This window comes from Salarias fasciatus, chromosome 4 (assembly GCF_902148845.1).
Source record: "Salarias fasciatus chromosome 4, fSalaFa1.1, whole genome shotgun sequence".
NCBI classification, from domain to species: Eukaryota; Metazoa; Chordata; class Actinopteri; order Blenniiformes; family Blenniidae; genus Salarias; species Salarias fasciatus.
In genome coordinates, this window is record NC_043748.1 from 23,847,485 (window position 1) to 24,127,211 (window position 279,727).

Genomic DNA, 279,727 nt, shown 5'->3' on the forward strand with positions numbered 1-279,727 from the left:
ACTATCATCCATACAAATATTTGACTTATTCAGAATTACTCATGTTTTTCCAAACATTTATGAACGTGGAGTTCATCAAATAATCATTGTCAGCTGGACGTCTTACTGAAACCAACAATGGCTGAATGTAGAGAAGATCTGATCCGCATTTATCTTTAACTAGACGTCTTCAGAAGAAATTTTAGTCACGCCAATAATAAGAGGAAGGTAAACTGACTGATTTTTAGTGTTTAACGTGAAATAAAAAAGTGTGGGTTTCCTCTGAGGATTCCGGTTTCCTCCCACAGTTACAAGTTCTTCAAATTACTTTTTTTCAAAATAAGTCTTAAAAGAGGAAGTTCAAAATTAGCAAATATGGCTGATGAACCCAAAGAGGTGCATGAAGTACAATATAGTGTTAGTAATGACAACATTAAAGTTCTGTAAGCACCACGGCTTAACAGCCACATCTCAGTGGTCTCACTGCTCACTGGTTCCATGTTACAAGAATCACTTGTCAATATGTATATCTGCTTTTAGTTTCCGTATGTTTTTACAAAAACCTGAACGTGTTGAGATTAAATAAATTAAAGAATGTAATGTCAACATGCAGTAAATGTTTTAATGTTGTGGCTTGTGTGATGTGAAAGTCCTCTGTGCCACAGTGTTTGTCTTCAAGTTAACCTTGGTAAAAGCCAGTTTCTTCTCAGTTTGCATGATTCCTGCAGCCTCTGGTCTGCAGGTGTTCTCAAATCGATGTATCCAGCTCGGGTGAGATGCAAAACATTTAAAATGTGAACAGCTTATACCATTAAAGTACTGAACAGAAAATGTGCAGAAAAGTCCAAAAACACTTAATTCTGTTAAAATCTCAAAAATATTAGTGTTCTAAATTGCAAACATCAAGGTGTAAAGCAACACAGAACACACTATAGCAGAACTCGTAACTTTATGTGCTGTATTATTGTCATTTTATTTGGTGAAAAGAGACAAAAACATGTATTTAAGATTATTCCTGCACACAAATGTCGAGACTAGAAGATTTTTATTTTGTGAAAAGAAGGAAAAATCTACCAAAATTCATTGTGTAAACTGTTTGAATTCCAAACTCTTCCTGAGATGCAATAAAATGCAGTGAAGTTGTGGTTGATTACAGAGCCTGTAATAATCTTTGTTTATTTATTTGGGAAATAGTCAGTCTGCTCAATTATTCATTTCTCTATTACTTATTTCATTTGGGGCAACACTTTCACCTTGCAGCGAGAGGGTCATGGGTTTGCGGTTTGTGCGAGTCTGTTTCCTCCAGGTCGTCCAGTTTCTTCGCATAATCCATAACATGAATGAGAGTTATGAATGTGAGTGTGTGTTTGTGATGGACTGGAGACCTGCCCAGGCATACCTTCAGTCACCTGTAGTAAACTGGGATTGACTCGATCACCTTGTGAAGCAGGAGAGAAGATGGATGGATGTAATTTACTTGAGTTTCTTCATAAAGTGCCTCCTTTCTTCTGTGTAATTACTTAGTTACTTAGTAATATTCTATTGGGCTATATTTCCTTTTTCCTGTTCTTCTGTTTTTTGTTTTTTGACTGAATACGTGTCTACACCGAGGAAGGACAAACGGTACTTGGATTCTACAGAGTGTCTTGAATGTGCAGTAAAAACTGTCATTGAAGACCACTGACACTGGCTTTGGCTTCCCTGTCAGTCCTGTGTCGTGGCGGTGCAGTTCCCCCTGCAGCCGGTGGGGGCAGTAGTGAGCAGGCACCACGTTGTGTCTGCCGCCTACAGCAGGAAGAAGAGCGCCTCTCGTCAGTTCGCACAGTGACGGACTGAAGCGGTCCACAGACTTCAGTTTATACACGTTAATGTTGAAAAAGTCATTGTGTTTAAAGACGCGGAGCCGCGGCCAGCAGGTCATGCAGCGCTCCAAAAGGTAATGAGCCGTAAAGCCCCGGGGTTTCGGCTCAGCGGCGCCCACAAACTGCGGCCACACTGGAACGACTGGCAGCCCAGGTTGGTGCTCCGCTCCGGGTTAACAACACAGCTCCGCTCCGGGGCCTGGAGCCTGCTCCGGTGCTCCGGTCCGGGGTAACAACACAGCTGCGCTCCGGGGTCTGCTCTGGCGCTCCGGTCCGGGTTATAAACACAGTACTTGTCCGGGGCCTGTCGTCCGGAGCCTGCTCCGGTTTGAAAACACGCTCATGTCCGGGGCCTGGAGCTTGCTCGGCTCGGTTCCCACGCCGGGACCGGTAGCCTGCTCGGCTCGGTCCTCCGCTCCTGAACCCGGAGCCTGTCCCGGTTCGGGTCAACAACACGGCTCCTGTCCGGACCTGGAACCTGCTCTGCTCGGTTCTGTTTCTCCCGCTCTGGGTCTAACCCTCTCCGGGCCTTGGCTCGGCTCGGCTCTGCTCGGCTCGGCTCCGGGTCCGTGTGTTGGCCTCTCCCGGGCCTGGAGCCCGCTCTGCTCGGCTCTGTTTACAGTCCTGTCCCCCTGAAACTGTTCCCGCGGGTTCCAGTGTTTTAATGGGATTCCAGGGGTTTTCTGCTGGCTGTTTCTCGCGGTTCGCCCGGATCGGCCTCTCACGAGCCCGTCTCGTGGAGCTGCCTGCCCGCGTTGCTCCGCTACCGGTCCGGGCTAACCGCTAATAGCTTCAAGACATAGAAAAGGTCCATCAGACGTAAATATTACCACCCAGACACGAGATTAGGACCCGGGTGAGGTGTGTGTGCGGACTCGTTGTGTCGGTCTGCCTCCATGAGGTGGAATCTGACGGCGCTGGTTAGCCGAAGCTAACTGCTAGCATGAGGAAGACGACACCCTAATGTCACATTCTTATCAACAAACAACTCCTTTATACAGTCTTATAAAAACAGAACCACCAGACTACAACACAAGCTCATAGAGCACAATATAATGGTTGACTAGAAAGATTCGACATCAGAATAGTCCAGCGGTTAAGAGACCTGTTTCACTCCATTTACTGTCAATATCAATGTCAGTTTTGGTCCTGAAGCTTCAGCTTAGTAACAAGTCATGTTCATGAGAATGTCAGTTTAATGAACCTGCCGCAGACTGTCACAGCCTGATCTAAACGACAGAAATCCACTGTTTCACAGCCTCTAAGATCCTTGACACATAGATGAGAACCATGTCATTTAATTTAAATCATCACAAAAATAAAAAATGTGAGAAAGTCCTCAGATTTATTAGTTCTTTCCAGTTCGTGCTGTACTGATCATACCCAGGCCTCGTGTGGAAGAACAGTCGCAGGTTCATGAATCTGATTGTCATGCACTTTGTCAAGTGAAAACGAGAAACTTTCAGTGTGTTTTTGCTGTCCGTTTACACGACAGAAGTGGCCTGAGCCACCGAACACACAAGTTTTTTCAGAATGGCTCCTGTCGTGGAACATTTTGAAGATCCTCTGTTAAAACAGGGGAACTTTGTGGAAACGCCCGGCTACTCGCCATGTGCACCATGGTCGTTGTAAATAGTTCTGCCCATGCTCAGAAGAAGGTTTTCCTTGAGAGCGTCATGTCTCTCAGTCCATATTCTCCCGGACTTGGTAGTTTTTGACTCCACAGTCACTGTAATTACAATCCAACTTGGTCGTCTATCTGTACAAATGTTTTCGTACTGTACTGGTCTCTTTGTGCATGGTTTCATTAGGCAACTGACAGCACCAACTCCTGGCCCAGCATGTTAACTACATCCTTTTTGGAATGTTACTGTGTAAAAATGACACTTTCCTGAAATGCAAAAGCAGTGCTTGCACTTGAAACATTGTCGTGTAAACAAGGCCTCAATTTAAAAAAGTCAAGGACAGACGGTTTAGGGTGGAAAATATGCAGATAACTGGTTTTACCTAAAAATTCAGCTCTCTGGTGCCATCTCACTGCTACGCACCTGTCCACAAGACGAGAACTTATTCCTCCTGGTAGATTTGAACTTTGCAGTTTGTGTCACTAAGTCAGTTTTGTTCAAATCTGTTTGAATTCAAACTGAATTGCAATTATATACAAGCCCGTAATTATCCTCTTTTGAAGTCCCACTGTGAAAGTGAATACATGGCAGTGATCTGAGCGTCCACAAGATCACCCTAAAGAAAACAAAAAAGTGAAAGTGTTCACTGTATAAAGTCTTCCATTGCATCAATCTAGTTTTATTTCCACCATAAAATGAAATATTGAAGATTAACTATGCAGTAGCATGTGTTTACTTCTGAGCTCAGGCCTGGCTGTGTTTCCCACTGTTTTTTTAAATTTTGAATATAGTGTATTTCTCATGTCTGACCTGTTTGATCTTAGATCTCAGACAAATGAATAAAACCTGTAAAGTGTTTCTTCTGCCCGAGTGTGAGCTGTTGATGATCTGTTCTCAACGCAGGAATAAACTTGGTGGCAGGACTTGCAGCAGAATATAAATACTTTAGACACGTTTAAAAGAATGAACATTTAGATGTTTGAGTGATACAAAGCATTATCTGACCATCCTGACAGTTTTAAGACCATTCTTCAGATATCACATATTTACTCAGGCAGGCTGTTTTCCATTCATGTCCTGAATGACATTTAATTTTAAACTAGCCAAACCAGATCTTGTGAGGAAAAGTGGTGATGTGTTGCATGATTTTCTTAGACCAGGTGAGATCCGAGTCTGATGCTGTTATTGAACCCTCCATACGCCACGTTACTTTTTGAATGTCATAAAATACGTGTAAAGTATTTGTATTGACTGGTGTGTCAGATATTAAAAGAGACCGTTGGACTGTTTTTAGTTTGTACTTTGACGGAATGTAAGTTTCACTTTCGTTTCCTCTTCTCTTTCTGCCTTTCAGTCGTGTCTCTTCAGGTTGATTGTATTTTTTTTTTATCTCCTTATCTCTTCTGTCCTCGGTATTTAACCTCATCACTTTTTTTTTCTTAGCATGGCACAACTTTACAATCTGTAGCTCCCAACATGAATTGGTTTTTGGTTTCCACATCACATTTGTTGTTTCTGGGCTTTGTTTACAGTCCAGGTGAGCTCAGCTTTCATCTGGACAATCAGGAAGTTCAGGCTGTCTGATCGGTGCTGATTTTAAGGCATCTGTAATCTCTGGCATGTGTTTCAGAGTGGTTTGTAGCGGTATTGTGATGTTTTGAAGCTGTTTTCATGACTGAATAATCTGACGTGAGCAGATCGAGCTGAACTGTCCTCTGTTTTTTGGTGTTCAGAGTTGACGGTGCTTCGTCCAGCCAGGACGACTTCAAGTCCCGAGAGGTTGGTTCAGGACCGTCGTTGGACGCACTGCCATCCAGCTGCCCTGAACAGCCGGCGGTGCCCAGTGATGTCTACACTGCTGCAGATGCACATCCGGAAGAGGGTGAGGCTTCTCCGCTCCACTCTCTGCATGTCAGAAGTCGTCATGTGACACATTGTTTTAATCTTTCCATGAACCGGGTTCGGATCTTCCAGATTTTGACTGACGCCGCCCTTGCTTTGTGCTCCTCAGGTGGATATGAAGCTGGTCACGGTGTCTGTGATACTACGTTTGGTTGGAAGTCGCTGGGGCAAGAGTTGAGGCCCAATGATGTGACAGCGGATTTGACACCTTTTCAGCATGGAAACCGTGCTTTAGCTTCTAAGGACATGAGGAAATCGCAGGGTGAGCCTTCAGACCTCCTTCATGGTGTAGACCCACCAGGGTCTGGAAGGGAGAAGTGTGACTCCATGTATGCAGATGATGTTGTAGTAAATTTATTGAAATTCTGCCGTCGTCACCTGAAAGTGTTGTTAAACAGCCCATTCAAACCAAACTTGGCTGCTTCAGCTGTTTACATCTGTTGTTGCTGCTGCTGCAGACAGAGGCATGGCTCACTCAGAGGAGTCTCGACTGGCCAACCTCCTGCGCCGAGTCTCCAGGGAGGACGATCGCGACCGGAGGCTGGCCACCCTCAAACAGCTGAAGGAGTTCATCAGCCACAGCGAGAGCAAAGTGGTCAGTCCGCCACGCACTGCAGACGTACCTCAGCAGACACGTCCTGTGCAGACGTGTCCTCCTCACCATGAGCCTCTTGTGTGTGCAGACCCTGGTCAAACAGCTGGACGCCATCCTGAGCACCCTGAACGACATCCTGAACGAGAGGTAAGAGCAGACAGCGACTCCAAGCTCGCTTTAAAATGACAAACATCCCAGAAAACTTTCTTTTTCCACCATATTATCTTGTTAAGATAAAGTGAGACACAATTGAGACATGATTGCAAATCGTGGGTGGCTGCCTGAAACTCTGGTCCTGAGGTGTCCCGATCCGTCCCGTCTCTGCAGCAGCAAGCTGCTGTGGGAATTGCGTCAGGACGCGGCGGCCTGCCTCGGCCTCCTGTGCACGGTGCTGAGCTACGAGGCCGAGCGCATCTTCAAGTGGCTCTTCGTCAAGTTCAACTCGAGCAGCCGCGACGAGGTGAAGCTGCTGTACCTGGTGGCGGCTCAGCGAGCTCTGGAGGCTGCAGGGGAGAGGAAGGCCTTCTCCCACATCATGCAGGTAACGGCACACACTCTGACCAAAGTCTGACACGTGCACCAGAATCACAAACTGACAGATGTGTGTGTGTGTGTGCGTGCTTCAGCTGGTGATGAGCAACCTGCAGTCCATCCTGGAGAACGTGGACACGCCGGAGCTGCTGTGTCAGAGTGTGAAGTGCATCCTCCAGGTGGCTCGCTGCTATCCTCACGTCTTCAGCACCAACTTCAGGGTGAGTCTGCAGCTTTTATCACTTCACCCTCCAAAGACGGAGCCAGCAGCACGTGCTGATAACGTCCAGGAAGAAGTGAGACTGACGAGGCAAAAGCAAAGCTCAAAGTCCCTCCAGATAGCCGGAGGGGGAAAAACACCAAAGGCCCGGTGAAAAGACGCTTTGAACTCAGCGACAAAAAAAATAAATCTGTCCAAATAAGGTCAAAGCTCTATTTCAAATGTGAAAAATGCAATTGTATATTTTAGCTGCCATCTTGTGATCTCTTTACATACTACTTTAGTCACAAGCCGTAGATTTCCCTAATTAAAGTTTACCGTTAGTTTCAAAGCAGTGTGACGTTGCAGCCTGTTGAAATGTTCCCTCTGGTCCACAGGACACCGTGGACATCTTGGTGGGCTGGCACATCGACCACACGCAGAAGCACACGCTGACTCAGCAAGTCTCAGGTCAGCTGGAGTGCTAATTACACGCTTTTTTTTTTTTTAACAATTTATTTTGTCTGGGATCAGATTATATGCGAGTGAGGTGGAGGTTTGGCTTCTGCAGAATCATTCTGACGGCTCACACTCCGGAGATCAGCGTGATTCCCAGCAGTCGGCCACGCTTCATGTTGCTCTGATCCAGTGTTGTTGTTGAAGGTTGTGATTTAAAGCCTCCGAATGGCTCTTAGCATGTTGAACACTGAACTATAATCATGTGAAATCTTTTTTCTGAGCCTGAGAACGAGTCCTAGAACAGGTTAGGATTTCTTTATATTTTGCAGTATTTTATTTTTAGTTCATTCTGCTGAGACGCAGCCTCTCGGTATGATGCTGCCACCACCGTGCTTCACAATCGGAAATCATATTTCAGTCTAATGAGCAGATAGGTCCTTTTTTTCCCCCCCTTCTCGTCAGATTCTTTCTTTTAGACCTGAAGATTCGCACTAAAGAGCTCTGAGTTGAGTCCTGTTGATGAACTGTGCTGTGTGTGTGTTCAGGTTGGCTACAGAGCCTGGAGCAGTTCTGGGTGGCAGACCTGACCTTCTCCACCACCCTGCTGGGGCAGTTCTTGGAGGATATGGAGGCGTACGCAGAGGTGACCACCGACACCTTCGTTACATGCTCAGGAAAACACATTACAAACAATATATTCACGAGTGAAGCTCCTGCCACTAGAGCGAAGGGCCCCAACTGGGCTCCCTGGGGAACACCACAGTAAGAAAGACTGTCGTGTGTTCAGGATCTGAGCCACGTGGTGTCCGGTGAGACGCTGGATGAAGACATCCCTCCTCCCTCGGTGTCGCTGCCCAAGCTGGCGGCCCTCCTGCGGGTGTTCAGCACGGTGGTGCGCAGCATCGGCGAGCGCTTCAGCCCCTTCAGGGGGCCGCCCATCACCGAGGCCTACGTCACTGATGTGAGAGCCGCGATCAGCTGTTCCGTTACAGCGTGAAATAATCTATCCCGGTCATGTCAAAGTGGCACAGGACGCAGAAAGTGACGCTGGTCCGCCTGACCCCCTCAGGTTCTGAACCGGGTCCTGGCCTGCGTGACGGCGGCGAAGCAGGTCCAGTTCTCCGAGGCCGTGCTGACGGCCGGGAACGAGTGCGTGGGCGTGCTGCTGGCCAGCGTGGAGCCGTGCGGCCAGCTGATGGAGGCCGTGCTGGCCTACGGCCTGGACCAGCTGCTCTGCTGCCAGGCCTGCGGCTCGGACTACAACCTGGCCGTGCTCAGTCTGCTCACTCTGGTACGAACGCTCTCCTCGCCTTTATCCACACCAGGCGGCGAGTTTCTGTTTTCTTGTTTTCTTTTAAAAGTGGCTAAAATTGAAATCAAAACTGCTAAAAAAAGTTAAATGTGATGGGAAAAAATGTCTTTAAATGTGATCTCGTGATAAAAATGTTGTCTTTGTGTTGAAATTTAAACATGTTTTTCATCTGTGGACTGTTATTTGGAAGATATTGGTCAGAATGTCTTTTTCTGTTGAGGATATATTTCATGGCAGTTGTCGGCAGTGTTTCGGAGGAGCGGCGCTGTGGTGAAACCTGTGGTTCTGTTCCAGATCGTGGACCAGATCAACACCAAGCTGCCGGCGTCCTTTGTGGAGAAACTGTTGGCTCCGGACTCTCACCTGCTGAGGTTACGCTTCCATCAGGACAAAGAGGTGCGTGCACGTTTTAGAAATTCAAAACACCAGTAAATGAGCACCTGAGTGGGCGGAGCCTGAGAGCCCCGCCTCCATGACCTTCTCCTGCGGCTGCAGGTGGTCTCGGCGGTCCACGGCGTGTACCAGGCCCTGCTGAGCCTGAAGAACATCCCCACGCTGGAGGCGGCCTACAAGCTGGTCCTGGGCGAGATGGCGTGCGCGCTGTCCAACCTGAGCCACAGCCTGGCGCCCGCCGGGCAGCCCCCACCCGCCGCCTGCCCCTGCCCCAACATCCAGCACCCCGCCTTCGCCTCGCTGCCCCTCCCCCTGGACCGGGCCCAGTTCACCCTCATCTTCAACCTGAGCACGCTCACCACCATCGGGAACACCAAGAACTCTCTGATCGGGGTGAGCCGCCCGCCTCTGCCGGGTGGGGGGGCCGCCGCTGCCGCTCCTCCTCCTCAACCCGCCTGCCGTGCGCCGTGTTTTCCAGATGTGGGCGCTGTCCCCCACCGTCTTCGCTCTGCTCAGCCACAACCTGATGCTGGTCCACGCCGAGCTGGCCGTCTACTACCCTGCTGTCCAGTACGCCGTGCTCTACTCGCTGTACTCCCACTGCACCAGGTGGCGCACACACACACACACACACACACACACGCACACTCACACACACACTGCGAAGTCTCACTGCGCTCACCGGCCTTCCGCTCCCTGCAGACACGACCACTTCATCTCGTCCAGCCTGTCCTCCTCGTCCCCGTCCCTGTTCGACGGCGCCGTCATCAGCACGGTTACCACGGCGACCAAGAAGCATTTCAGCACGCTGCTGAGCCTGGTGGGAGGCCTGCTGAGCAGGGAGCACCTCTACCCCGAGGCCAGGTGTGTGTGTCGTGCTGCCGTTGGCCCTTGGCGAGGCTCCAGAGGAAGCGTGTCCTGCAGCCTTTCCGTGTCGTGTGCAGGAAGCTGCTGCTGACCTGGGCGCAGGAGATCTCGCTGCTGATGAAGAAGTCGGACACCTACAGCCCCCTCTTCTCCCTGCCCTCCTTCAGCAAGTTCTGCAGAGGCCTGCTGGCCAACGGTGAGCGCGCAGCGACGCACAGCCGTCGTTTTGGTCTTTACCGCCGGAGCGAGGGCGTCTGAACGCCTGCCTTCTGTTTACTGTGCCGCAGCGCTGAATGAGGACCACAGCGTGTGTCTGCAGACGTGCCACAGCCTGCAGGTCCTGTCCCCGTCCCTGTCCACCGAGCTGCTGCAGAGGTGAGGCTCCGGCTCCTGCTCCCTGCAGAGGAACCCGGAATACGATCGTTCTTTACTGCACTGTATCAGTGACCTCTACTGACAGTTGTCCAGTAGGAGAAATTTGGACAGTATGATGGTCTGTCGTCCCACCCGTAGCCATAACGGTCTGTCTGTTTCAGGTGTGTGGACGTGTGCAGGGTCCAGCTGGTCCACTCGGCGGTGCGCGTGAGGCAAGCCTACGCCAAGCTGCTGCGGACCATCCCGCTGGACGTGGCCCTCAGGTGAGACCGCCGGCCCAGAGGTGCCTTTATTTAACCACCTGAAACTGGATAAAATCAGCTAAAAATGGCATCGATTGCTAAATCCAGGATAAGGTGCACAGTGAGACTTCCATGGTGAAACGTAAAAGTGCTGCAGGAGTGTAAATAAAGGGAAGTTGATGAAGAAATGTTGGAAGGCGTTGATGGGCGCGTCCCGTTGGCTCTCCGCAGTAACCACAGCCAGCCCGAGATGAGGCAGATCTCTCTGGCCATCCGTCACCACATGAGCCGCTCCCCCAGCAGCACCTTCCACCCCCAGGACTTCAGCGACCTGATCAGCTTCATCCTGTACGGCGTGCTGCACCGCGGAGGGTAAGTATCGGCCCGCGCTCCGAGCCGCTCGCGGTGAAAACCCCACGGTGGGTTCACGCTCCGCTCCGCTCGCTCCCCGCAGGAAGGATCCCTGGCTGGAGCGTCTGTACCACAGCTGCCAGCGGCTGGACAAGAGAGACGGCGGCTCCCGGGCGGCCGACGGCAGCGGCGCCGGCTCCCGGCCCGACCCGGTGTCCCGCGCCCTGCTGAAGACCGAGGTGGTGCTGTGGCAGTGGGCGGTGTGGGAGGCGGCGCAGTTCACCGTGCTGTCCAAGCTGCGCACGCCGCTGGGCCGGGCCCAGGACACCTTCCAGACCATCGAAGGTAAAGTCGTTGTGGCGGGACGCGTGTGCGTCTGGTTCTGTCACGTGCAAACTGACCTTTAAACCCCCCCCCCCCCCCCCCGTGCCGCAGGGATGATCCGCAGCCTGGCCGCACACAGCCTGAACCCGGAGCAGGACCTGGGGGCCTGGGCCGGCTCGGGCGGCGACGGGGACGGACACCACTCCAACCAGCTGCGCCTGGCGCTGCTGCTGCAGTACCTGGAGAACCTGGAGAAGCTCATGTACAACGCGTACGAGGGCTGCGCCAACGCCCTCACCTCCCCGCCCAAGGTGAGGCCGGCCCGGCCTGGAAAGAGCCAGAAACGAGTCGGAATGCTCCGTCATCTCAGAGCAGATCTCATGTCACTGTCGTTTTTTGTTTCAGGGAATCCGAACCTTTTTCTACACGAACCGGCAGACCTGCCAGGACTGGCTGACCCGGATCCGCCTGGCCCTGATGAGGGTGGGCCTGCTGTCCGGACAGCCGGCCGTGACCGTCCGCCACGGCTTCGACCTGCTCACCGAGATGAAGAACAGCGGCGCCCAGGTGAGGCTCCGCCGTGACGGAGCGCCGCGCGGCGAGCCGGGCGGTCGCCGTCGGTCCTGACGCCGAGCGCTGTGTCCTGTGTGCAGGGTCCGGAGCTGGAGGTCCCCCTGGCCCTGCTGGTGGAGGCCCTGTGGGAGCTGCGCTGTCCCGAGGCCATCCAGGGCCTGGCGGCCTGGAGCCTGGCCGCCTCGGGGAAGAGTCTGGGCTGGCTGTCCTCCGTGGCTCTGCAGGCTGAGGGGCGGTGAGCGCACGCTGAAAACAATGCTTCTCTGTCTCGATCTTGATTCAACTCGTCCGCCTACTCCCTTCGATTCCAGTTTGTGCTTCAGTCCTTAGTGGCTGCCTGCTGAGTTTCTGCGCCCTGTGTTGCCAGGTTTGAGAAAGCAGCGGTGGAGTACCAGGATCAGCTGTCTGCCGTCACGGGGATGGACTGCAGCATCAAATGCCCCGAGAGCTGCCTGCTCAAACTCTCCAGCAGCAGCGGCAGCCCCAAGCACACCAGCAACGGTAAGCCTGCAGCCGCCAGAGCCGCAGGGCAGCGGCGCCTCGGTCTGAGTGGTGTGTGTGTGTGTGTGTGTGTGTGTGAAGGCGACAGCAGGAAGACGGTGCTGCTCAAATCCAGCGAGTGCTCTCCTGAAGTCATCAACTTCCTGGCCAACAAGGCCTGCCAGTGCTACGTGGCGCTGTGCGACTGGGCCTCGGCCAAGGAGTGGCAGAGCACCGTCAACACGCTGAAGCAGAGCGCCGGCGGCCCGGTCAGCGTCAACCTGCGCACCGACTTCAACTACGTCCAGGCCCTGAGCCGCTTCGAGGACGGGGACCTGGCGGAGTGCGGGGCGCAGCTGGAGCTGCTGCCCGGGGAGGACTACAGCTTCCTGAGCACCTCCAAGGACAAGCTGGGTGAGTGGGCGGCACACACACACACACACACACACACACACACACACACTGTTCGGCCTCATCAAAGCGTGCTCTGTGCAGACCTGAAGAGGCTGCTGCCCTCCATGAGTCCAGATCCCACCGAGCTGCAGAGAGCCATCGAGGTGCAGCTGCTGCGCAGCGCCGTCGGCGCCATGGCCAAAGCCAATCAGCCGCAGGATCAGAAAGCCCCGCCCACCCCAGAGTGAGTGTCAGACAGAAGGCCCACGTGCCGCAGTCCGAGTGAACGCTAAAGCCAGCAGCGCTCGCCCAGACGCGGCGCTGTGCGATTCCTCCTGGTGGTTCAAACTGACGCTGATCTCTCTTCCACGGCGCCGCAGTACCTTGATTCGCTGCCTGAAGCAAACCGGCCGGATCTGCCTGGGTCCTCTTCGTCTGTCCACCCTCACCCTGTCGGACGGCCTGCCCACCCTGCCCACGCTGCAGCTGCACTGCACCGCCACGCTGGAGAACACTCTGAGCGGACAGGAGGTATGCACACAGCTCTGAGTCTTCTGCTTTAACCTTTAGCAGTGGCGTGACGAGCTCCTTTTTTTTTTAAGACGAGTCTGGTGTGCCAATGAAATCAAAGTGATTTAGCAGCTGATGAAGTGAACTTTGTGCACTGTGTTGCAGGACTGTGTGATTCCTCTGTGCAGCGACGCTCTGAGCTCCTGTAAGCAGCAGGACGTGCAGCTTTTCCTCCAGGCGCTGAGATACACCATGTTCCAGAGGGAGCTGCTGCACAAGCTCAGAGGTAAGCACAGCACACACACACACACACCGCTCACGCTGGCGGTCCAACACGGAAGCGCCATCGTTTTGTCTTTTTCACAGTGGAAACAAACATGCTTTGCCCCGCAGGCTATCCGTCCTCCGTCGACGGCCACCTGCTGGAGCTCTGCCTGACGGCCGTCAAGTTCGCCCGCAAGAAGGGGAACATCTCGCTGGCGTCGCGCCTGCTGAGCCAGTGCGGCGAGCCGGACGAGCAGCCGTCGGACGAGCTGAGCCGGGCCTTCAGGCGCCTCAGCCTGGACGGCACCCTGGGGGAGAGGTGGGGGGCCGAGGTCCAGATCGAGAAGGCCAAAGTCCTGAGGAGCGCAGGTGAGCTGACTGAGGTGTTCCTGTGGTCGTACCGGTATCTTTTGGTACGTGACGCACCGGATTGAGCTGAGTGTCTCGTGTTGTGTGTGTGTGTGTGTGTGTGTGCGTGCAGGCCAGTCCCTGACTGCCATGGAGATGCTGAGCGGAGCCGCCCTGTCTTACTGCCACGTGGGGAAGAACGAAGGCGCCGCCTGCCGCTCGCTGCTCACGCTGTGCAAGTGGCTGCTGGCCGACTGGAAGGACATGACGCCGCAGCTCAAGCAGGTTCGCCGCTTCGCTGTTCCTCCATCTGAAGCTCTTCAGCCGGAGGACGGGCCCGTTGTGAGGAGGGAATCTGAAGTGTCCCTGCCTCTGTCTCTCAGGTGGTGAAGAAGTCTGGGGTGTTGAATTCGTCGTCCGCGGCGCCGGGCATCACGTCGCCCCTGAGCAGGAATATCGCCGCCCTGCTGGAGCTCCCCCTGGAGGACCAGGGCATCCCCCACATCACTGCAGAGACCTCAGGTAACGCGCAGCACAGCCGGGGGAGACGTGGAGGCGTCCCGCCGCTCCCTCACCGGCCTGTCTCTGCTCTCCCTGCAGTGAGCGTGGGCGTCGGCGAGCCGGACTTCGTCCTGGGGCAGCTCTACCAGCTCTCCACCAGCCTGGCTCCGGAGGTGGCCAAGTCCTGGGCGGCGCTGGCCAGCTGGGCGTACCGCTGGGGCCGCAAAGTGGTGGACAACGCCAGGTCAGAGCCGGCGCAAAACGCCTTTAACTCCAACACAAACTTTTCAATTTTTTTTTTTATTTATTTATATAGCACATTTAAAAACAACTTCCGTTGACCAAAGTGCTGCACAGCAATACAGAAGTAAAAGAAAAGGATAAATAACTAAATGAAGTAACAGGCTCAGTTAAACATAATAAAAAAATAAAAAAAAACACAGATAAGACAAATAAGACACCAAGAATATACTCCGGTTTTGCTAGTGTTTAAAGGCCTTCGAGAAGAGGTGTGTTTTTAGTCTGGATTTAAACTGTCCCACAGACTCAGAGGACCTGACATCTAGGGGGAGGTTGTTCCAGAGGGTGGGCGCAGCTACAGAGAAGGCTCTGTCACCCCTGGTTTTGAGCCTGGCTTTCGGGACAACCAACCGGAGCTGGTCAGCTGACCTCAAGTCTCTGGTCGGCATGTAGGGCTGCAACATATCAGTCAGGTATGGGGGGCCCAGGGAGTGAAAACACTTAAAAGTGATTAATAAAACTTTAAATTCCACTCGGAAGCGGACAGGCAGCCAGTGTAAAGTGCACAGCACAGGGGTGATGTGCTCTCGCTTCTTTGTTTTAGTCAGGAGCCGGGCAGCAGCATTCTGTACACTTTGCAGGCGCTGCAGGGCGCCCTGGTCCAGCCCAACATACAACGCATTACAATAATCCAAACGAGAAGTTATAAAAGCATGGATCACTCTTTCAAAATCAGCCAGGGGAAGATAAGATCTGATTTTGGCCAGAGTCCTTAAATGGAAAAAGCTGGTCTTAATGACAGAACTGATGTGTTTGTCAAACTTAAACAAAGGGTCGACCATCACCCCCAAGTTTCTCACAAAAGGACGGCAGAAGGAGGACAGAGGACCAATAGCACTGTCTTGTCCTTGCAGGGGCTTATTGGGACCAAACACCAAAATCTCAGTTTTGTCCTTATTTAGGTTCAGGAAGTTAGCACTCATCCATGTCTGGACGTCACTGAGACAGTCCTGCAGTTTTTTTACTGCAGATTGACAGTTACTGGACGTAACAGGTAAATAAACCTGGATGTCGTCTGCAAAGCAATGAAAGCAGACTTTATGTTTTTTGAAGATAAAACCCAAAGGGAGCATGTATAGAGCAAACAGGACAGGTGCTAGTATTGAACCCTGGGGAACGCCATAATTCAGGGAAGACACAGAGGATGAGTATTGGCCCAGATTTACAGAGAAGCTTCGATCAGAGAGATAGGATCGAAACCAGTTTAGTGCTGTACCCTTGATGCCTACATGTGTCTTCAGGCGGGACAGGAGGATGCTGTGATCCACAGTATCAAAAGCGGCGGACAAGTCTAAAAGCAGAAGGACAGCAGATTTTCCTGCGTCAACAGTTAAAAGAAGGTCGTTAAAAACTTTTAAAAGGGCAGTTTCAGTGCTGTGTCGTAGTTTGAACCCTGATTGGAACTTTTCTCCAATTTTGTTTGAATCAAGGTAAGTCTGCAATTGGTTATAGGCTTCATCTTTTTGATGAGTGGCTGTATAACAGCATGTTTCAGTGATGACGGAAAACATCCAGACATTAAAGAGACATTCACCATTTGCAGAATACAAGGACTAATGCAATCAAACACATCCTTAAACAAGCGACTTGGGACGATGTCCAGAGGACAAGAAGAGGGTTTCAGCTGCTGAACTATTTTAGTTAGTTCAGTTAGAGACACAGGTTCAAAACTGTCAAAGCTGGAATGACAGACTGATGGAGCCAGTGGGTCCTCTACGGACAAAGAAGCTAATCTGAGAGCAGCAATTTTGTTTGTGAAAAATGACAGGAAATTTCCACAAAGGGTTTCTGAGGGCACAGGAATGATTTTATCACACGGGTTTACAACAGATTTCAGCGTGTTGAAAAGCAACTGGGGTTTGTGATAATTTGTGGACACCAGGTTTGACAGAAAAGCACTTTTTGCAGCTCTAACTGCTCTCTGATACTCCATGAGTCTGTCCTTTAGTATTTGCATGGAGACTTGAAGACGGTCCTTCTTCCATTGCCGTTCAGCGCGCCTACATGCGCGTCTGAGGTTGTGCGTCACTTCATTTAACCAGGGTTGCGCATTGGGCTTATGGCGTTTTAGCCTAAAAGGAGCTACCGCGTCTAAAACGTTCGTGCAAGTGCTATGAAAATGTAAAAGAAGTTCATCCAAAGAGAGATTTTGCACGTCAAAGCGATACAATTCACTGAAAGTGTCGGCAAACGAGGAGGCTGTCTGGGAATTAATTGTGCGCAACCGACGAGCTGGAGCGCGCGGAGCGACCACGCACTGAGACAGCGTCACCGCAAATAGTATCACAGAGTGATCCAAAATGTGCGTTTCACAAATATCAATCATGCTTACATTAAGACCATGGGACAGCACCAAGTCCAGGGTGTGCCCTTTGACGTGCGTAGAGCCCGACACCGACTGTGTCAGGTTAAAAGAATCAATCAGATTTAAAAAGTCCTTGGCCAGAGGTCTGGATTCACAGCAGACATGAATATTAAAGTCCCCAACGATTAAAAACTGATCAAAGTTCAGGGACAAACCTGATAGAAAGTCTGTAAAATCCTGAATAAAATCTTTGTTGAACTTTGGGGGGCGATACACCAATGCGCACATGACTGGAGTATCAAAGTTTATCACAAATGTCTGAAGCTCAAAGCTGGAGAATGGATCTGCCGGTACCTGCCGACAGGTGTAGCTGGATCTGTACACGGTTGCCAGTCCTCCACTTCTGCCCGTGGTCCGGGGTGAGTTGAGATAAAAGCAGTCAGGAGGTAAAAGTTCGGAGAACGGGGTCGACTCACCGACTTGCAGCCAGGTCTCCGTGAGCAACAGAAAATCCAGCTTCCGCGACGTGAAGAGATCGTTGAGAATAAATGTTTTGTTGGCTAGCGATCTAGCATTCAGCAGGCCCAGGCGCAGAGTCACATCCTCGCAGGCCCGTGGAGAGGTTCGGCTCAGCGGCCGGAGAGATCCAGAATCCACGGCGCGGTGCTTGGCGAGGCGCTTGTGCAGCGGCGCTGCTAGCGGCAGGTGCCGAACAGTCCTGACAGCCTGAGTCTGGAGAGAAGAAAACCGCTAACACCTCAAAGCCTGAAGCAAGTTCTCTCAAACTGCAGCTTCACACTGTTGAAACTGGAAATCACTGATAGTTTGTTTTCTGAATCCAGAGTCGGGTCGCGAAGGGTTAAATTATGAGCTTGAATATGAAAGGTTTATTATCCGAAGCACAGAAATTGTTCTTTAATTTTTCCATTGAAAATAAACCCAGATGACATTTTTTTGGTTGTCTTTTTTGATGAACCCTGTTGCTGCTCTCTCCAGCCAAGGCGAAGGACTGCCTCTTCTCCCCGGAGAGAAGAAGGAGATCGAGGACCTGCTGCCCGCCACCACCAGCCAAGAGGACAAGGACGCCATCTTCAGCATCCTGGGACAGGCCATGTGTCGGCCCACCGGCATCCAGGTGCGCAGCTGCTTTTCACGTGACCGGTCAGCGACGTTCCAGAGACGGCTCGCCGTGTGAGGCTGACGTGTGAACTGTACCCGGCAGGACGAGGACATGGCTCTGCAGCAGGAGGACGACGAGGACGACATGGTGGACGTGATCTGGCGCCAGCTGACCGCCTCCTGCCCCTGGCTGGGGGAGGCGGGGCAGCAGGTGACGGACGGCCTGATCCGGGTGTGGAGGCGGGTGGTGGACCGCGTCTTCGGCCTCTACCGCGTCTCCTGCCAGGCCTACTTCACCTTCCTGAAGCTCAACGCGGGACAGGTGAGGCGCCCTCTGCTGGACGGTCGCGGTGGCGGCGACAGAGCCCTAACCCCCCCGACGTGTGTGTGTGTGTGTGTGTGCGTGTGTGTTTCCAGGCCCCAGTGGACGAGAACGACCCCAAACTGCTGCTGTCCTGCCACGGCGGCAAGCAGAGCAACGACGACACCATCGTCATGGCGACGCTGCGGCTCCTCCGTCTGCTGGTGAAGCACGCCGGAGAGCTGCGGGAGGGGCTGGAGCTGGGCTTGGCCTCCACCCCCACGGCGCCGTGGAGGGGTACGCTGCCTCCTCCTCCTCCTCCTCCTCCTGCTCTGAACTCCTCATTCATGCGTGCCGTTGGCTGAAGTTCCGCTCTGCGCCTGCAGGTATCATCCCGCAGCTCTTCTCCCGGCTCAACCACCCGGAGGCCTACATCCGCCAGAGCATCTGCAGCCTGCTGTGCCGCGTGGCCCAGGACTCCCCCCACCTCATCCTGTACCCGGCCATCGTGGGCTCCATCTCCCTGGGGGGGGAGGCCCAGAACGCAGGTACGGTTCGGTTCTCCTCACAGAGGCACCGGTCTGGCGATCGCAGCTCTTCGTAACGCCGCCGTGTCCCGACAGGAGGCAAACTGCCGTCGGCCCTGCCCTCCTTCCTGGGCAGCATGCAGGGGGAGGAGCTGGGCGGGGAGGAGGAAGAGGAGGAGGAGGAGCGGCTGGAGGGCGGCGAGGAAGGCGGTCCGGACGAGCTGACCACCTGCTCCAGTCAGGACCAGGCCATGATGCAGGACTGCTACAGCAAGATCGTGGACAAGCTGTCCGGCGCCAACCCCACCATGGTGCTGCAGGTAGGAGCCGCTCGGCCCGAGTCCGTCGTCTCTCACGCTCCCGGCGGCGTTGAACCGGCGTCGTCCTGTCGTTTCGCCGCCAGGTGCAGCAGCTGGTGGGCGAGCTGCGCCGCGTGACGCTGCTGTGGGACGAGCTGTGGCTGGGCGTCCTGCAGCAGCAGCACATGCACGTCCTGCGCCGCATCCAGCAGCTGGAGGACGAGGTGAAGAGGGTGCAGAACAACAACACGCTGCGCAGGTGAGGCGTCCGCCGCGAGCCGCGACTCCCCGACGTCCCCGTCAAACCGACCGCGCTGACGAGTCCGTCTGGCGCCCGTCTGCAGGGACGAGAAGATCGCCATCATGCGTGAGAAGCACTCGGCCCTGATGCGCCCGGTGGTCTTCGCCCTGGATCACGTGTGCAGCATCACGGCGGCGGCGGCGGAGACGCCTCACGAGACGTGGTTCCAGCAGACGTACGGCGACGCCATCACGGCGGCCCTGGAGCGCCTGCGGAGCCCCAACAACCCGGCCAACCCCGCCAGCAGCTGGCTGCCCTTCAAACAGGTGCGTGTCCGTCCGTCCGTCCGTCCGTCCGTCTCCCTGTCCGTCCGTCTCCCCGTTGACCCGGCCTTGTCCCCGGCGCTCAGATCATGATGAGCCTGCAGCAGCGCGCCCAGAAGAGAGCCAGCTACCTGCTGCACCTGGACGAGATCAGCCCCCGCCTGGCCTCCATGACCACCACCGAGATGGCCCTGCCCGGCGAGGCGTCGGCCTGCGACGCCGTCACCATCCAGAGCGTGGGCAACACCATCACCATCCTGCCCACCAAGACCAAACCCAAGAAGCTCTTCTTCCTGGGCTCCGACGGACACAACTACCCCTATCTGTTCAAAGGTAGATCTCTGTTGTTGGTGAAGAAACTGTCTTCTTCAACACAGGAAGTTTCAGCTCTGTGAAAGTAGTCTGGTCAATAATTCCTTTTATTCTTTGGGTAAAAATGAGAGTCCAGAGCTCAGACTGTATTCTGAAGTCTTGGTCTCCTCTCAGGCCTGGAGGATTTACATCTGGACGAGCGCATCATGCAGTTCCTCTCCATCGTCAACACCATGTTCACCAAGGTCAACCAGCAGGAGCAGCCGCACTTCCACGCCCGCCACTACTCCGTCACGCCGCTGGGCACCCGGTCCGGGCTCATCCAGTGGGTGGACGGAGCCACGCCCCTCTTCGGCCTGTACAAGCGCTGGCAGCAGAGGGAGGCGGTGCAGCAGGCTCAGAAGGTGAGCGTCCCGGTCCGACGGCGGTCCGACCCCCACCGCCACCCCGCGACCCCCCAGCCGACGGCTCTGCTCCCTGTCCGCCCAGGCCCAGGACTCGTTCGCGCAGCAGCCCGTCCCGCCGGTGCCGCGGCCCAGCGAGCTCTACTACAGCCGCATCGGGCCGGCCCTGAAGGCCGTGGGCCTGAGTCTGGACGTGACGCGGCGCGACTGGCCGCTGAGCGTCATGAAGGAGGTGCTGAAGGAGCTGATGGAGGCCACGCCCTCCAACCTGCTGGCCAAAGAGCTGTGGTGCTCCTGCACCACGCCCAGCGAGTGGTGGAGGGTCACTCAGGTAACCAGACGCCGCATCGATTGAAAGATTCGCCGGAATCGGAGCTGAAACTGACCCGGTCTCCTCCTCAGTCGTACGCTCGCTCCACCGCCGTCATGTCCATGGTGGGCTACATCATCGGCCTGGGCGACCGCCACCTGGACAACGTGCTGATCGACATGACCACCGGCGAGGTCGTCCACATCGACTACAACGTGTGCTTCGAGAAAGGTCGCTCACTGCTCTCTCTATATGCACTTTGATCTTATATTTCAACTCTCAGAACAGATTTTTTAGAACCAGCCTCCTTCTGAATGTTGGATTTGTTTGTCCAGTTTGTTCAAAGTTAGAAGAATGATTGAATGACAGTTTCACTGACTCTCCTGTCAGTTTGAATATCCAGTCAGGCTTTAGAATTGTGTGATATTTAGTTCTTTTTTTGTGCTTCTCATGGTTTCTGTTGTCGTCTTGTTTCCTTGTTACGTTGAAACGTGTGAATGTTCGGTCTGTAGGAAAAAGCCTGCGAGTGCCAGAAAAAGTCCCGTTCAGGATGACCCACAACATCGAGACGGCCCTGGGGGTCACCGGGGTGGAGGGCATCTTCCGGCTGTCCTGTGAGCAGGTCAGACATAACATGTTTTGCGTTTGTCTGTTGGAAGCACAATCATTGAACAAGTCACTGAGGCTAAGCTGCTTGGTGTGACTGCGGACAGCCTGCTGACCTGGAATCATCAAATAAAACTGATATTAAATAAAATGGGCAGAAGTATGGCAGCAGTTCGAAATTGTAGAAAATGTGTACCACACCGAATAAGAAAGATTTTGGTTGAATCAATAGTTTTGTGTCATTTAGATTATTGTTCCGTTATTTGGTCAGCCACTACAGAAACTAATATCCATAAACTTCAAGTTGCACAAAATAAAGCAGCTCGGCTCGTCCTGAACTGTTCTTTTAGGACAAGCATTGAAGACATGCAGAACCAGCTGGCGTGGCTGCGAGTAAAAAGTAGAATAAATTATTCTCTCACAAAATTTATTAGAAATATTATAATTACAAGAACACCAGCAATACTCTATAATAAGCTGACCTTGTTCAGTGATGTGCATCAGCATTCTACCTGTCAAACAGTTGAGGGGCGTTTTCTGTTCCCTGTCTGTCGATCCAGCCACATTCAAAGATCGGTGCACTTTAGAGCGATGGTGGCCTGGAACCGTCTGCCGCAGTTTTTGATTTCACAGATGCACACAACTTATTTTTGTAAACAAATGAGCCTATTTTTATTCACTCAGGAATAACATATGGAACTGGTTATTTATGATTGTATTATGGTGAGCTATTTCGTCTGTTTTGATATTGTTTTGTTTTTGTTATTGTCGTCTTTGTTGAAAGTTGTGTTATTGTATTGTCGGTATGAATGTTGTCTGTACATCCTGTTGTTGACGTGATGCTAAGTGTTGGTGCAGAAATATTTCTGATGAAGTTTAGACCCCAGGAAGAATAGCAACTGTTTTAACAGTAGCTAATGGGGATCTCAATAAAACAAACAAACAAACATTATGACCGCCGCCGTCTGACCGACGGGCTTCAGGAGGTCAGATCTACGAAGCGATGCTCAGGTCTGCCGTGCGCCTCCAGGTGATCCAGATCATGCGTCGGGGCAGGGAGACCCTGCTGACCCTGCTGGAGGCCTTCGTCTACGACCCCCTGGTGGACTGGACCGCCGGGGGGGAGGTGGGCTTCGCCGGAGCGGTGTACGGAGGAGGGGGCCAGCAGGCGGACAGCAAGAAGAGCAAGAGGGAGATGGAGAGGGACATCACGCGCTCGCTCTTCTCCTCCAGGGTGGCGGAGATCAAGGTGACGGCAGCAGGTCCTGGTCCAGGAGGACCCCGCCCCTCGGCACGCCATGTCCTCACCGCTGCCCCGTGTCGACTTGTTCGCAGGTGAACTGGTTCAAGAACCGCGACGAGATGCTGGTGGTGCTCCCGCAGGTGGAGGAGGCGGTGGAGGAGTACCTGATGCTGCAGGAGCTGCTGTGCCAGGGGGAGAAGCTGCAGGAGAAGCTGCGCGAGGAGGCGGCCTTCCTGGAGGGGGCCGACAGCCACCCGGACCACCTGATCTTCACCCTGGAGCAGAGGTCTGCACCGGGCTGCACACACACCGGCATCTTATTTATTATTAACTCATTCAACACTGAAGAGTGAGAGTGTTTATGTGTTGGCCTTGCCCTCCTGCAGGTACTCGGAACACACCCAGCTGCAGTCCCGGCAGCGCACCGTGCAGGACGCCATCCAGAGCAAGCTGGCCGACCTGGACCAGTGGATCTCCCAGTACCAGGCGGCGTTCTCCAGCCTGGAGGCCACGCAGCTGGGCGGCCTGCTGCAGGACATCAGCAGCCCCATCGACCTGGGTCGGTGTCCTCGTCAGGTGTCACTCCAGACCAGAGACCGCCGGTCTGACCCGCCCTGTCCTTCCAGGCCCCCCCAGCTACGTGCCGGCCACCGCCTTCCTGCAGAACGCCGGCCAGGCGCACCTGATCGGGCAGTGCGAGAGCCTGGAGGCGGAGGTGAGCGCCCTGCTGCAGCAGCGGCGCGCCACGCTGCGCGGCTGCCTGGAGCAGCTGCACAGCTACGCCACGGTGGCCCTGCTGTACCCGCGCTCCACCCTGCTGCTCCACCGGGCCCACCAGTGGAAGAGCTGGCTGGAGGAGCTGCTGAGGGACATGACGGTGGAGCACTGCCAGCTCATCTACAGACAGTAAGAACCCTGCAGAACCCAGCGGTGGCACCGCCCATCTCATGACCACTTTGGGTCACAGTTCATACTTTCCTCTGAGCTCGACTCTTAATGTCGGTGTTTTGTGTGTCTTCCCAGATACGAGCTCCTCTTCGCCCCCCAGCCTCCCGCCTCCACCTGTCGCTTCCTGTCCAACGTGGAGCTGACGCTGCAGCACCAAGTGGCCGAGACCAACGAGCGGGTGCTGCACCAAGCGGAGCGTCTGAAGGCCGAGGGGACGACGGCGGCGGCCTGCGAGGAGCAGCTGCAGGAGATCGAACACTGCATCACCGGGTTCCTGAGGGAGAACGCAGACCCGGGGTCCCACAGCCTGGCCGCCGTCATCACCTCCGCCCTCTGCACACTCTGCAGGTTCCAGCTTCATTCACTCTCCAGGCTGAACGGGAAGGGGGAGGAGGGGTGAGAGAAGGGTCACAGACAGGTGTTGTTGTTCCAGGAGGAACCTGGTGATGGAGGGAGCAGCAGCCAGCGCCGGGGAGCAGCTGGTGGACCTGACGTCTCGGGATGGAGCCTGGTTCCTGGAGGAGCTGTGCAGCATGATGGGGAACGTCAGCGCCCTGACCACGCTGCTGCAGCGCTGCACGCTGCTGCCTCACGACCTGGACCTGCCCGCGCCCGCCGCCACCTCGCAGGCCGTCTACCTGGCCAACGCCGTCTACACCTGCTTACAGGTGAGGAACCGGTCTCACTGGACCGGCGTTGGGTTTGGATCTGCCGGGCTGACTCCGGGAACGTTGTCCCACCGCAGGAGCTGAACACGAACTTCCGTCAGATCATCTTCCCCGAGGCGCTGCGCTGCATGGTGAAGGGGGAGCCCACGCTGGAGTCCATGCTGGCCGAGCTGGAGCAGCTGGTGGAGCAGAGCTCGGACGGCCTGGGCCTGCAGGGTCTGGCCGACAGCCTGCAGTCCGCCACGGGCCTGGACCAGGACGGACACAGCCACTGCCTGCACATCACCAGGTGCTTCTCCTGCTCCAGATCGCAGCGATCCAACACCGGCGCCTGCAGGGTGCGCACCCTAACGCCAGTCCCTCTCCCTGCTCAGAATGCTGCGGGTCCAGTACTCAGAGCTGATCCAGCCCCGCAGCGTGGACGGGCCGGTCCAGGACACCCCCAAGATGTCGGCGGGGCAGATGCTGCTGGTGGCCTTCGACGGGATGTTCACTCAGCTGGAGACGGCCTTCGGACAGCTGACGGAGAAGGTAGCGGCCCCCCTCCACCTCCAGCAGATCGAGTCCTCCTGCTGTTGATTGACCCCCTACCCCCCCCTCTGGTGGTCTTCAGCTCAGCTCTCTGGAGGTTCCGCCGCCCTGGAGGAAGGTGGACGTGCTGCGGGAGGCTCGGGCCACGCAGCTCCACTTCTTCGACAGCCCGAGCCAGCGGCAGCTGATGGAGGAGGTGTTCTTCCTGAAGAGGCTGCAGACCATCCGGGACTTCTTCAGGCTGTGCTCGTCCTTCGCTCAGAGTCTGTCAGGTGACGTTCAGCAGGAAGTCTTCCCCCCCCCCGGCTTCATATTTCAGCACACTGACTCTAAGCTAACACCGTGGTGACTCCTCTCAGGTGCTTGTCCCGCAGCCGACGATCTGCTGCCGACCAACGGGCCGGTGGCGTTAGGAAAGCCGCTGTACCGCCGGCCCAGCGCCGCCGGCTCCGGCAGCGCCGTGGTCAGCGAGGAGCAGATGACCCGGCCCATCAAGGCCTTCACGGCCGAGTTCGTCCGGCAGATGCTGATGGGCCTGCCCAGCCAGGCCCTGGGCCTGGCCCTCTGCGGCACCCTGTCGGCCCTCGGCCTGGACATCGTGGTCCAGGTGGAGGCCAAAGACTTCGGAGCCGAGTGCAAGGTACGAACCGTGAGTGTGTGAGAGGACGGAGGAACCCCTCCGTAGAGACCGGGTTTTGAAGGCGTCTTCCTGGCTGCGCTGCAGGTCTCCCTGGACGAGCTGTGTAAGAAGGCGGTGGACCAGAGCCTGTCCTCGGGCCGGGTCTCCCAGCTGCTCCTGAACCGAGCCACGGTTCTGGCCTCGTCCTACGACACGGCCTGGAAGAAGGTGGACCTGCTGCGGCGGCTGGACGTGGGCCTGGAGGCGGCCAAGGCCAGTCTGCAGAGGAGCCAGCTGCACGTGGCCATGTTCCAGGTACCGGCGCTCTCTTCAGTCGTTCTAGCGGTTTTTAGCGGTCTTGACACAGCGGTTCACACACCATGTGTGTGTTCCAGTGGCAGCACGAGGACGTCCTGGGTCCGACCAACCAGCCCCTCAGTGTGAGCGTTCCGCCCCGCTCGGTGATCCTCAGCAACATGAAGAAGAAGCTGTACAAGCTGAGTCAGGACGAGGGCGCCATCGTGGCCGTTCAGGTGCGGGCGAGAATTGATAATGTGTGCGTGGAAACTGACGTGGTTGAGTTGGAAAAGCTTTGAACTTTGACCTCTGCCCTGCAGGAGAAGCTGGCCGCTCTGGAGAGCAGCATCGAGCAGCGTCTGAAGTGGGCGGGCGGCGCCAACCCGGCGCTGGCGCCCGTGCTGCAGGACTTCGAGATGACCATCAGGGAGAGGCGAGGCATGGTGGCGCGGGACAGCCAGCGCAGCAGCCAGGTGGCTCCGCCCTCCCCCCCTCCGCTCAGAGCATCAGGAACACAGCCAGACGCGTCGGCGCTAAACCCGTCTCCGGGTGTGTTTTGCCCCGCAGGTCTCCTTCCTGTGCTCCACCATCCTGAACTTCGAGGGTCTGCGGACCCGCTCCCCGGAGGCGCTCAGCATGGACGCGGCGCTGTTTGAGCTGCTGAAGCGCAGCCAGCAGACGTGTTCGTACGCCGCGCAGTTCAGCAGCACGGTGTCGCCGCTGGAGCTGCAGCTGCTGCAGAGGCTGGTGGGTGTCCTCTTCCCCTCCCCACCCCTGACCCCTGACCCCGGACTGGGCGTTAAATCTGTCCCCGCCGCAGGGTCCGCTGCCCGACGCGCCCATCGGCAGCCCCGACTGGCTGAGCGCCGCCCGCCGGCAGCTGGAGGACGAGCAGAGCGGCGAGCAGCGCCGGCAGGAGGAGCGGGAGCAGCAGCTGGAGGCCTGCGGCGACACGCTGCAGGTCCTGGTGGACTCCATCAAGACCATCCTGTCCAACCACAACCGACAGCTGGGGGACGTCAAGCACCTGCTGAGGGCCATGGCCAAGGTACACACACACACACACACACACACACACACACACACACACACACTGTGGTGCGGTCACGTCTCTGCGTGCTGAAGTGTCCCCGTGTATTCTGCCGTCCGCAGGACGAGGAGGCGGCGCTGGCCGATGGCGAAGAGGTGGCGTACGAGGGCAGCGTGCGGCACTTCCTGCTGGAGTACAAGGCGTGGCAGGACAACGTGCAGCTGGTGCTGTTCAGCGTGGTGCAGGCCAGCGGGCAGAGCCGGGGGCCGGAGCAGCTGGAGCTGCTGGAGGAGATCCCAGCCACCCTGAAGGAGCTGCACAGCCAGAGCCAGAGGTCTGCAGACACACACCAGCACACACACACACACACACACACACTCTGCTCACTGCCGCACTCTGTCCACAGTGTGTACAACGGGCTGGTGGGCTTCGCCTCCCCACTGGTGACGGAGCGGGACAGTGACTGCTCCAGTCCGGTGTGTGCGGCTCAGACCAGCTTCGCAGCAGGTGCGGTGTGTCAGTGTGTCTCCTCCCCCCGTGTGTGTGTGTGTGTGAGTCGTCCGGTGTGAGGATCGGTGCCATCGGTGCTCTGCTCTCCGCCTCCAGCCGTCAGGTGCAGCGGGGTGAAGACTCAGCCGGAGTCCATGTCTCAGAACGCTCGGAAGGCTCCGCCCCGCAACCTGGGGACCCCCACCGACACCCCGCCCAGCACCCTGCTGGTGAACAGCAAGGGTCTGAACCCCAGCCCCAAGAGGGCCGTACGGGACCCCAAGACCGGACGAGGTAGGTTCGCACGCCTGCACACACCCCTCGTGCACCGTCCACGCCCCTCACACACCGGTGGTGTTGCAGCGGTCCAGGAGAGGAACTCGTACGCCGTCAGCGTGTGGAAGAGAGTGAAGGCCAAGCTGGAGGGAAGAGACGTCGATCCCAACCGGAGGATGAGCGTCACGGAGCAGGTAACGGAGAGCGTCTCAGAGGGTCCCGGGGCCGTGACCCGGCAGGCGGCTGACTCGCCCCCCCGCTCGTTGTGTCTCCAGGTGGACTTCGTCATCAAGGAGGCGACAAACCTGGACAACCTGTCGCAGCTGTACGAGGGCTGGACGGCCTGGGTGTGAACGCCGTGCCGCTTCCTGTCTTTGGTCCAGCGAAGGCCTGGAGATCCACCACAGTCCAGCGGGTCTGGGGCGTCGGAACCAGCAGCGACCGGGGCCACACACCGGGGGGAGCCACTGGGAAGCCGGGGACGCTTCGTCCGCCCTCCCACGCTTCCGGTCACCCAGACCGGGGCAGCGAGCCCCTCCCCCCACAACACCCTCCGCTCAGAGGGGTCTGCAGACCCGCCCCCCTTTTCTCTGGGGCGTCGGAGCGGGAAAACAGGGGGAGGGGGGGCAGTGAGGGCCAACGCCTTCATCTTGGAAAACCCTCCCCCCCGCCCCCACCGCTCACCTGCATCGCTCACACCAGTCGTACCCATTAACATCCTGCGGTGACCTCCGACCTCCAGCAGAGGGCGGGGGAGGGCAGGAAGTGAGCCGCCTCCCCCGCTGTGGGCGGGACTTAAGCGGGGGCTCACATGGACGGTTCGCACCGCCAAGTTTTTTTTTTTTTTTTCCTCGACTTTTCTTCTCTTGGGTTGAGTTTGTTGTCGTGACGGGCCAGCAGGGGGCGCCAGGCGGGGCTGTGGGCCCGGCTCTGGAGGCAGAACCCGGGCCAGCGAGGGGGCTTCTCTTCACACTGATGGTCAGACAGATGGTTGAAGACTTTTCTCCGTGTTGTGTTTGGTAAACTGTCGTACGTACGTAGAAGACCTTTTTTCCTAGCTTTGCCTGTTTCTCGCCTCTTTGCGTGTCCGCTCCTCGACCCTGAAACGCTCGCTTTTTATCGATCTCCACCTTCTAGTTTTACCTTTTTATTGGGAGAAATTCTGTTGAGGTGACGGTGGAATCTGTTAACTCTTAAAGCTTTTATTGGATTTTGTGGGATGCCAAATAAAGATGGAGCCGAAACCTGTGCTGTGTTTGGATTTCTTTGCGTTTCTGCGTGGTTTTTCCTGTCTTTCTTGCCTCTTTTAGTTTGGAAGTGGTTTTGATTGAATCCCCTTGATGTTTCCTCAGGACAGCTTGTCTGATCAGAGTCCACAGAGGCCAGCTGCTCCGGGTCTTGTGTAAACAGGACCGATGTTTGGGGGGTTAATGATTGCAGGAGCTGTTCAGTTTTCAGGAGCCGTGCGGTTTGCAGCCTCTTCGCTCGCTGAGCCTCAGGAGGAAACATGTCTGCACAGAGGGTGAGCGTGGACGACTTCCAGGAGGAGGCCAGGAGGACGCTGCCCAAGGCCGTGTACGACTACTACTGCTCGGGAGCCGATGAGCAACGCACGCTGGCCGACAACGTGGAGGCCTTCAACAGGTACCGCGGCTCCGAAGCAGGACTGGAGTCTGCAGCTCCGGCTCGTCTCACTCTGGACTTGGACCAGTAGACAATTGGATCCAATATCTTATATCTTCTTAAGAAATAGTTGTGTATCATCTGCATAACGGAGGAAGTTAATGGAGGGTTTCCTAATAATTCTAACACAGAACCTTGTGGAACTCCATTATTAACTTTAGTCCCATCTGCCCAGTGGTAAAAACGTACTAAATGATCAGCTTTATTCTATTTAGGGGTTTGAACTGTTTTGATAAGTAGTGTGTGTGTGTGTGTGTGTGTGTGTAGATGGTACCTGATCCCCCGGGTGCTCCGGGACGTGACGGCGGTGGATCTGTCCGTCACCGTGCTGGGTCAGAGGCTCAGCATGCCCGTCTGCGTGGCGGCCACCGCCATGCAGAGGATGGCCCACGCCGACGGAGAGACGGCCACCGCTCGAGGTAGCTAGCGGCCGGGGTCGCTGCGAGCCGGGGGTCAGCCCGACGTCGGCCAAACGTATTCCAGTGAATCGAAAACAAAAAGGACTTGGAAAGAAAGTAAAAAAAGTTTCCCAATCATAATGATTCTGTTAAAAATTTCCCACCAGTTTGTTTTCTGGAGCTCCCAAACATGTTTAGCTAACAGTCTTAATATTGCACTCATGAAATGTGGAAGGTACTTTAGCTCTTTCAGTGGTTTTTCTTCTTTAAGTGCTTTGAGACATTGTCTTGTTTTAATCTTTGAGATATATATATATATATATATATATATATATATATATATATATATATATACATACGTAGTGCTAACTTCGTACTTTTTTTTTTATTTTTAGTCCCTTAACATCTTGAAAATCCTTGGTAAAGGGGCAAAACCAGGACCGATGGAGCGATACCAGAAAGAGGAATTAGCTGCTAACTACTGAGTCTCTATTAAATGTCATGAACTGAAATCGATGTGTGAAGGCTGTATGTTGCGGTGAGCGGCCGCTGCACAGCTCAGCGTCGTTTTCCAGGATTCCAGATGTTCTGTAAGCCATGTGACGTAGGAGTTCTTGTCACCTGCAAAACCCTGTTCTCCTCCCAGCATGCAAAGCGGCGGGCACGGCGATGATGCTGAGTTCCTGGGCCACCTCCACCATAGAGGAAGTGAAGTCGGCGGCGGGCGGCGAAGCCCCCCTCTGGTTGCAGCTCTACATCTACAAGGACCGGGAGCTGACGCTGTCCCTGGTGCGGCGGGCCGAGGAGGCGGGCTACAGCGCCGTCTTCGTCACCGTGGATACGCCGTACCTGGGGAAGAGGCTGGCCGACGTGCGCAACCGCTTCAAACTTCCCCCACACCTCAGGTAGGAACCTGAGGCGTCCGGATGAGCCTCGGTCGCGGTTCCTCTTTAATCCGTCTGCCTCCTCAGCATGTCCAACTTCTCCACCGACTCGCTGGCGTTCTCTGAGGGGAACTATGGGAACGACAGCGGCCTGGCCGTGTACGTGGCCAAAGCCATCGACCCCTCCATCTGCTGGGACGACATCGGCTGGCTCAGGAGGAACACCAAGCTGCCCGTCATCGTGAAGGGAGTGCTCAACGGTACGGCGGCAGGCGACCCCAACGATGATCTGAAACCGCATCGAAGCAGCTGGACGACACGATGAAAGTGATGAATGGCTGTAAAACTGCTAAAACTGCTGTAATGGATAAAACAACCAAGCAGCCCTATGGATAACAATGTAGATGACTTCAAAGAGCCAAAAATACTGACATGGCTGCACAGCTTATCAATCAAATGAATTAGAATGACTTTAAAGAGCCAAAACTACTAAAATGACTGAACAGCTACTCAATCAATAATGGCTTTAAAGAGCCAAAATAAGTAAAATGACTTAAAACTGCTAAAATAACTGAAATGGCTGAACAACAACAACAAAAAAGCTTTTAAACGAATGACCTAAAATGACTTAACCAAAATACCTAAACAAAAACAATGAATAAACTTAGTTAAAATGGCTTAGAATAACTTAAATACTTGATATGACTTAACAGCAAAAAAAAAGTATTTAAATGGCTTCAAATAGTTGCAATTACTGAAATGGCTAAACAACTTTAAAAACTGTAGCTATGTTAGTTTGGTGTCAAAATAAGTCACTAATATTAATAATCTGAAGCTGCCAGTCTGGCCCGAATGCAGCAAGGTTTAAGATCTGGAGAGCTACACAGTGTGTAAAAAAAAAATAAAAAAAGAAAAACCTCAAATCTCTGCATAAATAAGAGTATATGTATATCAAATCTTCAGTGTCACAGTGAAGTTAAAGAAGTTTTTTTTTTTTTTTTTTTTCCAGGCTGATTGTTTAATTGGTGGAAAGTTTGGAGCCAGACTGTCTCTTTATTAGCAGATTTGTTGGTTGCTGCTAAAATAAACCTCATTTACAGCCTGTAGCCACTTAGCTTCGTTAATCAGTAACGTGTGTGTGTGTGTGTGTGTGTGTGTGTGTGTGTGTGTGTTACAGGTGAGGATGCTGTGCTGGCACTGAAGCACGGCGTCAGTGGGATCCTGGTGTCAAATCACGGTGCTCGACAGCTGGACGGCGTTCCGGCGACGGTGTGTTGCCTGCTTGGGTCAGCTCCATCGTTTTACACACATTTGACAGCTGTGTGTGTGTGTGTGTGTGTGTGTGTGTGTGTGTGTGTGTGTGTGTCCCTGCAGCTGGACGTGTTGGAGGAGGTGGTCCAGGCCGTCCAGGGTCGCTGTGAGGTCTTCCTGGACGGAGGCGTCCGCAGGGGGACGGACGTGCTGAAGGCTCTGTCTCTGGGGGCGGCGGCCGTGATGGTGGGCCGCCCGGTGCTGTGGGGGCTGGCCTGTCAGGTGAGGGTCCGGCTGCTGACCGCCCGTTTCCATGGAGACCGGTCCGGGTCCATCATGTCCTCTGTGTTCAGGGTCAGGACGGGGTCACCGAGGTCCTGGAGCTGCTCAGAGAGGAGCTGCGTCTGGCCATGGCTCTGTCAGGCGAGTCCCAGCATGCACTGCACCACCTTAGCTTTAGCATTAGCATTAGTTTCAGCCTTAGCATTAGCTTGAGCTTCAGCATTAGCTTGAGATTTAGCTTTGCCATACCCTTGCTACTACAGCATGTTAGTATTTCCACATGTTGTATTTTAGCAGTTTTAACCAGTGTGTGTGTGTGTGTGTGTGTGTGTGTGTGTGTGTGTGTGTGTGTGTGTGTTTAGGTTGTCGCAGTGTGTCCGAAGTGAGCAGGTCTCTGGTCAGAAGAAAAGACTTCTCATCCAGAATGTGAGGAGAAGAAACCTTGGAGGATGTGGTCACCTTAGCTACATGGCTACAACTTCAGCTCAAGTTTTCTTTTTGTTTTTTCTTTTTCTTTTTTTTTTTTTTGTCACATTTCTTCAAGCGCAACAGAGAATCTTTTTATCACCTTCAGAGAAACGACGAGCATCACACCAAAACCATACCACCAGTTTTAATGATAAAAAACAAAAGATAATTTTATATTTTGTGGTCAGTTTTAACCTTCTGTTTTTCCGCTGCGATTCATCGTCTCTGTTGCATTGTGGGAAATGTAGAAATGTATTCTGGAAACCAGTCCCCAGCTTTATATTTAAGACGTTTGTGATATTTGTGCTTTTTGAGTATCTTCATGAAACAAATAAAACCAATGTTAACCAATAAAAAACAATACTTCACTTTTTCCTGACAGCTTCATTCTGATGCAAACAATTAAAAATGGTAAATGTATTTAAATCAGAGAGGTTTTACTGTTACATATGAAACACGATTTAGTGATGATGCTCAGCAGAGTGTGGACTATTTTTACAAAATGATAGAATTAAGAGGATTTTTAAGTCAAAAATTGTTGAATTGTTGTGTAAATGTGATCAAATGAATACATTTTCACATAATTTTGGACAGAAACTTTTAATTTCCTATAAACTCGCTCTTAAAAAAATGAATCAAATAAAATCTCAACTTTCTATGTACATTGTATTTACAATACAAATAGAATTTCTTTGGTAGAATAATTTAAGGTTAATCGCTGACATTATTTATAATATAGACAGTTATTTATATATCAATGTGAATTCTCGCAAGGCAAAAAAAAAAAAAAATTCTTGAGAAAATGTGTCCTTTTACTAATTTTAGACGTTGCTAGTGAAGTTTGTCTTTTCTGAAAATATGCATTTCAGATTTAAATGGAATTTTTTTAGAAAAAACTAGAATTTGGCACTCAGAGCGCGCAGACCTCCGCCACAGCTCCAGATCATCACCAAAATTTAATGGACTCAAAGTTAGCCCAAGGCCCACCTTTAAACAAAATTTCATTGCAATCTGTCCATAACTATTTCCGTAATGTTGCTAACAAACCAACAACCCGCAGTGAATACATAACCTCCTTGGCGGAGGTAGTGAAAATGAGGTGGCGGGAGACGTGCAGTACCTGCAGTACCCGGCGGCTGCCAGCAGGAGGCAGCTGCACACCTGCAGGCTGGCAAAACCTGGCTTTAACATTATAGACCAGGGTTCTCGAAGCTTTTTAATCCAGGAGCCTCTTACAGGGGAGAACGTTTGTCGAGGACTCCTCACGATCCTCATGTTAATTAAACACAGGCTGTCATTTGTAACCCCAAATGCCATATGAATTAAATACTTATTGAACGTTCAAATCGAAACATTTAAGATCTGTGGAGTAGAAATGAACTTAACTAAATTAATTTGGAGTAGTGTCAATACAATTTCTGTCATTTATTGGTGCTCTGCTGCCTGCATATAGATATACTCTTTATTTTGTTTTGTTTTATACTGATACAGCATGCTTATTAATTAGTTTTCAGTTTCTTTGACATTTTTTCAGGGACCCTCAGGCTCTGGCTCACTAACCACTGGGGGTAAAGGGACCCCAGTTTGAGAACTGCAGCTGTAAACGCACAGTTACTCTGCAAACCTTTAGATAGATAGAGAGAATCCTTTACTGATCTCACAATGGAGGAATTTACAGGTTCCCGAGGCTCATAGAACACACAGCAATGAAGTAAATGGGAACAAGAAATAGTGCAGCTCGTGGTAGTTAAAGACAGGAAGATCTAACTGTGTGTGTGTATGTCTTAAAAATGTAATAGGAATATATAATAAATATAGAATAAATACAATTGTAAAATATAATATAAAATAATTATAATAATAATAATAATAATAATAATAATAATAATAATAATAATAATAATCATAATAATAATGATAATATCCATCCATCCATCCATCTTCTACTGCTTATCAGGCCGGGTCGCGGGGGCAGCAGTCTCAGCAGAGATGCCCAGACTTCCTGTCCCCAGACACTTCCTCCAGCTCTTCCTGGAGGATCCCAAGGCGATCCCAGGCCAGCCGAGAGACATGATAATAATATAATAATTATTAGTTACTTGTGGTTTACTGGATCAAACCTGGCTGAAAAAAGCCTCTCCAGCTGTGTTGAGCTCAGCTCCACCGTTCTGTGTTTCTTCTCAGCTCCGTTCAGCTCAACACACAAACACTTGACACCGAGCTTTTTCTGCTAAAGGTTCAGACTTTGAGATTCCTGTCAGGAGGACAGGAGGACAGGAAGACGTGTCAAATAGGCTGCTCGCTCTTTGGCACGTCACTTCCCATCACGTGGCGTGTCTCCTGAGCAAGGTCACGGGATGTGACGAAACTAGTCGAGCCTCTATCTGTCTTTAAAAAGACCTTTTAGCTTCTAAGTGAATCGAAGACAGTATGAACCTTTACCAAAAGGTTTTTAGACATATTCGAAGACATGAAAATGTGGTTCATTCTGAAACTGCTGTTCACGCTGCTGTGGCTGACTAGAAGTTTCTGTTTGGGTGAGTTACGCTGTTTCAAAACAAATACGTGGCACGTTGCAGAAAGCTAAGCTAGCTAGCAATGACTGTTTGTCAGAAAGACGCTTCTCTTCAGTGTTTGGACCAGAAAAGCTGAAACTCCAAGTAGGTGCCTGAAAGGATCACGCAGACGTCTTGTTGTCAGTGGCTTCAATCCAACAGGGGTGTGTGTGTGTGCGTGTGTGTGTGTATGGTCACAGCAAACAGAATGCTGAACATAACGGTTTCCAGAATGAATCACAAAAATCACGAAATACACTGGTTTCAAAAAGTATTGATTTCCATGAAACTTTTCATTTTTCCACATTATAACCATAAATGTAGATGTGAGTTAACGGATCAGCTAATGCTAAAATGTTGTGTCTGAATGAAACAGACACAGAATGAATCAAATCAAATCTATCATGTGTTTATCTCTTGTATATGTGAGTCAATTTCTCTACTCACATTTCTTTCTTCCTGTGCTTCTGAGTCCACCCACGTACATCTGTTTTCTACCTCTGTACCAAAGTGTTGATTTCCATTAAACTTTTCAGCTTTTCAGTTTGCCACATTATAACCACAAATGCAAATCTAAGCTAAAGGATCACATGTGATCTGAGAAGCTAACGCTAAAATTTTGGGGTTTTTTTATTTCTTTTTTTCCAGCTTCAGTCCAGTCAAACATCACAGCTGCTGAAGGAAGCCACGCCCTTCTCCCATGTAAAGCTGACCTGAAACAAGGGGAACTCGAAGCAGTGATTTGGAGCAAATTCGACCGACCCGGTTCTGTAGTCACAATATTTGCATTCACGGACGGCCACAAGAACTCAGGTGACAGAGTGGCTCTGCAGGATGAACACATGAAGGATGGAAACTTCAATATAACCATGAAGAACGTGACCCTCAGTGACAGTGGGACGTACACGTGTGACGTCGTTCAGGTTGACATAAATGACAAAGCTACCAAGATAAAGACCTCCAGCTCCGTCTCTCTGTCTGTGGTTCCTCCAGGTGAGTCGTTGCGGTGGAGCAGCTGCTGGTTTCTTAGATCATGTTGTTGGTGAGAGTTTGTAGAGAGCAGACGGTCTGAGACAGCAGCTCTTCATCACAGTCTACCTCACACTCTTTCTGTTGGCAGGACACACCCGAGGACCTGGAGAGGACGGAGCCAAGCAGGACGGAGACAAGCAGGACGGAAAGAATAGACATTATGGTCTAATTGCAGCTGTTGTGTTTTTGTTGCTGTTGTTGCTGTTGTTGCTGTGGTGCGTCAAAGATGCAAGAAGAAGAAGACAGACCTGAACACTGAAGTCTGTTTGTTCTCCTCGATGAAGGAGGACGCAGCAGCAGATGAAACTGGAGTCTAAGAGGCTCCGATCTCCATCTCTTCCATCCTGGGTTCATCTGTTTGACCTTCTGATCGTCCCACAGAAGTAACGCAGTGGTCTGAGTCCTTTAAACATTTCTGCCAGAGTCCTACATGTTTTCCTCTTCATTCAGCCAAAGACAGAAAATCACCTGTTATGAAACGAACGTCTGGCTTTTCTTTTGCAGACAACAAGGTTTTGCCACCTCTCGTTTCTAGGAGGTGAGTGGAAACGACACATAATGAATTTAGACTAAATGGTATTAGAGGTTCAGTGAGATTCAAATTCAGAGACTGAACCCAGTTACAGAAACATCATCCAGTCATTTTATCTTCATCCACAGATCTACGTCAGCATGAGAATGAAGAGTGAAACACTGAATTACCGTATTGGCCCGAATATAAGACGACTGCGATTATAACACGACCCCTGTTTTTCAAAGAACATTTTGTTAAAAAAAAAAAAAAAAAAAAAAAATACTGAAAACAGGTCACTCAGAAAACAACTTTTTATTATACAATTACTATTAGGGGTGTTTAAAAAAATCGATTCGGTGATATATCGCGATATGACGTCACGGGATTCTCGCATCGATTCAAAATACGTCCATATCGATTTTTAATTATGTATTTACCCGCAAATATCCATTGCGGCGTCTTTTTGTGTGCTGCACTTTTACTCCTGGCCACTAGTTGGCAGCACACCACACCAGGAGCTTTGCAGAGCCTCCAGTCCGCCAGAGGAAGAACAGCATCTGGCGAGAGCTCTTCTGGTGGTTTCTTTACACTACCGTCTCACGGTAACTGGATCACACAACAGTCTCCCGCGGCGGAGGAAGTGGGAGACGCTCCGAGGAATATTTATAAAGCCGGAATCTGGACGCGCTTTGGCTTTTCCAACCAGGACGGAGGGACAGATAAGAGCCACGCCATTTGTAAAATGTGCTTTGCAAAAGTCAAATACCGCGGAAACACCACCAACCCACATGCATTTGAGCAGGATGTCCCCATGCAGGACACCCTGAGGGACCTGGACAGCGGTGTGAGGGACAGGCTGCGTCCCCCCAGGTGTGTGAAGGAGCGTTGCCTCCTCAGCAGGTCCTTCCTCCCTGCTGCTATCAGATTCTACAGCCAGCACTGCTCCAACCTGTCCAAACACACACCACACAGTTCTAAATGACACTCCTGTGTGTTTTGTCTTCTCATGTCTCTCACATTTTTCTATAATATTGTACAAAAAGCCTGTCCTATATGTATATTTAAATAATATGTAACTCATATCTGTTATTAATATTATAGTTTACATTTGTGTTCTGTCTTAAATGTATATTTAATTTATATTTGATTTATATCTGTTCGTGTATATCTGTTATTTCTTTATATCTGTATGAAACTTATATTTAAACTATATTTAAATTATGTTATTTAGTTTGTATCTTTTATTTAATTATATTTATCCTAAATTTATAGTTAATTTTTCTATGTATGGTTGGACCTTGTAAATTCTCATATTACGCATTTCTTTTCTGTTTCTATTTCTTTTCTCTGTGCTGCTTAACATTGCAATTTCCCCCTGTGAGACAAATAAAGGAATTTCAATTCAATTCAGTTCAGGGTTTTACAATGATTGCACTTTGTTTTCTCAAAACATGTTACATTATTGAAGGTTTATGTAGCCTTTATTTTTATTTACTGTTTAAATGAAAAAGTAGCCTGCAACTTGTTTGCTGTTAAATATAGTTGCTTGAGTGCTGCTGTTGCATTTGGGATAAATAAAATGTGTTTCATACAAGTTTTCTCATGAAGTACTACTAGTTTACAAATTTGTTGTTCCTAAAGTATCGCAATAATCGTCATGAACATTGGTATCGGGATATATCGGGATATATCGAATCGTGACCCATGAATCGTGATACGAATCGTATCGCCAGATACTAGGCGATACACACCACTAATTACTATAAACTCAAAACTCACAACTGAGATAACATTTCACGAGATATAAAATGAAAAAATATTACTACAGTATTGAATAAATATATTCTCTTTCTCAAAATTAGAAACAATAAGCAACAAACTGATGTAAATAGCTTCCCAGTGCCTTCAGCTGAATCAGGCTCTGGTGGTGGACATTCCGTCTTTCCGTCTTTCAGAGACGTATTCACTCTCCCTTCTATCAGTCTCTCTGAAGCGTCGCTCTCGGGACCACGGAAAGCTTTTCTCATAGCGTTAGCATCTGTAGGCGTTTTTTCTGTGCTCTCCAATAAGAACGAGGCTCTGCTCCACCAGATCTCCTGGCGGCTTGGCAGTAGTTTGATGACTCTGACAGGGCTGCCTTTACCAAAGGGCGAGCAGGGGCTGGAGCCCATGGGCCCACGACTGTCAAGGGCCTACGGCAAGTCGAAGAGAGGGCCAATCAGAATTCATATTAGTTTCATGTTTTTCTTTGACTTGTTAAAATTTCTGTCAATCATATATCAAACCAGGCCCCCACACTCAGGGGGCTACCTATTGACCAAAAGGCTAACCAATCACGCAGAGAATATCACGTGGATCTTATTCCGCCATCTGCAGTTTGTTTTTCTGTCAGTCAATCCACTGCAGCCAATCACAATCCAAGGATTTAGGCCCATGTGTTGTTCTTGGTGTATGTCTGTGCTCAGTGCCGGTGCTGAATGGCGATCTTGACACAAAAATGTCAGGAAAGAAAAAGTTCGAGAGCGGAGCACAGAAGTGAAAAGCCCAAAAGGAGAAAGAGATTCGTGACAAAGGATTATTGAGTTTTATACCAAAGCTCACGGGATTTTTTTTTTAGAAGAAAATTGACGAACAGGAAGGCGGAGGTGTGGAAAGTGAAGCCACGCAAAGCTTGGCTGACTATTTTGTTGCTCCCGTAGTCTCCGACAATGGAGATCCACGGGATGGATTTTTAATAGATGGTTTTTATTTTCGGTTCCGAACAAACTTCATAACATCTTATTAGCTTCAACTTCTCTCCGACACTCCGTGTGTAGTTCAAGGACGCTCGTTTTTCTGAGAGGCATTCAATGACATTCGGTGCTTCCAGAAACAATGAAATAAAATGAAACAAAAACACAGGATATGAACAAAACAAATATGGGGTGCCTGGGAACAGCAAAAAAACATTTACAATGGTTCACCCACTCTTAAAATGGCACAAACTGTTCATGTCTCTCACAATTTAAATATTTATAGTAAGGTAATTTAAAAGTGTGCTGTTTTGTGCCTGTTCAACATTTAAAGGTGCCTTAAGGAGTTTGTGTAGTATTATTTAAATATTTATAATATGGTAAGTCAAAAGTGTGCTGTTGTGGTACCTGTTTAAATTTGAAAGTTTTGATGTTATGTGTACTATTATTTCAGTATTCATAGTTAGTTTGAATGTGCACTATTTTTAACTGTTTTAAATTCATTATTGGTTTCATTTTTATATTTGTTTACAGATATATTTGTTTTATATTTGTTTGGTAGTTTTTGTTTATATTTTTTTTCAGTGAGGAAGCAGTTCTTACTTTAATATCTGTGAAAGTTCTTTGCAAAAATGTGACACACATTTGAACTGGGGTCTGGGATAACACTTACAAATGTTCAATAAAATCATTATCCATACTACAAAAAAGAGCAATAAGGATAATTCATAATGCCGGCTATAGAGAGCACACAAATACACTATTCTTAAAATCAAAAATATTAAAATTCACTGACCTGGTTCACTTTCTAACAGCACAAATCATGTACAAAGCAAACAATAATCTACTTCCTGAAAATATTCAAAAAATGTTTTTTAACAGAGAGGGGGGTTATAATCTGAGGGGGGAGCTGAACTTTAAATACCAGCGAGCACGTACAACATTAAAAAGTTTTTGTGTTTCAGTCAGTGGAGTGAGGTGATGGAACAGGTTGGGGGTGGAGCTCAAGCAATGTCCAAGCATGACCCAGTTTAAAAAGCGGTACAAAAACATGGTTTTCACGAGGTACAGGGAGGAAGAAGGCTTATAACAGCTGTGTGTTTTCACAAATTATTTTTGTCTGTCTTTTTTTCTTTATTTTTTTGCTTGGTTTCTTTTTTTTATTTATCTATTTTGTTCTGGGGGTTTTTGTTTTATTCACTTAATGTATTTAATCTGTGACTATGTTTATTTACCTTGTTAATTTTCTTTTAAGTTAATATTGATTATGCAAATAGACGTTCAGGACACTAATTGTTAGTGGAGAGGGGGTAGGTGTAAATAAGCTTATGCTTCTTCCTACCCCTTTTCGGACATGTCGGACTCTATTAATTTGTTGGAGTATTAATATTGTTTTTTCTCTCTCTCTCTCTCTCTCTCTCTCTTTTTTTTCTCTACTTATATCTCAGTTTATTTATTACATTATTTATGGCATGTTTGAAATAAATAAATCAAATCAAATCAAACTGTTTCAACAGTTTTACAGTATTGTAAGTTGCACCAACTTTTGAATGTTTAAATAATAATTTTCAAATGTACATGTTTTGGTATGTTTTTTTTTTTTTTTTTGATGGGCAGCGAGTGTGTGTGTGTGTGTGTGTGTGTGTGTGTGTGTGTGTGTGTGTGTGTGTGCGGGGGGGGGGGGGGGGGGGGGGGGGGGGGCTCCAAGCCTCCAAGCCTCCAAGCCTCCAAGCCTCAGTTAGTCCAGGGGCCTACACCTTGGTTAAGGCAGCCCTGTGCATTGGTGATCACCGTCAGTTTAAAGTTGGTATCATAACTTCGCCTCTGTTGTTTGCTCAGTTGTCCAGCGTTCAGCCCAATGACGTATAGAATTACTATAGTAATTCTCAGTGGCGGACCGTGCATTTCACATTAAGGCCTTCAGAACAGATCCGCCTGAACCAATCCACCTCTCAATAACTAGTTTGTCTACAAAAAAAAATCTTATGATGCAGATATGCATATAAAGAGCTGCTGCACAGCAGATGGATACTTGTGCAGCAAGAATAAATGCCTTTGCTGAAGTGCACAATTCTCCTACTACATCTGTGCACATACAATGAGCATCAACAACTTAATAAAACAGCAATATTATTTAGGAAAAGAGGAACATTTTACTCACCAAAATCCCGATTATTTGAAAACAAAATACATCCTCCTTTCCTTCCTCAAAAAGAGTTCAACTGCTCTGTCATATAGATTATCCGTGCGTTTCAGTTCCATAAAGCCAGGGCTGAAAGTCCAGCTTGCCCTGTGGTATTTCTGGAGTAAGTTTTATTTCTCTTCAGGTCTTCTTCTTCTTCTTCTTCTTTGGAATAATTGAGGTAGGCGACCAACAACTTGGGTGCATACCGCCCCCTACTGTATCTCTTGGTGAATGTAAATCAGAAGGCCTGGATCTGCTGTTGTTAGAAGCTGGAAGGCGCTGAGTCGCCAACTCGAAATCTGATTGGTTGAAGCAGCTGTCTGTTTGACGCTTCACTTTACTTCACTGCGCCATCGGGAACGGATAGCGAAGGCCTCAGGCAGATTTCTTTGACCCTAGCAACAGATGATGCCTGAAATCTGATTGGTTAAATGATTTAATATGAAAAAAACATGTATGGAAGCAGCGCAGCCACGGGAAAACTATGAAAGGAACTGGAACATACCGTTTGGAATCATTTATTAATTATTTATGGACAAAATATAATTTACATCAGTCTGTAATTCAGATAATTTTTAGGCCAGCAGAGAAGGCTTTGCAGGCCCTGACGGCCCACCTCTGGTAATTCTATACGTCATTGGTTCAGCCCAAGGGCGTCAGTTTGTTTGGAAAAGTGGGGGGGACAACTGCTGGCAAAAAGTGACTTTGGAGCTGTGTGTGTGTGCGTGTGCGCGCACGCATCTAAAAATACTGACAACATATGCTTTCACTCACCAAAGCTGAGGACTCACTTTAAAAGAAAGGCGCACCGTGGTTCTTCTTTTGGATAAACTTTTCAGTGACTTTCATTCATTTTGATTTCTGACTGCTGGCTTTAGCTTTAGCCTTAGCGGTGCTGAACTGTCACGCTCCCTGTCAGTCACTAATCAGGACCCGCCTACATCGGCGGCAGCCAATCAGATCTCAGTTTGAGTTTGGAGATGACGCTGCAGTCTGAGCCCCAGTTGTCAAAAAAATTAGGTGTGTTCACGATGGCAAAGCCAGAGGTGGGCGGAGCTTCCAATGGAACAGAGCACATTAGCGCAGCCGCACGTTGTTTTGTCGTGAACGTCTGTGTGCGTCTCTGCGATCAGCGGATGGTGCGTTCAGGAGCGTCGGAATGTTAATTACTACTGAAAATAACCGGGGTTACAAAGGCTACACATGAAGGATTTGTGTGAGTTGGAGAAAAAAATACCCCTGGAAAAAAGTGGGGGGGACACGTCCCCCCCGTCCCCCCCTAAACTGACGCCTATGGTTCAGCCCCTTTGTTCCAGATGATCCGCCATTTTTCATCAGATCATTTGATCTCATTTCATCGCTCCACTCGCTCTCTGGTCAGTGATACTTTGGCTCCATCTAGCGGCGCGGATGCTTATTGACCATCTACCGTAAGTCCGCGATTATAACACGACCCCACTTTTGAGGATACAATTTATGGAAAAAAAACATTGTCTTATATTCGGGCCAATACTGTAACATCTTTATTCCTTCAAATGTGGATCGCTCCATTAGTTTTGGATGATTTAAAATCATTTTGGGATATTGAGATGTATGGTGATGTGAAATTTACTGATAAATTACAACAAACAACTAGAAAGATACACAAAAAATATCAACGAGATTAAAATTTGAATGAATTCATTAAAAAACATGCAAAACCTGTAAATTGGAAGTAGAAACATTAGATCAGTATCATTGGAACGAGATGTGTAATCTGCACATTGATGGAATGAATCAGTTTGTCTTAAATAAAACCTAGAATTCTGAAAAAAAAAAAGGTGTTTGAAGCAGTGTTGGTAATAACGGCGTTAGATTATAACGGCGTTAGTAACGGCGTTATTTTTTTCAGTAACGAATAATCTAATTAATTACTTTTCCCATCATTGCAACGCCGTTACCGTTACTGAGAATATGAAGTGGCGCGTTACTACAATTAGATTGAATGAAGCGTGAGTGTCAGCTTTTGCCGCACACATCAGCTGCAGGAGAGAGCAGGGAGGGGTGAGGGGGGGTGATGAAGACGCAATGATTAATAATAATAATAATAATAATAATAATAATAATAATAATAATAATAATAATAATAATAATAATAGGTTTAATTTGTAACGCACTTTACATTTGAAGGCAAATCTCAAAGTGCTACAATAGGCACAAGGTTAAAACAAGCACAGGGTAAAAAACATTACAACACAGCATATTTTAAAAGCAACATTAGTGCTGGTAAGCCTTTCTGAAGAGGAAAGTCTTCAGTCCTTTTTTAAAGCGCCCACCGTCTGTGGGGCCCTAAGGTGGTCTGGGAGCGCGTTCCACAGACGGGGAGCTGCAGCTTCAAAGGCCCGGTCCCCCATGGTTTTGAGCCGAGTCCTGGGCTGAACCAGACGGGGTCCTGGTGGAGGTGTGTGGTGTGAGCAGTTCAGTGAGGGAGGTGGGGGCCGCACCGTGCAGACAGTGATGGGGGTGCAGGAGGATCTTGTTCTCTATACGGGCCTGAATGGGAAGCCAGTGGAGAGTGTAGAGGATGGGAGTGATGTGCTCATGCTTCCGCCCCTCATCAGGACTCTGGCAGCGCTGTTCTGTACATACTGGAGCTTCTGGAGGCTCCTGCCAGAGATCCCAATGAGGAGGCGTTACAGTAGTCCAGCCTGGAGGAAACAAAGGCGTGGACAAGCTTCTCTGCAGCAGGGAGGCAGAGGGAGGAACGGAGTCTGGAAATGTTACGGAGGTGGAAAAAGGAGGTTTTGCAAATGGAGGCGACGTGATTGTCAAAAGAGGAGGTGGGGGTCAAACTTGACCCCAGGGTTTGTAACAGAGGGAGAGAGGGGAATAGCGTGACCAAGGAATGAAACAGAGGTAAGAGGAGAGGAGCGGAGTTGATGAGGAGGACCGGTTTGAATGGCTTCTGTTTTTGAGGCATTAAGCTGCAGGAAGTGGCTCCTCTTTTGCAACTTGATGGCAACTCCCTTGACCAATCGCACTTGAAGCAATTGAAGCATTTACTAATGGTTTCTTTCTTATGTCTGTAGTCTTGCTTCTGTTGTACGTCGCTTTGGACAAAAGTGTATGCTAAATGAAATTGTAGAATTGTAGAAGACAGAGACACTGGCGTCAAGCTCAAGGCCAGGATGTTCAAAGGTAGCGTTCTGAAACTGAAAGTCTCACTGAAGACTTTATCCACATCTGTCTCAAGCAGCTCGGACCTCATGAAGCGCCTCACATCAACACATGCTAACATGATACCTGGTGCTGCTGCTGCTGCTGCTAACCCCATGCTAACCCCACCCCGAGCCCAAATGCAGTCAGGAGGGAGACGAGCCACTCTGTTACAACCAGCAACGCTCCAGGTGGCCACAGCTTAGCTGAACACACTGACTGCCATTTACACTGGTACACAGTGCGCCTAATGTACAGTTAGAGATTTGCACTACCTAATGACCAGAAGTTTACATTTGTGTTTTCTTAACAGGCTGCAATTTAGTTCAAATAAATACCAAATGTTCTAAAATACTGTATAAAGTGCTTTTATTCTTCAGACAGTTGATATAAACATCTTTGATGTTATAGATCCGGGTTCCTCAATTAGAGGACCGAGCGAGGTGTGCTGCGGTCCGGTCGTGGACCGCGGCACACCTCGCTGCGGACCCAGGCCAAATGTATGGGAAAAAAAAGAAAAGAAAAAAAATCTTTAAACTCTTTGTGTTCCGTGTGAGCACCGTTCTGCGCCGCGGCGCTCTGCACGTGGTGTAATCGCCGCTCTGCGGCGCGCTCCGTTGCACCGCACTGCTCGGCATTCATCGGTATCGCTTCAGTATCGCTCGCCTTTGCCCCCCCCCCCCCCCCCCCCCCCCACCCCCCCCCGCTCCCACAGGGCGCTGGAGCCCGAACCCATGCTTGTATATAAAAAACAAATGTGGACCTTCAAGATTTGTATTTGAGGACCCCTGGTATAGATGTTATAGAATGTAGTAACATATAGAGCATGAAAAATAACGTCAGTTACTTTGCTGAGTAACTAATAACTTTTTCAATGAGGTAACTGAGTTACTAACTCAGTTACTTTTTGGGAGAAGTAATTTGTAATTCTAACTAATTACTTTTTTGAAGTTGCTTGCCCAACACTGGTTTCAAAGGGCTAACATGTTCAGTTAGCCCATCAGAGGAAAATCCCTTGTTGAATCTGAAGTGCAGGTGAAGCAGCAATACTTCCTGCAGCCTGCAGGTGGAGCCATTCAGCTGATGAGAGGAGTCACAGTCAGACGTGTTTTAAACTTTATTTACAGCTAAGCTACAAACGCTTCTTCCTCTTGAACACAACTGTTTGGTAGGACTGAACTGAATGAAGGCATAGAGCAGGGGTCGGCAACCTGCGGCTCCAGAGCCGCATGCGGCTCTTTTAGCGCCCCCCAAGTTTTTTTTTTTTTTTGAAGTTTTATTCAGAACAAGAACATATATATATACACATACAAACAAGGCACATGAGTATTATCAAAATCAACAAACTACTATTATAGATTGAGCAGTCAGTGTAAATCCAAAAAAAAAGAAAAGAAATTAAATTAAATTAAAACAGTAAAAAAAAAAATAAAATTTGTGAGGGAGCTTTTAAGTTAAATCAAAATTTTCAAATAAAGAAAACAAGTGAAGGGCTTTTCTATTATTAACTAATTTTAAGGATTTACAAAAAGAGAAGAACTCATTCTTCCAGTGAGTAAAACAAGGTCTAGACTTAAAATACCTGCATTTGTGAATAAAAAATTTCCCCAAAAGCAATAAAACATTCAGTAAAAATTCTAGATTCTTGTCGTCTTTAAACACACCAAACATAACAGAATCTTTTGTCAGGGGGAAAACAGTGTTCTCGTGCCCCCCAAGTGACTCCCTAGAGCCTTTTCAAAAATGTATGAAAATGGAAAAATATTGGGAGGATATATTTTTTCTTTTAATATGGTTTCTGTAGGAGGACAAACATGACAAATATTCTTAGCGTTTTACAATGCTGTAAAGGTGTGTATAATAAATATTAAATTTCATCAATTCTGTCAACGAAGATTTGCGTCACAGCCTGCGACGGCGCTGCAGCGCGGCGCGGTGCCAGACAGGTGGCTGCTGTAAACAAACCCGCGGTCTGTCCTGGGCCATGGATCCCAAAGGTAAAAAGAGAAAGATAGCGGATGAGAACAGAGGATTCAAGGAAGAATGGACTGAATCATTTGCTTTCATTGCCAATGTGGAAGGATTGCCTGCATGTTTGCTTTGTAACGAGAAGTTATCAAATTACAAAATTAGTAATTTGTAAAGACATTTTCAGGGAAGGCATGCTGAATTTGCAGCCGACCACCCAGTTCGCAGAGAGAGAAAAAGTGCTTCTGAAGAAATTAGAGGAGCGCAAAGATCGATTTAAACCAACACTAAGGAACTTTTCAACCTTAATAAAACATTTTAATATCTTTTGTGATGATACATCGACTTACAACTAGTTGAATGACCCTCTGTCACGGCCTGGGGGCGTCAGTGTTGCTTTCACTTAGACTAAGCAGCAGTGAGGAGGGTGGTAGGAACCCTGCACACTAAAAAAACTCCACATGCGTGGACTGCTTTACAGCATGCGTCACATCCAGTGGTGGTCCGCTAGTCAGCTAACCGCTAATTAGCTAAGCTAACATTTTCATTAGCGGATTAGCTGTTCAGCTAACTTTGAAAAACATTAGCGGACTAATTAGCTTCCGCTAAATTTACACATTAGCGAATCTGGTTTCCAAGGGTACTTGAACGCCTCTTGTACGAGCTTCAATTTCTGTGCAAAGTAATGAAAAGTCTCTTCTCTGCAGTTAAAAAACCGGCGAAAATTGTTTCGAAAAAACATGGATTTTGTAATGCATATAACTCCTGATCCGTTTGTCCGATTGAAATGATTCAAAAACTGTTAGAAAGCCCCGGAACTCAAGATTCTGGGGGTATTTGAATGACTCGTGTACATGCTTGCGTCATGGCGCGACGTCAACAAATATTCCCCCTATGTACTCTCGGCGCTCGCAGTGTTGCCAACTTAGCGACTTTGTCACTATATTTAGCGAGTTTTCAGACCCCTCTAGCGACTTTTTTTTAAAAAAGCGACTAGCGACAAACTTAGCCATTTTTTCTGGTGCTCTGGAGACGTGACAGGACGTCTCCACTGTCCTCAATGAGCAGCGGGTGCTGCGTGAGCCCCTCCCCCGTCCCAAAGCACTCACAAGCGGTCAGTCTCACCAGCGCTCCCCGCTGCAGTCAGAGCAGAGAGGAGACCCACACCACTCCCTCCACACGTCAAATGAATCGCGTGTGCGCAAATCCGCCACTGCTCCCGTCTTGGGTCAAGGCCTCAGTATGCTCCCCCGTTGCCGCCACGGCGTCCCTACGACGTCTACGTCGTAACCCTACGAAGGGCTACGCCGGGGCTTGACATGCGCCTCCCGAAAATTGTGAGTTTGCGTTGAGGCAACGCGTGGTGACGTGAACGTAGAGGGCTGTGATTGGTCCGCTTTCGCGTTATTTATAGAATAAAGTAGAACTCACCTGGAATGCTTTTCTGATCCGAACAGTGCTTCGGGAGAAATTTAGATCCAAAATTGAGCGGCACACATCCCTATACTGTTAGCAGTGTTAGCACTGTTAGTAGACGGGGCTATGTGTATAGGCGCTCCTAAAACGGCTCTAATCGTCCAAAAGCTCCTTAGTTTCACCAATTTTTCATCATGGTCCGCTCACACCACTCCTCCACGACAGCCCGGTGTCGCCAGATATGTATATGCAAATTAGGTGATGACGTCATCTAGCGACTTCTCGCGACTTTTAGGACAGCCTATAGCGACTTTTCTTACTGGGGAGTTGGCAAAACTGGGCACTCGGGGCTCGCGGAGAAAACAGAAAGGAGCAGAGCGGGCGCGCTGCCGAGCACGAGCTGCTCCCCGCGCCTATGAACCGTCAGATAGGTTAACAGGGGCGCCGATCCGAAACTTGGTGCGCGGCGCTGCCGCTTCCACGCGCGGCGCGTCCTGTGTGAACCAGGCGTTAGCGGTTAGCGGTTATTGTTAGCTTCAGCTAAATCTTTTAGCAGTTTATCGGTTTAGCGTTATCGAAGCTAACTTTTCAGTTAGCGGAAGAACGGTTATCGAAGCTAACTTTTTGGTTAGCTGTGCTCACCACTGGTCACATCATGATATAACATTGTTTAGCCGCCATTAGATTCATTACCTCGTCTCTATCCATCCTTCACACAGCCACTGGAAACAAATGAAGGCGAGTTCAGTCAGACAGCATGCCACAGGGAGCAGCATTTTACGACGTCACGTGCTAGTCCTCATGGGAACTGTAGTATTCCTTCAGGCAAAATACTACCGCTTTTGTCCACTGGCGCCACCAAAATCAACGAAAACTGAAAGTTCCTTAGTGTTTCTTTAAAGGCGCTGTAGGCAGGATTCCGCATCTCCGCCATCTTGCTTAGAGTTACCTAAGCAAGATGGCAATTTGACCCATCTAAGATGGCGATTTGAAACCCAGCACAGCCAATCCTGTCCTGTTTTCTCTGACATCACGCCCTTACGAAAGCTAAGCCCCTCCCACAAGAATGTGCGACGAACGCCCCTCGACCAATCACGGTTAGAGCCTCATGGGCCCTTTTGATTGGTCAAAGATACCTGGAGCTTTTGAGATTCCTTTTCAGCTCAGAACAGAGACAGATGGAAACGCTGCGCCCTCGCGGTACTGCAATTATGCTACACTCCTAAAGGATTATCAATGGATACTCTAACATTTAATCCAAAGAAAATACAGAAAAATTAGCATTGTCTAGCAAAATCCTGTCTACAGCAGCTTTGGGGCGATAGTAGCTCAGTTGGTAGAGCAGGTCGTCTTATAACCGGAAGGTTGGCGGTTCGCTCCCCAAGTGTAAAATTGTCGTTGTGTCACTGGGCAAGACACTTCACCCACCTTGCCTAGTGTGAGAGTGAATGGTTGGTGGTGGTCTGAGGGGCCGATGGTGCAGATTGGCAGCCTCGCTTCTGTCAGTCTGCCCCAGAGCAGCTGTGGCTACAACAGTAGCTTACCACCACCCAGTATGGAGAGAATGAATAATGCAATGTAAACGTCTTTGAGTGTCCTGGAAATGGTAAAATGGTAAATGGTCTACACTTATATAGCGCTTTTACACTGCATTGACAGAGCCCAAAGCGCTTTACACTGCATTAACACATTCACCCATTCACACTCACATTCACACACCAGTGGAGGCGGTGGAAGTGCACACCAGTGGAAAGTGCTGTATAATAATGCCAAGGCATTATTATTAAGAAGTGGATTGCATCTCCAAACTCCACTACTGCTACAAGTTTTGTTGCAACCCGAGAGAGACAATCATCCCGCAGGGGCCTGTTTGCCTGCAGTACCGGCGGCCGCCTGCAGGAGGCAGCAGCTGCCCGCAGGCCGCTCACAGCGCGCCGCCGGCCCGCTGCAGAAGAAGACTTTCCAGCCTGTCATGGCGGAGCGCAGCCAGTTTGTGAGGTGAGTTAAATCTGAGTTAAAATGAGTTAGAAACTGCTTTGAGGGAATTATTAAACGCCACAGACTGAGCGAGGGTGAGTTAATCTTCATCACTTTGTCATGTCTCTCCACTCAGCTTCGAATAATGAGTTATTGAGCTCCACCGAGCAGCTCCTTATAAGGAGACATCCTGAAATAAATCAACTTTAGCCTGCTGACATAATGCAAAGTCAACCTGATAACTAATAACACATGGGTAACTATTATTCATATTATTATCTTTGTAAAAAAAAAAAAAACTCTTAGTCTTATTGTCGTGTGATTGTGAATTTGATATTTTTCGTTGTTCTCTTTCTAAATAATGAAGACGTCCTCGTTAAGTCTGAGATTTAAAGCTAATATTCAGTCTGAAGGAGTCTATTTATTACCATGGAGACGAGTCCAGCTCCGCTGATTGGTCTGTTCATTATAGCTGAATTTTAGATTCCAGGCTCGATTAATATAAACCATAGACATAATTTTTGGTAGATGATAGAATTAAGAAGTAGGCTGATAACGTAAAGTAAATAAAGACATAAACAATCTGAGCATAATGTGTACAATATTGATATAAATGTAGACAAAGTTATATTATGAATAGATAATAGTCATAGAGCTGTTGAAATAATGGTAGCTGACATGATTTTTATCCTGTTCTCATCCCGTTGGTTTGTCGTGGTTCTGATCCAGGACTCTGTTTGTGTGTAGGTACCAGGAAGTGTCTGTCCCTCATGTCAGGACCCCCCTCCCCCTCCTCCCTGTAGACCTGTAGAGGATCATCATGGACCAGATGACCTTCCACTACGACACGGTTCTGTCGGACGTGCACATGCACCGGCCCAGCTCCCGTCACCTCATGACCCGCCTGAACCACATGGGCCAGCCCGGTACGCGGTCCAGTCCAGTCCAGCATGAGGACCGACCTGGGGGGTCAAAACCCTTGTGGCTTTACCTGTTTTGTGTTTCGATATGTTTGCCATTTTTCGTGATTGTTTCCGTCTTCATCCATTTTCCAGAATTTAACTGTTTCTTATTAGAAATACACTCTGAAAATGCAGATCAAGATTATAAGACTGACCGAAGAGCTGCTTCAGTTCGCTTTGGGTATTTCAACAATTAATCTGGTTCTCTGTGTTTCTCTCTGCAGTGTTTGTGTCCAGATTCAGGATCCTGACAGGAAGAGCTGCTGAGCACAAAGCAGGAAGTGGATCAGATGGAGAGGAGGAAGAGGAGGAAGAGGAGCAGGACGGGACGGTGCAGCTGGACGAGGACGGAGACTTTGAAGTGACGCATCGGTACCGAGAAACCTGAAAATCCCTGCACGGGCCGCAATATTAAGATATAAATTGGTGGGCAATTTAATGATAGCAATAAAATATACAGTATATACACACAACACTCAATTAATAACAGCAGAGATAAATTTAAAAAGACTACGAGGGAAAAACACAAATTAAATCAGTCAAAATGTTAATTAAACCTTCTGTAATCAAAGGAATAAGTTTATTTTCCAGACTATGTGTCACTTTTTTAAAATTATAAATCAACAAATGAGTCATTGTTTAAAATATAAAGTAAATACCATCTTCTGCCACGAGATGTCACTGCATGACCACAGAAAGCTGCTTCAGTACCACAGATTTAACTGACAGAGCAAGAAAAGTCTAGAGAATGTAAAGCAAAAGTGATAAAAAGGACCAAGATGATCAGCAGTTCCATCTGACAAGGACAGATCAGTGGGTTTGATTCCTGTTTTACTCTCTGGGAGTCCAGAGGATCCAGTCTGTCGAACAGAAAACTGCTGCATCAGCATTTAAAACAGTCTGAGAGGGTTCGTTCTCCTGGTTCCTCAGACCTCGGAGGACATCAGTGGCTGGAGAAGATCGAGAGCTGGTCTGTCCCGTCATCCTCAAACAGTCCGACCCAGAACCTGAACCAGAACCAGAACCGGAACCAGACCAGGAGGAGAAGGAGAAGGAGGATGAAGAGGAGGAGGAGAAGGAGGAGAAGGAGGAGGAGGCTCGCTGCTCCAGAGACGTCATCACAATCGGTAAACTCTGAGAGTCTCTCCATCATCATCACACACAGCAAAGTGGGCGGAGCCAGTGCTGCTGGGCCTCCTCTGATTGGACGAACATGTTGACACACCTCTTGATATCAAGATGATGTTTTGAACAGACGTAATCTGATACCAGAGTAATCCTTGGATGTGTTTCCAGAGCACACGATGGCCACCCCGCTGGAGGACGTGGGCAAACAGGTGATGGACGTCTTCAGACACAGAGAGAGACAGACAGATACAGAGAGACATAAACATAAACACAGACAGACAGAGACAGCTCACCTGATCCTCGCCGCTCAGGAAAGCAGCAGTCATTCACATTTCATTTTAGGGAAACTGAAACTTGTCTGGTACTGTGGAATCAGACTGCAGAGAGGAGTCATGTTCAACACTGACCTATTGACCTCTTGACCTGCTGACCTGTTGACCCATGACCCTGCTCATGGGCTGAGGGCAGCGTGTTTCTCCCTCCACCAGGTCTGGCGGGGGGCGTTCCTCCTCGCGGACTTCATCCTGTCCGAGCCGCAGTCGTTCAGAGGGGCCACGGTCCTGGAGCTGGGAGGGGGGACGGGCTTCACCAGCGTCGTCATGGCAACCGTCGCCAAAACCGTGTACTGCACAGGTAGAGACGGGACGGCAGTTGGGGGGGGATTCGCCGTCTGCGTTCACACACGAGACACCGTCTGGGATGTCTTCCAGACGTTGGAGACGACCTGCTCAGCATGTGTGAGAGGAACGTGGCGTTGAACCGACACCTGCTGGAGCCCAAAGGTGAGAACGGGAGGATGGAGGGAGGAGGGTGGAGGGAGGAGGGAGGAGGGTGGAGCGATGCTGCGATGGGACGAGGATGTGACGTCTTCTGCTCTGTGGTCCAGGAGGGGAGGTGAGAGTGAGACGGCTGGACTGGCTGCAGCATCACCTCTGTACAGGTGACTCACCTCCACCTCTCCACAGCACGCCCACACACACACACCCGACCCACATCCGCCTTTTACTGAAGGGGGGGAGTGTGTGTTTCCTCACAGACGCCGACACAGAGTTTAGTTGGAGCGAGGAGGAAGTTTCTGACCTGCACGACAACACGACGTTCATCATCGCTGCTGACGGTAGGCCCCACCCTCCGTCCTCCACCCTCCACCCTCCATCCTGCATCCTCCATGTTTTCCTTTTAATTTGTCCAAATATGAACATAATAATATTAATATAACAATAAAATAAACCATCAACGCCGTCCACCAGTGGTCCAGCTTGAGACGTACGTCATTCTCGGTGATCCTGTCGTTTCCATGGAAACGGACATGGTTTTCATCAGGTTAAAACTCAGATGTGCACAGTCACCCTCTCTTCTCTGAGGCGCCTGCTCCACTTCCTGTTTCCAGTTTGCTACGACGACGATCTGACCGACGCCTTCTTCCGGACGCTCTACAAACTGTGCAGCAACTTCTCCCGCCCGTGCGCCGTCCTCATCTCCATCGAGAAGAGGTGAGAGACGGGTTCGCTCCGTCCGTCCGTCCGTCCCCTCAGGACGGAGACCGACTCAACCCGTTCCGCGTCCCGCAGGATGAACTTCACCCTGCGGCACCTGGACGTGACGTGCGAGGCCTACAGCCACTTCAGAGCCTGCCTGGAGCAGCTGCAGGCGCTGCAGGACGGCCGCTGCAGCTTCAGGGTGGAGCCGCTCACCTCCAACTTCCCGCAGTTCCTGCTGTACGAACGCATCGAGCACCTGGTGAGGGGCTGAGCGGAAACGCCACACTCCTGTTAGACCGTCTTCACACAGTGGCCGAGAGCTAAAACAACTTTTAATCCCAATCCGGACTCGTCTGCGCTCGACTTTCACTGCTGGGTCGTGTGTGTGTGAGAGCTGTGATTTTCCTCCTGTGATCAAAAACAACTGAAATAGCTTAAAACAATAAAAAGAGAACTTTTAGGGACAAAACTAAAAGGATCAAATCATTTGAAAATGAGTTTAAACGGTAGAAAGGCATTTAAAACGTGTTAAAATGATCCTAATCTGACTGCAGCAGCTTCTCAAAGTGAAATCTGTTCAGGATTTTGTGCAGATGGAAGGAAAACATCTGCACCATCATTACACTCCACAGTAACACACAGTAACACACACTACACACCCTAAACACTGGCCTCCGCTGCTGTTTCCATCTGGCTCTCACATTCCTGGGCTGCGAGCAGAGACGTCTCCTGGAAGCAACAGCAAGTCTTCTGTCTCCACATCGTCTCCTCGCATCTCTTCGTCCTGCTCTCAGTTTTAATCTCACTGTTTCTGGGAAACAGTAACAGAATCTCAAACACATGACGGAACGTTCATGAAGCTGCAGAGCTGCTGTCTCTCTGCTCATTAACTTCAACTTACGTCCAGATTATAGAGCATCTTCCTCCTCTAACAGACACAGAAACAGTTAATAAGTTCCAGAACTGAATTTCCTTCTCTACAGTTGTTGGAAACAGTTGGCACAAATACTAAAATCAAAAAGTATAAAAGCAAAGAGGAAACAATTAAACACCGACGATTCCTAGAGCCACGTCTAAACCAGCTGCAGTTATCTCATCTGCGTGTGTGTGTGTGTGTGTGTGTGTGTTCGTGCAGGAGCTGTGGAAGGTGACGTCCACTCCGCTTCCTGCTGGACTTCAGGAGGATTCTGGGAGCTGAAGACTAAAGACGAGAGTTTTGATCTCCTCTTTGTGTGTGTGTTTGAGAAGAAGTCTTTGAAGCATGAAACCAGCTTGAAAGTATTTTTTACAGTATTTTTTTTTTGTAGTGAAATCTGCTGTTTGTAAATTCTATCTAATTTATTAAAAGGGATCTTTGTACCTGTGTGTGTCTCCGTCCTTCACATTTGCTCCTCCAGCGATTCAGCTTCTCTTTTTGAACCAGCTGCCGTCTGCCACATGAACTGTGGAAGTCATGGTGACTCTGACTAATTCAGTGCATCTCAGGCCGTCCATTCGGGAGTTCCACACTCCTCCAAACCTCCAGTTAACACTCGGAGCGCCGCGGATCGTCAGGATGTCTGGACGGCTCCCCACTCCGTCACAGGACAAACAACCACACACTCACATTCACAGCGAGGGGACTTTTAAGGTCACCGCTTAACCTCACAGGCATATTTATGGAGTGTGGGAGGAAACCAGAGTACTGCAGCACACACACACACACACACACACACACACACACACACACACACACACACACACACACACACACAGAAAGGCCCGTTTGAACCAGACTCCGAGTGCTGCACCTCCGCTGCACTTCCATGCAGTTCTGCCAAAGACCATAAAACTGAAAAACAACAACAAACAACATTTGTTTACATGTTTATTTGTTGTGTGTGGAGAGACTTCAGCAGGACTGACCACAGATAACGTTTAAAGGCAAAAACTGTTTGTGAACAGTAAGACCAGAAAATGGTTAAAACAACTAAAATGGATAGAAACTACTAAACAGCCTTGAAACAACAACAATAACCTGGAACTGAAAAAAAAAAGAAAGAAAAGAAAGCTTTAGTTTTTCCGGTGTTTCACAATAACAAGGCTTAAAATTCCCGAAGGGCTTTAAAAAAAAAGGGGGCGTAGTGATTTTCGTCTGTTTGTGCTGATTTTTGCCTTTTGGCTCCCGTGTGTTTGGGTGAGAAGCTGGGTTGCCAGGTCCGTTTTCATAGAGGTACTTTCTGCTCGTCGCGAGAAAACACCGGTAGTTTATCGTCTTTTAGTCTTTTTTCCTGTTTTATTCATCATTGTTGTTCGCATCCTCATTATTGATCAAAGAAAAATATGATGTATTAGTGATTCTCTTCCGTTTCCTTCTCCTCGCCCTGATGCACACAGGGAAAGAGGCGGGGTTAAATCATCCTGCCTGCCTCTGATTGGCTATAATGTTGATGAACGTCGGAATCAACCAATCAGTGTCCGAGAAATCTGTATTCATTTTTCTCATTGAGAATGATGAACACAGTTTGTCACTTTTCACCAAACATGAATGACCAACAATTTTCATATAATTTCCCCTCATTACTATGATGGCGATGTTGTAGGGTTTACTTTTATTGCTGAATATTATCTTTGTACTTATTTTTTTATTAACAAATTTCAGTGCTTTTTAACACGTCTGCTTTGCCAAGCTCAAAACACTCCATGCTGGGTTTTTTTTAGCAAAAAGGAAACGTGGAGCGAAACAAAAGCGTTTTAAAAAGTAATAGGTAGTTTTAATAACTTCAAGACTCTATATATCCTTTTCTTGAATCCTGTGTGAGTCTAACACTTGTCAAATGTTTCATAATATTTCCAGGATTCTATTTAATTTTTTTCTTTATTTCCTCATTCCTTTCTTATTTCTATATGCCTTCGTTTAATTTCAAGACATTTTTGTTTTGGCTGCTTGCTTGCTTCTCTCGCGAGATCTGGCAACCCCGCTCTGGAGCCTGTGAGTCAGAACTGGCAACCCGCGGCTGGCAGACACACACCGACCATCGTGCGTGAAGCTGCGGGGACCGGAGCTCCTCTTCCCGGCTGCTGTTCCACGATCTCCCCGTAAGTGTTCCGAACGCACCTGCGCCCAGCTGTGCGTGCGTGCGTGCGTCTGTCTCTGTGTGTCCGTGCCTGTGTGTGTGCGTGCGTGCGTGCGTGTGTGTGTGTGTGTGTGTTGGATGCAGCAGCAGCAGCATCTGCATCAGGTTTGGTTGCTCCAAACATCCACCGGTCGGATCCAGTCGCATCCTGCCCGGAAACGCTCCGCATCGTGAAGCAAAGCGCGATAAGTGGCGGCGGCACTTTGTTCTGCAGGAGGCGCGAGCACGTGATCCACCTCACTTTGTGTACATGCACGCAAACAGGGAGCAGAGAGCGCTCTGAAAGCTCACACAGAGAAAGCTGCACCGCGGGGGGGCAGGTTCTGACCGCGTCCAGCATCCGGGCCAGCAGGACCTTCTGATGGGAGGAACTCTGCAGATCTGCTGCGAAACCCGTCTGGAGAACAGACTGTCATTAGGCTTCACTGTGTTCACCGTGATATTAACCCTCTTCTTCAACATGAAGCCCAAATTCACAAAAACTGTGCAATAAATATAATATTATGACAAATCGATGTATTACATGTAATAACTTAGAACAAAAATCCTTGTATTCTGTGTGTCTGATTTCTTTACAAGCCGAATTATCATGTTTTATGTGTCACATATTACTATGATTTTGTGATGCTCAGTATTAAAAGAGAGCGCTGATGATTTGTCTGGATGTTGCAGGAGCCGAGCCGTTCTCTTCTTCTCTGGAGGAACCGACTCTCGCCCGGCCGCTTCGACCATCAAGTAAGAACCGAGTCCTTTCTGACGGGTTCGAGCCGACGTTCCAGCTTCCTCTCGTTTAGACTCAATGCATGGAAGGAGGTTTAAGCATGAATCGTGTTAAAGACACTGTGTTGACATCTGATTGATCCAAAACACTTGACTTTAATAAAGCTGGAGGAGGCATCATCATGCTGTGAGGCTGCGTGCTGGAAATGAACCGTTCTGACTGAAACGGTGAGATCTCCTCCCGACGAGCCACAAACGACAGTTTATTCAATGGAAACTGTTAATTTCTGAGTTATTACACTTGAGGTGACCCAGTGAGCTGGAACGGCCCACTTTGGCCCACGGGCCGTATGTTTGAAAACCCTGTTCCTTCAGGTTTTGGAGGCTGTCGATCCCTAAAACAGATAAAGATCCATAAAACAAGTTCAAATAACTATTTAACTGAAATAGTTAAAAGGGATAAAAACGTGTGTGACGACTCTGCAGCTCCCTCTAGAGGCCATCGGCGGTGTGACGGTTTATCAACACCTGGTACCGAACAGAACGGTGTCGACGGTAAATCCTCTTCAGTGACAGAAAACTGGACCCGGCCTCACAGCTGGCCTGGAAGAGCGGCGGCTGGCAGATTAGCAGCGGATTGACTGATGGACGAACAGATGATCCGTCTGGTGGACGGCTCCGTCCCCTCTGGACTCACTGAGACGCTCTGTTTGCTGCTGGAGTCTCCTCAGCAGTGAGATTCGCCGTCCGCCGTCTCCACTTCAGGTACGAGCGCCTCGCTGTCGGATCTCGTCCCTCCTAATGTCCGGATTATAGTCCCGTCTAATTTGAAGTTGATGACTTCTCAGTGTTCTAATCCGTCCCTAAAAACCCAACCTCTTGCTGGTAATCCCTGCGAGCCGGCAGATCGGCTTGCCTCGGTGAGAACGGCAGCTGCCGGGGAAACACCTGAGAGGAATCGGTCTGCCTCAGAGGACAGAGCAGCGGGACCGTGTGAGAGACTGGAACCTGGTTCTGGTCCACATCACATCTGGTCCACAAACCCGGGCTCTGAGGACTGCCAGTGCTGCAGTTTGCGAGTGACTTTAAAGCGATACTTCAACATTTTGGCAAATTGGCCCATTTAGCGCAATTCCTTAGTCATTTCAAACAGCATACTTACTTTTTCTGTGAGGGCGAGCTGTTGTTTATTCAGAGGCGAGTCGGGGAAGGTTTTCGGGACGGACACAATGGAAGTGGATGGTATTTTTGTTCCCCCTCGTCAAACTCATCAAATACACAATCCAACGCTGTGAAATATGAATGCAAAATTACCAGATTGAGTTGTTTATGCGAAGATTGCTAAGACGGAACTACTTACTAAACATGGCGTCTGGGCGTAGTGATTTGAATAGAAAAAGTAGTTCCCAGTATTTGCTACAATATTATTTGTTGGTGTTCCACAGCGTAGTGAATGTGCTGATTATAATGTGTCCACCAAAGTGTTTTGGGGTTGTTGGATTGTGTATTTGATGAGTGTGACGAGGGGGAACAAAAATACCGTTCACCTCCATTGTGTCCGTCCTGAAAACCTTCCCCGACTCACCTCTGGATAAACAACAGCTCGCCCTCACAGAAAAAGTAAGTATACTGTTCGAAATGACTAAGGAATTGCACTAAATGGGCCAATTTGCCAAAATGTTGAAGTATCCCTTTAAGCCACAATTGTATTTGTGGCTACCAAGCCGTGCCGGATTCGTACCGACGCCCCTGGCTGAGTGCTGTAAGAGACACCTGAAACCGGAGCCAGAGGTCTTCCCGGGACCTGTTAGAGGGTGCTCGGTGCTCAGATTCCCCTGCAGGGACCACGGGAGGTTTTCCTGCTCCTCACGATGCCGACACAGAACTCCCAGCAGAAGCAGCGGAGCGGATCTTCTTCCCCGCAGCCGTGGAGGGTCAGGAGATCCCTCGTGACCTCTGACCCCAGCCAGGCTGGAGGGGAGCGGCGGAGTGTTTGGCCCTACATTAGACTCCTGTTTATCGTCCGTCTCGTGAGCGAAGCTGCTCCATCAGCCCTTCGGTCTGCACTGCTTCTCCTGACGAGTCTGGCTGGATTTTAATTAAAGCTCGCCGCCGTTCTGGGTCAAGTGTGGAAAATGTCTCCGGGGCCCGGGCTTCATCCTCGCCACGCTGCCAGAACAGAAGGGCCGAACGCCGTGCTTCCTCAGCCGCTCCGCTCTGGGGCGGCTGCAGGTTTGTGGGTGAATCCCAGGTAAATCCGGGCAGCGGAGCGCGGATTTCACCGAGACCGGATTCCCTCTTCCTGTGGCAGCGTCCCACCCGGACCCATCGCCTCGCTGCTGATTTATGGTTTCCACGAAAAACACACGCTCTCTCTCTCTGTGGAGCAGAACATGGAGGCCGTACAGCAGATCAGTGGAGTCTTGTGTAACCTTGTTTTTCTAGGACTTTTATGTCTTTATGGGGGAAATGCAGTGACTTATCTTTGAACAGTCGTATCTTTTCAGACGATTGGACCTGCGGGTCGTTTCCGGTGCGTTCAGACGGTCACGTTTCTGTCTGTCTGATTGAATTCTTTCCAATTCCAGGATCAGATCGTGCTGTTCACATGGACGTTACACACTTTTTTATCCCTCGTAACCACAGCTACCGGCGCGTCGGATTGAAATGACTCGTGAGTGATTGTGCGAGCGATCAGCGCTCCGGTCGGGACGGAAACGAGTCCTGAAGCTCAGTCAGAAGGACTTGAATCTGATCTGCGGCGACGTCTGGGTCGGGCCGAGCGCTCCACCAGCAGATCGGATCACGTTGCTCCGGGGGTCAGGAGCGCTCGGCGTTCCACACACTCCCGACTCCCGACGTGTAGTTTTCATCTCGTTTCCCTGCGACTCGGCGCGTCGAGTGCAGGGCAACGATTTCAGCTTGTGTCGGTCGCCCGCCGACGCTCCTCTCTCCCGATCCATCCCTTCACAAACGCTGCCGTTTGATCGAGCGCCCGCGGGGCCGGCGGCCCGGCTGTGGAGTCTAGCGGCCGCGGCGTTCGATACCGCCGCGCTGCGGCTGCCGTTACGCAACAGGCCGGCTGGTTTCACCTCCCCGCGCCTTCGGGCCAGAGCCGCTGTCTGTTACACCGCTTCTGCATCAAAGGTCAACTGGACAAGTTAAGATTTTGGCGTTTTTTTCAAACCCGGAGCTGCTCTCGGTGTAAACATGTTGGAACGCCGACTGGAGGAGTCTGAATTGGCGTCTAGAAGTAGGTCACGCTGGAGCGCCAGGCAGCGGTTGGTTTCATAACCAATTATAAAATCCAGGACGTTGGTAATGCTAATTAGCACAAATGGCGGTATCTACATTTTAATACCGTGAAACCTTCTCATCATCGTTAAAATCAGATGGAGTCGCCGCTCATCCACAAACACAGAAGTTAACCGAGATGACTGAAAAAATAACATGTAGGTCGTGAAAAAGTTTTATAAACAGATAAAAAGTTCCAAAACACTCATCAGTACAGATGAATGAAATTACTTTCAGACCTCTTTAAGGTGTTTTCTGGAACGTCTTCATGTAAATCTCCGTCTCAGCCGCGTCGACCGTCGCTGCCGGAGCTGAATTCTCACTGAAGACTGAACCATCACAGCAGCCCCGCAGGCCTGAAGCGCCGCAGATTGTTTTTTAAATGACTCCATGAAACTGATGAAGTTGCTATATTTAGACACTCTCAATAACGGTGTTCCTGACAACCAATTTCTGTCCATTAAAAATTCAATTAAGATGATTGTGGGTATAAAAATGACCAGTAAATGGTGACACAGTTCATATATTGATCAGGACTCTCAAACAGAGACTTGATCAGAGATGAGGCCATCTTTCTGGTTCCTCCGGTGGAATCCATCATGTTTCCTCCAGAAGAACTGAGGGACTGATTGATTTCCTCTCTCTGGGTGGAACCTGAGCCGGGGTGTGAGAGGTGAAGGTCGGCGTGGCCTAGTCTCCGAGCGAAGGGTCTGAGGAGCGACTCGCTGTTCGCTACGTCAGCGGGAACCTCGCTGCTCGGTGGAGGGACACGACTGGGAATCAATAGTTCCGCTCACACACACACACACACACACACACACACACACACAAGCCGTGGTCTCTTTCTTCCCTCTCGGCGCCTGCACCGTTGTCATGGCGACCGGCGGTGTCGGCTGCATTTTAACGTGGTTCCAGAGACGGGAGGCTGGCGGAGGGAGCGGCATACGGCCGCGTTACCGAACGTCGGCGATAAACGGAAATAAGACACGTGAAGCGGTCGCCGTAGCAACCAGGAGTCGTTTGAAATCGACGGCGATGGCTGCCGTGGTGTTGAGGACGGTTTGGAGGAAGAGGGAAAGTGAAGAGTCTGTGGGACGGGCTGTCCCGCAGCCCGGTGCAGACGCCGTCGGCTCCTGAGTTCTCATAACCCCAGCGTTTATGGCAGGTTTTGGACTTTGTCTCTGCGGCGTCTTGATGCAGCTGCTGCTGTTTGGTACACCGAGTACCGAGGGCTGGCAGATAATCACAGTACAGGACATCACGGTATCTCTCAGCCAAGAGTCCCTCCGATACGCAGCTTGGGCCCGAAAAACAAAACCAGAAAGCCCCTCCCCCTCCCACAGGGGGGTCCAGGCGGCAGGAGGTAAACCTGACTCCGGCCTTGTTTCCTGTTGTCAGACACGGTCAGTTTTGGTGAATTCTAGCTTCGTTTACATGTAAACAAAAGGTCCAAACACATTGAAACACCACCGTTCTGATGAGTTTCCATCGTGATGTAAACTCGGCGTTGCTGTTCTGGCTGCGCTGCCGGTGATGATCCAACATTCAGGGATTAAATATTTGCCTCAGGACCAGATCAGTCATTGATTATCAGTTATGTTTGACGTCGTGTGTTCAGCTGAAGCGGCTCTGAGCCTCCACCGCCCCTCTGCCGGGGGTTTAGCATCTTTAGCTTCGCCTCCAGCCACCCGATAATCAATACTCAGTTTTTCTGGTATTACCATCAGATCTGTAACAGCCAAACACACACACACACACACACATTATGATATAATGTATAGGAGTCCATGGGGAAGAAAATCCATGTGTGAGAGTTGAATGTTGCTGGATGTGCGTGCTGAAGTGTGTGTGAAAAGACAAAGTGACGTTTGGAGACGGCGAAGCGGCGCTGCGCTCTGAGACGGATACGTTTGACCCTCTGGCCGCCTTCACAGTGTTTGGTGAAATAATTAGAAATGACAAGATGAGACACCAAAAGTAAATGTGGGCTGTCTGTGAGTCTGGTTTCGCGCCTTCTGAGACTTTGTGTTTGTACTGTAGTCTAAATGAGGACAGAAGAGTCAGAGTGTTTTCCTTCGTGCTGTAAACAGGCAGGCAGCAGGAGCTTTAGTACGTTTGTGACAATCTGCATCAGGATGAAACTAAATAAGATTTAATTTTTGCATTTCTACTGTCAGAATTTGGATTTTTTTCACTAACGATAAGCAGAACGGCCAACCTTGACACAAATCTTTGAATTCCCCTTGTGTCATGTGAATCTTACTTTATCTGCTGCTCCGCGAACAAAAAACAAAACAAAACAAAACAAAAAAGCCAAAATTAATGAGATAAATGATGAAAAACACTGCAGTTAATGTGGCTGCTGTCTTTAATCACCAACTTCTTACACAAACCGTCTTAAAGACACCAATGTTTGAATTTCAGAGAGTAAATTATGATAAAATTCTCTCAAATTGATATTACCCCTTTCCATACTGCTGACAGTTTTGTTTCATTTCAGTTTGGTGAATCACTGCTGCTCAGTGTTGCAATATTCAAGCTTCAGTATTCCGTCTCAGTTCCCTCAGTCGTCATGTGACTTGTTGATATCACCGTGGCGACGAATATGAGCGCCCGCCGCGGAAACCCTCGCTCGGCAGCGTGTGGCGTAATCCTGGTCAGTCTGTGGCAACTTTCAGGCAGAGTTTTGGTTCGTGGCCGTGTTGTGTCTCGTGGTGAGGGGGTGGGGTGGGGGTCAGGGTGGGGGTGGAGGTGTGTGTGTGTGTGTGTGTGTGTGTGGGGGGGGGGTTCTTGGTATGCCGTGACCCCCTGACCCCTCAAGCAGCAGCAGCAGCCTGCGCTCCAGCGATCCGTGGGGCGACTCCCTTTGTGTTCAGACTGCGGCTCCGATCACTTGACGACAACACTCCAACCTTACATAAGCCTGCCCCCCCTCCCCCCTCCCCTCCGCCCCCCCCTTCCCCCCTTCCCCCCTTCCCCTTCCCCCCCTTCCCCCCCCCCCTCCTCCCCGACATACGAAGATGCAGTCTTGTGTAACTCTCGCTATCAAAACCAGTTCCATCCAGTCCGCTGAGGTGTTGCCAAGGAACTCTGTCTCTGTGTGCGCGCATGTGCGTGTGTGTGAGTGAGAGTGTGTGTGAGTGTGTGTGTGTGTGTGTGTGTGTGAGTGAGAGTGTGTGTGTGGCCATGCTTTTTTTTTTTTTGTTCTGTGTGAAGGCATCAAACTGGATTTTTCCTGTTCGCGCTGCCAGTTCTTACATAAGCGTGAACGGGACGAGGAGAAAGAGCCGGTCCGTTATTCTCCTGATGAGGACCTAATGGCTTTAAGCGCCGGCAGCCGTGTGAAGACCAACTGCACCGGCTGCCGCCCCCTGAGAAAAAGTGGATTTCATGTGAATCTGGTCCAGTCCAAACATCATCTTTACAATATTTAGTTTTTTTGTTGTTGTTGTTTTTTTTTTTATTATTATTATTTTTTTTTTTTTTACATGTGCTCTTTGTTTACTTCTCGAAGCCTTGGAAAACTGGGACGTCTGAATTAATGTGGAACTACAAAGAGGGGGAGCAACATTTCTTTTTTCTAAATAAAACTCTGATAAGAACAACATGCTGTAATGAAACCTGTAAACTGACTTACACTGAAAGATGATTCAACACAGAATGAAACGCTCAGAAAACATCAAATATCTCAAACATTGAGTTTGAAGTTTGAGTTCTGAGCCTTTAAAGTTTTCAACAAAGCATTTAGTTTGCCGCGGTACTCTGCCGGTTAGCATTTAGCATTTAGCGCTATCTCAGTAGTGTGTATTCAGGCTCTTCCAGAAACTTCTTGAAGCCTTTAAAGCTTCAGTAAGTGAGGTGAAGCAGATCTCTGAGCTGTTCTTTCTTCTCAAATCATCAATATGTCAAGATAGCTTTAGCAAGGCTAGCCACTGACGCTTTGGCTACTGACACAGCAAGCTAGCTACTGACATGAATGTCCACGTCTCTCTATTTTAAAAGTGTTGTTGACTCCATCAGTCTGGTGTCTCTGTAGCTCCGACTAGTGGAGGGAGGGTGCGTGACCGTTAGCTGTCGCTGTCACTACTGCTTGACAAACAGACGTTTTGCTATGCTGAGAATGGTTTTTATTTTCTTCCCTCTTTGGAGCAGACTTTAGAGCCGGATGGCCGTCGTTCTGGAACCAGCTTGACTCTGATAGATTCCGCAGTCCGGCGGCTGGCTGTTTGTTACCTCCAGGACATCTGTGTGACTTTGCCGTATCAAAGGTCTCCGGTCTGGTCAATCATCTATAGGCGATCCTGTCTGGGTCGGGTGGGACGGCGGAGCGTGCGGCGGGGGCGTCAGTAACCTCCTCGCTCCTCTGTTTGGCAGGAGGCTCGGTGAGGTTCAGCCCGAGGGCAGCTTCCGCCCGTCTCCCTCCGTCTCTCGCCGCTCCTCGTCCGTCTCTCGTCATGGCGACGTCTCTGATCGGCCGCCAGCTGGCCCTCCACCTGCAGAAGAACCTGTGGCTGGGCGCTCCAGGTAAACACTCACCTGCTCATTAACGGTCATTTGTTCAAATACGCATTAATTAATGTGCACAGATTCCTAAAACCTGAAATTCCTGAAGTTTACCCAGAATCCCTTTGGTGTGTCCTTCAGGCTGCAGGTATGTCAGTAAGGCTGCAGCCAAGGCCGAGGTGGAGTTCGACTATGATGGTCCGTCCATGAAGACCACCGTGCCGGGACCGCGCTCACAAGTAACACACACACACACACACACACACACACACACACACTCACAGTCATCACCGCCGCATGTTTACGAGCTTTATAAAATGTGTTTCCAACCTGCAGGCGCTGACCAAGCAGCTGGGAGACATCCAGGTGAGATCCAGTCTGTGTGTGTGTGTGTGTGTGTGTGTGTGTGTGTGTGTGTGTGTGTGTGTGTGTGTGTGTGTGTTCTTGTATTTCTATCCTTGTTGGGGCCAAATGTCCCCACAAGGATAGCAAAACGTGGAACGACGTGCCTTGTGGGGACCTTTTTCCGGTCCTAAGTAGGAGAAACAGTGTTTTCTTGACCATGTTGTTGTTACTGAAAAAAGTAAAAGTGCAAAAACATTTCTTTAGGGTTAGGCTTTGTTGTGGTGTGGGTTAGGGTTAGGGTAAGGGTCAGGGTTGGGGGCTAGACATGAATGGGAGTCAATGGACGGTCCCCACAAGGATAGAAATACAAGACTGAGCGTGTGTGTGTGTGTGTCTGTTTAACCCTGAACACACACACACACACACAAAATCATGGTGCGTGCATGTTTAAGCCTGAGTACACAAGTAAATGCGCCTCTGTGTGTGTGTGTGTGTGTGTGTGTGTGTGTGTGTGTGTGTGTGTGTGTGTGTGTGCGCGCGCGCGTGCGTGCGCATGTTAACCAAGTGAGCTGGTTAGATAAAAACCCTGCAGCTGTTCCACGTATAGTGGCACTGTGCACGCTTCTATAGAAATACACAGCCATCACAAAAGAAGTGTGTGTGTATGTGTGTGTGTGTGTGTGTGTGTGTGTGTGTGTGTAAAAAGCAACATTTTTTTTCTGCGCAACAAACATTCATCAAAGTGTCTTTTGCAATATCGCTGCTGAAACTGGAACTGGATTGTGTTCTGCCTGCGTAGCAGTCAGAAAGAATGTCAGACTTGCTGAAACTGGTTGAAACAGTTAAAACCTTTAATCATCCTGAAGAGATAAACAGCTGAAACTGATAAAAGGAACAATGAGGTCAAATAAGACAAACAAACAGCTAGAGGCGTTTAAAAAGACTAGAACAGGTCAATGACCCCACAACTCTTTAAGCAGCTGAAACACTGAAACGGCTTAAATTGCATAAATGGATTTTATAAAAAAAAAAATAAATTAAAAGGTAGAATGACAAAAAAGTGGTAAAAATGGCTCATTTTGGAGAATAAAAAAAAATACTAAACACGGTAACGCAACAAAAATGTTTGACATTGACTAAACTACAACAATATAAAAACTGCCTAGCAGTAGATGAAACCATGTAGATACCATAAATGAATAAGTGGCTGAAAGGATAAGACAGAAAAAATGCCAAGCAGCTAGAAATGCCTTAAAATGGCTAACTGAGGTAAAACAGCCAAAAATTTTTACTGGTAAAACTGGTAAAAAATCTAAAACATCTCACTGTCTTAAACATTCAAAAACGACAGAGAGGCAAAATCATTTGCTTGAAAATCGTTAAAACAGTTCACTGGGTGAAACTGTTAAAAATGGCTAAATGAGGTAACATATCTCTAATATATTAAACCATTCCTCTGTTGAAACTGCTCAAAATGTGTGAACGTTGCCCTGGATCAACAGAGGAGCTTTTCGTTCTGCTCTTGAACTTCGTGTTTTCCCAGAACGTGGGAGCGGTGAACTTCTTCTGTAACTACGAGGAGAGCCGAGGGAACTACCTGGTGGACGTGGACGGAAACCGCATGCTGGACGTCTACACTCAGATCTCCTCCATCCCCATCGGTGAGTTTCAAATGGTGACCGTGTTGGTCTCCAGCAGGGGGCGCTGCGCCAAACCAACAAGCTGGACAACAACAAGGTCAACAAACCAAGAGCAAGAGCTTCTGAGAGCAGTTTTAAAGAGAGAACGAAGGCAGGAAGTGGCTCTGATGGTTCTCGCGAGAAAGAGTTTCACCTCAACACATCTGTTAATCACTGCCCCTTGTGGTTCGAGGGGGTACTGCAGCGGCTGCTTTATATTTAAAAATGGACGCTTTTTGAGGAGAATCAGTTCTTCTTTAGCAAATCTCCTTAAATAGTCTCTTCAGTGAGTCAGTAAAGAAGAACAAAAACGATGGTAGTTTTCTGTTTTGGGAAAACGATAAGATGCAAACCATGTGTGACTAAAGTCTTAAGATATGTGTAACACATGTACGTGAAGCGACACAGCAGAGCCAGAAAACATACTACTGCAGAAGGCATCATGTAACTGAGCCTTGAAAAAACCCTGAAGAGCACTGAGCAGCCCTAAGCTAGAACCCTGAAGAACCCAAAGCTACCCCAACCAAGGGTCGAACAGTTCGCACCTTACTGCTGGCAAAGACTCATGCTGAAGGCTACAAACGGCATGTGAAGGACATTTCAGTGTATTTTCCACGGTCTCCATTTTTACTCTGTAAATTAACCATGTAGAATATCCCAATACATAGCGATATCACGATATATCGTGATATTATCACATCGTGACCCCGTGCTCCAGATCACATCGGACTGACCGCCAGTGGCCCCTGAACTAAAGCTTTTCAGACCGCCAGCGTCGGGGGGAAGGGGTCACAGATGTGTTGTATGGGCAGTGAGCAGGAAAGATTCCATCTGTGCCAGCCTGGTATTTTACCTTCTCCAAATGAACAGGAAGTCGGTGTGGCTTCGCTCGTATCCACATCTCACTCTGTGGCTGCCCTGAACCAATGGGGTTTGTTGAAGTGCCCTCCCAAGAGGCCGAGGGGCCTCTGAGGGTGAATTCAGCCTTTGAAAAGGTCCGGGTGAACTCAGACTGGTGTAGTTTCTGCTTCAGGTTCCTAACAAAAGAACTGTTGGAGAAACGAGTCCTTTCTAATTGAAATGGGGACGCCGATGAAGAATGTATGCGGAGTTGGCCGTGTGTGCATGTTTGAACGTCCCAGAGGATCCAGGGCCTCGGACTCATTTGCCCTGCGGTATTCAAATGACTTGCATGGAAAGCAGAGCCGGCGGAGTCCTCATTTCCTGCTCTCGCTCTCCTTCTGTCGGAGCAGCTTCAGATAGATAATCAGACAGAGTTTAATCAAGCTTCCCTCTAAACGTGCTCAGAATGCACCAACATGGAGGGAAATTCATTTTATTCAGGAAACAATTCAGGTTGTTTGCTTTATATGATTCATCCAAACATTTTTCAGCTTGGGGCTGATACACATGTTGACCATAAAACCTGTAAATACGGTTCAGCGTCGGTGGACGCTGCACATATGTGAGAGTAAATCATGCATGTGCACTAACGTGCCCTGATATGGGAGCAGATGCTGGATGTGATGGTCCTCCTCCTGGACGGCGAAGCTGTTATTATTTTCATCAGTGGTTGTGTGAGAACGTTGGTTTGGTCACCTGAAGGCTTCCTCCACCCTGTCGTCCTCAGGCTACAACCACCCCGCCCTGCTCAAGCTGATGACCAACCCCAACAACCTGGTAGGTGCTGCTCCCTCCAGATCCGTCCGTTCCGCAGAGCTGAAATGTTTAATTTGTGTCTTGTGTTTCTCTCGGTCAGAGCACTTTTGTGAACAGACCCGCCCTGGGCATCCTGCCGCCGGAGAACTTTCCAGACAAGCTGACCGAAAGTCTTCTGTCGGTGAGCGACACGCACAAAACGCCGTTCTCCGTCGCGCTCCGGTAGCGCCGCGGTGTGAAACGAGGGTTCTGTCTTCCCCGCTGGTCAGATCGCCCCCAGCGGGATGTCTCGGGTTCAGACCATGGCCTGCGGCTCCTGCTCCAATGAGAACGCCTACAAAGCCATGTTCATCTGGTACAGGGTGAGTCGGCGCCCGGCCCCCGCCCGCCACCCTCCCAGAGCGCCCTGGGTTCTCACGGATGTTTCCGTCTTGCTCTAGAACAAGGAGCGAGGCCAGAGCGGACCGTCGGCTGAAGACATTAGCAGCTGCATGGTCAACCAGGTCTGTCCTCTGATCAGAGTCCTGATCGCCCGCCGCCGCTGCCGTTCTCACTGTGTCCTCCGCCGCTCTGCTCCAGGGTCCAGGATGTCCAGACCTCAGCATCCTGTCCTTCACCGGAGCTTTCCACGGCAGAACGTTAGGTATGTCCGCCCGTCCGTCCCTGCTGAAGTAGCGAGGAGTCGTCTCGAAGATCGTCTCCTCCTCACGCCGTGACGCCTCCGCCCTCTCCAGGCTGCTTGGCGACGACGCACTCCAAGGTGATCCACAAGCTGGACGTGCCGTCGTTCGACTGGCCCATCGCCCCGTTCCCCAGGCTGCAGTACCCGCTGGAGGAGTTCAGCCGGGAGAACGCCCAGGAGGAGGCCCGCTGCCTGGAGGAGGTGAGCCGGCTCTCATCCTTTATTCATGCGATGCATATTTCCCTCTGGAAGACGGACCGCTCCTTCATGACACCTGGAGCTGCAGGCTCGGCGGGGATTTAATATTTAATACGACCTCAGGAAGAGGTAATCTTCTCGTGCTTTCCCGCCGTGCCGCTCCCTCCAGGTGGAGGATCTGATCGTGAAGTGGCGGCAGAAGGGCAAACCGGTGGCGGGCATCGTCATCGAGCCCATCCAGGCGGAAGGCGGCGACAACCACGCCTCGGCAGACTTCTTCATCAGGCTCCGGCGCATCGCCGCCAAGGTATCTGATCGAGACAGCGAGGCGGCAGAGCGGGGATCCGATCGCATTGTTCCTCACAACAAAGGAACGTGGAGAGCGGCGGAGGGTTGAGGGGAATCTTCAGAGAAATCTTTGGTTTCATGATGAAGCGTCTCGACTCTCGGATGTCTCACTCGCTCTCTCTCGTCCCCGTCTTCGTCCTCACTGCAGCACGGTTGTGCTTTCCACGTGGACGAAGTCCAGACCGGAGGCGGGTGCACGGGAAAGTTCTGGGCCCATGAGCACTGGGGCTCCGACGACCCGGCCGACATCGTGTCCTTCAGCAAGAAGCTGCTGACGGGAGGTTACTACCACAAGGAGGCGCTGCAGGCCGACAAGGTTCGTCCGTCTGCTGACTTTCTGCTCATCCAGTCTTTTTTCAACAAGAGTCAAGAGCCTCAAAACACAAACTCTAAAAATATCTGAATTATAGCGGCACAATCTAAATTTAGAACTCAAAAAGCAAAGTATCAACACAAGAACTCGTTAAAAAAAATACCTGGATCAATGTTTCCTGTCATTGAGCTGCTACAGCAGAGTTATGTTGAAGTTTTAACAACACAGACTGTGATTTGGATCCAGAGTCAGTGTTCTAAACGTGGCTCAATAGCTCCTCCCTGTGGCCGGGCTGCTGAACTGCTACACTTATTGTTTCGCTCTCGTTCAGTCTCTATCAGTGTTTGTTCCAGAGCTTTTAATTAAATCCAGCCGCAGTGTTTTCAGTTGTGTCTACACAGTCAGTTTGTCTAATGACCCTGAACCAACATTAAGCCACAAAGCTCGTTATTTTACAGCATCAGTCTCTTTAATCTCAGGCTCTGTAAAGAAGCTGAAGCCATAAAGGAGTTCAGAGTCGCCACGGCTCTTCTACTCCTTTAATTAAAATGTTATGATCGTTTTTTTTGTTGTGGTCACTGCAAAAACTGAGAGGATCTCAGGAAAATAAAGATTTCTTGATTAAATATAAATAAACAAATCTTTACTATTGTCTTTCTGTTTCACAGTTTTTCTTTCTGATATGAACGTCTTTCTTTTCACCGCCTCAGTCAGTCAGATCCAGCAGAATTCTTTTTCTGTTGTCAGTCAGTGACCTCTAGTGGTGGCAGATGGTACTCCCTGTTATATTTCAGTGCATGCATCATAAAGCCTGACTCGTCGTCCAGACGGTGTGGTTCACTGTGTTGTGTGTTGTGACCTCCTTCCAGCCGTACCGTATCTTCAACACGTGGATGGGCGACCCGTCCAAGAACCTGTTCCTGTGTGAGGTTCTCAACGTGATCCGCAGGGAGAACCTTCTGGAGGAGGTGGCCCGCTCGGGGAAGGCCTTGATCAACGGCCTTTATGAGCTGCAGGTACCGTCTTCATGCTTCAAGCAGTTTTACAAGCATCACACTTTGAACACTTTGACTCTTTTTGGAATTTTGAAGCTGAATTTAGATTCAGGGGTCCAGAATGTGGATCAGTTGTTCCTGTGGGTCAGGGTTCAGGTATAGACCTCCAGACCACTATTTAAACAAAACAATCTTTACTGCATTGGAAAGAAAAACAGAGTCTCTAAATAATTTCCAGAAGTTAGAGTGTCGGGAACCGGAGCGGTTCCAGGACAGTGACAGCAGGTACAAACTCTCTCAGGACCGATTACACAACAGGAGGCAAACAGAAGGACACGGTCCGATATCGACAAGAGGGCAACAGGAGGGGGGGGGGGTCGAGGTTATCGGTCAGGTGAGAGGCGTGGAGGGCGGGGCTATACGAGGACAGGGGGAGGGGTTCAAACAGGGAGACTCACCAGAGCAACACGATACAGGAACTGCCCCAGAGGGGCGGGTCAGGCAGGCGCTGACAGAACCAGAACCTGCTGAGTTTTTACACACCGTGATGATGGACGATGTTTAGCAGTGTTTTCCTTTTGAGTCAGTGCAAAGAAAACGTTTAAATCCCTTTACACGTCCTGAAGATGTTTCAATTCACAACGAAGAAAAGTCAAGCCAGACTTTACCGAACCTGACTTTACTGATCCTGAATTTACCAAACCAGACTTTACCAAACCTCACTTTACCAAACCCGACTTTACCAAACCAGTCTTTACCAAACCAGGCTTTACCAAACCAGTCTTTACCAAACCAGTCTTTACCAAACCAGGCTTTACCAAACCAGTCTTAACCAAACTAGACTTTACCAAACCAGGCTTTAAGAAACCTCACTTAACCAAACTAGACTTTACCAAACCAGACTTTATCAAACCAGACTCAACCAAACTAGACTTTATCAAACCAGACTTTATAAAACCGGACTTTAATAAACCCGATTTTACCAAACCAGACTTTATCAACGGACTCAACCAAACCAGCCTTTATGAAACCCAACTTTACCACACCAGACTGTACTAAACCAGACTTTATCAAACAGACTCAACCAAACTAGACTTTATCAAACCTGACTTTACTAAACCGGACCCAGAACCATGAGAGCACAGTGCAGGTCGTCTTTCTTCTTCTTCTGTAACGTTTGGAGTCCCGTCCTCAGAGTCTCTGTCTGGTCCTCAGGCTCAGTACCCCGGCCTGCTGAGCCGAGCTCGGGGCCAGGGGACGTTCTGCGCCATCGACGTCCGTGACGACGCCACGCGCGACAAGATCCTGGTCAAGACGAGAGACAAAGGTAAGAGAAGGCCTCTCTGCGCCGTCCTCCTCGGCCCGGAGTCACATCCGGCGCTGAATGTGGGTGTTTCTCCCCGGACAGGCGTCATCCTGGGAGGCTGCGGCGACCGGTCCATCCGCTTCCGTCCCGCTCTGGTTTTCAAGGAGTACCACGTCCACCTGTTCCTCAACATCTTCAACGACGTCCTGACTCAGTTCAAATAGAGCCAGTGAGGAGATCCCCGTCGAAATCCAGCAGATCCGGCCAGCATCTTTAGTAAAACAGGCTGCTTTTCCCCCCCGAGAAGGCGAGACGCGTCGTCGAAACGCACGGCGAGACGTCCCGGGCGTCTCGCCGTGCGTTTCGACGAGGCGTCTCGCCCCCGATTCCCCCCCGACATGTAGCAGTCACCACCTCTAGCTCAGCGTCGGGGTACCTTCGCGGGGATTTCGGCGCCTTTTAACGGTAGCAGACGCTCGAAGTTTGTTCTCGTCCAGTGAAGGAACGTTTCCGTCCAGCTCTCGTGAGTTTCTCTGAAAATCTGAACCGTAGTGTGGGTGGGGGGAGGGCTGCCTTTTCCCAGCATGATTTTTTTTTTTCCTTTCAGCTTTTTGGAGACGAAAATGAGAAGCGTAGGGTTAAAAAAAAAAAAAAAAACTCTTATTTTATTAAAGCACACATTTTTACAACAGAATTTATGGTGATTGTAATAAAGAGGAATTATTAAAGCAGATCTAGCGCTAAACTGTACGACTGTCGATAGCTGTGTGAAAAAGACTTACCCAGAGGAGAGTTTAGCTTTGTATTAATGCCCACGCCATGTGGAATAACGCTAGCTGTCAGCGCGCACACGTGTCTGAGATCGACGGTTTTGGGGGGGGGGGAATAAAGCGGGTGTGTAAATACTCCGGCGGCGGCGGTGTTGGCGGTCCTGACGCTCGCGCCCCACCTCCTCAGCTTGCATGTGCTTTACTGCTGTCCATGTTGATGCTAATGACTGTTGTGTTTCTCTCTTCATGCCTGGAAAGAAAAAAGAAAAAAAAAAAGCCGTAGCCCAGAGCAATGTGAACTCTAAAATGGACCATGACAATGTTAGAGATGATTAGTGCCTGCATGTTAAATGTGCTAATGCTCCTTGTTCTTGGCTGGAAAACAGCGGCGGCGCCCATCTGTGACCACGAACTCCAAAAAGGTTTCAATACGAGCTCTCCACTCTCCGTCTGAACTCCTCAGAAACAGCGCAGCGCTCATTCTCATCCGTCAGTCCTCATTTATTCCTGCATCCTCATTCAAATCCGCCTCATCACAACATTCCGCTCTGCACATTAGAACGCAATAAACTTTTGTTCCAGATTTAACACGTGATAATGCAATGACGTTGCATCGCACTGTAAATGTCCTGTAACATTGTGAGATGAGACTATAAATAAAGTTTTATGCTGTTTTAGGAAAGCTGTATCGCGCCATAACGTAATAAAGTTTTGTTATAATGCAAGAAAACTTCAAGCGTCAAGTAGAGTTTTCCGTTGTCAAGAGAATCTCTGATGTTTATGAGATGTTTTGGAATGTAGCACATTAGCATTAGCATTAGCACATTTTATTCCAAGATAGTCAGACTTTCTGATAAAACAAGATAACTTAGCATGAATTGTTGCGTGAAGTTTCACAATCTTGTTCATTAAGTTAGCGTCAAATGATATAAAGGTTTTAAAAGATAACATGATCATCCACCACATTATGATGCCACAGTATTTTACATGTGACAATATGAAACTCTGCACGCTCAAACATGTTAGCATGGCGTTTAATGCTAACATGATACTTCTGTGGTTTCATATTTCAACATTAAAATATATTTCATGTTACAGAATGACAACATGTTACAGTATAACAGTTGCTTTGCATCACCACATGACCATCACATGATACTGGTAAAACGTAAATGTTTTACGTCACAATAACCGAGCTAATTATCATCTAAGATGGTATCTGGTTACAGATAATATAAATATAACGTTTTTACTTGATGGCATGGTAACATTTAAAATGTGATGATAAGCACTACCTTCACAGGTTTGACTTTTGTGTAATTTCACAAAACATGTTTGATGAGGTAACATTTCTTTCATGTAACCTGAAAATTCAGTGTTTTCACGTCGGCCCATGAAACTTTTCTCAGTTGTATTTTATATTTTACATTAACATCATACCAGCTTTGACCATATAGCATGAAATGTTACCTGCTTTACGGTTAACATGAGTTAAAGTACCAACATTTTATTTTGAAAAGCATCACGCTGTTTAATATGTGTCGTTCAATCATGACTCTGCGCTGTGCGTTCTCTCTGCCATGGCAGCAATAATCCACAACAATCTCACACAGTCACACAAATCAGGATTTACAATCCACAGAAGAGCTTTATTTTGGAAAAGCCAGTGGACCTGATGTCCTTATATGGTCATCTGTCCCAAGCCATGGCAGCAGCCAGCAGGACTGTGAGGCAGGTGTCAAATTACACACAATGGAATTGGAAAAGGACCAGGAGGAAATATCTGAGCCCTGAGCCTCAACGTCCACTTCAAGCACAGACCTAGAGGTGGCATGGCGTCATGAACAGACTCTTCGGACTCTTCGGTCGTTTCCGTGAATGTTTCCATGGGAATGTCAGCAAACGATCGCGTTCATGTCTTTCATATTACTCATTTTAATACATTCACGTATATATATATAAATATATAAACACATATGAGTATACTGACATGTTTTTACATTGGATGTAAACGTGGATGGCGGCGTCACGTTGTCTCGGTGGGGCGTCGGTGGCGAAGAAGACAACAGTCTGGTCCTCATGTTGTCGGTCAGTATTACGTACAGTATCTGTAATGACTTCAAAAAAAGAAAACTCGAGTGGTGATCTGCGATAGCTGAATATTGATGTCATTATTTTAGATGGATTTAACGGTCGTCGTACTGTGATCAATAAATGAAGTTTGGAGAAACCGAGTACAGTTTTTATTTCTCCTTCCAGTTGGGATTCCCCTTCCTCTGAAGTGGGAATTCCCAAGTAGCTTCAGGTTTTAGTTGCTTTGTTGTGTTCAAACCTCAAACGTCCATGAAAACTGGAGATTCCCTCTAATTTTGAGATTTAAGGAACAAAAGTTGATTTTTTTGTTTTGTTTTGTTTTTTTTTTTTGGTATTTTACAATAGAATATGGCTCTATAAGGTGTGGAGCTGTGATTATTTTAACAGCAGACTCTAAAAACACCTGAACCTGTTAAAACAGACAGTTAAGCCAGAGATGAGCCTTCAAAGAAATTATTTTGAAAAAAGAAAACTGCTTTACTGATGGATTATAGGTGAGTTAGAGGCTGTGTGGCTCGATTGGACCTGTTTTGATCACATTTTGATGCACATGTAACATGTCAAGTCCTCAGCACACCATTAGGCACTTTTAAAAAAATCTTCTACAATATAAAAAAAAAATTTTAAAAAGTAATAGAATTGTTGTCACAACACAGACGTTTTAAAAGGAGAAAATCTGCTCCACTGTCAATTTTTCAAGCTTTATTAAAGAAAAATCTTGAATACTGTACAGTGTATATTGATGGAGTCACCGTATATTGAATTAAACCGAACTGAAAAAGAAAACAAGCAAATGATCACATTGCAGAAAAAAGAAGAAAACATACAAAAAAAAAAACATTTTCGTAAATAAAATTAGAGGATTGGGATTACATTTTACTGTGGTACTGACTGATTTGTGTGTGTGTGTGTGTGTGTGTGTGTGTGTGTGTGTGTGTGTGTGTGTGTGTGTGTATTTCACAGATTCAATAATCTTGTATAGATAAGTGGTTAAAGAAAACGATGGTGAGTTTGAAATATTTTTTTTAATTCGGACATTTTTTTAGTTTCTTTATCTTTTTTTTTGTAGTTGTGGAACTGTGGGCTTTGATCAGTGTGATCGTTTTTTGTTTGTTTTTTTCAATGTGGATCTTTTTGTGCTGGAAACTGTCAGTAAAGTCTGGCAACCCCATAAAGGCGATCTAACTTCGGCTCAATGGCCGAAGTGAGCCGAAGGCCAAGCAGAGACAGCTTCTCTTCACTCACCGAAAAGAGCCGAAGTTAACCGAAGTCCAAACGGAGACTTCAGCTCTTCGTTGCACTGGCCGATGTGAGACGGAATTAACCGAAGTCTAAAGGGACACTTCGGCTCTTCGCCTCACCGGCCGAAGTGAAACGGAATTAGCCGAAGCCCAAACGGAGTTCTCTTAGTTTACATGACAACGTGGCGGTTACCAACCAATCACAGCTCACCTCGGATTCATCGATAACCCAGCGGCCCTTCTCATTGGTTAGAATGCAGCCACACTGTGCTGCGATTGGTCGGCTTGTGGGAGGAGTTCCGCCCTTCTGTCATCGTTATTTAAAGCTGTGAAGTGCCAACGCGGACGCAGCGAGCAGCGGATCTCACGCACGTAGCGGAATCACGCACGGAGGATCAACCCAAGTCACGCACAAGTTGTAAGTATAATTTAATTAGTATTTTTCTTATATTATTTTGACTAAAGTGAGCAAGTGAGTGCAGAGTGCAGCAGTTTCCTTCCTGGCCTGCAATCAGAGCCTCAGTGAGGATGGAGATCAAATCAATCACAGCTTTTCACTCACAAACACCTAAACTTTACTTTTAACCAGCTTCCTCTCTGAGTTTGTGCTTGCAACATTGTTCAGGTTCCAGTTTTTATTCATTGAACATTTGATTTTCTTTTCTTCTGTTATTTTTGATGGAAACATCCAAAGTTCTACTGTATTAATTTAACAATAAAAGAAAGTCCTATCATTCACATTTGTGATTAGAGTCATTATTGTGAGGAGTATTCATTCATTCATTCTAACCATTTGCTTGTCTCTAACCCTTCATATGACCTTCTTTATGCGCTTTTTTTTTGGTCACAAAACTTTTGCAATCTTGAAAGAGCAGGAAATAATTTGAAATCATACTTTGGCTCTTCATCCTGACTTCTGTGACTTTTTTTGGGGGAAAAAAAGCCAAATTTAAAAGCTTTAATGAAGTTAGCAGTATAAATATAAATATAAATATAATATGTGTTATAAAATAAAGGATAGCCTTTGTTGAGAACGTCCTGACTCATTACACCTCCTAGTGGCAGAGAGTTTTATTACAGGCCATCCAAGCCTTCAGCTTTAACAGGATTGTAACCTTTAGTAAAATGTCGTTGTGTAGAGTCTCAGGACATCAGAGTCTCCCGTCACGATGCGGCTGCACTCGCTAGCATCCGTCTGCGTCCTCCTGGCCGCCGCCGCCTTCGCCGTCCCTCCTCAGGAGAAGCGCGTCCATCACGCCGCTGACCTGAGCGACCACGCCCACGACGACGCCCACGGCTTCCAGTACGACCACGAGGCCTTCCTGGGCAAAGAGGAGGCCAAGACCTTCGACCAGCTGACCCCCGAGGAGAGCAAGGCCAGATTAGCGTAGGTTTTTTTTCTTCTCTTTTTCACGATGTCAGGCTGTACGACATGTAGTCATGCATGCAGAGGGACGCCTGATTCTAATAAGAGGACATGTGGCGGTGAACCTGAGCCCTTCTCGCCCTGCAGGAAGATCGTGGACCTCATCGACACCAACAAGGACGGCTTCATCACCCACGAGGAGCTGCTCTACTGGATCAAACACCGGCAGAGGAGGTACATCGAGGAGAACGTCAACAAGCACTGGAAGGACTACGACAAGAACGGAGACAACAAGATCGCCTGGGAGGAGTACAAGAACACCACCTACGGATACTACCTGGGTAAGCCTCAGAGCTCTGATGACTTGTTACTGTCAAGAACAGTCGAGCAGGTTCATCTGGTAACTGTTTAAACCAACTGGAGATTCATTAAAGACCTGAAAGTGAGGAGTTTTTGCTAAAACCGATGAAACCCATTTAATTGTATATGATGTGAGTAATATGAGTCCATCTGCTGGATTGTTGGCACCGTGGAGATGTTCGAAGAGACTTTCTGTTTTTTCCAGGCGAGGAGTTTGAGGACGTGGACGAGAAGGCCACGTACAAGACCATGCTCGCCCGCGACCAGCGGCGCTTCAAGTCGGCCGACCGGGATGGAGATGGGATCGCCACGCACGAGGAGTTCAAGGCCTTCCTCCACCCGGAGGAGTTCGACTACATGAGAGACGTGGTCATCCAGGTACTCGCCGTCTCAGGGGAGACATGTTCTGCATTTTCCTTTGAGTTTTGAAAGAAAAATTCTGATAAAAAGGAAATAACTGACCCACGTCGTCTGTCTAGGAAACGATGGAGGACATCGATAAGGACGGAGACGGGAAGGTCAACCTGGTGGAGTACATCGGTAACACCCCCAGCTCTCCTCTCCCTGTCGTTTCCACTCAGCCGGAGTGATTGTGAACCTCCTGAATGTGTTGGCGTCGCTGCTCCCCAGGTGACATGTACTCTCCGGAGCCCGAGGAGGACGAGCCCGAGTGGGTCCAGACCGAGAGGAAGCATTTCTCCGAAGTCAGGGACACCAACAAGGTACGGCGTGACTCCAGAACCGCGGCCTGGAGGGAACCGGACTCTGCGCTGACCGTGCTGCCTGGCTGTTCTCCCGCAGGACGGATACCTGGATGCAAGTGAGGTGGCTGACTGGGTTCTCCCGGGAGAGGTCGACCACGCCGACAACGAAGCCAAACACCTGATTCACGAAACAGACACGAACAAGGTAGAGCTGGAGCCGACGCCACAAAACCACACACTCTTTAAATACCTGTCAGTACCGGCGCATCCAGGCCTCAGGTCTGAACTGGAACATTTAGTCCGTCACACGCCTCTACGCTGACGACACTATTCTGTACAGTCATGAGTAACGGTGTTACCATGGAAACGGTTGGGTTAATTGTGGGTTAATCAGCTTCTCTCTGTCCCCTCCTCCCTCCTCCCTCCTCCCTCCTCCCTCTCTTCTCCTGTCAATCAAAACTCTGCCGATCAAACCTCAGGACGGGAAAATCACCAAGAAGGAGATTCTGGGCAACTGGAACATGTTTGTGGGCAGTCAGGCCACCAATTACGGCGAAGACTTAACGAGGAGACACGACGAGCTCTGACGAGCCCTGGGTTCCGTTTCGCTCCGTGGAGGATCTGGTTACAGTGGGGGGAGGGGTTACAGGAAGGGTTTGGTTTTGGGGGTTTAGTTGGGATCACATGCACATGCACACAGCTACACACACCTCACAATGCAGCCACATACCGTGTATGTGCGTCCATGTGACAGCGGTGAGCGTTCACGTCCTCTCCAGTCTGAAGAGCCTGAAGCGATCATGTCCAACATGCACTGACACCCAGTTGGAACATTGATGTTTTCTGACACACACTCATCCTCATGTAATGAAACCTTGTCTGCTTGTCTGAAGGTGTTTGAAATGAACAAGAGGAGTTTTGTTACTGACTTTTTGGGATTTCACAATAAAAGAAAAAAATCTTTTTTTCTACCGATGTAGTTCTTATTTGAGTCCTGCAGCAGTGGAACAGATTTGTTGAGGACGATTCGATCATTCAAGGTGTGAGACGGTGATACATCCTGGACAATCGGCACGAAGGACAACACTCGACAAGCGATTCAGAGTCACTGCATGTCTTAAAACGCTGAGACGCCTCCAAACCAACACACACAGTACAGGCTTCACAGAGCGGGACCCCAAGTCAGGACTCAAACCTGGGCTTTCAGTCTACGCCCGCTTCACCTGAGCAGGGTTCGCATGGGTTTCAGTCTCCCAGCGGTCACAGGAGTTCACACAGATCCAGCTAACTCCTGTCAAATTAAGTTTCCGGTCAGATCGGACATGATGGAGGCATAAGAAGCTTCTCTTCAGGTCCCGAGATCCTCTGTACAGCAGGTCAATAGGTCACATATAGAGCACAGTGGCTCCTCCACGCTGGAACTTCATACAGAAACGATGAACTGTCTCAGTAAAGACATAATCTGGGGATCAATCAGGGTTTGTTCACTTCAGCAGACGATCTTCATCACTACAGCTCACTGGTGAGTCAAGGATTCCTCTCAAGTTTAATCATTAAGTGAAGCAACACTTTGAAACAAATCAGTGAATTTAGTCGTTTGGTCTTTGAAACAATCAGACGGGACGCCTGTTCTCAGGATCTACGTTCAGTTGTGAATCACTGTGACCTCTGTGACCTCTGATGAACCGTCTGACGGCGCTCCTCTCCGACCCTCAGGATGGACGCCTCACGCTCTCCGAGGTCCTGGACCAGGCGGAGCAGTTCAAAGTCAGCACCATCACCGACTACGGAGGCATGAGGGCGGACGAGCACGACGAGCTGTGACGCCCGTGTCTCGTCTTTATTCTCATTCTGACGGCGTGAACGGTGGAATGCTCACCTCACTGCGAGGGCTGGAGGTTCACCAGGAAGGAAGTGGAGGGTTGTTCCAGGAAGAACATTTTTTTTTATTGATTACCAGATGAGTTAACCGAGTTACTGAGACTTTAGAGAGTAAAACTCATTTTATGTTCTAGTTTTTTCCTGCAGGAACTCAGCTGGATTAAACATCCCAGACGAAACGATTCTCTGTTCCCGGTTAAAATTCTTTTATTCAGCATGAATGGACTAGATGGTTCAAATTCAACATCTCAACAATGAAATCTGACAAAATACATTTTATAACTGAATAGAAGAGCTTTGAATAATACCACAGGTAGTACAGAAATACATGAAAATGAGGAGAGAGGGATGCTGTGGATCAGTGGACTGTCCTGCAGGACCATTGGGAAACTGGATCGTTCCCAAACTTCACCACTTGATTGGGTCAAAAGTGATGAAAACTCTTTTCTCTGGACAGTTTGAATCTTTGATGGATGTTTTCCAAAACTGAAAATAAAATTACTTTTTACCAGAAAATGATTAGGAGTTTTTGTACATCTCAGTCTTGAGCATTTTTTTTTAAATTTGCACCTCAGACCAGCTAAAAATCAGTAAGAAAGTTATTTGAAAAACTTTATTTGAATGATTTAGACTCAACAAAGCAGAGAAAGCAGAGATGTGGAGGTGGTGGTGGTTTGGGAGAGTCGGGGCGTCTTCGGTCTTCAGGCCTGCATCACTGGACGAGCTTCCTTCGCTCGGAGGTCGACTCCGGAGCCGGAGAAGCCGGTTCCACCCTGCGGACACACAGCACGGCTTCTAAACACTCCAATATTCTCTCCACACACACTCCTGACAACGCGGCCCGTCCTCCACCCCTACCCTCTGCAGCGGGACGATGTCTCTGTCGGACAGCTTGTCTCCGCTCACCGGGTCCACCATGTCCTTCCTGATCAGCTTCTCAACACACTCCTGGGTCACCACGGACCCCCTGAGGACGGGACGGGACGGGATGGGGGGTCAGGCTCCCTCCGAGCCACAGAACACACATGTGAATGGAGTGAAAACTTACGAGGGCCGCAGGACGGCGCAGGGGACGCTGTTCCCCAGAGCGTCTCTGGTGACTGCACACACATACCTGTCCTGAGGACAGGAGACACACCAGTTCACACCCCAACACACCCTCCACCGGCAGCAGGCACGGCGGCGGCATCATCATGCGAGCCCGGCTGCGTCTGGGCTCGGGCGCTCCGGGCGAACTGACCTGGCGGTTCAGCAGCGCCACTCGGTCCAGGCTGGGGTCCAGCGGCGTGAAGCGCACCGTGATCAGCTCGTTCATCTTGATGGGCCGGCCGGACATGGGACACAACACCGTCTTACTCTGACAGGGGGACAGCGTCACGTTAGCATCACGGCCAGCAGCTGGAACAGCCGCAGGTTAGCAACGGAGTCAACATGAGGACCAAACACTGAGCAAACAGTCAGAGTGACATGGCATCAAACACCACTGCTACAAGGTCACACACACACACACACACACACACACACACACACACACACACACACACAAACACACACTTTGATCAAAGGTAAAATTCAACCTCTCAGTAAATATTCCAGTATTTCCACATTTAAAATCACCTTGAACAATAAAGCCCAGACATTTATCAAACCACATCACAGAGCCTAAATATCCAAGAAATGGAGCCTCATTATTTCTTTGTTCAGGTTAAAACGGACAAATGAACTTTCAAATGTTTGTTTTTAACATGGATCCTCTGACTGCACATTTAGGGCAAACAAACAAAAAAGGACTTATCTCGAAAATGTTGTAATTATTCAGCTTTAAAGAGTTAAATTGATTCATTTTTTAAAACTAAAAGCCCAAATCTTTCATTTCTCTAAATTTTGCAGCTTTTTATGGAGACAAAACTCAGCGGGGACGCTTGACGCTGTTAGAAACACTGTTAAAATTATCTTACAGAATATAAGTCACTTTTATTTACAGTTGTTTCTCTGGTCACATGAAGATACACCAACACATACAGAACAGACCATGTTGACCACTAGGTGTCTCTGCAGGACAATAGAAGACAATAGAAGTTTGTATAACTGATTTTTGATGGTACATGTTTCCATCCATTCATTCTTTTTTCCTGGTGTTTGTTATAAAGGTAAATAACTTTAATCTCTTCTCCAAACGTGAGGGGACACTCACTGGCTTCTTGAGCAGGGTGGGCTTGGCTTCGGGTGTGAGAGAGGGGATCCAGAAGCTGGGGAGGCTCTGTGAGGAGGAGGGGGCGGAGGAAGAGGAGGAGGAGGAGGAGGAGGAGGCGGTGGAGGATGAAGAGGCGGAGGCTGAGGACTCTCCGGAGGAGCTGCTGCTGCTGCTTGCATCTTTACCCTGACCTGAGAGAGAGAGAGAGAGAGAGAGAGGGAGAGAGGGAGAGAGAGAGTGAGTGAGTGAGTGGAGAGCTGAAGGGTGAGCAGACATGTACTGTGGCTCGGACTCACACACCGACCTGACGTGAAGGGGTTGATGGGTTTGGACACAATGCTGTTCTCGCGGCTCTTGAAGCGCTCCACCTTCTCCCTCTCCTCAGACTTGGACTCCAGCTGACTGGAGCTCTTCTGCGCCTGCTTCTGCTTCTCATACGCCTGCCGGGTTCCAAACGCATCGTCACAGGCGGACAGAGGACAAAAAGCTGCAACAGAATATAAGAAACCTGCAAACGTTTCAGCCTCACTTTCATCTTTCTGGCGATCTCCGTCTTCTGGTGAAGAATGTATTCCAGAATGGCTTGTTTCTCATACAGGAATCCATCTGGACTGAGAACACAGATGCAGCTTGAGAAGATCTGTGTGTGTGTGTGTGTGTGTGTGTGTGTGTGTGTGTGTGTTGTCGTACGTCACCACAGGGTCCTTGCAGGGCTGCAGAGACAGGCAGCAGCAGTCGAAGTCTTTGATGGCGTCTTTTCCCAGCCGGATGCTCTGAGTGCCATAACCAGAGGCCGCTGAGGGGGCAAATCCACAGCAGACGGGGGCAATTAATCCATACAACCCTCCCAAAGCAGGGAAATTATATCCCTACAACCTTAACCATAGACGACCAAACTCCAAAAACCCTTTTTCTCTTGAAACTGAGCTGTGATGCACCAGCTGATAAACCTACAGCTCTGCTATGTGTCGCCACAAACATCTGATCCAGAAGAGGAGAATGAAATAATGACTATTAGCGCATTGTTACTACAGCAGGATATTGAATGTTTCTGAAAGTTTAATTTAATCGACGACATTTCTACAGCTTTCCACAGCAGAAATCCTGTCTGTATGACATACATTAAAGATAACTGATGCTCCCACTTGTGCAAACCCTAACCATTATTGTGTTCTCAGTGAACTCCAGTTCAGTTCCTGGATCATCTAGTCCCACCTGTGTCCTTCTTCTTCTCGTGGTAGGTGTAAACGGCCCCGGCCGTGCAGTTCTTCCCGTGGCGAGTCATTAGAGCTTCTGTTGTTCTGAGAGTTCGAAGAGAAACAAAGAGAAGAGGAGAAAAAAGTGTGATTGTTGTTGTTGTGAGAGCTAGCATCAGGGGGCTAACGCTACATGCTAACAGCTAACCAGCAGACGCACGCAGAGCGGAGAGGTAAAAACACACCGACCTTCTGTAGCGGATCGGGTCACCTCAGAAACCGAAGTAAAAGCTGTCAAGTTTGCGATCCAAACACACAGTGGACGAAAACTAGAACTTTAATTTGAGAGTCTTCCTCGAATTCTTCTTCGTGTCCTTTTGCTGCTGCTGCTTCTTCTTCTCTTCTTCATATGAATGACAGCCGTGAGCCGTTTCCGGCTGAACTCTGCCGCCATCTGGCGGCGCAACGGGAGAACTGCCAAACATGACTATCAGTCCAGTTTTGATTTATAGTGCAACACTAAATTATATTTGCGTAATTTTGAAAAGTAGTGCATATATTACTTACTTTTTATTCTTTATTTTTTTCGTTTATGCATTTATTGGTTCGTTTATTTCTTAATTCATTTATAACGTGCTGTGAATATTTTTTGGATACCTTTGTAGCCTTCATTCTTTTTCGAAAATGTTTTGATCTATAACTTTGAACAAACTGAAATAGATCTAATAGCAAATGTATTTTTAATTCAATAAATCCTTTACTTTACACTTTGTGCGTCTTTAAAAATGTAGTTCCTTGTCAAATCTCAGAATTCTTCATGTTGTATCTTGGGCTGTCACACAGAAACCATTCATTTGCTGTTTAATTACTTTCACTGTTGGTGGAAAAATTGTGTGCAGCTTCTTTGAATCACAGCACACAGACTGTTTATCTTTTAAATTAAATTCATTCTGGGTTTTCACTGTAACAAAGAAAAAAATGGAGTGGTTTTATAATTACTTTTAAGATCGAATAAAGCACTCAAAGATGTCCATGTGTGAAGTTTTCTGCACACTGGACAAGAAGCTGATGGAGTGAACGTGATTTAACTGAGAACAACAGGAACCAGAAGTGAGAAAACCAACAGTAACGTTAGCAAGGCCTTATATGTCTTGTTTATTTCTTGCGTCTCAGCGGCTGTGTTTCCTGCCTCGCTCACTGTGGATTTCCTGTGAAGAGATTCCTGCACCCAGAGCAGAATAAGCAGCGGCGAACAGATGAAGCTGACAATGAACCAATAAATCACAATAAATGGTTCTTTTCTCTATAAAACTGGGAGAAACTAAACTGGGAGAACTGTTGCTCTGACAGTGGCCTGAAAGTCTGGTAATAATTCAAAAAAATCTGTAAATCCTGTCAGGAGTAAATGTGTATAATCGACAAAATAAACAGGAATTAACATAATATGGATAGTTCAGGTCACCAATGCTGATGAGAATCGCAGGACGTCCACGGCAACATGCGGTTCAGAGAGGGACACGCGGTGGAGCTGAAGCCCAAACTGAGCATCAGGATCAGGACCGAAGGAGAATTCAGACGTTTAAAGCAGAGAAGACCATTTTCAGACTAAACCGTCTGAGGAGCTGCAGAGAATCACCAAAGAATCGTCAAAGAATCGTCAAAGAATCACCGCTTAGAGCTGCAAGTCGTCTGAACACACGACAGGGTCAAGGTCCAAGCTGATCCAGACCACATCAAGTGTTCCTGCTGGACACCGAGGCTCCACCTCACACAGGACCGCCAGGAGGTCTGAGGAGTCTGAACCAGAACCAGAGGAGCTCTGAGGAGTCTGAACCAGAACCAGAGGAGGTCTGAGGAGTCTGAACCAGAACCAGAGGAGGTCTGAGGAGTCTGAACCAGAACCAGAGGAGGTCTGAGGGGTCTGAACCAGAACCAGAGGAGGTCTGAGGAGTCTGAACCAGAACCAGAGGAGGTCTGAGGGGTCTGAACCAGAACCAGAGGAGGTCTGAGGAGTCTGAACCAGAACCAGAGGAGGTCTGAGGGGTCTGAACCAGAACCAGAGGAGGTCTGAGGAGTCTGAACCAGAACCAGGAGTCAAACACTGAACATCATCCTTCAGTTTTCTGTTCTGACCGTCTCTGTCCAGCCATCTGTTGGTGCAGTTTAATTAAAAATGTGACTTTTCTCCATGTCGTCACCTCCCATAAGGTAATTATTGTCTTTCATATGTTTCACGAATCCTTTCAGATTCAGTGTCCACCTTCATCTGTCTATCACAGTCAGCTATCAAAGAAATGATTCCATGGAGTAAATACTGGGACTTCTACGAACTCGACTTCCTCAATGAACAAACAAAAATTAAACCTGATAAGCCCAATCAGACAACAGTCCCATCAACCCCCCCGGGTTTTTACCGGCAAGTCCACATCAGACCATATAAGGCCAGGAAAAGCCGGAGCGGGGAGTTAATGATGTGGTGAGAGAGGCGCAAAGGATGCTGGAGAAGATAATAGCCGGGCCCGAGCCTCATTCATAAACAACTATCCCCCAAAGACCCTCCGCCCAGCAGTTATCCAGACCACTTCTCTTTATCTGCAGCCTTTGAACGCGGTTCTCTATCTTCCCATCAGCCCCGGCCCTCCACCCACCCCACCACCTCGCCGCTCTCTGTGGGTCTGACAGGAGGCCGGACCGAACCGTCCACCTGGACCCGGCACGGAGCGTCTCCCCAGACATCAGACTCCATCAGGCCTTTCAGCAGGAGCAGCCAGCAAAACCATGAAAACAGCAGAGAGGTTCAGAAGGTGGAGGAGGATCCAAACCCCGAGACGCACTGAGACAGTCCTCCACGGGATCAACGCAGCGAAAAGGAAGAACGTGGCCAAAGAATCCCACAACTCAGTTTAAGTCAAAAACTCAAAAAGTTCCTGTTTCTGTGGTAAATGCAGTAAATAATTAGAGTTCCAACGTTCTGTAGCGATCTGTACTGCTTCACTAACAGCTTTTAAAGACAAAGGGAAACATAAGTACAGTTTTTTGTTTTTTACATGCATTTGGAAGAACAATGACAGCACAGAATCGCAAAAGGAATTTTAACAGTTCATGGTTACACATTACTGTTGCATCGGATTGCCTTAAAATATGAACGTTTTCCTCTTTAAATGTTAAATGAAAATCCTCAAGATTTAAAAAGTGTCTCCTCGACTCCTTTTATCGCTTTTGCAGCCTCCGCAGAAGGAGCAATTCGTTTGTCCCTTCAGATGCATCCCAGTCAGCACGGCGGTGGCAGCATCACACACCTGCTGCACGGCGGTGGCAGCATCACACGCCTGCTGCACGGCGGTGGCAGCATCACACACCTGCTGCACGGCGGTGGCAGCATCACACACCTGCTGCACGGCGGTGGCAGCATCACGCGCCAGCTGCACGGCGGTGGCAGCATCACGCGCCTGCTGCACGGCGGTGGCAGCATCACGCGCCAGCTGCACGGCGGTGGCAGCATGACACGCCTGCTGCACGGCGGTGGCAGCATCACGCGCCTGCTGCACGGCGGTGGCAGCATCACGCGCCTGCTGCACGGCGGTGGCAGCATCACACGCCAGCTGCACGGCGGTGGCAGCATCACGCGCCAGCTGCACGGCGGTGGCAGCATCACGCGCCTGCTGCACGGCGGTGGCAGCATCACGCGCCAGCTGCACGGCGGTGGCAGCATCACGCGCCTGCTGCACGGCGGTGGCAGCATCACACGCCAGCTGCACGGCGGTGGCAGCATCACACGCCAGCTGCACGGCGGTGGCAGCATGACACGCCAGCTGCACGGCGGTGGCAGCATCACACGCTCAGGGGAGTCTGTGTGAGGAACCTGGAGAAAACCCACAGGGACAACATGCAAACTCCACACGATCAGCTGAAAAGGGCTGACCTGAAAAGGTTGAATTTCCTGATAAAAACTAATTTTCTTTAAAACGGCCCCTAGGATCAGCATTCAGTGAAATGCTGGTGTTTCTGTGAAAGCCTTCAGAGCCCAGAGCGCTCTGTGAGGCTTCGTGGCGGCTCTGGTGGGTGAAGAGTGGAGCTCCTGACGGTTCGTGAAGCTGTGATTCCTGCAGAGTGAAGCCTCGGTTCTGACCTCTCCCTGACCCGAGGGCCTGGACCTGGAGCCATCAGGCGTTGGCATCTGTTTATCTGTGCTTGGAGCTACCCCCCCCCCCCCCCCCCCCCCCCCCCCCCCCGCCCTGTGCTTGCGGTCTCGGGGTGTTTGTTGTTAGTTTCCTGTCACAGAGGAAGTGCCTCACCCAGCCTCCCCGGCTCCCCATTGGCCGCCGGGCCGGGCTGCACGGGCCGGCGGGAGGCGGGGAGGGTAGATAGATAGAGGGGGCCGGGTGGGAGTCGGGGTCGGGAGTCGGGGCAAGGCGGCGGGACGGGGAGGAAACGCCGTGCGCCGCTCTGAGGACCTCCAGGAAGCCTGCGGCGGCGGTCTGGGACCGGGCTCCGTCCGCCTCGGTCTGGTCACTCCCAATCCTTGTACCAGTGTCTTGAAAGCGCCGGCGCTGGACAGGTTTGGGGGGGGCTTCGCCGAGGACCCGGCTCCGGAGACTTCCTGCTCAATCTGCAGCTGTGGCTCTCCAACTCTCAACTCTTCACACCTGAGGAAACCTCCAACCCTCCAACCCTCCGAACCTCCAACCCTCCGAACCTCCAACCCTCCCAGCTGAACGTAAGACGCCGAGGCCTCGGACTTATTGCTATCAAAATTAATCTCATATTGAAATGTTCTCATTCTGTGATTTTTACCATTTTTTATCATTCTATGTATTTTAAAACAGATTTTATCAAAATAAAATATATTTTTGAGCTGCTTCACGCACCACTAGGGGGAGCTGGTGTTCTCCACTGTAATTTGGCACAATTCAGCTTGTTTCTTCACTGAAACCCAAACCTGCACTGGTCTCAACAGAGTTTCTGTACTTTACAGCCTAAAGAGAAAAAATCTACAGACATCCTGGTTAAAATTTATTTTTCCCTTCTTGAATTTCAGTGCGAAGAACAGCACTGAGGGGGAAATCTTTTCCATCCTCGAATTTCACTTCTGTGAAGGAATCCTGATTAAAAATTAATAATTGAAGGATAAAAGTACACTGTAAACTCGAACAGCCCATTTCAGAAAAGAAAGAAGTTCGTGTTGAAATATAATTGTGTTTGAGAACTCAACTGAACTGAGTACATTTAAAATCTTTTAAGTTTCATTCGCTCATTTACTTTAACTTGACTCTCCTCTGGAGTTACAATACAAATTAAAAACATGATTTTATTTTTAATTAAATTTAAATGAAACATTACTAAAACATTTATTAGTTCTTAAAGATCTTGAAAATTCCAAAATTGAAACAAACATTTTTTTTACTGAAGACTGAATAATAAAAACTCAAATTAAATCATATAGACACAATACTTTAAAATGTTTGCTAAAGAATAAAAATAATGTTTTTTACTTCTATTTATCTCAACAGCAGTGGTGTGAAACATAGGATCCGTGGGCCAAAACTGCCCTGTAAGAGGCTGCAATCTGGCCCAGCAAACCACCAAGAAAATAGTTAAAAATTCAAAGAAAACACGGACTTTTTAACCATTTCAGCTCTGAGTGCTGCGCTGGGATACCGGTGCCACCATGACGGCTGCTCCTGCTGTCAGGAGGAGTCTGGAAGAACATGCAGCGTTCACTGCAGTTTGCACCAGACGGGTTGATTAAAGCTGGATTTATGTTGAGATCAGGTTCACCTCAAACTTCAGTTTTTACTCCAGCAGGAGCAGATTTCCCTCAAAGCTCTTCAAAACCCAGAGTGGAACATGATGCCAGCGTTTTTCTGCTTCTTCTGGTCACCAGGCGTCCTCTGGAAGGGCCCGGGACTCGTGTTGACAACCACAGATGCCCCGATGCCTCTTTCCCAGAGGGACAATTATAAGGACGAGTCCTTAGCTTTAGCTGCTTGCCAATACAGAGTGCCAGTATTTATTAAACGGTGTGTTGATGTGTGTTTGTCTCCAGACCTCTGCAGAACATGTGAATGAAGTGACTCCAATGTAGAAGATGTTTTGCTACCTTTAATCTACTGAGATGTCTCTTTTCTTTCACTCTGATTTATTCTAATTTCTCTGTAAATTGCACTTTTTGTAAAAACAAAACTTCATGATGGTTGAAAAAAACATATGTTGCTCATTGTGTTTTTCTACCTATTAAAACATTGAAGTCTCCAACTGTTTTCCTGAATTTCATCTTCACTCTCAGACTTCCACAGTATTCGAATGGACGAGAATCAAGGTTGGAAATCATTAGTCGGGTACCGCCAGTCGTCAACTTTAAAACTTAAACTTAAAACGTTTTCCATGCAGCAAAAGCATGTTTACCTGCTTCATATGGAAACTAGAAGAGTGGAAATATCTTCCAAACCACCAGCAGCTCTCCAAAGCCTTCACTGTGTGTGTGTGTGTGTGTGTGTGTGTGTGTGTGTGTGTGTGTGTGTGTGTGTGTGTGTGTGTGTGTGTGTGTGTGTGTGTGTGTGTCCCACATAAGACTGTCATTGGTCCCACAGCGCCCCCCCTGTGAACTGTGTAACCCGGTACTGCAGGTTGGGGGCGTGGCTTCGACGCACTAACTGAATATGCAAATGAGCTCTCCGTTCACCGTGACTGAAGGGGCGGAGCGACATGTAATCACGTGATCAGTGGCTTCACAGACTGACAGAGGAAGGACAGTGGGTAAACAACAACAACAACAACAACAACAACAAAAACCAACTAAACAAATAAGAGGAGGAGAAGTGAAGCAGAGCAGAGTCAGTGTCAGAAACTCTGCTGTGGGGTTTAATGTAAGGTTTGATGACAAATATCCCCAGGGCCAAATATATTAGCAATAAGATAGTGCGTGTTATATCAATTAAGGACTTTTTCCTGGAAGATATTTGTTTTATGTGGTTAACTACTAAACAGTTTTCTTAAACACTAATAGTTGGTTGTGGACTTGATGTGGGTCCACTCTGCAGCTCCCAAACACCGGCCTGTGTCTGGCTCAGTCACGAGAAAAAAGTGTTTCCATTACACTTTGGTGATATACTTCTTTATGGACACACCTGAAAAACCACCTCATGAGAATATAAAAACTTTTTTGCAATATTTGAGTTTTTTTTTTTTTTTTTTTTTTTTTGAGAAATGTAGTTGTTTCCATTACCAGCTTCTTATTGTGATATTTAGGTTTTGTGCAATTCGAGGGTTAATGGAAGCAGGCCCCGCTGGAAACACCACTCAGTGATCAGCTTTGGGACTTTTTACCTTTATTTAGCTGAAATTTAAAGTAGCCATCTGGGAATGTGCTCAAGTTAAAGTGAAAAAGTAGTTTATGAAGATGAAAATGTACTTTGAGTAAAAGCTGCAGCTTGATGGAGGCCACTCCTCCTGGTGTGAAGAAGCATCAAGACTCATCAGGAGGAAGAATCATTTATACCTAAAAGACCAAATAAACAGTTTTTCCATCCTCTATACCTTCATTCTGTTCAGTCCTACCGCACAATGTTGTGTTCAAGAGGAAGAAGCATTTGTACCTCAGACAGTAAATAAAGTTTAAAACATATCTGACTGTGCCCCATCCCCCCCATCAGCTGAATGGCTCCACCTGCAGGCCGCAGGAAGTGTTGCTGCTTTACCTGCACTTCAACAAGGGATGTTCTTCTGATGGGCTGACTGAACATGTTACATGTGTAAAAAACAAACAAACAAATAAACAAAAGGCTAGATTTGTAAAGATATGACCAAAACACTTTTTTTTTAATTCTAGGTTTTATTTAAGACAAACTGATTCATTCCATCGTTGTGCAGATGACACATCTCGTTCCACTGATACTGATCTCAGAATGTTTCTACTTCCAATTTACAGGTTTTGCATGTTTTTAATGAAACTTTACTCATTTTAATTTAATCTAGTTGATATTCTTTGTGTATCTTTCTAATTGTTTGTTGTAATTTATCAGTAAATTTCACATCACCGTACATCTCAATATCCCAAAATGATTTTAAATCATCCAAAACTGAAGGAGCGATCCACATTTGAAGGAGTAAAGATGTTAATTCAGTGTTTCACTCTTCATTCTCATGCTGAAGTCGATCTGTGGATGAAGATAAAATGACTGGATGATGTTTCTGTAACTGGGTTCAGTCTCTGAATCTGAATCTCACTGAACCTCTAATATCATTTAATCTAAATTCATTGTGTGTCGTTTCCACTCACCTCCTAGAAACGAGAGGTGGCAAAACCTTGTTGTCTGCAAAAGAAAAGCCAGACGTTCGTTTCATAACAGGTGATATTCTGTCTTTGGCTGAATGAAGAGGAAAACATGTAGGACTCTGGCAGAAATGTTTAAAGGACTCAGACCACTGCGTTACTTCTGTGGGACCTTGTGGTGCAGTGGCAGCTCGTCTGACTCCGGATCAGAAGGCTGTGTGTTCCAGTCAAACATTTGCTGCCCTTCATCACACTGATGACTGAACTCAGAGCTGCTGGGTTTGGGGTTCATGGAGTTCAGTGATGGGGGAGCTGGAGACACACAGCTTGTAGAGACGTGGATTTGACTTGATCCTGGTGTTCTGGAGCTTCCAGACTTTGACGGTCGTCTATCTCTGATCTTGATCCAAGGTGGCGGCACTATGGCCGCTGACGTTTAACATTACATTTAAGGAAGACTGCCAGTCGGAAATGGTCTCCGGGGAAGTCAGCCGGTCGGAAATGGCTGTCCTCCTCTCCAGGTGGTTGTCTCCACATGGTTCTCTCTACGGTTCCATCAAAGCAGGAACTACAGACCCAAGAAAGCAACCTTAACTTCCTCATCACTCTCAACCCGCTCTCCGCTGAGCAGGGTGCCACATTCACCGAGTCTGCTCCAACTGAGACGTGTGTGTGCATTTTAACCTTTAACCTTAAATCATATTTCATAATGTCTGTCACTGTTAAATACGCTGTGAATCAGAAGCTAACTCCTGCCTCATCTTTGACTCAATAGCTTCACATCTGTTTGTGGCAGATATGATTATAAGTCAGTGTGTATGTGCAGTAATGTGAGATGTGAGGTGTGGAATAAAACACATGAAGATAATCCCAACACAGTTTACCCAGCATGTTGAGCACACTGGCTGAAATACTTGAAAGTAAAATCGTTGCTGTCGATCAGAGCTGAGCACGCTTTCCTGAGCTCAGAGTCATTAAACATCTGTGTCTTTACATGTTCTTGATCCGTCCAGAAACTCACCTGCAGTCATGTCTGGAGAAACTCTTTGTTCCGTCTTCTGTTCGTAAGTTTCCCTGTGGTTAGCAGCAGCTAGCAGCTAACAGGCTAACCTGCCACAGCACGCCGTCAGTCAGGAATTAAACCAGCACAGGTCAAAAAGCCACGTTTAGCAAACTGGAACTCCAATGTGTCTCTTTCTATTTTAACGCTGACAAAAAGTGAAGAAATGTTTGAAAGAGAAATTCACACGTCCATTCTGGAGGACTGGCATCCCGGATTTTTACTTCCTTGCAACCATGATGGAGGGTCAAATACAGCACGGACGCCATTTACTTACCTCCTTTGTATTTCTGCAGCGTAAACTTGCCCAAATACTGTCGTACCGTCAGTTGCACCAGAGTGGAAAGAGGAGTGAGCTCCGGTTTCACCTGAGACTCAGCGAAGCAACTGAGCAGAAAGCTGGAGAAGTGGCTCCAGGCCACTGGACGGTTCTGCTCAGGCTCCACTAAACTATGGCGGCCTTCATCGTAAACATTGTTTTTTGATTGAAGACCGAAATCCTACCTCACAAAACACGTTAAATATGAAGAAAACATTCAAACTGGAACTAAATATTGGAATTCAAGATGATGAATGGGAAGAAATATGTGTAAACATCCACAAAGCCGCAGCCACATCTCTTATTGTCTGTGACTGTCCAGTAATTCAAGTGTCCAGTAGAAATGGAGAATATTGTGAAATGGGCTGATATAAAAGAGAGGAACATCTTTTCAAATAACTGAAATGTCTGTATTTCTGTTTAGTTAACATTTTGAGTTTTGTAAACAGCATCAAAGAGTCCAGCAAAAGTCAAGACACCTTCATTGAAAAGTGAAACACATCCTTCACAGCCAGTGGGGTCAATCTGAGGTTCATTATTTTCTTCATGGAAACTGAACCTGAAACTCTGAAGACCTGCTCCCCCACTGATTCAAGCTTTTTCCTCTTCAACACGTCTCTCCTTCAGAGGAGACTCAACACCAGCAAAGACCAGCTGATGCTCTGAACACTGGTGCATCATGGTAGATGATTCAGCAGCTGCATGAAGGTCCAGAGGAACTGAGCCCCAAGATAGAATAGAATAGAATAGAACAAAATGGCCTTAAATTTTCCTTGCACAGGGGGGTACAATGAAAGTTTCGTAGGTGCTCGTGTAAAGCTACAATACACCTCAGTAAAAAGGTCAGAGACAACACAAGAGACAAAACAGAACGAGCGCAAGGCGTTTAGTGGGTAACATGCAATGCAAAAGTCATATATAATTTACACTGCAGATACATGAGAATAATAATGCATGAATAATACAAACAAAACAGTTTAAATATTCAGTGTCAATTTGAGCACTCAGCTGGTGATTCCTGAAGCCACAGGCTGGGGTGATGATGGGAGACTGTACATGAGGGAGTGTCTGTCTGTGTATCCATAAGTGTTTGCAGTGTGTATTGTACAGGGGAAGAGGCTGTTTGTCAGTCTGCTTGTGTGTGACTTTATTGACCTGTAGCGTCTCCCAGAGGGCAGAAGGTCAAACAGATGAACCCAGGATGGAAGAGACGGAGGCCGGAGCCTCCTGGAGTCCAGTTTCATCTGCTGCTGCGTCCTCCTTCATCGAGGAGAACGAATCGACTTCAGTGTTCAGGTCTGACTTCTTCTTGCATCTTTGACGTACCACAGCAACAACAGCAACAACAGCAGCAAAAACAACAGCAGCTGCAATTAGACCATAATGTCTATTCTTTCCGTCCTGCTTGTCTCCGTCCTGCTTGTCTCTGTCCTGCTTGTCTCTGTCCTGCTTGGCTCCGTCCTCTCCAGGTCCTCGGGTGTGTCCTGCCAACAGAAAGAGTGTGAGGTAGACTGTGATGAAGAGCTGCTGTCTCAGACCTTCTGCTCTCTACAAACTCTCACCAACAACATGATCTAAGAAACCAGCAGCTGCTCCACCGCAACGACTCACCTGGAGGAACCACAGACAGAGAGACGGAGCTGGAGGTCTTTATCTTGGTAGCGTTGTCTTTTATGTCAACCTGAATGACGTCACACGTGTACGTCCCACTGTCACTGAGGGCCACGTTCTTCATGGTTATATTGAAGTTTCCATCCTTCATGTGTTCATCCTGCAGAGCCACTCTGTCACCTGAGTTCTTGTGGCCGTCCGTGAATGAAAATATTGTGACTGCAGAACCGGGTCGGTCGAATTTGCTCCAAATCACTGCTTCGAGTTCCCCTTTGTTCAGGTCAACTTCACATGGGAGAATGGCGAGGTCTCCTTCAGCAGCTGTGACGTTTGACTGGACTGAAGCTGGAAAAAAACAGGAAGCAACATTTTAGCGTTAGCTTCTCATATCACATGTGATCTTTTAACTTACACTTATGGTTATAATGAGGCAAAATGAAAAGTTGAAAAGTTTGATGGAAATCAATACTTTTTGAAACCAGTGTGTTTCATGGACACTATACCATTTCTGTCAGGTTTGTTCCTCCTAACAAGAATCTCAAAGTCTGGACTTTTAGCAGAAAAAGCTCGGTGTCGAGTGTTTGTGTGTTGAGCTGAACGGGGCTGAGAAGAAACACAGAACGGGGGAGCTGAGCTCAACACGGAGCTGCCCCACAGCTGGAGAGGCTTTTTTCAGCCGGTGATCAACATCTCTCCACTCAGTCAGCATATAACAAACACGATGGGTCTTCTTCTATGTCGTCGCGAGCAAATTATTCCTTACTTTTTACCTTTTTTTCTTTTTGATACGGTAAAACTACAAATAAAGCTTTGCAGAGTAACAGTGTGTTTACAGCTGCACTTGTCAAACTGGGTTGACTTTACCCCCAGTAGTTAGTGAGCCAGGGCTTGGGGGTCCGTACGAACACATACCTGCCTCTCAGATATGGACAAGAAGCCTTTAAAGGCCTGGTGTACTGCTCACAGCTCCAGCACACAAATGTGATCTTCAGAACTGCCCTGTGCCATCAGACGGCACCTCATCCCGAGAGACTGGCATCCATGGTGACCGTCTCTTGGCGGTCCAGGGCCACACCCAATAGGATGCCCTCCACAGAAGTTCTGTCCTTCCACGAGAGAGGGCCAGGAGGTGCTGCTGTGGCATCCGAGCTTCTGGGGACGGTGCTACTTGGCATCCCAGCAGAATCCATTCCACCACCTCCTTCAGGAGAGCAATAACGGCAGGCCCAGGGACGTCAGTCTCTCCCCCTCCAGCCCCCAGGGGCCCCAGAGGGGCGCTGACAGGACCCACAGCTCAGGGCAGCTCCCTCTTCCTCCTGCCATCTCGCTAGAGACGCCACGCCTGTAGCTTTTATCTATTTTAACCCTTTTAGATACTTGCCTGGAAAAACAAAATCTAGATTTAAAAATATTATTTCAAGATGTCTCATCAAGTAAAATGTACTTGCTGCATGGACAGAATAGTTCACTTATTTTAAGTACTCTTCCTCAGAACTTTAGTGTTTATATGTTGTATTTGGACTAGCCTTTTTGCAGTGCTGTCTGCCTGTGGTTGAACTGGCAGCAGACTGAGGACAGACTGGACAAAACTGGACTCTGAACCTCAAACCAGCACAGAAACATCCAGGATGTTATGATGGAGGCGCGAGGCGTTCACTGACCTTGTGGAGATGGTAGAGTGGTAGAGATGAGTGTGACGGTCAGACCTGCAGAGAGAGGAGTTAGTTTGAGTCTCTCTGGTCGAGGCGAAGGAAGAACCTGCAGAAAACAGTTCTTACAGAGCAGCTGCTGCACACGTCTTCCCTCCATCACCGAGTCAGCCCGGGAGCTCCTGCTGCGCCTCCACCTCTCTGGATGTCAGAGATCCTTCTTCTGGTCTTTCTGGAGGATCTGGAGGAGAATCAGCTGCTTCTCTCTGGTTAGGTTTGGCGGAAGTGTGCTGGAGGCTTTGGTATCTGTGTGTTTTTTGTTTCACTACTGAGATGTGTGAAACCACACACACACACACCTACCTTATTCAACAAAAAAAAAAAAAAAAACAGCTTAGCAGGTGTAAGAAGGGCACACACACAATTAAGGTTCCTGATTAACACCTTTATTTTAATAATAGTTTACTTGATTGATTGATTGATTTTTCTATGAACATATTTCTGCTCTGCAGTGAAGCACTGTGAATTGTTGCTGAGTAAATGAAAAACTTTTATGAGGCAAAACTTCAGAAATGCTTTGAAACATCTGAACGGAGGCAGAAACAGGAATAGGTGGACTCAGAACACCTGACAGAAGGAAACCATACAAGAGCTGTCTTCATTATCGAGCAGAGGACAGTGGCAGTGGACAGTGGTGGAGTTCGCTGTAGGTAAGAGATGGCGGAGGCTGTGTTGGAGAATATATAGGTAGGACTCATGGAGGCTGGAGTTAGAATCTAACTCAAAGACGAGACAGGACCACAGTCGGACTGAATACGGGGTGGAAACGTGGAACTACAAACAGATTACTGAGACAACTGGCACGAAGAGCACAGGTGAACAGAAACCCAGTCTCTACCGCCATCTCCTGGTCAAGACAATCACACAGTCGTCACGAGGAGGGGAATCCAGCAGCCTGAGGAACTGTTTACACCATGCTCCAATTGAAAATACAGTTCATGCATTTTTGTTTCATTTAAATTTAAACCCATTTTACACCAGATGAATCATGTCTGAATTGCCACTCCATCGCATCACGCAGCAGTAGCTGCAAGGAAGAGCGCCCATTGTTATCAACAGCTGTATTTCCACCAGATGCAGTTAACTTGTGTCTGCCAACACACAGACTACAGTCTAAAGTCTTTACTTCTTCTGAATTTAACAGTGATGCAGACTCAGGTCACAGCTAAACCATTCATTAATTCATGCACCAAAACCACAGAGAGCAGTGGCATCCTGAAGCCTATTTCAGGGGGCTGAAGCCCCCCTAAAACATTCCTTAATAATTTGGTGATATTTTTGCAATTTTCTACATAAAGCAGTTGGAATTTTATTTTTAATGAATAATCATGTAACTGTTCATTATTTCTTTAATTATGATCAATAATGTGTCAGCTTCCCCTCACTTCATAGACTCGCATAGTCAGCCACAGAGGGCACTTCAACAGCCAGCAGAACCTTTGAAGAACACAGAGCCCAGGATGAGGGCAGGATGAGGACGCAAATAGCGTCTACACTGCCAGAAATCTCACAGAAGAAGTAGAAGAACAGGATGAGGAGGAGAACGAGGATGGATCAGGCCCCAACCTCCGCTCATAAATCATGAAGATAATGCGGAAGTGCAAAAAAGCTGTAATTCCAGAGAAATTCCAGCAGGGGGCGATGATGCTGGTTTCAAAAAGAGCCCCGGTCTCATCGGAACCCATTCAAAAATGCCGATTTTCAGAGTGCAAATAAACGTATAAAGCGCCCGGTTTCAGAACATGTTTTGGTCTCTATCACTAGTTTCTATAACCTGCTGCTTCACCAGACTCTGAGTTTCACATAAATCATCTGTTGATTTTATATTACAAGTTAAAGTTTTGCATAAATCGCCCTATCACAGCGCCTCCTCTGTCCCCGTGATGCCGTCACGTGACGGACTGGACCAATCACATTTACATCCGGTTTCAAATATTCAATGTGGAGACGTCCTGCTGGACTCGCTGAAGTCTTCAGAACGGCGGTTGAGAACTATATGGGTGACGTCACGAAAGGTCTGTCCATTTATTTACTGTCTATGGGATGGATAGAAGAAAGATGTAAATAAGAAAGATTTTCAGTAAAGTAAGTATTGATCACTGCTGGTAGTAACAGCTAGTTAGCTCCAGCTAACAGCAGAAAGTCTCATGGAATTCAACCAAACGCTGCGTGTTTGACAAATAAAAACCTGGCTTTAACATTATAGACCGGGGCTCTCAAAGCTTTTTAATCCAGGAACCTCTTACAAGGGAGAACTTTTGTCCAGGACTCCTCACGATCCTCATGTTAATTAAACACAGGCTGTCATTTTTAAATGTCATATGAATGAAATACTTATTGAACGTTCAAATCGAAACATTTAAGATCAGTGGAGTCGAAATGAACTTAACTAAATTAAACTGGAGTAATTTCAATACAATTTCTATCATTTATTTTTGCATTGCTGCCTGCATGTAGATATACTCTTTTTTTTCTATTATTGATACAGCATGCTTATTAATTATTTTTAAGTTTATTTGACATTTTTTTCACAGACCCTCAGGCTCTGGCTCACTGACCACTGGGGGTAAAGGGACCCCAGTTTGAGAACTGCAGCTCTAAACACACAGTAACTCTGCAAACCTTTACTTGTAGTTTTACTGGATCAAAAAGCAAAATAAACTGATACGTAATGAATAATTTCTCAGTCCTTGCTCGCTGTTTATGGAGTTTTGCGCTCGTGCGCTACGTTCGCTCACATCTGTAATGTTCATGCCTCTCACTTACTGGAGCAATGACCAGATATGTTTACTTTGAACACACAGCTTTATTTCCAGCGACATCACTCGGCAGCGCATATCGTCAAACAGCGACTCATGAACCACTCGCTTCCTGCTTGTGCCATTGGCCTTCAAAATAAAATACCTGTTTACAGGAACATCACATTTGCCTCTTTTTTTTTTTTTTTTTTTTTTTTTAACAATGTTCAACACGAAATCAATATTCCAAAATCTGAGATGAGCAATTAAAGGTGCTGTAGGCAGGATTTTGCTAGTAAATGCTAATTTTTCTGTGTTTTCTTCCACTGCCACTGTCCTCTGCTCGATAATGAGGACAGCTCTTGTCTGGTTTCCTTCTGTCAGCTGTTCTGAGTCCACCTATTCTTGTTTCTGCCTCCATTCAGATGTTTCAAAACATTTCTGAATTTTTGCCTCATAAAAGTTTTTCATTTACTCAGCAACAATTCCCAGTGCTTCACTGCAGAGCAGAAATATGTTCATAGAAAAATATATCAATCAAGTAAACTATTATTAAAATAAAGGTGTTAATCAGGAACCTTAATTGTGTGTGTGCCCTTCTTACACCTGCTAAGCTGTTTTTTTTTTTTTGTTTTTTTTTTATTTAAGCGTGTGTGTGGTTTCACACATTTCAGCAGTGAAACAAAAACACAGACACCAAAACCCCCAGCTCACTTCCTCCAAACCTAACCAGAGAGAAGCAGCTGATTCTCCTCCAGGTCCTCCAGAAAGACCAGAAGAAGGATCTCTGACATCCAGAGAGGTGGAGGAGCAGCAGGAGCTCCCGGGCTGACTCGGTGATGGAGGGAAGACGTGTGCAGCAGCTGCTCTGTAAGAACTGTTTTCTGCAGGTTCTTCCTTCGCCTCGACCAGAGAGACTCAAACTAACTCCTCTCTCTGCAGGTCTGACCGTCACACTCATCTCTACCACTCTACCATCTCCACAAGGTCAGTGAACGCCTCGCGCCTCCATCATAAGATCCTGGATGTTTCTGTGCTGGTTTGAGGTTCAGAGTCCAGTTTTGTCCAGTCTGTCCTCAGTCTGCTGCCAGTTCAACCACAGGCAGACTGCGCTGCAAAAAAGGCTAGCCCAAATACAACATGTAGACACTAAAGTTCTGAAGAAAAGTACTTCAAATAAGTGAACTATTCTGTCCATGCAGCAAGTACATTTTACTTGATGAGACATCTTGAAATAATATTTTAAAATCTAGTTTTTTTTTTCCAGGCAAGTATCTAAAAGGGTTTAATTAAGTTAAATAAAATGCTGATTTTTAGCTAAAAATACTTACAATCAGACTGTATACTGCCCAATGAGTGAGAAATGCTAAATATCAGCAAGTAGTTTTTTGAAGAAAAATATTTCTTTGTTTCTAGCAAATCAAAGTTTAAAAACAAGAAATACATTTGTAATTGAAGTGACTCAGTGAAGTTTGTTCATATACATACTCAGCCATCAAAATGTCTCAAGACCTCTTCAGATGTCTTAATAACCGAAATCAAGACGTCTCAAGACATTTTGGACATCAAGAAGTCTTAAAGCAACACTAAGGAACTTTCAGTTTTCGTTGATTTTGGCGGCGCCAGTGGACAAAAGCGGTAGTGTTTTGCCTGAAAGAATACTACAGTTCCCATGAGGACTAGCGCGAGGCGTCGTAAAATGCTGCTCCCAGTAGCATGCTGTCGGACTGAACTCGCCTACATTTGTTTCCAGTGGCTGTGTGAAGGACGGATAGCAACGAGATAATGAATCTAATGGTGGCTAAACAATGTTATATCATGATGTGACGCATGCAGTAAAGCAGTCCTCACATTTGGAGTTTTTTAGTGTGCAGGGTTCCTACCACCCTCCTCACAGCTGCTTAGTCCAAGTGAAAGCAATACTGACGCCCTCAGCCCGTGACAGAGGGGTCATTCAACTAGTTGTAAGTCGATGTATCATCACAAAAGATATTAAACTGTTTTATTAAGGCTGAAAAGTTCCTTAGTGTCGCTTTAAGACATCTTAAGACAAAAATCTGAAGATGTCTTAAGACATGCCAAAGCAGAATATGAGATGCACCCAGACAGATTTTTGTGTCTTGAAGACACTGAGTGTCTTGAGACATCTTAAGACATATTTCCTTTGTCTTAAGACATTCATATCTTAAAGCTAGTGTCCGGAGTTTCTGTTCGTTTCCAACGTAGGCTATGCATCATTTTTCAACAGAGCTAAATGTGTTAGTCTGGTTCGATACTACAATATAATATTAGCATAAAGCAATATAAAAATGTATTTATGAGCCCCGCCTTTGTCTCATAGACCCCCATGTTATCCCAAAAAGCGCTGGTCAGCGTCAGCCAATAGATTTCGAGCTTCCGCATTCTCGTGTTGTCAATCAAAGTGTGCACCCAGAAAGCATGGCCGCTCGCCCAGGCAGAGGTGAGTTAGCTATACAGCAGCCGCCCCGCTTACCTCGGATATATCCACTGTCTGCTGAACATCCACCGTAAACAGCTCAACATGGAGGATGCTGTAGGACTCGGAGGCTCTCATTTTCACCTGACGGATAATAGCGTGCACAATTAAAGAGGCGTGGCTTAGTCGTTCATGAAAGCAGAGGGAGGGTGGAATCTCGAGACATTGGATTAAAAAAAAAAACTCTGAGCTTTCAGATGACTTCAGACATGGTATGTGTGTCTCAAAGACATGGTCAAGCTGTCTCATTTCAACTGGAGTATTATGATGATACTATTATGATAATGGTCTATTTATATTTTACTGTAAAATCTTATATAACATGGTTGGAGTGTTAAATGATAATTACTTATTTTTCAATATATATTTTGAATTATTTTTAATTTCCCAGAGAGCTCTGCGTAATGGGATCGATAAGGCAAAAACAAATAATAACTTAAGTTAAAATTGTAAAACATTGCTTCAGATGATTTTTCGTGATTTTTTATGTAACAAATATTTGAAACACGTTTTCAACAGAAGATGAACATAAACAGGAGGTGGGCGGGCTTTTGTGCTTGCCAACTCAGCTCGCGCTCAACAGTGGTTGGAGAAGACGGCGCGTGCCAACTCGGTACGCGTCAGTGAAGCGCACATCAAGCCCAACTGTTTAACAGTGTAGCAGCAGCCTGATGTTATCGTGTGTACTTCGTCCTATAAATGTTGCGAATTCACTCCAACAACGTCAACCCTCATCCCATGAGAGTCAGGGAAGATGCAGAAGGTAAGTTGTATCTATCTGTCTATTTATCTAACTATTACCCCTTTCACACTGCAACTAGCGGGTCGACCCGTGTTCTCGACCCGCTAATAATCGCCTTTTGAGTCCTTTCACACTGCCTGCAGACCCGCCTGCTGGCGAGCCGAGTCGCTGCGTTTTCCTGCGCCGATAGTGTCCCGCGTTGATGACATCATCAGCGCGACGGAGCAAAGCGAAAGTAAACAACGGACTACAGCTCAGTCCCCATTACCTGTAGACAAATCTCTTCCCCACGGATGCAGAGGAGCTCTCTGGTCTCGCTATCATGCCAATACTGGGTCATCTTGATGAAGGAAACCTCACGCTGTGTCCAGAAACGACAACTAGCGCGCTAACGTAGCCACGCTGCGTCGACGTCATCACGTAAGTTACCACGTCGACTCGTGTCTGCCTTTCACACTCCCTTTCGCCTGTCCCACTAAAAAGCCGATAGCAGCAACCCGCTAAAAACCCGGGTCGATTGTAGGGTTGAAAAACCCGGGTCAAAAGCCGAGTGAACCCTTACACACTGCCATGAGGACCTGGTTAATTAGCGGGTTTAAACGGGTTTTTTGGCCAGTGTGAAAGGGGCATAACTTATTTAGTTATGAGGCAAGGGGATTCTAAGAAATATTAGGATGTCTTCGGATGTCTTAAGACAAGTAAGCGTTAGCATCTTGCCTTAAGGCTGGTCCATGCTTCACATGTACGCGTTTCCGCGTCCGCTTTGGAAGGTCCGCGCACCACCGATGCGGACGCGCTTTCTCCCATGCTACATTTTGAGCTCAGCTGTGCGCGTCTCATGCAGGCGCGGTGATCCACGCAGCCTCGAGAAGCTTTTCCGGCTCTGCAGACTGTTTATCTGCTCCTTTATTATGGATTATTTAGAGAAAATTAAGCACATACATTGTCAGTACATTATCTTTAAGTATTAAAGTTTATTTAGCCTTTTTTTTCTGTTTCTGAATCGCGGGGCGGCGCCGGAGCGATTAGTTACTTTTTCACTTCTGTCTGCAGACCTTCTCCTCCCTCCAGACAGTCTCTCTCTCTTTCCACGAGTTTTTCACTCTTTCGGTGTCTTTAAGTGGAGCCATCAGGCTGGAGCTCCGTCTACTTTCACTTTTACCGTCATGTTTTGTTTGCTATGGCGCTCTGGCGCAGGCGCACACTTCCGCGACCTGCGCGCAATGCGCAACGCGGTCTCAAATTCTGGCTGCTGCGCGGACGTCCGCGGATCGGTCCGCGCGGACCCTAGCGGACAGGAATTCATGACGATTTTTACGTCACGCGGACCAACGCGCAACGCGCACCCACGCGGACATGTGAAGCATGGACGGACCTTCAGAACAAGTAGTGTGTTGGACTGGCGAAGCCCACACACGCGCCGTCACATCATTTGATATTTGATGAGATGAAGCTCCTCTTTACCGTTGCGGAAGGGCGGGTTTGCAGAATGTGTGGCAGGTCACCTGTGACGTTAGCCACCAGCTGTCGGATCACAGAAATCCGCTATTTGTCCTTTTACACTTTATTTCCTCATTTTTGATTTTGCATGACTTTTTCTTTACAAATGCAACATTGTGAAAAGACCATATAATATGTAACATAAGTTTCCCAAAGGCACAGTAAGTCAAATCTTTTTTACGGTCAGCCAGTCATACATTTTGCAGTGTTTTGCGCAGGAGCACACCAAGAGGTTGTTTTTCTGTAATCTAATGTATTAGAAATTAAGATAAATAAACAAAACAATAAGTCAAGAGGATCAGCAAACTTTTTAATGCCTCATGTCTGCTTTATTAATGCCTCAAATCAGGTTTTAAAATTTAACTTTTTACAGTACGCATTTGCGCATCGTCACCTCTCACTCACACTCTGCACTCGTTTCCCTGATAAACACGCGCACACACACACACACACACACACACACACACACACACACACACACACACACACACACAAAATAGTTGTGTTATTAACCGTCAATAATAATCAAGAACATATTAAAAGTAGTAAAATAAGTCTCCCCGGCTGGACAGGACGGACACCTTCCCACACGGTCCCATCCTCACCCTGCTCATTTGATTCTGGGACTGCAGGCTCCACAGGACAAAGGTATTTATTCAGAAAATATGTTTGTTCTAAAATTAATTTTTGGAAACGAGAAATACATGGTTTGCTGTACTTTGATGGAGGATATAATATTTTACCTGAATCTGTAATTGGCACCTCTGGAGACGCTGCAGTGCTCCTGCTGTTAACTACCGTGTTCGCTGTTGTGTTGAGATTTATTACATTAGTTTATTTATTTTTTTATACCATTTTATGTTCATTATTATTTAGTTGTAAACTGACAGTAGCCTACAGTAATTCTCTATACCTGGAGGTGACGCGTACGTGAGCGCTTCCTTGCGCCACTGCAGGTTCTGCGCTGGACTGTGCAGCAGCTGGAGTTCGGTCGGGCATTTTTGGGGCAGCAGAATTACATTTCTTTTCGCTGTTTGGCCCGCGGCTGTTCTGACTGTGATTCAGAACTTTCCTCCTCTTCACTCCAGTCAAGATCGCTGATGTCCGACACGTATCCACCATCCAATTCCCCCTCACTGACCTCCTGTATCATTGCTATGTTTCTATGCCTGTTTCTATTGTCTTTCTTTTGTGATTTGGTTGATATTTTTGGCCGTCTGTCTGATTGTCTGCTGTCAGAGCTAGCTCCCTGTTCAGATTTGTGCATATGAACCAAAACAAATCAATCACAGAAAAAAAGCCCTGCGAAGTGCGTCTTTTTTTTTATCGAGGTATAAATGCTTTGTAGTATTATGTGTGTCATTGTTGGGACCTTATTTGCTTCAGAAAAATATACAAGACACATATTTAGGAAAAGTCAAAGAATTAAGAGGACAGGGGAGTTATTTTTTAACAGATTTATTTTAATTATAAAAACCCAAATGGTCTGTCAGACTTATTTCTTTACAGAGTTACAGCTTGGAAACCAAATGCCAGAGCTATGCCATCTGAAAGTGGCAAAAATGATGCGGCAGCCGGACCTCATGGAGAGGATGGAGGATAGAGTCCTGGCAGGGGAACAGATCTTCCTTGGACCCAAGGTATGATTCCTGTAGTTGATCATTCTCAGTCCAGTACAGAAAATGCATATTAATAAATCAGTACAATCTTTTTGTATGGAAGCATTTTTTGCATCATATGCTGTTATTTCCTAGGTTTGGATACGGGGGAAGCCTCTCATCACCATCATTGACAACCCTCTTTCTGGGCAACCAGAGAGATGCACGAAACACCAGAGTGCTACTCTGTCCCCACAAGAATACAAGTGTGTTATCAATGTGTTTAATAGCGGAAGCAATGTATTTAATTGAGAAACCTGTATTGAGTGCATTATAGCACTGCATTTGTACCAACAACACAATAGGATTGCAGAGCATTTCCCAGATGCTGTGCATCCTAGATTAGGCCCTTAGATATTTATCTAAAGAGATGGAATACCCCTTTTATAATTAATCTTTTTAGCAAACCAAAGTGTGTTTAACATGTATTGTTTCATTTGCAGATTTGATATAAAGACTATAAAAGTTGGCTCATTTGTGGAGACAGCCCCCCTCAACCAAACCCTTGTGAGTGACAGGCAACCAGTGAAAATCACTGCCATATGGGCGACCATATCAGGTAAAGTAGTTAAAAGATCTTGAATAAAATAAGTAAGGAAGATTACAGAGGAACCAGGCTGTATGAACTTATAACATAATGCTTAACACTATCGAGTTAGGTTAAATATTTTAGTTAAAGATATTGATGTAACCCATAGCTAAATGCATGATGTTTTTTTCCCCAGATAATCCACTGGTCCTGTTTGAGGGCACCATCTTCCTGCCTCAACACAGAGAAGATCCCCTGACAGGCTGCAAAGAATACCAAGAAGGAGGAAAACTACTCTTCCCAACGGCAGTCATCACTGACACCCTCATGTTCCTCCACCACAAATGCTTCTGGGAACCAAATCGACAGCTAGGAATCGGAACAAAGTCCACTGCCACCAATGAACAGTACTGTCAAATAGTTGACAAAAAAAATCATCCACAATTCCAGGAACAAATAATACCTGATGAACACATTCCTCCACTCTCATATAGAGTAAACACTCAATCAGTTCTTTGTGCTGCTAAAGCCTTGGACTGGTACCAGTCCAAAATACAGATGTTGTTGTTGTGTCTGAATGAAGCAGTCTTTAATGTGTACAATGTGATTTTGAGATGTATGCCTTATATGATAGGGCCTGGAAAGATAGGGGGTGGAAGGGTACCAATATAAATATAATCAGTTTGTAAACAATCATTCTGTAAATACTATGTTTTACTATTAAATGCTGAGTATGTCATACAATTTTTCATTTTTTTTGACATTAGTATTGAAAGTTTAACTGAAAAAAAGATAAAATGTTAAAGTCAACTGATGGAAAAGGAATAGTGAAAAGGGATACCTTAAAGGGATAGTTTTTTGAAGTGGGGTTGTATGAGCTCCATATGGCCACAAAATACATCAGATGCAGTAGAAAGTTTAGTTTTTTTCCTCTGCATCTAATGGACTTAGTGGCTGTATGGAGCTCATACAGCCGTACCTCAAAAAACTGAACTATCCCAATGGACTCTATGCACAACTCAACCACTTCCTGAACTTCAGGAGGCTCCTTGTTTCCTGTCTTTCATGATAGGACGATCTGATTAATGCAGGTGTGTCTGACCCCTGTAACAACTTCAGACATGCCTGCATTAATCAGCTCGTCCTATCATGAAAGACAGGAAACAAGGAGCCTCCTGAAGTTCAGGAAGTGGTTGAGTTGTGCATAGAGCCTACAAGACATCTTGAGACAGTAACATTTGTAAGACATCTCAAGACATCTTAAGACATCTTAAGACCCATGTCTATAGACACGACTTACCAAGACATCTCAAGACATCTCAACAAATGCGTCTTAAGACACGTCTTAAGACATCTTGAGACCCTTTGATGGCTCGGTATGTAGTGCTTAGATAAAATCAAAAAAGTGCTGTACAGAACAAAGTTTAATTTTTTTTTTTTATATATCATAAAATTCTTTGGTGAGATATTCAGCTGAAAGCTGCACAGGGCAGTTCAGAAGATCACATTTGTGCGCTGCAGCTGTGAGCAGTACACCTGACCTTTAAACACTTCTCGTCCATATCTGAGAGGAAGGTACGGACTCGAGGGAAGTTGCCGTCCATCTACCCTGAGGGTGTATGTGGCTGAATATCAGCCGGCTTGATGGAGTTGTGAGGGCTCAGTTGGAAGCCATGACCTGACGTCAACTTTCTCGAGGGGCTCCGAGGCTTCACCCCCCTAGAGCCCCACGGGCCCCAGCATGGACCTGCACTTAGTGCTGGAGGGCCTGTGTCAGCCTCCCTTTGAGCTGTTGGCTGCAGTGGAGCTACAGTGGTGCCATGCAAGACTACATTCTTGGTGGAAATTACCTTGGCAAAATGCGTGGGTGAAGTACACGTTTTGTCCATCAGCCCATCATGCCTGAAGTGGCACCCGGATGTTAGGGGTGCCACTCTTAAACCAAACATTGTCCTTTCCCACAGGTGTTGTCGGGTCTACAGTCTACTCAGCCTATGAGGCTCTCCATCGAGTGTCTCTCGAGACACAGTGGAACTCTTGTGCCCAGTAAGAGCCCTGGGATACGGTATTGACTCGACAACAGGTTTGGGCTGTTATGGAGGCCCTGACAGAGGCTCTGCTCTCTCCAAGCAGCACTTATCCCACTGGAACGTGGAAACCTTTCACTATTGTTATCAGTATTGTCATCTACCATCGGGCGTGTGCTGCCACTCCACCACAGCAGTGTCCACACCTTGGTCTGCCCTGAGTGGAGTAACCCTGGATAACATAAGTGCTGCTGCCTCCTGGGCAACGCCAGCACCTTTATCTTGGTTGTACGGCGTGAACGCCACCACTCCCCTTCCACTGGGTGTGGCCCCAGGCTCTGCAGAGGCTCCTCAGTGAGGTTGGTCTCTGGGATTCCTCATGACTACGCTGGTATGAGTCATTCAGTGCTTTCAGCACTGTCTTCTGGCGGCCAGAAGGGATGAAATAGAACGAAAATTCCGAATATAACTACGGTTCCATGAGGTTTCATAGAACCATAGTTACATTCGTAACTTTCATTTTAAACCATGTCTTTGGGACCTTCAGAAGTTTTTGGCCTGACGACCGAATGATTCACGGTGAGGAGTAGGGGAACAATAAGTCTGTATGTACTGCCTCACCATGCAACACTTGGAAAGTGAGAACTAAAATTTTAAAATCTATCCGAAATTTAACAGGAAGCCGGTGCCGGCTGGACAGAATGGGGGTAGTGTGGGATATTCAGGGCATGTCTGAAAAAACCCCCACAGAAGAATATCTCTATTTTTCTTTTTCTTAAAGATTTAGAGCAAATGTTTATGTTTCAACACAAGACAAAATGCATGTTTGAGCAAAGATCTGCCTCTTTTTTTCTTTTTACTGAAGCATGTTGTGAGGTTTTATTGTGAGGTATTATTTATGTTTAGAAAATCACAGAAAATTTTCACTTCAAACAGAAAGAAAGATCTTAAAGGAATACTCTGATGATTTTGGACCCACACCCTTTCCCTATCATTGACAAAGTGAGACAAGCTCAAACATACCTTTTTTGTGTCTGAGGCAGCCACTGGACGCAGAGACACAAAAAAGGTATTTTGGAGCTTGTTTTACTTTTACCCCTTTCCCACTGGCCAAAAAACCCGTTTAAACCCGCTAAGTCGTGGCAGTGGGAAAAGGTTTGACCCGGGATTTCGACCCGGGTCGTTCACCCTGCAATCGACCCGGTAAATTCCCGGGTCAGCTTTCTACCGGCTTTTAGTGGGAGGAACTTACATGATGACGTCGACGCAGCGCGGCTAAGTTAGCGCGCTAGTTGTTGTTTCTGGACACAGCGTGAGATTTCCTTCGTCCAGACGACCCAGAAATGGCAAGATAGCGAGACCAGAGAGCTTCCCCCTGATCCGTGGGGAAGAGAAGATTCGTCTACAGGTAACAGGGACTGTTTTTTGCTGCATTGTTTACTTTCGTTTTGCTCCGTCGCGCTGATGATGTCATCAACGTGGGACACCATCAGTGCGGGAAAACGCAGCGATGCGGCTCGCCAGCAGGAGGTGAGACGCGGGTCTGCAGGCGGTGGGAAAGGCGTCTAAAAAGGCGATAGCAGGTCGCAGACACGGGTCGACCCGCTAGTTGCAGTGGGAAAGGGGTAATAGTCAATGATAGGGAAAGGGCGTGGGTCCAAAATCATCAGAGTATTCCTTTAAATAAATGTTTGGTTCATAAAGCTATTGTTTTCTTTGAGCAGTTTGGATATTTTTCAGGATCTCCAGGTAGAGTGTCTGACAGATTGCTTCACTGATTTTTGCTGACAGTCCCTGTACTGGTCCTGGATCCTGCTGCTCCTCACAGTTTATAGTTTCAGCTGTTTGTCTTCACTGTCGGTTCCTCTTGTTCCCAGCAGGACTGAAAGTGACTCCCAGCAGATCTCAGTTCCTTAAAGAAGACTCTGTGTCTCTGAGCTGTGAGGAGGATGGATGGACAGTGTGGAGGAACACCAGCAGAAAGAAGAGGCGCTCATGTGGAGACGGGTGGGGAAAAAGAGACGGATCTTCATGTTCCATCAGCTACATGATCGATTGGGACATTGGAGTTTACTGGTGTGAGTCCAGAGAGGGAGCAGCTGGAAGAAGCATCAACATCACTGTAGCTGGTAAGAGGTGTGTTTGTGTGTGTGTGTGTGTGTGTGTGTGTGTGTGTGTGTGTGTGTGTGTGTGTGTGTGTGTGTGTGTGTGTGTGTGTGCCAGATGTTGGACTCTGCTCTCTGTGTTCAGATACAGTGATCCTGGAGAGTCCAGTCCACCCTGTGATGGAGGGACAGGACGTCACTCTGGGTTGTAAAACGAGCCTTCAACCCTTCAACCTCTCAGCTGATTTCTTTAAAGACGGAATCTTCATCGGGACCGAGCCCACAGGTCACATGACCCTCCACCATGTTTCCCGCTCTGCTGAAGGCCTCTACAAGTGTAACATCAAAGGAAGTGGGGAGTCTCCTCTCAGCTGGATCTCTGTCACAGGTGAGGAGCTGCTCTCTGGTTCCTCCTCTTATTTCAGCCTCATGTTCACCAACTCGGACTCCCTCTGTAGGAAGAGCTCCACCCACAAGTGGATCTCCGCCTGTCAACATGGCCTCTCTCGAGTCTGCCTTCAGAGTTTTCTGTCACCTGGTGGTTTTCTGTCTGTACTTCATCTCCACTCTGCTCATGGTGTCTATATATCGACAGAGAGCCACAGGTAACCGAATGACCAATCAACCAACTCATCAGTCAGATGACCGACTGAACAACCGTCCTGCCGACTGACCAGCTGACCACTGCGTTCACACTTCGTGAGTGGGGGTCCTACCGGGGGTTGTTATGTCTCCCGGGGGTCTCTCCTGGACCTCTTGCTCTCTGTGCTTGGGCTCACGCCTTGTTGGGGGACAGTTGCCGCGTCCCACCCTCCGGTGGTCCTGGTCAGGCGGGCTGGACCCGCACAGGCCTCACCTCATACATCACTGGATGGGACTCCGGGGGGCGGGGGATCTCTGGTGGCCCTTTGCTTCAGGTTGGGCTGGGGTGTTGGGGTCGGCCCGCTGGCCCCGGGCACCCCCCACCTGCCATGTGGGGGGTGCTTGTCTGGGGTGGGACTGGGGGGGGCTGGGTGTCCTGGCGGCGGGCCTGCTGTGTCTTCTGGGCCCCCGCCGTGTGTGGGGTGCACCCTCTTCTTTTTTTTTTTTTTTTTTTTTGGGGGGGGGGGGCGATTTTATCTGAGCGTGTCCCTGGTCTCCAGCGCTGAAAAGACTCTGACTGGGTCCTGGTGGCATTGCCTCCTGGCCCTCTTGGGGGCGCTGGGCCCCAGAGACATGACCAGCATTGGGGGGGGTTCCTCCCGGGCTGGTGTCGCTGCTGCTCATTGGGTGTCGCCTGTGCCCCCGGCTGCCCCCGTGGGTCCTGGTTGGCCTCTGGCGCCCCGGGGGCGGGACGGGTGGGTGATGGTGGGGGTTGGGGGTGGCTGGGGCGTGGGGGGGTGCTCGGCGGGCTCGCCTTGTTTCCTTGCCTCCCTCAGAGGGGGGGCCCTGGGGGGTTGGGGGCGGGTGCCCGCTTGCCTCCGGGTCTCCGGGGTGGCGGCCTTTTTCGGTTTCCCCCCTGGGTCGCGGGGCGTGGCATTACGGGGGCTCCTGTGGCGTGGATTGGTGTCGGCTGGTGCCACCCCGCTGTGCCTGGTGCAGGACTCCGGACTGTTTGGGTCACATCACATGCACGTCGAAATGATCCCTCCAGCCTCTGCTCAGACTCACTGTGCAGTGTAGAACTTACCAGAACACGCTGGTCGTTCCCCTTCAGCGCCCAGACACTGGTTGGTGTCCTCTATCATCGGTACCTTCAGCTCTATCATCTCCATCTAGTCAGTCCCCCCTCACCCTACTCCCCCACCCTCACAACTTTTCACCACCCCCACGTGGTGTTACACTGCCCTCTATCATAGGTATGAGGTACTAGACCTTTCACCTCTGTAAGGGCTGGTGATGGTCACTAAATTAAAAAAAGAAAAAAAGAAAAGAAAAAAAAGGAAGGTCGGGAAAGAAAAGTTGTTGGATCGAGCAGCTGGACGCCGCCAACTTGTATCATGCACCATACGTGAGTGGTGCGTTCAGGGTCGCATGGGAGCAGAGCCTCGCTTCCTCGCTGTCTGTGTCTGTGTTCTCTCTACATTTTAAACGCCTCCTCCATCAGACTGCAGTGTGACTGTGATACGACCAGAAAGTGAACGGCACACCCAGCAGTGCAGCAGATCAGTGAAACTATCGTTCAGAATGTGATACAAGCACCAAACTTGGCACAAATACTCCTTAGGGACTACTTTTTAAAAAAATAAAAAAATACACTGGCCACCTGAAATTCAACATGGCTGCCATTTTTTTTTCAAGATGGCCGTCGTAATCAATAACTGAGTATTACTTTTTACAATAAAGATGCACAAACTTGACCAATATGGATGATTGTGTCACCAAATTATACATTTTACACCTCCGTCAAACATGCTGGGCAGGGATTGGAGGATAGAGTGTTGATGTCATGATCAGTATAACCAGTGAGAATCCGCTCTGAGGATGCTGAGCTGTTGCTGTTGTTGTGCAGAATGAATAAAACTTTAAGATTTTCAGCAAACTGGAAAGATTTGGTGTTTGTGATCACTTCTGGTTTCAAGAGAAACAGTCAGACTTCCAGTTCCTCTGTGGCCCTCAGTGTGGTCAAACTGCAGGATGGTTCAGTCCTGCCAGGTTAGAGTGGAGAGCGTCACTTTATCAACGCCAAACTGGGAAATTCTGGAAGGTTCCTCTGTCACTGTGACAGAAATAACATTCAAAGTGACTAACTCAGTTTCTGATGGTGAGGAAGAGTAACTAATACTATCCTACACCAAGTTTCAGTAACTAACCTTAATGAGCTGCATGTTACAGTAACATGATCTAACAGTGTCTTTCAGTAATATTAACGCGCAGTAGCGAGCAGTAACCAGTCGTATCTTACAGTACCTAATGTATCATAAGGTACCTGTCTTAAAGTCATGAGCAGTTTCTTGAGGTAAGTAGAACTAATAGCAGTTAGAATATGGTATCTTAAAGTAACTAGCAGTATCGTGCAGTAACTAGCAGTATTGTACAATCACCAGCACTTCCATGCAGTGTTGTTGTTTCCACACTTGGTTCTGCTGTTAGAACATGGTTCATCTGAACACTTTAGCACACTGAAGGAAAGCCTACTTTAAAACCACATCTGTCATTTTAAACAATATAGATGTTTCCAGAATGCTTCAACCACTTTCAAAACCACCTTTTCAAAGTGTTGCTGCACAACCCACGCCTTGGGTGGCTCGTAGCAGGTGTGATTTCCTGTTTTACACAGGAAAAGCAGAGACATGAGTTGGTAGTTGTTCATGTTCAGCGGGCTGTTCTCTGTCTTTACCGAACAGTCTCTTAATCACTTGTTTTCTCATTTCAATAAACTCTTATCAAATATATCATTTAAAAACCCTTGTCGTTCAGTTCAGATCATTTCACAAAAATCACCAAGTCAGAATTTACACAACCACACAGGTCAACTGCTGGAACAACCATCACTTATTATGACATTAACAGTATGCTTTTATACAGAAAACTCCTTTAGTTACCGATTCCGGTGGTAAAATCTCAATGTGGACTTTTATCCACTCAATTACTGCTGCTTGCAGCTGAAAGATGCATTTAACACTTTTAACACTTGAATTGGCCTACTGCAGAATTTACTTCTCAAGGACACACAGATGAGGAACAATAAAAACAGGTTTAACTAAACAAATTTACAAAGTAGAAAAGAGTTCAACAACTTTAACCCATTGAGTTCACTCAAATTTTATGAACATGTGTGGAATTCTATCTATCTATCCATCTATCCATCTATCCATGTATCTGTCTGTCTACAGGGACGGGTGGTATAAATGGGCTAACAGGGCTAAGCCCTCCTAGCACAAAAAGACAGCTAATACAAAAAAGAATAAAGAAGAATAAAATAAAATAAAAAAATAAATAAATAAAACAGCCCCAGCGGATACATTCTGCTTTCATACATTTTGTTCTTGTAAGTGATAGACAGGTGTCATGCCCCCCCCCCCCCCCCCCCCCCCCGCCCCCCCCCGGGGCTAACTTCAGTTCGCCCACACTGCCGGCTGGGTCTGTTACTGCTGCAGTGGTCATCGGCTTCCTCTCCTCCCTGTTCGCGCCTGCTGGGGTGTCCCTGACGCCATCACCACGGATGATGGGCCCCAGTTCATCTCGACTGACTTTGCAGCTTTCATGGAGGGGAGAGGGATTAAACACATCAGGACCGCCCTGTACCACCCGCAGGACAATGGCGGCGTGGAGAGGTTGAATCAGACCTGAAAGAACAGGCTCAGGGCGCACATGGCAGACGGCCTCTCGTTTTCAGACTCTCTGCAGAGCACATTAATGCACTACAGAGCAACACCACACTCCACGACTGGCAGCTCTCCGGCCCTCCTGATGCTGTCTGGACTATCATTTGGGATGTAATACTGTCCTTTCTGGATGTCTGATATTTCCATCAGCTGAAGAATCTCACATTGCTCTAAATCTTTCTTCACTGCTTAATAACTGCAGTGTCGGCTCTACTTTCCTGTCCCTGAATGTCTCACCTGTCCCTAGCTGTACATCAGCTACTTGTCAACAGGATTTACAGCTCAGGGACAGCACAGAAACAAACCACTTAACTCTATTAATCACAAATAGGAATAAGGTCAAAGCTTTTCCAGAATAAAAGAACAAACCTCGGGAGGACAGTTGGAGTTACATTAGAACACAGGCTGTTACCAGAACATTATATCTGTGACTGGACCAATCTTGGCTTCAAGCCTAACTATCCCATTTCCACTCAAATCGAACATTTTACACAAAGCAACTCCAGGAGTAAATGCAAAAATTACAAAAACACAGTCAGGCAGCCCACAACAGAAACACCAATGATCAGTCTGTCTGACTCTTTCTCAACTTTGTCACAAAAACCTGGTGAATCAGCAGAGGAAGAACAACATGAAGCCTTATTGTCTGACCTTTGTTGCTGGGAGGCTTGAAAAATTTATTATCATCTTTATTATTATTATTAGCTTTAATTATTGGAGCAAAACTCTGCCATGAGTGGATATTCCAGGTTATGGTATGACCTCTTCCTCTCCTGTTCTCTGGTGTTTCATGGAAGTTTTAATTCTGCTGTGCTGTTTACTGCCTCCTGTACAACCTGCGTACGGCCAGTCATTCTGTTTCCTTCTTTCATTTATAAAATCTGAGGAAAGACCTAATCACAAATCAACATTTCAACATGTCAAAAAGAAAAGCAACCGATATCAGAGGAGGCAGTCTGTTAATCCAAAGAATCACCATCAGACGTCCTCAGATAGCTTTAGACTGATCAAGCTAATGAACCAGATCTACACATACTGACATGTCTCTGCCCTGGTAAAGATGCTCTGACACCATTAAAGAAATATATCAAAATACTAACTGCACCATCGACACAAGAACAAACATTACTGAACATCCAAGGTGTGTCAGACACAGAGAACCATCAGTCTCAGGAGTGTTTTCTATTATTTTATTTGTCCAGGAGCAGAGTTCAACAGAAATGAACAAAGCTGACAGAGCTGGTGACTGAAGAGGTGACATCTGCACAAAGAAAGAAAGAAAGAAACAATAAAATAATAGTCCGGTTATCTCCCAGGTTACAGATTACTAGTTACAATGGAAGTGCAAAGTGTACTTATTTGATCAGGAGTGTCCAAGCTGTCCATGTGGACTTCAACCAAAGAGGTAAAGTTGTTTTTAATCTCCAGAAACTGTCAGTGTTCAGTATTGTTTTGTCTGCATGATTGTTGAACAGTTGACATTATAAATAATATCCTGTTTCATTAAGTCTGTTTCAGGCTGCTAAAATTGACAAAGCAAGCTCTGTAACTTAGCAAGCTTGAACTCAGTTAGCTAACATTAGCAATCTGGTGTTGTTTCTGACCTTTGTAAGGTGTATGTTTGTAAGGTATGTTTCTTTCCCTCCCTCCACTAGTCTGTTTCACATTTTTATATTTTACCACTGACGTTGTGTTGCTAAATTTTTGTTTGTCTGTTTTACAGGCACTAGTCATCAGTGATGGAGGAGACCAGTCAAATGCTGCAGTCAAGTACTCCCACTGTTCACTCGGTTTTTCTCCTTCTCTTCTCTTTCTCCACTTTCATTGTTATTGTCCACATCCACATGTACAAAAGACTTGTTCACAAGCTACACTGTTCTTTCTCACTGCTCTTGATGCTATTTTAAATCAGTGTTACACTGTTCTTGGTGCTACTTTACTCATGAGTAAAGCCTGTCATTGAAGATTTTATTATGTACAGTTTCTTCCAAATAGATAATGGAATGCCTTTTAATTTTGTAATACAAATGTTCTAAATGTTATTAGTATTACAAAGTCTGTGGAGGGCTTGTAGTAAAGTAATGTAACGTTATGGAATTTAGATTCTCCTGTGTTTTATACCTGGGGTTCTTAAACATGGTACTTATAGGTCTGATCTGATTTTTGTTCCAGTTCAGAGTTCAGGAATGATTGTCAATACCATATATTCAACATTAAATCAGTTCACTTTTGATTATTCTGGGAAACAGCGTTAGTGTGAGCGCTCTGTACTGTCAGTTCTTCATTCTTGAAAACAGCATCAGAGTGAGTGGTCGTTGCATTGTTCGCTCTCTCTTCCGTCTCCTCAGCTAGCTTAACCTGCTACTTTTCTTCAGTTGGTTGGATGCGTTTGTGATCGGCTGGTAGAAGCACAAGCGCAAGAAGGTACACAATTTAAGTAAAACAAAAGAAAAGTCATGTCTTCTGTGTTAATATTCGGACTTGTGGAAGTTACCTGCTGTCGTTATAAACTTGAGGTACGACGCTGAAGTTAGCTTCCGATTCGGCACTTTAGGGAAAAGTTGAGGGGAAATGAAATGAACGGCAGTTTATCCACTGATTATCTGTTTTTTTCTACACTTCTTGATGTGTCAACATTTTAGACATTTGGGTAAGACATTAACTATGCCTGACAAGAGCATTTGTGAAATTTGTATTTTATTTGTGAAAACGTTTAAGGGGATATTTCACCGTTTTTTCTTTATAATCAGTCCTTATTACACCAGATCCAGATTGAAAACCACTGTACCTAGACTCCTTAAATCTGTACTCGACTATTCTACAGAGCCTGTAGATTCATAAAAATATAGTCTCTGATTTTTGAAACCTTTATTCTATTTGTGAAAATGCAATAAAGGTTTTTCTAGGTTGAGAACCACTACACTTAGGCCCAATCCCATTTCTCTTTCTAGCCCTCCCCCTTAGCCCCACCCCTATGAAACGGAGCGCTCAGGGGTAGGGCAGAAAGTAAACCCCTCCGAATCGGGACACCCCTCCGACAATCGCGTACGTCATCAGTAGTCGCCGCTGCCGATGACGTAGGCAGATGCGACAATTGTTTGCCGAAGAAGAATAATGTTTTTCTTACATTTTAAAACTTGATTAATTCACAAAATACTGACATTTATGAACTTCTTTCGTTGCGGACGTCGCCATCTTGCTGATCTTGGAAGGCTTTCTGAGAAATCTGTCATCCAGTGGCGGCCGGTGACGAGGGGTGCTTGTTTTGTTCACCTGGCCCGTGACTGGCGGGCGGGGTTAGTTCACTTCCGCATTGGCGGGGGCGCTCGTTTCCCACCCGCGCATTCCAGGCAGGCGGTGTTGAAGAAACCAGTTTATTGAAAATAATCGTCTGTTGTGTTTGGAATGCGCCTTTTTTTAACCTCACTGTAGTGACGGAGAATGGAGGAGTGAAGAATATTACACCCCTGATTGTTCCGGGTAAGTACGACAGAGCGAGACGTGAATCTGCTCCGTCACACTGTTCAGAGAGACTGAGCTTCAGTTTCTGATGGTGTGAGATTTTCAGGCTCTTACAAGCCCAGGACGGCCAGACGTCCCAGAATGAGGAAAAATGAACAGCCCAAAGTCTCCAGAGCTCCTCCGTTGACCCACAGCAGCAGGACACAGTGGCAGCATCTCCCCTCCACAGACAGCAGGCTGCACCAGCAGGGCTGCCCTCATCCCTTAAATAGCCAGGACCAAACCACCATGTGAAATGCAGAGGGTTGTGCTCAGTTACATTGTCAGTTATCTAATTACTGCTCTTTAAGATTAAGATACTCTATTTACACCATTTACACCCATTCTATGTACAAAAACAATCGCTTCTCCCTTATCCATCTGAAATGAACCCTTAAGTTTCCTTTAACCCACACATTGCAAATCCCCCAGGGAAACCTCCCCTCCCTTGGGTTCCACTTGGGCCGGTCCAATAAGGATGATGAGGTGCAGCTGGCCTGCTCTCCCCTCCATGCCAGTGTTCCAGCCAATCAGCTCAAAGAAAAAGAACTGATGAGAAGTTAAAACAAACAAATGGGTGTGAAAACTAACTGAATAAGGATCCACTCTTCAGCTGTTCACACAAAACCATCTGTAAAAGAAATGCAATGTATGGATTCAAATGGAAACCTAAATCGATATGTGAAAGACAGAAACTAAATCAGAATGCACAAAATAGAATGTGGTGGCAGAATACACCCGATCAGTGAGGACTGGCTTCCAGCTTCCTCACAGAAATTATGAAGTTTTGTTTTCATTTTTCAGGTTTCCAAACCTGGGCAGACCTGCTACCTGACCTCCAGCCTGCAGGGCCTCCTGACTCTGCAGGGCTTCGGTAACAGCGGCGCCAGGATGAAGCCTGTCTGGACTCTGGACCCCGATGCTGAGCTGCTCAGGTTCAGTCAGAGAGAGGACGACACAACATGTCTGAGAAGGACTTGGAAACTCTAAACTCTGAGATTCGCTCCAGTCTCAAGTGAGCAGAGTTAGATAAAGAGAAATCAGGAAATGAAGACTTTTCTCTCTTTAGGAAGGACACTGAGCAGCAGATTCAGCAGCTGATGAATCATTTCTCTTGTTTCTCCGCAGCTGGATGAGATGAAGGACCGTCGGACCTCAATGAGCCCAAAGGACAAGGCCGACCTGCTGAGCTCCTTCAAGCAGGAGGTCTGCGTTCAGGCTCCGGGGTTCAGGGGCAACGGGCAGAACGTGGGTCAGCTGCTTCCTGACCTGCTTTGACCTCCTGCTGGTGTTTGGTGCAGTGTGTCTGAACTCTGTCTTTCCAGGACCTCACAGTTCCTGAACTCCGTCCTCCAGCAGGAGCGAGGTCTGACCCTCAGCTGCAGCAGACGGCGGCTCTGGTGGGCGAGAACGACACCTGCCCTGTGGAGGAGCACCTGAAACTCCACATGGAAACCACCAGGACCTGCACCAGGTGAGTCCTCAACAGTCCAGACCCTCTGGGACTCCCGCTGTGGATGTGTGACCTCTGTGACCTCTGGAGCTGGAATGTGGCGTGTATCTGTCTCATGTGCAGCTGTGGCCACGCCTCCACCAGACGAGAAGGTTTTTCCGTCGGTGGATCTGGATGCAGGAGGTCGACGTGGAGTTCAGGTGCCACTGTGGAGGCAACAGGTCCACACAGAAAACCAGATTTGAAAACTCTTCCAAAGTCAGTAACTTGACACGTTTCAGGTTCCCAAGCTGTGGTTCACTGAACCCGAGGAGTCCTTGAGACTAATGTTGATGAAGAGTTTCCCGTCTGTTTTCCCCTGGATTCATCTGCGTCTCTTTTGACTGTCTCTCCTCCAGAGTCCTGCTGGTCCACCTGAAAAGGTTCGCCGACTCTCCGTCCAGGACGCTGACCAAACTGCACGACGACATCAGGCTGCAGAAGCGCATCAAGCTGTCCTCCAAGCAGGTAAAGAAATGCAGATGAGCTGCCAACGTCTATTAGTGAAGCTGACGCTCATTTCCTGTTTTCTCCTCAGGATGCTGCCTGTGTCCTGTGTCCTGTTGGGACACTGCGTCTCAGAGGGGGTTCACCCCGGAGACACGCCGAATGGCCGCTGGCTCTCCTGCAGCGACTCCAAGACCACCTGGACAACTGGCTCGCATGTTCGGCACACACGGCAGGACTCAGCGTGTCTCAGGCGTCAAACTAACAGCGAGGGTGAACCCGAACGCAGACTCTTCAGAAAGAAGGCGGACTTGATCAGAGCGTCCAGGACAGAGGAGTCCACAAGGCTCAAAGCACCAGCAGAGCCAGAGCCAACACAGAGTCCAGAACCAGAACTGCAAGTTTACTCAAGAGATGCTGGCATCTCTTTTCCTGAGCCCAGCAGCAAAGATAAAAATGTGAATAAAACCTTTAAAACATTCAACATGGCCATAGTGGGTTTTTTTTTTTTTTTTTTTTTTGTAGACACGTTTACATGGATCAAACAATACAAGCCTTAAAATCGGATTGTCAGGTGAAGCGGATTATAAATATGCACAATGTGTACGGATCCACTCCGCTTCACTCAAATGAGCTGCTGGCATCTCCAGAGAGATGCAGTGGAGCTTTAAAGGGCAACTCCGAGTGTCTCTCTGCTGGGGAGAGGAGCTCCAACGTTCCCATCCAAGCTAATTGTGGCTGAGTTGGCGAAAACTGTCAGCTTGTAACAATTCACCTATTATTTCCAAGGCGATCTTGCCACTACGCATTAAGAGGTCACGGGCGGAAAACACCAATCAGCAGGGGTGATTAATAGACAGAAGACAAACTTAGGATTGGTAACAAAAACCCACATTTATTCTGGAAAACCCCTCCCAACAGAAATCAAGCAACTCGTCGCTTGAGCGCTCCTCCTAATAAACAGAAAACACCGCACAGCGCAGGAAGTCCAAAACAAACTCAGAGGCTCACAAAGTCCCCACACCCCAAAGTTCCCCCCAAAGTCCGGGTCGCACGTCCTTTCGTGGGGACCGACTGAGTGGCCCGCGGCTGTTAATTACTCACGCCCCGGCAAGACCTCAGTCCGCTGGTCTCCACAGCTCCTCTTCTCCAGTCCGGTAGCTCCGTGGAAAAGATGACGGTTTAATCCAGTAGATCCCAAAAGCACCAAGTTATATTCCACACTGGTGCAGATCCAACCTGGCAAACGCTCCACGGCCTCGCTCCTCCGGCAGGTGAGTTCCTCAGGACGGCGTGTGACGTCACTCCCCTCTCAAGCAGGTGCGCTGCTTCACCTTGAATAGTCTCCCCGCCCCGGTACCAATGTCCTGATAATTACGTCCTTGTCACGGTTTCCAAACACAAAACCGTGCCCCAGATTAAATAGCCACAGTGACCCAAGTTTTACATATTAGAATGACAGCACAGGAACACGCTTTATCACCCCTGCTTGGTGAAACATGTAGGGACCTCCGTGGTCGTTACAAGCTGACCCACCTGAAGACAGTAGACGAGCTGACTTTATGATAACACTGGCGATGGATGAAGAAATATAGCCGAAATGAGCGATTTTGCAGAGATTATGTCCCGCGCTGAAGCTCCCTTGCCGTGGCCCCCGCTAAATCGGTTGGATCTAAATAACTTTTGGAGGTCTCCGAGCTGCACGATGTTTGTCTGAGTGAGTATATGAGCATGACTCACCTATAAATGAGGTCCAGGTGTCAAAAAAACGGAGTTGCCCTTTAAAACACACCACACACTGCAGCACTGCAGGACATGGACAGATCTAGTGAAAGGCCTTAAAAACTCAGAGGTGTTACCAGTGAAATGTTCACAGTGTCTCCAGAACAGCCACGATAAAGGCACAGTGGGATTCATACAGAAAAAAGTAGTTTATTCAACAATCCTCTGTGGATGTGATTATTGATGTGAAGCCCTGAAGCATGTCGGCTTTTGAAGGTCATCTAACAGAAGCAAATTTCACAGTTTTGACATCCACTGATTATAATGACTGCAAAATATAGATGGTTTATTTATAAAAATCCGACTCATCGTCAGTCTCCAGAGGAAGTCCAAGCTTTTTCATTCCTGTGTCGTGTCGAGAATTTGTGACACAGAGAGACGGTAATGTGACGGAAGAAGAGGAAAAAAAAAGGGGTTCTTTTTCATGTTGGCTGTGAACGGCGAGGAGGCATCGGAATTTGTGGAGAACTTTTAAGTTATATGGAAGGTCGACGACCCGTTGATCCGGAATATGACTGTGTTGGTAAGGTGCTGGTAATAAGGTTACAAGGTAACAGATATGTGTTTCTGTGCTATAACTTATGGTTACAGTGTCAAAGGAAACACGTGTCTTGTGATACAAAGCGGCTAGCTGTTAGCTTTAGCATACGACTGAGCATCAGTATGCTCAGATTAAGCATTGTATGTGCGCATACTTGTGATAAGTGTGAGCTGCTCTAAATGAAAATATCCTTCAAGGAGACGTGGACTGAGAGAGAGCCGGTTGGAGCGTCGACCAGAGGCCCGGCTGAGTTTCTACTGTTTTCTTCAGTGATTTCTTTGGCTTCGTTTCTTCATTTCTTGGAGGGTTTTTTTTTCACATCTCATCATCATCATCCTCACAAGAGAACATCTACTCCGCTGAGCCATTCTGACTTCTAAAACCAGTTTTCCACACTCATCCTACTAACCTCTTGGATCCGTGAGTCCTCACCAGGATAAATAAAGTGCACATTTTATTTTCTGTTGCTCAATTTTGAGTGAAACAGCTACACAATTTTTGGCCTCACTACTCCCAAACTTCAAACCAGGCCTGCAACATAGTTATTTTACCAGTGTGTGTGTGTGTGTGTGTGTGTGTGTGTGTGTGTGTGTGTGTGTGTGTGTGTGTGTGTGTGTGTGTGTGTGAGCGTGTGTGCGTTCTTGTATTTCTATCCTTGTCGGGGCCAAATGTCCCCACAAGGATAGCAAAACGTGGAACGACGTGCCTTGTGGGGACCTTTTTCCGGTCCTAAGTAGGAGAAACAGTGTTTTCTTGACCATGTTGTTGTTGCTGAAAAAAGTAAAAGTGCAAAAACATTTCTTTAGAGTTAGGCTTTGTTGTGGTGTGGGTTAGGGTTAGGGTAAGGGTCAGGGTTAGGGGCTAGACATGAATGGGAGTCAATGGACGGTCCCCACAAGGATAGAAATACAAGACTGAGCGAGTGTGTGTGTGTGTGTGTGTGTGTGTGTGTGTGTGTGTGTGTGTGTGTGGGCCCACAAATCAGATTTATGTGGGTTTTGCTGTTGTGTTATGTATTTGGGATTGTTGTTAAATTATTTGAAAAGGTACTAGAAGATGTTTCTATGCAACGGGGGTATTTGATAAGGAGAAAAAGGCTTTGAAAGATAATTAAGGAAAAGGACTGATAATTAATATTTTGTCTTTGTGTATAGTTTATACTTTATTAAAATGAATTTTCAATTAGCTTTTTATTATTTTATTTCATTTGTTCAAAATAAACCCTTTCCAGAGGATTATTGTCTTTAAAGTTCTGTTGTCGTGTCCCTGAGTCACTCCGCTCTGTGGTGGCTGAGGGGTTCCGAAGGCCTTATTATGGCTGACCTTACCCGTTGCGGCGAGTGAAGGTGCCATGTTTTTTTCCCGAAGTTGCTCCCCTCTGAGACATTTTAAAGGGCTTGAAGCGGGGTGCCTTGACACACTGTGATGGCTGAGGGTTTCCGAAGGCCTTGAAGCCCTGAGTCATGCTGCTCTGTGATGGCTGAGGGATTCCGAAGGCCTGGAAGCCCTGTGCCATGCTTCTCTGTGGGGCCTGAGGGGTTCTGAAGGCCTGGAAGCCCTGTGCCATGCTTCTCTGTGGTGAGGCCTGGAAGCCCTGAGTCACGCCGCTCTGTGGTGACTGAGGGGGTCTCAAGGCCTGGAAGCCCTGAGTCACGCTGCTCTGTGGTGGCTGAGGGGTTCTGAAGGCCTGGATGCCCTGAGTCACGCCGCTCTGTGGTGACTGAGGGGGTCTGAAGGCCTTGAAGCCCTGAGTCACGCCGCTCTGTGGTGGCTGAGGGGTTCCGAAGGCCTGGAATCCCTGAGTCACGCCGCTCTGTGGTGGCTGAGGGGTTCCGAAGGCCTGGAATCCCTGAGTCACGCTGTTCTGTGGTGGCTGAGGGGCTCTCAAGGCCTTTTTATGGCTGACCTTACCCGTTGCGGCGAGTGAAGGTGCCATGTTTTTTTCCTGAAGGTGCTCCCCTCTGAGACCTTCTGAAAGCCTTGAAGCGGGGTGCCTTGCCACACTGTGGTGGCTGAGGGGTTCCGAAGGCCTGGAAACCCTGAGTCACGCCGCTCTGCGGTGGCTGAGGGGTTCCGAAGGCCTGGAAGCCCTGAGTCACGCCGCTCTGTAGTGGCTGAGGGGTTCCGAAGGCCTTGAAGCCCTGAGTCACGCCGCTCTGTGGTGGCTGAGGGATTCCGAAGGCCTGGAAGCCCTGTGCCATGCTTCTCTGTGGTGGGGCCTGGAAGCCCTGAGTCACGCCGCTCTGTGGTGGCTGATGGGTTCTGAAGGCCTGGAACCCCTCAGTCACGCCGCTCTGTGGTGGCTGAGGGGTTCTGAAGGCCTGGAAGCCCTGAGTCACGTCGCTCTGCGGTGGCTGAGGGGTTCTGAAGGCCTGGAACCCCTGAGTCACGCCGCTCTGCGGTGGCTGAGGGATTCCGAAGGCCTGGAAGCCCTGAGTCACGCCGCTCTGCTGTGGCTGAGGGGTTCCGAAGGCCTGGAAACCCTGAGTCACGCCACTCTGCGGTGGCTGAGGGGTTCCGAAGGCCTGGAAGCCCTGAGTCACGCCGCTCTGTAGTGGCTGAGGGGTTCCGAAGGCCTTGAAGCCCTGAGTCACGCTGCTCTGTGGTGGCTGATGGGTTCTGAAGGCCTGGAACCCCTCAGTCACGCCGCTCTGTGGTGGCTGAGGGGTTCTGAAGGCCTGGAAGCCCTGAGTCACGTCGCTCTGCGGTGGCTGAGGGGTTCTGAAGGCCTGGAACCCCTGAGTCACGCCGTTCTGTGGTGGCTGAGGGGTTCTGAAGGCCTGGAAGCCCTGAGTCACGCCGCTGTACGGTGGCTGCGGGGTTCCGAAGGCCTGGAAGCCCTGAGTCACGCCGCTCTGCGGTGGCTGAGGGGTTCCGAAGGCCTGGAAGCCCTGAGTCACGCCGCTCTGCGGTGGCTGAGGGATTCCGAAGGCCTGGAAGCCCTGAGTCACGCCGCTCTGCGGTGGCTGAGGGGTTCCGAAGGCCTGGAAGCCCTGTGCCATGCTTCTCTGTGGTGGGGCCTGGAAGCCCTGAGTCACGCCGCTCTGTGGTGGCTGAGGGATTCCGAAGGCCTGGAAGCCCTGTGCCATGCTTCTCTGTGGTGGGGCCTGGAAGCCCTGAGTCACGCTGCTCTGTGGTGGCTGAGGGGTTCCGAAGGCCTGGAAGCCCTGAGTCACGCTGCTCTGTGGTGGCTGAGGGGTTCTCAAGGCCTGGAAACCCTGAGTCACGTCGCTCTGTGGTGGCTGAGGGGTTCTGAAGGCCTGGAACCCCTGAGTCACGCCGCTCTGTGGTGGCTGAGGGGTTCGGAAGGCCTGGAAGCCCTGAGTCACGTCGCTCTGTGGTGGCTGAGGGGTTCTGAAGGCCTGGAACCCCTGAGTCACGCCGCTCTGTGGTGGCTGAGGGGTTCGGAAGGCCTGGAAGCCCTGAGTCACGTCGCTCTGCGGTGGCTGAGGGGTTCCGAAGGCCTGGAAGCCCTGAGTCACGCCGCTCTGCGGTGGCTGAGGGGTTCCGAAGGCCTGGAAGCCCTGAGTCACGCCGCTCTGCGGTGGCTCAGGGGTTCCGAAGGTCTGGAAGCCCTGAGTCACGCCGCTCTGCGGTGGCTGAGGGGTTCCGAAGGCCTGGAAGCCCTGAGTCACGCCGCTCTGCGGTGGCTGAGGGGTTCCGAAGGCCTGGAAGCCCTGAGTCACGTCGCTCTGTGGTGGCTGAGGGGTTCCGAAGGCCTGGAAGCCCTGAGTCACGCCGCTCTGTGGTGGCTGAGGGGTTCCGAAGGCCTGGAAGCCCTCAGTCACGCCGCTCTGCGGTTGCTGAGGGGTTCTGAAGTCCTGGAAACCCTGAGTCATGCCGCTCTGTGGTAGCTGAGGGGTTCCGAAGGCCTGGAAGCCCTGAGTCACGCCGGTCTGTGGTGGCTGAGGGGCTCTCAAGGCCTTATTATGGCTGACCTTACCCGTTGCGACTAAAGGTGCCATGGTTTTTTCCTGAAGGTGCTCCCCTCTGAGACCTTCTGAAAGGCTTGAAGCGGGGTGCCTTGCCACACTGTGATGGCTGAGGGGTTCCGAAGGCCTGGAAGCCCTGAGGCACGCCGCTCTGTGGTGGCAGAGGGGTTCCGAAGGCCTGGAAGCCCTGAGTCACGCCGCTCTGTGGTGGCAGAGGGGGTCTCAAGGCCTGGAAGCCCTGGGTCACGCCGCTCTGTGGTGGCTGAGGGGTTCCGAAGGCCTGGAAGCCCTGAGTCACACCACTCTGTGGTGGCTGAGGGGGTCTCAAGGCCTGGAAGCCCTGAGTCGCGCCGCTCTGTGGTGGCTGAGGGGGTCTCAAGGCCTGGAAGCCCTGAGTCACACCACTCTGTGGTGGCTGAGGGGGTCTCAAGGCCTGGAAGCCCTGGGTCACGCCGCTCTGTGGTGGCTGAGGGGTTCCGAAGGCCTGGAAGCCCTGAGTCACACCACTCTGTGGTGGCTGAGGGGGTCTCAAGGCCTGGAAGCCCTGAGTCACGCCGCTCTGTGGTGGCTGAGGGGTTCTCAAGGCCTGGAAGCCCTGAGTCACGCCGCTCTGTGGTGGCTGAGGGGTTCTCAAGGCCTGGAAGCCCTGAGTCACGCCGCTCTGTGGTGGCTGAGGGGTTCCGAAGGCCTGGAAGCCCTGAGTCGCGCCGCTCTGTGGTGGCTGAGGGGGTCTCAAGGCCTGGAAGCCCTGAGTCACACCACTCTGTGGTGGCTGAGGGGGTCTCAAGGCCTGGAAGCCCTGGGTCACGCCGCTCTGTGGTGGCTGAGGGGTTCCGAAGGCCTGGAAGCCCTGAGTCACACCACTCTGTGGTGGCTGAGGGGGTCTCAAGGCCTGGAAGCCCTGGGTCACGCCGCTCTGTGGTGGCTGAGGGGTTCCGAAGGCCTGGAAGCCCTGAGTCACGCCGCTCTGTGGTGGCTGAGGGGTTCTCAAGGCCTGGAAGCCCTGAGTCACGCCGCTCTGTGGTGGCTGAGGGGTTCTCAAGGCCTGGAAGCCCTGAGTCACGCCGCTCTGTGTTGGCTGAGGGGTTTTGAAGGCATGCAAGCCCTGTGCCATGCCACGCCATGGTAGTTGCCAATGGATTCTGGTTGTCTGGTTCTGCACGGGTTCCACCTCCATAGGCTGCTCCCATCCAGCCCTGTCCAAGTATTCCTGTGGATATGGCTCCCATTCCATGTCCTGAAACTCGTCACTAACACCGTAATACTTTCTGAGAAACTGCATGATCTGCTGTTGCTGCTGCATTGTGTCCTCTCTCTGGTTGTTGCTGTCGCCTGCTCGCTGGTCTATTGACAAATGACAGTCTGGTGCAGAGTTCAGAGGCCGTGTTCTGAAGCCTTTGTGACATCATCATGTGCCTTTGATGTCATCATCACCATGGAAACCGGCGGCCATGTTACAATGGGTTTTGAAACACAGGCATAATGTCGTTCCTTTATTATAGTGAATTATGAAGTAAAACATCTAATGAACATTTAGCATTTTGTTTTTGTTAATAGACTAATCTTGATTAAGATAAATAAATAAATGAAGAAATCTCCCTCATGCAGTTGTCTGAGAACAGTTTTTGTTCATTGAGCTGAACCTGAAAACAGGTTTAGGTCTCCACTCATGATCTCCAGTGTATTTATGGCTCAAGATGGTGCAGCATTTAATTAAAAAAAGAAAATAAATGAATAGATACATGAATTTGATGAGTTTTCTATGATGTACTGCTAAAATAGCAGTGAATTAAATCTGCAAGTCTGTAAAATGGTGAGAATCCCCTCCTATTTCTCATGTTTTATGTTTTTAGGAACGTAATTATTGACGCGTTCTCTCAGGCAGTCTTTCTTTTTAATCTATCACATTGTAACACAACAACTGCAAGATCCTCCAGCTTTGAAAAAAATGTATTTAGAAACCACTTATTAAAGTTTTAATGCATTCAGTCACCTGGTGCCTGATTTTATCATCTTAACCACAGAAAAATACTGTAATCTGTTAAATGAATCATCTTCAGACAAGTTAAACCGCGGGCTGCCATCTTGGAATACTGTGATATGACTGGTGGGCATGCACAGAAGGACCGGACATGAAGTCTTGCCTAATTATCATATAATTTGGATCCCAAATGAGAATTAAATGGCCGGTTTAATGGGAACTAAACTCGATTTCAAATAAAGACTTCAGGTGTTTATGTGGTCATTTTAAAGTGGAATTGACTTTTATTTGGATTTAAAGAGGAATGAAAAGCCCCAAGTCAATGCATTCACGTGGCACGGAGGGGTTCTTCTCCTTCGGCAGCGGAATTATATGGAAATTTTATTTTCTTTTTTGAAAGAATTTAATTCAAACCAAACGCACATTCTCGTAGAGGTGTATACTGTAGTATCAAAGTTAATCCAGAAAGAAAGAAGAGAAAAATCACCAGCACCAAGCTTTATTTACTTCCGGTAGACGTAACCACGTGACTTCCCCCCCTGTCCAATCAGAACGCTCCGCAGCCCTCAGGTAAGAGAAATGTAAACTCAAAGCTCATAAATGTAATGAAAATGTAATGAACTGTAACAGCTGGCCTTCTTTGATAACTTTCCACAAAGCTTTGAGGTCCTGATCAGCTCTCTTGAATGTTTTTGGATTGTCTGAGTAGATTATCTTGCATAATCCTCTTCTGGAGATAAATGTTTTCAACGCTAACAGGAAGGACCCTGTTGACTGATCTGAGACCCGTTCCAGGTGTACTGCTCTGGTCACAGCACAAGTGAACAGCGATATAGGACTTCTTCACAGAATCGTCAGCCTTCACGTAAAGTGGCCCAGCGAGATCAGCACCTGTGACTCCAAACGGTGGGGATTCAGTTATTCTGTCTTTGGGTAAGGGCGCAGTGATTTGCTGTCCGGCTTTTTCCTTGAATCTTTTGCAGACAGCAGTCAGCCACTGTGTGCTTGACTTGCTGCCTTGCACGAACAATCCAATATCTCTCTCTCACTTGCACGAGTGTCGTGCACTCCTGAGTGCATCACCTTTTCATGACAGCTCTTGATCAGCAGTTCTGGGTATCTGTGTTTGTTGGGCATGATCCATGGATGCTGCTCCCTCAGCGTGAAGTGGGACTGCTGCAGCCTTCCTCCCACACTGAGCAGCTCGTGCTCATCCAAGTCTGAGTTCTTTGAGCTTGCAGTCATTGTTTAGGCTCTTTCCTGCCTTCAGTTGTTTTATTTCTTGGCTGAATCTCTGGGTTTGTGTTGTCCTGATCCACTATCAATGGCCAGGTCGATGTAGTTCTCCCTGCAGTACGTCTGAGTGTCAGACCAGGGCTTTGCAGCTGGAACAATTACGTAGGTGTGAAAGGAAGAAGTAGTCAGGAAACACTGAATGAAATAGAACACACACACAAAAAAAACAATAAAGTCAAGTCAGTGTGGTTCATACTCTGCCCTAACATGTTCTACTCATTTCGAAAACCCACCTTCCTCCTTAGGAGGGGCTTTAACACGTGTGTGATAACTTTAGTAGAGCAATGCTGTCAAAAAACTGGACAAAAAAAAATGTGTGAGCTTACAGTTGATATGAGGGCTTTAATATTGACTGTCTCAAGTCGTTTTTTACATTATAATGAAGGGAAAAACACATTTCATTTCACTACATGAAGGAAAAGAATCAGATCCAGAGTCTTTATGCATATGCTAAAATTAAAAGTGCCTCAGAAAATAAAACTTTGTCCGGTGGTTATATTAAATATCAAGCTGCTATCAGCAGCTTTACTGCTGGCTTTCTGAGTGTGATTACATGACTTTGAGGACAATGACTGTAAACTCCTGAGAGTCTGAACACATTCTTACACAAACTGTCAATCCAGATAAAACATTTTTTCTGCCTTATAACAAACTCTGATCACCAGAAACTCACCATCATCCTCCATCAGCGACTCCAGCAGCGCCGTGGCAGAGTCGTGGTCACGTCCCGGTGTTTACAAGTCGGTGGCCGTAGATTGTCCATCTGTTGGAACCATCCCCAGGTCTTTCCAGCCCCGCTCTTTGAGTTCTGGTCCTTGTTTCAGTTTTTCTTGGCACTGGGTTGCGGTTCGGTGGGCTCCGTGGTCCGCCACCAACTCCAGGTGGTCTTGAAAAAACGTCGGGCGGCACCAAGCTCCCGCTGGATCTTTTCATCCCCCCCCTGAACAAATGAGCATCTGAATCCTCCCAACAGGCCATGGAGTTACTGTCCGCTGCGCTGAAATTGTTTTAATTACTGTTATTTTGTTCATTTACCGTTTATTGCTCTTCTCTTTCTCCTCCGCATCAAAGCAAAGCAACATGGCGGAGTTTAGGTTTCTTTTCAGCCACAGCTGGTCGCTGATTGGTCAGTGATTGACCAATTAGCGACCAGTATGTGTTGACGTCATATTTCCAGCCCGACTCAGCCCGAGTCAGCAGGGTCGAAAACCTACCCGGGTTGCGTGAAAGCGGGCTGATGGAAACGCCCGCAAGCTGGGTAGAGCCGAGTCGAGCCGAGTAGAGTAGGGGAGGTGGAAACGCACCAACAGAGTATTTCCAGCTGACGTCACACACCTGGCCTTGCAATGCATGCTGGGATGTTGCCGCCATGTTGGAAGGAAAACAAACCCGGAGTGCCACAGTGTTTCTGGTGTGTTCGGCAGAGAAGTCTGCATCAAAGTAGCGAAAAAATGGTTCTTAGCCGTGTAGCAGCTGGTGTAGCGACTACAGAGGGAAAAAGGCAGGATCGCCATTTCACAGGTTTCTGGCTGATGTAGAACGGAGAGAAAAGTGGATCGCTGCACTTCAGCGTGCTGGTGAGGAACACACAACGAAGCAGTGGCGACCAGCAAGAGCCAGCGGAACGTTTCGTTAGAGGTGTGTGTGCTTTTATATATTTGCCCTCTTCCTCTGTTAAACCGATGATTGATACGATCAGGCGTCTCTTCCTCTAGTGCTGTTCTGTAAACCTCGCACAGACGGCAGAACCAGCCACGGCCGCACTCTGAGACCAAAAATAGATCCGCAAACAATATGCAGGCTTGAAAACTACTTTGTCTCTTCAAAAAATATGTTTAACGCATCCCGATTCGTCCGTCCTGTGTTAGTCCATGTTGATCGGAGCCTCAACCTGTCATTTTCCTCTCTTCATCGAGGCTCTTGCTCGCTTCTCTCCCCCTCCCCTCGGGTCTCCTCTGCACCCAGTAAATGTGTTCCGCACGTTTAATGTCCTCATGTTAGTTGCAAAGCTGCAAGCCGCTCCGCTTTTACTTGATCCAAATTAATTAATATGGATCACAAACCAATCGTGATCCATATTAATTAATTTAGTAATCTGGACTCGGTACATCAGCCTTAGCAGTGATCATAACGTTATCTGAGTGGCATATGCAGTTTAATGTTGATTTTCTTTTTTCCCCGTTTCTAAATTATTTCAGGACCTGTCAGCAGCGATCCTGTCTCCTGCATACACACCATCGATCTTCCAACACCTGCCATCCCCCAAAAAACGACGAAGACAGCGAGCTCTTCACAGCTACATGCACAGAGAGGATGCAAAAAAAAAAGAAGGGCAATTCAAAGACACACTGAAGCTGCCAGAGTGTTGTTAACCCTGCATGAAGCTTTTCAGGACGTCCCCAGCCAGAAGACACAGCAGCAGAGACAGTGGTGGACCCGGAAATGGAAGCTGATAGGAAAAACTGTGCTTTTCTAGTCACTGTTTATATGGCTAAATGCTTACTGGTGGAATCCAGACATGAGGAACATTTTTTTTAGAACAGGTGAGAAATGATGGGGAGACTTGGAAGTACAGATGGATTTTATAGTTTGACATTTAACCCTAAAGAATGTAAAGAATGACAAACACTGCAATAAATGTTAATAATGTTAATAAGCCACACCAGATCTGTCTTTCTCTCTCGTCACATGCTTCTTTTAGTTCTAAACAATACGGAACATTTATTAATCTGCTTATGAAAGACATGGAGACTTGAGAATATCGTTTGTCAGCAGAATGGCCTCTCAGTTGCAAATTGTTAAATTCTGTCATCTTCTCTGCAGTAGGGACACTTGATTCTAGGGATCAATGTCCTCAACAAAGACATTTTATCATGACGTCTGGAGAGGCCCCTCAGTGTGGATGTTCTGGCAGGAGGTGCAGGCCGGTATCTTCAACCACTGCAGCGTCAGCTTCCTGGTGGATCTGCTGCACAGCATTCTGGGACTGTGACAGGCTGTGTTTTCATGGTCTCACCCCCACCTGAAAGTTTAAAACAATGAAACCTTGATAAACACATTAAAGATATCACTGGAAAGGACAAACAAGCTCCAGTATATTATGCTCCCATGTAAGTTCCCCCACATATGTTATTATTACGATAATAGAGGAAAAGTGAAATATTTAATAATAAAAGAACAATAGAAAAACAGATGAAGCTCTTGCTGTCAAATCTGCACCTCTCTCATCTGTTTACCATCGAGCAACCTGCCTTGCTTCCAGCCATAAAAAAAATAAACTTTTACAGCTTTTGAAGAACAAAAATGAGCTTATTTCTATTTATTTTAAGCACAGACAAGAGATTAATTGATCACCAATACCTGAATGAGGACGGGTGAAGTTGCGAATTGAACCAGGAGACTGGACTCCACTGTTCTTCGTCTGCTAATCAAATGTAAGCTTCAATAATAAATCCTTCATCAGTTCTTCCACAAAAACGCCACTGTCACACCTTCGGTGATGTAGCTGGAGAATGCGAGCCTGCAGCGAGGGGGCGTGGCCTCGGAGTATGAAACGTCAGCTGGCAGGAGAACTCTGGCTGCTGTTGACACGCAGGTGCAGGACTTCACAGTTCCACTTTATAATCTCGACATTATATTTCAACTTTATTCTCGACATTTCGACTTTTTTCTCGAAGTTCATGATGGCATTTTTTTTTTTTTACCCCTTCTAATTTTTTTCTCTCGCGGGTGGCCCTAATGCTCTTCCGTACTGATGTGATGTGACAGTGTTCATACCTGTTTGCCTCAGAACTGAATTTGTGCGATTCTGGGAAGGAGATTCTCTTCAGTAAAGGTGAGGAGGGATTCTGGGAGGTCCTGCTGCTGTCACTCTGCGGCTGTGGTCAGACCAGAGTGTGTGTTGCTCTGTTCTTCACTCAGCTTCACTCTGCAGAGTTAAAAAAAAAAAAAAAAGAGAAGCAATCAGCTGAATTAATAAATGCTGAATGAATAAAATACCGGGAGTTGCTGCGGCTGCTGTCTTCAGTCACCAGTTTGTTAAATAAACTGTCTTTTAAATCAAATCAAATCAAATCAAATCAGATTTTATTTATATAGCACTTTTCATATTAATAAAAACAACGCAAAGTGCTGAACATTAAAAACAGTCATAAAAACAAAAAGAATAAAAACCGCGCCATCAAACAGTATGCACCACACACACACTCACCCTCACACTCACCCTCACACTCACACTCACACTCACACTCTACCATTAATTCGCACAGAACAGAGGAGACATGGCATGGCACTGAACATCTTAGGAAAAACGCCACCAGTGGGGCCCCCCACACCAAGGGAAGTCGAGGGTCAATTAAAAGACAACAATGTGTGAAATGTGGGAAGTGCATTATAAAAAACAACTACAGTTCTGTATTGCCAACAACTTAGGACCATTTCAGTGTTGTTGATGATCGCTTTTCCTTAGAAGCGAACATATTAAAAGCTCGTGTCCGGAGTTTCCGTTCGTTTCCAGTGTATGTATCATTTTTCGACAGAGCTTAAATGTGTCAGTCTGGTTCGATACTACAATATAATATTAGCATAAAGCAATATAAAAATTTATTTATGAGCCCCGTCTTCGTCTCATAGACCCCCATGTTATCCGAAAAAGCGCCGGTCAGCGTCAGCCAATAGATTTCGAGCTTCCGCCTTGTCGTGCTGTCAGTCAAAGTGTGGAGCAGCCAGAGAGCACGGCCACTCGCCCAGCAGAGGAGAGTTCGCTCTGCAGCAGCCGCCGCGCTCACCTCGGATATATCCACTGTCTGCTGAACATCCACCGTAAACAGCTAAACATGGAGGATGCTGTAGGACTCGGAGGCTCTCATTTTCACGACAGATAATAGCGTGCACAATTAAAGGGGCGTGGCTTGGTCGCTCATGAAAGCGGAGGGAGGGCGGAGCCTCCAGACGTAGGATTAAAAAAAACCCTCTCTCTTTCAAAACTGCGGACACGAGCTTTAAGCGCCGACTGTGAGTCTTTACACGATGAACGAGTCCATTTTGGCCTGGAGTTTAACGCTGACATGTAAGTTAGTAGATACGTACCTTAGACTTTACAGGAACATTGTCCGTGTTGCCCATTCGATACTGTCCCGGCGCTCCCACAAAGCCAGAAAAAAAATACTTGTAGGAATCCAGGCTGTTGTACGCAGAAGAACTGTCAATTAGAAAACAGTAAATATCCGCGTCCTGCAGACGGGGAGTTCTGGAGTCTCCGCCCTGCATACGGGTCCTGCTGCAGCCTGAAATCCGTAGTTTCTCCCGGTACCGGTCTTTGGTGTGTTACGTCAAGATTGTCCACTTGGTCTTACAACACAACAATATACCGACACTCCTTATCAGTCGACATTTTCAACATTAAAGAACACCGACCGTGCACTACTCTCTATGGATGACAGCGTGTATCACTGTTTGTTTTCCTTCCAACATGGCGACGGTCCTCCGGTTGCCAACTTCCGGGTCACTCTACAGTCCTGTGAGAGAGCGAGAGAGAGAGGGAGAGAGAGAGAGAAAGAGACTTTTTGACTTTTACCACAGCATTCATTAAAGTCTATTTAAACATGTTCAGCAATAAAAAACGATCACAAGTCACAGCGCCTAAAAACCCTAAAAAACACACAAATAGGTGACTAAAGGTTCGTGTTAAAGCGTCCGTCCTTCCTCCATCACACCCAAGACCCCTTTCACAGTCCACACCTTCTCAAAGTCCTCCAGCGCCCCCACCAGAGAACTATGGGCATACTCCACTTGGAGCCGAGCTCCCAGCAGCCTTTTCAGGAGGAGTTCTGAGTCTGTGCATCCTGTCTCACGAATCTGGTTCCGCCTCGATAGCCAGATGCTCAGTTTAGTTTGGCCTAGAAGAAAGTTTTTTAGGGCTGCTTTATGTTTTCGGGCAGCAGTAGACTTTGGGCTGAAAACGAACAGCTCTCTGTTGAGAACCAGGCCCAAACCTCCGACCCAGCGTCCCAGCAGTCTGGACAGGGGGACGAGACGATGTAGAGGGCTTTTTAAGAGACAGTGTTGAACTCTGGCAGGACAGGTGTAGAAAGTGACAGGAGTCCACCAGCTGCCTCCCCATCACCACCAGCGGGCCGGATGTTCAGCGAGGGAAAGCCACGAGGAGCCGGTCCAGCAGAGCCTGGACCCAGCAGCTCTCTGAACCTCGATGGGACCCTCGCTTCACTTCCTCCAGACGTCTCTCCAAAACCCGCTGTGATCTGATGCCAGTCTCTTGGCTGAGCTGCTCCACGCTCTTCCACCATCTGCCAGACCTCAGATCAACCAGTTTGGTCAATTTTGATTCCAAGAAAGTCCAACTCACAGCTGCAGAGTCCAACAAGCTGCTCCTGACCAGTGGGTTGTGAAACAGTGGCTCCTCCATGCCCCGTCCATATGGCTGGTCTCTGGACACAGTCAGGACTGACCTCCACGCCCACGAGAGAGAGAGAGAGAGATTAACTCTAACATGATTTGAGTTGGGTTGAGTAGAACAAGTGAGGCCATTGGAGTTTGTCTGAATTCTTCAGCTGAACACTGTCCACTGGATGAATCTCTTCCTTGAAGCCTGACATTGAGACATTGAGATTGTTGGTTAAGAAGTCAGAATCTTTTTCTAAATCTGTGCTGAGGTTCTAGATTTTGGTTCTTTAAATATAAATCTCATTCTGTGCACCAAGCTGAAGATGTAAATGTAACGGCGACGCGGAGAACAGAGGACACAGTCCACACAAGCAGCTGCCAGAGGCTTGAGCGTAGCCCGATCTGTCTGCATCACCTCGGCTGACTCACACAGACATTTGAATTCCAGATAAGCGGTACTGCGAAGCAGGTGGCGAACTCAGTCATTCAACTCAAGCTTTTCCAGTGGTGATGAGTGAGCGCTCACATGAAAGGGGCGGAGTTTGCAGCATCTGACCAGCAAACCCTGCTGAGCTGCTTATTTCACTGTGAAGGAGCCGACAGTTATTCAATAATAATATGAGGCATTCAGACACATCATCCAGGGCTGAAGCAACACTGTCGCTGGCAGTAAAGGTCAGAAAGGAATGCTGGCAGAAAATTCAGAAAATTCTCAACCCTGTTTATGAACTTTGAGATTATTTCAATTTCAGTTCACCAGACAATGTAAATGGGCAGCAAGAGATGTGAGGATCTGAAGATTTCATATCACTGTTATCATTATTGTGGTCTGTATTCCACACTGAAATCTTCTAACCAAGTTATTACAGGTGCATTCTGACATGTCTACAGGAGTCAAACATCGTAAACTGCTTCCAGCATCACTGTGAGAGATTTAAAATGCAGTAATCAAACATGTAAAAGTTAAAAGTCAATAGTAACCAGTCAGTAACTTTACAGCAGTTTGTGGTTATCCCAGTGACTGTTACGTCCCCGCACCCTGAAGCCGTGTTCAGCTCTCTGAGAAGTATCATTATGAGCCGATTCAATAAGGCACGAGGCTGCTTAAATTTACCATAACCTCTCAAATTGTGAGCATTTACTCTTTGAATAAACAACTTTTGTAAGTTAGATGGCAACGATTTGTTCAATGCTTCATAGAGAACTATGACGGTACTATATTTAACTACATCAGTAAATTTAAGCAACCTCGAGTTGATAAACAGGTAATGAGTGTGTTCCCGAAATCGAACCTTCTGCATGATCTGCACAGCTCGACAGCTCAACACAATACATGAAGTCTGGGAGTACCATCGTGTTGCACAAAGAGCGGAGAGCATTCTCATCAAGGTAAAACTTCACTTTATTTATAATTGAAATACTTTTAGAAATCTTTGTTTTAGTAAAACAGACGTAGTGGAAGCCACAGTCGTCACACATGTCCTCAGATCTGTTTTGCTGTTATTCCTTTATTATCTCGAGAATGCTCATAGAGTCTGTTTCTGACAGTTCTTCTGCAGCACAGCCAGGATCGGGTGTTTTATGTTCATTCAGGTCTCATGAGTCCCTCTTTTCAGAGCATTTCTTTACAGCACAAGATTCAGGTTTAATAGATTCAGATTTAATATAATGGTGTTTCCACCACAAAGCCACAGCTTTCCCCTCTTCCGACCAATTAAAAACCTCAGACTGACATTTTGTGATCAAAGTCTAAAGATGTTGTTGATTAATAGATTTTTAATCTTTTTCATTACTCCTGTTCGGTTAAATCTGAGTTGACAAAATATGTCTTCTCAGTAATTATTCACGTGTAACTGGAAAGTATTTTATTTGCCTCATATTTATGAGGACGAAGCCTCAAGACATATTTCTCATTTGGTGGAAAAACACTGTTAAAGTTCAACCCTGAACACATTTATTCAAAACATGTTTTTTTAGATCCTCAGGAAGGATCTCTGCGACTTCCCCCTTCAGTGACTGAGATCCTCATCAGACTTCACTGCCTCCAGTGTTGAAGTCTGTTTCACATTGAAGCAAACTGCAGCTTAAAGTTAGAGGGAGACACGTCCTTCAACGGGAAGCCAACTTCAACACCAACCTGCTGAATGTCAGTCAGATTAATGAACAACTGTAAAACTTCATGACAGAAGTTGGAATTGACCCTCACCTGCAATACTGCTGAGGACCACTAGGGGGCCGCGACCCGCACTTTGGGAATACAATAACTGATTCCTCCACCAGATGGCAGCAAACCGCCAGCAGTTCAAGTCTCCTGACACTTTGCCCCCTGGTGGGCCAGTTTTAGGGACGTGAGACCTCCTGACCGTCTCCAGACACCCCGTCTTGAAGCTGAAGCCTGAAGTTGTCCTTCACTGCGTCCTCTGCTCGCTGTCTCAATGCCTACATCTGCCTCAGTTCAGCCAGAAAAACCACTGCAAGTTACTGAGATGGTTCTGACTAATGTGGGACTGGTTCCAGTGGCCCCTGCGCAGGATAAAGTGGTATAGAGAATTTATTGATTTCTGTCCAGAAACTATAATTTCAGTATAAACACAAAGTCTCAAAGTTTTCCTTCATCCTGCCTCTTTTGACACATGTTGAACTGGAGACGCATGTGTTATCTGTGTATAAAACTATGCATGTCTAGACAGGTGTGTGTACATTGGATGTTGAGGTGTTTATTGTGTGTGTATGTATATCATAAAATATGTAAAAATGAATAAATAAATAAATAAATAAATAAAAAGACTGTGTAAATAAGTGTGCATTTTCACTCACCTTTTAATCAAAATATGACTCCTCGGAGATTCCAAACTTCCTCACAAAATGTGAATTTTATTAAAATTTACGTCTGTGGGCCCACATTTATTCCCCTGCAGCCCGACAAGAGGTCCTTTCGGGAACTACTGCAGAGTCGGGGTTTCTGTACGGACGGATTAAAGAGTGGGACCGTGGTTGCTAGGCCCGCCCAGTGGCGTCCCGCCCTCCGGATCAGGTCCGTCCAGAAGGGTTCCGTTTTCGCCGCGATTCTCACTTTAAAACTTTATTCCTCGACAACACTCAAAGAAAGCGCGTTTAAAGCGGAGCCATGGCGGCTGGAGGAAACGGTACGTCAGGTAGGATCTCAGACCCGACGTCCAGCTCCGTGTTCACACTCTGGGAGATGTTTTAAAGCTAATACTTGATGTGTTCTTCGTCCTCAGATGAACGGATTGGAGAAGCTCTCATTAAAGAGTGAGTTCAAAAAGTTTTCCTCTAAAAACATAAAAATCTGTTATTTACACCGAGATATCCTCAGTATTGACAAGTTTTCTGCTGAAAACATAAAACGTTAACATATAACACGTAGGAAATCCGCATTGAATAGTGACTTTTTACACTAAAGACATCATAATCTGTGATATGAAATCAAGAAATACTCATTAAAAAGTGAGTTTAACATTTATTAATACTAAAAATATCAAAATTTGTGATATAAAAAGAAAGAAGTCCCCATTAAAGAGTGAATTCATTGTTTATTTTACTTAAACTATCAAAACCTGTTGTATAAGACTAAAAAAATGATCATTATGGACAAGTTTTCTACTAAAGACATCAATATATGTGACATAAAATCTTAGAAATCCCCATTAAAGAGTTCAAAACTTTTTATGCTACAAACTTCATAATCAGTTATATTAAACCCAAGTAAGTTTTCTGTTCATTTTATAGCCTGCAGCTTCAGTTCTGTTCGTCCGTCTAGAAAAGAATGTACAGAAAGTGTAAATGTTCATACTTTTCTAATTTTAAGCTTTTCAATTTGCTGTAATACACACAGTGATCATCTTTTGTGTTTTCTAAATGTCTTTAGTTTTCAGTTCCATCGACGCGACGAACGCCTCGTCAGCAGCTTTCGGTTTCGTTAGATCATAAAAATCTGCACTTACCGTAAATCGTGAACTGCACCCTGCATGAGCGTGACTCATTTTGACACTAAGTTCTCACGTAAGTGGTTTCTCTTTCTGATGTAGAAATGTTCAAGAGAGGCCAAAGTGCAGCACACACAATTAAAACGACTTGTTTTGCACACAGTGTGGTGCAGCTCAGACTCCCGCCACACTTTACTTTAAATCCAGTTTTATTTGGAGGAGAAACATCAGTCGGCTGCGCTGATACTTTAACAGTGAAACAGAGGCGGTCTCTGCTATTCTCTGACTTCACTGATAAAGGTTAACACGTCCAATTCTCTGCTGAATTTATCTAGTTTCAGTTCAGTTTAGTTTATTTGGACAAAGAAAACAATTAAAAAATAAAAATAAAACGAGAAAAAACAGTCAATTTAAGGGTACATAATACCACAATTGTTCATAAGTACTAAATAAATGAATCATTTGATATGTCCAAAAAGGAGTAGGAAGAAGCAAAAGCTTTTCATGTCCTACCCCCACTTACTCTCCCTGTATATTAACAAAACTTTTTTCAGTACCCCAAACCCCCCTCCCGCACCCCCTCACTCATCCACCCATCCAATCATTCATACAGTTATGGAGTATATGCTGACTGGTTATTCGAGGTTCCACTTCCAAAACAAATCGCATTCATATGGACCTATTCACATATTGCCTGCATTCACATATTATACCCACATACATATACACACACATACAAGATAGAAATAAACAAACTTGCCTGCATTATGCATGCTTTGACAGTCATGACAAGAACAGGCTGTATCTAATCGAATAATTGATAGCCTCTAAAACTTACTTGACTCTGTTTCCATAATTCTATTAACAGCTTTTTTTTATAATTTTTTTTAAGTTGATGGACATTTTTACTCAATTTTGTTTGTTCATCCAGACCATTCCACAATTTCACCCCACAAACAGAAATGTACATACTTTTTAGGGTAGTACGGACAATCGGTTGCTTAAAATTGTACACCACCCCCCAATTCATACCCTCCCTCCCTTTCCATGAACCATTTATTTAAGTTACCAGGTAGTAAGTTATGTTTAGCTATATTTCAAGTTTTATTTGGAGATTCCACGGTCAGGTGAAGAAATCCAGGGGTTTAATTTTCTCCACTGCGTTCAATATTTGCTAAAAGTTGCTCAACGGGTGAATTTTGGATCGACATCTTGATGGTGACACAGTTGAAGTTCATATGGGCCAATTTAATTCCTCCAGCCTTCACATTGAAGGATTCCACTGTAATTTACCGTGTTTCTGCGGTGTCTATAGAAACCGGTATCCTTCAAGCAGAAATGGGTTTTTTCACTGGAAGTGTTGCCGCGGAAACGCACTGAACAGACTGTGTGCCGTACGTCCTCTTCCAGGGTCATCGAGGAGGAGCTGCAGGACCTGCCCTCGGAGGACGTCCCCCCCCTGACGCCCCAGGTGGACCTGGTGCAGACCGAGCAGGAGCAGAAGATGGTGAGCCAGCTGGCCAAGATGATCCGCATCATCGGAGACCAAGCGAAGGACGACAAGGAGTTCCAGGAGTGAGTGCGCGAGCGGCCGAACCCGGCTCGGGGTGCGAGGCGCTGCTCCTCAACCCGCTCTGCTCTGGCGTTGCAGTGCGGTCGACGGGATGGCCAGGGGCTCCGGGTCCAAGTGGGACCGGTTCAAGGAGGTGGCGGCCAAAGTGTTCGAGCACGGCATCACCTGGGAGAGGATCGCCGTGCTCTTCTACGTGGCCGGGAAGATCGCCGTGAGGGTGGGTCCCTTCAGCTTCAGCCTCGGCTTCAGGATGCTGCACTCAAAACTGACTGGCTCCGTGTGTGTGTGTGTGTGTGTGTGTGTGTGTCAGATGGTGGAGGCTCATCTCCCCCAGTCGGTGAGGGACGTCCTGAGGTGGACGGTGGATTTCTTTAAGAGGAACCTCCTGGGCTGGATCCGGGAGCACGGAGGATGGGTGGGTTTGATTGATCACACGCTGCACTTCAGGCCCACACTTTAATCCTGAGATCAGTTTATCTTTTACTTGGAAAAAAAACAAGAAACTCTGCGTCCTGACGGTGTCTTTGGAGGCTTTGGAGCTGTAGCGGGGAACATGTGACCTGCAGCTCCTGGTTTACTCCGCTGCCTCCAGAGCTGCAGGATCGAGCATGTGACTGATCCAGAGACATGTTGATACGACGCTGCCTCCCTCCTCCCGTCTGCTGCAGGGTTTATTGATTTATCTACATGTGGTTACACGTATTTTATCAAGTGATGTGATTGTCATGATTCCACTCGCCGACTACATAAGAAACATTGTGTGTGTGTGTGTGTGTGTGTGTGTGTGTGTATGGGTGTGTGTGTGTGTTTACGGCGTCTCTCTCCACAGATCAACAGCTTCTCTGATCTGGCCGTGGCCTCCGTGCAGAGGGTTTCCTCTCTGAGCTCCCACAGCGTGGGTCTCATCGTCATCTTCATCGCCGGCATGGCTTTAGGGAGTGTGATCACCTGGAGGCTGGCCACACGGCCGTGACACACACACGCACACACGCACACACACAGGCACAGATATCCAGTCTTGACACCTCAATCTTGAATATTTATATTTTGAATAGTGTTCCAGATAATTTCTTCTTTTCTACTTTTCTACAGTGTTTCTATGCAAATATAAGACATAAATCTATTTATACACATTTGTTGCAGGATTATGAGAACAAACACCAGCTCTGTCATCAGTGTACAGTATCACAGTGTGTGTGTACACACACATCACACACCAGAGGTGGGAGATTGGAGCCTGATCAAGTCATCTCCATGCCATGTACCACACCAGGTGAATCTAATCAGCCCTGCTCCTCAGCTTGTCTGTGGTACATGGTGAGGGCAAAAGCATGGCATGGAGATGGTTTGATCAGGCTCCAATCTCCCACCTCTGTCGCACACTCGCTCTCTTCTCGTCTTTAAGATGAAATTTGACCTCGTGCGTTCGTTGTTTGTTTTGAATCGGCATCATGTGTTTTGCGGCAGTACTGAATCTTCCCTCGGCAAAACGCACATCTATTCACGGTTTCACTCTGAAACTTCAGCAGAAGTAGACATAATGCGAAGAGTTCCCTCGGTTCAGGGATGACTAAATCTGTATGAGAGGCGTTCAGGGACACTGCACAGCGTGGGACGTTCATGTTCTACACATTTCTGTGGTTTTACATGGGAAATAATTAAAAAAACTCTACATGTAGCAGGGTTTAGTTTGATCTAAAACAAGATGCCATTCTCATTTTTTAATTGTATGAGTTCCAATGGGCTGCTGTGCATTGTTTGCATTTTTTAAATAAACGATGCAAAAAGACTCGACTGTGTTGCGCCGGTGAGCAGAACGTGAAACAGGTGGGATGAAGTGACTGAGGTGGTTTTCCCAGGTCTCTGCGTTCAGACCGGAGCAGTTCCCGCAGACGGCGGGTCCAGCTTCCTGCTGGGATCCCGCCGGTGTCGTCGTCCCCTCCATTATTCATCCCTCAGCAGGGCGTCTTCCTGCTGCCCTCATTTATTATGGCTGCGCTCGGAGAACCTGCACAAACCAGCTGAGGCAGAACTTCACGTCTCCGACATGCTGAGTGGACGATGAGCTGGGAACAGCTCTGAGGCCTGCCGGTCCCTGGTCCCTGGTCCAGGAAGACCACGAGGCCCACTGGTCCCTGGTCCAGGAAGACCGTGAGGCCGGTGCCTGCTGGTGTGTTCAGGGACCCTGCAGGTGGTCCAGCTCTCAGACCAGGCTGATGGAAACAGGTTCTGATGGTCTGACAGGACCCTTGCAGCCTCTGGACTCTTGGTCTGAGGACTTCCTGTCTGAAGCTTCAGTGTGGTCGTCCTGCTGATCAGCCTCTCATCCATCCAGTCACGATTCAAACAGCTGCTGTGAGATATGTTAAGTTAGAGAGCCGGAAGTTGTTCAAAAAGTCCCGAAACATTGAACAGCTGGACATTCAAACCTTCAGTGAAGGTCATCTGAAAAGGTCATGTTGGGTTCATTCTCTAATTCCACCCTAAACCCCGATACCCCCTCCTGTGAGTGAGGCATGTCTGATATTCTATTATTCATGTCTGTGATATTTTGCTTTGTGTTTTGTGGAGAGATTTCACTTGAAAAAGAGCAACAACACAAGTGAAAAGACAAATATAACAGGAAACAAAAAAAACAGCAGTGTTTGAAAGTGAACACTGTCCAGGCAAACATGTGGAAATCTCAAAGCAGGTGTAATTATTAGAAAATTATTACATTTTTCTTTTACTTCTGTTCATTTCCAGTTTTATATTTCAGTGTATTTTACAACTTCTGCATCATCTTTATCACATTTTTATCATCATAGCTCCCTTGAAACGGTCGGTGTGTTTTATTACTGACAATTCATTCTCTTCTTGCTGAAAACACAACACTTCCAGCCAACCTGCAGTGAGGTGTGCCTCAGGGCTCAGTTCTGGGACCCCTCCTGTTCTTACTGTATGTGCTTCCTCCGGGTCAGATAATCCAGCAGTTCAGTGACGTCTCCTGCTGACGACCTGCAAAAAACAAATAAAAACATTTCTGTTTACGAAGGCATTCTAGACCCTCTGAGCGGCACTGTTTTGTCAGTAACTTATACTGTTTTTATGATTTCTTATCGCTTTTGTTGTTTTTGATTTTATCTGTGAAGAACTTTGTGACGATTGTGCTGGGAAAAGTGCTATATAAATAAATTTTACTTATTTACTTCATGGTGACAAACATTTTTTTGGTATACATTAACTTTTTTTTTTTTTTTTTTTTAACATTTCGTTCCGTTTATTTGGGCATATCACATAACATAAACATGTCAACAAAATATACAAAACCATTCAATGAAAAAGGAGTAGGCTGAAGCAGAAGCTTACCAGTGCCTACCCCTTCCCATATCTCATAATTATATCACTGAGGGTCACATGGCAATGTTGTTGTATTTATACATCATTTTATCATCCATACCCAGGCCATTACACAGTAGCATGTGCATGTGCCTGCCTATGAATGTGTGTGTGTTATGTGGTACAAGATTCATGTCCTGGCATGCCACACAGTGTGTGTGCATGCCTGGACATGAGCTGCATCATTTACCAATCAGTCGTTATTCGTCGTTATTCGAACCAAGCACACAATATTTCATATTATTACAGTATACTCATAATCATACTATGTCCGACAGTATTATTATATTTTGTGTGTTAATTTTCCATACCCAGGCCCATGCACCCTAACCCGTGCATGTGCCTGTTTATGAGCGTGTGTTATGTCGTACAGTATTCACTTCCAGTGTTATGTTTGTCTGGCATAGTTATCAAAAATACGGCGCATATACAGTTTTTTGAATTGATGTATAGTTATGGCACTTTTTAGGTTCCCATCTAAGCTGTTCCATAGATTTACGCCTCTCCGGGTAATACATTGGCTTTTGAGGGTCGTACGAACACGTTGAACTTTTAAATGAAGCATTTGCCTGGAAGAATAATTGCCCTCTCTATTAGCAAACAGACGATTTATGTTACCGGGAAGTAAATTGTTTCTTGCCTTGTAGAGTATTGACAGAGATTTCAAATGTATTAAGTCCTCAAGCTTTAGAAGGCTGGATCTTAGGAACAATGAGTTTGTATGGTCCTTGAACCCCACGTTGTGTATGATCCTGATAGATTTTTTTTGAAGTCTGAACAAAATCTCCAAGTGGCTTCTGTAGGTATTTCCCCAAACCTACATTAACATGTAACTGTGAATAAAATGACCTGTTAAATCCTCAAAAGTAACTTTTTACTTCAGAACTTTCTTCTGCATGGATGCAGTTGATATAAATCATCACTTTTTGTCTTTACTGTATTTCCACTGAAGTACAGATTGAGTACTTTAGTATTAAAATGTATTTTTCACTTTGCCCCGTTTATCTCCTGAGTCGACAGAAGTGTACAGCAGAATATCTCAAATGTGTTTTACAGCTCATGTCACTAAAATAAAAAGAGAAAAGTGATTCTTCTGGGTGGAGCACTGAGAAGTCAGGTCAGACGATCGGACGATCGATCAGCTGATCAGTGGTGGAGTCGCTCGTTTCAATCTCTCTGCATCCACAGACTTTCTCTCTCTTGAATCAACGGGAGCTTTTTAGATGTTGGGACAACCAATCAACATGCTCTATAATGCCAAAAGTATTTGCTCAGCTGTCCAAATCATAGAATTCAGGAGTTCCAGGCCCTTCCACGGCCACAGGTGTGTAAAACAGATCAGTAGTTCACTGAAGGAGGTTGTAAACCTGAGGAGTCCTCCAGCCTCTCGCCTCCTGGAGGAACCTTGATCAGGTCAGCTGATGGAAACCGTCGCTCCTCTGAAGGTCGAGACATCCTGTCCATCATCAGCGTGGGCACGGCGCCTCCGGTTCACAGCCGTATTCTCTGCCTCAGACACCAGGTGTGGACTCAGTACTGACCCGGGCGGACTCTTCCTGTGGCCCTGGGCTCCGGGCGACCTTCACCTGGCTGGAGGGATAAAGCTGGATCTTCTTCTGAGCGTTTGGTGCATGAAGCCTCAGTCCAGAACGACCTCCGTCTGCAGACTGAGCTGTGGATACGGTGAATACCTGCCGTAACGAAAACCAAACTCAGTGTTTGAATGTGTTTTGAAAGTCTTTTTGAATTATCATTTTAATTTTGCCTCCTGCCTGTAAATGCTGTTTTACTGGGAGACAATGAATTGCAAGGCGCCTCTCTCTCCGTCCTCGTATGAATAAAAGAGAGAGCAGATCCTAAACAGGCATCTTTTAATGCAGTTTTAGAGGGGAAGGGGGGGGAGGGAGGAGGGTGCAAGGAAAGGAGGAGGTCAGCGGGGGCATTTGGACAGCTAAAGGCAGAGAGAGGAGAGGAGGGGAGGCTGGGAGGAGGGAGGGGAGACTGCAGTGTTTTGCTTCCCTGTAATTCCCCGGTTTGGCCCTTAGATGTCCCCGTGCACCACACTGCAGTGGAGCGGCGTGCACGCTCAGATGCAGAAACTGCACTGCACAGAGGAAGAGAGAGGGCAAAAGAGACATTCAGGTACAGACTCAGTCCTGCTGTTGCACCAATGCAGATCCTCCCTCGGTCCGGGTGTTCTCCGATTCTTGTCGATGGAAAAGTGTTTCAGCGTTTTGAGAAGACGCAAACTGAGCGCGACGCGACGACGTCCGCCTCGTGTTTGTGAGTTTTGTGCTGCGGTTGAGAAGACTGCAACACGGTTGAAGTGCACCAATAACCATGAGGCGGTCGTCAGCCGCCGGGACCGATTCGGGCTCCGGGTCTTTCTCCAATGCATCTCGGAGCATGAAAGCTGTGATCAAACGCCTGACGCACAAATAATGAAAGATCAAGACGCTCCACCGTGGAAGCCATCGTTACCACGGGGCAGATCGCAGATCTCTGCTCTAAACTGTTAACAGAGGGAACTGCTGGCTCCTCTACTTCCTCATTCATTAACTAACTGTGTATCAGAACCTTTCTCCACATTTAAAACCAACTACATCAAAGAAACATGGACGACAATGTGCGGACGTGAACAGTTATTAGAATCTCTGCTTCGTCTTTGAACAGGACTGAACCTGAGTTCTGAGCCTTTAGGAATTCATCCTTCAGCCTCTCTCACTGAGCTCTGCAGAAGCCTGGTGACCAGTCTTCTGTCTTACCGAGAGTCTCCATTCCATTCCTGGTCAGGTCCGTTCTGTGTGCTGCTCAGTGCCTTGCTCAAGGACACGTCCTCATTTGGACAGTGGTGCTCGGAGCCGCTGAGGACACCAGAACCCCCTTTTCAGGGATTTCTCTAGATCTGCACATGTTGAAGACAAGAAGTCCCGAGCAGGGATTTCAGAAGTGTTTCAACAAGGGACGCATATCTGAAACCTGGAATCTGAAGGGAACAGCTCAACGCTTCCAGCATGTCAGTGAGAGGAAGTGTGTCGCCTCCTGTTTGTCTTTCAGTGAATCAGGAGTCAGAAAGGAGGCTCACCGCTTTTACTGGAGGCAGTCTGGAGGGCTAAAGTAGAAGGAAGTACCTCATGAAAACACTCCGACCGTTGCCTGGCTCCAAGCTTAACGACTCTGAAACCCCAGAAACAAGCGTTCGGCCCTGGACACCCAGACCCCGAAGCTCCTGAACAGCAGTTTTTATGCTGATGTCGATGCTGGTAAAGGTCTGGAAGACTCCGGTCACTGAGTCAAGGCTTCGGCTGCTTTTACGCACGATGCAACTCAGCACTTAGCTGGAACACTTTACCTGGATGTGGGCAGCAGCTGGGCGGGTCGCCTCGTCTTCCAGCTGGAGAACGTTTCACCAGATCACAGTTTCATCACCTTTTAGTCATGAGGAATTCTTTGTCCAACACCTCATATGCTCTTCAAACACTTCCAAACGCAACACTGCCCCCACAAGGTGACTGGTGGTACTGCTGCATTAAGTGATTCGTAACACAGAATGAAATGATCGTCCTGAGAGACTTTGAGTTGAACCTTTATGCGTCTCCAACGGAGAGCATGACTGAGTCTTTCTCCTCTTGATGGAAGTGCCGGCCTTCCTCTGCTGAAACTGCTTTAGCCTGACTGCTCTCTCTGTAATTAGACCCCCCCCCCCCTCCACCCTCCACCCTCCTCAGTGCTGGATCAACACTGAGTTTTAGCTTGCTGCTCTGTTCCTCTCTCTCTCACACACACAAACACTTCCATAAATTACATTAAAAACTTGGTCATTTTGACTTCACCGTGACCTTTGACCCCCCTTGAACATTAAACTGCATTGATACATGTTGGACTTACTGTCATTCATCCTCATAAAGGACAGTAAAATGCTCTTTATGGGACTTTGTAAAGCGATTCTGGTCTCTTTAAGAAGACTAACTTCTGGAACACACTCTCTCTCTCTCTCTCTCTCTCTCTCTCCCTCTCTCTCTCTCCCCCTCTCTCTCTCTCTCTCTCTCTCTCTCTCTCTCTGTCTCTCTCTCTTTAGGGTTTTTTTTTATTTCCCTTAGCCAGCAGTCCAACCAATGTATCACTGTCTGTTCCTTTCCTCTATCTCTGCCCCCAGCTCTCTCTCACTTCTTCTCTTTCATATTCAAATACAGTTTGCAGTTTCATAGTTTCATTTGTACAGCATTTTACACACACACACACACACACACACACACACACACACACACCTACACACCTACACACACACACACACACACACACACACATTCACTTTCTCACACACACACACACGCACACACGCAAAACAATTAAAGCAATATCAGCCGTGTTCATGTCTTCATCTGAAATGTTTGAGCTCTCTCGGAGAGGATGTTGCTGTTTGACCCTCTCTGAATGTTCAGGCGTGCTCTGTCACAGACTTTACCTGAGCTTTCTCTGGAAAATGGAATAAATAAACAAAAAATCATGGCTGAATTAGAGTTCAGTCACGCAACTTGAGAAAAACCCTCTGGTGCAGAGATGAGGAGCTGAAAAGACGCCATAACAACAGCAACTTGTGGATGTGGGTCTCATCTCGGCCGTTTGTGTTGATGCGGAGAGTTTCTGGGGTTCAGTGAAGTTCGACATGTTTCCTCAGCTGAAGCTGCTTCTGACGGCTGAAATCAGAGGAAAGTTAGTGCAAATAAAAAGGAGAGAAAACCTGATTTTCTGTATTGTATGTACATGATTTTTGAATTTCCTTTGTGCCTCTTATCTGTTCCAGCTTTTACTGGTAGACTTTATAACGGAACATTTTCTGTGTAGTTTTGGGTTTTAGAATCTTTTCTTCAGCCCTGTTTAGATATTTACATATTTTCAAGTGAAAACACAAAAACTTTCAGCATCTTGGGTGTCTGTTCACACGACGACAAAAATGTTGTGGAAATGGTTCCCAAAATGGAACTTTTCTGTAACGTTGTCGTGTGAACAGGTCAAAACGCAACTTTTCTGAAGCTCTCAGGGCCCGACTCAGTGTTGACGGCAAAAACACTGCTACTGGTCATTCAGTCCGTGTTCCTGGTCCTGGTCCTGGTCCTGGTCCTGGTCCTGGTCCACATCCTCCTGGTCCTGGTAGTTTTAGAGTTGACAGTCACTGTAACAATAATCGAACTCCATGTTCTGTCCATATGAATGTCTGTGTGTGTGTGTGTGTGTGTGTGTGTGTGTGTGTGTGTGTGTGTGTGTGTGTGTGTGTGTGTGTGTGTGTGTGTGTGTGTGTGTGTAGTTCCATGACAGAAACAAAAACAGCACCAACTAGTTGCCCAACATGAAAACTGTCTCATTTTTAAAAAGTAAACACAACACTCTTCTGAAACAAAAAGAACGTGTTCTCACTTGTTTCTTGACCACTCTGCTGTTTTTCCTTTGCTATAACTTGTTAGTTTCCTCAAGCAGGAAGCTCTTTCAGTAATTCAGTGTTCCTGGAGGATCCATCAATCCCTGCGCAGTAAAGTGAGCAGAGCTGGAGATGAGATGGTTTCCAGCAGCTCCTTTAAGCAGAGTCTGATCCATGGAAACCTTCTGCTGTCCAGAGGATCCAGGAACTCTGAAGGAGTTCAGCATGAAACCCACACCAGATACCATCTCCGTCAGGTCAAAGGTCAAAGCCTCGGGTTGGGGTTGATGAAGTCGTCTTTTTACAGGTCTTAGCATTAGCATTAGAGTTCGCGTTGGTGGAAGCTGTTGTCACTTCATTCATTCATCATCAAATTAATGAATGTTTATTAATACAACTGAAAAACAGAAATGTTATCCACTTCATCTGTAATCCACAAACTAGTTCTCAATCCTCCAAGCTTTCTGATTTTAAGAAATTTTGATTCATTCAAACAGACTAAGATCACGTTTGGTTTTCTAAAATCTTCCGCTGAACTTAAAGACTTTCAGAAACAATCTGGAGCAAACAGGAAGCAGAGCAGCAGAGTTCATGAGACACCTTTCATTATACTTCAGTAACTTTACTGTGAAAAAACAACATGCTGAATTTTACATTGATTTACACACACACACACACACACACACACACACACACACACACACACACACACACACACACACACACACACACACACACACACACACACACACACACACACAGAGCACTGGTGCAATGTCAAAGTGAAGGCAGATGTCTCCAGTCAGGTTGTCTTCATGTCTCCATGTCACACCGTCACCCTGTGTGTGTGTGTGTGTGTGTGTGTGTGTGTGTGTGTGTGTGTGCGGTTTTTGTGCGTCCGCCTCTCATCCTGCAAAGAGCTGCAGCTCCTTAGTCAGCATGTTAACTTAATTAACTGAGAGTGTGTGTGTGTTTACATGGACTAATGGATTGTCCATCGCTGTGAGGATTTGTGTGTGTGTGTGTGTGTGTGTGTGTGTGTGTGTGTGTTTCACGACGGATTGCGTGTGTGTTCATGTATGAGAACCAGCGACTGCTTATGAGAACAAACAGCCACCAGCGGCCCGTCAGTCAATCCAGTCCAGGCAGAGGAGGGACGGGTGGACGGAGAGGACAGAACGTTGGGGGGTCAACAGTAGACCTGCTCAAAACACACACACACACACACACACACACACACACACACACACACACACACACACACACACACACACACACACACACACACTGCTAAAAGCTGAACTTTACCACAGTGTCTTGAATATTGTGACGTTAATGAACAACTACACTGATAAAATGAGACAATGTTTTACTAAATTTATTGATATTGATCAAATAAGATTGTTCTTGGTTTCAACTACTTTTTTTTCTTTATTTCATGTGAAATAATGACAGCATTTTGTATTTGGAACAAATCTTTTTGACTTAAGTATACTCGATGTACTTGAGTAAAGATACTAACTTCAGCTTTTATTGATTTCATATTATCAGTGAAGTTAAATTTACATCTCTTTTTCCGGTGCATATATACAGAAATATCTGAAAAAATAATATTTTTTCCACTTGAAGTCAACATAAAGGAGAGTGGTTTCTGTGATACTCTGCTGAACAGCTTAAAGTTGAGAAATGCACTTCTCTACTCATTTTAACTCTATATGAGCTCAGTTCTACAATATATATAAGTATATATACATATACATATACACATATATATGTGTGTATATATATATATATATATATATATATATATATATATATATATATATATATATATATATATGCATATGTGTGTGTATATACAGGACTGTCTCAGAAAATTAGAATATTGTGATAAAGTTCTTTATTTTCTGAAATGCAATTAAAAAAACAAAAATGTCATACATTCTGGATTCATTACAAATCAACTGAAATATTTCAAGCCTTTTATTATTTTAATATTGCTGATTATGGCTTACAGCTTAAGAAAACTCAAAAATCCTATCTCAAAATATTAGAATATCATGAAAAAGTATACCAGTAGGCTATTTAACTAATCACTTGAATCGTCTAAACAACTCGAAACACCTGCAAGTGTTTCCTGAGCCTTGAAAAACACTCAGCTTGGTTCAGTAAACTAAATCACAAGTATGGGGAAGACTGCTGCTCTGACTGCTGTCCAGAGGACCATCATGACACCCTCCATCAGGAGGGGAAGACACAAAAAGACATTTCTCAAAGAGCAGGCTGTTCACAGTGCGCAGGTTCAAAGCACATTCACAAAAAGTCTGTTGGAAGGGAGAAATGTGGCAGGAAACACTGCACAACCAAGAGAGATGACCGCAGGCTGAACAGCATTGTGAAGAAGAGCCGCTTCCAGAATTTGGGGGAGCTTCAAAGACAGTGGACTGAAGCTGGAGTCCAGGTATCAAAAGCCACTGTTCACAGACGTGTCGGGAAATGGGCTACAATAGCCGTATTCCCATGGTCAAGCCACTTCTGAACTCAAGACAACGGAAAAAGCGTCTGACCTGGGCTGTGGAAAAGAAGCACTGGACAGTTGAAGAGTGGTCCAAAGTCCTCTTTTCAGACGAAAGCAAGTTTTGTATTTCATTTGGAAGTCAAGGCGCCAGAGTCTGGAGAAAGGCTGGAGAGGAGCAAAATCCACGTTGCTTGAAATCCAGTGTGAAGTTCCCACAGTCAGCGATGGTTTGGAGCCATGTCAGCTGCTGGTGTTGGTCCACTGTGTCTCATCAAGTCCAGAGTAAATGCAGCTGTGGACCAAGAGATTTTAGAGCACTACATGCTTCCTTCTGCTGAAAAGCTCTATGGAGATGATGATTTCATTTTCCAGCATGATCTGGCACCTGCCCACAGTGCCAGAACCAGCAGTAACTGGTGTACTGACCATGGCATTACTGTCCTCCATTGGCCTGCCAAGTCCCCTGACCTGAACCCCGTTGAGAATTTGTGGGGTTTTGTCAAGAAGAAGCTGAAAGACACCAGACCCAACAATGCAAATGAGCTAAAGGCCGCTATTGAAGCATCCATAACACCTCAGCAATGCCACAGGCTGACTGCCTCCATGCCACGCCGCATTGATGCAGTAATTCGTGCAAAAGGATTCCCAACCAAGTACTGAGTGCATTAATGGACATTTTCAAATGTTTGATTTTGTTTTGCTGTTATAATTTTGTTTTTTTACTTGGTCTGATGAAATATTCTAATATTTTGAGAAAGGATTTTTGAGTTTTCTTAAGCTGTAAGCCATAATCAGCAATATTAAAATAATAAAAGGCTTGAAATATCTCAGTTGATTTGTAATGAATCCAGAATGTATGACATTTTTGTTTTTTTAATTGCATTTCAGAAAATAAAGAACTTTATCACAATATTCTAATTTTCTGAGATCTGTAGAGATCATTTCCTGGTGCTTACCTCCAAAAGCTGTTTGCCAGCAGTAAACAGGACCTTTCTTCATTTGACATAACTTCATCGACATGGAGCAGAATGAGGAGCAGAGAGCAGCAGCTGTCGTGTCTCGGAGTCTCACGCATGTTCAGTCAACATTTCCATCGTACGATTCATCTCACACAGTCCACACCAGCAAAATAATCTCTTTCACAGACTGTGGGAGTGTTTTCTCATTTTTTTTTGTGGTTGCCAGTTTTATTACTTGCAGGTGGTGCAGGTGGGAGGAGGAGGAGGAGGAGGAGGAGGAGGAGGAAGCTTCTCCTCCAGAATCACCCCCAAAAATCCTTCTCTGGATATTAACTGTGCACTTCAGTCACCAGCCTTTATTATTCATTTACTGAATGGACCAGATGTGGGTTGTTTCCCTCTGTAGGGGTTTTAGAGCTGCACTCGACGGGAAGTCAGACTGATTCAGGATGAGTGACGCTATGAACACTCGAATTCTGCAAAGCATATTTATATATCTCTGTTTTTTAATAGGAGTCACATGAGAAAAAAATTAAAAAATTGTTTATATTTACTATAATTCTGGGAAACACGGTCAATGAGCCACATCATGACAATAATCCTCATTAGCCTGTCTTAGCACAAACATGTAAAACTGAATATTTGACAGACAGAAATGTGTGCTCCTCCTGTAAAGACGTTTTCACACCATCAAATGTGTTTAATGTTCCATATATCTGCCCGACACTTCCGGTTCGAGCTCTCGGTGGGATTTTTCCATTTAGCATTGTCTGATTCTGTAAACTACAGAGACTTCCTGGCACTCTGCTGTTGGGTCCATTGTCACCTCAGGTCTGATTTACTGCGGTGGAACACCAAGAGCACTTTCAGTTTCCACATGTCGTGGTGATTTATTGAGGAAAGAACAAGCTGAGCAGCATCACCTGCAAACACGAGCGCTCAGATTAAGGATTTGCATGAATTTACATGGAAACGGCGTGGTGTCAGTCTTCGGCAGCTCGCCGTCACCGTGGAGTGATGGAAAGAGGCTTGACGAACATGTTGGTGGAATACGAGACGAAGAAAAGCCAACTGATAGCCTGAAATGATCGTCTGCTTGGCTGTTCTTCATCATAGGACGAAAACCCAAAAACCCAGTTCTCATTAGAACAAGTCACAAACCCAAGCTGAAGAAGGAGTCCTACCGAGTCTTGTTGGCTCGTGGGACTCCAGAAGCAGCTGACGGGTACCGGCAGGCCAAGCGAACTGCAGCCCGAGTGGTTGTGGAGGCAAAAACTCGGGTCTGGGAGGAGTTCAGGAGGCCATGGAGGAGGACTATCGGTCAGCCTCGAAGAAATTCTGGCAAACCGTCCGACGCCTCAGGAGGGGAAAGCAGGACTCCGCCAACACTGTTTACAGTGGAGGAGGAGCTGCTGACCTCCACTGGGGATATTATCAGACGGTAGAAGGAATACTTCGAGGACCTCCTCAATCCCGTCGGCACGTCTTCCGGACGAAGCAAAGATTCGACCGATAGTCGAACCTCAAATCCAGGAGGAACAATGCAGTTTTTTATCCTGGTCGCGGAACAGTGGACCAGCTCTACACCCTCCATAGGGTGCTTGGGTGCTTGAGGGTTTGTGGGAATTCATCCAACCAGTCCACATGTGTTTTGTGGACTTGGAGAAGGCGTTCGACCATGTCCCTCGTGGTGTCTTGTGGGGGGGGGGCTTCGGGGAAACGGAGTCCGGGGCCCCTTGTTAAGGGCCGTCCAGTCTCTGTATGACCGGAGTAGGAGTCTGGTCCGCATTGCCGGCAGTAAGTCGGACCTGTTCCCGGTGCATGTTGGACTCCGGCAGAGCTGCCCTTTGTCACTGGTTCTGTTCATAATTTTTATGGACAGAATTTTATGGACAGGGACCACAGGATTTCATCTCTGCTTTTTGCAGATGATGTTGTCCTGTTGGCTCCATCAAACCTGGACCATCATGCACTGGGGCGGTTCGCAGCCGAGTGTGAAGCGACAGGGATGAGGATCAGCACCTCCAAATCCTGTTAGCTGTTAGCTTGTTTGCTAAAGGTAGCAACCTCTGGTTTTTAGTGGTGTTTGTAGATCAGAACCTGCACCTGTGGTCCAAAGGGAGCTCTCAGCTGTTGATATAGTGGAAACAGTCCAACGAATTCAAAGAGCTTAATCCCAGCTGTCGTCTTTACCGGGTGAGCCTGGCGTCTCTGGAACAATGGCAGCAGGTTGTGTTTCATCTCAAACGATTCCAGGACCACTGAGAGAGGGGAACGTTAACAGTGGATTAGAGGGATTCATTTGGAAAAGGTGTCATTAGGAATTAAGAATTATGAGAAACCCCATTCTCTGAGCTTATTTTAGCAGATTGCCCGGGTCCCAGAACCCTCTGGATGCACTTTGATCGTCTCCTTGGACGTTAGAGATGATGGTGAAATGATGGCTGGGGGATCATTACTCAGCCTGAGCCGCTCTGCTGCAGATGGTGCAAGCGTTGCACTTTTATTACCTCATATTTTTCTACAGTCTGTCCTCCTGGGCTGTGGAGCGGGGACGTGGACCGGTCCACGGGGGTCTCGGTTCGGGGGTTTTCCTGCTGACGGCCGTGGATGCTGGACCAGTGACGTCAGCCCTGACTCCAGCCTCAACGGGCCGACAGCACACCGGCTCTGTGGCGGAGGGAGGGATGGAGGCAGCGGTGGACACCAGCAGGAGAGGTGGATGCAACAACCAGGAGGAAACTCAGTGTGTGTGAGAGAGCGAGAGAGCGAGAGAGAGAGAGGGAGGGAAAAATAGAGAGCATTAATGATGTGATGGTCTGCAGTCTTTTTCTCCGCTTTTTGTGGAGCTCAGCAAATCCCCATTCTGCTCCTGGCCTCTCTCTCTCTCTCTCTCTCTCTCTCTCTCTCTCTCTCTCTCTCTCTCTCTCTCTCTCTCTCTCTCTCTCTCTCTCTCTCTCTCTCTCTCTCTCTCTCTCCAGTGGAGGGACTGAAAGACGGAGAGAATGGTCGGTGGGCGTGAAACACTCTATCACATCCCTTCCGCTCTGCTCTAATTGAGCCAAGTGTTTAAGTAGATTGAAAGACTGTGTGGAGGAAAGCCGTGATGCAGCAGACAGAGAGCAGAAGACCAGAGAAACCCGGCTCTGAACAGAACCCCGACTCTGACCAGAACCCTCACTCTGACCAGAACCCCGACTCTGACCAGAACCCCGACTCTGACCAGAACCCCAGCTCTGACCAGAACCCCGACTCCGACCAGAACCCCGACTCTGACCAGAACCCCGACTCTGACCAGAACCCCGACTCCGACCAGAACCCCGACTCTGACCAGAACCCCGACTCCGACCAGAACCCCGACTCTGACCAGAACCCTCACTCTGACCAGAAGCCCGACTCTGACTGCAAATTGTCAGTCTCTCTCTGACCAGGGTTTCTTCATTCTCTGTCCTCCCCCTTGCCTCTTGCCTGCTGCATATTATTCCTTCTCGCAGGTTACTGGACTGGCAGTGCCTCCCAGACTAACTTAAGATTCAGAAACGTTTTTTGTGTTTGTGTGTGTTTGTGTGAAGGTCTGTCCTGAACAGGCATCGGCTGTGTGGAGGAAGCTAAAGAAGCAGCTTCTTTCCACAGCTATTAAGACAAAAGTCAAAGTGAGCATTTCTGCTGAATTTCTGCTGAAAACAGTGGCGTTGATTTTTTTTTTCCTGTAAAATTGAATAAAAATGAGAAAAAGGAGAATGTGGAACATGTATTACACGTTCACGACGCTCCATAACACCAGGAACTGTTTAGACTTGGGGGTAAGGTGGAGGAAGCATCATTACTGAGGGGAGCAGACTGCTGCTCCGGTTGGAGTGGAGGAGGAGAGTATCTGGACCTATGAAATGAGTTTTTGCGTCTTGCTGCAGACGGCGGGTCGGGCAGATTCTGAATCCAGGATTTTGCTGCTTGTACCTGTGAGTCTTTAACTCCTGAGCTGAAGTGAGACATGTTTGTGCAGGTGACCTCTGGAGGGGTTCAGCTGTGCCCCTTCACCTGGAGGTCACTCCACAGGGACCAGACTCACCATCAGCGGAGTGCTGCTACTGCTTGGGTCAGGCAGATTCTGCTGCTGTCTGCCCCCCCTCCACCCCCTCCACCCCCCACTGCACCCACCATTCCTCCCTGCAATGACTTTGCACAGCGCACAACACCCCCTGCTCTTATTCACAATCTGGCCCCGTGCTCACACACTTCTCTCTGTCCTTCACGTTGAATGAAAAATTCATTTCAGTTTTACCGCAATGATCCCCCCTCACCCCCCCCCCCCCCCCCAGCTCCACCTCCACCTCCACCCCCCTCCTGACGCTTCTCCGCAGCTCAATACGAATTAAAGGGGAGAAAAGAAAAACTGGGGCTGATCACACGTGTAATTAAGAATGTACTGAAGCTCTCCAGTGGGCACTGCTATTGATTCATAAAATCCGCATTCTGCACCTTCTCTCTCTCTCTCTCTCTCTCTCTCTCTCTCTCTCTCTCTCTCTCTCTCTCTCTCTCTCTCTCTCTCTCTCTCTCTCTCCCTCTCTCTCTTACTCTCATGCAGACTCCTCCTTCCTCTCTCCTGCTCAGTTCTGCCGGTGCGGACTTGCCGGGACGGAGTGACGGTGGGCTGCAGACCAGGGGGGACCGGCGGTGGACGGGGACAGCCCGCAGCCTCCGCAGCATCAGCACCAGCCGCAGCATCAGCAGCAGGAGTCGGGCGCGCCGACCGCAGCATGCTCCAGCGCAGCCATGACTTGCTCGGCGTCAGATAGCGAGAAGATCGTGATCAACTGCGGCGGGATCCGACACGAGACCTACCGGAGCACCCTGAAGACGCTGCCGGGCACGCGCCTGTCCTGGCTGACCGAGCCCGACGCCTACAGCAACTTCGACTACGACCCCAAGTCCGACGAGTTCTTCTTCGACCGCCACCCGGCCACCTTCGCCTTCATCCTCAACTACTACCGCACCGGCAAGCTGCACTGTCCCAACGATGTGTGCGGGCCGCTCTTCGAGGACGAACTCGCCTTCTGGGGCATCGACGAGACGGACGTGGAGGCGTGCTGCTGGATGAACTACCGCCAGCACCGCGACGCCGAGGAGGCGCTGGACAGCTTCGAGACCCCCGAGCCGGACGCGCCCGAGGACGACCCGGCGCTGACCGGCGGCGCGGACGGAGACCTGAAGCGGCTGTGCATGCAGGAGGACGGCCGCAGGCCCACCTGGTGGGCCGTGTGGCAGCCCAAAATGTGGGCGCTGTTCGAGGACCCCTACTCGTCCAAGTACGCCCGGGTGAGTGGCCGCCGGAGGAGGCACGCGCCGCTGCGGCGCGCGCGCGTTTGGCACAGCGGCGGCCGGTGCGCATCGCTGCGTAAAGTTGCTCCTTCAAAGGGGGGGTGGGTGGGGGGGCGGGAGGGGGGGGTGCAACAGTCACTGCGGGGGGCTTCTGCAAAAGTGAATGCACTGATAGAAAGACGGGCTGGAGTGATCGATGATGTGGGTTTGATTTTCAGAAAAGACAAACCACAGATTCCCGCCCGGAGATGAGTGAGGACAGAAATGATAATGTAGGAAGAATAAACAAGAGCATTATTTTTTCTCTTATTGTGCCTCGAAATCTGTTCACATAGAAGTCAGTGTTGGCAGTGATCTGAGTCCCTCTGAACCTCTGCTCCACCTAAAGGCAAATTCAATAGATGAAAAGAACAGAAACTTCACATCAGTGTTTGGACAGAGGGAAAAAAGGTGTGTGTGGAGGGTGGGGGTGGGGTGGGGAGCTGTGTGCAGCATCTATACAGCAGGAGTGTTAAGACCTCATGCTCCGTAGTCTCCTCATGTTAATACATCATTCTAAAGCGTCCTTTCCTGAGGCGTTCTCCTGGTTCTCTGCGAGGCTTCGCTCTCTTCACTCGTCTGTCCATCCTCCTCCTGCTCTGTCCGCCGTCTCTCCCTGCCTCTCCAGCGTCTTCTCCATGTGTGCACCGCTTCGTTCCTCCTGCAGAGTCTCTTGAAACAGTTTGAACGTGCGCTAATTAGGTCTCACCCTAATTTGGGTTCGGCTCTCTTTCCACTGTCGGCTGGCGGTTTGTGGTTCAGCGGCCGTCCCTGATGACGGAGTCTGTTCGCCCTCGTCAGTCTCCCCTCTCTTCAGATCCACTGCTGATTTGATCTGACCGTGCCAGGCCTGCACGCTGTGTGCGAGTTCTCTGTGAAGAAGCTGATGGCCAAACGGAGTTGGGGAGGAAGAGTTTCCCTGAGGCGGTTTGGGCTGGAGGTCGATGGAGCTGATCGAGTCGGTTGAGTTGCCTCGAAGTGTTGCAGTTTTAGAACGAGTGACACAACTCATCCGGGCCCCGACGAGTCCCCGTCTCCTCATTGGCCTGCAGCGAAACACAGAATCCTGTTGTCTCCAGGTTCGATGTGTCTGATGCTGAAACCCTGAGGCGCGCAGCAGCTGATTGGTTAATATGCTGCATTAACTGCAGCTCTGTCAGGTTTTTTTTTTTAACGGTACATAATGTGAACGCTGACATCTCCATGACCACAGTGCACCACGCAGCCCCATCATTCACTGCAGCTGAATCTATCTGCAACAGCAGAATAAAGCCGAAACTCCTCAGTTCAAATCATTTTCCAGTCATTCTCGTCCTCTCTAAAGCGACGGCTCGCCGGTTCCGTCAGCTGAGTTCAGTCGGTGAAACACCTTATTTTTAACTTTTCGTGCCTGCATTCTGTTTAATGATGAACATGTGATTAACTCTGTTTGACTGTTAGACAGCAACCAACAGACGAAACTACAGAATCCCTCACACAGGGTCAAGGGTCAAACTGTGGCTCTCAAACAGCTGACGGGAAAAAAGTACCCAGAATTGCTAAAAACAGATAAAACTACTTAAAAAGTGTACGTAAACACCCCCCGCCAAAAAAAGGTTAAAATTGCTAAAATAGCTCAAATCCTTTGGAAACACAAAAACGTTAACAAAATAGGTAAAACATGCTTAAAAATACTTGAATGATTAAAATTGGAAAAATTGATGAAAATAGAAGAAAAAGTGCTAAAATTCACAATAAAAGCAAACAAAAAACCAAAATCTATCTAATTTGTAGAAAAACAACAAAGCATGAAGGCAAAGTCAGTTATCAGTATGGAAAGAATGTTTTATGTTTTCCTCATTTCAGATCATCAGCGTGCTTTGTGGCTCCAGATGAACTTCACTTGTTCGTAAAAGTTGCAGAAATCTTGCTGTAACTGGAGAAAGAGAAATGCAAGAAACAATTAGCATTAAAAAGATTATTTTTTCACAATAATAATTTATACAAAGCTGAATAAAACTCCACCCAGTGACAAACAACACGAACCGTCCCTGTGGGGAAGGTGGGTGTTTGAACTGCCTCCTGGGGTATTTGGGGTATTAATGCATTGATCGGCATCACATCATGAAACAGGAAACCTTCAGTCAGACGTTCCAGGGCTGCCAGATATGATCAACTCCTCCCTGCTGCGCTGGTGGAGGAGCTTCTGCACGACTGAGTGGAGCGCTAATACACTCATATCTCCACATTACTTCTCCTCAGTTACTTCTAATTAATCCTCAGTCACGCCGAGAGCCCTGTCCTGAGACAGAAGTGGTATCGACGGAGCTGGATGGCACAATCTGAGCCAGAGGAGATCAGGAGGAGGCGCGTTCGGCTGGAATCCCGGTGGGGGTGGGGAGGGGGGAGTTAAACCAAACCCAGGCTGCCTTTACTGCTAACTCCACCACTTCCTGAGCCTCGGGCTTAGAGATACGGACCGTAAGATGAATTAATGCAAATGTGAGTCACGGCATTAGAAGACGGTTCCTTTCTGCGTCCGGACCTCCGCATGACGTCAGGAGCGTCCGTTATGTTCGCTTCCACAGAGGAATGGTGCTTTGAAAGTCTGGCAGCTTCACCTTCTCTCTCTCTCTCGCTGTTATTGTGGTCCGCAGGTGAAGTTGTTTCTTCAGTTATCAATAAATCAATCAGTCGTGCCTTTTTTTTTGTGAAAAGGAGAACTGACTGAGCCGATGAGCAGCAGTGTCTTTTCCTGACCGCCGTTCAGGTCCTGCAGCCTTTCCGAGCTCCGTGCGCACGGCGTTTGGAGACGTCTGTCCCTCTTTGTTTTCCACTCATGACCATCTCCTTGCTACCCCGTAACGACCCCCCCCGGTGGTGTCTGCGGTAATTCATGGGAGCAGCCGCGCCGCTTCGCTCCTCTTCTGTGGATGAGACGGCTCATCGACTCGCTCCGTCTCGCAGTGGACATACAGTCAAGTATCGCTGCTCGGACCCCCGGGAAGCATGAATACACACAGCCAGCAAACACACTCTGAAAGCTGGAGTAACGCGGAGATTCACACACACACACACACACACACACACACACACACACACACCCAGAATGAAGCTGCATCAAGACCCCGTTAAACCATGGTGAGAAGACTGAAGGACCGCCGCTTCTGTCCGGACAGTGACTTCAGTCATTAAACGGCTCCAAGAGACAGAAGACGATGACCTGGCTTGTTCCTGTTAAGCCATGATCACTTCAACCCTTAATATCTGTCATCCACTATAAAGTGGACATATCTAGGTTTTCTGGTCGTTTGTGATTTTTCTAACTGAAACAGGAGACGAGTTGTTGTCATGTGAAGTGTAGTAAGCCACATGGCTCCAGAATCAGCAGGATGTGGTTGAACTCTGCTATATTTGCAGGCTCCGGCAGTGTTTCTGCAAGAACGACACTGACAAAGCTGCACTTTATCGATTCTTCAGAGAGACTCGGCAGGAGGAGACAGAAGAACAACAGGAGAGAATGAAAATGTGTCAGGAGTTATGAGAGCTAAGACATGAAAAACGACTGCGCCTCAAATAAAGTCTACAGATAAAAGTGCTGGTGGGCCAGCTGAGGAGACGCCTCGCTCCACGGAAACAGCAGCGATCTGCTGAAGGCCGCGGCGATTTGAACAGACGTCACGCTAACATCCTCAGACCTGAGTAACTCTGTGACTACACACTCCTCCCAGGAGGTAGACACCCCCGGCGTCCCATTGCTACCAGATCGAGACGTTTTGTTGTTGTTCGTGTCTGTCCTGATTCATTGGTGCTTCTCATGAGTAGATGAACTCCCCTGTGTGTGTGTGTGTGTGTGTATTATTTAGTGTCATAGTCAGATAATAAGCACTCTCCCTTGCAGTTTGAATCAGCTTTCCATTGATTATTTGTGTAAAACTGGTAAAATCACATTGAGCACATTTCAGCCAAACAAGTGAGTTTTACAGGTAAACTCCACAAGATTTTAAAATGCTGCTTGGACACAAATTGTCATCTTCCACCTGGAGCGCCATCATCCAGCCTGTCAGCTGATCGGTGGATACACCACTGAGCTGACCCAGTGGAGAGTGGCTAAGAACGTCAGGAGTTCAGCGTTCCTCTGGCTTAAAGGCTCGCGTCCAGGTCCAGGCTCGGTCCTGGAAGATGAGAGTTAAAAAAAAAACAAAAAAGCAGGAAGTGATGAAGAAGTGAAGGCTGGGCTGTTGAGGTGGAGCGAAGCGCCGCTGTGACAGCTGAGGTGACTTTCAAAGTGTTGCAGTCAATAGTTTTGGTGCCAAGTCTGTGGCATGAAGACACGGGGGAGGGGGAGGGGGGGTTGCCGGGATTGCTGGAGGTCAACTGGGTGCATGAAGGGGGGTGGGGTGGGGGTGGGGTGGGGTGGGGGGGGTGGGGGGTGGGGGTCAGTTTTAGCTGATTGCCGCCGAGAGCGGGTACCGGCAGGGGGATGGACGGGCGCTGCGGACCACGGGGGTTTCGGTGCGCATGGCGTCCTCGCAGAGGGAGCAGGGTTTTCCATTTATTCCCCCCCCGCCCCCCCCCCCCCGCCCCCCCCGCCCCTCTGCCCCCCCCGCTCCCCCGTCCTCCCTGACAGCTCGCGGTGCTTTATTACCACGATTCCAGAGCTGAGTGCTGGATTGCTTATTATTGCTATTCAGCTAACTCCCCCCTCCATGCTCTCTCTCTCCCTCTCTCTCTCTCTCTCTCTCTCTCTCTCTCGCTCTCTCCCTCCCTCCTCCCCCATCCCTCGCTCACCCCCCCTCCACTTGTGCTATAGCGTAACACTGCAGTCCCCCGTAGTAGCTGACTGCGCTCTAGTCTGCTGCAGAGAAGGAGGGAGGGAGGGAGGAGTGACAGGAAAGGAGCTGCTTTTTTTCTGGGGGGGGGGGGGGGGTCAGGATGATGGATTCAGAGTGAAAAGCGGTAGAAGAAGAGGCAAGGTGGAGGAGAGGATGGGGTCAGTTTCTCCCCCCCCCCCCCCCCCCCCGTTCCGTCCCTGCCGCCCTGCTGGAGCGTTCCGTCCTTCCTGCCGGTTCCTGCTGAGCTGGGCGGCTGGACGCTCGTATCCCAGCATCGATCCGCTCGTACATCTCCGCTCGCCTCATTCAGGCAAACGTCTCAGCTGAATGGTGCTCCTTTGTAAGCAAAACCTTCACACACACACACACACACACACACACACACACACACACACACACAGACACACACTCACACACTCCTCGTTGGCTCCTTCCTTTCCCTTTTTACTCAGCAGGTTGGAATGGAAATGCCCAGTCCTTCAGAGGGAAAACTAATACCAATCAACACACACACACACACACACACACACACACACACACACACACACACACACACACACACACACGGGCTGCAAAATATGTCAAAAAAATGTTCTTTTATCACCACGTCAACAAGCTCTGACCAAACTGCAGGACGCTTCCACTCTGCATTCATGCTCTGCAAACACAAAACTCTGCATGTGATTAAAAGACAATAATAATAAAAGTGGCAGCACTAGCGCTCATACCTGTTGGCTACAGGCGGCACACAGGTGAAGCAGACACACACACACACGATGGAAACAAAAGAAAAGGTCCAGGAAACTGGAGGGAAGTGAAAGACCACGGTTATTTAAAACAACGGATCTTAAAGCACAGAATGCTGACCGTATCATATTCCAGAGCTTCCCACGCGTGTTCAGAGTGTCGCGTTGTGTCATTTTGACCTGATTATGGTGACGTGCTCACACAGATGCTCCGATAGAGCTCAGTCAGTGTAACTTAGATCTTGTTTGAGGTTCTGAGAAATGGTCGGATCTGAGAAGAATAGTTCTGAACATCCTCATGTGACTCAACCTCGACCTCCGAGGGGCGTCAGGACACTTAGCGCCAGTCTGTTTTGAGGGAACACTGCTTGGCCATCCGCTGCATCCTTCCTGTTTCTACCTCATGAGACAGAAAACACAGTGATGTATGATGTGCAGATGCGTCAATCACTTGAATGGAGCAGCTGTCTTGTTTGGAATCCATCCATCTTTTATACCCATTTAACCCCTGTTTGCTCCATGGAGGCTGCAGATGGTCCAATATGATCAGGAACGAATGATGGAGTCCATCACTGGACCAACACAGAAAGACACACACTCACTTCTATGACCAAGAGTCACCGTTCAGTGGAAGAAGCATGTTTCTGAATAGTGGCTTGACGTATTTTTAGAAACCTCAAACAGACACAAAGCGTACTTGCAAACCGCAGACAGAAGGTTCTCTGTCAGAGGTGAACGTTGACCTCCACAGCTCTGTACCGCCGCTTCACATCCGCTCAAGTCAATGGACAAAAGATTTCCTCCCGCTGGCAGCAAGCAAAGTTCATGAACATGTTGTGGAGTAGAAGGATCGGAAAGTCCAGATGTATTCAAGCCTTTGTGTGTCTGCATTGATTCATCCTGATTCCAGTTCATCAAAACAAGAATTAACAATACTAAGGACAATGTGTATTCTAACAATTGAAGACCATTTAAACTTTCAGTTCTAAAGAAAATCTTTCAGTTCAGGAGACACTCTTTCAGACCTCTAAAAAGTCTCTCTTTGATCTTCTGCTCTGAAAACACTGAACTGTTGTCTAAAGTCACCCTTTCCTTCATCAACACCTCAGCTGTAGCTTCACGGTTCAGGCCAGAGTCCACTGACTTTACATCTCCTCTTGTTGGACTGCTGTGGACAAGCAGCACCGCTTTATGAGGCCTTTGCTGAAAATGTGTGTGAGGCTGTTGATGTTACTCATCTGTGATGCCACCGGTGGAAACCTGCTGTTAACCTTTCCCCATGGCTGCGGTTCATTTGTTGGGTCACAAGTGTTTCAGAAAACACAGTTCTTCTCCAGCAGCAAGAACATTCTTTTTAAGTGAGAATTTGTAGTTTCATGCGACTCATATCACTGACCGATGACTGTCTGAGCTCCTTTGTCCAACTTGTCCAACCTCTGCCCAACAACTGTCTCTCTGGAGTTTTTGAAGGGTCTCTATGGGGTCTTACTAGTGTCTCACTGGGGTCTCTCTGGGGTGTTACTGGTGTCTGTATGGGGTCTCTATGGTGTCTCCTTGGTGCCAGTCTGGGGTCTGTTCAGAGTGGCGCCGTTGTGTCATTTTGGCCTGATTATGGTGACGTGCTCACACAGATGCTCCGATAGAGCTCAGTCAGTGTAACTTTGATCTTGTTTGAGGTTCTGAGAAATGGTCAGATCTGAGAAGAATAGTTCTTAACATCCTCATGTGACTCAACCTCGACCTCCGAGGGGCGTCAGGACACTTAGCGCCAGTCTGTTTCGAGGGAACACTGCTTGGCCATCCGCTGCATCCTTCCTGTTTCTACCTCATGAGACAGAAAACACAGTGATGTATGATGTGCAGATGCGTCAATCACTTGAATGGAGCAGCTGTCTTGTTTGGAATCCATCCATTCTTTATATCCATTTAGTCCCTGTTTGCTCCATGGAGGCTGCAGATGGTCCGATATGACCAGGAACGAATGATGGAGTCCATCACTGGACCAACACAGAAAGGCATACATTCTCACAACTTCAATTGAAGAAGCATGTTTTTGAACAGTGGCTTGACGTATTTTTAGAAACCCCAGACACAAAGCGTACTTGCAAACCGCAGACAGAAGGTTCTCTGTCAGAGGTGAACGTTAACCTCCACAGCTCTCTACAGCGCTTGACATCCGCTCAAGTCAATGGACAAAAGATTTCCTGCTGAGAAAAATGAAGATAGGCAGTTCGAGTCTCTATGCGATCAATACATGATCCTAAAACAAAGTCTTCTTTGTGATGGATTCATGTTTCCATGACCATAAGGGTGAAGGAGGAATTTACTTGTCGACTGTTCGACCGGCAGCAAAGTTCATGAACTTCATGTTGTGGAGTTGGACAGTCCAGATGTATTCAAGACTTTGTGTGTCTGCATTGATTCTGCCTGATTACAATTCATCAAAACAAGGATCAACAATATGAAGGACAATGTGTATTTCAACAGCTGAAGACCATTTAAACTTTCAGTTCTAGAGAAATACGGTATTTTTCATTCATTTTCTTGAGCTGCTGATTCTTTCTCAGGGTTATACGGTACTGGAGCCAATCTCAGCTGCTCTGGGCGAAGGGCCGGTCCACCCTGGACAGTTCTCCAGTCTGTCGCAGGGCCGACGCCAAGACGACCACCATGCACTGTCACGTTCAGACCGAGGTGCAGTTTAGAGTCACCAATTAACCTGACATACATGTTTTTGGACATAAATGTGTTTTTGGGAGCAAACCGGAGTACCAGGAGGGAAACCACGCCCTCATGGGGAGAAGAACTCCACAGAGAAAGGCCCCAGGTCCTGGCCGGGATTTGAACCCGACTGGGGCCTAATTGCTGTGAGGCAAGAGCGCTGATCACTGTGCTGCCATGCAGCCTCAGAAGTGAAGACGTTTCTCTGTGGTTCTCTCTGGGGCTTCTCTGGGGCCTCTGTAGGGTTTCCCTGGCATCTCTCAGGGGTCACTCTCAGGTCTCTCTGGGGTCTTTATGAGCTCCATATATGATGGTAAAACAAAACAATCTTTGTGTTGGATTTATGTGAAAAATTAATTTCCTCAGGGACCTTCCAACCAAGTACGTCAGTGCAGCAGAGACTGTTAAAGCATTTTTGTTTGCGTAGCTTCAGCAAGATTCCAATCCATTGGAACAAAACAGAAGTAAATAAATCCTCCCATGTTAGCATGTAGTAAGTTTCAATAAGACTTCTAGCAAATAGAAACTCCCTGAGTTCTGACAGGAAAATACGAAGTAAGTGAAACAGCTGAATTGCTTGAGGTATTTCACAAGCTTTGGTGTTAGCTGTTAGCTGAGTTAGCTCCATGGACGCTAAAGAGAAAGCTTAAAGCATCACTGGAAAGGCTGAAATGATAACAAGTGGTTAAATATGGAAACAGTCAAACAGGCAAATTAGGTTTTTTTTGTTTGTTTGTTTGTTTTTTGGGGGGGTTCCGATAGTTGTGATTTCACAGCAGTGTCAGGGGAAATCAGCCCATTTGGAGCACGATGGGCGACACCGGGCCCGGGAAGCACCGCAGCGAGCCTGGGGCTTTTACCCCGCTGCTGCTGTCGGAGTGGAGGTGAGACAGGTGGTCAGTGGGTGGAAACTGGCCCCGTTCGTGGACCGATGCCACCGAGCCGCTTTTATTTACGGAGCGCCAGCACGGCTTCCAAGAGGCAACGTCTGCGAGGCGTCAGCAGCTCTGCAGAGGCACATGACGGCATCCCACCATGTCATCTCTCTCTCTGGCTTTCCTCGCAGTTTTTAATACCTCCACCCCTCATCTCTCCCCCCCCCCCCCCCCCCACCCCCACCCCCCACCTCCACCACCAGCTCTTCCTCTCCTCTGCTGGCTTCATGGCGCTTTAGGTAATACGTCCACCAGGGTACCCCTTCCCCCTCCGAGCTTTTCAAGATAATGCTGCGACAGAGCTTTCCTTTCTCTGTGTGTCACCCATCGCAGAAGAGAGAGAGAGAGAGGGAGAGAGAGAGAGAGAGAGAGAGGGAGAGAAAGCAATGGAGGGACAGAAAGAAAGGGAAAGGGGGGGCAATAGAGCGAGAGGCAGAAAGAGGAGGGTGACTGTAAGAGGAGAGGAGGAGGGACGCCACGCTGTATTTGATGACATGTCAAGAAATAAAGCGTTTAACCTCTGAGTGATCTCCACTGTCCTCTCGCCTCGCAGGGAGTCAGTAACATAGTCAATACACTCACACACACACACACACACACACACACACACACACACACACACACACACACACACACAATCTGCTAAATGCAGAAAGACATCCACTAACAAACCCACCACTTGAGCATTAAAAACAGCCTGTGCAGTGAGCCGCCAGCCTCAGTACAGTACTCTCACACATGCAGCGGATTACTGCAGAATGATCTGCTGTGATGTGCAGTGTGTGTGTGTGTGTGTGTGTGTGTGTGCGTGTGCGCGCGCGCGAAGCGGAGGGAGGTGAGAAATGCAGCAGATTCTTTTTTCCAGCATACCGGCTGCAGCTCGGCACCTTTGCCTCTGCGCTGGAGAAATTCCCGTGTTTACACTTTAAAAACCAGACACGTCTTGAAGAGAACGGCGAGGAGGTGGTCAGATTGCAGCAAAAAAGCAAAGGGAGAAAAGCTCTCTGAAGCCATTTCACTGGAATAAACCCGCTGGTCTGGACAGATTCAGGTCCCCTCAGATGGAGCTGAGCTCTCCGTCTGTTAGGTCTGCAGCCGATCTGCGGTTCTTCATCGAAGCTCTGATGTGTGTGATGTTTGTTATCGTGTGTGTGTGTGTGTGTTGTGACATGAAACCTCAAAAAGTTTGTTTTGAACTCATCCAATGTGATGAACCAGTCTGGCTTCATTCATTTTGTATTCGAGCTTCCTGGAGTCACTTCCTGACAGCAGCTGATCTGAGAATCACAATACTGGTGTGAATCTGAACCTTCCTCTTCCAGGTAACAGTGCTCTTTCTCTTGGCCCTCGTTTTCGCCAGCTCTGACGCAGTTTTTTCCCCTCCTGTCCGTCTGCAGCTTCTGATTCTTGTTCAGTTAACTTTGTCCTGTTTCCTTCTAAATCCTCACCGTTAAGGCTGTTGATCGATTAGATTGAATTAATTGAGGCTGATTGTTCTTTCACTCTAGATTCGTCTCATGCATGGTTCTGGACGCGTCCCTTCTGCCCGTGACTTTTTGCTGTGACCGTTACAGCTGTTAACTGCGCCAAACTGCTTTAGTGAACTGGAGACGAAGCACACGTGTCGGTTGATTTTGAAGTGAAAGAATCTACTGTAACTTCAGGTGAGAGTTGGCAGCTTGGCTTTGAGGGTTTCCAGGTGAAGTGGCTCTGCAGAGGTTGAGAAGAGGGCTTGCAATCAGGAGTTCTCAGGGTTGAATCCCACAGCTGACAGGTCACCACTTGACCTCCATCACCTCCCCCGATTGCTGCAATGTGGCCACCCCTACATATTCTAGAAATTGGAAAACCCATATTCCCAAGGCGATCAATAAAACAGGATGAGTTCAGTTTAAACGCTGTGAGGTGGAGCTGCCTGTCAGCCCCGAACGGAAGAAGAACCCAGCTGAAGTAGAGCTGCATCAATGTCCTGCAGTGCCGTGACTGTCCACCAGGAGGCAGTAACTCAGGGCAGATTCAATACACTGAAAAGTGTGTGTCAGGATTACAATCCCTGGCTTGTAGTTTAAACGAGCCTTTGAGACGCCTCTTGACTTTGCAGATCTTTGAGTGCAGGTTCAGGTTTTTCCCTCTCACTCCTCGTGAAGCCAGCGAGCTCCCGGCTCAGCAGCTGTCACGCCATCTCAACCTGCAGCCTCACAATTTATCTCGGCTAATACACCAGATGCTCCAGCTCCAAATAACATCTCGCAGCACCACAAGACACACACACACACACACACACACACACACACACACACACACACACACACACACACACACACTGGCATGGCTGAGCAGGTGTCTAATGCACCGACCGGCCTTCAGGGGGAGCCGCAGAGCTCTGCTGCTCGCCCGGAGCTCGTGGCTGATGATGGCCGGTCCGCTGTGTTTACACGGTTCTTCTAGAGCAGAAGCAGAGAAAGCTGCCAGTTTACTGAATTCCGGGTTTCCTGATGATCGTCAGCGGCTGCTGGGATCCACTGCAGTGGCATCATGGAGACGTTCCCATCAGGTGGAGGTTTCCCCTCTGGGACCTTCAGCTGGTTTACATGTCATGAAGTCACGACATCTCATATTAGCTGAACTTTAATGAACCCGGGAGCCACACGTTGATCACCAGCTGTGGTCAGTCAGTGGTTAAGGACTTTGTGTTGCCTCTGGATTTGAACCAGCACCTCATTGCCTCTCGGTGAGACGCCCCTGGGCGCACAGATGGGCCCCAGCTGCTCGCCGTTTGGACGGCGTAGGCGCCGGACGGGAAAATGACGACTGCGTCCATCTGAAACGTGACATCTCTGCCTCACTTCGGCCACTTCACACCGAGTGTACGAGCGCGGCAGGAGTGTGAAACAGAACTCACACATACACCCTTAACGAGAGGCTAATATCCCGGCCGATGCTGAGGACCTCTGCAGGCGAACGCAAACAAAAGACAGACTCCAGCGGACGCATCTCCTCCAGCAGCAGCTGTAAAGTCATGCTGATGGTTCAGGAAGGCTCGCATCGGAGCGTCCGAACCGGTCCCGGGTCCAAACCCCCGGTCCAGGGTCCAGGGTTGGACTGGCTGCACAGTGAGAAGTGACGGTTGGAGCTCAGAAATGAGGACGGTTGTGTAACAAACCGTTTCTGCGTAACACTGTCCTCCGTCGCCGTCGTGTCCTCATGAGCGGGTCAGGTTACCCGAGCCATCGCTCTCATAAGTGGCAGAGATGGAAAGCAAGTTTGCAGCGAGAAGGTTGCCGGTTTGAATCCCACTGTGGGGCTCACTGAGCAAGACCCTCATAGAAGAAGTGGTCTGTATCTCTGTGGAACCGAGTAACACATTTGGTCCCAAGGAGGAGCCACTGAGCAACCTGTAGGATTGAACAGAGCTGTTTTCAGGCTCAGTGGCTTCAGGCAGGACAGGGGTGTGCTGCCTTAGCAGAATAAACGGAAGGAGAACATGACGTTACCGCCGGCTGGTGGGACTGAAGTTCTGTTCCTTGGAGAACCTGATGCCCAAACCACCTCTTTAAAATGACAAGAAACTACAATTATGACCTAAAACTACTTGATTATTGGTCAGTAGCACGAGCATATTTCCAATTTGACTGCAAGACCACTTTATCTGTTCTCTGCTCTGTGGCACTGCTCAAACCTCCGGACAGTGGAGGCTCCTGGGGCAGCGATGGCGACCTGCTGCAAGGAGACTGGTCAAACTGAAGAAACAGGAAACCTTTGGCTGAACCTTCACGGTGACTCCTGCAGCCACAGCCTCCACAGACGACTCGCTGAAGCTTTGTTAACATCAGATGTTGTTCCATGGTGAGAGCAGCAGGGTGCCGCAGATCAGATCTCCTCAGTGTGCGCCATGAAAGCTGTGTAAGCTTAATTTAATGGGTGTAATCTTCGGATTTCCCAACAATAAACAATCCCTCCTGTGGGGGATTGAGGGAGACAGTGGAGCTTCGGCCCGAGAGAAGACGTGAAATCCTCCGGAAACATGAAGATCCAGAGGATCCTTCCTGCTTTACTCCATCCCCCCCTCTCCTCGGCTCAGTGGCTCCAGCACATACACCTCATCCCGTGGTGCTGCAGTCTCTCTCTCTCACACACACACACACACACACACACACACACACACACACACATACATACACACGCAGTCTGCAGCAGTGTTCATGGCGGCGCTCTGCAGGGGGTGCTGTAGCAAACACCACACAGACACAAACTGGCAGAGCCCCAGGGCTTCCACACACACACACACACACACACACACACACACACACACACACACACACACACACACACTTCAAAGGAAAACTTTACGGCTTTTTAGGGAGCGCACGTGATGAATCCGTTCCAAGACCAGATAGTCATCGCTCTGAAAGCTCCGAGCTGCAAACTGCACATCTGCATGCCGAAGACTCTTTCCCCAACGCTGCATGCTGACCTGAAAACGTGTGTGTGTGTGTGTGTGTGTGTCTGTGTGTGTGTGTGTGTGTGTGTGTGTGTGTGTGTGTGTGTGTGTGCTAGCAGTCGATACCAGTCATCAGTCAAGCTTTATGACGTACTGATGGGATGAAGCTCCCTCTGGCTCCGTTTACGATCCGATCAGGCCTGAACGACTGATCACACATTTATTCTTATTGCGATATCAAGACGCTCAAAATTCATACCGCAACTTTACCAAAGCGTTTGCATTTATCACAAGTCACACCATCGTACCCTGAACACTGGTAGGTGTATAAATGTGCACCCAACAAGTAATCACATTACCTGATTCTAGATGTTTCATGTCTCTCTTGTTGTAAAGTTCTGTAAGCTCCTCAGTCCCATAAAGCTTGTTTGTTTCTCACAATACATATCTCCGCATCCCTGATACAAACATTCTGAACCAAATTAAGTCGAACTGAAACGAGCTCACTGGTGTCATAAAATCACCCAGAAAACGTTTATCATCCGGAATGATTTATGATCGAATGCTTCAAACAACTTAGACGAGCTTACAGGCATTGAAGCCTGGAATCATCTTTAGCAAACTCAGTGCAGTATTATGGAAGTTAGCATTTAGCATTTAGCATTATCCCTGTAGTGTCTATTGAAACTCAACAGCTGATAACTCTAATGTATATGTATTAGAAACTCCAACAGAAAAGGTTTTTTTATTTTTCTGTTCCTGAGGTTAGTGATGGTGGGAAAAAGAAATGGAGTCTGAATTCTTAGAAAAAGACAGGAGCGTCATTTTGTATTTATCACTTATTGTTACACGAAACTCCAAAACGCTGAATTATCACATGTTTATTTGATCCCGCGCAGCTCGAATTCAAATGATTTATGATCCTTTGATCGTTAAATTGCTTTTTCACAACACGACAGGGTGAAGGAGGAAAAAGGGCTGTTTACCTTTTTTTTTTAAATTACTGCCGAGTCTGCTGTTTTTTTTTTTTTTTTTTTTTTTTTTTTTCCTGGCTGTTTGTTCCTACATGCCCCCATTTACAGTCCTGTCATGAACCACGCTCTGCATGCACAATGCCATGATTTCCATAAAGCAGCCCTCCTCCTCCTCCTCCTCCTCCTCCTCCTCCGGTACTCGTTCTGTTTAACACCCCCCAACACACACACACACACACACACACACATACACACACACACACATGATTGGTGTTTTGCTGGAGCATACTGTATCCGCATACTGCGAAGCAGATGTGAGAGGAAGACGAGGAGAATCTGAGAGTGGCAACAGCGTGGCGGTGCTGCAGCAGAGGAGGGGAAGGTGGAGGACGAGGACATAAATATATGAAGAGGGAGATGGGGGATGGGGGTGGGGTGGTGGTGGGGGGGTGTCGAGGGGGAAAAGAGAAGCTCCAGCTGGATGTGTTTTTTTTTTTTCTTACATTGCATTGAGTCTCTTCTTTCTATTCCTCCCCGAACGAACTTCTCCCACCTCTCCTTCACTGGCAGTTCTTTCTCTGTGCAGCCATCTGTTCCACTCTTCACACTCTGAGTGTGTGTGAGGATCCTCTGCAGGTGTGTTCACGTGTCGCGTCCAGCGGCGGACGTTCGGGAGGCTGCTGAGCATCTTCACTGTCACAAATATAGAGAATTAGAACAAAGAGTTGTGCTGTAATGAAAATATACTGCATTCCTGGCGAGATTAGTGCCAATTTGCTAAATATTGCTGCTCTTTTATGTTTTTTTTGCAAAGTGATGGAATGATTGATGTTAGAGATCAGTGAAGCTGTTAGCGCTCATGGTTAGCTCTCCACTATTAGCATCTTCACCTTGACTCAGCTGCTAATGCGCAGGAAAGACGGTTGATGTCACTAAGCTAACCTATCATACTTTAGCACAGACATGCTAATAAAGTCATGTTTCTCACCACCGTAAGCTTTTTCTTGGAGTGTGTAAGAGTGAGAGCATTAATGAGGCGGCGATGTGCTGATATCCACTCTGCCTTCCCACTGTCAGCAAAACGAGAGCCACATCGATACAGCTCCAGGGAAATTGTGCGAAATTTGGACTGAATTGTGAATTTTCCTCTTTCTGAGCCACAATCAGAACCTTCACGGACGGAGGGATGTCCTGCGTGGTTTGCTCACGGAGAGCCGTGAAACCCTGAAGCTGCCTCAGTGTTAGTGCCGGACCAGGTTCATGACTCTGCAGAGCGTCGGCTGATTTCACACGCCGTGCACACCAGCGCACGTAACCGAATTAGCATGGCTGGGTTGCTGTGTTTCCCAAACAGTTAAGCTCTGCTGTAATACGGCTTCCAGCTGAGGGTGGAATACCTGAATAAATGAGCTTTATGGAGGCTCGCTACGTGGCTACGCGAGCTGCCAGATGTGCTCCACATGTGGAGACGAGACTGAATCGATTGCTCTGATTCACTCGTCGAATTCATGAGACCATGAACACTAAAGGTCCTATTAGCTTCTAAAATAAGGATTAATGAACTTTTTTTCACCCCAAAAGTGTTTCTACAGCTTGACCGAACTGAAAGTTAACAGCAGCATTAGCTGCACATTTAGCACCTGTGAGACGTTCAGGGAGAGTTGGAAACATCTGAATTTTTAATAAATTTCTGCCTGACACTGTGATTTGCAAGTACATTTAAATAATGTTGCTTTACATTTGGTTCTTCATTATATTTAGAATTCAGTATTTGTTGTTATTCTCAACAGAAACATGAAGAATTCATACAAAGTGCTAAAAATCATTTTACTACATCGGCTCATCTAAAATACCTTGAAAAGGCAAATAAAAAGTTTCATTTCTTAATTTTCAACCAAAACAGCAACATGCAGTTTGTGTAAGAAAGGACGAAATAAAATATCATCATGCCACCCGCCTGAATCTCTCATTCATAAATAGTTATAATATGGATTCATAACTGTTGCAAGATATGAAAACTTACAGCCGAAATGGAAACGAGAGCAAAAACACTCGGAGACATAGCGTGATTCTGCACCTCCACCGTCCACCAAGCGAACAAAGGAAACAGCAGGAGGCAGAGAGGAAAGAAAAGAAGAGCAAAATGAGCAAAAAGGAAATGGATGAATAAAAAGCTGGAAAGGAAAGAAAGGCGAAACGAGGGAGCTGGGAAAGCAAAAGTCAAAAACAGGAAGCAGAGCTGAATAATGCGCCTCCAGGCTGTTCTTTACATGGTGCTCAGGCTGCAGGTTCTTCAATGCATTTCTCTGCCTCTCCTCTACGATTGAGTATCAGCGGTATCCTCAAGATACCTGCAGCACTTTGCTTTCTGACGCTACTCAACAACCGGCGGTCTGCATTTAGAGAGCCTCTCCTGACCCGGGGGTGGGGGGGGGGGGGACTGAACCACTACACTGCCCTGCCTCATGCACTTCCTCCATTTCTGCCTCACGCCATTCTACATCTGGGTGTTTTTCCCAAAAAAAAAAAAAAAAAAATTTTTTCAGCATCGTATCTCCCACTTACCTCAGGAAAATGAGTTTGTACTTGGATCAGCCGGCGGCCCTGCTCAGGACGAAGCGGTGCAGAAGATGGATGAATCGTCACCGAAGAACTGAAATCCTGTGACTGTCCTCATCACCAGTCTGAGAGTTTGGACTCAGTCACGGGTCGAGATCGAAACAAACAACTAAACAGCACATGGCAGCAGAGCTGAGCTCCGTCTTTCACGTTGTCTTATCCGTCAAACACTGGATTATGAATTTGCTGATGTTGTGTGTTTGTGATCAGTAGAAGAACCGTAGTTAAATCAGCTGTTTTATTAGCATCAAAAATGAACCACCGTTATGACCTGAGTGTCTGGAAGCTAATAGACGTGTTAGAACAGGAACGGATAACCTGATTCTGAGTAAACCTTTCAGCTACATTCTCTCACACCTGTGGCGATGAAGACCAAAAAACTTTAACTGATCAGTTTTAGTCCCTTTAACTCGGCGTTTTCAAGTGAAAACGCATCTCGTTTAAGTTTTCATCAAAGACAAGTTTAGTTGTAGTTTCATGTTGAGCCACCAGTGGGTGCTGCTTGTTGTGTTTTCACCTGTACACGTGATGACGGAGTCGGGAAATCTTCCAAAAGTTCCAGCTTCAGAGCTGTTTTCAAAAAGTTGTGTTATCAGTGACTCCAGGTGCCGTCGTCATAAACACTCCCAAAGCTCCCAAAACGCGACAGAAGATATTTTCTCTGTTGTACCTCAGAATCTGAATATTTGACCGATCATCTCCTACATTCCAGTTTTTCTTTCATTTGTAACAAATTGACATTTATGTGCAGCGACGCTCCGATACGTTTCATCACTCGCTCCGTCGATATGTTTCCTTCAGATATGTTTCCGACAGAGAGACACCAGACTTCAGTCTGCTTCTCTGTCCAGTTCCTGGTTATTAACATCATCTGAGGCCGGTAGGACCAACACGGCGAGCAGGCCCGTCCCCTGGGAACAGTCAGCACTCCGATCAGTTTACACTCTGATCAATTCATAGCAATGCCGGGACGACTCCGTCTGGATTCGCTGACGCCTCCTTTGACGTTTCGTAAACTTTGAAAACCACATTCAGGACAAATTGCTGTCATAGAAGCAAGATGGACGGAGGCGGAGATGAATCCAGAGTCAGACACTGAGCGTTTTCCTCCGTCGCAATATTAAAGAGTGGAACTGCATTGTGCAGTGAATAGAAGACGCACTGCTGCATGGCTGCCTTGGGGCCGACAGTCCTCCAGTGACAGCAATGAGCAGAGCGATGAGTCCAAACAAAATGGTTTCCACCAGAGAAAATCCAGCTGTTGGAATTCCCACTGGGAGTCCAGACCTGGACCCAACACGGTGCTCATTGAGACTCCACAGCAAGCGTACTGAGAACGTGGCTGGGCTGAAGCTGTTCTGGCTGGACAGACGCTCAAAATATCCTCCTGAATATAGAATTGATCCTGAACTGATCAGCGGCTACTGGGAACACTTGATTCAGACCAAATGAGGCTCATTAAATCCAGCGTTCGGCCTCTTTTTCCAGCAACACTGTGAAGGTTTGGTAGTTTTTGTTAAAGAACTGCAGACCGAACGCAGGGAAAAATGTAGAAATTTGATGTGATGTTCAAGATATTGTGTCACAGAAGCCTGGCGGTGAACCTACAGTGAAGAAACCTGCTTGATTCAAGCTTGATTCTACATCTACGGTTTTACAAAGTTATATAGAATTTAATAAAACCAATAAAATCAATCAAAAGATACTCAGATGTGCTTTATTGATTTGCACATCTGATCATAATTTCAATCAGATGTTGCAGGTATAACCAGATCAGATCAGTCAGATTACTTCCGGTCCGTGGGACTGCAGCAACAGATGGACGAATCAATCAGCAGACAGATCCTGAACGTCCAGCTCTCTGCAGGAGAACCACTCAGGAAGATGCAGTGTTGACATGCGGGTGTCTGGGGGGGTGTAAGCTTACAGCAGAGTCCCTGAGAAAGAGGTCCAGGCTGAGCTCCGAGCTCTCACTGCCTTCGAAGGATTGTCCGCTGCTCCCTCCAGGAATCAGGGAGCTGAAGGCATCAAGACCCCGTCCCTGCTTCTGCCGCCTGTATTCATCCCAATAGTCAGTATCAAGCAGCCTATTCATGAGAAACCAGCTTCTCTCTTCCGTTACTTTCTGTGGCCTCATGAAAGCACAGCGGCAGTACCGTACCTGCCGGAGCTTGGTTTTACGACTCCAGCACCCATGGGTGCTCAAATGGGAACAAGGACATTTCCTATTTAAGGAACGGCATGGGTTGCTGGGCAATCAGCAAGGCACCGAGAGTCATTCTAGTCTCGGTTCTCTGTGCTGCTCTCGCGATGGTTCCTCCTGTCGGTCGTATTGATGATCTGCAGGGACATTCGTCTTGTCGCTGCCCATCAGTTATACAGCGTCCTCTGATTCACGCCCCCACATCAACACACACACGGAATAATCAAGAATCAGCTGAGCCGAGCGCTTCGTCCGGTGAGGAGCTCATCTGAAGCAGCCGGGCGGAGCGTCGGTATGTGGCGTGCGGGCCGAGGCCGGCTGAGGAAGTCGTCAAGGCTTTGTTCTGGTTGCCACTGTTGTTTTCCTCAGAGGTTGATTTTAAATCAGTTATTAATGTCATGACACCAAAGCCATCAAAGCTTATTAAAGGAAAAACAGTGGCTGGCTATTTAAGAAAAAAAAAAAACATCTCTGCAAATTTGACTAGGATTTGTGAAATGTGGTGAGAAAACTGTTGCTACGCTAAATCTCACCCACAATCGCACAGCTCACCCCTGACCTGACCCCTGACCTGACCCCTGACCTCACCCCTGACCTCACCCCTGACCTCACCCCAGGCTCCCATGGCCTGTCTTCTCTCTGTTTCCTCTGCTGTCTGCTCCAGGCTATCACCTCATGAGCCCCTAGAGGACTGACTCGGGTACTGCTTCTGTAGCTCCACCTTCTCAAGCCTGCTCGGCACCACAGCATGATGCTGCCACCGCCGTGCTTTGAGTGTGTTGATTCTGGACACACTGCCACACATTGGGTTTAAACATTTCATATGGCACTTACTGAACCGCTTTACATTGTCAATCATATTCAAGCGGGGAATTGAACCTGCAACCTTGAAAAGCTTGGAAGCTGTGGCTGTAGTGATGCATGTGAACGAGCTTTGGGAGTGAATTTACACAGCAGCGTTGCTCAAAGACACTGAAAACATGGCCACTCAGGCCAACAAGCCGTGGCCAGACATGCTAACTACATCGTTTCCATTGTTTCCGTGGAAACGGGCTTCATTTTCGGAACGTTGATACATAAAATGGTACGTTTTCATGTAAAAGGGGGCAAGGCATCAGAAATCCCTCCCCAAACTGCTCAGCATTGTTAGACCCGTACTGTGGTGCAGTGGTTAGCGCTCCGACCTCACAGTGAGAAGGTCCACGTTCAGATAGCGGCCGGAGGTTGCATGTTCTCACTGTGCGTGTGCCCTTGAGCCCCGCAGTAAAACATTTCCTATTCCAGTGTTGAGACTGGGGATTGAACCTGCAAACAGGCTGTTTTTGTTGAAGATGGTGCTTGTGTGACGGCGGTGGGTTGCTATCGATGCCGTCGGCGTGGAGGATGTGGATTCCCTCTCTGCTCGCTCACTCAGTGGCTCAGCGCTCCGGCGGCCCGGGGCTCCGGGTTGGCAGCGCTCTGTCCTTCCTACTTAGCGTATTGAGGAACCTCTGCACTGAGCGAAGCACTGCAGCAGTCTGCGCCTTTCAGCAGCGAGCCAGGGCGAGGGAGGGGAGGCGGCGGGAAGCCGAACATTCCACTTTCTGATGAGTCCGTCTCTACGTTCTGCTCGGGGTTTCCTGCTTTCTTTTCGCTCTGTTTTTTTTTTTTTTCAGAGTTCAGTGTTTTTGCTGCAGTCAGAGTGCAGATAGAATCCGCCACATCCCCGCATGATCGCGCTCTCCTTCCACTGCCACTGCCTGCCCGTCTCGCTGTTTTACCAGGGGTATTCATCGGATACACTGCATCGGCGTGTAACTCGTCTTTACTCTCTCTTTTCAAGCATGAAGACGCTCGCTCAGCAGATCAAATTAGCCAGAAAAAAGTGTCTTTTCCCTCTTCGAAGGGCTCAGATGCTCGTCAGTCTTCCTCCCAGACTGCAGCAGAAGCAGCATCCAAACCCGAGCCGGCTGGCTGCATTGTGACCTACAGCGATTCAATTTAATTGATGTGGTTCAACCTATCGATTCATTTTCAAAAACCACCACTCAGGAGTGTTTTGTTATACTCCAGAAGCGTCCCATCAATCCTCCGCCCTGCTGCTCCATGCTGATTCAGTGCGGTTAAACTTTGCTTACGCAGACGTCTCGTTGAGGCCGGACAGCAGCCACGTCCCACAATGCTTTGGGAGGTTGATTCAAAGCTGAGTTGGTTGGCTGCGGTCATCTGCTCAGTCTGTCGGTGAATCCCTGAGTGTGTGTTAATCGAGACTCCGACTACATGCGGGAGGCTTCTAAATCATTCCAGCTTTGTCAGGAGTGTGTGGCTGTTTGTGTTGGAGCTGATCTTTGACACCTCCTCCATGTGGCCATTTGTCGACAGCAGCAGAGAGCGAGCCGAACCAGCCAGCAAAGCGGCTGGACGGCGGCGAAAACGCAGAAATTACGAGGCGAAGAAGAGCGAGAGACCGATGAGAGTGAGCGAGGAAGTGACCTGGAGGGGGATAGATTCTGCAGGGCTTCAGAGAAGAAGACCACCTGCAGCGGGACTGTTCATCCACACACACACACACACACACGCACACACACACTCTCTCCATGGGGACTAGAACCAGCTTCGGGTCAGAGAAGCGTCGGCTCAGACCAGAAAACTGTGTTTGGCGTGAGCAGGAAGTAGGTCCTGTTGACATGACGGCAGGTTTTCAAGTCTAAACATTTCAGAAAATTTTCACGGCAGAAACACTGAATACAATGTAGTTAGCATGTCGGACCACTAGTGGGCGCCGTTGGTCGTCTTCATAGAAGTGTATTTTTTCTATGTTTGATGTTCAGGACGAGTCCGTGGTTTGAGAAAGTACCCAGAACAGCGTGACCTGTTGACCTCTCTGACCAGAACACCGAATATGTTTTGGTGATTTAGGAATAACGGTGTAGGAAAAGAGCAAAGTACACTATTCTAAACACATTTTAAAGTTCTCAACTATTGCTGGAGCTGTGTAAAAATAAACCGAGCGTTTCCAGACTGTCATGTTCGCCCATCGACGTGAGAGCTCTGCTTTCTGAGATCCCTGGAGGTTGAGTTGAAGTACTGATGGGTTTGTTAAGGATGTGGTCAGTGAATTCAATGTGTGTGTGTGAGTGTGTGTGTGAGATCACAGCCAACATGCTGCTGCTGCATCCTCCTCCTCCTCGTGGGTGGGGGTGGGGGTGGGGGGAGTCAACAGCATGCAAATCTTCCAGCGAGCTATTTGTAGTGAAGTCACCTTTAAAAGGGACACTTTGTGTCGTGTGTGTGTGTGTGTGTGTGTGTGTGTGTGTGTGTGTGTGTCTTTTCTGCAGTGTAAGCGAGGACGTCCCAATTGCTGCGTCACTGTTACAGGAGACAAAATGTTGAGTCAAGAATCCAGAATCAAATGACAGGCTGTACCGATGTTTCCACAACGCTCAACACGGTCCAGAGTGTCCCACCAGAGTCCCCGCTGTCCCACCAGAGTCCCCGCTGTCCCACCAGAGTCCCCGCTGTCCCACCAGAGTCCCCACTGTCCCACCAGAGTCCCCGCTGTCCCACCAGAGTCCCCACTGTCCCACCAGAGTCCCCGCTGTCCCACCAGAATCCCCGCTGTCCCACCAGAGTCCCCACTGTCCCACCAGAGTCCCCGCTGTCCCACCAGAGTCCCCACTGTCCCACCAGAGTCCCCGCTGTCCCACCAGAGTCCCCACTGTCCCACCAGAGTCCCCGCTGTCCCACCAGAATCCCCGCTGTCCCACCAGAGTCCCCACTGTCCCACCAGAGTCCCCGCTGTCCCACCAGAGTCCCCACTGTCCCACCAGAGTCCCCGCTGTCCCACCAGAGTCCCCACTGTCCCATCAGAGTCCAGACTGAACATTAAAGTCCAGAGTGTCCCACCAGAGTGTTCCCACACAGTCGAGTCCAGACTGTCTCATCAGAGTCCAGACTGTTCCGACACAGAGACCAGCAGGTACCATGAAGGACCTGTTATGAGGTGTGACTGTGGAATGGAAACACGCAGGAACAGGCCGAACCGGGTAGAGTGTCGGTAAACAGGGACCAGCGGAAAAGGGCCACAGATGAACCTGTTTATGTTCATACTCAGCATTAGCTTAGCTTCTCTCACTGACTGTAAATACATCAGGCAAACCTGAAGGACACCTTTGACCTCTGGGATCAAGTTCAGGGTCCAATAACTGCACTGTTAGAAAATCCAACTGCAGAGTTCTGCTGTGGAGTAAAACTGGTGGTCTGAGTTCTATCAGATAACCGTCTTTGTCTCTCTACAGATCTCTGGTCGTTCTCTCCTGCATGTTGACCATATTCCACCACGCTGTGGGTTTGCTGTCTTCATTAGCAGCACTTTTACACTCACTGATGCTTTTCTGCATCATAATTGCAGCATAATTGGATTGGGCAGTCTTGACATATTACCAATTGACATATTGCAGATTGATTTATTAATTATTTTACTGTCGTGTTATTAGGTCTGGCAGACCCACATAATGCAGGTTCTCCCTGTGGACTTTAGTTATACACAGTCTGAACACACTTTACATCGTTAGCTCACACACATGTGGAGGTGGAAGAAACTGGGGATCAAACAGTCGGCTCTGGGGTTATTCGACAAACCACCCAACTGTAAATAAACAGAAAAAAGCATGTAGTTAGCATGCCAGGCCACTGGCGGGCGCTGCTGTTTGTGTTGGTGATGAAACTCTGGATCCTATTGCAGCTACATCTGGCTCAGAATTACTTGGGGAAAACAAACAAGTTATCTCTGTACACGAGGGACATAAACCACCAGTCAGATAAAGAAAACGAGAAGAGTGAGACAGAATCCTCCTAAATCTTGTGTTACCTTTGATTGTTCGAACCACGACATGAAGAACGAGAGGATGGGAAATAAAGAGAATGTTTAATTCAAGTCATGTGAAAACAAAATCATCATGGGAGCAAGTCTGCTCCTGTCTGCCGGTGCAATTCTGACGGAAACATTTAAATAATAATAATTAAATGACAGAAGATTGAATAACAAATTGATGAAAGCATATTTACAGAAATGGGGTTTGATAGCATAAAGTCAGGTTATTTCCACACATTGTCTATATATCTACATGTTCATCATCATATGGTATGTTTTTTTTTTAATGTGCATTTTTATATTTAGATTTTTTTAATGTATTTGTGCATACATACATACATATATGGTCATGCATACATGTCACTCTTTCTCTCTCTCTTACTCTCTCACTCTGTGTGTGTGTGAGTGAGAGAGAGAGAGAGAGAGAGAGCGAGAGAGAGAGAGAGAGAGAAACGGACAGAAAGGGAGGGAGCTGTCCAGAAGGTGTGGTGCTGAAAGTTGTTGCAGACAGACAGTTGAAAGAAAGACCGCAAGACAGACTACACACACACACACACACACACACACACACACACACACACACACACACACACACAGCAGACAGTCTGTCACGCCAGGTGTGGTAAGTTTCACTTTGATTTTGTAGCTCATAGCTGTTTCATCCGGCTTGTCAGAGTAAGACATGTCTGATTGGGAATCACACAAGAAGTGGGGACAGTCTCCTTCGTGGAACACCCACCACGTGCGTTTGTTTTCACCGAGTGCATGAATCAGGTCAATGGCGCCGCCATATTGTCCAGAAACATTTTGGATGGGAGAACACAGACATTATTGTTCACCCACTGAGCGGCAGAAGGATCCATACTGCGGCCGTGGAGCACATGGCCAGCAGCAGCGTTTCAGAAAAGCTGCATTTCCCCGTTTCCACAGAGATGGCGTCGGAGCAGTTTCAAAAAGTTCCACCTTGGGATCCTTTTTCCGATAGTTGCGTTTTCCTGCACCAAAACATATCAAAGGCTTTGCTTCTTCTCTTGAAAACGCCTTCATGTAAACATGGAATCATGCAATCAGACTTCTGTTCAGGGTTACTCAAAAGGAACATGGTCCTGGACAGAACCCGGCTCTGCATGAAGCTGTGGCTCGTTTTGAGTCAGAGGCTTCACATCTGACCCTGGCCTCCATTTACTCTTTGAAATGTTTGATTTTCATTTTAAACAAGAAAAACAAGACTGTTGAAAATGTCCAGTCAGAGAAAAAAAAAACCAAAAGAATAATGTTTAAAGAAAAAAGGATTCACTACGCAAGTTCCTATGAAGAATTTTTTGATCTTTGGTTTTATGTGCGGATTGTATGAGCCTCATCACATCTGAACCAGGATGTCGATCCGCTGAAAGGTTTTAATCTGCTTCTTAAGAATAATCGGAAAAAAAAAACAAAAACATCTGCACCCTCTGTTTACAGCCTCTCTATTCATCAGCACAATTTGCATCAGAATAATGAATTCTGGGAAATAATTGCACTTCTTGTGCGACTTGAACACTGGAGTGGAAGCTGAAAATAGAAAGAAAGAAAGAAAATAGAAAGAAAGAAAGAAAAGCTTAGCAAGGAGAGCTGGAAGGACATTAAGTGATGGCTGATAAAGAAAGCTCACGGAGGAGAGAGGTATAAAAGGAAGGACTGAAATAGAGGAGAAAATAGCTGAGACAGGAGGGAGAGGAGGCAGCCAGTGATGAAGAAGATAAAGAAGGAGAGCTAAAGAAAGAGAGGAGATTGTCCAGGGAAGCGATGTAGGTCAGTCTGTGTGGCTGACAGGGGAAGAGATGTGATGGAAGCAGGAAAACAGCAGCAGCAGCAGCATTTATCTGGAATATTAACTACAGACCTGCGTGTGAATGACGGCGTCTGGATTATTTAGTAGCTCTCCTTCTAATCCCGTTTTCCCGCTGCCTCGTAGAGACGTTAGAGGTCGGCTCTTCAGGGAGACTCTGACGATAAAAAGACGATTGGTGGCTGAAAGAAAGCAGATGACATCCAGCTCGCCATGATCGGCTCCGGCTGGACAGTTACTGTTGGAATAAACTTCTGTTTGCTGAAAATTCACGTGGAATTAATCCTGAGCTAACCTGACAACAGTAAACACTGCCTGTAGCATTAGCATTAGCATTAGCATTAGCATTAGCCTGTATCCACACTGCTTATGACTAGCATTAGCATGTTTCGATAGCTTTCCTGTTTGCATATTAGTAGTTTATTTGCTTTAGAGGATCTTCCTATACTAACATCCAGATTATAGAGCATCTTCCTCCTCTAACATCTAGATCTCTTATTTGAGCATTGGGTTCAGCTCATCTGGACAATGACACATCCAGTAACTCCATTACATTTTACGACATCGCAAATCAATGAAACTTTTCTCTCAAGAACAACAGTCGTGGAAAACTGCTTTAGTAATAAAGCTAAGTAATAATAGTTAGGCTACTGGGCAGCTGAAAGTCTGCTGTTTTGAGCTGTGGGCTCCAGGGGGCTCCAGAGAGCTCCAGAGAGGACGATACTGATCAGTCGTGTTTTGGTAATTACTGCCGCGGACAGGCGGTGGCGCCAAACCGTCGGAGCAGCGGTGGCGTGTTGCTCAGGTTAGGAGAATGAATGTAAGTCAATGTGATATCGTCCTCTGAGATGCTGGAGGCACGTGTGTGTGTGTGTGTGTGTGTGTGTGTGTGTGTGTGTGTGTGTGTGTGTGTGTGTGTGTGTGTGTGTATCCAGGCCAGCTCTAGATAGCACTGTTAAATTAGACCATGATAATAAGCTGTGGGATTCTATCGGCTCCCTGGAGAAGCAGAGGAAGACTTCATCTGTCTTCATCACTGACCCGACACACACACACACACACACACACACACACACACACACACACACACACACACACACACACAGCAGGTGAACATTTGATATTTGGATATTTGCTGTATATTTTGAACCTTTGATCATACATGGTCTTTTTATAAACGATACAATTCCTTTTTTGTAAAATACTATTTTTTTCCACTTTCTCTTATTGCAGTGTGCTCGCACCGTGTCAAGTACCGGATAAGACAACCTGGTTGTTGGAGCTTGTTTAGGACTTCTTGTGACAACGACATTCTGATCAGTTTTACACTTCACTTTATATTAAAATGGATTCCTCTTCTTTCAGACTGAGTTAAAATTATAAGTGAATAAAGTGATAATTATAGAACCAAACCCAGCAGTGTGATTTCCAGTTTGGTTGTATCTTATTATCTGGACTATAAGTCACGTCATGTGACAGAAAACATGTAACAAATAGGGAAAGAGAAGATCTGCATTTCATTTTCCAGCTACCTTTCTCACTCTGTCAGTGGAATGCAGCTGTTTTTGTTCCTCAGTGGTGCTGCAGCAGCTTTCTGCTCACATACGGTCACATCAGTCTTTCAGTTGCTTTATGAAATCAGTCGCATGGCCTGCCGAAAAACAACACAACTGGGACTAACACTGAAAATATGGCAAAATTCAAAGAGCCATAATTTACCATATGTCACACATCCTGGTATCGAACTGCTCTGTTCCCATGCATCGTGCAGCCATGTCAACACGTGTCTGATCACTTCCGGCTCCGTCGTCCTGGACAAAGGACAACAAACCCAGACTGATGCGTCTATCGCAGGTTTTACTGCACGTCTCCGTCTGCAGAAGACGAACGCCGCCGTCTCATGACTGCTCCTCCACGAAGCTAATAATAACAGTATTTGTGAGGCTTGCAGACGACTGCCGCTGGACCGGGAAGCTTGAGAAGTGAAGGATCTAAAACAGTTCGCTTGTTGTTCCGTCGGTGCCTATAAAAAGTCTCCTTTTAAAGCTCTTATAAATAGAAATGTGGTCAGCAGAATTCTGATGAGACTCTGCGACAGACACACCTCAGCATAATCAGAGCGAGCCAGCGAGCCTGTTCGCTGGCGGCAGTGGTTCGCACTGTCGACTCACAGTGAGAAATTCCTGGTTCGAGTCCGATTGTTGAATCTGAACCGCCTTCTGAGAGTCCGTGTCTTTGTATTTGATGGTTTGGTGAATTTCACAACTTGTTGATGGTTGTCATGAAGTGGAGCCATTTTGAAGAAGGTTCCAGCAGCGTCATGAAAAGAGATGCCCAAAGTTCACCCAGAGAGATGGAGTCGTTTGAAAAGTGTCTCTCATTGTGTTTTTCTACTTGGCTGTTTGAAGTCAAGACAAACATTTCACTTTTCAAATTACACTATACCTGCACTACATGAAACTGATCCTTTCTGAATACCTACAAAGACTTTATAAAAGATTTTATGAAAGAAGAGAAAACTGCGTCTGTTTACACGCTGTGTAAAAGTTCACTGCAACGCATCGAGGTGTTTTCATGAGTCACACTGCAAGTTTTATCCAAGACACACCTGACGAGAAAAACTCTGAAAGAGTTTTTTTTTTCCCTCACAGAAAACAGTTGATTAATTTTTTGCAATCAAAACTAAATTTGCAGGAATTAACTTGGTGTAAGTTGTCTGAAAGATCCGTCCTGTAAACCTCACTGACTGCAGGACGTTTTTTGGGTTCATAAATCACTTTTAATATTGTTTTTCGTCACTGAAACATGCTGTCCTGCTGTAACCCCTGGCTGTCTGGACAGAAACACTGATGTGTTTCCTGACGCCAGGTTCAGTCACAGCGCCGACACACACCGTTCGTTATCAGGAACACAAGACACTGCGGGACGACGGCGCTGAATTCTTCATGAGACGTCTCAGCAGAAATGTATAGCCTCCTCCTGATGGGACACGTCCAGTTTACACTCTTCTTTTTAAGCTTTAAATCAAGAATTGTGCACCTCGAGGCTCAGGTTTACACTTTTCTGACAGATATTAGAAATTAATAAAAAATAAGTTCTTAAAAAAGGTATAGGAAGTTTTGATTTTGGGATTGGAGCTTCTTTCATGATTTATTCTGATTGAACTGGTCCAATATGGAGATTTTCATCAGTTTGATCTTCCAGTTAAACAGTGTTTGAGGGTTTGAGGTCGTGTTAAATATCTGATTGACATTTCCAGTCGTCAATCATACGGTACTTCTTTGGGTTCAGACCCATTTGAGGTGTGATGATGATATTGGTGTCTGTTTTCTACACCTGACTCCAGGACTGTGAAATCAGGGGAATTTGACTGACTGACACAATATTGATTTACTGGCTGTTAAACTGCAGGTGGAGAAAAGTAGCATCCATCCCAGAATATACTGCTGAATTCGTGAAACAGCTATGACATTTCAGTTAAAAAAGTGCCGTTACAGTTAAGATGCTGGTGTGAAATGGGACGGAGCTCCTTATATTTTTTAAATAGATACTCTTTAATCACCAGCGATCGCTGAAGTTTCTGAGGAAAAGTGTTATAACGCAGCAGCCTGCTCACAGTGCTCATACTGAAGCTCCTCCACTGGGCAGAATGGTGAGGTTGGTGCTGTAAAAAGTTTATTTTGAGACGTTAACTCCTCGAAGGTTCCCGTGAGATCAGAAAACCATCCTGTGGATGTTCTGCGTCGTTTCCCAGCAGATTCACATGTTCAGTCAGTTCACTGCAAAGAACAGAAGAGAACCGGTGGAATCCGTTCAGAACGTGGACGCGGTGAACGGCTTCAGCTTTGTGCTGCTGTCCGGTGTGCTCCTCATCCATGTGACTGCAGCAGCCCGCCGCTCGCTCCGCTCTCCTCCGTGGGTTCTTAGCACCCTCTTCCTGTCGCGCTGAAGCATGACCGCTGCTTTCTGAATGCTGCAGTGGCTCATCGCCCCCCCTCCTCCCCTTCCTCCTCCTCCCCTTCCTCCTCCTCCTCCTCCTCCAGGACCAGCCTCCTGAACACTCACATGCTTAATGACCCCACTCATCCAGAAAGACATGAATGTGGGTGTGTAAGTGTGACAAATGTGTCACACACACACACACACACACACACACACACACACACACACACACACACACACACACACACACACACACACACAAAAAACAACAACGCTCTCCGAAGCACGATTTGTGAGTTTTTCCTGTTTTTGTGTTTCTGTGTGTGCAGTACGTGGCGTTTGGCTCACTCTTCTTCATCCTGCTCTCCATCTCCACCTTCTGCATGGAGACACATGAAGTCTTCAACACCATCTACAACAAGACGGAGTTCGTCACCATCAACAACGTGACGCACGAGGAGGTAGGCCGCAGCTGGGGCCGTCAGCCGGACGGGGACTGAAGTGGTCTTTGCAGAGTACCGTCTGTGATTTCCTTCAACGAGTCGTTTTAAATAACCTGGATCTGGTTTTGTGGTTCGGGTGATCGTCTCAGTTTGGTGTGAAGAGTTCAAACAGGCCGGGCTCAAACTATTATTATTATATCTTATTGTCTCATGCTAGCTGTTGCCAAAGCTGTCCGTCCCTGGGAGAGGGATCCCTCCATACTGTGGTTCTCCCCAAGATTTCTTCTTTTCCCACTGGGTTTCTGGAGTTTTTCTTGCCGATGTGAGGGTCTAAGGCGGTGGTTGCTTCGTTTTGTCTCGTTACTGTGAATTTGACATATTACATTATGCTATTCACTGTTTTTATTTTTACCAACCAATGTAACATCTTGAAGCCTCTGAGGCAACTGTTGTTGTGATACTGGGCTATACAAAAATAATTGATTGATTGATTGAAAACTTAAACTTTCAATCTGATTTAAAGAGGTCATGGCTTCTTTAAAGGCTTTAGAAAGAGGATGGGCATTACTAAAATACTTTAAGCCTTGTTGAAGAGTTTGGGTGTTATTTGAGAAGTTGAGGCCTGGTTTAAAGAGTTTGGATCTTGTTTAAAGAATTCAGGTCTTGATTGAAGAGAATATGTTCTGTTTAAAGAGTTTGGATGTTCTTTGACAAGTTGGGCTTCTGTTTAGGAGTTTGGACCTTGTTTGAAGAGTTCAGGTTTTGTTTAAAGAGACGGAATCTGATTTAAATCTCAAGGTCTGATGGAAAAAATCCAATTCTGACTTCAGGAGTTCAGGTGCTGTTTGTTGAGTTCAGCCTGGTTTGCAAAGTTCAGGCATTGTGTGAATAAATCAGTGTTGTTTAAACAGTCAGACACTGGAATGAAAGTGTTAGTGGGAGAGCTGAGCTTGGTTCAGGGTCCCAATACGATTGAAAGAGTTTGAGTTTTGAACTAAAGGCCTTTCATCGATTTAAGGAACCAAATTTGAAGATATGGGAAAAAGGCTTTAGGTTTGTTTCAAAGAATGCGGGTCTGGTTTAATGAGTCCTGGTCTGGTTAGGATCAGGTCTGAAGTTAATTCGGTCTATAAACATTTAGGTTCTGTGACTCTTGGAACTGTTGACAGTTAAAGTCAGGATTAAGGACTGGATGGCATCTTTTTTAAGTTTTGTTTAAAAAAAAAAAACACATTTTCTCCTGGAATTCAGTAAAGCTACTGTTCAGTAGTTACTAATTATTTACTTACTGGGTACTGCAATGAAAATGATACAGATTTACCAGGAGACAACTTCAAGAAGACTGATTGGCCTTGAAATATCCTTAAATACAGCATTAATAGCATGTCATTGTTTGGGTTTATAAAGAAAGCCTTTGGACTGCGTTCACAACATAGTTGCTGTAATGGTTCAAATAACCTACAATTGACTGGAAAAATAATGTTGAGTGTAAATTGAAGGTAACTCATTCCAAAATCTTATTTAAAAAAATTAAATTCAAGAACTCTACATAATATTCTGATCTTCACAATGATGAGACGGTGGAATAACATGCAGCTTATCCTCAATGAACACATGAATGTGAAATCAAATGGTGTTTGTTCCTTCCTTGTGCAGATCGTGTACGAGGTGGTCACAGACAGCTGGCTGACGTACGTGGAGGGCGTCTGTGTCATCTGGTTCACCATTGAGGTGATGGCACGCGTCATCTTCTGCCCCAACAAGGCCGAGTTCTTCCGCAGCTCCCTCAACATCATTGACTTTGTGGCAATCGTTCCTTTTTACCTGGAGGTGGCGCTGAGCGGCCTGTCCTCCAAAACAGCCAAAGACGTGCTGAGCTTCCTGCGCGTGGTGCGGTTCGTCCGTATCCTGCGTATCTTCAAGCTGACCCGTCACTTCGTGGGTCTGCGGGTGCTGGGCCACACCCTGAGAGCCAGTACCAACGAGTTCCTGCTCCTCATCATCTTCTTGGCACTGGGGGTCCTCATCTTCGCCACCATGATCTACTACGCCGAACGCACCGTCGCCGATAAAGACGACCCGACGGCCTCGGCGCACACCGTCTTTAAGAACATCCCCATCGGGTTCTGGTGGGCCGTCGTGACCATGACCACCCTGGGATACGGGGACATGTACCCCGAAACGTGGCCGGGAATGCTGGTGGGGGCCCTGTGCGCCTTGGCGGGCGTGCTGACCATCGCCATGCCCGTGCCCGTCATCGTGAACACTTCGGCATGTACTACTCCCTGGCCATGGCCAAGCAGAAGCTCCCCAAGAAGAGGAACAAGCACATCCCCAGAGCGCCGCAGCCGGGCAGCCCCAACTACTGCAAGCCCGACGCCCTGGCCATGGCCACCGCGTCCCCGCACAGGCTGATGGGCACCGTGCTCGGCCCGGGCATGGTGGGATCCGGCAGCATGATGGGGACCGGAGACTGCCCGCTGGCTCAGGAGGAAATCATCGAGATCAACAGAGCAGGTGAGCAAGTAAAACACTGCCCGGCGGTCCAGATGAAGTTTTTCCTCTGAGAAAGGGAAGGAACTTGTGGGTATTTATGCATGGAATGGTAAATTTGATAGTACGAGTGATCCTGAAATTCTCAAAGTACCCATCAGTTTTAGAAAGCTGAGATATTGTTCCAGGTTAGAGATGTGAGGACCACGGTTTGTCTCCGATTTACTAGAGCATTAAAACAATGAGCAGATTCAGCGGTTCACCGTATCAATGCTATGTGGCACAGAGTAGAGAGACGCTCAAGTTGGCTCTATGAGCTCTGGAAAGCACCCCAGGGGGTCCCATGCTCCAGACTGGGTACCACTGGGTTAAAGGTAACTTAAATATGTTGTCAGGGTCAACCTCCTGTCTGAAGCTGTTTTCATGTTCCAATCCCCAACCGGGAACTACCTCGTCTGTCTCGTTTTCATCAGATTTATGATAAAGCATAACTGTTGGTTTGGATGTTGGTTCTGCTGTAAATGTTTTTGTTATTGTTTGGTAGTCAAAGTTGAAAAATGTGGTTGAACAATCATCAGAAAACAGCATAGAAATGGTGCATTCTCTGGCCAGTTTGGAAATTCCACATGACAGCGAGGGTTCTGGAGTCTAAAGTAGGTTCATCAACATATGGATGAAATAGTACTTCTTCACTTCTACTTCTGTGGAAATGTTGTTGCTTTTGTATTTTCCTCGAAACGTACCCGTGGTTCAGCCGATTGGTTTGCATTGTGTGCATCATTCAGAAATCCCATCTGAGCAGCAAGACGTGCAGTAGAAATGCAGCCGGAGTCAAAAGTAATTTTTCATGGGTCCAAATTTGCTTCTCAAAGCTTCCTACATTATGGATCTAATAGTCACAGACTAATATTTAACAAGGAAAATGGTAAAGTTTATATCACTTAAATTTCTGTTGTAAGGTGCAATTTCTTTGGTGTTGTCATGATATTATCTCTGACTTTTTCCAACTTAAATAAGCCTTAAAATCTGAGGTTAATCCCAAGGCTGACCTTGGAGCAAAATAACAATTCCACAAAAGTGTCCAGGTTGGCCTGCTTCTCATCCAACATGCAGGAGCGAGGGTCCGATTCAGCGTCTCCAACAGGTCCTGAAGCTGGAAAGAACTCACTGCTGTCCTCGTTCTTCCTGGAGTGAAGTGCACTAAAATAGATTTTAATTTACGATCGGATGGGAAAGCTGGGAAAAAAAAAAAAAAAAAGCTTATTACTCTCTCTTGACAAATCCATCTGGTTCCAGAGAGCGGCTGGACTACCCGGCCAGGACTGTGGAGATAATCCTGGACCCAGTCTGAAAGTCCCATTGATCCAGGACATCTCATCTCTGCTCGTTTTAATAGACATGCCCATCATCTGCAGTGTGTGTGTGTGTGTGTGTGGTGTGTGTGTGTGTGTGTGTATGCTTTCACCCTCTGCGTGCGTCTTCAGATTACAGCTTCATAATTAAGAGTTGAAGATTGGCCTGCCACCACAGTGTGTGACAGCGAGCAGACACGTAATGCGCGTGTGTAGATTACAACATTCTGTTTCTGTTCATAACACACACACACACACACACACACACACACAATCTGCCCCATGTAGAGAAAAAGCTCTTCAAGGATACAAATAAAGCATGTTCGCAAAAGAAACTGAAAGAAAAAAAAAATGCCACCAACAACTTTCATTTGAGTTTTGACTAAAAATGAGGGAAGTAGTTCAGTTGTTGAGTGGTTCCTGCACGTTAAAGTAACTAGTTACTCGATAAGAACATTTTTGTCTTCTATTCTTTGATCATGCTAATGCTAATGCTTATGCTAATGTCATTCCACAGCACAAACTGCCCCCTAATGTTTAGAAATGGAATGGAAATGTACCAGGAGGTTGTTGTTTTTTTTTTTACTGTCTTCCACCCAGAATCCCACAGCGGGGCAGTATGAAGACGTTCTTATCAAAAAGTTCACTATGTGGAATTTAAGTCTTGCTAATTTTTTACTTTGAAAATATTAGAATTGTGTTTCTTCCAACAAAATCCCACTGTGCCTTAGAAACTCTGGAAAACATCATGTGACCATGTTAATTTATTTCAGGAACAATGTTTGAACTTGTTACTGTTTTAGTCTAGTATTGTGAAGACATACAGTTCTGCTAAAAGTGGACTCAAATAAGTTCATCGCCACCGTCTCTGAAGGTTCCAGCTTACGCTGAAGCCCGGTTCTCCGCCTGAAGAACTTCACTTCCTCCATCATCATTTGAAATGAATAATGCAGAATAAAGTGACTCCAGTCACTGTTTTAAGTTCCGATCTGGCATTTGATCGAATAACAGTGATGAGGAGTGAAGCCTGAGGCTTTTTATTGATTAAATGTTGGAATTAAGAATGATGAAATGTTGTTCTTGTTTGGAAACAGTCCTGCAGGGAGGGGTCGGCTTCCTGGGTGAGTGGGTGCTGGGTCTACTGGGTCCTCTGGCTGGACCTATGTCTTTTATTTGCTCATGGGATAGGGCTAGGGTTAACCGCTCTGGCGGTTGGGGATTTGAGGGTTGTGGGTACAGGGGGGGGTTGTAAAGGGGCGTCGGCAGCTCCAGAGTCAACAGGTTTGAGTTGATTCCGTCTCGTGCCCTTCGGCCTGACGCACCGCCTCTCCTGTTCCGCCGCCGTCCCTCAGACTCCAAGCAGAACGGCGACGCGGCGGCCAACGCGGCGGCCCTGGCCACGAGGACTGTCCCACCATCGACCAGGTCCTGGGCGACGAGCGCAGCCCGGCCACCGGCGGCCTGGGCTCCACCGCCAGCCGCGAGCGCTACCCGCACGACCCGCGCCTGCTTCCTGCTGAGCGCCGGCGAGTTCCAGCGCACGACGGACGGGAACGTCCGGAAAGGTAGGCGAGCGGAGGCGGGGCGGCGCCGGACGGAGGGGGCGGGGCCGGGCGGGCCGGGAGGGGGGCCGTACTGGAGTGACAGCAGCGGGATGTCGCTCGAACGCATGGTCTTGACTGATATGTGTGTGTCGCAGTGAACACACCCCCACACACACACACACACACACACACACACACACACACACACACGTTTATGTCACATTATAATCTCTACATCACTCCGTCTAATCCCATGAAGAAGACCTTAACAAATCAACGGTTCGATAATCCGAACAGTGTGTGAGTTTCCAGCTGATTGCCCTCCGTCCTCAGTCCGGCTCCACCACCTCTCTCCTGCCACCCGGGGGGGTTTGATAACCACCCCGCCGCTGGCGGAGGCTCCCCGCTCCACCCGGCTGCCGTGGAGGCGCCAGAGGCCAGGTGCAGCTCAAAGAATGGACCCTTCACTCATCCCCCTCCTTCACTCCCTCACTCCTCCTTCACTCCCTCACTCCTCCTTCACTCCTTCTCTGTTCACCCGTCCGACCAGCCTCTCTCCTCCACAGGTGTAGCAGGTCTCCTGCTGCGTCACTTCAGTCATTTCATTTCCAAGCCTCCTCTTTCAGGGGAGATTCCTTGTTTTCTCTTAGTTCTGATGGAATTCAGAGTTTGTTGACGACTCCTGGGAAAATCTCCTCCATCAGGAATCTGAACCTCTGTGAAGCCAAAGAGTGAAACCGTGATTAATTTAATTAAAATGCCAGTTTTAATACTAACAGCAGAAGACTTATATGGAGAGGACATGTGGTGTTCAGCTTTGGATGTAACGATACAGAAAAACGACAGAAGGCTCGGTGTCGTCAGAAGTTCAGATTTTCCAGGCTCAGTGCAAAAAGAGGTTCTGGTGAAGTTTAACTTCCGTTTTAATCCATGGAGCTAAACTGAAGCAGGGTCTGTGGCGAGTCCACAGCCCGGATCCATCAGCAGTGAGAAAAAGTCACACTCACCCTAACCCGAGCTTCATCCTCCTCCTCCTCCTCCTCCTCCTCCTCCTCGCTCCACGGTTGATTAACTCTTCATCCTCTCTTCCTCTTCTTCCTCCCACCTTCCCTCCTTCGTTCCTGCTTCTCATGTCTTCTCTCCCTCCTCCTGCATCATTCTTTGACGCTGTGGCCCCTCTTCCTGTCGCCGTGGCAAAATGATCCTCCTCATGTGTAAACACACACACACACACACACACACACACACCACCACACGCAGAGGCATGCAGCTCAGACTCCGGCAGCGCTGCGTCCTCGCTGGGAGAGCCGTGGCTGAAGCTGGAGGGGCCGCTGCTCCAGGACCTCGGTGCTCACTCCGCTCACTCCGGCTCGTCCTGGATCAAAGCCTAGACTCACTCCGAGGGAACGCCGGAGGCGGAGGCGGAGGCGCGGCCTCCGCTGGACACAAGACCACATTAAAGTAGAGATACCGTCACATCAAAAGCTTCTCACGGTTCAGCAAACAGAAGATTTCATCAAATGACTGTCTGATACAGTAACAGCAAACAGAACAGAATAGAATAGATTAGAAAAAGAAAAGAGTACAGTGCCATAGTTTAAGGAACTGGAATATACTGTATAGGGTATAAGAAAGAAAACTGCACAAAGCAGAGTATAGTAGAAAAATGCATGATAGAAACTAGAGTATAATAGAATGCAGGCTAGCTGGACTGGGGAATTCAACTGAACTTTATTTATGCGGCACAGCAGCAGCCGAACCAAGTGTTGTCCATGAATGGACACGACAACATAAAAAACATAACGGGAAAACAACAAAACACAATAAACAGCAGAGCATAACATGAACTGAGGAGAAGCAAGCTCAGAGCTGAGGGGTGGAAACGTTCTGGGGTTTTAGAACAGCAGAGCGGAGACACAACACACGAATAGAATAGAATAGAATAGAATAGATAGAATAGAATATGGCTGTAGATCCGAATCAACCAAATCAGACTCAGGTACAGAAAGTAGATTAGATGTCGTGGTCACATGACATTTAATTTTTAAACAGGCACACACACACACACACACACACACACACACACACACACACACACACACACAGGTGTTCAACTGCATGCATGTAATCTGCTTGTTAATGTAGACTGAAGTGACTTCATGGTGGTGGTGGTGTGGTGGTGGTGTGTGTGTGTGTGTGTGTGTGTGTGTGTGTGTGGTGTGTGTGTGTGTGTGTGTGTTGGTGTTGTTGTGTGTGTGTGTGTGTGTGTTACTACTAAAGACTTGCACCGACTCCTGTTGATAACACCAAAAGTTAAAACAGCTGATCTGTGTCGGTTACGACTGATCTTCACTATATCAGCTGCTGCATCTGATCAAAACACACACACACCACACACACACACACACACACACACACACACACACACACACACACATACTCATCCGTCCACACAGACACTGAAGTGGCAGCTTTGTCAGCATCTCGTGTTTTTGCGAGCAGCTTAAGTTGTATTTTGGAGAGAAAGTTTCACTTTTATTCCTCAACAATACGGTTGGGGTTTATGTTTGAAGAACGACGTTTGTTTACTGTTCAATCTCAGTGAAATTGTTGCTACTTTTACCGTCACAACCTCCTTCAACTAACGTTTCTTTATATAAAAATTAAAGTGCTGCAGTTTGACTTTGGGTCTAATTAAAAAAAAGGGTTATTTTAGCAAATTTCATTCTTTTCAAGTGTCTTTTTTAAATTTTATTAGTTAGTTTTGGATATTTTAGTTTTTAGGCATTTTAGAGACTTAATAGAACATGAGCCTAATTTAGCCATGAGCATCGCCAGTCCTTTAGCAGCTTTTAGATACTTTAACAGCTGCTTTTTCTTTCCTTTTGATTCTTTCACCTGTTTTTCTAGCCTTTTTGAGAACTTTGTCCTGTTTTCCATTTCGTTCTGTTACCTTTTCGAGCCACTTCCTGACTCTGTTCTTTAGTTCTTTTGTCCGAGACTCGACTGAGGTCTCCGTCCTCCTCCTCCTCCTCCTCCTTCTTCTCCCCTCCCTCCTCCTCCTTCTCGCTTCTTTCTCTCGCTCTAAATAAAGGTGAGACCAAGGTCTCTGGACCCGATTAGCCCTGCAGCCATTTGTCAAACAGAACAATTGATCTTTCAATAACGCAGAGAAATCGCTGACTGCGTCCGCTGGATCCACGGCCGCCTAATTAATCTCCTTCTGTTCAGGAGGGTAAATGGAGAGTCTGTAAGCAAATGGACGAGCGGGACTAGCCCTGCCGATGCTGATCCAAGAAGCACAGACTCAAGTCCGCAGGTTTTTATGGATCATGTTCCGATAATGACCGAACTTAAGCTCTCGCAAAAACCCGGAGGTGTTGATCAGGACAGGAGGGATGAATCAACAGATCTGAGTGTGTGAGCGTGGCGGTGCTGGTGCGGTGTGGTGCAGTGTGCTGGCCCAGTGTGTGTGTGTGTGCGCGGGTGGGGTCAGGGGTGAGCCGGGCCTCGGCGTGTCCGATGCGTGCCGCTGCTGCTGTTTTACTCCCTGTTGTTGTGTCATGTCCTCCTTCCCCAGGTTCTGTCAGCTCATGCCTTTTGTACGTTGGCTCTTGTCGGTTGTGTACACTATCCATCTGTCTGTCTGTCTGTCTGTCTGTCTCTGTTTGTCTCTCCTGTCTGTACGTCCGTCCCTCTCTTCTGTGTGTGTGTGTGTGTGTGTGTGTGTGTGTGTGTGTGTGTGTATTCTGTGTGTAGCTGTCTTCCCCTCCTCCTGCTCCTCCTCTTCCTCCTCCTTCTCCTCCTCTCGCCCGGTCCTCTTCTCACTCTGGTACTTACAGATAGGGGGGAGGGTGCCACCATCGGCTGCTCGCGCTTCTTCCCATTTCCTAGTTTGCGTTCTGATCCAGATTATTGAGCCGGGACTCGGTTTGAGGGTCCGCGGACGGTGCCAGAGTGAGAGCGACCGCAGCGCGCCGGTCGGCTCCTTGTTGATTGGTTGTTTGGTTTCCTCTTGTCGTCTCCTCTGGAGCTGAGCTCAGGTCAGTTCTTACAGCGCGGCTCACAGAGAGAAACTCACGTTCGAACCCCCGATTGGATCGCTTTGATCAAAACGCCGCCTCGTGACGTGGCTCTCTGTCATCCTGGGCTGGAACGCTGACCGCCGTAGTGCTTCGCAGGTCTATACGTAGAGATGCACGATACCGACTCCGATTGGAAACATGTTGGTCCCAGAGGGCGAAGGCAGCCAGTCAACTCTTCTGAAGACAGGCGTTCCTGCGGAGAGCAGCTTCAAATCCAAAAATCAAAGCTTGTTCACTCAAACAGTTTACCAAACGGCAGGCAGTGGTTCCACGTATGAAAGCTAAAAAAAAAAAAAAAACATACTTTAATGCTTGAATGATCATAAATTCCTGAGTTTGGTCAAAGCTCTTTCAAGGTGCTAATTACACACACACTGAAGTGCTGTCTCCCCCTAGTGGTCACAAACACTCGTGTCAAACAGCTTGTGCACGTTTTACTTTTGGGAGATTCCACCTGTAACTTCAGGGCGGATGAAAACCTGCAGGTTCAGATTCAGCGTCACAGACGATGCAAACACACACACCAAAGAGTTTCCCTCACCGTGTCCTCGCATCAACACCAGCATCGCTGCTGGAAAACAAACTGTAAATGAAAATGTAATTTTATCGTGCATCACTATCTATAAAACCTGACCTGGTGGCTTATTCAGGAAAACTAAAGCTGGTAGTTCCTCTAGTAAAAGATGAAGCAGGGAGAGGAAACGGTCCGGCTCTGCCTGTTCAGGTAAGTATCAGGACTCCTCCGAAGGGCTGTGCTGACGGCATAGTGTCTGCTTTTTTTTAGCTTCCCTTTTAGCTTCTGCACTCTAAAAGCTTGAAATCCTCTGAAAGAAAAAATGAAAAGAAAAAAAAAAAACTCAATCAGTAGATTCCAAGAATACCAATCGAGTGTCTCAGACCTAGCTTAGAGGTACTTCATGAAACGAGTGCAAATCGAAATTCTCAAAGTGGCTCCCAGGCTTTTGCTTTTAAAGTGCCTCCATGGCTCGTCCGACCCCTCTGCCAGACGCCTCCTTCCTTCCTCCAGCCCTCCGTCCTGCTGACGGGGCTTCAGCCCGAACCCGGTGGAGGGGCGGGAGGAACGAAGGACACTTCCAGGTGTAGACTGAGAGAGCATCGTCCCGTCACAGAGCTCCTTCCTCTTTACTTCTCAGCTAGCATTCCTATAGGTTTGAACCTTAATGATCTATCTATCTATCTATCTATCCTGGTCTTATTCTCCCATTCTCACACATTTTCCACACTTTTTCTTCCGCTGTCTGTAGTTATTCTCTCACGTTCTCCTCCTCGCCCCGCTGTTGCCAGGGAAACGGTGGACAGGGGAATTGTGGGACGAGGCGCCGCGTTCAAGGCTCTCAGTAGGATTGCGTTTATTGATTCATATTGATAAGGGCACATTGGCCGGGCCTGGAGCGTGGAGCCAGGTAGAAGCAGCAGTGAGGGTAGAGACGGCTCCTGTTTGGTTAGAACCTGTGCGCTCGGAGTTAATCTCACCGGACAGGACCAGAAATCCAAACAGCAGCCTCCACAGGGCCTGCTCCTGTGTTTGATGAGACGCGTTTGAGAGAAAATGATTGGGGCTCTTCTGGGACGTTCAGCTTTAGTTTTCGTCATCACAGAAGCTTCAAAACACTCTGGAAAAGCTCTGTGCAAGATTAAGTAATCTCTTTTAATCAGAATAAAGTAGGCTGAAGAATCTGAGGTTTGAGTCTCCATCCAAACCTTCCCCGAAGCTGCAGGCTGTTGTTAAGGCCTGGACTCAGTGACGACACGGCGTTTCAGACCGGAGCTCTGGAGAGGCCTCCCACATGAAGCCATGAGCAGAAACATCCGATCGAGGCCCCGTTTACACGACGACGTTTCACCTGAAAAACACATCATTTTACCTTTCCTTTCAGGGACGTTTTTAAAATGATGTTCGTTCCACAGAAATGGTAGAAACGTTCTAAACCGCCGTTATTGTGCAAAACGGACACCCAAAACGCAATGAGAGTTTTGTGTTTCCAACTGATAACGTTGTGTAAACGGGGCTGAGGAACAAAGGCCAGTCCTTCAAACTGCAGGAGATGCTTTGCTTAGTTCTCTTTTAGCAAACCAGTCTTAAACAAATGCACTTAATCTATCATGAACTAAGCGACACCACAGACTTTATGGTTCTGCCTCCTCCTAAACGCTCCGGTGACATTTGCACGAGACAAGTCTTATAAAAGCAGGAGACCAAAGAAAAATGACACATATTTTACCATTCTGGCTTCAGAAGTGTCCAAATCGAGGAAGGTTGATGGTTCTATGCTGCTGGACGCCACTGCAACAAATAGAACAGGCTCAGAGTGTCAGTGAAGTCCGATCTGCCTTCAATGTGCAAGTAAAACTTTGAAATAAACATGACGACATGCAGAAGTTAGCAAAATGTGTTAGGTGGAGTTGCAGGACAGACAGCAGCTCTGCAGCTCTCATCAGTGTGAAAATAGTAAAGAAGGCAGCATCCTGCAGCCTCCTCAGTAGAAATGAAGAATCACAGGTTTTGTGGCTGGAGCTGCAGCTGCAGCAGAGCTGCTGTGGTGCAGTGTATCTGCTGCCCCCGGAGGCCGAGGCTGCTCACTGCAGCCTGCTCCTGCACTGCGTTATGATCCATGAGTGAGACACTGATTCCGGCTCAGAGCGGAGGAATGAAATCTGGCATTCCTCTGGACTGCTCTCCTTCCTTTCCCAGTGTTCGGGCTCCGGCGGTCTCCTCCTGATCTCCTCCTGATCTCAGCATTGATCTCTTCACTGACGGACAGTCGCTGCTGGGCCGACCGGGCTCTCCGCTCTGACTTCCAGAACTCTCCCCCTCTGGCTTCATTTCTCCCGTCCAGCCTCTGCTTCTTCCACTTCATCAGATCAGTCTCTCTCTCTATGTTCTTGTTATTTTTCTTTCTCTTTTTCTTTCCCGTAGCTGCTTATTGACGACTCTTAGAGCACTCTTCCATCTCTACTGGTGGCTGGAGTCTCCCGAGGCCCATTGATCGCGCTCAGGCTGCTTTATTTCCTCGGCCTGCTCCCCACAGCTGGTCCACAGCTGTCAGGCGGAGGCTCATGTCGGCCGAGGAAAGTGTAAACTCATTGATCCTGTATTGATTATGGTATCAAGCGGGACCTGGGGACTCTGAAACCTGCCGCCGAGACTCCACACAAGTGAAAAGGGAAATGTTGAGAAAATGCTTGGAAACGTAGAGCGCTGAAGTTAAATCTATTGTGCAGTTAGAAGGGAGGCCTTCACACAATTAATACAAGAACTCGGCGCGGTACGTCGTCAATGCTGTAAACATGAAGCCCGGTGTTCTGCAGGTTCCTCCTCTTCTGCCACAGCATCCCCGGAGTAATCAGTCCAGACCCTGCTAGTCTTTCCTTTAGGTCCGAGGCCGACTCTCCGTCTCCTCGTGCCGTATCGCCCTAATAGAAATCCATGTTGCTTTCAACATCCAGTTCTCCGATACAGAAGAGACGTTTCTGAAAAACCCTCACAGTGGATTCAGCAGACTGGAAGCAACGGAGGAAAACCACGTTTTTTAAAACTGCTTTATTTCCAGGCTAAAGAGAAAATAGTGAGTGAGTGGTAGTGGTATATCTGGACCAATGTCAGTGAAGATGATTTCATTTATTTCCCTGTGACATTTCCACTCCACTCTGATTGGTTTTTTTTTTTTACATGAAAAGTTATTTATTTATTTATTTATTTATTTTTTTTAAGGAAAGACAGATTTTATTTATAGAGCGCAATTCAGGCACAAAGTAGTCCACAGTGCTTTACAAAGACATAAAATAAATATGTGAAAACATCAGTTAATAATCTTTATCTAGTGATTAAGAGTCCGTCTTTTATAGTTTGAACAAATACTTTTTCTTCAACACCAGATGTGTTTGTGTAAAGATTCTAACTTTGATTTCACAGATTCAATAGAGTTAAATTATTTTCTCCTCAGATTTATTTTTCTCGCAAACATTCCGTCCAGCGTCTCTCTACACATCCATACAGAAATGAGACACTTGTAGAAACAGTTCAGAGGAGCCGCCCAGCTCCCCCCTCAGACACTAGGGGGCGTACTGATTGAAAAAAAGACTCCATCAGGGTGCTTCAGGTGCTGCAGCTCCATCACTCTGCTGCATTCTTCAGCTCTCAGGCGTTTCAGGTTCCACCTGTCTTGTTCTCGAACATCGTGCATGTGAGTTCTCGGAGTTTTCAGCCACTTCTGGACCGGTGTGTGTCTCCATGCGAGGTATTGTCGCAGCATCCCGCGTCTTTCTCCTCCCCTGTCCTCTGAATGTGAATCACAGCTCGGCGTGTCGGCCTGTTTCTGATGGAAATGCCATTTCCTGACGATCTCCATGTGCTTTTCAAATGTCTCTGTTTTCCTCCAAGAAGCCCCCGAGAAAAGGAGCATTTACTGAAACACATGTTGACATGCTTTTTCCAGTCTTATGTTATTGCATGCAGACTGTTGTTGTTGTGTATTTTCCCTCACCTCCAGCCTTTCCTGTTCTTCCTTTCCCCTCCTCCTCCTTCCTAAACATCTCCATCCGAACCGTCCCCTCCGCCTCAGACCACAGCTCGTCCTCACTACTGCACTTCATGCTTCACACGACCAGTAATTTATAAGCATTCAGACGGCAGCAGCTTCCCAGGCCTGCAGTCTGCAGCTCTAAAGCACATTCAACAGTGAATACAGTTTACATTCACAACCCAGATAATCTGCAACACGTAAAGAGTCCGACCCTGAGGAGGGAGTTGCAAAAGTCCAAACACAAACACAGTAGCATGGTGTCAATGTTATTTTACTCACACTCTGAGATTTTTCAGAAAAAGTAAGAAAACACTCAATTTTTGTGTTCTTTTAGCACCAGACGAAAGCTGTGTTTAAACATCAGGAAGGAGTCTGCTTTGCCTTCATGGTGAGTCAGAACAGCATTTAAAGGATAAGTTTGGTTTAAACTGTTTTCACGTTGTTTATGGAATGAAGTACAACAATATCCTCACCCAGAATGGCTTTCTGATCCTAACAGTTGCTTCAGGAGAAAGTTAGATCCAAAATGGAGCGGCGCACTCCATATACTGTTAGCCATTGGGACATGTATATAGCCGCTCCTAAAACGGCTTTAATCATCCAAAAACTCATTAGTTTCACCAATATTTCATCATGGTCCGCTCAGCCTCTCCTCCACGACAGCCCGGTGTCGCCAGATATGTCATACATGCAGATATATGTTCCATTTGAATGTACTACCTGGCGTCCACGCGTGTCTAGACACCTACATCTAGATATCTATGTCTCTATGTCTAGGCGGTGGTGTGAGGAGAGCTACGGAAGCCGCAGTGTTGTTGTGTGTGTTTTTTCGACTGCCGATGCTAAATGCTAATGCTGCTTTTGCTAAAGAGAAAATCATTCAAAGTTCTTGTCCGCAACATCTTCATCCAACAGATATTCGTCCATTTTACACTACACTGGAAAAAAAACCCACCGTGCGTAGCCTCAGGTTGCCCCGGAAACAATGAGCCGTACTGCGCATGCGCGCAGCAGACGTAAACAACACTTTCAGTTCAGAGGTCAACAAACAACCAAAACATTGAATCTCTGTAATCTGGTTGAAAGAAGTCCAGAGGCGTTTGGCAGCGTGAGGATGTTATTCCAAGAGCAGGTATCAGACACATGCGTTAGGATCGGCAGTCGAAAAAAAACACAACACACAACAACACTGCGGCTTCCGTAGCTCTCCTCACACCACCGCCTAGACATATAGACATAGATATCTAGATGTAGGTGTCTAGATACGCGTGGACGCCAGGTAGTACATTCAAATCTGACATATATCTGCATATATGACATATCTGGCGACACCAGGCTGTGGTGGAGGAGAGGCTGAGCGGACCATGATGAAATATTGGTGAAACTAACGAGCTTTTGGACGATTAAAGCCGTTTTAGGAGCGGCTATACACACGTCGCAATGGCTAACACTACATGGATGTGCACCGCTCAATTTTGGATCTAACTTTCTCCTGAAGCACTGTTGGGATCAGAAAAGCCTTCTGGGTGAGGATACTGTTCTACTTCATTGTACAAACAACGTAAAAGACTGTTTAAACTGTACTTATCCTTAAACTTCTATAACGAAGGCAGACTTTATTTAACTAACTTTGCTAAAACTAAACTAATCCCACTTCATCAGTCCCTCAGTGGTGGCCTTTCAGCTGTGGGAATCAAACCTGCAACCCTTCGGTCTGCTCTGAGCTGTAGTCCAGCTCTGCCCACAGATCTGACGGACCGTCGACGTGGAGCGGAAAGTGGCTGAAACCTCTGACCTTTCTCTGGATTCAACTCTTCTTCACGTAGAGAAAAGTTCTCAGTCAGAGATCTGCTCAACAGAAGCTTCCAGAAACACTTTGAAAAGTGAACACACACTTCATCCTCCACCCCACCACCCCCAGCACCTCTCCCTCCTCTGCCTGCCCCATCACACTCTAACGTTGGTATATCATCCATCCTCAGTCCTTCCTCCTCCTCCTCCTCCTCCTCCTCCTCCTCCTCCCCCTGCCCCCCCTTCCTCCCATCACACTCTAACATTGGTGTATCATCATCCTCAGGCTACCCTCCTCAGTCTGTCCCCCTGCGTTGTGTTACTAAGTCTGACTGATTGGAGGTAGGTACAGCCAGTCGTACCGCTGCTCGCCGCTGCGCTCGGCTTCCTGCTTCGGCTTCCGGCGCCGGGTTCACCGCTCAGGTCACCGCTCAGGTCACCTCAGGCTCTTCATCTGAAATGAGGATGTTCCATTTTGCACAGCTGACTGTAGGACAGTTAATCCAGACGGAGCTCTGGAACCTGCAGCTGTGGAGCCACATGTGGCTCTTCAGCTGCAGTGACCACGCCCCTCGATGATCTGTAGCTCCTGGTCATTGCTACGTCTGATTCAGTCCTTTCAGCGCTCTAAAGTAGACCTTCATTAAGATGACAGGTTTTAAGTTTGGATCAGCTGGTTTTTTGGTCCACCAGACCTTCTGATGAGGGTCAGCTCCAGGTGAGCCAATAAGACGAGGTCAGGTCAGTCCTCCTGGAGACCTGGACAGGTTCAGCTGGAACGAGGACCCCGAGGCTGGCTCAGAGACCCGCAGGAGACCACCAGTCCTCTAGGGTTCGGGTTCGGGTTTTCATCCAGTTGCTTCCTCACCAAGCCTCTGCTGGACCAAACTAGTAAGAAGAAGAACAGATGGACCCTCAGAGGCTTTGCTCAGTTTTCTAATGAACTTTTGTCTTCTAACAAAGAGGACACTTTCCTTCAACTGGTTTCCTCAAAGTTTAGACGACTGTGTTGATATTCTGACGTACCCACAGAGCCCTGACCTACCGGACCCTGCATATGCAAACTCCACCAAAACCCGATGGTCTTTAAGCCTGTGACAGTTGCGTATTATGGTATTTGAAGGCGTTGTCGCTCGGGAGCAGCGGCCGAAGAGCTTCTGTTAGCTCGTTTCAGGACGCCGGTGCAGCGGTGGGAAAAGTTCACCACTAAACTTAGGTCTTTTCTGTTGTGTTATATTTATCCAAACAGTTTTCTAAATATCTTTAAGCTGTTTTTAACATTTTAGCATTTTTGTTTTTTGAAGCAGCTTGAGAAACTGCTGTTTTTTTGGCAGTTCAGGCCATTTTTGCTCCTTTGACTATTGTAGCATTTTTGCCTCTTTTTTGTCATTTTAAGCATTTTAGATTTTAGACATTTCATCAGTTTCTGCTGCTTTGGGGTCATTTTAGCTGAAAGCATCACTCAGAATCCCGATCAGGGAATATAGATCACTGTGAATCCTTAACTATCTTAATTCATCTACTCTCTGTACTCTGTCGCCGAGCTGAGTGAGTGTGTGAGGTGTGTGTGTGCGTGTGTGTCTTCTAAATCAGCTAAGAGCTGCAGGGATGATTATCCCTGCAGTCACAGAGCTTGTCGTTCCAAACAGAGCCATTTGAACCCAGCGGAATGTGTCGCTGCACAGGAAACACAAACAAACAGAAAACGCAGGATGCATATATTAAGTCGTAATGTCCACAGGAACCCGTCGTACTCTGGATCCTGAAACGCAGCCTCTGTATTTCGTCAGAGTGACGCGTTTTACTGCCGTGAGAACACGGTGACCCTGATCTGTCAGCGTCCAGGACTCCGGCGCTTCCACTGCGCCTCTCCTCGGTCCGTCCGGCTTAATGTAGCGGCAGCGTGCAGGAACGTCTCGCTTCTTAGAGGGAGACTCATTTGTTCTGTTTCTGTCTCCAGAGGCTCTGTGGAAAGAAATGCTCCAGTGAAACCGTCCCCTCAGCAGGTTCTCACAGTAGAAAATCCTCTCGAAGCATTTTGATCTCGAACACGTTCTGGAAGTTCACGGGAATAAAATCCTGGAGATGCGGAGCTTCCTTTGAGTCCATTATGCTTTTGGTTGTGTTAGTATTAGTGTTTTCTCCAGTTGACCTGCCTGAGGAAATGACCTCTGGTCTTTATGAAGAAAATGTGGCAATAAAATCTGTCCTGTGTGGCCGGGAGAGAAAACCGGATTGAACCAGATTCAGTCAAACATTTCGACATGAGAGAGAGGATCATAAAGGAAATGAATCAGCTTGAGGGTTGTTTCTGAAAAAACATGGCTCCAAGCTGTTTTTCAATAAAATCAATACAATAAATCAGGATTAGAAATTTTAATCCGTTGGAATTCTTTATGGCTTTTACATCTTTCTATTGAGTTTTAAATTTAAAAATAACAACTCGGGTTACACAAATCATTTCACATATGGATAAATGTCTAGTAGACAAACCAAAGTTTTACAGATTCTGGTCGTTTCCAAGGAAACTTAATGTTAAAAAAACCATGATCCAGTTTTCAGTAGTTTGAACGGATCAGGCAGTATTTCAGTCAAACATTCGATGCCAACATAAAGCCCGTTTCAGCTTTTCTCCTCGTTCCCGACTCCCCCCGTTCGTGGGGTTTGTGGTTTGAGCTCCGGGACACGAACAAGTCCAAACTAACCTCGGTCCCGTTTCAGAGGCGGTTGGTGAAATAATTAACCGGCCTCATGTCTCACATGTTGGCGGCGATGTCGGGATCGATCGGCTTCGTGGTTGTGATGACGCTGCGAGGTGAAGGTGACATTTAATGCTTTCAAATCATTCCACAAAGTCAACCCCCCCCCCCCACCACCGCCCCCCACCCCTTTTCTTTTTCACACACGGTTATGTAACGTCTGCTCCAAAGTCACCACCGATACGACTCGCCAATGTCACTACGACAAAGGCAGCGGCGAGCGCCGCAGAGCCCGGCGGTCACCCTGACGGTGGAGGAAGCAGGAAGCCAGTCCTGTGGCGCCCAGAAGAAACTGGAGCGTTCCACTGATTCACTGTCAACATCAGAGGAGACAGATGCATGTGACAAGAGAGGAACCAAGAATAAAGAAACGCCGCTGAGGGAAGGCTTCGGAGTAAACCGGGACAGTTCAGCTAAATACGACGATACAGCCCAAAAGACTATGGATTTCCAGGAACTGTCTTTTTATGAAGCTTTCATACAGTTTTTTCTCCTCTCTCTTCAATTTGTCTCTAATATCCCAGCAAACCAAATATCTGTATTTTCAGTCGTACTACAGAATCAAACGTATTGGACATTTAGCCAACAGCCTGCGCCGCTCTGCTGCTAGCACCCCACAAGGCTGCGCTAACCGAACCACACACACACACACACACACACACACCAGCAAATAACCAGCATATGTTCACACCGAAGGTTTGAAAGACAAGAAGGAGTTAAAAAAAAAAGCTGTTCAAAGACCTTTAAAGTGAAAAAGTCCAACTCATCTGCTCTGACACTGATACCAGCATGACAGCTCAGTCAGCTAACGGCTGCATGCTAGCTTTGTTATGTCTGTTAGCATTTAGCTCAGAGTTGCGGGGATAGGAACGACAGAAAGAGGCTGCCTGACCGAGACTTCGTGCTGCTTGTCGTGCCAGCAGCGGCTCGTCGTTCCAACCAACACTCCCCGTTGTCTGAGGCCCAAAGCTCTCAGTGCAGATTGTGAGTTTTCATCTGTGCTCAGCTCCAGACGATCCACCCTCCTCACGTCGCTCTGAGTTTCCTAAAAAACGTCCGAACCACTCAGCTTTCTGAGCGCTCTCGGGAAGTTCTTTGGGAATCCCGGAGCGGGCGGTCCAGTCGGCGCCACACAAACGTCTTTTGGCGGGGGGTCAGAGGGCTTGTGGAGGACCGCTGGACCGGCGGCACCCTCCCTCCCCTACACAGGACGGCGCTGCAAAGCGCCCCGGCCAGGTGTATAAGGGATATTGTGGCAACTGATAGCCAATTCCTCGTAACCCATATTCCTGTTTTGTCCTGTCTCTGTCTGTCTGTCCATCTGTGTGTTCCCTCCGTCCATCTGTCTGTCCTGTCCCGTCTGTCTTTTTCCAACTTTCTCCTTTTGGGCTACAATATTATTTACTGGGTTTTGGGCCGGTTTTTGTTTTTTACTGTTTTTTTTTCCTTCTTCTTTCTTTTACAAATGCTTTTGACTGTAACAAATGGTTTTCTATTGCTATTATCTGATGTGCAATGCTGTCATAACATAACATAAATGAATACTATCATGACAATGTTGGATGTCATGAACATTTGCTCCTGCGATCTGACCATCCTCCATGTCGTCCATCGACCTCCCGTGAATGACCGGACCGTGCATGTCACCTCCCACGCAGCCCCGGGTTATGAGAAGTCGCGCAGGCCTCAATAACATCTCCGGGATGACGGGCGCGCCGCTGCGCCTCACCCCCATCACCAACTCCACCTTCGAGCCCTTCGAGCCGCCGGGCCTCAGGCGCTGCCACTCACCCATCCCCTCCATCTTGTAGCGCCCCACAGACAAAACACCAACAGCGGCTACCAAACTCTGAAAAATATGTTGCTTTTTTTTTTTTCTGGAAAATATGCAAAATGATTGCAGAACCCCCCCCCAAGCTACACTTTCCTTTCCTTCTTTTCCCTTCTGGCTCGCAACAAGAATAAGTGAGCGCCGGTAAGCCATTAGAGGGCTGTATTTAAAACACCACACACTAGCTAAGCCTTACCGAGTTAGCCGAGATAGACGCTTAGGCAGATATATTTTAAGAGACACACACTAACACACCTGCCTTACTAACAGGGATAGAGTCTAGGTTAGTCTGATACGATAGCTGAGTTAGTTCCGCTCCGCTTCCCCTGTGCGACTCCTTGCCTGTTCTCCGACTGCACTTGCACTTCAAGCTTCAACACTAATACTCAGCAGTAGCGGCAGACTGACGCACGCCGTCCACCCCAACACACACTCCAACACCACCGTGCTGCATGCATGTGTTTCCCCGAGTGACACTCGCCACAATGCAGCAAGCAGAAAGCCGAAGAGACAACACCAAGCCCCTTCACACACACACACTCACACACACACACTCACGCTCACACACACTCACATTCACGCTCACACAAAAGCCTCAAAGCTCGTGAAGGACTTGTGTTATAGACACTGTGAAACCCTCGAATTAGGGTCAAAGAATCCCACTAATGTGTCCTGACCTCAGAACCGGCTCAGAAATGCAGCAGTTTTGCCAACTTCCTGGAGGATGACGGGGTCAAACGGTGGTTCCCAACCTGCCGGCATTGAGAAGACGCAGTTAAATCGTGGCATCATGTTGATCGTGTGCCTCGTTTCACCTTTGGTAGTTAGAGTTAGGGTTTTTATCCATTTAAAACTTTATACTTTTACACACATTTCATCCCGAGGTTTTCCATTTTTCAGCTTCCACACAGTTTCAGTGTTGACTGCAGTTACTGACACTACAGTTGATCGATGCAGGAATACAGCAGTTTTCACCAGATCAGGGAGAATTCAATGTTTTTCCATCTCTGTGTTTCGATGCACACATAGACACCCTGAAATGAGCGTCAAGTCCGAAAAAGGTTGGGAATCACTGTGAAACAAGATTACCGCTGCAGAGCCGGCGGTCAGGAGACACATTGGTTAGACGTTTGTACATATTCATTCATTTCATTCCTCCATGGTGAGCAGCCTGAGCTACCTGCTGTCGTCACACCTGAGGCTGAGCTGCCGATCCACGAGAAAGAGACTCGTCTGCCAATATTTGACCAAACAGCGCTGCTAAAGCAGAAGAAAAGCTGAATGCTACCACCCTGTGCGTGTCTGTGTGTTGAGTATGTGAAGAGCCGTCCGGGCTCTGAGTCAAAGTTAGACCTGTGATGTAGACGTACATGTCAAACGTTACTCACCGGGGAGAAAGAACGAGATGACGGCGACATCCTGAGGACAGGAAGTCGACAAGGCCGATCGTTTGTATCCACTAGATCCGTCAGTGTCCCGCGTCCCATTCACTGTCTCTTACCCCTTTCCCACTGGCCAAAAAAAACTGTTTAAACCCGCTAACTGTCGGCTCCTCATGGCAGCGGGAAAGGGTTCACACCGGGATTTCGACCCGGGTCGTTCGACCCTGCAATCGACCCGGGAATTTACCGGGTCAGTTTGTAGCGGCTTTAGTGGGAGGGACACATCCGGAACTTACATGACGACGTCGACGCAGCGCGGCTACGTTAGCGCGCTAGTTGTTGTTTCTGGACACAGCGTGAGATTTCCTTCGTCAAGATGACCCAGCATCGGCAAGATAGCGAGACCAGAGAGACCCGGGTCTGCATGCAGTGGGAAAGGAGTCTTCAAAAAAAAAAAAAAGGCGATCGTTAGCGGTGAAGACACGGGTCGACCCGCTAGCTGCAGTGGGAAAGGGGTATATGTGAAGCGCAGCTCATCTGCATAAAGTAGACTTTTCCCAACTTTATGCAAATGAGCCACAGGGAGCTCAGATGTTTGAAGTAGGGGTAGTGAAACCAAAACCCGGAGAAACTCAGTAACCAACTGAGTTCTTGTCTCAAATGCTTTCAAAATTACTTTTCGCTGAGATGCTGAAGAGTTTGTGGCTGAGCTGCGATCTTCGTCTGGATTAAACTCCAGAGGCAGATGCATTTGTCCAATCAGGTGCAGCTACGTAAGTCTGAGACGTGCTACATGCTACATGATAAACATGATAAACATGATTAAAGTCTGACTGATACACTCAAGCTGGAGCTTGATCGACATTCCGCAGTGCTCTGAAGTTTCGGGACGGCCTGTTTTTAGCAAGACAGCGCTAGTAGCAAGACCACCAAGCGGGAAAAACACACCCTAGCGGACACACACCGTCACACTCGCTGGCTTTTTCCGGCTACAGGAGCATGTGAAGGCGAGGTCTTTCGGCCTTCAGGTCTGGAAGTCCCCAGGCTCACCTCCACCACACCCCCACCTTCCTGAAAACCATCTATGATGCTTGAATGTCACCCTGTTGGGAACGTAAACGTGTTTTCTGGGTCAGGGAGTTAGTGGCTGGCACCTCGGTGTTTGGCGTCCTCTGTACCAAAATAGAAAGCATGCTTTTGCTGGTCTGGTCTGTTTCTTGTCCAGGTGTGCCGTCTCAGCTCTTTCCACAGCCGCTCATTTAGGTCGCCGGGTTTGCTTGCACTGTTGCTCGCACAGTCAGGTGCTCGCTGTCTATTAAATCCCCGACCGGCCTCCGGACACTGCTCAGAGCCGATGAAATAGCGTTGAACGGAGGCGAGTTCGGCGTGGTTTGATTAAAAAGACGCGTTTGCTCTGATCCATACTCACACAACAGAGACATGCCGGGATTCTCAACCAGCCGAGTCTTCACCACCTTTAGTGCAGCTCAGCTCAGATCTTCACGTCCATCTCACCCCCCACCCCCACCTCCACCTCCACCAGCAGGGTAACAACTCGCACTGACTCCAGTGTGACTCCGCAGCCAGTGGCAATATTTTAGTTTCTCCCTGTTTGGCTTCTCTTCTTTCCCCGTTTTTGCCCCCCCCCTCCCCCTCCTCCCCCCCCCTCCAACCCCACGCCGCCCCACCTCCTCCTCTTCTGTCCGTCCATCTCTTCTTTGTTTTTCGGCCGCGGCCGCTCAGTGGGAGGCACCGTGAACGGCTACTGGAGCGACAGCCCCTGGTAGAGGAAGAGACCCGGACAACAGGACGGGACGAAGACTGAGAGAGAGAGAGAGAGAGAGAGAGAGAGAAAGAGAGAGAGAGAGAGAGAGAGGGCGCTCAACAAGGACGAACATAGAAATATGCAATGTAGATAAAGAAGACGGCGGCCGCTTGATCTGTGTTCACATATGTCGTATTACGTGTGTGTGTGTGTGTGTGTGTGTGTGTGTGTGTGTGTGTGTGTCCACATCAGCATCGACCTTTTTATTCAAATGCAAAAATGTCAAAGTCTTTTTTCTTTAACATTTGAAGACAAACACACACATCATGTTTGTGTTGTATTTCTTTGAATGAAGTTGCGGGTTTCTTGTGTGAGATCAGAGATGTGTGTTTGCTTTTCCGTTGGTTCTAAAACCCTGGTGTTGCTGAGCTCTCGCCTCCCGTCGCTGTCAGTCTGACGTGAGGCTGGAACCGGGAACAGTTCCCTCTGAACTGGGTAAAACTTCCTGGATAGTCTGGGAGCTAACGCACCGAAATGCAGAGTTCCAGTCATTTCTGGATCCGACGCAGGAATCTGGGATATTTATGTTGCTCTGCGTCAGGCTGGGAGTGGAAGGAGGTGACAGCACCACGTGAAATAAGTTTTAATTAATCAAATTTGTGGTGGTTTTATTCATTTTCTATTTTTATTGATTCATGTTTAGATTGTGGCTTGTTCACTTTCATGCAGAGAGTCAGATTTAAATTGTTTTTTTGGGGGGGTCTTAAGCTTTTTCTAACATTTACGTTAAATTCCAGTAGGGTGGCTTATGGAAGCCTTTCGTTGCCATGGAAACACTTTGGATCATGAACCTATGACGAGAACCCTCATCCCGTTCTGTGAAGCACTTGGCGTTATCATGACACGAGTGTGAATCGTCACATTGTGACGTGAGTGTAACGTTTGTTCATGTTCCAGTACAAAATGTGAAACGTTAGAACGGAGACGTGTGAGCGTTTCTCAATGCGAAACATGTCAGCTGACACCTGGTTGCCGTCGCTTTGTGAACATTTTATAATGTTATAGTTTCACCTGATCATGTCATATTTGTGTTTGTTTTTCTGCCGTGGCAGCGATGTGCTTCCGGATAAAATCCTGAGGTCCAAATGCAAGAAGAACATCACTGAACCCCCCCCAAGGAATTATCAGAAATTCTTATATCTTATATCTTTAAGAAAATATGATCTTCACCTTTTTCCTGCATCTATGATTCCAGTGTGATTGACTGCAAGCTCTACTGGAATGTAAAATCCAAAAAAAGGGACCAAGTTGTCACGAAAATCTCAGCAAGAAAGTGAACAGGACTTAATCATGAAGTGTGAGTTGGAGTTTTTGTTTTGTAACCCTGTGTGGTTTTGTTCGGTCCCGTACTGAGTTTGAAGGTTTTGATTGACTGAAGGTTTTGATTATGGACGTTTATGAAAGTCAGGCACACACACACACACACACGCGCGCCACACATACATGTTTCTCATCATTCCATCGTGTGTGTCCTCCTCTCCCTCCCATCTGGGCACATTAACCCCGGTGGCCACTGCTGATCGGTCTCTTCCGTCACGACGATGTATATATGTAAAGTTTGTGTATAGAAGAATCTGCATGGGTTTCCACCGTAAGCAATAAGGATCTGACTACTAATGTGGGGGTAGTTTGATAAGATTCTAGTCTCGAGCTTAATGAATGTGTATAGACCTCTTAGATCACCCTATAAGAGTGTGTATGGATGTATGTGCTAAGGAACATACATATGCACTAACAAACAGCATGCAGGACGAAAAAAAATCTTCACCTCTTTGAATGCAAGAAGAGGCTGGACGGGCTACCTTATGCATGCTGAATGCTATGATGCTATTGGTCAAAACAGACCAATTTAGGTACTGTAATGGGGCGGGCTGAGGGAGGGAAAGGTTTATTTTTGCAGGATGGGGGAGGGGTTACATTCTAGTAGGACTTGTACTGTATAGCTGCTTTCTTATCAAACTTGAGAGACTTATGATAAGAGAAACATATTAACAATCGTAGCTTATGATTTCTCCTTCTTTTTTGCCTCTCGTTTTCACAGAGAACTGTTCTGAAAGCACCCGTGCTTATCAGATATATGCAAAAAGAAGCAGTAACTGTGAAACTATTGCTAGGAAATGAAAAAAAAAAAAAAATCCAGCTTCTTCCATTATTGTCTCGACTCCTCTTCTGCAAGAGCGAGGCGAGACTCAGCTCCCATGACTCCACCTCGCCAAAGTTTCCCAATCTTTTCATTCATCTGCTTTCCTCATGAACTGTTCATAACCCGTCTGTCTGTCATGTTTTCTACACCTGTATTGACATGGAGTTCAGAGGACGGACGCCTCTGCAGTGGCCCACTCTGTCGATCTGATGCCGTCGGCCTCTTCACAGACCCTCCACCTCAACCCTGCCCTTCCACTTATTTCAGTAGCAAAATTGGCTCATATTGTCAAATCGTTCTACAACAAATTTCAAGGTAGAAATAAACAGAATTCCACCCAAAAACATCAAAGACAAACCAAAGTACAACTAAAAATCCAAACAATACCGGACTCACCTGCACAGGCAGTGGAAAGACAGGACAGGAAAAGTCACTACCTCCAGAGTCCTCCGTGGCCTCAAGCAATTCACTTCGCTCTTTGGCAGTCAGCCAGTTCTTGGCGTTTCTTCATTCCAATGTCAAATGCAGGCAAGGACGATATATGTGATTCTTGGAAGGTAGCAGGGTTCCATGGCTCTTCGTACAGGAATTAGCATCTGTGGTTCTGATATATTCAAGTTGAAACGCGCTGAACCCGCCGGTCGTCTTCTGTACCTCGTCTGGATGCGGACCAAATCAAGGTCTTCAGATGTACGAATCAATAGGCTCAAACCCGTTACAGCTCCAGCATCCTGCACACTGTTAATAAGGGCGCATTCACAGCTGTACAAACAAACCAAGGAGAGTCTGTGGGTGTTGATGAGCCACACCTCTGAGCTCCACTCATGCAGGCCAACAAGTTCTTACAACTGTAGACACAGAAAACTTACAACTGCTAGAGCCTCCAGTGAGCCTTATTTCAATACAAAAACCAGCTTTCATACAAGGTTTTCATAAAACTACCTATTACATATACAAAATAGTTCACAGCCACCCAAGAAGCATTTAGAGATAAAGGAGAGAGAGTGCTTATCCTTCAAGCTGTTCCTATCACACAGGCAGGATTGCCTCAATCGGTTTAATTTGGAGGAAGACACGTTTTTGACAGATTTGACAGGCTTGTTGCACTTTACTAGTAAAAAACTGATCAAACCTTTATGAGACAGAGGTTTGTGATGTGTTTCGTGTCATCCAGTGGAACTGAAACACTGTTATCGGGCAATGTCAGCTCCATTTTTGAAGGTGTGCGGAATAGAGTCCTGTAACGATCCAAAGCCATCAGAGAACTGGTGAACACAGCTGGAGTAGGGTTGGGGTAGAGAGCTGCTCCCAGAGGAGGCCCACGTGCTCCTAGAACCCAGATTATTAAAACAGTTGTATGAGATCCCAACAGAGAGACCACAACAGAGTCGAAGAGCAAAGGTCAGAATTTTGTAACTTTTGATCACAAATCATCACTGCTTCTGATTGAACGGTCTTTGCTTCTCCTCCTTAGTGCCCATGTTTCTCTCCTTTCCATCCATTCACGACTCAGGTATCCCTTCCTCTATCTGCCCTGACTCACCCCTGTGTTCCCCTTCACTCATGTTTTCTGTCAAAGACGCACTACATGTATGAGAAATCGCAGAAACTAGAGAAAAACCAAGTGTAGCTTTCCTCTCTTCTCTGTGCCTGTGAATGCTCATATTGATGCCCCCCCCCCCCCCCACCTTTTCCAAAATGCTGTTTTGCTGTTCCTATGTACCTGTCATTCCTGTCCTCTCCTTGATTATTTTTGTTCTACCTTTAAATGCCCTCCGACTTACCGTGTGACAACCTCCCATCTCCCCGCTCTAAAGCCTCGCAGCAAAACCAAAAAGAAAATCGAGAGAAATTGGAGCGCCTTTGCACCTGAAGAAGAATCTAAAACAAACATGGGTTTAAGAGTGAACTTCTCAAAGGAGGACTACAGGAACGGACAATGAACTAGACCGGAGAAATACGTGTAGATGGGGAGGAGGGGGAGGAAATGTGCTGTGAACTGATGTGTTCTGAGTGGATGATCAGCCGAGCAGCGTCACAGGGAGAAATGGAGGAAAAGTTTGGGCAACACAGAAAAGTGTGGTGATGATGATGATGATGATGATGAGGAGGAGGAGGAGGAGGAGGAGGGAAGATGCAGAAATCACTTCTCCATGTAAGAATGTGTACCTCACTGTTGTTCTCTGCACTGTTTGCCTCTTGTGTTGTACTTCCTCACCTTCTGTGTGTGCTTGTGACATTTTGTCTTTTGTTGTGTGTTTTATGTGTCGCAACCTTTTACTCAGCCTCTCTGTGTACCACACCTGGGTCAAACTTCCTCCACAAACACGATCAAATGCTCATTCCGTTCCAAGCGTGTGCAGGTAAATCAAACCTTTGCCAGCGCCACCTGCGCAAGAATGAGCGGAGGAATTAAGACTTGGAACGGATAGCCTTCAGTCCTGCCTCAGCAGCAAATAGTCTTGATATTTGGCCAAGGTCTGGTCTGTACACTTCCAGGACACTCCACCTGAGACGTTCCACACTAAGCTCTTGGTCTGACTTCAATCCTGGCTGCTTGCAGTCCGTTAGTTTCATGACGGCTGAAATCTTCTCAATGAGCTCTCGATCTCCACGTCTCATCAGCCCCTTAACTGCAATCCAGAAATCTGACATGTCCTCGGCCTGAGCAGCCCCCAGGAGAAGTGTACCAGTCCCATTAAAGCTGTGTGTTCTCATGGTACCTGCATGCTGGCTGGGCTAGGAGAGCTTTGGAGTGACGTCTTGGTTGTTTTTTTTGTTGTATTTTTGGTTTGAGTGGTGTGTTTGATTTGGCTCTTTTTTGGTGTACAGTATTATGTTGCTGTTTCCAATGAGACAAACTACAATTTAATACTGAGCACAACTGGAAAATACAAGTTACAGTCCAGAGTACCCAGTCTGCCATTGTAGGAGCCTTTCAGCTTTTGAATTTCCTTCCAAAGTGGGAGAATTATGCACAGTAGTGAAGAAAGAAGGTTCCTACACTGGCAAACACCCCAGTGATTCCGACTGCCTCTTTGCCAGCAGCATCTTTGGGTTTATGTGTCGATGTGACACCAAAAGATAAACCAACGACCCACATCTAGTCACATCAGGAGGCTGATAGCCAGGGCTGTGGGTTAAAGAAAAAAAAACATGAGTTTCAGCAGTATAATTAACCGGACTGGGAAGTGCATTTCATTACCTTTGAACACCTGAAAAATCTCAATATCGTGTTTTTACCAATGATCAAGTAAATGAGAGCATTTCTTTAAAGTCTATGTGAAGCAAATTCTGAAAGTGTGGTCTGAAGAAAAGCACATTAAACAGGCCTGACTGATGTACGTTAACTCTTAAATAAACAGGTTCCTCATGGAAAAATGATATTTGATCCAAATGTACTTTTGAATTGTTGATTTTGTTCTTCAATAACTTAAATAACTGCCTGCCATGTTGACTTCTGGCAGAGCAGACTGAGGATGTCAACTTCTGATATATGATTGCTCTGTACCTTTAAATATGTAATAACCGCTGCAAAGTTTGGCCCTCCTCAAACTTATGTAACCTTCCATTCAGCTGCCTGGAGATCCAGGATCGATCCGAGTCCTGTCAATGTTTTCAAAGAGTTTGTTCTGAAAGTTTCCATGAATTTGGACCCAAAAGTCTAAAAGCTGTCGTTCCCACTTCAGTTCAAACTTTGGGAATAAATAACTGCCTGTTAGCTTCACATCGAGCGCTCTGTTGTATTCCTTCCAAAAGGAAACAGAACCAAGAATTATCTGATCCAAAGGGATTCTTCAGATAAACTCTGATATTCTGGGCAGTTCTCCTCCAGACCTCTGAACGTCTGTTAGCTTTTATTAATGAAGCATCCATATGTTTCATTTACGATACAAAAACTCGACTATAACAAGTTTTATCTCAACGTATTTAACCTTGAATCACCTCTCAGTGGTCATAAAGTTGTGGCTGATAGATGATGAACTGTTGTTTCATTCACATTTGACTCGTTTGGTTTTGAGCATTTCGAAAGTGATTTGGTGTAAAAGTTCATTTCTGCTTCACACAGACTTTACGGTTGGTGCTCGGAATTTGTCTTGTTGAGGAATTAAACATTTAATTAAAGTGAATGATTAAATTAGTGACTGGAAGAGAAGAAAAGTTGGATTCCAGGAAAGTTCAAAGATCAAATGTACTTCCTTTAGAAATTAAAAATACTTGCGCTGTGAGGACAAGAAAAAGCTTTTTCTATCTCTCAGAAAAGAATTTTAATGGAACTTTTTAACCACACGTCGACCAAAAATCATTATTTACATCAATAGATTTAACTATTTAAAGTTTTAACGCAACACATGATTACAGCTCAGTTATAAGGCTGCCTTTACTCATTTTTCAAACTGAGGTAAGAATTTTATTTTACAGCTTTTTTTTCTTTTCTTAAAATATTCAGGTTTGAAAAAAGGTCCTCAAGATTTAACTGTTTCCTGTTCCTCAAATAGATTGAAATATTTTAGCCTGAATTAATGTTTGTTTTACTTCTTCTCCCACGTATCGGTTCTGAAATCAGTTCTCTGGAGACGTGTGGTTCAGAAGTCCCGACTGTGTTCCGTAAAACTTTAAAATCCTGAGAATGAAAGGCTGAAATCAGAAAGAAACCAGTCCCCCCGATCCCCCATGATCCTCCCTGATCCTCCCTGCGCTGATGCTTCTGGCAAACCGGCCGGCGTGTCGTTCAACCGTCTGTCAGCAGCAGAAACTGGAAATAGTTTGGTGTCTTGGCGGGGAAGATATTTTCACTTCTTTTCATGTTTGGCTCAAACTTTCTCATTTTCTAATTGGTGCTTTTAAAGTCTTCAGCTCCTCCACAGGTACTGAATGAACCAAAACCAATCTGATCTAAACCTCAACATGAAATACTTCCAATGTACATTACCACTCAAGCTTTTATTTTGGTGGACTGTATAGGCCTGTTATTTAAAGTTTCATCCTCTTCTAGTTTACATCTGTGAGTACATTCATGTGTTTCAGTTCTGCTGAACTGAATCTAAGTGGTACAGATTATCTAAAACAAATAATCTGTATCATTTTTGGCAAAATTCCTTACATCTTATTGACAATGGATCGAACAACTGCAAACTGTTGTTGCTAAATTCCATCCCTGTTAGCTCCTGTCTATATAGAGTCAGTAGTTTTTACAAATCAAGGGCCATTCAGGTCCTTTAATAAGAGCAAATCTATGAAAGTGAACATTAATTTACCTGCTGGAGTGTTTCTGCTGCCAACAGTCTGATCAGCACCAGACCTGAAGCTTCATAAAGAACCAGAAGAACGGTCAAAGTAAAAGCCCAGAGATCTGATGGCCTTTCATAACGTGAGCTCTGCTGGAGGACGGGTCTGGTGTCGGATCGTCAGGAGCCGTTGACGTCGGAGCTTCAGATCCTCACTGAATTCTCTTCTCCTCTTCCCTTTCAGTGCTGAGTTTCTAACCCAGCCGCTCCTTTCTCCACACGAAGAGGAAATCTATTAACTCTAAACTGCTGCTCCTCCATCTCTCCAGTGGGATTCGCTGTAAGGTTTGGGAGGGAGACAGAGAGAAGAGACAAAAAAAAAAAACAACACAACTAAATCGGTGCCACTGACACTCCAACCAGGACATTTCCATCGTCATGTGAGAAGACGCCTGTGATCCCATTCAAGCCATTTTCCAGGGGAGAGCGGAACACTTTGGCGCCTTGTGGACTGGATCCTCGCAGAGGGGGACCTCGAACCTGGACGCCGTGCGGCGGGCGGGGACGTCCGTCACGCCCACAGCTGAGCGCGATCGAGTCGCTACACTGCTTTTTCTATTTTACTTTGGACGGAGCTGCATTCACGTTTCCCGCGTAACGTTCGGCACTCAAAGCACTATGCAAGGTGAGAGCTGGCCCGGCGGCTCCGGCGGCGGCTCCGGCGGCGTCGGAGCCAGCGTTCCCCTGCCAGCCCCGCTCTGGAGAGCAGACCGAAACCTTCTCATACATATCAGAAAACGCCAGCCATATCACCACGCAGGAACATCCCCTCACTCCGGAGAGTTCTGACCGACCGACGGACTCCAACCCAAAGACCGAACGATCCCGCTGGAGTGAAAAGACACAACGCCGGCCGCTCCGAAAGGAGTCCACAGACGCTCTTTCTCTCTTACTCGCTCTCTTTTTCCCTCCCGAGTCTTTACGGTTCGATTCCCGTCCCACGTTCCCGCATCTCAGCGTTGCACTGCTCCTTGTCTTCTAGAAAAATCTGCATGGCATGAATGAAACACTTCAAAACCTGAAGAAGGACAGTCAAAGACTACCCGGAGGGATTTAAACACCGTGTGTGTGTGTGTGTGTGTGTGTGTGTGTGTGTGTGTGTGTGTGTGTGTGTGTGTGTGTGAGTGAGTGAGTGTGTGTTTGATGGGGGGAGGCAGTCGATGTCCGTGAGAAAGCAGGAGAAAAACATCGTATTTGATTTTTTTTCCCCCTTTCTTTCGTCTTCTTCCCTAACTTGCAACGTCAATGCAAAGTCGTCCAAATCTTCAAACCCGAGCTGTTGTTCCACTGCGAGCGGCTGCTAACGTGCAAAACAGCATCTCCTGCAGCTAACTGAAGGCACGACGGACGAGGAGTTCCCTCCTCCTCCTCCTCCTCCTCCTCCTCCCAGAGAGAGAGAGAGAGAGAGAGAGAGCGAGAGAGGGAAGAAGTTCTGCAGACCATACACTCGATACCTCTGGGGATGCGGGAGAAGATGGAAGCTTTTTAAAGAAAGCAGGGATTCTGCAGAACGTCGGTGACAGACTATCGTAGGGACAAACGTTAAAAAAAAAAAAAGAATATGGAAAAAAAAGAAGACAATTGCAAATTGGAAATGCATTTTTCTGACATTGTTTACCAGCATGAATATTCTGCATGACTTCTGCAAGCCACTCTGATCTCCCCCATGAATAACAGGGCTAGAAGTTGAGAATTTAAATGTGAATCTTTACCAAGACGATGTAATATGCAACAGAGTAGAAAGGTAGGAAACTGTCTGGAGAATACCTTTTCTTTGTTTGGTTGTTTTTTTTTTTTTGTTTGTTTGTTTTTTTAAATGATGCTACACACGGCAAGGAAGAGAGGTAACGACATCTACCTGGTTCTGTTTTCTCTGAGAAAAGTCCAGAACCTCCCGGCGATCCAAACAGAGTCCTCCCTAATTTCTGCAAGTATTTCTTCTGCTACTAAAGTTCGTCTGCTACATCTTACCTGGCTGCGATGCTGCTGCTGCTGCTGCTTCTTCCTCCTCCTCTTCTTCTTCTTCTTGTAGCCTTTTACCAGAACCCTTATATGTAACTCTCTCCAAAGGCAGCTGAGTGTGTCTCTGTCACTATGTGGACGCAGGACAACCAAACTGTGCGAACTGACCTGTCCGTCCACCACAAGATGTCACTGATTCTGTGTTCGGACTGCAGAACCTTCGCTCTCTTCCCTTTCCTCGGAACCTCGGCCCTGATCCTGACACCCACGGCATCTCCGCCCCTCCGAGGCTGGACGTTCAGAGACGGCGTCTCCAGATGGAGACAGGAGAAAAAAGGACCTGCGAGGGGTTTTCTCTTTCTCCTTCTGGTCGGTTCACTTCCTCAGGTGGAAAGGTTTCTCATCGGATTTCATTTCCGTCTCCCTTTTTTTTCTTTCATTCTTTTCTTTTGTATCTCAAACAGCAGTTTGCTTGATGTTTTTTCTCTTCATCTGAGTTGGTGTGGAGTTCGGGTGGGGTGTGTTGGGCGTCCAGCTGAGTCTCCATCCGACGGCTGCATCCTTTCAGGGATCTCCTCCAAATCTCTTTAGACTCTACAGGGTAAAACTATCAACACTGACACGTCGGTGAAGCGGTGCACAGGTTCGGTCTGGCCTCAGTCCCTTTATTGGCAATCAGATCGTCATCCTCCAGCAGCCTGAGTCGACTGAAGAAATGAACCAAATGTGTGATATTTGATCTTTGTAGGTTAAAAACCTCCTTTTGGTCCGAAGACGACTGAGGCCTTCAGCTGGCACAGTGTCGACGTGGCAGTTGTTGCATAAGTTGTGACATTTTGGGATACATGAAGCTGAAAATGAAACGCTCCCAGCATCCTTTGGTGTCTTGGAAATGCATTTGAAGGACTTCTCGTAACGAGAAGTCCTTCCTCTCTGAATCCCACCTTGGACGGATGCAGCCTCTGAATGGTGACAGCTGATCAGACGGTCCGGAAAGGCTTTGTTCCCCAAGAACTGAAAGGTTCTGTGGATATACGTGACGACGTGGGTGTCCTGTAAGGATCCATATTAATGTCTAACCTGAAAGACTAGAGGAGTTTATCGCAGCTCCTCCAAGATGTTAACCCTTGAATTAATTCACTACTTCATGTATCACATTTTAGAGAAAATAAACAGGACTGAGCTGTTGGGGCAGCTACGAGCGCCATTAAAGATCTGATGGACGAATAAAAGTATCTCGAGAATTAACTTTATGCTAAAACATTCGTTGTAACACTGGGCAACTCAGTCTAACTATGTTTTTTATTATGATTATTATTATTGTACTTTTTTTTTAATCAAACAATGGAAAAAGTGTTTAACATGTTGGAATTCGTCATTCTATATTTTTCAAAATGAATTCCTGGCATTGTTTGACGGACTCTAACTAAAGCCAGATGCTTCGTAGTCTCATTCCATTACACTCTGGATGGTTTCCTGGCTGGGAAACGTCACACAGATCCGCTGGTTTTTAACATGTTGATGCGTCTGACCAATCACTGTACACCACAGAAGCCCACTCTGTGGATCTCACTTCATCCTGACAGTTTATTTTGAACATTTCACATGAAACCTCATCCCTTCGCCTTTCACCAATGTGAGCTCTTTACTTCCTGTTTATTTTATTTACTGCCATTTATACACAGTAATGATAATAATACTGATAATAATAGTTATACTACTGCTATTACAACTACTACTGAACTAATAGTAACGCTGGATGCCAGCGGTGGAAACGTTCACTAACTGAACACTAATTGAGTCGGGTCCGCTGGACGGGGTCAGGTGGTTCCAGTGGTTTCATTAAAGTGCCTCCATGTTGGTTTCATCTGGTTAGGGTTCAGGTTTCAGCACAGTCAGGGGAACAGCATGAACTGATGGATCAGACGCCAAGCGGCTTTCGGAACCACGACCAAGTCCAGTCGACCTGACGCTTCGAGAACCGTTCTGTTTTTCATGGAATGACGGAACGACTTTCAGGCTAATATGCTACATGAGAACATCTGGAGGCTTCAAACCTTGAAGTACAGTAGTGAAAGGTGGCTCTAGTAAAGACAGTAAAACTGTGGGGAGGCCTCTTTAACGCATCCACATTTCTCCTCATTAAGTAAATTCATCTTAAAAGATATTTCTACTTTTCAAAATGTTTCTCTGTGAAAGAATCTGTCAGCTTACAGTCAAATGTAGCCTCATTCAGATGGAAGATTACATTCAAAAACACGACCGAATGGAGTTTCAAGTGAGTCCCACTGCTGAATCATACACCCATTAAGCCTGCTTTTACTTTGACAGAACTCGTCACGTTGGGTAGATTTACTGTTTTGTGTCGGACCTTTAGAGGATCAGATCCAAATAATCTGAGTGATTTATGAGAAGGTGACATGATGTTCCCAAACAGAGCCCGTTTCCTTCACTCGCTGAGTGAATTCCAGTTGTGCTGTGAAGCTTCTTGAGATTGAGCAGCTGTGGTTAAACAGTCCAGAAACTGGGAGCAACACTATAAAGTGAGACAACACAGATGTGCAGCACACAGCTCATTAATCAGACTCGTGTTTCACACTGAACAAGAGCTAATGAGCAGTTCAGGTTCCCCCGGGTGGGTGGGAGGAGGGAGGGAGTGTCACCATCACCCCGGGAGTGAACGAAGATTCAAAGGGAAAATGTTCAGAAAGATGGACGGATCTTTAAAGGTTTGAGTTTATTTCAAGTGTCATGTATTGGGTGGATAACTAACGCTAGGGCTGCACGATATCCGCAACAAGATTTATAAAATGTGTCCAATTTTCACGTCAGTGTAAAGAAAGTGAATATTTTCAGAGTGAAAAATGTTCCAGAGTGGAACTTTGTTGGGTTTTTTTCATTGTGAATGTTTTGGTCCCGTTCTCTGGATGAGTTCTAATCGACGGCATCGACCCACGGTGATTCAAAAAATCTCAGGAATACACTGTTTGAGAAAAAGAACTGGAAGTAATTTGTATTTTTTTTCACAAATTTGGATCTGTACACCTTTACTTGAAGAAAAGATTTTTTTTTTTAATTTGTTGTCTTCCGAAGGTTCAGACTCATGAACCTTTCTCAGCCTTCCCTGCACTGTATTTTTGTTTTTTTGCTAAAGTTGTGTCTTTCTTCTAAATTTGTTGATTCTTTTCTCCTCTGACATCCATCTGTGGATGTTTTGGTACCCCGAGCATGCAGTGTCCATAAAGACAGCCGATACACACAGTGCGCCACGCCGCAGGCTGCATTTCATTGTCCAAAAACTGCTTTAACGTCTGGAATGTCAGACATGATCATTAAACACACACACGACAATATCATAAAATCAAAACATGGATGCGATTAAGCGAGAATAAGTGAGTAATTCAAACAGAAGGAAGACGGCCCGCGGTCTGACATGTTAGCATAAACAGAGTTTAAATGTAGCTTCCGTACAGTGTCTCCTGAAGGAAACATGCTAGCATGATGACGAGTTGAAACATCGTTTCCACAAACAGTGGCGAAACTAAACGTAGGAGATCAGAATGAAAACGCAGCGGGGAACCCGGATTAGTGTGCTAGCATTGGTGGACTCCAGAAGTACTTACCATTCTTCACTGGGCTTCTTTCAGAGTCCGTGAAATGTGTTCTGCGTTGTGATATTTGTGCGATACGACGCCGTATGAAAGGAGTTAATGAGATTCAGGTACATTTCTTCCATACTTTCCATCAGCTTAGGCCTTTCTGAGCGTCAGCAGCGGCGGTGAAGAGACACACAGCCGGATTATTCCACTGCGCTCAGTCGTGGACACACAGCAATAACGGTACAAGCTCTTTGTGTTCGGCGGGTCTGGTTTGTTGTGTGTGTGGGAGAGGATGCTTTGTACAGATTACATGTTGGTGGGGAAGCAGACTGAGAAAAGCCATCACATAGTGAAGCTAGCATGGCCTGCTAGCTTCACTCGAAACAGACGATCAAACATATCCGGACAACTTTCCGTCTCACCAAGAGGAAGAAGTCGAGTGCCTGCAAAGTGCGTTAACAGCAGTTAAACTTCCAGAACGAGCAGGGCCCAGGGCTCCGGGCGAACATGCAGTAACTAAGCTAGCTCGCTGGTTTGAACTTTAAAATCTGTGCAGCTAATTTTGGAATCAGGTTGAAGTGAAAGTCTGAAATCATCATTAACATTTTGATTTCTTTGAAGGATCTAAAAGATATTCAAGTAAAACTGTCGTGGTGTCACATTGTTTCTGCCTCGGTTTGTTTGGATTAGCTCCTCTATAGTTAGTGAAAAGTTCTGTTTGAGCATGCTTAACAGTTTTCATCTGATATTTAGCAATCTTCTGAAAGTCATCCTGGACTTTCTGTTTTGAGAAGACTAGCGAGCTGTAGCTTAAAATCCAAGCATCCTTCAAACAGTGTGATTTCTGAATTAAAGAAAACAAGCCCAGTTCAAATGTCAGGCCCTGCTGTCAGACTTCACGGTGTCTCTATAAGCTAATGGACCTTTAGCCAGCTGGTTTGGAGTTAGCTACCCGACGCTGTGTGGTGAAACCCGTCCTCCGTGTCGTCTGGGTGGAGTCGTTAACATCAAATCCGTCATGACATCGAGTTAGCTGAAGCAGTCGAGAACATCTCAATGTCCTCAGGAAAGCTAACACATGTAGCTAACAGGTCCAGCCTTACGTTGAACCATATTCTCCAAAAATGTGTTAGCTAGTACACGTCTTAGCCACTTTAAAAATTGAGTCCTTTAGGATTTTAGCAACTTTTAGAAAAACTAGCTAGCTTTGTTACTACTGAATGATTAGGAGATCTAGCTTAGCTAGCGTGCAACCCTACACTGAAAAAGTTACTTATAGAGCAGATGTGAGTGTTTATAGTGAAGCCGCTGTCGGACCTGAATGCTCACCGAGTGTTTGGTGTCAGTTTGTGACCAGGGTGTCAAGCTTTCAGCCTCTTAACACCCCCATCCCCGCCACCTGCCCCCCAAAATCAGCCTACAATACCCACCCCTTTACATCATCCCCTTAACACCCCCATCAGCCCCCTACCTCAGCCCCTTAACCCCCCTACCCAGAGCTGCACAGTGACAGAGTTATGACAATGATGTAATCGGCGCCATTTTTTGTCCAACAAATGTCATGTTTGAAGTCTGATATTACCAAGTTCAGAATATGATTTGGGATTATTATTTTTCTCTAAAAGCTTATTTTACCTAGCATTATGTCAAACGTCACGATATGGCATGCTAGGCTACATTGTGCGCTATAAGAGCATCATTGAGATGCCCAGTTTAATCAGCCTGTATACAGTCAACCTGATTATCGATAACTCTTCCTGAACAATGTCCAGGCATGTTGCCTCAGTTCCACATTTTGATGACACTGATGTGTTAACACGGCCAGAAACCCATAAAGATGAACAATACAGAAACAACTGCTGGACAAAAAGTTGCCGAACCCAACGGTCGTTGTCGCAGCTCTCTCACTATACAGCTCTGCCCCTGTACCTGCCCTCCAAATCAGCCCCCGATCCCCACCCGCCCCCCTCCCACCTTGCTTTAAAGGAAGGGATCAGTCCTTCCCGCCTCTCGTTGGTTCTTGTTTTGGATCTTTTCTGTTCTGATGAGTTCTTTGTGCATGTGAGGGAAACTTCTGACGACTTTACCGAGAACATGAACGGCCTTGTGAAGGGAAGTCTCTCCTCTGTGGTCCGACAGCAACGTCTTCCTTTTTTATTCTTTCCAACCTGAAAACTGCAGCGTGGGACATGAAACATAAAATATAAATAAGTTCTGTTGTTTTTGATGAAGCTTTAGATCATTCTTTGGAAGCTCGACCCCCTGCTAGCTTTTCCAAAGTGCTAGGATATATATAGCTATATTCTTTCTTTGTACGTCTGAGGCTGCGTCCGAATGCTAAAATGGTTTTTAAAAAAATGCTAATGTTAATGCTAGAAAAAAAAGAAAAAAAAAAACCTCTATAATCATTCGAACTGCCTGCTCCTTCGCGATGTCCCACCTATCCTGAGTTGATTTCGTCCTGGTTTTGCCGTGCCTTCTCCTCTCCTCACTCTTCTGCAGGGTTCATGGGGGATTGGAGCAGTTTGGGATCTTACATGAGGACAGAGTAGGTTCTGTGGTGAAATATCCGAGTCAGAAAGAGAGAAAGAAGGAAGACAGAGCAGAAGACGAGAGGCTTCCCTCTGACCGAACGGGGTTTATGCTGTAAAGACTGACACTCCACTGGAGAGAGAAACATGGAAGAAAAATATCCAGAAACTGTATAAAATATATTTCAACGGAATGTTTATTATTTACCCTTTTTCTATTTTTGAAACATGTAAAAGAAGAAAAAAGTCAACCTGTAATAATTCTACAGCATTTGTGAAAAAGAGACTTATAAAAAAAAAATAATGACAGTTCTGCTGTTAAAACATATGAAAGTTTGACTGTGAATGCTGATTTACCTGAGCAACTTTTCTCCTGTACTGATAGGATCAATAAAAACCAGATGAATATTATTTGAAAAAAAAAATAAAAAAAAAACTACTGGGAAAAAAAGCAAAGAAATCCAGTTTAAAGAGAAAACTTTAAAAAACTTAATAAAAACATTAAAAGCTTTTGCTGGTTTTGGTCATTTTTGGGTTGTTTTCTGCTTCAGACAAACTTGATTTTTACCACAGACATAGAGAGACTTGAACGCAACACAAAACAGAACACGTAGTGAACCTGCTGCTTTCTGAGGCTGCATTAGAAGACACAACCTCGTTTTTCCTGCTGTCATCAAGGATCTCCAGCAGAGTTTGAGTCCCTGTTTACTCAACAATGCTTCAAGTGAAAACACTTTGCTTTGGCATTTTAGTTTCAGAAATGTGTGGCGTTTACACGAACTGAAAATGATGTTTGTTTCCATGGAAAGAACAGCAACACTGCAAATTACGTGGTTTTCCTTTTGGGGTGTTTCCATGGAGTCCGACTGTTTTCAAAATGTTGCGTTTTTCCCCGTTTCCACGAAGACGGGATCTGAACGTTTTCACAAAGTTCCACCTTAAAAGCCATTTTCAAATATTTCCGTGATTTGGCGATGAGCGGCATTGTCGTGTAAACGAACTCCAAATCAAGAGCCAGATCTTTCTGTTTTCCCTTGAAGATATGCTGGTGTGTAAATAGAAATCTGATTTTTCTGTTTGTACAGATATCATGTAAGATACAGTTTTTAGCCGCCGTCGTAGTGATTCTGCTTTTCAAATCTGGATTCCTGTTTCAAGGCCGAAAAAAAAGGATCTTCTGTGTAATCCTACACTGTTTAACATTCTTCTAGAAGAATGAAGTGAACAGTTCAGAGCCACTTTAGAAGCAATAGCTTCTACATTCTGATCAGCTGGGTTACTATCCTGTATGAAACACTCTGAGCTCATCCAGAGAGATGGCATTTTTGATCTACACGTATGAATCAACCTTGACTTGAAAAGCACCACATGTAAACCGAAACAATAACTTGAATGAGGGCTTTGTGCACATTAAGCCTGTTTACACCAAATCAATCTGCTTGTAATCGTTTCTATATTCATTTGTATGAACTGAAATATGATCCCAAGTGTTGGCGATGATCTGTCTTAAAATCACAGCCGTGGAAAAATCAAGAGACAGAGGAAAGATTCAGAAGTAATGTTGTAGAACTCAGACAGCATGTTGTGACGAAGTGAGTGGATAAGAGCCGAGGGGAGCCAGCTGAGGAAATGTGTTTTCAGATCACACTGTCCATTAATCTATGAGCAGAATTCTGCACATAAAGGCAAACTCAACAGGATGACTTCCAGAAATGATCCTTTTACTCTGAGCTGTGCCACATGCTACATGCTACATGCTAAAGAGTTTCAGGGCTCACACTCCAGCGATGCTACACGCTAAACATGACCGCAGGCTGACTGATACACTCACTAACAGCGAGCTGGAGTGTGTGGCGTCACACAGCATCTCAAGGCGTCCTCAGTTAGCGCAGTGCGTCGACAGACGCTACGCCCGCTGTAGACTGTCAGGCTGTCGGAGGTGCTGTAGCGTCGATGCGGAGGCTGTACGGAGGTGGTTCAAGGAAACACACAGCCTTCACACACCGTCTGTGTACGGAGTAAAGACTCTCATCAGTCATGTTTTCCTTCACTGTGAACAAAAAGACGTACAAGCAGATGCTTTTCTTTATTTTTATAATCAGATTAAAGCATTTGAACGAAGTCATGAAGAAACAGAAACAGTTCTCTGCACTTTAGTTGATTGGGGGGGGGGGGTTAGTAAACTTTACAAGCTCTCCACTTGTTTTCTGCTGAGAACTGAGCAGTCCAGGTGCAGGAGGAGGTTCTGGAGGCCGGTTCAGTGGAACCTCAGGTCCAGTCACTCCACTGACCTGAAGGTTCAGTCTCTGCTCCCAGCAGCGCCGTGGACGTCCCATAACTCTGTGAAAGACGCAGAGACGTGCCGAGGTCGGGAGTGTGCAGCCTGGAGGAGGGACGAGAGCTGTGGAAAATGGGAAGGGGAGGAACGTGGAGAGGGAAAAGGAACAACACACACACATCTGGAAATCATTGGGAGTGGAGAGAGCAGGAGGAGGAGGAGGAGGAGGGACAGACAAAGACAGTCCTGCCCGAGAAAAAGAAGAAAACAGCGCAGACACTTAACGATGGAGGTTTATAAACCTGGAATCTGAGAGCGGAGCGGAGAAAACAAACCAACCCGACGTTCCAGTGGAGAAGAGGAAGAGAGGGCAGGAAAAGTGAACAAAAGGAAAACCGGGGGGGGAGGAGGCTGATCCTCCAGCGTGACCCGAGGTCGACATCCGAGGCCGAAAAGACGTGAAAATCAGCAGCAGGTAATTTATTTCAACCTTCTCATCGACTCTTCGCGTCATGTTTCCACGGAAATGAAGGTTAAATGACTTGTTTTAGTGAGATCTCAGGCAGAAGGTTCCGCTGAGGTCCAGGTCTGGTGGTTAATCGGTTCCCTGACCCACCGTGTGCCGTGGATTTCATAAGCCTTGATGCGCCGACGTGTTTCGTGGCGTGGCGGTCACGGTCGGAGCTGGACGGTACGGTCCAGAGTGAAGAGGCCAGTGCAAACCCGGAGAAGTTAGAACCTTCCGTAAAGACCTGACCTCAACCTCCAGCATAGACAAACGTTTGGAAAAGATTTATGACTCCACAGACCTATCAGGTCCACCTCCTCTCACAATCTGTTCCTTTCTTTTGTTTCGTCGTCGTCACAATCAGCCGAGTCGCCGTTGGGTTGTCGTGTTGTTCCGTCATGTTCCGCTGCCTGTCGACGGGCTGCCGAGCAGCTCTGGGTGGAACTGGACGATTGAAGACAGTCTGGGCCGCATTGAGGTCGTATGCCAGCGACATCGGCTGTCCTCGAACTCTTCTCATTAAACCACCAGACAGACATCGACGCCACTTCTTCTGTCTGAGGAACCCAAAACCGCAGCGTGTGAAACCACATTAAGACATGAAACATCAACTGTCAGAGCTTTGAAACACTCACATCGAGGAAATATCAACACTGAATGTTTGAAGACACCGGCCGTTGACCGCTGTGCATCTTCAAGATGTGATTTTAACTTTAAAACCTCTCAGGTTTCGTTTTTTAAAGCAAGTCCTGCTCACTCCTCTACCGTCGCTTCCTTTCTCAGCATTTTCCCTGAAAACAGGAAGTGAGCACCTCACCTGCTCTGTTTCTGTGACTCAGTTTGTCTTCGATTCGTCTGCGATGTCTGTGGCTCGTCTGCGAGTACAAGTTCGAACGTTTCACTTCATGATAAAGATGAAGTGTGGAGCAGGAGTGTCAAACATGAAGCTCCGAAGCCAAAAACACAGCGTCCGTATGAGGAATGAGTCTGGAACCTTTGGATAACATCACCCATACTGGTAATTAAAGCAGATCAGGCATATTGATCGCTGACATCTGAGCTGAGAAGCAGCAGCGACGCAAGACGCAAACACACAAGCATGGAGGCTGCAGAACGTCACAAGCACAAGTAGAGGTTCTGTCACATTTCACTGTTTGATTACTTTTAAAAATGTTGTGATGCTGAAATTCAGCTTGATTTTAATATATTAATATTAACTAATATTAACTGTGATTGTTGTTTTTTCTTTTCTCTCCAAATGTGTTGCTTGGGAATCACTGAATTCAAGCCGAGCTATCGCTAACATGCTAACGCCACATGATCACGTGAAAATCATGGAATTGAATAAGATGAGGAGGTTTGTGCATCACAGCCTCGTCAGATCAGTGTTTGGCGACACAACATAATTAGAAACAGCCTGATAACAACCCAAATAAATAATATTCAATAATCTAACACAACTTGGTAATCCGCTGAAGGCTGGACTGATGAAACACCTGGAGTCTCGTGCAGGTTATCGTCCCCTGATGAAGAGACACGGAGACGTCCGTGTGAAGTGAAAGCTGGATTAGTTGGATTATTTAATGACGGATCTGTTTGGAAGCTGAGAAGTCGGCCTGTGCCTCTCGGGGAGCGGCGGGAAACGCCTTCTGCAGTATAATTAGGTCCAGCAGGGGAGGGGGAACTTCCTTCCTGTCAGCAGATCCACATCCTGTGTGGGACGAGTGGTCACCGTGAAGACCGCTCAGGCAGAGCGCGACCAGAACCACGTTCAGTCAGAAGAATCAGAACCACGTTCAGTCAGAAGAATCAGAACCACGTTCAGTCGGAGAACAATCAGAACTTGTTCTAAATGTTCCCATCGAATCACGCCTCCTCTAACGTTGCATCATGAACAGTTTGTGGCGTTCTCAGTCTGCCTTTCTTTCCCTTGCAGGATGTCGGCGTCCCGGAAGTGTTTGTGCTGTGTCAAGTATTTGATGTTTGTCTTCAACCTCATCTTCTGGGTTTGTGTTCACTGAAGGCTTAAGCCAGTTTTTTTTGTTTAAATTTAAATTTAATAACTTTGCGTGTGAAAGGGGAAGAGCAGGCTGCGGCGGAGCCTGGATCCCCCCGCCGGCTGCTTCCTGACTCTGCTCTGACGTTTCCTGGACAGCTCGGAGGATGCGGCCTGTTCGGCGTCGGGGTCTGGCTGTCCTTCACGCAGGCAGAGTTCTCCTCTCTTCCCCTCTCCTTCCCGTCGCTCTCCGCCGCCAATCTGCTGCTGGTGGCCGGCGGCATCACCATGGTGACGGGCTTCCTGGGCTGCCTCGGGGCTCTGAAGGAGCAGCGCTGCCTCCTGTTCATGGTGAGAAGGTCAGGTGGCGTACGGCGTGACGGTCCGGGGAGAAGCCGGAGGTCGTGTTCTGATCAGCCCACTGACGTTTTACATCCTGTCAACCAACACAGCTGATTGTAATGAGCGGCTCTCTGCAGAGCTGCAGTGTGACTGAGCTGCAGGAGCAGTGAGACTTCATGGGATCAGTGTGTCTTCTTCTTCTTCTTCCTCTTCTTCTTCCTCTTCTTCTTCTTCTTCTTCTTCTTTTTCTTCTTCAGTGAAATGTAACGTCGCCTCTTCTTTCTCCCTGCAGTTCTTTGTCATCCTGCTGCTTCTGGTTCTGACAGAGGTGACTCTCGTGGTGGTCATTCACATCTTCCACGATAAGGTGAGCTCAGAGGCTGACGCCCGCTTTGGTTCGTTCTTCATCACCGCAAGAGAGGAGGAGGATGGATGGATGGATGGATGAAATGTGTCCACTTTCATTCAGAAATGTGTTGAACTCCAGAGATGAATGTTTTGGATTCATCCACAGTCAGTGGTGGAGCTTTTTCAAACCATCAGTGTCTTCAGATCTTCAAATCGCTGAATGTTTTCGTCATGTTTCTCATCTGACGATTCTCTTCATGCACCTGTTTTCCTCAGCTGGACTCGAAAGCTCAGGACGACTTAAAAGAAGGGATGAAGATTTATAACTCAGAGCCTGGACTGAAGCAATCCTGGGACAACGTTCAGAAGATGGTGAGTCTGAGGACCAGGACGGACAAACAAGACAAGCATCCAGCTGAGATCGAGTGTGAGGAGGAAGACGAGCTGCTTCTCCTTCAGAGCGAACTGTCGCGGTTTCATAGAGAAAGGAAGAGTTTATTTATCTCTCTCTTCACAAAACAAACCATATTTTGAGGTAAAACCTCCAGAAAAGCTGTTTATGTCTTTAATTTGACCCCGTGGTGCAGCTTTATGTGAAACAGCGACTCTACAATAATCACATTATTAATAAATTGTGGCTGTGGTTGGAGACCAGTGCAGACTGAAGAGCTGCTGCTCACAAAACCGACACGTTTCAGTCTGAATGAAGCCTGAACAGGTGGAAAGTCAAACTCCGGCTGTAGTTAAAATCCAGCCTGTTCTGATTGTTGTAACTTCGTTAAGTGAAGCAGATTTAAATCCAGTCAGTTCAAACCAAAACCTTTCCCTATACGTATAAATTTATATCCTTATTAGTATATTTTATTTTCTTATATGGCCAAAAAGGCCAATTTTCAATCAAATCGTAAAACTTCCTCTTCATTTTTTAAAAACCGCTGATTTTATGTAATTCTTTGTGCCGCTGTGTCCCCGCTCTGTCCCACCGTGTCCCCGCTCTGTCCCCGCTCTGTCCCTGTCTCTGTCCCACCGTGTCCCCACTCTGTCCCACCATGTCCTCGCTCTGTCCTCGCTCTGTCCCTGTCTCTGTCCCACCGTGTCCCCACTCTGTCCCTGTCCCTGCTCTGTCCCACCGTGTCCCCGCTCTGTCCTTGTCTCTGTCCCACCGTGTCCCCGCTCTGTCCCTGTCTCTGTCCCCGCTCTGTCCCTGTCTCTGTCCCACCGTGTCCCCGCTCTGTCCCTGTCTCTGTCCCACCGTGTCCCCGCTCTGTCCCCGCTCTGTCCTTGTCTCTGTCCCACCGTGTCCCCGCTCTGTCCCTGTCTCTGTCCCACCGTGTCCCCGCTCTGTCCCCGCTCTGTCCCTGTCTCTGTCCCACCGTGTCCCCGCCCTGTCTCTGTCCCACCGTGTCCCCGCTCTGTCCCTGTCTCTGTCCCCGCTCTGTCCTTGTCTCTGTCCCACCGTGTCCCACCGTGTCCCCGCTCTGTCCTTGTCTCTGTCCCACCGTGTCCCACCGTGTCCCCGCTCTGTCCCTGTCTCTGTCCCACCGTGTCCCCGCTCTGTCCCCGCTCTGTCCCTGTCTCTGTCCCACCGTGTCCCCGCTCTGTCCCCGCTCTGTCCCTGTCTCTGTCCCACCGTGTCCCCGCTCTGTCTCTGTCCCACCGTGTCCCCGCCCTGTCTCTGTCCCACCGTGTCCCCGCTCTGTCCCTGTCTCTGTCCCCGCTCTGTCCTTGTCTCTGTCCCACCGTGTCCCCACTCTGTCCCCGCTCTGTCCCCGCTCCGTCCCTGTCTCTGCGCTCCCAGTTCAAGTGCTGTGGCGTGACCAATAAGACGGACTGGTTCGACGTGCTGAACGGGACGCTGCCGGCGTCCTGCTGCTCGGGGGGGGGCGATCAGTGCGTGGACGGGTGGAGCGAGGTGCCTCTGCTACACCTCACCTCCACCACACTGACCTGGATACAGGCGTAGCGCTGACTTTCACCAGCAGGGGGCACTGCCGCTGAGGCTGTTCCCTCTGAGTAACCACCGCTGTGTCACAGTAGTTCTTCACATTTTTTTCTATATTAGACAAAAAAGCAGTTTTTGTGAGTTTAAAATCAATCATTCCCATTTTATTTTACGTTATTTAAAGAAGTGCTGGTGTTTTTTGGTGGACACGTCCATTTTTACCTTCTCTTTAGAACCTTGGCCGTGGAAACGTCACCACTTCTACTTTAATGTTAACAAAACCTGCACCAATACTGACGCTTTACAAATGTTTTTTCTCCTTTGATGCAAAGTGGGGATTGTTTTATATTAATTCTTTTATTGTGGGAATAGTCCAGACAGTAAATGTTCACGTTGTGTTTGCAGCCGTGTTACCAGAAGGCCCGGCAGTGGCTGCTGGACAACATCCCGTCCGTGCTGGTGTTCGGCGTCTGCATCGGAGTCGTGCAGGTAGCGCTCCTCTAACGCACACGGCGTCCATCCCGAGAGCTGCTGCAGTGTGTTCACAAACCAAAACCCCCAATCACAAAGATCCACAAGAGAATGAAAACAGAGGAGAAACAGCTGCTGAAGGTCATTCTGAGGTCAACGCTTCAGCGCTGTGTTGTGTCTTCCTCATCATTCTGAAAGATGTGTAGCAGCACTGTGTGTATCTGATGTGTAGCAGTGTGTATCAGCAGTGTGTACCTGATTGTAGCAGTGTGTATCAGTAGTGTCAGTGTGTACCTGATGTGTAGCAGCAGTGTGTATCAGTGTGTACCTGATGTGTCAGTGTGTACCTGATGTGTAGCAGCAGTGTGTATCAGTGTGTACCTGATGTGTATCAGTGTGTACCTGATGTGTAGCAGTGTGTATTGATGTGTAGCAGCAGTGTGTATCGGCAGTGAGTGTGTACCTGATGTGTAGCAGTGTGTACCTGATTTGTATCAGCAGTGTGTATTAGCAGTGTGTACCTGGTTTGTATCAGCAGTGTGTATTAGCAGTGTGTACCTGATGTGTAGCAGCAGTGTGTATTAGCAGTGTGTACCTGATGTGTAGCAGCAGTGTGTATTAGCAGTGTGTACCTGATGTGTAGCAGTGTGTACCTGGTTTGTATCAGCAGTGTGTATTAGCAGTGTGTACCTGATGTGTAGCAGCAGTGTGTATTAGCAGTGTGTACCTGATGTGTAGCAGTGTGTACCTGATTTGTATCATCAGTGTGTACCTGATGTGTATCATCAGTGTGTATCAGTAGTGTGTACCTGATGCGTATCATCAGTGTGTATCAGTGTGTACCTGATGTGTATCATCAGTGTGTATCAGTAGTGTGTACCTGATGTGTATCATCAGTGTGTATCAGTAGTGTGTACCTGATGTGTATCATCAGTGTGTATCAGTGTGTACCTGATGTGTATCATCAGTGTGTATCAGTGTGTACCTGATGTGTATCATCAGTGTGTATCAGTGTGTACCTGATGTGTATCATCAGTGTGTACCTGATGTGTATCATCAGTGTGTACCTGATGTGTATCATCAGTGTGTATCAGTAGTGTGTACCTGATGTGTATCATCAGTGTGTATCAGTAGTGTGTACCTGATGTGTCTCCTGTCCTCAGATCCTGGCCCTGGTCTTCTCCATGCTGATGTACTGTCAGATCCTCTGTGCTGAGAAACGTGTGGACTGACCAGGACTTCACGCCGAACCCCCCTCAGTCCAGACCAGAGCCCCCCCCCCCCCCTCCCCGTCCGTCCAGACTGACCCCCCTGGTCTGACTGCAGGCTCTGTCCTCCAGTGTCGGTTGATGAATTCTTGGAAGTATCCTGTGGAACCAGCAGTCGGAGCTGATGAGGAGCAAGAAGGCGGAGCTCTGAGTGGAATTAAAAACATACATATGAAGTTTTCTGATGTAACATTTTGTTCATTTTGTACATTTTTCATTTCTTTTCTGAGTTCTGTGCTGATTTCTCATTTGTTGATTTCCATGATTTGTTTTGATCTCATGAGTTCATGTTCAGTTGTACCCGCTGCACGTCGCCCAGTTAGCACATTAAATCACATTTGAATCATTTCAGCTGAATTTATAAAGTATTCCGATGGTTTTTCATGTTACGACACAGCGAATGGTTGAAATGCGACAAAAACAAAATTATATCTCAACACCGAGCTATCACGCCTTATTGTACAACTTCATCGCACTGAATGTCAAATAAAAGATTTCTCTTTGTTTGCTAAAGGCCAAATCATTACAAGAAACACAAAATGTTGTCATAGTGCCTTCATGAGGGAAACATTCCTCCTGATGACTGAAGTTTTCCAGTTTGTGTCGAACTCTATCACAGCAGCATAAAAAGCGTCACTGCTGGGTTTAGATTCGACAGCAGATTTGACAACACAATAACCATAAAGTCACGACTCGGTCGTCACGTCACTACGAGAAACCGTCGGCGACGACCCGAAAGTCGTAAAACGTGTTGTGACTCCCGATGGCTGCACGAGATAACACGATAACATCTGGATCAGGGCTGCGCAGCCTCTACCAGACCCAACTTCAAATCCATGAAGGCCAACACAGCTCAAGTTCCACACACAGTAGTTTTCAAACATGTAACAAGCTTTTTGTGTCTGATTTTAGTGTTTTCATCCTTCTTTTTTAAACAATTTTGACATTTGTTTTCTGAAAGTTCCACCTCCGGAACCATTTCCAGAGGTTTTCAGCGGCTCCGAGCAGCGCCGTCGTGGAAACGAACTCTTCTCCTGAAAACGGGGCCCCGGTGTGATCAGTACATCGTCACACTCAGGAGGTTTCAGGACGTGGTCCACCGCGGATTCAGGTTCCAGAGACTTGAAGTCCAGAGTGGAACCTCTGAAACAAGATCTGCCAAGACTGAACGGCTCCCTCATGGTTCTGACTCACACACCGAAACGTCCTCGTAGCTTCCTCCTGCGATTCAACTTAGATAATCCAAATGAAACAGGATGAGGTCAGTCATTAAGGCCGACTCTGTGACTCAGATTAGTGCTAACCTTTAGTCCATGATTCATTCAAGGACCAATAAACTCCAAGAACCAGAAGCAGTTCAACAGAGGCTGATTTCAATCCAGTAACACTTTTTATTCCTCGTCCGATTCATCCACAGAATCATGTAAACAAGAATAAATACGAGGGAAGAAATAGAAAGTAAATAAAAACTGAAGATTTTTACCCTTTTAACCATCGTGCAATTTCAGGGGATCCAAACGCTCGTCACATTCAGCACATAGAAAATATAAATACAAGTATGGACTGTACAAAACACTCATCACTTCACTTCAGTAAACATTAAAGACAGTTAGTGTTCAGGGCTGTAAGCATCGTCTTCATCGACTGAGGAGCCACAGCGTGGAGCTCCGTCCCTCTCAATCACAGCTGTTATAGCTTAATTACATTCCACGCTGCCAGGCGGACGACTCCTCCACCCACCGCCGTGTCTTCAGGAGTCAACCTGCCTGAACTTTGAACCCGGCTCCACCCACAAGGAGCCCGTTTAAAGCACAGCGAAATGACGATAGGAGCTCATTTTATGGCTCTATCTGATTTCTGGCTCTCGGTTCTTCATGAGCAGGTGAAAAGTGTTTGATACTTCAGTGTTAGACTACATTCTTTTGGTTTTCCTCACGCTGCCCATGAAGAGTTAATGACATTTGACGCAATTTTATAACCATGATTAAATTTTTTTACTTTTTTTTTTTAAATTTGCGGAGCATTGAATGTGCTGAACGGATGGTGTAATACCACTCTGTACCACACGGGGGTCAAACATTATGCGGAAATCACCAGGCAAGATGTAATCTCCAGTTCTGGGATGGTGGAAGAGAATAAAACACTGCGTGTCCTGGACGGAATGGGACAGGCGCTCCCACTACCGCTAGCAGTTCACGAGCTAGCATGAGGGATTTTACAAACAACAAATCGAAGAAATCTGACAAAACGTGTAGTGAACATATCAGCAAAATTAATAGCTGAAATGGTGGCCCTTTGGTCCGATAACTACTGGAATGGCTTTGATTTAATGAGATTATGAGGTATTTCAGCGGAGATGGAACCCTCTAGTGGTCATTTAGCGCAACTGAGATAGAGAAAGATCACAAATCTCTTAAAGTGTAACCAGTCGCGCGTCGGCTAGGAGTCCCGGCTACACATGTAGAAGAAAATGTAAATGTTAACACCCCTAGCATGTAGCGTCGTGGGTGTGTGAGCTTTGAAACTCTTTAGCATGTAGCATGTAGCATCGTGGGTTAGTGAGCCCTGAAGCTATTTAGCACGTAGCACAGCTCCAGGTACAATCCTCCTGCATCCACTGAGCAGCTCTAAGCTCTCTTACTGTATGCGAGGTAGCATTAGCATACTAAAAGGGCACACTGATTAAAATAGAAAAGAAAATACATTATTAAAATGTGTTGAAACTTCATGTTTTTGGTACGTTTGCACGGTTTTAAAGGGGGGATTTGGACTCCGGCAGGAGGCGCAGGAGGACTGACGGAGTGCGGAGTAGGATGAGTTCCGTCCTACAGACTGTAACGGTGACGCGAGGCCTCCAGTCGCTAACGCTCTACTTCCTTCAGACGTCTCAGGTACTGACGCTCAAGTATAAAGTGAAAGTGTTGAAAATGTAGTGTAAAAACATAAAGGTGAACAAGCTGCCTGCTCCTCCACTGGACCGCACAGAGAACCTCCAACAGTTCATGTTGGCTGTCTTGACCTGAACCTGGTTCACGACCAGGTCCGACTCCGTCTGACTGACACAACTTCTTCTTCTTCATTGGTTCCGTTGCGCCCGCCTCTCTTCACGTGGTGTCGGTTCAGAGTTCAGGGTTTGAGGTCAGTCGTACTCCAGCGGCTCCTCCAGCACGGCGTTCTCCTGCGGATCAGAGGAAACTCTTCAAACCGGACTCAACGACACTCGGAGCTCTCCGGCCTGAGGACGGCGCCGCTCACCCAGCCCCCGTTGCGCTTGAGCCACGGCGCGAAGTTCTCCATGTAGCACTCGGCGTAGCCCTGCATGCGCTGCGTTCCTGTGGCCGTCACGATGCGCCGCGACACCTCCATGGTGACGGCCATCCGCCGCAGCGTGGGGCTGGCCGCCGCCGGCGGGACCGGCGCCTCCGGGACCTGGATGCTGCCGAACGTGTCCAGGAGCTTGGCGAAGGACGGATAGGAGAGCCGGGCCAGGCTGGAGCGCAGGAAGGAGTCGGACTGGATCTGGGAGGAACCGCAGAGATCAGGAACTAAACTCAAACTGCTTCAGCAAGGTTGCTTCAAAGGATTCAAAGATCAAAAGTCACCTACCTTGTCGTTGATGGCGTCGCCCTCCAGAGAGAGAACCTGAACCAGCTGCTGCACCACGGCCTCTTTCTGCCCGGCTTCAGGACCAGGAAGGAGAAGAAGTTCAGGAACATGACTGAGAGTGAGTATACTTCCTGAATAAAAACTGTGATTCCAGTGAAGATCTGTCAGGTGCGTACCTGCTAACGGCTGTGGTGAGGGACTCGGTCTCTTCAGACTCGTGGACTTCTGGGCGATCATTTCCAGCTTCTCGGCCACCTCGTCATAGAACTCTGGAGGATGATCTGCAGCCGGAGGAGGAGGAGGAGGAGGAGGAGGAGGAGGAGGAGGAGGGTCAGATCAGAGCTGATCAGAGGTCTGCGGAGCCGATATCAATCGTAACACGTCTGCGTTACTCAGCCGGATCTTACTGGGAGAGAGGACGGGCGGCGTGTTGTCTGTCTCCCTGTCGATGGGCAGAGTGGACGGCCTCTGAGGACCAGGTCCAGCCTCCTTCTTCTCCTTCTCCTTCTCCTTCTCCTTCTCCAACCTCAACTTGAAGATCTTGGAAATCCTCTTCTTGAACGTCTTCTGGCTGCGCTTCTTCTGCTGCTTCTTGTCGCTCTCGTCCTCTTCCGATGTGGACGAAGGCGATTTGAGGTCGTCCTGTGGGTCAGGGTCAGGGTCAGGGTCAGGGTCAGGGTCAGGGTTAGCTGGTTTTCCTTGCAGTTTGCATCCAGAGTGTGTTCCTGACGGACTTACTTCTGACAGGTCCCTGAGGTGAGACGGCTTCACCCGGCCGTTCCGGTCCAGCGAGCCTCTGGGCTCTTTGGAGGAGCGTCGTGACTGGTTCCGAAGAGGAAGCTGCTTGATCAGGTCTTTGAATCCCATCTTCTTCTCGTCCGCCGAGCTCACGTCTTCGGCCGGCGACTCCCTCTGCTCCGGGGTTTTGGGCTGAGGCTTCGCGCTGGAAAAACAGCGAGATTCACGTCAGCCTCGGTTTGTAAACCAAGTGAATCGTTCCAGAATGGAAAACCGGAAGACGCTGGGTCACCTGTACTTGTTGTGGTCGCTGTAGGCTCCTCCCACCCTGCCGGGCCGGTCGTGCAGAGGGATGGACACGGCGCGATGGAGGAACGCCTGGAGGACCAGGTGAGTCTCGGCCTTCACCTCCATCAGGGAGATGGAGGAGATGGAGGAGACGGAGGAGCGATCTGCAGACATCTCCGAGCCTGAGGACAGGACAGAGAAGCAGTTCACAACCGGATTATCGAGAAACCTCGAACCAGCGAGCAGAGCCAGTCAGCTCTTCTGCCCCCTCAGGGAGAATCTCGCCGCAGCTACAGCCACAAGCGACTGTAGCTGGAGGTCAACGCTCGCCTTGTTGTAGCTCTTCATGGACGGGGCAACGGGTTAGAGACGAGCCGTCGCCGTGGAAACGGACCTCGGCCTCCCCGCTCCTGTGCAGGTAAACTGACACCGGCATCGGACTGGATTACACAAACACACCACCGCTGAATGGAAATAATGATCCGTGTTTCAGACGCACTGCGGATACAGCAGGACCTCCACTCCAGCAGGTGGCGCTGCAGAACCACTGCTGTAGTTCTGATCATTTATTTCCTACTTTTGTGCTTCTGACTTCAGGTCTTTGGGTCTTTTGCAACATGTATAATGCAAACGTTGACAAGACAGAGACGATTGATCCACAACCTGAATACCAGCGCTAGGAAAGCTTTAGCATCGTCATGGCAACCCGCAGCTTCTGACGACTCAGCCCACAAATGCAAAGAAGAGGTTGTTTACCAAAGAAAGAGAAAAAGCTTTTCCACCACATCGCTACATAGCATCAAGCTAGGTGTCAGGACTGTAATCAGAGTATTCATCAATATGAAATAACATAATCTCAAACCAAAGTTGTTTAAATAAAATGGAATCAACAGATTTAAATGACACTCCAAGTGTCACAAAGGAACAAAGTGAAAGCAAAACAACCTCGATGACAACTACAACCACAACTGCTCTCAGCTGGTTGATCCGGTCCTTCAACGTTCCGCCTTCATGAAGCAAATCAGTATCAGTGATTCCAAAAATACCTGAGATCAACAACGCCGCCAGCCTGAAGCTGCTAGAAGAGCAGAAACTCTACGGTTTCCCTCCTCTTCACAGATCTGCACTCCTCCATTTACCCCAGAGGGGCAACAAACACAGTTCCTCAAAGGGTTTCTCATGTGTTTGATTATTTACCTATGCATTAGCATGTTCAACTGTACGTTTACTAAACTCAGAATAATGATTTGGGCTTCGCGACGTAAAGCCATTTTATCATTATTGCAATATCAACATGCCAAGATACAAATATGACCAAAAACATTACTGAACGTTGTGCAAATTCAAAAGTACCGAATTTCAAACCTGAAAAACATTATGAAACCATAAAACCACCAGAATTATGTAAAGGTCGGTGACCACAATGTGGAAGTCAGAGGCAGAACAATAACAAAAACTACACTTTAAATCAAATATAGATATTTTTAAAGGGTCAATCAACATTTTCACATATTAATGCAATTCATGTTAAAGGCTGATGTAAAACAGGAACGTGCAACTGAAAACACATCAGACTGACATGTATATGATTTGTATCTGATATGTTTTCTATGTGAGCAGATTTATTTACTACAAAGCTAAACGAGCTTAGCTCACAGAGCGCAACGTAATAGTTTGGGTTAATTCCAGAAGTGACAGAATATTTTAAAAGTACCGGAGTGAAAATACAGCTCATTTAAATGACTAAAAACTTTCTTCGTTCTTTTGTTTACAATAATTACTACTCTGCGATGCGTGATGACGTCATGCCGCGGTGACGTTCGCCCCGTGCGTCCTTTGAGTTGTAATGCTCCCCCGTTCCTTTAACATCTTCTGGAAACACTTCATCTTTATTTTCTAGGCTACTGAAAGACTGTGGGGGTGCAGGGAGGCTGTCGGCTGGTCCCGGACTCAGAGCGGAGGACTCTCCCGGGCTCAGCGGCTCGGACTCGGACAGACTATCCGGCACCGGGTGGGACGTCCGAGGAGCTCCATTCGAGAGGAAAACACTCACCTGGGGAGGGTTCGTCCTGGAGACACCGAAACCTGGGGACACCTGGGACCGCCTGGGACCGCCTGGGACCTCCTGAGAGCACCGGGGGCCTCCTGGGACCTCCTGAAAACTCACTTCGATCCACAAACAAAGCAGCAAATAAGACGCTCCGACTCTTAAAAAAACACCAAAAACCAGCTCGAAAATCTCTTCAAACTCCTAAAACCGGGTCCGTATTGTCCTGCAGGGACTTATGAGGCAGTGCGTCTGAAGTCCAATTGATTAAAGTGAATTCAATCCGGACTTTGAGTAGTTTCGGACCTCCAGTCCAAGTTTCGGTGCGTGGAGTTACCGAGCTGAGATTTGACTGTGGGGTTGCCAGGTATGCACCGCGGTTTCAAGTACAAACACCATAAACCACAACCACCAGGGGGAGTAAATGAGTAATGTTTAATGAATAACTTAAAAAAAAATCCTAAACTTTTACCACTGGCTCAATACACAACTAATTATTGTATGTATCCACTATTATCTCTGTTCATCTCTTGGTTCATCTCATTGAGTTTTCAATAATTAAACTCTAACTTTTTAAGCTTTCATTCCATTAAAACAATAAAATATAACTTCAGCAGCTTAGCAGTTCCTCGTACACAAATTAAAGTTTTTGAAAGAAATGTGTTGTCTTCTCTTTAAAAATATACAACCAAAAATAAAAACAAAAAAACGAGTCAATAAAAAGTTTCTACAGCAATTCAAAAACATTTTGGAAAAATAATTGTAAAAAAATAATAATAATAAAAATAGAGAGGGCAGGCATGCTCTCCAGGGCTCAGCCACTAAATATATGAGTCATTTTAATTTTCCTCTTGTTATTCTTCTCATTTCAACTACTTCTCATTTCCTGTTTGTCCCGTCTTTCTTTTAATTGTGATGTTGTAACCATAGTTCTTGTTTTTTTTTTCCCCTTATTTGTAAAAAGCCAGCTGATATAAAACTCTTCATCTCAATGAGATTCTTTTAAACTGGACGGAAACCTGCCAAACCTGGCAACCTGCAGTGCAGCTGTGGTGGTATGCTGGGGAGCATGAACGGTTGATGTCGGCTCTGCAGCGCCCCCTGCGGGACGGCAGAGGTTCTGCAGCACCCCCTGCAGCCCCCTTTCCTTCTGTGCAAGTCCTTTAACCCTTCATGGTCACAAAACTCAATGAAAATGTGTGAACTAAAGTTTAGTATGCTATCATTATCTCCTTCGAAGTGGCATCAAAATGATCAAAGTTGTGTTCACATTTTATCAGATAATATGGTGCAGATATTCTCAAATTGAGCACATTAGTGATGAATCAGGTGAATTTCTTCCTGGGAAGAGCAAAAAATGTGCTAAAACTACAAAACTACAAATATATTCTGACCTGAAGTTTGAAAAGTCTTCTTCTTGATCTTGTCTAAAGTTTTGGTCTAATGTTTTATTGCCTTTCAGCCTCCAACATTTAAATCATCAAACCAAAATAAAGCTGTTTCTCTTCAGGAGGTGCAGCAAGATTATCGTCTTCATTAATCTTTAGTTTGGAAGAGATTCATTTTTGACTCAGTTTTATTTTAGTTTCCACAGTTTCTTTGAAACTAGACGTAACACATCATAAAGTCTTCACATGTTCAAATAACTCACCTGTTCTGTAACTCTCTACGTTTTAGAATTCATCCACATCCCAGACGCCACGCTTTACGGATGAAAACATGTATTGCTGTTTTCAAATTCATTACTGTATTATATTTTGATTCATACCGAGTTTCAACATGATAAATACCATAAACAGAAAACCCTCGGATGCAACATCTGTCTCATTAAAACCATCTTCATATCTACAAACTACAATAAACTACTAGAACTATAAAATACTGGTGTATTGTTGAAGTTTAGTTCTGGCCATGGCGTCCAGCATCAGGGTCTCTCATCCAGATTTAGTCTGATCTTCCTCCAGTCTTCTTCCCAGCATCTTCTCTAGGTCAGGTTTAGCATCCACTGAAGTCAGCCTCCTCTGGGAAAAATAAAGCTGCATTTTTTACAATTTTAAACAAAAAAAAAAAAAAAGCTTAAAATGTATCAGAATGAATAATGTGATGATTTCATGTCAGCTTTGAGATCGATAATTTTCATGGTTTGTTACAAAATATGATCCTGAGGATGAAGCAATTCATGTATTTAATGTATTTCAGCCAAAAGTGGGCCTCAGGTCAGTTACTTCTCCAGTCAGCAGCTGGAAGCAGCAGTAACATGTTAATAATGTAAAACGAGCTGTATTTTCTGTGAAGAACCTGCAGGCAGAGTGGAGGGATTCAGTCAGTCCCGTCTGGGTTTATTTCACTATTTTAACAACCAGCTCTCTCCATGTTAGTCTTTATTTACACTTTGCCAGAGAAAAGTGATTCTACAGTATCTACTTTAATTAGAACATCCATAAGAGAGACAAAAAAAATCGGACATCTTTTCCAGTTATATTGTGTTGGATTTAGTTTTTAAATCATCCAAGCATTGTGTGTGAGAGCGACATGTGAGACGCTTTTAACAAATCAAACCGTTCCTCACCATCAGAAACTCGGTTAGTCACTTTGAAAGTTATTTCTGTCACAGTGACAGAGGAACCTTCCAGAATTTCCCAGTTTGGCGTTACAGTTTTTCTCAAATGCTAAAACACATTTCACAAACGTTTCCTCTATGTTCCCCAATGTCTAAACACAACACGCTTTCCTGAAGCTGCATAAACACAACCACACCTTCTCGCTTCAAAACTCAAACTTTCACACCAAAAGAGCAGTTCGAAGCTTTCAAAAATGTAAACACTACACACATCTTTACACACTACAGCAGAACTATTGAAAACACGACGCTCAATTTGTGAGAAGGTTCTTTGTTTCATAACTGCCAAAGCATATTTTTAGAAACTTTACAGTAACGGATCGTGTTAGATCCCTGAGGATTAGGCATTTAGATTTGTCAGTTTCATATGAAGAGTATAAATCTACAGAAAATACTGCATGTACACTACTGGAACACACCTCAACCCCTTTCCTGAACCCTGTAGAGGGAGTAGGGCAGCAGACAGACGTTTAAAAACTGGTGGCTGTTGGTGGTGAGCCACTCTCTGATCTGGTTTGTTCTGTGGAAGCGGACATCGTCCCAAACGATGTGCGGGCCCAGGATGGGGTTGTTGGCGGTCCAGGAGGATGCATTAGCAACAGGTGTCTTCAGTTTGGAGTCGTTGTGTGTAATGAATGACGGCACGTGTGTTCATTGTGTCCAAACATTGCTGCCTGTGGCGAGCATTTTGCATCACATGAGCTTTCATTTGAGAATATGAGCAGAGGTTTTTTTTTTTGCAACTTGTGTTTTAGCAAGGAAAAAAGAGTTTAGATTTATGAGAACGGAGGATTGTGTTTTGTGAATTGTGTCTTCATGTGAAATGTGTTTATGATACTGGCAAATGATGGCTGGAGATGTGTTTAGACAAGTGGTCATTTGGTTTAGAAGATTGGCTTTTGTGTTTTAGCATTTGAGAAAAACTGTAATAAAGTGACGCTCTGTACTCTAACCTGGCAGGACTGAACCATCCTGCAGTGTCACCACACTGAGGGCCACAGTGGAACTGGAAGTCTGACTGTTTCTCTTGAAACAGGAAGTGACCACAAACACCAAATCTTTCAAGTTTGCCAAAAATCTGAAAGTTGTATTCATTCTGCACAACAACAGTAACAGCTCAGCATCCTCAGAGCGGATTCTCACTGGTTATACTGATCATGACATCAACACTCTATCCTCCAATCCCTGCTCAGCATGTTTGCCGGAGGTGTAAAATGTATAATTTGGTGACACAATCATCCATATTGGTCAAGTTTGTGCATCTTTATTGTAAAAAGTAATACTCAGTTATTGATTACGACGGCCATCTTGAAAAAATGGGCAGCCATGTTGAATTTCAGGTGGTCAGTGTATTTTTCAAAAAAGCAGCGCCTCAGGAGTATTTGTGCCAGGTTTGTATCTGCTGCACTGCTGGGTGTGCCGTTCACTTTCTGGTCGTATCACAGTCACACTGCAGTCTGATGGAGGAGGCGTTTAAAATGTAGAGTGAAGAAATCTAAACTGAGCATAAAGACCTGCAGTGTGAACGCAGTGGTCAGCTGGTCAGTCGGCAGGACGGTTGTTGTCGATCATCTGACTGATGAGTTGGTTGATTGGTCATTCGGTTCCCTGTGGCTCTCTGTCGATATGCAGACACCATGAGCAGAGTGGAGATGAAGTACAGACAGAAAACCACCAGGTGACAGAAAACTCTGAAGGCGGACTGGAGAGAGGCCATGTTGACAGTTTGGATATCTCTGCCAGAGTCGTACATGTTTACCGAACGTCTGGCTTTTCTTTTGCAGACAACAAGTTCTCGCCACCTCTCGTTTCTAGGAGGTGAGTGAAAATAACACAATGAATTCAGATTAAATATTAGATGTTCAGTGAGATTCAGACTCAGAGACTGAACCCAGTTACAGAAAAATCATCCAGTCATTTTATCTTCATCCACAGATCGACTTCAGCATGAGAATGAAGAGTGAAACACTGAATTAACATCTTTACTCCTTCAAATGTGGATCGCTCCTTCAGTTTTGGATGATTTAAAATCATTTTGGGATATTGAGATGTACGGTGATGTGAAATTTACTGATAAATTACAACAAACAATTAGAAAGATACACAAAGAATATCAACTGGATTAAAAATAAAGAGATTAAGCTTCACTAAAAAACATGCAAAACCTGTAAATTGGAAGTAGAAAAATTCTTAGATCAGTATCAGTATCAGATGTGTAATCTGCACAACGATGGAATGAATCAGTTTGTCTAAAACAAAACCTAGAATTCTAAAAAAAATAAATAAATAAAAGTGTTTTGGTCATATCTTCCTAAATCTAGCCTAGCGTTTCTTTGTTTGTCTTTATCACATGTAACACGTTCAGTCAGCCCATCAGAAGAACAGCCCTTGTTGAATCTGGTGCAGGTGAAGCAGCAATACTTCCTGCAGCCTGCAGGTGGAGCCATTCAGCTGATGAGCGGAGTTTAGATCCAGCAGTGCAGAGACAGAGGAAACCTGAAGCTGTGCTGCGTTCAAGGACCTGTGATGTGCTTCATGTAAATATGTTCAGTCATGCTGAGCTGTGGAGCTGCAGGAGGAGTCCTGCAGGGCCTGGTGAGCTCAGGAGGCTCCGGACTCAGCAGAGATCCTGGAGGAGAGTTTTCTGAAGCGGTGCCCAACTAGAGAATCACTGCCTCTACAAGCTGTGACTCCAGTCCACCTGATTTCAGTATCAATGCGATGAAGGACAGCAAACGTTTGACCCTGACGTGATTTGAACACACAGCCTTCTGATCTGGAGTCAGACACACTGCCATTGCGCCACAAGGTGCGGCGTGCAGCTCGCCGCGGAGCGGTGCAGCGTGCGGATACAGCGCCCGGAGCGGTGCGGCACGGTGCCTGCATCCGGTGTCAGACCGGGGGGTGAGGAGGCACGGAGCAGCGCGGTGCCTGCATGCTGCGTCGGGAGCCGTGAGTGGGGTGCTGGATGGGCCCCCCCACCTTTTGTCAACTTTGTTCAACTTGTGGAGAGAACTGTCTCTTTTGATGCCAGTTTCACTTTGATCCACAAGAAGATCTGTGTTGTAGTTGACTTGATCGTGGATTCATGCAGAATCCTCAACAGTCTGAACCTTGAGCCCCTCTCTTTGTACCCGACACCATCGACACCCACTGTTTGCAGCAAAGCTTTCTGTGTGACCAAGGATGCTGTCCAAGTCCAAGGTTGTCTCCGCAGACCTGAGCTACACCAGCCTTTACAAGACCTGTGAAAGGAATAGTGTTCATCTGTATGCCCTCATCCTCCAGCTCCTTGATTTCGTTCACAATTGACTCAAGAATTGTATTTATGCCATATGTCTTAACGTCATCAGTTTTTTAATCTGCCAACAAAAAGTGAGACTTGGGACTTGAGTGATACTCTGGTGGCAAACCCTTGATAGTGTAGCAGAAGAACCCAAGCTGGTGAACTGAGGTTTTTGAGCCGAGGGGATTCACCATCTCACAGTCATCACAGTAAAGAAGTAACAGGACAGAGGACTCCTCTGACAAAAGTGTATTAGTCTGGTAGGCTGTACCATCTCTGAAATCCTCAAGGGCTGTGCTTTGCTGTTTTCGCCACTCAGTGATTTTTTCCACTGTGCCTGGACTTTCCAAGATGAGCTTCAGCATTTGTTTCAAGGGCAGCACCTGGAAAGTGTCCTGAATTGCCACTTGTTTTCCAGCACCTGTATCCTTGGTAGTTACCAGTGTGTAGGAAGAGCCAGGGAGAGGTACTGCCTCTGGCTGCACAAAGTATTCAGAACCTGTGAAGCATTTCATTTGTTTGTATTCGGACTCAAAGCCCTTGAATGGTACAGCAGCTGAATCAAACTGCTGGAGCAGTTCTTCACATCCAGGAGTTTCAGGCTGTCCAATACCTCTTAAAAAAGAAGCCATTTTGATTTTCAAACCATCAACTTCATCTTTGACTAGACTGGATGTGTGTCCAACAACATCTCTTATGGCACTATATTTCTGCGAGGGTTAAGACTTTAGACGAGCTAAGTGCAACTCTGTCTTGCAGCATGAGCTAACAAATGTCTCCTGAATGATCTTATTTGGTTAAATGAACGCTGACAACCAAGCTGAGCGAATTGAAAAAATGTTGATGTGGAGTGTACATTATGCATTACCCTCCGGGGGCTGAAAGACTGTCTGACATTCTTTCCTGCAGACTTTTAACACTTGATGCACAGGTAACCCATTATGTCCAGTCCTGTGATGCAAGGCGTACCTCCAATACATTTTTTAAGCTATGCTGGAACTTGAGGTGTGGTACAACGAGTAGGAAGAGGGAGGCCAAGCTGTTTTTTATCCAGCTGAAAGAAAATATCTTTGTTTATCTGTTGAGCTGCAAGAAACAACATGACATACACTGATGTGCAGGGAGGCAGGAGCAGAGAAAGCACTATTTGACAGAAATATGAGAATAGAATGAGCATGCAATTAGTTTATTTGTAGATTAATTCACATGGTATTTCACTTTGTGTTGGACATTTTCACATCCAAATGTTGGGATCAACTCAGCCAGGTTCCACTCTTGAAGCTTTTTAAGAAGCAAGAACTGTCAGAAACATAATCGTTATGAGCATTCTGGAGGTGATAATGGAATAAAACAACAAAACAGATTTAAGGACGTGTGACGACTGTGGCTTCCACTACGTCTGTTTTACTGTCAAACTGTATAAAACCTCATGACGTATCGTCACATTATGAGCTGCAGTTATGACGCTTTCAAGGGATTTTCTAAAATACTTCAGTTATTATATTATTGGCAAAACGTTGTTAGAGCTGTCACTGTAATGCGTTAGATGGATCCTCAGCATCACCTTCACCAACGTCTTCGTCGTGATCGCTGTTGAAAAGTGAATGAGTTACATGAGAACAGGATGAAAACTGTCACTTTTAGCCATCAAGGGGATTTGACTGATTGCTCTCCTCTCAGTATCTCACAGTGGAATCCTTCTCCAGCTCTCTCCTCTTCTCCAGGAACTCTTATTTTCTTTGAGTCCGTCCCGGTGAAACCTCCCTCTCAGCCTCCCACCACCTGTCCAGTCCACTTCCTCCACTTCTTTGCATTTCTCCATTAAATTAATCCTTCTTTGTTTGCAGCCTCCAACAAACCTGCTTGTCTTTCTTGCAGTTTCATCTGCTGGAAGGTTTTAACCATGAAAGAGTTTCCTCTTTCCTCTTTTTGACACTGTAGAAAATAACACAAGTCATTTTTTTAATAAAGCACTTGTTATGTAAAGAAATGTCAAAATACAAATACACAATGAAAGTGCAAACATTTGAAGCTACAACCAGAAAAAGGATTGAAATAAACATTTTTTCTCAAAAAGCAGTTTTCCACATGTGACCATACGATCAGCTGGTTCTCCTTGCTCCCCTCTGATACTGGATGACCACTAGCGCCACCCTGCTGCCCAGACTGAAGCTGCAGTATCCAGAAAGGTTTCAGAACTGAGCTCACTCAAACCCTAAAATTCCATTTTAAAATGTTTTGGAGAAAAGAAAAGAGAGAAAAGTTCAATTTAAGGAAGCTAGTTCAGCCAAAAACACTTCAACGCATTTTCCTGTAATGCAGTAGAAGCAGGATTTAGAGATTTGATTCCCACTGAGCTTCAGCCAGGCGAGAGAATTAAAGACTTAAATATTTCCATGACCCAAGCTTTACAGAATGAGGAAAATAATCCAAGAGACTGTCTGTTGAACCAGCCTCAGGAGGAGACTGTCCCTGCAGTTATTCTACTGTTTTCCTAGTAAAATCTTAAGGAAACAAAGAAATCAGTGTTGGATTAACTGAAACGATTCAAAAGGTATTTTAATAAAAGCTCTTGCAGGAGAGAGAGAAAATCACAGAATCAATAATCTGAGGCTGCCAGGAGTTGTCTACAATCTTTCTTCGACAGTTCAGCTTTTTATAGCTGTTTATAGGCGAAGAGAAGAAAAACATTTTTTAATTAAAAAATTGCGAAGCTTCAAGAAGTGATAAGACAGGTTTAGGAAATAAAAGATCTTAAGATAGGGCTGTCAGAGTTCATCCCATGATTAATTAATGTAGGATGAAAACAGATTAATGTTGTTAATCGTGGTTGATCACAAACGTAGGCTTAGGACTGTTCTTCAGTTTACATTGTATTAAGTTGGTCTACATTTCACTTTATTTTAAACTAAAATCCAACAAGGTCTAAAAATTAAAATCTTTCTCTGCGTTTGATTCCCGATCGAGACGCTGTGGTCAGAAATCATTCGCTGCAGGAAGTCTCCATGCTGAAACTTCAACAATGACTTAAAATCCAACTTTTGAACTGATGAATGCTTTATATTATGGGCTGGAAAGTGCCTTCAAATGCAAAACAACACAATTTAAAAAATAAAATTCAAAGTGTGATTAATCGCGATTGACTATGGGTATCATGCAATTAATCGCCATTCTAAAAAATTGATCCTTTGACAGTCCTCTCATAAAAGCAAGACGTGTGTCAAATGCTGTGTTGAGCAATACATAAATACGATGAAACATGGTCAGAATGAGTCACTGTTGCAGAGCAAATGTATTCAGTGTTGTGACTCAAGATCCATGTAGAAAGCTAAGTGACGACTTCAGAAGCTAATCTTCATGTTGGGAGCTCAGTTAAAAGACTGGGCTGTAAATGATGATGAGATTTATGTCGGCCTCTGGTGGCTGGATCAGGAATCCCACTGCACATTCAGAAGAAGATGAAAGGCAAACGGACAAAGAAATACCACTGAATTTGATGTTTGTTGTTTGTCTGCTGCTGAAGAAGTCCAGCCTGCCAGCGAAGATGACTTTGCACTTCTACTCCTCCGTCACAGAGCCCATCCTCACCTCCTCCATCACCGTCTGGGTCGCTGCAGCCACGGGACAAGGACAGACTGCAGAGAGTCGACTGCCTTCCCTCCATGACCTGTACACCTCCAGGACCCTGAGGCGTGCAGGCAAGATGGTGGCTGACCCCTCCCACCCTGGATAGACCCTCCCACCCTGGTCACCCCCCCCCACACACACACACACACACACACACATTAGTAACCGACAGTATCCGACTACACACTATGGACAATCATCAGCCCCATAAACATCACTGTAAATACCTTTGACCTCTGTAATCTTGTAATTTTTGTCAATTATGTTGATTCTTTAAATCCCCGCCATATTTATTTTTACTGTTGCTGCGATTTACATCTGTTCCTTCTTTTGTCTATGTTTGCACTTCCACCAAAACAAATTCCTGGTATAGGAACTTGGCAATAAACCTGTTTTTGACTGATTCTGATTCTGTCTGTAACCAAAAAGTGCAGCTACCAGCAACAAAAGCCAATGAGTGAAGGCTTTTATTTCATGGGACAGCTCGGGCTGTTTTCCTCCTCTTCAGTGAAATGATGGAAGATCTTTCCGTCGGCCTGCTTCATCCATGACACACTGATTTCTTGCTCTAGTCCCAACTCCTTCACTCGTCCATTGAACTGTAAAAACACACAAAGGCAGAAATCTTTTTGTAACTGAGTAAAACCACATGACCTTCAGCAGCCTTTAACTTCCTTTGTTTCCAGTTCTTCATTTCTAACATGTAAATAGTATAAATCTCATATAGCTCTCGGTCTGTGTCCTCAACCCCTCTGATGGTGAGAAACTTCAGGTCATGACCAAAACAATCTGTTCATTTGGATTCAGTCATGATCGAATCTGGACTTTTATGCAGCCATTGTTCCCATCAGCCAAATGAAATGACCAAAGAGCAAAAAAAAACCTTTCCCAAGTGAGAAACTGTTCATTGATGCCCGCTAATCTGTCTACAGCCTAGCTACACAGACATGTTTAGTACTCTTTAATTCTGTAGTATTAGCTCTTGTTTAATGATATATTTTGGTGTTTTATCGTTATAGTGTAATGTCTTTTGTTGAAAAGTTAAAACCAAGTTGAAATGTTTAGACATATACATAGACAAAAACAGTCAGACATATTTGTTGAGAAGCAGGTTTGTTTTCTCTTTGCTCCATTTCAACATGGCGGCCGTGCTGGCCTATTCCTCTCTGTAGAGACTGACTAGTTACACAGCGTCTCAGAGTTCTGGGACGAGGCTTTGCGGTAATTCCAGGAGAGATTATATCTGCCGGATGAGCGGATGAATCATTACCCATCCCAACATCTGCTTTTGAAGCTCCTCCTCATCCACAGAACTGTCCGATCTCTGCAGTCCAAGCTTCACAACCATCTTCTGTTTCACATCTGCTTCATGGAAATAGAAGATAGAGAGGGAAAGAGTGGATGGAAAACACTGAAGAAGCTTTCTGAATGTTGAATTACACATGAACCCAAACTCACCTTTGTAACAGACGAAGTACCACCTCTGTTCGCACTGATAATTGACCCACTGTCCTTGAACCGAACCAACGCAGACGGGATTGCCTCTCCCACGGGGGTAGTTGGGAGCCCAGTTGTCGAAAGAGACAACTCTCCCATCAGACCACTTCCACGCCTCTCTGTAGAGCCCGATCCAGAGGGGGAACTTGGCGCTCAGCCCCCTCACCTCTTCGTTCTCGGCCAGGTTCCTCACGCTGGCCAGGTCAGTGTGTTTGCTCCTGCAGAAGCTCTGAGCTTCATCCCATGTCTTCTCCTCGTTTACATAGACGAAGCTGGAGTCAGCTGGAAACAAACAGAGCGGTGGTCTGAGCAGCTGGACGGGATGCAGCCCTGGACGCTCATAGACTCACAACACTCATAATGTTTTCATTACTTTTGCTGTAGCAGACAAAGGTGTATGGGAAAGAACACGGCTGATCGAACCAAGTGCCAGACTCCGTCATAAACACGCAGACTTCATACATGGAAGCTTCATTGGGTTCACCATTGCTCCACCTCCTAAAACCAGCCTCTCCTTCACCGTAATGATCCTGGTCGTCCAGAGACCAGCGCCACGCCTCAGTGTCGGGTTGGAGTCCGATCCAGACGCTCATTCTCGGCTGGACGAGCTCAGTGAACTTCTCAAAGTCGTGCTCACTGTGCACCACGGCCAGGTCAGTGTACTTATCTCTGCAGTAGCTCTGAGCTTCAGGGAAAGTGAACGCTTGCTGAACGAGGATGTAGTCATGAGGGAAACAGGCAGGCAGGAAACACAGTCCTGTGGTAGCAAAACAGAGATTCACGCTGATGCAGAGTGACATTCACACCCACACCGGTCATCACTTCACCTCACATACATGTGTTTGGACCATGGGAGGAAACCAGAGTCCGCAGGCAAACATGCAAACGTTACCCAGAAACACCTTCCTCTGATCTGAAACCACAACCTTCCTGGTGAGAGTGCTAGCCACTGCACCAACGTGTATGCCTTATCAGATTTTTAAAACATCAATAGGGATGTCCGATATTGGTATTTTTGCCAATATCCAAAATGCTGATTATGTCCAACTTCAAATTCCTGACTCTGATATCTACTGATAACGATGCTGAAATAATTCCAGAACAGAGATATAACACAGGTAGGCATGCTTAAACTCCAAGGTGGAAGATGTATTTCGATGTTCAAGTGGTCACTTGTAGAAAGAAAGATATTTAGCCAATGGGAAGAAGGAACTACAAACATTTAAGACAAGCCACCGATATTCAGGAGAAGCTAACTTGCTCACACATCACACGTTCTATGAATACAGTATACCCTGAAGACAGTGTGAACTGGACGTCTCTCCTCCTACTGTCAGGAATGATGTGTTCATTCAGGATTTATATGGGACAATTTCTCCAGAAAGGAGTCTTGTGGAACAGTAACAGAGACGACAGCTTAAAGTAATGCCATGAATGGTCGTGAAGAAGGAAAACAGTGTGGCTCAGAGGTGAAATGAATGACTTGGACTGACCTGATATGACCATCAGATGAATTTCAGTCTGCCTCATTATTAGTCTTCAGAGGGATCGCCTGCACCTGGAAGAGGCAAAGGATGGTTAGATAATAAGGAAAATGATGATGATGATGATGATGATCATGATGAGACATGAAAAAAAAAATGAAAGTACAACACCCCCCAACCAAAAAACGGAATAACATCCATCCATCCATCAATTTTTTTTAGACCACTTTATCAGGGTTGTGGGTTGCTGGTGCCAACCCCAGCTAACCATGGACATGGACAGGTGAGGACAGGTGAGGACAGGTGAGGACAGCTGAGGACAGGCACACCAGGAGAGGACAGGTGATCATCACCAGTGATCATCACAGACCCACTCAAAACATTTCCAGCAGAAAGTTGTGTTTCTTCTCATTGGCGCTGAAGTTCAAATTGAATGTGGAAGAAAGGTGATATAAGTGACATCGGCATGGCTGTTCAAAGCAGACAAACTAGTCTGGATATCTCTAACCTGCTGATCTACTGGGATTTCCACACAGAACCATATCCAGGGTTCTCAGAGAATGGAGTGAAAGAACAGACTGGTTCAGGGGGCGCTACTGAGCCAATATGAAGTAAGTAAAAAGTAAGTAAGGTCCTGCAAACTTTTGCGCATTTCATTTTTAAAATTGACACATTCTTGTAAGTTTTCTTCATGCACTTGCCTCTCGTCATCCCTTGATTTTAAGGGACAGGAGAATCTGACTATATTTCAGCAATATGACCGAGAAACTCCAGAAATTCAACTTTGACGGCACGACGAACCAGGGGGCTAGCAGGACAAATATGAGGCTACAAGTAGCAGAGATGGAGAAAAATGAGGAGTCCCAGAAACCAGGAACGTCCCAAGACACGATTGAAAGCCTCAAAGCCCAAATCTTGATTTCTCTGCGGGAAGACTTAACACAAATCATCAGGGAGGAGTTCAAGAACACTTTTGCAAACGACTTTGTCGCACTCAAAACTGATGTCCAGGCTATCCGGTCTGAGCGAGCTAACAGCGCTTTGTCTGTGAGCGCTCAATTTGATGCTGTTGAAGCCGATATTCAACATGTCAAGAAAGATTTGTCCACTTGGTCAGATGGCACAACCATGCTCACAAGCGCTGTGAAAGAGCTTCAACGCGAAATTAAGTCTCTGCGCAACAAGTGCTAAGATATGGAGGGACGGATGCGGCGTGGAAACATACGCATTGTAGGCATCCCTGAATCTACCTCAAGTCACCCACATGAAGTGTCTAAAATACTCAGAGAAGTCTTGCAGTTGGACTGTGATGTAAAGGTGGATCGCTCACACCGCACACTCACTCCCAGGAAGCCAGACAACAGACCCGGGGTAATAGTTGCCAAGATGCACTATGATGGTGATGCTGTGGATATTTGGAGAAGAACCAGAGAGAATACCTCTCTGAAGTACAACGGCTGGAGAATCAGCATTTTCCCGGATTCCGCGGAAGGATATACCGGTGCACAGCGGCTGAGTCTATGGCTGCTACTGTTGTGCTCTGGTATATCCTTCCGTGGAGCACTGCGCATGCGCAAGTCTGTGTGTATCAAAATGTTATTTAACAGATTGAAAAGAAAACATGTTTTTTTAAATGTTTTCTAACCATTGGGATTTACTTCACGTGCTAATACGCCGTCCCCTGGACCACTGGAAGGAGGATTTTGTCCACTTTCGTCAGTCCGGCTCTGTCTCCTCTTCACCTCCAGCAGCTGAGCTAAGCTAACTACGATGCTAACATCTGTTAGCCAGGCACTGGACGCACAGACACAAAAAAGGTATTTATGAGCTTATCTCACTTTGTAAATGGTAGGGATTAGGCGTGGGTCCAAAATCTCCGGAGTATTGCTTTAAAGATCTAAAATTCATTCCAGATACACAATATTACCATTTCTTTCAAATATTGTTCACAAATCTGTCTAAACATCTTCTTCGCATTGAGTTTATCAGATTGTCAATTGTGGCCTGTGGAATGTTGGGCCACTTCTCTTCCAAAGCTGTGCGAAGTTGCTGGATATTAGTGGGAACTGGTACAGGCTGTCGTATAGGTCGGTCAGGTACATCCCAAACATGCTCAATGGGTGACATGTCCATGATTTTTGCCTCCAGTCTTCTTTCCCATGGAGGTTCTTGGTCACTCCGGCTACTCACGCTGTTCATCTTGTAGCCAAGCGTCTCTACAATAGCTGTTACTGTTGCATACATCAGCTGATTGGTCTCAGTGATTGTGCTGGTAGGGATAGTTAGCAGTGCTGTGTTCACATCTTCCATTAGAGATTCCGAAGGTACTTTATCATTACTTAGGCCTCATTCACACATACGCGGCTGTGCGGGCACGGATCTGACCGGGTTTGCACGGTGTCTGCGTGGAAAAGTCAGAACTGCATGCAAACAGATCAGTCCTTTCACACTCCACGAGTGGGGAACACGCATGGCCCGTTCAAATCCGCGCAGCGATTTCTAAATAGAAATCAAGTCTATTTTTCTGCGCGAACTTGAGCGGGCTGTGCACGGTGTCCCATTGAAACCAATGACATAAACGCACATCTCGTGTCAGCTAGGCTTTCTATGCATGTATTGAGCTCAAGTCTGCCACAAACTGATCACACAAGAGGCTTTTTCCAGGGTTCTGCTCCGTCTATTATTCGCGCGGCTTGGAGCGGGTCCCATTGAAAACAATGAAGACAGGGCCGAGTTGTCATATATGCAGATATATGTTAGTTTGAATTTACTACTTGGCGTAGTTGAGAGGAGCGCGCGTGTCTAGATACATATATCTAGAGATCTATATCTTTAGGTCTATGCAGTCTAAGCCGGAGCTACGGAAGCCGAATTGTGATGTGTGTTTTTGACTGCCGATCCTTTATTTACAATCTATGCTGCCGATCCACGTTTTTGGATGCCTGCTCTTGGGAATAAACATCCTTTCGCTCCCGAAACGCCTCTGGAATTACTTTGAATATATTGCACTAGTAGCCCATTGCCGCGGACAACCCGCTCACGTAGACCGTGCTGATGAGAAAGGGACGCCTGAACACGCCGCTCCAGCGCCCGTGACCGCGTGTGTGGGAATGAGGCCTTAGCTTTGGCAGCCAGAAGGATGTTGACTTCCCCCAGGACGTCATCATCTAAAACTTACTTATGGGGGGGGGGGGACTTGAATTGCGTAATGTCACAATAACACAAGCAACCCCAGTTTAAAACTCCTACATCCAAAATGGGAAAGATGCTTAAACATTTGTTACAGAGGCGGTCCTAGTGGATGTATGGAGGTCTAAATTTCCCAAAGACAGAAACTTCACATTCTACTCTAATAGACACGCATCATATTCAAGAATTAATTATTTTTTCACTACTAAATCTGAACTGCATAGAATCGAAGATATTTTGCCTATCACAATGTCTGATCATGCCCCTTTAGTACTACGGTGAGATATTGGCTTAATACCAACCTCTAAACAATGAAGACCTAATGCCTCACTCCTCAATGATAAAAAACTCATTACCCACATTAAAACTGACATTTAGAAGTATCTTGATACTAACAACACACCTGACATATCTCCTCTTGTATTGTGCGACTGTGCAAAAGCCTATTTAAGAGGAAGTATAATTTCCTACGCAACAGCAAAAAAAGAAAACAAAAAATGACTAAACAATTAGAATTAGTGGACAAAATCAGTGAATTGGAGGTCAGCAAAAACAGGGATTATTATCAAACCTTCTCACAGTTAAATTGAATGCAGCTCGTAAAGAACTTCAGGAGTTATTATCAGAAAAGGTTGAAGGTAATTTGCAATTTGCCAAGCAGCAATATTATGAACATGGAAGTAGAGCAAGCAGGTTCTTGGCTTTCAAATTATAGAAACAACCCTCTAATACTGTGCATAAATTAAAATCAGGAAATGAATTGCTAATCAAGCCTAAGGAAATAACTGAGACCTTTGCAAAGTGTTATAAATCTCTTTATCAAGATACTGACACCTGTCCTGATGCATCTAAAATAGACAACTTCTTACGAATATTAATGTCACAGAGTTGTCTGAAGCGGCTTCTGCTGATTTAGATGAACCAATCCAGGGCTGGGAGGTAAAACAGATTATTTCATCTCTTAAAAATAATAAATGTCCTGAACCAGATGGATTCATAAATGAATTTTACAAATGCTTTGCTGAAGAACTTACCCCATTTCTCTTAAATCCTTATCATTTCTCACTAGAAACAAAAACAATGGCAGCATTTTGGTCAGAAGCTACAATAGTTGTTCTTCACAAAGAGGGCAAGGACCCCACAGATTGTGGCTCTTACAGGCCATTATCTATGCTGAATGGAGATATTCGTATCTTAACAGCTATACTGGCACGTCGTTTAAATGAGGTAATATGTCACATTATTCATCCAGACCAGATGGGATTTATTGCCGGAAGGCTGTATGCAAATAATCTACGTCATTTACTTAATATTACATCCTACCAAAAAGAAAATAAAATGATTTCAACTGTTTTATCATTGGATGCCCAAAAGGCTTTTGACCGTGTGTCATGTTAAACATTAAGACTTCAGGTACTTGTCTGTCGCTTGCGATTGCGTACAGTCGAGTCATTGATGGCGTAAAAGTCCTTTTCTTTAGATCAGGTAATTGCTGTCATCTAGTATCTGATTGTAATTCTTTGTTTTCTTTGTTGTACTACAATATCTGTCTATAAAATTTATTTTGATGTCTTGTGTATTGATGGTAATTTTTGGCTGATAACACTTGACTTAATGCTCTGTGCTGTAAAAAAAATCCTAATAAAATTTAAGTTCTAAAAAAGAACAGACTGGTTGAAGAAGATAAAAAGTCAGTCAATGAACGGCTGATTCCAACCTGTAGTGTACAGCTAGAGCATCTTTTCCAGCAGCTGATGAAGACCACACTGAGTGTCCCTGCAGGAAGCTGAGGCTACACTTCACACAGAACCACCAGAACTAGACCACAGAAGGTCTGATTTGAGCTCAAGGCTTTTCTTTCACCACCGCTACCCAAACCATCCCAAGCCGGGTCCTTCACAGGGAGTCACCGAAGGCCTCCATCGTCTGTTTTTGTTCTTACCTGAAATAAACGTCAGTCACCAGAACAGTTGAAACAAAGTCTGACACGATCAGTTTAGTCCTGTGACTGCAGGGAAATGAGTCTGGTTTGAGATCTGAGTTCAACTACATAACTGGGTGGAGAATCAGTCAGTCATATTTGTTTGGCAGATCAGGAGAATGTTTGAATATATGAATTTGCATTTGAGGCATATTTGAGGACTCTGCTTTGAACATTATATGTTGTCAAGAAACACAATCTGAGTGGCACAGTTACATTCTCAGTACAGAGACCAGGAGCTTCTTTCACCATCAGTCCATGGAAAAGGTCCTAAACTCTGTCTAATGAATGAAATTTAGAATGTGTGTAAGTACAAAGAAATCTGTATTTATCAAACATGCATACGTGGGTCGTAAACACATCAGTAAACTCATCAGTGTTGATACACTCCACTTGTTCGTTGTCTCCATTCTCGAGGTAATTTGCCTCCAGTGACCCGGAGCGCCCCCTCTTGGCCAGTGGCCACTGCTCTCTCTGTTTTGGATTTTCAGGAGGAGGTGGTTTTAGATGAAGGTGTTACAGTGGGAGGACTTCACTTCACTCATTGCTCCAAATGAGAGTGCTCACATTTAACTTGTGTACAAGGGAATTAAAAGATTGTGCAAACACAGACAGTGTCAATTCAGGAAACAAAGACACCAACCTCAAAGGACCGGATGATGAAAATGATGTGTCACCGTCAACAAACTACTCTGAGGTTATGACAAGTCCCTATATTGGTGAACCGTTGGCATTGCGACTGGATGGCAGCGTATCCATTTTGTCAAGTGATGAAGGACACACTGTGATTGTTAGTGTTCCTTCAGCTTCAGAGATGCAGAACCTGGAAAGTCTCATCAGTCAGTCTCCACCAAATGAATCTGCACGATCAACATCCACCACCGGTGAGCTGCTTGAATCTGCCGCTGTGCTCTCCACAGAACAACAGACATGACCTCCGACCTGACAGAGTATGGCGTTATTAATGTCTGCAATAAACTTCACAACAAAGCTTTTGGATAACATGACAGCCCAGTTCAAAGATCCTGTTTTGCTGAGCCGCCCCTTGAAATTTTCATTCATTGATGAAATAGGAGCAGATGCAGATGGAGCAGCTCGAGACGCCTATTCGGCATTTTGAACTGAATTACTGGACTGTTGAGCTGAAAGTCAAGAAATGGGAGTTCCACTACTTTCTCCAAAGTGGAAAGAGCAGGAATGGAAATCAGGTGACTGAATTCTTGTGAAAGGTTTTCAGTACTTTGGCTATTTCCCAAGTGGCCTTGCCCCAGCTTTCACAAGTGGCACTAGTTTTTGGAAGCGAGGGATCTTGTGAACAAGGCATTGCTGGAAGATCTTTTTGGTGAAGAACATGAAGAACTGCTCGATGTACTGGATCACCTGGGTGAAAAATCAATCCCCACATAAGAACACTTGTAATCTGCACTTATAGGTATAGCCCTCCTGATCATTCAGCAACCAAAATATGCTGTTGATGCATGTTTTTAAAAAGCCACAAAATATCCAACTAATGTATGAAAATGAAAAAAAACTGAAAACAAGAAAGGCTGTGAAGTTATTGGAGGCCCCCGCTGTGAGACCAGCGGCGAGTCAGAGGTAGGGTTACTTGCAGCAGTATATCAGGGGACTGGATCAGGGAGGGCTCAGAAAATTCCTGACATTTACTACCATAGACATAATAAAGAGTACACCCCGCTTGGGGCTGTAATCTGTAGAGAGATCAAATAATATATATGTACACCTTTAAAGTAAATTATTTACCTGTTCCTACTCAGTAGCTTGTAAAAAAATGCTGTAGGAAAATATAAGCCAGGCTCAAATAACCAGACCCTCTATAAACACAGCCCAAAAGTGAACCTTTATATGAAAATGCTTCAAAAGAAATGTCACTGTCTGTTTAGGACCCTGCAGATGACCCTGGTGAACAAACCAACAACACTTCCATCAGAATGGATAGAAAAGAAGTACAGATAAATCAACAGCTTTTTAAGGGAAACTGGTAACTGGTACTTAACAGTTGGTTTTCATCAAACTAGTGCTTTGGAGTGTCAAGGTTCTTGTGCAAAACAGGAGCTGGTCAACATGCTCAGGAGTTAGACTGCTCCGCTGAGCAGTCGCAATGTCCAGAGGACACATTTAGCAGAGACCTGGTCCCTGGTACACACAAGTACCGTTTTGCCAGCTTTGCAAGAAGAGGATACTCACGGTGATGTTCTTTCCACCAGCCTGAGGGTTTTTCAGACCGTCGCAAAGGAACAGCTGTGTTTGAATCGTTCACCTCCTCCTCTGCACTGTCAGAAGCTGACTTCTGTGTTGGTACCAGCACCTTCCTGGCATCTCCAAAAGTGTTGCCGAGTAATTCGGCCAACGCACAGGACCCTTTTCTTTTTGCAGGTGGGGGGCCGTCTCTGTCCTCACTGTCCTCCCCTGGTGCATCATCACATCCGTCCTCCTGTCCCCGCTTTTACACTTCCTCCTACAACAAATATAACAGTGACAGAACAAAGACATTAGCACGCAATCTAAATGTTCCATCTTTGAGAGGTTTACACTTATTTGATTTTGTTTCAATTGCTACAGATACACAGACGGTCAGACGCCGTACTCGTCCGAGCAGTCTCGCTACAGCAGGCAGCTTTAGCACACGCTGCGAGGCCAGGTTCAGGGTGAGTGCGTAGCCCCTGATGTGAAGAAAGCCGGATAACTGTGCAGCAACAACCACGTTAGCTGCGTTGTCGGTGACCAAAGCAGCATCTTTCTCCGAGATATTCCACTCGTTAGCAACGTTGCAGAGTAGTTAGGAAATATTTACCCCGCTGTAAGACTCGTGCATGACTCCTGCCTGGAGAACGTGGGAGCAAAATGACCAGTCTTCAGCGATGACCACAGGTAAGAGCACCTCGTTCAGCTCTGCTCAGCTTTTCTTTCACTTCTGACTTCACCTCACTGTCGATCTGAGGAATGGCTTCCGTGACGGTATAACGTACCGCGGCTCCAAGTTGTAGAGCATATTCCTGAAGCCCGTATTTTCCACCACGCTGTACGGGCGGAGGTCTTTGCAGATAAAATATGCTATGGACGTCGTGATCCTCTTTGCTTTGTCTGAACCACTTGGGAGTTTATTCAATGTCCCGTCTGGGGTCCGCTGGTTCGCGGCTGCCGGTGGCTTTGGCCGCTCTGTGTTTATCTCCGGATGGTGACGGACGAGATGAGCGCTGACGTTCGTCATGTTGCCACAATACCACACTTGTCTGTGGCAGATTTTGCAAACAGCTTTGATCATAACGAGATTTGTTCTTCGTGGAAGCGAGCGAAACCCAAAATGTGTCCATACCTTGAATTTAAAAAGAGAGGGTGCAGGCTTTAGCTCGGGTAGTGTGTCCGCCATTTTCTACTTTTGGCTGGACTTGAGCTCGGCTTCTTCTTCTTTGATGTTTAACAGCAGCTTGCATCCAATGCGTTTACACTACCGCCATCTGCTGGTCGTTACATCTCTACCTTATAATATTCATACACTGTATTCTCCCCATCAGTGCCGTTCCCTTTAGGAAAGTAGTACTGGAGCTCGGTTTCTGTCAGCTCACCCTGGTTCTTTTCTGGAAACAGATATGACGTAATGCTGTTGCTGCCCGTAAAAATGTCCAAAAATCGATTCTGGAGAAAAGGATCGATATTTAATATCACCACGAAAAAAATCCCGATATTTATGAAAATCGATGGTTTTTTTTTGAAACCTTACTGGATTATGCTGTCTCAACTCCTCACCTCTGGGATCCAGAATTCCCATCAAATGTCTTACTGTGTTTTGGGGAACAAGCAGTCCCTCCTGTATGCACCTGAGGTGCTGCAGTTTGTATCCAGGGGGGTTTCTCATATGTTTGTAGCTGTTTCACAAGAAAAAGTGCAACATCAAGGATGTCTCTTTGATTTTTCCGTCTGTAAAGACTTAGTGTTGACAGAATTCGTTGTAGAGTACGAATGCTGATGACAATCCCATCAACAGTACTCAGCAGGAGCAATAGTTCACTGTGGGGTAATCCTCAAGAAAAACACGACTTGATCATGTCACACAAATGTTTTCTGTCCACATCCATAGTGGCAGTGAGTCAGCGGTTTTCTGAAGTCCAGTCTTCGGACTGCAGTCTTGTCACCGTAGATGGAAAAGAGTCTTCATCCACAACTTTAGCCAGAGATGTCTGCCTGCAAACAAAATGACTTGATCAATATTAGAATTGAAATGACCATTTATGTTTTTCATATATTCTAATGAATTGGTGACACAATTAAGTATTTGATTCGTATTTTCATGAGTTAAGGACACATTCCTTTATTTATTTTTATTTAGCCCTTCTTAGATAGTGTGCCAATTAGCAGTTCCTGCTGGCTGAAGAAAGACACTTTCTGCTGCTTGAAAGATGACTTTTCATGAAAAAAGCTTGTAGCATATTACCTACATCACACCAAGGATAAAGAGGCGTAGTTTGTGTGCTGATTACGTATTGTTTAAGGTTTATTGTTGCCAGTATTATGACTTCATGCCGAGCTTTGCGAGCAGGTGGTGGAAAAGCACGCGCTTGACAGCCACACTCTACTCTTTGACAGCTTTATAACTTACAAAATATTCGAAATACATGACATATGAAAGGTTTGGCTTTCTCAGCTCCAAGCAGCGAACATGAACTCTGCTCAGTTCAACAGTGTCACTTTGAAAACAGGTTCTAAACCTGAGAGCAGGACAGGTAGGTAATGAAGGAGATCAGGTGTGACAGATCTCCAAAGAGACCTGCAGCAGACATTTCAATAGTTTTACCTAAACAAATATCAGGGAGGACTTCCTGTCCAGAGCCAAATGGCAGACCTGTCTATAAATGCAGCGCCGCTGTGCAGGTAGCAGCTCTCTAAATGCAGGCAATCTCATGAGAGAATGAATGCTTCAGGCCTTTTTCACACATTAATGCCATCCAGGGTTCCCAGGTCATGCAGAGGTTAAGACAACGTCCTGGATTGGAGCTCGACTTGAATCTTTCTGTATTGAGTCTGTATAGAGTCTAATTTCAGGGAAATTCCAGCAGGGGACACATAGTGCTAACTTTGATCTATTGTAGGGTCTGTTTTAGGAATTGTGTGCGCACACTGATCCTGGATCAGTTTCACCTGCCTGATGAATCCATGTGTTCTCATCCTGGATCGGCCTTTAGTGCCACCAAGTAGTCCTGAATCCTCTGGTTCTGGATGGGATGAGCCTGGATCAGTCGTTCATCGTTCAGTCAATCGGCTCCTGGTGTCACGGTATTTTGTCGTGTTTTGTGATTGTCTGTCACTGTCTGTGTGGTGGGCGGAGCTGGCATGTGAGACGGCCGGCCTGAGCTGCACACCAGGGAGCCATCATCATCATCATCATCATCATCATCAGCACCTCTATTTATGACTGCAGCAGACGTCCACTACAGATCGTCAGTTTACCCCCCGAGGTCAGGCGTGTGCGGAGAATCCTCCAGACGGCTGTGCTCCTGTGGTTCTGGCTTCTGGCTTCACCAGTCCCCGGCTCCCTCACGGCGGATTCAGCTCCAAGACCCCTCAGACAATACATCTCTCCTCACTTCAAACTCATCTCTGAGTTTGGCACTTGGCTTGTTTTCAGACCTTGACAACTGCCCTGGAGTGGTGCAGAAGCAAACCTGATCAGTGCATTTGGCATCAAAACGCTTTGTCTGAACCCCTTGGGAGTTTATTCAATGTCCCGTCTGGGGTCCGCTGGTTCGCGGCTGCCGGTGGCTTTGGCCGCTCTGTGTTTATCTCCGGATGGTGACGGACGAGATGAGCGCTGATGTTCGTCATGTTGCCACAATACCACACTTGTCTGTGGCAGATTTTGCAAACAGCTTTGATCATAACGAGATTTGTTCTTCGTGGAAGCGAGCGAAACCCAAAATGTGTCCATACCTTGAATTTAAAAAGAGAGGGTGCAGGCTTTAGCTCGGGTAGTGTGTCCGCCATTTTCTATTTGTGGCTGGACTTGAGCTCGGCTTCTTCTTCTTTGATGTTTAACAGCAGCTTGCATCCAATGCAGTTACACTACCGCCATCTGCTGGTCGTTACATCTCTACCTTATAATATTCATACACTGTATTCTCTCCATCAGTGCCGTTCCCTTTAGGAAAGTCGTACTGGAGCTCGGCTTCTCTCAGCTCACCTTCGTTCTTTTCTGGAAAGGGATATGACGTAATGCTGTTGCTGCCCGTAAAAATGTCCAAAAATCGATTCTGGAGAAAAGGATCGATATTTAATATCACCACGAAAAAAATCCCGATATTTATGAAAATCGATGTTTTTTTTTTGAAACCCTACTGGATTATGCCGTCTCAACTCCTCACCTCTGGGATCCAGAATTTCCATCAAATGTCTTACTGTGTTTTGGGGAACAAGCAGTCCCTCCTTTATGCACCAGAGGTGCTGCAGTTTGTATCCAGGGGGGTTTCTCATATGTTTGTAGCTGTTTCACAAGAAAAAGTGCAACATCAAGGATGTCTCTTTGATTTTTCCGTCTGTAAAGACTTAGTGTTGACAGAATTCGTTGTAGAGTACGAATGCTGATGACAATCCCATCAACAGTACTCAGCAGGAGCAATAGTTCACTGTGGGGTAATCCTCAAGAAAAACACGACTTGATCATGTCACACAAATGTTTTCTGTCCACATCCATAGTGGCAGTGAGTCAGCGGTTTTCTGAAGTCCAGTCTTCGGACTGCAGTCTTGTCACCGTAGATGGAAAAGAGTCTCCATCCACAACTTTAGCCAGAGATGTCTGCCTGCAAACAAAATGACTTGATCAATATTAGAATTGAAATGACCATTTATGTTTTTCATATATTCTAATGAATTGGTGACACAATTAAGTATTTGATTCTTATTTTCATGAGTTAAGGACACATTCCTTTATTTATTTTTATTTAGCCCTTCTTAGATAGTGTGCCAATTAGCAGTTCCTGCTGGCTGAAGAAAGACACTTTCTGCTGCTTGAAAGATGACTTTTCATGAAAAAAGCTTGTAGCATATTACCTACATCACACCAAGGATAAAGAGGCGTAGTTTGTGTGCTGATTACGTATTGTTTAAGGTTTATTGTTGCCGGTATTATGACTTCATGCCGAGATTTGCGAGCAGGTGGTGGAAAAGCACGTGCTTGACAGCCACACTCTACTCTTTGACAGCTTTATAACTTACAAAATATTCGAAATACATGACATATGAAAGGTTTGGCTTTCTCAGCTCCAAGCAGCGAACATGAACTCTGCTCAGTTCAACAGTCTCACTTTGAAAACAGGTTCTAAAGCTGAGAGCAGGACAGGTGGGTAATGAAGGAGATCAGGTGTGACAGATCTCCAAAGAGACCTGCAGCAGACATTTCAATAGTTTTACCTAAACAAATATCAGGGAGGACTTCCTGTCCAGAGCCAAATGGCAGACCTGTCTATAAATGCAGCGCCGCTGTGCAGGTAGCAGCTCTCTAAATGCAGGCAATCTCATGAGAGAATGAATGCTTCCGGCCTTTTTCACACATTAATGCCATCCAGGGTTCCCAGGTCATGCAGAGGTTAAGACAACGTCCTGGATTGGAGCTCGACTTGAATCTTTCTGTATTGAGTCTGTATAGAGTCTAATTTTGGGGAAATTCCAGCAGGGGACACACAATACTAACTTTGATCTATTGTAGGGTCTATTTTAGGAATTGTGTGCGCACACTGATCCTGGATCAGTTTCACCTGCCTGATGAATCCATGTGTTCTCATCCTGGATCGGCCTTTTGTGCCACCAAGTAATCCTGAATCCTCTGGTTCTGGATGGGATGAGCCTGGATCAGTCGTTCATCGTTCAGTCAATCGGCTCCTGGTGTCACGGTATTTTGTCGTGTTTTGTGATTGTCTGTCACTGTCTGTGTGGTGGGCGGAGCTGGCATGTGAGACGGCCGGCCTGAGCTGCACACCAGGGAGCCATCATCATCATCATCATCATCATCATCAGCACCTCTATTTATGACTGCAGCAGACGTCCACTCCAGATCGTCAGTTTACCCCCCGAGGTCAGGCGTGTGCGGAGAATCCTCCAGACGGCTGTGCTCCTGTGGTTCTGGCTTCTGGCTTCACCAGTCCCCGGCTCCCTCACGGCGGATTCAGCTCCAAGACCCCTCAGACAATACATCTCTCCTCACTTCAAACTCATCTCTGAGTTTGGCACTTGGCTTGTTTTCAGACCTTGACAACTGCCCTGGAGTGGTGCAGAAGCAAACCTGATCAGTGCGTTTGGCATCAAAACGATGAAATGTAAACCAAAAATCTGAAATGTAGTATAACAGTTGAAAGATTACAGTGAACATTGTGATCACTAATCATGCAAGCTGAAATTAGCTCTGACAGCAAGTGTACAACCTGTTTTTCTCTGTTGTCGGTGAAGCAAATGATTCACTGCTGGGTGATAAAGTTTGTAAGGAGTTAGCTGGTGAGGAGAGTGTATCACATTAAAAGTACAAACACACCAAAACAGAATGTCGACTCCATAACGCAGAGCTGTAAAGATGTTTTTAGAGGGTTTGTTGTTCCAGAGTTCCAGCACCACTGAGAGGCTGTCTGAGAACTGGACAGGATGACGATGCTGGGCGTGATGAGGAAGGTTGAGGAACCAACCAACTGGGCCAACTCTGTGGTGTGGCACAACCTGAACGAACGGTGGCCTGAGAATATGCAAGGATCCAAAAGCTCTAAATGAGAACATCAAGCATGAGCACTACCAGACACCCAAACGTGAAGACATCACAAGAGAGATGGCAGGTGCCACGTACCTCTCATAGCGAGATTAGGTGGAAATAGCAGTGAATAATGCACCTTTAACAACATATTTTGGTTGATATTGCTTTCTGAGGCTCGCTTTGAGCATCATCTCAGCATCTGAAGTGTTTCACAGAGCAATGGAGCACATCATGGAAAGGACTGGAAGGAGTTTGGGTTGATGAGTTTATGTTGATGACATTATCATCTGGGTGTCCATAACCTAAGAACACAACGAAAGGCTGATCACAGCCCTCGAGCAGGTACAACAATTTGGACTAAAGCTCAGCAAAAACTGATGTCAGTTTGGAGCATGAGAAATAGCCTTTCTGCATGATAAGCTCTCATCACAAGGCATTCAGGCTGACCAAGAAAAAAATCATGCAATAAAAAACATGCAAAGCCAAACTGACAAAACAGGACTGCAAAGCATCATGGGTATGGTCAATTTTATTGGCAAATTTGTTCCCAACCTGTCCACACAGACGTCATGTATCCGCGAGTTTCTGCACAAAGAGCATGAGTTCTAATGGACGCCAGACATGAAAACAGATGACAGAAGCTGAAAGAGGCACTGACCACTGTACCTGTGTTGGCATTCTGCGACCCAACCAAGAAAACCAAAGAGTCAACAGATGCATCAAAAGATGGACTCAGTGCAGTATTCTTACAAGCTGAAGGTGAGCACTGGAAGCCGGTGGCTTATGCATCCAGATGCATGACAGACACTGAGTGTCACAATGCTTAAGCCGAAAATCTAAGCCTCATGCTCCTGTTTGGGCTGGAGAAGTTTCACAGCTACAGTTATGGCCGACCCTCCTTCACTGCTGAAACAGTTCACCATCCTCTACTAGCAATCATCAAAAAGAACTTGAATGAAATGTCACCAAGGATTCAACAAGACTCAACCTGATGATCGCTGATGTGTTCTCACGAGCGCCCACAATCAATCAATCAATCAATCAATCAATCAATCACTCAATCAATCAATCAATCAATCAATCAATCACTCAAACTTTACTTCTATAGCACTTTCATGCTCATAAAAAATAACCCAAAGTGCAAGGGGCAGAGTGAGTACAGTGGAAGAGGATGTTCAGCACCATGGTGTTCTCTGTGCTTCCTGTTTCAAACACCAAATCCAGACAAAGAACTGATGAAACAGCTTGAGACTCAGAACTACAGGATGTCCTGTGGGTTTCCGTTCACAGTTCTATCGGTGAACTCAGTGTGGTTGATGGAATGTTGAGCAAAAGTTGAGATGATATAGCGCATAAAGTCCATGAAGGTCATCTGGGTGTTGAGAAATGTCAAAGGAGGGACAGCATTCTGGCCCGGGATCAACAAGACATCGAGAAACTTGTACATAGATGTGAAACAAGCCAGAAACACAAACGGATTCAACATGAACCTCAATTCACCCTCCACTCCCTTCCTTGGACCCCGTGGCCCTGAAGGCTGGATTGAGGCCTGTAACCAGCTGAAGAGAGACTCTCTGGCCTCTGGGATGCCATGCTCGCCAAAGATGGTCCTGTCAGAACCGATCCCTCCAAGTTTACTGTGATTCACTCATTCAGACATCATTTTCTCTAAAGCACTGTGAAATAGTCAAAAGAGAGGAAAAGTATTCAAATCTCTGTCTGATCTGATGCAAATATAATTGACTCGTCCTTGGCCGTATTAAATTGTTCATTTGTGAATTTCAACAAGGCAAAATGCCAGTTGTCCCTGCAGTGAGAGGACTGAACCAATCAGAGCAACACTCGCTGCACCAAAACCTGAAGCCCTCAGTTCTCACAGTGCTCGTTGGATTATATTGACGGTCATTAATTTCAGGTAAGAACAAACACAACTCATCCAACACAACACACAACGCTCCTTGACCCATACTCAGCTGAGGTTTGCTCCAGTTTCTTCTAAACAAAGATGAAGATGTTCAGCACTGATCTGCTGCTGTGACATTCCTGAACATGAACTAACAGGGTATGTTTGGAATCCGCTTCGGGGTACCATTATGTTGGAGATCAATATTATGGTCAATTTGGTTATTGATAATGACCAATAAAAGGTTATCAAAAAATTTGGATCCAAACTACACAGGAAATGATCAGTCTCATGGAACTGGTTGAACTATTAGTTTAGGATTTGGTTTTAAAAATAAGTGATTAACATGATAGCTAATAGTAAAGCCTGATGAACACTGACATTCCATTCATATTTAATAAGAATACAAGAAATTCAAAAAATATATATTTATTCACAAAAAAAGTAAATCAAAACACAAAGATCCTGACTAACTGCATACAGGTTTTGGTGTGAATGTGTGTGATCGAGAGAAAGAGATCTATGGACAGAGGAGGAAGAGACAAGTGAATCACAAATCTCAAGGACAGAGAGCCAAAGGCTACAACCAGAATGGCGAATCAGAGGAGAGTTATCGCTACATGAAGCCGGTGAGACAAAGAGAGGCCATAAACCTGTAGCTTCAAGAGTAACTCTGTTCAAATCCAATTTGTTTTGAGCCTTTTGTGTTGCAAAAATGTCTGAAGTCATTCAGACGATGTTTAAGTGGCGTCTTTGGTGTAATGGGTGTAGAATGGTAGGTTACATGTTGACAAATGAGGCAGAGAAGCACAGAGTCAAACAAACTGTCCAGCTGGTGATCCTTTGCTGCTGTTAGAAGCTGAAGAGTTGAGTTGAAGGATGGTTCTTGCAGGTGTTGCTAAGGCCTCGTGTGCAGAGTCAGACAGGGGATGCTGGTGCTGAGGTCTTTCCTTTGTTCACCATTAGCTCTTGTGACGACCAGTAGAGACTCTGTGATCCACATCGGGCTAAAATCCCAAATAAAGATAGAGAAAAGGCAGAAACCAGGCCCAAGTGCTGGAGCAGAAGCCATCATCGTGGAACTGTCCAGTGTAGGTTTCTGAGGGAAAGGGGGGTTTGATGACCCCTGTCGCACATGGCTACACGGTCAAAAACGAAGCTAAAGTCATGAGAGAGGAAAAGGGTTTCCTGTTGTACTGTGGAACCCAACAGAGTATATTTTTGGGTAGGAACCATGTGTGTGGGGTGGTTGCATCACTGGGATGTTGATAAAGTGGACACACAACCAAGCTGATGGACTCAGGTGTACCGATCAGTCTCTAAGAAGCAGAATCTGAATTGAAGTGTCCATGTCTTTTGCATGGAATTGAAATGATGTGATGAATTTGTTTGTTGAAAAAGATCTGATGCCTTTCTCAGAACAATATTTGAATGGTGCCATGTCATGCGTGTAGGGCGAACTCATGAGGCCGCCACTGCACGTGAAGAGTCAGCACTCTAATGAGGAACCCAGCAACGCAGAGAACAGAGGACACAGTCCACACAAGCAGCTGCCAGAGGCTTGAGCGCAGCCAGGATCTGTCTGCGTCACCTCGGCTGACTCACACAGACATTTGAATTCCAGATAAGCGGTACTGCGAAGCAGGTGGTGAACTCAGTCATTCAACTCAAGCTTTTCCAGTGGTGATGAGTGAGCGCTCACATGAAAGGGGCGGAGTTTGCAGCAACCAGCAAACCTGACCAGCAAACCCCGCTGAGCAGCTTATTTCACTGTGAAGGAGCGGACAATTATTCAATAATAATATGAAGCATTCAGACACATAATCCAGGGCAAAAGCAACACTGTTGCTGCAGCAAAAGTCAGAAAATCAAGCATGTTAAATGAGAAAATCAAGCATCTTTACAAAAATCAATCTATGTCCATAGTTTGAGCTTTGTCTGTTTTGTTGGGGTAAAAATCTCTGGAGCTCAGAGGTACGCTCTGACATGTCTACAGGAGTCAGACATCGTAAACTGCTTCCAGTATCACTGTGAGTGATTTAAAATGCAGTAATCAAACAAAGAAAAAAGGTATTACTTCTATACTCATATACATTATTTCTATAACTTTATAGACACAATAAGGCCTGAACTGTACTGAGCAGGATTACTACTGCAACAACACATCATCAGCAGGGTAAAACTAACCTGTCTCACGACGGTCTAATCCCAGCTCACGTTCCCTAATAGAGGGTGAACAATCCACCGCTTGGTGAATTCTGCTTCACAATGACAGGAAGAGCCGACATCGAAGGATCAAAAAGCGACGTCGCTATGAACGCTTGGCCGCCACAAGCCAGTTCTCCCTGTGGGAACTTTTCTGAACTCCAGGTTTAATGGTGCTTGCTCGTGTTGCATCAGCACTTTGTGGAAGTTATTTTCTCTTTGGCATTTTCAGTATCAAATCCCTGGAACAATTTACAGAACCTATGGAACTCCCACACAGGAACAGCCACTCTTTCTGTGTTACTGTGTCTTGTTGTTGTTGTTTGTCAGCTACAAATTGTTTGCAGTAGTAACCTGGAAGACAGGTTCACATGGTTCAGTCCACCATCAGGAGGAGCACGGGATTCAACACATAGGGATTGAACCCCCGTCACTGGGTTTGGGGTTTGATCATCTCATGAGCCACGGCAGCCCAACATTCTATTCATAACTTGCTCATACAACCTGAAACGTCATGTGAACCTTTCTTATTTCCAGGTGCAGGCCAGCTGTGTTATCATGAGGCAGACTGCAGCTGCTCTGACTGTCCTATCAGGTCAGTTCACACTTTAATTCCCAAAAACTCTCTGAAGGTTTCTTTGAATTCCTGCTAGTTATAAAGTTATGTTTAATCAAATCGACATATTTACATCTCCAGTATTTTCACAGGAGATGTGGTTTTAAAGACTCTGACCTCTTAAAGAGCAATTTCAATGTATTTTTAATGCTTCAGAAAGAGATTCATCCAGTGACACAAGACATTCTTAAATGTGATTTTGACAAAAATCATGTCATGTTAATATCTCTCTCTCTCTCTCTCTCTCTCTCTCTCTCTCTCTCACAGGACTATGTTTCCTGACTGCTTCTTCCTTTCACACCTACGTAATCGTTCCAGCTGCAAAGCCCTGGTCTGACGCTCAGACGTACTGCAGGGAGAACTACATCGACCTGGCCATTGTTCGAAATCAACAAGACTTGGCCGAGCTCAACAGAGTCACCAGGATGTGGAGTCACAGCAGCGTGTGGATTGGACTCCAACCTGACGCTGAGTCCTGGAGGTGGTCTCTGGAGAACCCAGACTTCTATGCTGAAGGAGAGGCCGACTTGAGGCTGTGGGCTGACGCTCAGCCCAATATGGGCTCTGAAGGACACAGAATTTGTGTTTTAATGATGAAAGACTCACTTTGGGGAGATAATTTCTGCAATGAGACATATCCATTCATCTGCTATGACCAAAGTGAGAAACCTTTTGATTGACTCTCTCAATTTTATTCCAGCAGAGTAGGAATAAAATCAACATCGTTATGGTGACGTTCAGTGTTTCATTTGAGTTATGGCATCCACATAGAATATTTGACCTCAATCTGCTAAATTTAGAAAAAAAATTCAACTCAACAGAAACTTTACATTCAAATGAAAACTAAAAGGCAGCAGAGCTACACATGGAATGTCTCGAATGTCTCGAAGAATGTAGTTCTTCTGCACTGATGATGTGACTAAACTTTCATCTTTTGAAGCACTGGGACTAAAATAACTTGGTAATGTGACGGCCTGGTGCTTTTGGAACTGAATAAGTGACTAGAGATCCAGTGTGTTAGGATGCTGATTTTCACAATAAAAAAAAACTGTGTTTTCAGGGACATCCAACTTCAGCTATGTGTCCGAGGATAGGACCTGGGACGAAGCCAGGAAATACTGCAGGGAGCATCATACTGACCTGGCCAGTGCGAGGAACACAGCTGAGAACCAAGAGATGTTTGAAAAATATCCTGGTTTCAAATGGATCGGCCTCTATAGAGACGGGTGGAAGTGGTCTGATGGGAGCACAGTTTCTGTCACAAACTGGTCTCCAGGGTCTCCCACCACAACTTCCACTGATGCTTGTGGAAGTACAAACTTTGGCAAATGGACCAATGCCGACTGTTCACATGAGAAATTCTTTGCCTGTTCCACCGGTGAGTTCCTTTTATGACATATTATCAGTTTCTCATCAACATCTTAACATTCCCAATAACTCACAACAAAAATCCTTCTTCCAATCCCAAGACCTGAAGCAGACCAGGGTGGTGAAGATGGTGCTGAGAGCATCCGACACCTCAGTGGACATGGACGGGCTGCAGGGGGCGCTACTGGAGAAGGTTGGAATCCATTTTATGACAGTTTCAGATTGTTTGACAAACAAATGAGGGAGACTAATGATTATTTATGGCTGGCAGTTCAAACAGAGCGTTGAGGAACTCAGCATGACTGGAGTCATCGAGCTAAGATGGCTGAAGCAGCCTGATGGAGAGATCTTCCACAAGGAGGTGAAAGAAGAGGAAGAGGAGGAGAAAGTGTATGTTTGCAGAGGAAATTTTGCTTAGTGCATTTGGTAATTCATGTATTATGTGTGCTCTTCATTTTGTGGTAAATGGAATGAGTGGAATAAAATGTACTTAGCTGTTGCTTTGCAGAAGATGAGCTTAAAGTTCATGCACTTTACTCAAGCCTTGGATTTGGTTTTTTTCAGGTAAGGTAGGGGATCTAATTTAATTTTACTGGGCAAATAAAATTTGTAATTTGTGCCAGAGGATGATTGGCTTTCTATTTATCTATTTATTCATTGTGTTTATTTAATCTCTTTTGATTCGGTGTTTTGTATATGTCAAGGTTGACTTGATACAACCCAACCTTGTTTATTAAATAAAGGATTGTTGAAAAGTAAAAAAAAGTCTCTCTCTCTCTCTCTCTCTCTCTCTCTCTCTCTCTCTCTCTCTAGTGTGTGCATACTGATCGATGGTGCAGTTTTGCTCTTTTTTGTTTTATGACTGTTTTACTGTTCAGCACTTTGCGTTGTTTTTATGAATATGAAAAGTGCTTTTACAAATAAAGATTGAGATTGAGATGGCTCCGCCTGACACAATCGCTGTATTTGGCATGGGGAAGTCAGCATCGGCTGCGGCGCCAGCATCGCTTCTGGATGCATGCTGCGGAGGCGTCTGAGCTCGGTGAGTTCCACCGTTTTCTGCAGGAGCTGCGCCCGGACGGCGGCCGGTTCCAGCGCTGCTTCAGGCTGACGCCCGGTTTCCACCAGAAGCGGTGAACAAGTGAAATTATGTACACTGCTTGCCACTCGCCTTGGCATCACGCCAACTGTTCTGCGTGGTCGGAGCCCTGCATGCCCTACATCAGGCCGTCTGTGAAGACCTCCACGCTGATAGGCTGTCCTGGCACGACTTTGCTTGAAAAGTTCAATTATTTCAACTCGAGCGACGAGCATCGAGCGATGAGCGTCGAGCGGTGAAGCGGCGGGCTTCAGGCGGCGATCGTTCTGCGGTGGTGAGTGGCAGTGCAAGTCGATTGGCGCTCGACTTTTTCACTGGAAACACTCGCCAGCGGCTGCATCATCGGTTGGCGCTTGACGCCCGCCACTCAAGATTGAGCAACAATCGCATCATTACATTGACTTTGTATGTCATCTCCAAACTGCATGAACAAGAACTGCATGCAAACAGATCAGTCCTTTCACACTCAACGCACTGGGAACCCTGTTCAAATCAGCACGGCGATTTCTAAATAGAAATCAAGTCTATTTTTGTGCACGGACTTGAGCGGGCTGTGTGCGATGTCCCATTGAAACCAGTGGCATAAACACACATGTCGTGTCAGCTAGGCTTTCTATGCATGCACTGAGCTCATGTCTGCCACAAACTGGTCACACAAGTGGCTTTTACCAGTGTTGTGCTCCGTCTATTTTTCCGCGCAGCTTGGAGCGGGGTCCAATTGAAAC

General features: G+C 47.0%; 12 protein-coding genes, 7 long non-coding RNA genes and 1 pseudogene across 31 annotated transcripts; 13 read left to right on the forward strand and 7 right to left on the reverse strand.

Moving 5' to 3' along the window:
- Positions 1–1,790: 1,790 nt before the first annotated feature.
- On the forward strand, positions 1,791–28,478 carry smg1 (SMG1 nonsense mediated mRNA decay associated PI3K related kinase). Of its 2 annotated transcripts, XM_030090601.1 has the most exons (64): positions 1,791–1,995; positions 5,200–5,348; positions 5,478–5,630; positions 5,827–5,963; positions 6,052–6,110; positions 6,291–6,504; positions 6,590–6,715; positions 7,092–7,164; positions 7,698–7,795; positions 7,940–8,113; positions 8,222–8,443; positions 8,759–8,860; positions 8,960–9,250; positions 9,336–9,466; positions 9,560–9,721; positions 9,802–9,920; positions 10,012–10,099; positions 10,261–10,362; positions 10,573–10,713; positions 10,796–11,037; positions 11,128–11,327; positions 11,422–11,583; positions 11,670–11,824; positions 11,957–12,090; positions 12,172–12,483; positions 12,565–12,706; positions 12,843–12,993; positions 13,138–13,258; positions 13,366–13,605; positions 13,718–13,869; positions 13,968–14,106; positions 14,185–14,329; positions 17,687–17,825; positions 17,913–18,131; positions 18,227–18,407; positions 18,497–18,658; positions 18,734–18,957; positions 19,041–19,195; positions 19,281–19,503; positions 19,587–19,833; positions 19,987–20,216; positions 20,302–20,547; positions 20,619–20,757; positions 21,039–21,148; positions 22,163–22,381; positions 22,468–22,661; positions 22,762–22,934; positions 23,002–23,281; positions 23,399–23,671; positions 23,757–23,991; positions 24,069–24,280; positions 24,366–24,522; positions 24,605–24,794; positions 24,882–25,162; positions 25,247–25,456; positions 25,537–25,674; positions 25,759–25,911; positions 26,006–26,185; positions 26,259–26,486; positions 26,591–26,802; positions 26,875–26,975; positions 27,075–27,251; positions 27,321–27,427; positions 27,509–28,478. In XM_030090601.1, exons 1-64 carry the CDS (start codon positions 1,919–1,921, stop codon positions 27,584–27,586), a joined length of 10,986 nt encoding a protein of 3,661 aa, XP_029946461.1. In that variant the 5' UTR covers positions 1,791–1,918; the 3' UTR covers positions 27,587–28,478. The 2 variants fall into 2 exon arrangements, with proteins under 2 accessions (XP_029946461.1, XP_029946462.1); XM_030090602.1 differs by lacking the exons at positions 26,259–26,486; positions 26,591–26,802; positions 26,875–26,975; ... (1 more) ...; positions 27,321–27,427; positions 27,509–28,478 and adding an exon at positions 27,025–27,052 and having other exon boundaries at positions 26,006–26,124.
- Positions 28,479–28,719: 241 nt separating this feature from the next.
- On the forward strand, positions 28,720–32,513 carry hao1 (hydroxyacid oxidase (glycolate oxidase) 1). Its single transcript, XM_030090049.1, has 8 exons — positions 28,720–28,877; positions 29,184–29,335; positions 29,961–30,219; positions 30,286–30,458; positions 31,376–31,467; positions 31,573–31,731; positions 31,803–31,872; positions 32,094–32,513. The coding sequence occupies exons 1-8, from the start codon at positions 28,741–28,743 to the stop codon at positions 32,159–32,161; spliced, it is 1,110 nt and encodes a 369-aa protein (XP_029945909.1). The 5' UTR covers positions 28,720–28,740; the 3' UTR covers positions 32,162–32,513.
- Positions 32,514–34,582: 2,069 nt separating this feature from the next.
- Positions 34,583–36,501, forward strand: LOC115387478 (uncharacterized). Its single transcript, XR_003931376.1, has 3 exons — positions 34,583–34,736; positions 35,403–35,747; positions 35,875–36,501. It is a non-coding gene; the product is annotated as an uncharacterized LOC115387478 (long non-coding RNA).
- A 13,253-nt stretch (positions 36,502–49,754) lies between these two features.
- Positions 49,755–54,707, forward strand: mettl22 (methyltransferase 22, Kin17 lysine). Of its 4 annotated transcripts, XM_030089285.1 has the most exons (13): positions 49,772–49,794; positions 49,910–50,029; positions 50,521–50,699; positions 50,960–51,107; positions 51,666–51,862; positions 52,032–52,072; positions 52,352–52,496; positions 52,574–52,645; positions 52,750–52,803; positions 52,900–52,980; positions 53,254–53,356; positions 53,435–53,603; positions 54,480–54,707. In XM_030089285.1, the coding sequence occupies exons 3-13, from the start codon at positions 50,594–50,596 to the stop codon at positions 54,540–54,542; spliced, it is 1,179 nt and encodes a 392-aa protein (XP_029945145.1). In that variant the 5' UTR covers positions 49,772–49,794; positions 49,910–50,029; positions 50,521–50,593; the 3' UTR covers positions 54,543–54,707. The 4 variants fall into 4 exon arrangements, with proteins under 4 accessions (XP_029945143.1, XP_029945146.1, XP_029945144.1 ...); XM_030089283.1 differs by lacking the exon at positions 49,910–50,029 and having other exon boundaries at positions 49,755–49,794; XM_030089284.1 differs by lacking the exon at positions 49,910–50,029 and having other exon boundaries at positions 49,762–49,868.
- Positions 54,708–56,323: 1,616 nt separating this feature from the next.
- abat (4-aminobutyrate aminotransferase) lies at positions 56,324–73,997 on the forward strand. 2 transcript variants are annotated; one of them, XM_030089281.1, is made up of 17 exons: positions 56,324–56,422; positions 57,133–57,195; positions 64,849–64,998; positions 65,119–65,216; positions 65,314–65,343; positions 66,866–66,983; positions 68,632–68,681; positions 68,761–68,841; positions 68,930–69,022; positions 69,101–69,163; positions 69,240–69,303; positions 69,395–69,543; positions 69,710–69,847; positions 70,037–70,204; positions 71,071–71,217; positions 72,412–72,523; positions 72,605–73,997. In XM_030089281.1, the coding sequence occupies exons 3-17, from the start codon at positions 64,929–64,931 to the stop codon at positions 72,724–72,726; spliced, it is 1,503 nt and encodes a 500-aa protein (XP_029945141.1). In that variant the 5' UTR covers positions 56,324–56,422; positions 57,133–57,195; positions 64,849–64,928; the 3' UTR covers positions 72,727–73,997. The 2 variants fall into 2 exon arrangements, with proteins under 2 accessions (XP_029945141.1, XP_029945142.1); XM_030089282.1 differs by lacking the exons at positions 56,324–56,422; positions 57,133–57,195 and adding an exon at positions 57,927–57,945.
- On the reverse strand, positions 73,553–98,048 carry LOC115386816 (uncharacterized). Its single transcript, XR_003931325.1, has 4 exons — positions 98,037–98,048; positions 97,715–97,720; positions 94,519–94,526; positions 73,553–73,627 (listed from the first exon to the last, which is right to left on the reverse strand). It is a non-coding gene; the product is annotated as an uncharacterized LOC115386816 (long non-coding RNA).
- On the forward strand, positions 76,883–80,008 carry rcn3 (reticulocalbin 3, EF-hand calcium binding domain). Its single transcript, XM_030089290.1, has 8 exons — positions 76,883–77,025; positions 77,747–77,994; positions 78,121–78,314; positions 78,539–78,711; positions 78,813–78,873; positions 78,964–79,055; positions 79,135–79,242; positions 79,517–80,008. Exons 2-8 carry the CDS (start codon positions 77,777–77,779, stop codon positions 79,622–79,624), a joined length of 954 nt encoding a protein of 317 aa, XP_029945150.1. The 5' UTR covers positions 76,883–77,025; positions 77,747–77,776; the 3' UTR covers positions 79,625–80,008.
- Positions 81,108–84,703, reverse strand: nosip (nitric oxide synthase interacting protein). The gene is made up of 10 exons (XM_030089287.1): positions 84,558–84,703; positions 84,328–84,413; positions 83,803–83,908; positions 83,642–83,723; positions 83,417–83,552; positions 83,113–83,303; positions 82,159–82,275; positions 81,967–82,037; positions 81,777–81,885; positions 81,108–81,691 (listed from the first exon to the last, which is right to left on the reverse strand). The coding sequence occupies exons 2-10, from the start codon at positions 84,395–84,397 to the stop codon at positions 81,620–81,622; spliced, it is 954 nt and encodes a 317-aa protein (XP_029945147.1). The 5' UTR covers positions 84,398–84,413; positions 84,558–84,703; the 3' UTR covers positions 81,108–81,619.
- On the forward strand, positions 88,712–90,563 carry LOC115386815 (uncharacterized). Of its 2 annotated transcripts, none has more exons than XR_003931323.1 (2): positions 88,712–89,025; positions 90,111–90,563. It is a non-coding gene; the product is annotated as an uncharacterized LOC115386815 (long non-coding RNA). The 2 variants fall into 2 exon arrangements; XR_003931324.1 differs by having other exon boundaries at positions 90,193–90,563.
- On the reverse strand, positions 95,618–97,488 carry LOC115386817 (uncharacterized). Its single transcript, XR_003931326.1, has 3 exons — positions 97,349–97,488; positions 97,232–97,276; positions 95,618–95,915 (listed from the first exon to the last, which is right to left on the reverse strand). It is a non-coding gene; the product is annotated as an uncharacterized LOC115386817 (long non-coding RNA).
- A 2,647-nt stretch (positions 98,049–100,695) lies between the features above and the next one.
- LOC115387732 (uncharacterized) lies at positions 100,696–111,974 on the forward strand. Of its 2 annotated transcripts, none has more exons than XM_030090571.1 (5): positions 100,696–100,887; positions 100,960–101,004; positions 110,851–111,099; positions 111,221–111,463; positions 111,534–111,974. In XM_030090571.1, exons 1-5 carry the CDS (start codon positions 100,857–100,859, stop codon positions 111,746–111,748), a joined length of 783 nt encoding a protein of 260 aa, XP_029946431.1. In that variant the 5' UTR covers positions 100,696–100,856; the 3' UTR covers positions 111,749–111,974. The 2 variants fall into 2 exon arrangements, with proteins under 2 accessions (XP_029946431.1, XP_029946432.1); XM_030090572.1 differs by having other exon boundaries at positions 111,538–111,974.
- LOC115387734 (uncharacterized) lies at positions 105,349–107,932 on the forward strand. Its single transcript, XR_003931407.1, has 5 exons — positions 105,349–105,404; positions 106,250–106,396; positions 106,511–106,620; positions 106,858–106,973; positions 107,140–107,932. It is a non-coding gene; the product is annotated as an uncharacterized LOC115387734 (long non-coding RNA).
- A 4,653-nt stretch (positions 111,975–116,627) lies between the features above and the next one.
- On the forward strand, positions 116,628–121,290 carry LOC115387796 (uncharacterized). 4 transcript variants are annotated; one of them, XM_030090657.1, is made up of 7 exons: positions 116,628–117,806; positions 119,688–119,898; positions 120,012–120,131; positions 120,209–120,357; positions 120,460–120,594; positions 120,735–120,843; positions 120,914–121,290. In XM_030090657.1, the coding sequence occupies exons 3-7, from the start codon at positions 120,021–120,023 to the stop codon at positions 121,085–121,087; spliced, it is 678 nt and encodes a 225-aa protein (XP_029946517.1). In that variant the 5' UTR covers positions 116,628–117,806; positions 119,688–119,898; positions 120,012–120,020; the 3' UTR covers positions 121,088–121,290. The 4 variants fall into 4 exon arrangements, with proteins under 4 accessions (XP_029946517.1, XP_029946516.1, XP_029946515.1 ...); XM_030090656.1 differs by lacking the exon at positions 116,628–117,806 and adding an exon at positions 118,505–119,148; XM_030090655.1 differs by lacking the exon at positions 116,628–117,806 and having other exon boundaries at positions 118,505–119,898.
- An 11,671-nt stretch (positions 121,291–132,961) lies between these two features.
- LOC115387557 (uncharacterized) lies at positions 132,962–134,177 on the reverse strand. The gene is made up of 4 exons (XR_003931389.1): positions 134,132–134,177; positions 133,846–133,935; positions 133,715–133,775; positions 132,962–133,376 (listed from the first exon to the last, which is right to left on the reverse strand). It is a non-coding gene; the product is annotated as an uncharacterized LOC115387557 (long non-coding RNA).
- A 1,288-nt stretch (positions 134,178–135,465) lies between these two features.
- LOC115387558 (uncharacterized) lies at positions 135,466–139,687 on the reverse strand. The gene is made up of 4 exons (XR_003931390.1): positions 139,574–139,687; positions 136,719–136,821; positions 135,770–135,870; positions 135,466–135,536 (listed from the first exon to the last, which is right to left on the reverse strand). It is a non-coding gene; the product is annotated as an uncharacterized LOC115387558 (long non-coding RNA).
- Positions 139,688–139,764: 77 nt separating this feature from the next.
- Positions 139,765–145,468, forward strand: LOC115387275 (apoptosis regulator BAX-like). Of its 3 annotated transcripts, XM_030089932.1 has the most exons (7): positions 139,765–139,911; positions 139,999–140,029; positions 142,114–142,278; positions 142,355–142,421; positions 142,458–142,493; positions 142,587–142,691; positions 143,106–145,468. In XM_030089932.1, exons 1-7 carry the CDS (start codon positions 139,884–139,886, stop codon positions 143,247–143,249), a joined length of 576 nt encoding a protein of 191 aa, XP_029945792.1. In that variant the 5' UTR covers positions 139,765–139,883; the 3' UTR covers positions 143,250–145,468. The 3 variants fall into 3 exon arrangements, with proteins under 3 accessions (XP_029945792.1, XP_029945789.1, XP_029945790.1); XM_030089929.1 differs by having other exon boundaries at positions 142,355–142,493; XM_030089930.1 differs by having other exon boundaries at positions 139,782–139,902; positions 142,355–142,493.
- Positions 145,469–159,237: 13,769 nt separating this feature from the next.
- LOC115386785 (potassium voltage-gated channel subfamily C member 1-like) lies at positions 159,238–210,859 on the forward strand (annotated as a pseudogene).
- Positions 210,860–232,020: 21,161 nt separating this feature from the next.
- Positions 232,021–239,225, forward strand: tspan4b (tetraspanin 4b). The gene is made up of 8 exons (XM_030090567.1): positions 232,021–232,305; positions 234,275–234,344; positions 234,494–234,685; positions 234,969–235,043; positions 235,301–235,396; positions 236,823–236,936; positions 237,372–237,455; positions 238,601–239,225. The coding sequence occupies exons 2-8, from the start codon at positions 234,276–234,278 to the stop codon at positions 238,667–238,669; spliced, it is 699 nt and encodes a 232-aa protein (XP_029946427.1). The 5' UTR covers positions 232,021–232,305; position 234,275; the 3' UTR covers positions 238,670–239,225.
- A 1,393-nt stretch (positions 239,226–240,618) lies between these two features.
- Positions 240,619–245,730, reverse strand: bcl2l12 (BCL2 like 12). The gene is made up of 8 exons (XM_030089927.1): positions 245,391–245,730; positions 243,342–243,519; positions 243,050–243,254; positions 242,719–242,953; positions 242,488–242,592; positions 242,312–242,385; positions 241,961–242,224; positions 240,619–241,883 (listed from the first exon to the last, which is right to left on the reverse strand). The coding sequence occupies exons 2-8, from the start codon at positions 243,509–243,511 to the stop codon at positions 241,845–241,847; spliced, it is 1,092 nt and encodes a 363-aa protein (XP_029945787.1). The 5' UTR covers positions 243,512–243,519; positions 245,391–245,730; the 3' UTR covers positions 240,619–241,844.
- Positions 245,731–255,091: 9,361 nt separating this feature from the next.
- On the reverse strand, positions 255,092–263,088 carry LOC115387571 (macrophage mannose receptor 1-like). Its single transcript, XM_030090347.1, has 6 exons — positions 263,030–263,088; positions 257,908–257,972; positions 256,788–257,171; positions 256,376–256,696; positions 256,188–256,279; positions 255,092–255,516 (listed from the first exon to the last, which is right to left on the reverse strand). The coding sequence occupies exons 2-6, from the start codon at positions 257,942–257,944 to the stop codon at positions 255,385–255,387; spliced, it is 966 nt and encodes a 321-aa protein (XP_029946207.1). The 5' UTR covers positions 257,945–257,972; positions 263,030–263,088; the 3' UTR covers positions 255,092–255,384.
- Positions 263,089–279,727: the final 16,639 nt, after the last annotated feature.

What these genes read in the sequence shown, in the direction of transcription:
- mettl22 (XM_030089283.1), top strand. Translation starts at nt 50,594, where the DNA reads ATGGACCAGATGACCTTCCACTACGACACGGTTCTGTCGGACGTGCAC. An exon ending in CAGAGACGTCATCACAATCG is followed by an intron (nt 51,863 to 52,031) that starts GTAAACTCTGAG and finishes ATGTGTTTCCAG; the next exon opens with AGCACACGATGGCCACCCCG. An exon ending in CTCATCTCCATCGAGAAGAG is followed by an intron (nt 53,357 to 53,434) that starts GTGAGAGACGGG and finishes CGCGTCCCGCAG; the next exon opens with GATGAACTTCACCCTGCGGC.
- LOC115387275 (XM_030089929.1), top strand. Translation starts at nt 139,884, where the DNA reads ATGGCGGCTGGAGGAAACGGTACGTCAG. An exon ending in GGAGAAGCTCTCATTAAAGA is followed by an intron (nt 140,030 to 142,113) that starts GTGAGTTCAAAA and finishes GTCCTCTTCCAG; the next exon opens with GGTCATCGAGGAGGAGCTGC. An exon ending in TCCGGGAGCACGGAGGATGG is followed by an intron (nt 142,692 to 143,105) that starts GTGGGTTTGATT and finishes CTCTCTCCACAG; the next exon opens with ATCAACAGCTTCTCTGATCT.
- tspan4b (XM_030090567.1), top strand. Translation starts at nt 234,276, where the DNA reads ATGTCGGCGTCCCGGAAGTGTTTGTGCTGTGTCAAGTATTTGATGTTT. An exon ending in GGGACAACGTTCAGAAGATG is followed by an intron (nt 235,397 to 236,822) that starts GTGAGTCTGAGG and finishes CTGCGCTCCCAG; the next exon opens with TTCAAGTGCTGTGGCGTGAC. An exon ending in GCGTGGACGGGTGGAGCGAG is followed by an intron (nt 236,937 to 237,371) that starts GTGCCTCTGCTA and finishes TTGTGTTTGCAG; the next exon opens with CCGTGTTACCAGAAGGCCCG.
- bcl2l12 (XM_030089927.1), bottom strand. Translation starts at nt 243,511, where the DNA reads ATGTCTGCAGATCGCTCCTCCGTCTCCTCCATCTCCTCCATCTCCCTG. An exon ending in ACCTCAGGGACCTGTCAGAA is followed by an intron (nt 242,954 to 243,049) that starts GTAAGTCCGTCA and finishes CCTGACCCACAG; the next exon opens with GACGACCTCAAATCGCCTTC. An exon ending in TCAAGCGCAACGGGGGCTGG is followed by an intron (nt 241,884 to 241,960) that starts GTGAGCGGCGCC and finishes TCTGATCCGCAG; the next exon opens with GAGAACGCCGTGCTGGAGGA.
- rcn3 (XM_030089290.1), top strand. Translation starts at nt 77,777, where the DNA reads ATGCGGCTGCACTCGCTAGCATCCGTCTGCGTCCTCCTGGCCGCCGCC. An exon ending in CACCTACGGATACTACCTGG is followed by an intron (nt 78,315 to 78,538) that starts GTAAGCCTCAGA and finishes TGTTTTTTCCAG; the next exon opens with GCGAGGAGTTTGAGGACGTG. An exon ending in TGAGAGACGTGGTCATCCAG is followed by an intron (nt 78,712 to 78,812) that starts GTACTCGCCGTC and finishes TCGTCTGTCTAG; the next exon opens with GAAACGATGGAGGACATCGA.
- LOC115387571 (XM_030090347.1), bottom strand. Translation starts at nt 257,944, where the DNA reads ATGAGGCAGACTGAAATTCATCTGATGGTCATATCAG. An exon ending in TCATCTGATGGTCATATCAG is followed by an intron (nt 257,172 to 257,907) that starts GTCAGTCCAAGT and finishes TTGCTACCACAG; the next exon opens with GACTGTGTTTCCTGCCTGCC. An exon ending in AAAAGCAGATGTTGGGATGG is followed by an intron (nt 255,517 to 256,187) that starts GTAATGATTCAT and finishes GTGTTTTTACAG; the next exon opens with TTCAATGGACGAGTGAAGGA.
- smg1 (XM_030090601.1), top strand. Translation starts at nt 1,919, where the DNA reads ATGAGCCGTAAAGCCCCGGGGTTTCGGCTCAGCGGCGCCCACAAACTG. An exon ending in CCCCAAGCACACCAGCAACG is followed by an intron (nt 12,091 to 12,171) that starts GTAAGCCTGCAG and finishes GTGTGTGTGAAG; the next exon opens with GCGACAGCAGGAAGACGGTG. An exon ending in CTTCGCTCAGAGTCTGTCAG is followed by an intron (nt 24,795 to 24,881) that starts GTGACGTTCAGC and finishes GACTCCTCTCAG; the next exon opens with GTGCTTGTCCCGCAGCCGAC.
- hao1 (XM_030090049.1), top strand. Translation starts at nt 28,741, where the DNA reads ATGTCTGCACAGAGGGTGAGCGTGGACGACTTCCAGGAGGAGGCCAGG. An exon ending in AACGTGGAGGCCTTCAACAG is followed by an intron (nt 28,878 to 29,183) that starts GTACCGCGGCTC and finishes GTGTGTGTGTAG; the next exon opens with ATGGTACCTGATCCCCCGGG. An exon ending in TCTGGCCATGGCTCTGTCAG is followed by an intron (nt 31,873 to 32,093) that starts GCGAGTCCCAGC and finishes GTGTGTGTTTAG; the next exon opens with GTTGTCGCAGTGTGTCCGAA.
- nosip (XM_030089287.1), bottom strand. Translation starts at nt 84,397, where the DNA reads ATGACTCGCCACGGGAAGAACTGCACGGCCGGGGCCGTTTACACCTAC. An exon ending in CATCAACCCCTTCACGTCAG is followed by an intron (nt 83,304 to 83,416) that starts GTCGGTGTGTGA and finishes TCTCTCTCTCAG; the next exon opens with GTCAGGGTAAAGATGCAAGC. An exon ending in TGGCGCTGCTGAACCGCCAG is followed by an intron (nt 82,038 to 82,158) that starts GTCAGTTCGCCC and finishes TCCTGTCCTCAG; the next exon opens with GACAGGTATGTGTGTGCAGT.
- LOC115387796 (XM_030090657.1), top strand. Translation starts at nt 120,021, where the DNA reads ATGAAGGACCGTCGGACCTCAATGAGCCCAAAGGACAAGGCCGACCTG. An exon ending in TCAGGGGCAACGGGCAGAAC is followed by an intron (nt 120,132 to 120,208) that starts GTGGGTCAGCTG and finishes CTGTCTTTCCAG; the next exon opens with GACCTCACAGTTCCTGAACT. An exon ending in ACCACCAGGACCTGCACCAG is followed by an intron (nt 120,358 to 120,459) that starts GTGAGTCCTCAA and finishes TCTCATGTGCAG; the next exon opens with CTGTGGCCACGCCTCCACCA.
- abat (XM_030089281.1), top strand. Translation starts at nt 64,929, where the DNA reads ATGGCGACGTCTCTGATCGGCCGCCAGCTGGCCCTCCACCTGCAGAAG. An exon ending in CCTGTGGCTGGGCGCTCCAG is followed by an intron (nt 64,999 to 65,118) that starts GTAAACACTCAC and finishes TGTGTCCTTCAG; the next exon opens with GCTGCAGGTATGTCAGTAAG. An exon ending in CCATGTTCATCTGGTACAGG is followed by an intron (nt 69,023 to 69,100) that starts GTGAGTCGGCGC and finishes GTCTTGCTCTAG; the next exon opens with AACAAGGAGCGAGGCCAGAG.
- LOC115387732 (XM_030090571.1), top strand. Translation starts at nt 100,857, where the DNA reads ATGGAGGGAAGACGTGTGCAGCAGCTGCTCT. An exon ending in ACGTGTGCAGCAGCTGCTCT is followed by an intron (nt 100,888 to 100,959) that starts GTAAGAACTGTT and finishes CTCTCTCTGCAG; the next exon opens with GTCTGACCGTCACACTCATC. An exon ending in CATCAACATCACTGTAGCTG is followed by an intron (nt 111,100 to 111,220) that starts GTAAGAGGTGTG and finishes CTCTGTGTTCAG; the next exon opens with ATACAGTGATCCTGGAGAGT.